This window comes from Scyliorhinus torazame, chromosome 9 (assembly GCF_047496885.1).
Source record: "Scyliorhinus torazame isolate Kashiwa2021f chromosome 9, sScyTor2.1, whole genome shotgun sequence".
NCBI lineage: Eukaryota > Metazoa > Chordata > Chondrichthyes > Carcharhiniformes > Scyliorhinidae > Scyliorhinus > Scyliorhinus torazame.
The window spans coordinates 133,501,958-133,758,898 of record NC_092715.1 but is presented as its reverse complement, the minus strand read 5'-3'; the positions used below and the strand labels follow the sequence as shown (position 1 = coordinate 133,758,898).

At 47.6% G+C, this 256,941-nt stretch overlaps 1 protein-coding gene across 6 annotated transcripts; it reads right to left on the bottom strand.

Moving 5' to 3' along the window:
• Positions 1-24,943: 24,943 nt before the first annotated feature.
• sncaip (synuclein, alpha interacting protein) lies at positions 24,944-255,153 on the bottom strand. 6 transcript variants are annotated; one of them, XM_072516529.1, is made up of 13 exons: positions 255,028-255,153; positions 212,504-212,550; positions 172,820-172,905; positions 154,333-154,433; positions 128,796-128,868; positions 112,766-113,631; positions 82,048-82,227; positions 62,676-62,789; positions 52,284-52,409; positions 51,671-51,840; positions 46,222-46,311; positions 34,990-36,089; positions 24,944-25,101 (listed from the first exon to the last, which is right to left on the bottom strand). In XM_072516529.1, exons 4-12 carry the CDS (start codon positions 154,384-154,386, stop codon positions 35,000-35,002), a joined length of 2,763 nt encoding a protein of 920 aa, XP_072372630.1. In that variant the 5' UTR covers positions 154,387-154,433; positions 172,820-172,905; positions 212,504-212,550; positions 255,028-255,153; the 3' UTR covers positions 24,944-25,101; positions 34,990-34,999. The 6 variants fall into 6 exon arrangements, with proteins under 6 accessions (XP_072372630.1, XP_072372633.1, XP_072372631.1 ...); XM_072516532.1 differs by lacking the exon at positions 24,944-25,101 and adding an exon at positions 165,259-165,427 and having other exon boundaries at positions 27,949-36,089; positions 212,500-212,550; XM_072516530.1 differs by lacking the exon at positions 24,944-25,101 and adding an exon at positions 165,259-165,427 and having other exon boundaries at positions 27,949-36,089.
• Positions 255,154-256,941: the final 1,788 nt, after the last annotated feature.

Here is a 256,941-nt window from a genome sequence, read left to right as displayed (position 1 = left end):
CCACATAGAGTACTGACAGAATATAATTCAACGGACTGCTAGGCATCGAAGCCAATGGTGAAAGGTCTGAAGACATCACACAAGCTTCGAGTCACTGGTAATGTAGATGCAAATTGGAAAGCTTTTAAACAGCTTTCACATTCTACATAGCAACTCTAGGACATCAGGCACAGCCTGATGAACAGAGAATAGCATTGCTGCTCACTGTAGCAGGTCCACAAGCAAAATAAGTCTTTAATAAATTCACAGTGAGACAGGGAGGAAGGTAAAAGAGGTGGGGAAGTTGCAATACTGGCTAGGGAACATATTACAGCTGTACATAGGGAGGACACCATGGAAAAATCTAGTAACGAGGCACTGTGGGTAGAGATCAGAAACAGGAAGGGGCAGTCACTATGATGGGGGTGTACTACAGGCCTCCCAACAGCCCACGAGAATTTGAGGAACAGATATATAAGTAGATTCTGGATAGATGTAGAAATAATAGGGTTGTTGTTGTGGGAGACTTTAATTTTCCTCATATTGACTGGAAATCCCTTAGGGCTAGGGGTTTGGATGATGAGGAATTTGTTAGGTGTGTCCAAGAAGGTTTTTTGGAACAATATGTGGATAGTCTGACTAGAGACCTAGTACTAGGAAACAAGCCTGGCCAGGTCATCAACTTTGTAGTGGGAGAACATGTGGCGAACAGTGACCGCAAATTCGTAAGCTTCAGAATACTCATGGAAAAGGGCGAGTGTTGTCCTAGGGTTACGATTGTCAGGTGGATGTACCTTTAAGAAATGGGTGTTTATCAAATAGCTTCAGTGATGTCAGAGTGTGGGTGGAAGTGGGCTGCCTGTCTGCTTGTACTTTTGTTTTTGAGCTGGCAGCTGCAGTGTGTTGTTTGGTTTCGTTTTCAGAGGTGAAGAGCTGCATTCACAGCAAGAAGATGTTATGATCTCTCTCTGCAATCTAAAGATCACTTGATGATTTCAAAGTAATACCTGTTTCTGTAGAGAATTTAAAACTGCTGTCTTTATTTTAAAAGGGTTTAATTTGTGGATGTTGTTTGGACAGTTATCAAGGGTTATCTATAGAGTACTGTATCTTTTGGGGGGTGGTCAGGATTGGTGGTTGATAAACTGTTTACTGTGTGTTTATAAAATGTTAACTCGATTCATAGAATAAACATTGTTTTGTTTTAAACATACTTTAGCTTGCTGTTGCACCTCACCTATAAAGTGGGCCCTTGTGCTCCCCATAACCAAAATCTATTTAAAGATGTGGGTCAGGTGAACTCCATGATATACTTTGGTGTTCTCTAAACCCTGGCCCATAATACATTGGAGGCTCGTGGGATAAAAGTCTATCTTTCGTGATTGGGTTGGCTTAGTGAACTTAAAGACAGTGAGGGGTAAGCATATTTGTGTTTGCCTTTCAGGTGTGGAATTCCAGTTTAAGTAGGGAGTGTGTTGTGGACAATGGTTCTTTCCGAGGCTTGGAATATTTTGGGAGTGGAGAAGGTCACATGCAGTACCTTATGAACAGAGACTAAAAAAAAGGCTTTTAGATTTGGCAAAAGCGTTGCAGTTAGCGTTACCTGAGAGCACACGAAAAGAAGAGGTACTAACGGCGCTAGCTGAGCATTTCAAATTGCCTGAGAAACAGTCTGACTCAGTAGAAATGGCAAAAATTCAGTTACAAATCAAGAAACTTGAACGTGAAAAAGAATTAAATCAGCTTGAATACGAAATGAGAGAAAAAGAGACAGAAAGGGAGATACAGATCAGGGGAAAAGAAAAAGAGAGAGAAGAAAGAGACAAAGAAAGAATAGCCCTAGCAGAACAAAAAGAAAAAGAGAGAGAGGAAAGGGAAAAAGAGAGAGAGTTGGAACTTCAGAAAATGGCGATGAAACATGACAGTCAGTTAAAATTGGCGGATTTAAAGGGAAACGTACAGTTGGAGGATATTGATGAGGACAAAGCGAAAGAGCATCATCGTCGAAGGCTTGGTGGGGATCTATTTAACTTGCCAAAGTTTGATGAGAAGGTAGAAGCCTTTTTCATTCCATTTGAGAAGGTGGCTAAACAAATGAAATGGCCACAGGACATGTGGGTATTACTGATTCAATCAAAGCTGGTAGGTAGGGCTAGTGAAGTGTTTGCATCACTATCAGAGGAGGTATCTGGGACGTATGAGGAGGTGAAAAAATCCATCTTAGGTGCATATGAACTGGTGCCTGAAGCCTACACACAGAGGTTTAGAAATTTAAGGAAAGAACCTGGTCAAATATACATGGAGTTTGAAAGGATCAAATAGAGTAACTTTGATAGGTGGATAAAGGCTTTGAAAATAGACCAAATGTATGAGAAATTATACTTTTGAAGGAGTTTAAAAATTCAATTCCTGATGTAATGAGAACTCATGTGGAAGAGCAGAGGGTTAAAACTGCACGGTTAGCAGCAGAAATGGCAGGTGATTATGAATTAGTTCATAAATCAAAGCTTGGTTTACAACATCAGTTTCAGCCTGTGAGGGATAGAAACTGGTGAAAAGAGAAATACTCAAGTGGTAGAGGTAAAGGAGATCTGATGGGAGATAATAAGGCGAGTGTACCTCGGATTAAAAAATAAATCCAGGAGGATGGAAGAGAAATGAAAAGATTCAAATGTTTTCACTGTAATAAACTAGGCCATGTAAAGTCACAATGTTGGTGGTTGAAGAAAAGCACTGGGAAGGCTGATGTGGTAAAACAGGATATGCCAGTGGGGTTTGTTAAAATGGTAAAGGAAAGCCCAAGTGAAGCGAAGGAGGTGCAAATGATTGCACAGCCTGATCAAGAGGTGATTGATAAGAAGGTGCCAGATCTATTTAAGAAATTTGCTTGTGTGGGTAAAGTTTACTTATGTGTATCAGGAGGAGCAGGTAAAGAAGTCACAATATTACGAGATACGGGAGCGAGTCAATCTTTAATGGTAAGAGATGAGGAGTTATGTAGTTTGGGAAGAATATTGCCAGGAAAGGTGGTAATATGTGGAATTCAGGGTGAGAAGTGTAGTGTTCCATTATATAAGGTAAGGTTGGAAAGTGGTGAAGTAGTAGTAGGAGTAATAGATAAACTATCTTGTCCAGGAATACAGTTTATCTTGCATAATGACATAGCTGGATCGCAGGTGGGAGTGATGCCTACTGTGGTTGATAAGCCAGTGGAAAATCAGGCAACTGAAGTGTTGAAGGACGAATATCCTGGGATTTTTCCGGATTGTGTAGTAAGAAGGTCGCAAAGTCATAGGTTAAGACAAGAGGAGAAATCAAAGAGTGAAGATAAAGTTGAAGTGCAATTATCAGAAACAATTTTTGATCAGATGGTTGAAAAAGAACAAGAACATGTCACACGTCAAGTGATAGGAAAACCTAAAGCAGTGATAAAACCAGCGCCCTTAATACCCATTCCAGCATTTGAGAAACCTTTTACAAGGGTCTTAGTTGATTGCTTAGGACCGCTTCCTAAAACGAAAAGTGGGAATCAATAACTTTTGACTATAATAGATGTGTCTACTAGGTTTCCAGAGGCTATTCCAGTACATAATATTACAGCTAAAAGGATTGTGGAGGAGTTACTTAAATTCTTCACTAGATATGGACTACCCACAGAAATACAATCAGATCAAGGATCAAATTTTACCTCAAGGTTATTCAAAAAAGTTATGGATAGCTTTGGAATAAAACAATTTAAATCAACTGTGTACCATCCAGAATCGCAGGGAGCGTTAGAAAGGTGGCATCAGACCTTAAAGACAATGTTGAGGGTTTATTGTCATGATTATCCAGAGGATTGGGATAAAGGAATTCCATTCGTATTGTTTGCAATTAGGGATGCACCTAATGAGTCAACCAAATTCAGTCCTGTTGAACTAATTTTTGGTCATGAGATAAGAGGACCACTTAAATTGATTAAGGAAAAATTGGTGAGTGATCAGTCAGAACTTACATTATTGGATTACGTGTCAAATTTCAGGGAACAATTAAATAGGGCTGGGAAATTAACGAGACAACATTTAAAAGTTGACGAAGTGTGATGAAACGGGTAGCGGACAAGAAAGCAAAAGTTCGTAGTTTTGCCAGTAGTGATATAAGAACATAAGAACATAAGAACTAGGAGCAGGAGTAGGCCATCTGGCCCCTCGAGCCTGCTCCACCAGTCAATGAGATCATGGCTGATCTTTTGTGGACTCAGCTCCACTTTCCGGCCCGAACACCATATCCCTTAATCCCTTTATTCTTCAAAAAACTATCTATCTTTATCTTAAAAACATTTTATGAAGGAGCCTCTACTGCTTCACTGGGCAAGGAATTACATAAATTGACAACCCTTTGGGTGAATAAGTTTCTCCTAAACTCAGTCCTAAATCTACTTCCCCTTATTTTGAGGCTATGCCCCCTAGTCCTGCTTTCACCCGCAAGTGGAAACAACCTATCCTGTCTATTCCCTTCATAATCTTATATGTTTCTATAAGATCCCCCCTCATCCTTCTAAATTCCAACGAGTACAGTCCCAGTCTACTCAACCTCTCCTCGTAATCCAACCCCTTCAGCTCTGGGATTAACCGAGTGAATCTCCTCTGCACACCCTCCAGTGCCAGTACGTCCTTTCTCAAGTAAGGAGACCAAAACTGAACACAATACTCCAGGTGTGGCCTCACTAACACCTTATACAATTGCAGCAGAATCTCCCTAGTCTTAAACTCCATCCCTCTAGCAATGAAGGACAAATTTTCATTTGCCTTCTTAATCACCAGTTGCACCTGTAAACCAACTTTTTGCGACTCATGCACTAGCACACCCAGGTCTCTCTGCACAGCAGCATGTTTTAATATTTTATCATTTAAATAATAATCCCTTTTGCTGTTATTCCTACCAAAATGGATAACCTCACATTTGTCAACATTGTATTCCATCTGCCAGACCCTAGCCCATTCACTTAGCCTATCCAAATCCCTCTGCAGACTTCCAGTATCCTCTGCACTTTTTGCTTTACCACTTATCTTAGTGTCGTCTGCAAACTTGGACACATTGCCCTTGGTCCCCAACTCCAAATCATCTATGTAAATTGTGAACAGTTGTGGGCCCAACACTGATCCCTGAGGGACACCACTAGCTACTGATTGCCAACCAGAGAAACACCCATTAATCCCCACTCTTTGCTTCCTATTAATTAACCAATCCTCTATCCATGCTACTACTTTCCCCTTAATGCCATGCATCTTTATCTTATGCAGCAACCTTTTGTGTGGCACCTTGTCAAAGGCTTTCTGGAAATCCAGATATACCACATCCATTGGCTCCCCATTATCTACCGCACTGTTAATGTCCTCAAAAAATTCCACTAAATTAGTTAGGCATGACCTGCCCTTTATGAACCCATGCTGCGTCTGCCCAATGGGACAATTTCCATCCAGATGCCTCGCTATTTCTTCCTTGATGATAGATTCCAGCATCTTCCCTCCTACCGAAGTTAAGCTCACTGGCCTATAATTACCCGCTGTCTGCCTACCTCCTTTTTTAAACAGTGGTGTCACGTTTGCTAATTTCCAATCCGCCGGGACCACCACAGCGTCTAGTGAATTTTGGCAAATTATCACTAGTGCATTTGCAATTTCCCTAGCCATCTCTTTTAGCACTCTGGGATGCATTCCATCAGGTCCAGGAGACTTGTCTACCTTTAGCCCCATTAGCTTGCCCATCACTACCTCCTTGTGATAACAATCCTCTCAAGGTCCTCACCTGTCATAGCCTTATTTCCATCAGTCACTGGCATGTTATTTGTGTCTTCCACTGTGAAGACCGACCCAAAAAACCTGTTCAGTTCCTCAGCCATTTCCTCATCTCCCATTATTAAATCTCCCCTTTCATCCTCTAAAGGACCAATATTTACCTTAGCCACTCTTTTTTGTTTTATGTATTTGTAGAAACTTTTACTATCTGTTTTTATATTCTGAGCAAGTTTACTCTCACAATCTATCTTACTCTTCTTTATAGCTTTTTTAGTAGCTTTCTGTTGCCCCCTAAAGATTTCCCAGTCCTCTAGTCTCCCACTGACCTTTGCTACTTTGTATGTTTTTTCCTTCAATTTGATACTCTCCCTTATTTCCTTCGATATCCACGGTCGATTTTCCCTCTTTTTACCGTCCTTCCTTTTTGTTGGTATAAACCTTTGCTGAGCACTGTGAAAAATCACTTGGAAGGTTCTCCACTGTTCCTCAACTGTTTCACCATAAAGTCTTTGCTCCCAGTCTACCTTAGCTAGTTTTAGTATTGTTGCCAGTGGTAGGTGAACCTTTAAAAGCAAGGTTCTGTGGACCTTAACAGATTTAAAGGAAATTAAATGAGGTGAATTATGTGGTAATACGCCAGATAGAAGGAAAACTCACCGAGTGTGTCATGTGAATATGCTTAAAAGGTACTTTGAAAGGGAAGGAGAGCAAAAGGAAGAGGTTTTAATGATTTTAACTCAAAGTGAAGAACCAAATCCAGATGACTTTGAATTTGACATCCCTCAAATTTAATTCGAAAACAAGGATGTTCTTAAAAATTGGGATAAATTGTTGAGTTAACTTCCAGAGGAAAAACGAACTGACCTGAAAGAGTTATTGATATCACATGGGCAAGTTTGTGGAGATAAGTTGGGAAGCACAAAAATGGCTATACATAATGTAGATGTGGGAAATGCTGTTCCAATCAAACAACATCCATGTAGACTTAACTCTTTAAAATTGGCACAGGTTAACAAGGAGATTGAAAGTATGCTTAAAAATGGCATAATTGAAGTGGGTTGCAGCCAATGGAGCTCATCCATAGTGATGGTACCAAAAACAGACGGTACACAATGGTTGTGTGTGGACTATAGAAAGGTTAATGCAGTTACAAGAACAGACTCTTATCCTATCCCACATTTGGAGGATTGCACTGAGAAGGTGGGAAAATCAGTTTTTATTTCCAAACTGGATTTACTTAAAGGTTACTGGCAGGTACCTTTATCCGAAAGGGCGAAGGAGATTTCAACTTTTGTGATTCCAGATGGTATATACCAATTCAAGGTTATGCCATTTGGCATGAAAAATGCCATAGCCACATTTCAACGGTTAACTAACAACATTGTTTCAAGATTACCCAATTGTGCGGTATACATCGACGATCTGGTAATTTTCAGCCAGACATGGAAAGAACATTTAAAACATCCGATAGAGTTATTCGATCGACTTCAGGAGGTGGGTTTGGTGTTAAACCTAGCCAAAAGTGAATTTGGTAAAGTCCAAGTCACTTTCCTTGGCCATACAATCGGATAGGGTCGAATGGTCCCACGGGATGTGAAAACAAAAGTTATTGGGGGTTTCCAATACCCTCGACACAAAGGGAAACAATGCGATTTCTTGGCATGAGTGGATTTTACCGGAAATTTATGCCGAATTTTAGCAGTGTGGTTGCTCCACTGACAGACTTGCTAAAGAAGTGTAGCAAATTTAAGTGGACAGTGGTGTGTCAATAGGCATTTGACTGCCTGAAGGCTGTGTTAACCACTGCTCCTGTTTTAGCCATCCCAAATTATACAAAACTATTCAAAGTGGCTGTTGATGCGAGTGATGTGGACGTAGGTGCGGTGCTTCTACAAGACAACGGTGAAGGACCAGAGTGGCCTATTGGTTATTTTTCAAAGAAATTAAATAAGCACCAGAAGAAGTATTCAGTGATTGAGAAAGAGACGTTGAGCTTGGTGCTGGCTTTGCAACATTTTCACATTAATGTGACCAGCAATCCGTCTGACACAATTATATATACTGATAATCCATTGATGTTTTTGGAGTGATTCCGGAATAACAGTGCAAGACTGGTTTGATGGAGTTTATTGTTACAGCCATTGCATTTAAAAATAATACATGTGGCAGGATGAGAAAACGTGATCGCCGACGCTTTGTCACGAATGTGATGAAAAGAAGCAGGTTCGGTGGAGGAAGAAGAACTAAAATGGACTATGTTATTACAAATGTTTGCAAGTTTTGTTAAAAGAAAAAGGTATATTCACTGTCAATATTTCTTAAAGTGAAAAGGTGAAAAATGAAACAATCTTGAAGTTGATGGTTTAGTTTTTTTTCTTGGGGGGAGGCGTCATGTGGATGTACCTTTAAGAAATGGGTGTTTATGAAATAGCTGCAGTGATGTCAGAGTGTGGGCGGAGCTGGGCTGTCTGCTTTTACTTTCGTTTTTGAGCTGGCAACTGCAGTGTGTTGTTTGGTTTCGTTTTCAGAGGAAGAGCTGCATTCACAGCAAGAAGATGTTATGATCTCTCTTTGCAATCTAAAGATCACTTCATGATTTCAAAGTAATATCTGTTTCTGTAGAGAATTTAAACCTGCTGTCTTTATTTTAAAAGGGTTTAACTTGTGGATGTTTGGAAAGTTGTCAAGGGTGATCTATAGACTACTGTATCTTTTGGGGGTGGTCAGGATTGGTAGTTGATAAACTGTTTACTGTGTGTTTATAACATGTTAACTGGATTCATAGAATAAACATTGTTTTGTTTTAAACATACTTAAGCTCTCGCTTGCACCACACTTGTAAAGTGGGCCCTTGTGCTCCCCATAACCAAAATCTATTTAAAGTTGTGGGTCAGGGGAACTCCATGATATACTTTGGTGTTCTCTAAACCCTGGCCCATAATAAGATGCTAAATTGGGGGAAGGCAATTGGGGGAATTAGGCAGGATTTGGAGGCTGTTGTTTGGGAGAGGCTGTTTGAGGGTAAATCCACACTTGGCATGTGGGAGTATTTTAAGGAGAAGGTGATGGGACTGCAAGACAGGCTTTGCCGGTAAAAAGGAAAGAGAGCAAAGGCATGATTCGGGAACCATGGATGACCAGGGAAATTGAGAATCTTGTCAAAGAAAAAAGATGCATATGTGAGGTACAGGCAACTAAAAACTGATAAAGCAGTTGAGGAATACAAGGAAAGTAGAAAAGTGCTCTAGCAGGGAGTTAGGAGGGCAAAAAGGAATCATGAAATGTCCTTGGCAGACAGGATTAAGGAGAATCCCAGGGCATTTTATACGTATATTAGGAACAAGAGGGTAGCTAGTGAAAGAGTTGGCCCACTCAAGGATAAAGAAGGGAAATTATGTATAGAACCAGAGGAAGTAGCTGAGGTCCTTGATGAGTATTTTGCATCATGAGTCACAAAGGAGAGGGACATGTTGATTGGTGGTGTCTCAGAGGGATGTGTAAACACTTTAGAACAGGTCGTTAGTACGAGGGAAGAAGTGTTAGGAATGTTAAAAAGCATTAAGGTAGACAAATCCCCAGGGCCAGATGGCATCTATCCCAGATTGCTGAGGGAGGAAAGAGATGAAATCGCTGGGCCTCTGACAGAAATCTTTTGTGTCCTCATTGGGCACAGCTGAGATCCCAGAGGATTGGAGGATAGACAATGTTGTACCGATATTTAAGAAGGATTGCAAGGATAATCTGGGTCATTATAGGCCAGTGAGCTTGATGTCAGTGACAGTGAAATTGTTGGAAAATATTCTCAGAGATAAGGGGCGGGATTCTCCCAAATCCCCCGATGGCTCGACTGCGGCATTAAAAAATGGCGTGAACCATTCTGGCATTGGGCCAACTGGAGGTTGCGGAATCCTCCGCACGTCTGGGTGCTAGGCTGGCACCGGAGGGCTGGCGTATTCTTGCGCATGCGCAGGGAGGGGTCTTCTCTGCGCAGGCCATGGCGGAGCCCTACAGAGGCCGGCGCGGAAGGAAGGAGTGCCCCCACGGCACAGGCCTGCCTGCAGATCGGTGGACCCCGATCGCAGGCGAGGCCCCTGGGGCCGGATCCCCCCATGCACCCCCCCCCCCCCCGAGGACCACACCAGCCAGCTTACCAGCAAGTTCCCGCCGTGTGGGACCATGTCCATTTCATGCCGGCGGGTCTAGCCAGAAACCGATGGCCTCTCGGCCCAACGGGGACCGGAGACTTGCCGGGGGGGTTCCGCTACCAACGGCCCCCGAGCGGCATGGCGTGATCCGCGCCCCTGCCTGAAAACCGGCCCCGGAGAATACGGCAGCCGAAGTCGGAGCAGCGGGGCGGGATTCACGCCGCCCCCCGGAGATTCTCTGACCTGGGGGGGGGGGGGGGGTGGTCAGAGAATCCCGCTTAAGATCTATACAATTTGGAAGTGAATGGTCTTATTAACGACAGACCGCATGGTTTTGTACGAGGTAGGTCATGTCTCACTAATTTGATTGAATTTTTTGAGGAGGTGCCAAAAATGATTGATGGGGGAAGGGCTGTGGATGTTGTCTGCATGGACTTTAGTAAAGCATTTGATAAGGTCCCTCTTGGCAGGCTGGTGCAAAAGATTAGATCACATGGGGTCAGGGGTGAACTAGCTGAACGGATCCAGAACTGGCTTGGCCATAGAGGACAGAGGGTAGCTGTTGAAGGGCATTTTTCCGAATGGAGGTCTGTAACTAGTGATGTTCCACAGGGATCAGTTCTGGGACCGCCGCTCTTTGTAATATATATAAATGACATGGAGGAAACGTAGCGGGTCTGATTAGCAAGTTTGTGGATGATACTAAGATTGCAGGAGTTACGGATAGTGATGAAAATTGTCAGAGAATACAACAGGATATGGATAGGCTGCAAAATTGGGCAGAGAAATGGCAGATGTAATTTAACCCGGACAAATGCGAGCTGATGTATTTTGGTAGATAATATTCAGGTGGTAGCTATCAAATAAATGGCAGAACCATCAGGAGCATAGAGACACAGAGAGATCTGTGTGTGCAGTGTTGCTAACTTTTGATTGGCTCTTAAATGTTGCTCAATCTGTCTTTACTTAATTTGCTCTGTTTCTATAACCTTTGCACTAGAGTCGGCAGGTATCTTTATGATACCACCACGAGGTTCAAGTTCAAGTGCTGATCAATAACTCAATACACCAGCTAGTACGTTTCAAATCAAAACACATTTATTATACACAGTCAATCACTACTCATGCATAAAATTCTACTTACTAGACTATTTCTAACACTAAAAGGCCTACACTTAGCTTTGGAACTGGCCCACCAGGTCAGGGGAACAAATGGCCTTTCGTTTGATTCTGAGTCTGCAGGATTCAAAGCTGATATGGACTGGTAGCTAGGAGCGCCTATCTCGTAGCGTGCATTGGCTGGAGACTTATTTGGTTGGTGCAGCTACTAGGCAGGCCACTGTCGAGGGTTGTTTCGAGCTGCTGAGAGACCCTGCCAAGAAGGACGAATTGAACTTGGGGACTCTATTTTATAGTCCCCAGGGGCTCCCCGCCCTTTTGGGCGGACCCCGTACCTGGTTCCAAGTGATTGGACTAAGTTCTGATCACTTGGATCGATTTCTCCAAAACTGGAGCTGTTCCCTGATCATTGGGCGGTCCCTGAGTGTCCGTTGGCCTTCCTTTGTCTTGGCTCCTGCTGGCACCGAGGAGTCTGGCTTGGCCTTGTTTACCTTAACTGTTTCCAATTGTTCCCGGGATCGCTCATCAATGTGTAGATGGTTGTTAGTTTCAGTGCTGTCTGGGTTCCTGCAAGTTCTGATATACAGGAAACTTTGCACCTGCTTGTTTTTCCTGCGTTTGACTGAATTTCCCTGCATTCTTCGTGGATCTCCATTTTGAAGTGGGGAAGTGGTCCTCCCAGGTGGCTACAGCAGGTCACAGATCCTTAAAAGTGGCACCACAGGTGGAAATGGTGGTAAAGAAAGCATATGGCATGCTTGCCTTCCTAGGTCGGGGTATCAAGTATAAAAGCTCAAAAATCATGTTACAATTATATAGAACGTTGGTTAGGCCACATTTGGAATACTGTATCCAATTCTGGTCACCGCACTACCAGAAGGACGTGGAGGCTTTGGAGAGAATGCAGAGAAGGTTTACCAGGATGTTGCCTGGTATAGAAGATATCAGCTATGAGGAGATATTCAATAAACTGGGATTGTTCTTCCTGGAGAGACGAGGCTGAGGGGTGACCTGAAAGAAGTTTATAAAATCAGTGGAATGGGTGTAACTGTGTCTGTTTCAATGCAAGGAGTGTCAGGAATAAGGGAGATGAAGAGCATGGATCAGTACTTGGAACTATGATGTTGTGGCCATTACGGAGACATGGATTTCACAGGGGCAAAAATGGTTGTTAGGTGTTCCGGAGTTTAAATGTTTTCTGAAGAATAGGGAGGGAGGTAAAAGAGGAGGGGAGTGGCACTGTTAATTAGGGAGTGCACCACAGCTGCAGAAAATGAGGTAGTTGAGGAGGGTTTATCTACTGAGTCAGTATGGTGGAAGTCAGAAACAAGAAAGGAGCAGTCACTTTATTAGGAGTTTTCTACAGACCCCCCAATAGCAACAAAGATATGGAGGAACAGATTGGCAGCAGTTCTTGGAAAGGTGCAGAAGTAACAGAGTTGTTGTCATGGGTGACTTCAACTTCCCTAATATTGACTGGAACCTCCTTAGTGCAAATGGTTTGGATGGAGCAGATTTTGTCAGGTGTGTATAGGAAGGATTCCTGACTCAATATGTAGATAGGCCGACTAGGGGGGAGGCCATATTGGACTTGGTGCTCGGCAACGAACCAGGCCGGGTGTCGGATGTCTCAGTGGGAGAGCATTTCAGTGACAGTGATCACAACTCCTTGACCTTTACCATAGTCATGGAGAGGGATAGGAACAGACAGTATTGGAAGGTATTTAATTGGGGGAGGGGAAATTATACTGGTATTAGACAGGAGCTGAGGAGCATAAAGTGGGAACAATTGTTCTTGGGGAAATGCACATCAGTAATGTGGGGGTAATTTAAGGAGCACTTGCTGCGACTGCTGGATAGTTTTGTCCCACTGAGTCGAGGAAGGAATGGTGAGGTGAAGGAGCCTTGGATGACAAGAAAAGTGGAGCTTCTAGTCAAGAGGAAGAAGGAAGATGAGGTCGTGAAAAATTTGATCAACACTGTACACCCAAAAAGAACGAAATGTTTGAACGGCACTTTTTCGCACGGGTACACAACAGGCAGGTGAATTGTTTGACAACTTCTTAAGAGACTTGAGGTTAAAGGCACAGACATGTAACCTTGCAATGTTACAAGCTTCCACAATCCGCGATCAAATTGTGTTCGGGAAGCAATGACGAAGTTCTTGAAAGATTGTTGAGGGAGAATGAACTCCAGCTCGACGATGGCATTATGATTTGCCATGCCATCAAGCTAGCTGTGCAGCAGATTAGCACTCTAAACCTAAAAAATTTTGGCACGAAGATCGGAGATGCAGTTGACACCATTAATGCTGTGACGCACCTGAAGTCAAAACGTGGTCCCAGCAGCAGTGGCCATTTTAAACGAATAACCGATACCACCATTTTGTGCAAGCGCTGTGGCAACAAGCAGTTATAAAGGCAATGTCCAGCATTCGGACAATTATGTTCTAAATGCAAAGGCAATAATTACTTTGCAAAACAATCTTTTTTTAATAAAAAAATCAGAAACGCAAAAATCAACCAACGTGGCTGAAGAGATCAATCTCAAAGACATTTTTTTATAGATGTGATTTCTAGCAAAAATAAGCATTACTAAACAGTCTACGAAAAAAATTTGGCGCAATAGCAATGCAAATACAAGTGCTCAAAGAGATAACTGGACAGTTCCTCTGATGATTAATAAAACATGAATCAATGTTAAACTCAACACGGGAGCGAAAGCCAATCTGATAAGTTTATCGGATATGCAAAGAATGAAAATTAAACTGCATGTTTTAAATAAAATGGTACCTTTGAAGGATTGTAACAGCAAAAGAATTCACACTTTAGGAGTATGCGAACTAGAGGTCCGTGTAAAGAATAAAATGCAGAAAGTGAAGTTTTCCATTGTAGAGGCTGAGCCTGAATCACTACTGGGAGTGGAAGCCTGTGAAGCACTCAGATTTGTAAAAAGAGTATACTGTGCTGTAACCATGCAAAGTACATCAGTTAATTCAATTCTTAAAGCATTTCTCGAACTATTTCAAGGATTCGGAGTCTTGCCATTCACATACCGGATCCAACTGAAAGAGAATGCGCAATCACGCACCAAGGCAAGTACCAGCTCCATTAAAGGAACAACTGAAAAATGAACTGGAGAGGTTGACAAATCTGGGGATGATAAAACTAATTGAAGAACCACCGGATTGGGTGAACTCCATGGTTTGAGGAAATAAACAAAACAATGACCTGAGAATCTGCATGGATCCCAAAAATCTCAATTTAAATATAAAGCGAGAGCATTATCCAATTCTGAGAAGCGATTACATAGAATCTACAGTGCAGAAGGGGCCCATTTGGCCCACCAAGTCTGCATTGGTCCTTGGAAAGAGCACCCTACCTAAGCCCACACCTCCACCCTATCCCCACACCTCCACCCTATCCCCGTAACCCCACCTAACTTTTTTTGTACACTAGGGGCAATTAAGCATAGCAATCCACCTAACTTGCACATCTTTGGACTGTAGGAGGAAACCGGAGCACCCGGGGGAAACCCACACAGACACGGGGAGGACGTGCAGACTCCGCACAGTGACCCAAGCCGGGAATCGAACCTGGGACCCTGGTGCAATGAAGCAACTGTGCTAACCACTGTGCTATCGTGCTGCCCCTACGGGCAGCACGTGTGAGATGTCAGGAGCAACATGCTTTAGCAAACTAGATGCATTGCAGGGTTTTTGGCAACTCAAGTTGGATGAGGAGAGCACATAGCTGTGCACCTTTAACACTCCATTTGGGCAATACTGTTTTCTCAGAATGCCATTTGGTATTGTTTCAGCATCTGAAATTTTCTATAGGGCAATGGAACACGTCATAGAAGGAATTCCAGGCATCAAGAGTGTATGTAGACGATATCATCGTTTGGGGTTCAACAAAAGATCACGACAAAAGTTTTATCAAAGTGCTGAGAAGCGTTAAAAAGTATGGTCTCAGGTTAAATAAAATCAAATGCCAGTTTGGTGTTGAAGAGATTACATTCTTGGGAGACAAACTGTCTGCTCGAGGTGTACAACCAGATCAGCAGAAGATAAATATGATTTAAACATGCCACGTCCAACAGACAAAAAAGGAGTCCTCAGGATGCTAGCTATGATAAATTTTGTAGGAAAATGTATTCCTAATTTATCAGCAAAATGACAGGCTGGCGGGAAATTATCAAAAAGGTTTGAAAGACATGAGCAAGAGTGGTGAATGCTACAGGAAGCATTGACAACAGCTCCATTGCTGACATTTTTTGACCCTACAAAGAAGACAAAGATATCGACAGATGTGTTGAAAGATGGGTTGGGAGCAGTGTTAATGCAGCAAGACTTAGACAAATTCCACGATTACGTTTACGGCCTACCAACATTCTTAGTTGAAACAGATCACTTGTAGCGACAATGAAGAAAAATCTAAATGAGATGACACCAAGAATACACGTATGATGATGAAGTTACAGAGGTATGACTTCAATCTCCTCTAGACTCCAGGAAAACATATCGTAGTAGCTGGTGCACTCTCTCGAGCTACGGATATGAAGGAAGAACAATACATGGATGAGGATGTGCAAGTATACACAAATTTGTGACCTAAACACTTCCAGTGGCCGATGCAAAATCAAAATTGATCAGAGAAGAAACCTACAAGGATGAAATACTACAGAAGATCATAAAATATCTGTGAGGGATGGCCAAAAGGATCCTGTTCCAAATATTACAATATTGAATCAGAGCTAATGCAGCCAATGTTTTTTGCTCGGACAAAACAGGATTGTCATACCACAATCTCTAAGATCCATGATTCTACAGAAGATTCATGAGGGGCACTTAGGCATAGAAAAATGCAAATGAAGAGCTAGAGAAATGGTATATTGGCCAGGCATCCATCAAGACATTCAGATCATGATAGAAAAGTGTGCAACTTGTCAGAAATTTCAGTACCAAAAATTAAAAGAACCAATGCAAATGGGCAAAATAATGATTCCATGGCAGAAAGTGGGAATGGATCTGTTCTATCTGGCAGGAAAAGAATACCTGTTAATGATCAACTATTTCTCTAACTTTCCAGAAGTAGTACAACTAGCCAACTCATCAGCAAGGTGTCTCATAAAACATACCAAGGACATTTTGGCTCGTCGTGGAATTCCTCAAATTGTCATGAGCAACAATGGCCCATATTGTAGCAGTCATGAATGAACAGAGTTCACACAGAGCTATGATTTTTGACATATTACTTTGAGTCCTCTTTATCTGCAATCCAAGGGAAGCTCACATTTCAAAAAAGGAGGCAGCAGAGATATGCTAAATCAACAAGATGTCTGCAAACGCTAGCAAAGAATTTTACAGTTAGGGTAGAAGTTCCTTATGGATGTGGATGGTTGAAGTGTGCAAAGGTAATACAACCATCAGGTCCACTGTCATACATCATTGTCACCGATGAAGGGCAAGTTCTATGAAGAAACAGGAGAGTCTTGCTGAAGGTTCAGCAACCCGTTGTTTCAGAACCACTAGATAATGTTGAAAGCAATCTTCGGACAACTGAACAAACACTACCTCAGCACACAGAAACAGAACAAGCTGAAGATGTACAAAGTACAGAAACACAGCAAGAACCATCTTCAACAACATTTGAGAATCAATCAATGTTTAGAAAATCGACAAACACAGAGGAAAGCCAGATTGAATTTGTGGTGGACTGTAAACATGTAAATAGTGGAAGCATTATGCATATCATATGTATTGTGTAGTAAATTTAAATAATGTATATAAATATTATTCATTTCCAAAGCAAAGGGGATGTAACAATATGCATAAGCAACCATGCAAATAGTAATAGATAAGACCTGCAACCAGCAGTTGGAAGTAAAGAACAACGTGTGACACCCGGGGAGTCTGGAGATAGTTATCATAATGAATAGTTGTATTTGTAGTAGCTCTTGGATAATTTATAATCGTTAGTAGATTTTGATAGTTTTTTTATTGTGATCTTACCCACGTTTTTGAATAACAATAAACATTTAACTGGTCACGAACTAGACGTTCTCTAGTGTACTAATTCCGAAGGCCAAGTACCAGAACATAACAATCCCTTTAAGGAACAGGCTTGGTGATTGCCAGGTAGTCCGATGAAAGAGCAGTGACCGACAGTGAGGATCCACTCTCTTCATCCAGATAACATGTCTCAAGTGAGTTGCTCATGTCAGACAAAATTATCCTTCCCTCTCACTGACCACATGTCCATTGCCTTGCAGGTTCACCATCTGATGAGGCCAGGAGATCTGGATCATACCCCCTCCCTGCCACCCAGGAGATCACCTCGGAGGCAAGCTCCGAGGAGAACACAGAATATGCGAACATGATTTTGGCGTCGTCGAACGGAGAATCCAGCCCCCCTGTATTTAAAAAAATTCAACAAAAACAAGATAGACAGTTTGAAAAAGCATTTAAACTTTTGCACATTATGGGCTGGATTCTCTGTTTTTGGGACTATGGCCCGACGCTGTCGTAAAAACTGTGGCTTTTCACGGCCGCGCCGTGCTCCATGGCAGACTCAGATCACGGAGCTGGACCTTAAACATAGTGCCGCAGATCAGCCGCGCGCCCGACCCTGACCACCCGCCCAAAAATACCCCGGGCCCATATGAAGCCCCCCCCTGCCCTCCAATCGGCCTGCCCCCGACCATGGCGGCCGCGGAGTCCGCAGCTGCCACGTTAGTATCCCGACCGGCAGGACCATGAGTGGTCCACGCCGTCGGGACTTCGGCCGGTCAGGGGATGAGAATGGAGGGGCGGGCCTCCAGCAATGGCCGCAGGTAGGGGATATGCGGCGCGCCATACTCTCCGAGGGAAATGGATTCTCCGCCCTGGTGCCGGCCACGATTTTGGTGTCGGGGTGTGGAAAATCCAGCCCAATGAGTTTGGTTGGAGGTTTCTTATTGGCATCCAAAACTGAGATGACAAAATTGTTCATCTCATTAGGGGTGTCGAATTTGAATAATCAGAAACAGAATTTGAAACTATTTATTTCATCTTCAGAACTGGTGATTTTGGCTAGCTACAAAGTGGCACGGATTCTGGCTTGAAGAAATGTTTTCTGATGGAGAAGTGGTGAAATAAATTATCTATACAACTGCGGAAACCTTGTTTAAAAGTTATGAACTTGTGATAAAAAAGAATGCAAAAGGTTAGAAACCTGCAAACTCGACAGTTCCTCAGTGAATCCAAGATTTGGCGCCATTTCTTGAGCTCAACTGCCTGCTCAGTTGAAGAAATGTAAAGTATTTTCAGTGACATTGGACGAGCCTTGCAACATCGCAGATCATTATCTGGATTTGGTTTTAAGACTTGAAGAGTCACAGATTCATGGGCTGAAAGACCACATATGACACTGACATTCTTTATACTTTCAAAGGTGTCATGGAAAAGTTTGAATTGGATTTGAAGAAGTTAGCTTCAGTCACAACTGATGATGCATCTGCAAGAACTAGACAAAAATCTAGATTACTCAATCTGCTAAACAGCATTTAGCTGTAAATAGTTTTGGTGATGATGATTTGGCCTCATTTCAATGCATTTGTACCAATAAAACCTCTTATGTTCAAATAGTGAGAATGAGAAAGACATGCTGAAAGATTTGATGCACACTTGACAAAATCGTCACATTTATTCACGGCAGCACTCTGAACCATTGGCAGCTTTTGGAAGGAATGGAGGTGGATTGCACCAACATATCTACTTTATGACTGTACAGAGGCTTGAGTTGTGGAACGTCTTGAAATAATTTTCTGCCTGGCTCACTCCAAACTAAGACGTACTTTCTGAGAAAAGAATGTTGGCACTCTGTGATTGAGGATGAAGTGTGGAAATCTGATTGAATTGTGTTCCACCAACATCACAACCCACTTGAATGAACTGCACCCGAAACTTCAGGAAAAGGAAAATAATTTAGGATTTGATACAGTATGAGAGTTTCAGCCAAAACTGAAATTTTTGAAGGACAAATGAAGAGTCAGGATTTTGAACACTTTCCAAATCTGCAGCGATATGAGGAAGACACTGATTTTCACTGGCAGCACTGTGAAGTGATTGGGAAATCTGATCAGCAAATTTGCTCTTCTCTGATTTTGGAAGTTTCAGGCTCATCTTTCAGTTCATGCAAGATCCATTTCACTCTGGCCTCTATAATTCACAACTATTTCAAGGGCTCATTAGTACTTTCCTTGGATAATCTAGGTCTCAAAACTGGTCTGTTTTTGTTACAGATCAACCACCAGCCGAAAAATGAATTTGTTTTGATGCTGTGGTCACCTTTGGGAGGAAAATGAAATCACGGTTCTCCACTAAGGCGCACAAAGTTGTTTTTGATGTTTTGCTCCACATGGCTCTGTGACTTTCATGCAGTTAAAGTATTGGTTGCAGATACTTGATGTTAATCTGGAGGTAGGGTTGAAATGCTCAGCCTGCAAAACGTTCTGACCAATTTCAGGATTTGGTGAAAGAACAAAATTATAAAGTGTCGCAATCAACATTTCCATGCAAATTTGGAGAAGAGTAGGTGCCTCATCCCCTTGAGCCCGCTCCGCCATTCAAGATCATGGTGATCTAATTTTAACCTCAACTTCATATTCCTGCCCAATAATCTTTCACCCCCTTGCTTATTAAGAATTTATCTAATTCTGCCTTAAAAACTCTGGGCAGGATTCTCCATTTCTGAGACTAAGGGCGCGAAACTAAGTGCTGTAGCGAGCGGGAATTGCCGTGAGTTTCCCGCGCTCGGCCGACATCACTATTCAACAGTAATTGCTCCACTTAACGAGGCCTCACAGGCTTCACTCCCCGAATGCCAGCTCACCAGCTGATTAGCTGGATCCGCGCTCGCCAGCCCCCCGCTAACAAGGTCGAGTAGCACTTAAGCCGCACTTGCTCAGCCAACCCCAGCCAGTTCGCAACAATAGCGCTGAGGAGACCAGCCCCAAAATTCGGGGATGCTGACCTGGGGAGGCTCCTGGACGTGGTGGAGGCCAGGTGGGATATTCTGTTCCCAAGAGGGTCCTGGAGGGTGACCAACAAGGCAGCCAGTGCTGCCTGGGACAAGGTGGCGGCAGCAATCAGCTCGGGCAGTGTGACCAGGACTGGCTTCCAGTGTTGGAAGGTCAACGACCTACATCGGGCAGCACAAGTGAGTAGACACCAAAGTCCCACCCCACAAACCCCCAAGGGAGCATTCCCCCAGGCGAACCCAATCCTCCCTCCATCCCGCTGCCTCTTCAGCACTCCCTCCACCCATCCCTTCAACCCTCCCTCCATCCCAACCCTCCCTTCACACCCACCCACACAACTGTGAACCACGCGTATGGCTAATGATGCCCTCTCTGACTCTCCCATAATCATAGATTCTATGATAATCTATTCTATGATAATCGGTGGGAGCGCTCAGGTTGGTGGTGGGGTGCGGACCTAAGAATCCTCATTTCCTTCAAGGAGTGGGCCCTGGAGATGACTGGTGTGGCTGAAGACAGGGTGGTCACCAACGCAGATGCTGGTGGACGCCGCAGAGATGAGGGACCACCAGGCTCCACTCGGAGGACCTGTCAAACATGAGTAGTGATTGCCTTACTGACTGACCCATCCCTCCCACTGACCACATATCCATTCTCCTGCATGTCCAGTAGCCGACGTCACCAGCCTATCCAGGGCGGCCTCTCTCCTTTTAAAAAAAAATTTAGAGTACCCAATTCATTTTTTCCAATTAAAGGGCAATTTAGCGTGGCCAATTGACCTACCCTGCACATCTTTGGGTTGTAGGGGCGAAACCCAAGCAAACACGGGGAGAATGTGCAAACTCCACACGGACAGTGCCCAGAGCCGGGATCAAACCTGGGACCTCGGCGCCGTGAGGCAGCAATGCTAACCACTGTGCTACCATGCTGCTCTCCTGACTCTGAGAACATCTTGGAGGAGAGCTCCGAGGATGCAGCTGTTATGGTCATGGCACAGCTGTCATCCCACCCTCCACCAGCGTAGGTGGGACATGTTAGTGGTCAGGCTTCTGGAGCACAATCTGGTGAGCACCACACTGCTGCTGATGTACATCTGGTGGAGACAAAAACCCCCAGGCGAGACAGCAGTTGGAGGTCTGCTGAATCCCTGCACGAGCTGAGTCCCAGCCTGATGCTGAGCCTCTGGAACAGTTACCCGGGGCTGATGGGAACGATAGGGACCAACCTGGACGTTCAGAGGGAGATGTCAGCATCACTCTAGCACATCTATACCTGATTGGAAGAGTCCCAGAGGCCCATTGGAGACGAAAACAGTGTTTACTGTCCGTGCGTTCTGGACCGCATTGATGCCATTTTTGAGATGACGGAGAATAGCGATTTGGTGCCAAATCAGCGCCCACCACGATTTTAGCGTCAGAACCTATTCTCCACGTTTCGCCATTTCAGCGTCAGCCAATGGAGAATCCCACCCTCTGTCTCAACCACCTTTTGAGGAAAAGGATTCCAAAGTCTCACAACACTCAAAATAAAAGTCCTTGGGCTGGATTCTCCATCCCACCACGCCATATTTCAGGTTTACCCCGCCGGCGGGATGCTCCCGGTCAATGGGGTTTCCCATTGTGAGGCATCCCCATGCCTTCGGGAAACCCTCGGGCTGCTGGCAAAATGGATAATCCCACCGGCAGAGAATCCAGACCCAGATCTCTGTCTTAAATGTGCGACCGTTAAATATTGGCCCTAGTTCTAGGTTCTCCCACAAGAAGAAATATCATTTTCACATCCACTCTGTCAAGTCTTCTCAGGATCTTGGTTTCGATCAAGTCACATCTTACTCATCTAAACCCCAGTGGATATAAGCCTAGCTTGTCAAACCTTTGCTCATAAAACAACGTGCCCTTTCTGTGTATTAATCTAGTAAATCTTATTCTGAACTGCTTCCAATGTGTTTACATTGTGGTACTGAAAACAGGCTGACAAGACACATAGGCCAGGAACAGAAATTGCCATATAAGGTCCAAGCTGAATTGATACTTGCTGTCTGCAAGAGTCCTTAAGACAACACATAAACTCATTATTGTTATATGGCTTTGAGACTACCCACTCGCGTTTACACAAAAGAACAAGACCATACTATGAATATGTAACAAATTTCCAGACACAGGTGATCAACTTTGCAGCAGAACGGAGGACAGACAAAAGAAGCCAGCAGACTCCTAACAGGCTGATGAGGATATTTTAGAGGACATTGGAATTTGAGGGAATGGATCTGGATAAACAGAGGAATATCCTGTTTTTTCTCCATTAATGAGTTGGGGTCTGGATGGGACAATGGAACTCAGGCCAGTGTGGGCATATACCTATGACTCAATGCTATCAGACCACTACGAAGGAAGGAACATCTGAACAGATCTTCAGCGATAACCTGGGAGTTCCCTGGGCACAACCATTGCAAGAAGAAAGGACCCTGAGTTTCAAACCCCAGAGAATATATCCACATCATAACCTGGCCAGTTCCTTCACCACGTGCGGCTAATACCTGGAGCTCAGCTGTGAGTTGTGTCATATTTTGTGAGTGAGAGAATTGAGAATAAAATTGCATTAAACCGTGAACCTGTTTGTCATTTGTTCATCTCGCCAATAAGGGCACCTTGGTACAACTATTGCATAATAAACAGATTCCCGTACCAGCCTCCCCGAACAGGCGCTGGAATGTGGCAACTAGGGGCTTTTCACAGTAACTTTGTTTGAAGCCTACTTGTGTCAATAAGCGATTTTCATTTCATTTCATATCAAAGTGTCTGACATTTTACAGTCACAACATCTTTCCTTAAATAAGGGGACCAGCACTGTACACAGTGCTCCAGACATGGTCTCATTAAAGCCCTGAAACATAAGCAAAATTGAAGCAAAACCTCCTTAACTCCTCTATTCAATTCCCCTTGCAATAAACAATAACATTCAATTAGCTTTGCTGAAACTGCATACTAACATTTTGTGATTCAACCACTAGGATACCAGATCCATCTGCATCTCAGAGCTCTACATCTCTCACCATTTAGGTAATATGCTTATTTATGCAGCCAAATAGACACCATCACATTTTCCCACATTATACCCCATTTGTCTGACTGTTTCCACTCATCTAACCTTTGTTAAAATTCATTTACGGGACGCGCGTCGCTGGTTAGGCCAGCATTTATTGTCCATCCCTAGTTGCCCTTCAGAAGATGGTGGTGAGTTGCCTTCTTTGAACCACTGCAGTCCCTGAGGTGTAGGTACGCTCTCTGTGCTGTTAGTTCCAGGATTTTGACCCAGCAACATTGAAGGAACGGCGATATATTTCCAAGTCAGGGTGGTGAGTGACTTGGAGGTGAACCTCTAGATGGCGGAGTTCCCAGGCAGCTGCTCTTGTCCTTCTAGATGGTAGTAGTCATGGGTTTGGAACGTGCTGTCTCAGGAACCTTGGCAAGTTACTGCAGTACATCTTGTATGTGGTACACATGGCTGCTACTTTTTGTCGATGGTGGAAGATTTGAATGTTTGTGGAAGGGGGAGCAATCAAGTGGAATGCATTATCCTGGATGGTATCGTGCTGCATGAATGATGTTGGAGCTGCACTCACCCAGGCAAGTGGAGAGTATTTCATTACACTCCTGACTTGTGACTTGTAGATGGTGGACAGGCTTTGGGGGGGGGGGGGTCAGGAGGTGAGTTATTCGCCGTAGGATTCATAGCCTTTGATCTGCCCTGGTAGCCACAGTATTAATGTTGTTAGTCCAGTTCAGTTTCTGATCACTGGTAACCCATAGGATGTTGATTGTGGGGGATTCAGCGATGGTAATGCCATTGAACGTCACTTATCTATATCCTTTTGTAGCCTATGCCCCCTTCAGAACTCACTTTCCTACCAATCTTTGTGTCATCAGCAAATTTAGCAATAATACCGTTAGCCCCTTCATCCAAATCATTTATGCAAATTGTAGAGTTGAGGCCCCAGCGCTGATCCCTGTGGCACACCACTCATCACATTAAATTTGCAGTAATAAATACATTGTTACACTATGTATATTTTGTCAGTACATACATTTTACCGCTGATGCTTTTTTCTGGATAAACAATAGAATCATATTTTACTGCGAATTATCCTCAGCTCCTAAAGTTTGTGTGTTTTTCTGCATATCAATATTCATTGCTGACAGTTTAAAACATAAAAACTTATTTTCAAAAGATTGTGCTTTTGCTGAATAATATTGCATATTTTTGTACTTTGTGCAAAAATGGTGACCTAAATACCACAAATTTGGCGTGTATTGAAAAGCAATGATGGTCTTGAAGAGGAATATGGTGTAGCTTTCCTCTACCCGCAGTTATGTATGCTGGATTCTAATAGTTTTATCTTGGGCTTTGCTTTTTGGCAAATACTAATGAGATTCCAGAAAATGACATAACTCTCTGATGGGAAAATTAAAATAAAATTCGGTGTAACTTGTCTATTATGCTATTTAGACTATTCTGCACCATATGTTCAAAAATATGTTATCAAATTAAAACTTTTAATAATCCATCTTTTTGTGTAATACAAACTGCACCTACTGTTCTAAACACAGTATGTTGTCAAAGGCTTGATCAGTATCTACTACGTATGTTTCTGTGTCAAAGCTATCCACACTTGGCTGCACTTATTAAGGAACGCACAGCAATATAAGTTGATCTTATTCAGGTCACCAGATTTATTAATCAACTCTTGCATTTAGGAATGCAGCACTAGCCTACAGGCTTCAGTCTGATCTTTTCACAGGCTGTCATTTGAAGATATAGTTACTGTTGTTCTAGCTTTTGATTAAAAGTCATCTAATAAATGATTTGTTTCATTCTATGTTTGGATCACATGAGGTTGAATTACAGGCATCAGAATGCAGACGCTGGTCCACTGAATGGAATTTGCGTTGTAGCTACCATAATTTACAGGAAAAAAATCTTGTAATTCTGTCGCCTCCATGTTTTTATCAAAGATATTCTTCACCATACAATTCTTCAGCTGGCCACTAAAGTGACTGTGCCTACAACAACAAAATGATTAAAACACAATTAGATATCTACATTTTTAAATTTCACGAACAAAAATTAGTTTTCAAAACATCCTTGTAAGATATATTATCACACCATTCCTAACAATAAAAAAATTACTGTATTTATACTGGACCATTAAATGAGTTTGGTTGCTTTACTGCATTTTCATTGATTTTTCTTTTCTTTGTCCCACTTTACTATCCACACCTTCTTTGAGCAAATTCTTGAACAATATTGATCCAGCATAAAAGTAGTGAAGGCAAGTTGCCCATTTTGAGGAAGGCTGAACCAATGTGCCGAAGGAAAAAACATCTGGCTATTGGATTACTTTGTCTCTCACTATTTCTGAAAAATAAACAGATCTATTCAAAAGGCTCTTGATTTATTCAAATTAAACTTTCACTAATATTAATTTTTTTTTTAGGATTTAAAAATAAGTGGTCTCTCATTTAAGGCAGAGATGAGAAGAAATCTTTCCTTAAGGTTGTGAATCTTTGGAACTCTCTTTCGCAGAGAGCGGTGGAGGCAGGGTCAATTAATATTTTTAAGGCAGAGATAGATTGACTCCCTTATTAATCAACAATCTAAGGTTGTGTGTGGAAGTTGAAATATGGAGTTGAGCCCACAATCAAATCAGTAAGGATCTTATTGAATGGCAGAGTAGACTCGAGGGGCCAAATGGCCTACTCCTGCTCCTACTTTGTATGTTTATAAAAGAGAAACCTGTAAATGAAGATGGACCATAATAATCATGCACTGTAGCCTTTAAAAAAGCTTTCAGGTTAATCCTTTTTTCCCCCCAGCAAAATTCCACCCTGTTGAAGACAGCATATTCAAACAATCATTTCATTAATTTAAAAAATCATTTTGCAGATTATTTTGTTCATTATAGACAATTAATAAGTACTTTGATCAATATTGACGAAAGATGTGTTTCAAATTCATAGGAAAGACGTGTCACAGAAGGATAGCAAAGATATGTTTGAGTATTGTGCAATCTATGTGGAAAATTAGAAAACTTCATCATTTCACTGTCATGATTCATTACAAATATCCAAATCAGTGTAAATCTTTTGAGCCCGTTCTTAACTTGTTAGTGGAAAAAAAAGTATTATTATTTTGACTTTAATCATTTTATATTTTTACTTTTGTTTAAAATTGCTGGAGGAAAAAACACCCAACTGAAAATCATGGGCGTCATTCTCCGCCGGTGGGAGTCTCCGTTTTGCCGGCGCCCGGGGGTTTCCCGACGGCGTGGGGCTGCCCCACAATGGGAAACCCCATTGACCGGCCGGTGTTACGGAGACTCCCGCCGGCCGGTCGGCGCAGAAATGTGGCGGGGCGGGTAGGAGAATTTCGCCCCATGTTCTGAATGCAAGGGGGAGAATTTTATCATAAGGTGGAAGTGATCATTAACTCTTAACTTCTGATTAAATACTTAAATTGTAGCATGGAAAATGCAGAAGATTTAGAAACTATAATTTGTATATTAGAAAGTAATTAAACTAAGTCTGATTAAAGTTAGGAATGGGCATTATTTAGTTTAATTTAAGATTTAACGATGACTAAACATGAGCTAATTCCATACTTGTTGGGTTTATGACGCAAAAGATGAAGTTAATGCAAAATGTCCGACACAATTCATAGCAATAGCCAATGATACGTGAATCAAATTAGTTATTTTTGGTAGCATTTAAACATACCGTACCCTAGTTCCCTTGATCAGTAAACATGCCAAAGGAATACTGTTGCTGTGAAAGTCGTAGAAAGGTGAATATTCATTCAGATATACATACAAATACAGATGGATAAAAAAAACCACAGCTACCAAAAGACAAATACATGCAAAATTAAGAATATGCTGTGCTCATGCAACATAGTTAGAATTTTTTTAAATTGCTAATTTCATGTCATTCCTTCCTTCCTTAATCCAGAAAGTGGACTAACAAATGGCTTCCTTCTTATACACCAAGTAGCAACAAGAACACCATGGCACTAATTTTCAGCTGCACAAATAAGACGTTATGGTCACTTGCCCATCAACTGTTGCCGAGACAGCGACTTTACAAAGGTCTGTACTTGGAACAATTAAAACTATAGTACCCCATAAGGATTTATGATTAAGTTCCAAAATAATAAAATATAACCATAACCAAAAGTTCTGTTCCTTTCCCTGTTGTATTCAAAGTTTGCCTTTCTTTAATTTTAAGAAGCTAGAGTTAATTCATCCAATCATGATTCACATTGATCCTTAACGCTACAAGTGGCAATTTATGAGGCATGACTATTCTTTAAACTCAATCATAGCAACAATTTTGTTGAGAAGCATCTTGGGAAGTAGGAGTAAATGCTGTTGATGTTTTTAATTAGTAATTGGCTTAAACAAAGTTAAGGGATTGGTTAAGATGTGCTGAGGATCAAATAATAGCAGATCCTTTAGCACCAGAATCCCAGCTGGTATGCACAATGATATAAACATATTTTCTAGCATGACTTATGAAAGATTTGGTTAATAGTGCTGTCTGTTTATGTAAAGATAAAACATTACAAATTTGTCACAGATTCTTTTTCGAAAATAGGCAAAATCTGAAAGAGGAATCTGCAAAAAAACATTTTAATGGATTATTACCATTAACACATTTGTGTTTCTGCAGCTTTACATAATGGTTCATTCTTTCCTATTAACCATATAGTGTATAAAACTTTTCACCATAAACACAGTAAAAACTAACGGAAATACCCTCATTGATAATTGTTCACTTTGTTCCTATTAAGCAAACACTGTCAAATACAAGTAATTAATACAGAAGCAAATACTCCCTTAAGAGTAAAATCGATTATTTTAACAGTACCTTTGTTTATTTATAGAGTACATTTGTTTAAACAAAGTGCATGGAGTATTTTATTCCTGGAGCTATTACTAGTCCAAATATATAATGATGACCATTAACTTCATGAACGTTAATGATCTTGTGTTTTAGTTTTATATCTTGTGACTTGATCCCATGGGAGTGTTGAATACAAGATTATGGAATACAGCTTCCTGGATTATTTTTTCTATCAGTTTGCACTCAATCAACAATACCATAAGGCTGAGAGAGCAAGTATCTTTGCATTTTAACTGCCCATCCCTAGATGATCTTAGTCACATACAAAAAAAGAAAAATTGAAAAAAAGATCATTTTTAAAAGAAACATACATTTGATTTTTAAATGTTACAATGACACAGCCCCTCTCAAAAAAAATGGCATTTTCCAGTGTTAACTTCTGCAGAATTTGCTTTAACAGGAGTCTTTTACCCAATATTTACGATTGCATTATCATTTTATTTGTATAAACAATAGTGCCATGGGATTCTAAAGAAAAACATGACCAAACAAGTGCAAATCAAAGTTTTAACAGGAATTAAATTCAAATTCCAATCAAATAATAAGCAAAATAAAACTTCAAACATGACTAATATTGCCCAAATCACGTGGAAGACATTTCAGTAAAAAAAGCGTTCTGATGAAATGGTTAATATTTGATTGCTGTTCTTAATCCAATCTAATCCAAAGAAAACAAACTTTCCGGTCATTTCAAATATGCTTCAAAAACATTTTCATGACAGAAGTAAAATTATAAACTTTAATAGTAGTGAAAACTTTATGATGTTTTTCGATCTCCCTTCAGTGACAAATGTCATCAAACAACTATCATTAAAATTCATTAATTAGATTTTCATAAATCTACAAATAAAAAGGAAAATAAAATTTTGTGTACAACAACTTGAATTTATATGGCACTTTCAGCATAAAGAATGTCCCAAAGCATTTCACAAGGAAACATTTCATGTTGAACCTTGGAGATATTTGACCAAGAGCGTGGTCAAAGAAGTCGAGGTTAGTAAAATAACAGGGGTGAGGGTAAAAGGCAGAAGGGTTCAGGGAAGAGATCCCACAGAGAATAACCCGGGCAACTGAAGGCTTGGTATCTTTGGTGGAATGAAAGGAATGGGAAATGCACAAAATGCCAGTTACAAAGGAGTGTCCTCAGGAGGGGAGGAGTAACATAGGGCAGGACGAGACTAAAAAGTTAGAATGGAGTGAGGCAATAGAGAGTTTTTTAAAAAAAATTAAACGAGAATGTTTTTGGAGACAGGGAACCAAAGTTGGTCAGAAAGGACAGGGATGAAAAGCAAATGGGTGTTTGTATAGGACAGGATGCATACAACTGGGTTTAAACAAATTGGACTTAATGGAGGATGGAGCCCATCAATTCAAGTCTGGAGGATGCAAAGGCATGTACGAGGGTTTCAATATTGAGGTGGAAAAAATTTGTTTTTTATGAAATGTAAATGAGGTTGGATTTTACATCTCCCACTGGACATGTTTTCAGCAGGGAACTAAACAGACTGGCCTGCAGCTCCTGTGGGCTGGACTTCCTCCCACTGAAAAGGGGAATCACATGCTCAACCAACGTTGCACTCCCCCAGTGTGTTATGGCTGCAGAATGGGCTTGTCCTGGTAGTGTCGGTTTTCAGCCGACTTTGCTTCCACAGTGAGGCGAGCAGTTTACTGCCCTGTAAAATACAATCTATAGAGTCTCAAATAGCGTGCATGATTGAACAGGATGCTCAAGTTACAAACAATTCAGTTCAGCTTGAAGCACTGGTTAGGAAGTGGGGTAGAATCAGTGGTAAGAAAATGTCGATTGTGGTGGGACCAAAGATGGTGACTACGATCATCCCAATGTTGAGATACCAGAGGGTTTGACCAACGGAACAGAAAGAGGCAACATTGAGACATTTGAAAGTTCATGGGATATGGTGGAGAGGTAAAGCAGAATGTCATCAGCATACATATGGAAGGTGCCCTACTGCTTCTGGATGAGGTCATCAAGCATGTCATTGATATTGGGGGTGGGGCCATGAAAGGATGCTGGGGTACTCTGGGTGATGGTGTGAGAAAGATGGGAATAAACCCACTGTAGGGGAATAAATGGCTATGTTTGGATAAACAGGGAAGGAACCATAATAAAGCTGGGATGGCGGCTGGGGCACTGTGGAGCATCAGTGAGACGGAGAGTGTCGTGGATAGCACCTATAGAGGTGGTCACACTGCAGGCTCAGACTGCGCAGGCAGGCAGGGAATGGGTGACCATGAGGCAGAGCAAGAGAGCTAGGCAGGCAGTGCAGGAATCTCCTGTGGCCTTTCCCTTGCAAAACAGATATGCCGCTTTGGACACTGTTGAGGGGAATGACCTCTCAGGGAAAAGCAGCAACAGCCAAATTTGGTGGGCCACGGGTGGTTCTGCTGCAGAGGAGAGGGATAAAAAGTATGGAAGTGCAATAGTTAGAGAGGATTCAACTGTAACGGGAATAGATAGGCGTTACTGTGGCCGCAATCGAGACTCCAGGATGGTATGTTGCCTCCCTGGTGCTAGGATCAAGAATGTCTCGGGACGGTTATAGGATATTCTGGAGGGGGAGGGTGAACAGCCAGTGGCCGTGGTGCACATTGGTACAAACAACATAGGTTTAAAAAAATGAGATGAGGTCCTAAAAGCAGAATATAGAGAGGAAGAAAGTTGAGGTCAAATCTCAAAGGTAGTGATCTCGGGATTGCTACCAGTGCCACGTGCTAGTCTGAGTAGAAATAGCAGCTATAGCAAATGAATACGTGGTTGAAGAGATGGTGTGAGGGGAAAGGTTTCAGATACCTGGGGCATTGGGACCGATTCTGGGGCAGGTGGGACTAGTACAAGCTGGGCGGGTTACACCTGGGCAGGACCGGGACTGATATCCTCGGTGGAGTATTTACTAGAGTGGCTGGAGAGGATTTAAACTCTAAAGGCAGGGGGGTGGTAACCTATGCAAGGAATCAGAGGAGGGGGAAATCAAGGACAAAAACAAAAGATATAAAGGGGAATAAGAAAAGTGATAGGCAGAGAAACCAAGGACCAGATTCAAACAGGGCCTCAGTGAAAATTATTGGGAGGAACAAGTAATGTTAAGAAGACAAGTCTAAAGTGCCTTAACCCACGGGGCATTCGCAATATAATGGACAAACTAATCACACAGATAGATGTATATGGGTATGATATAATAGGAATTACAGAGAGATGGCTGCAGTGTGACCACAGATGGAAACATCCAGGGGTATTCAGCATTTAGGAAGGACAGACACAAAGGAAAAGGCAGTGGAGTTGCATTACTGGTTGAAGACATTAACACAATAGTGAGGAATGATTTTAGCTCTGACATTGTGGAATCTTTATGGAATTTGAGAGATACCAAGGGGCAAAAAGTATTAGTGGGCATTGTATACAGGCCCCAAACTGTAGTGATATTGGGAGTGGCATTAAACAGGAAATTAGAGACGCATGTGATAAAGGAACATCTGTATTTATGCGTGATTTCAATCTTCATTTAGCTAGGGCAAATCAAATTAGTCACAATACAGTAGGGGAGGAATTCCTGGAGTGTATACGGGATGATTTTCTGAACCAATACATTGAGGAACCAAATAGAGAACATGCCATCCTAGACTAGGTATTGTGTAATGATAACGGAATCATTGGCAATCTACTTGTGCGAGATCCTTTGGGGACGAGCGACCATAGTATGACAGGATTTTTCATCAAGATGGAGAATGATGTCGTTGATTCTGAGACTAGGGTCCTGAATCTTAATAAAGGAAACTACGATGATCTGAGGCGCAAGTTGGCTATGATCGATTGTGAAATGTTACTTAAAGGGATGACTGTGGGTTGGCAATGGCAAACATTCAAGGAGCATATGAGGGAAATGAAACAATTGTTTATTCCTGACTGGCACACAAGTAAAATGGGAAAGGCGGCCAATTCATGGCTTACAAGGGAAATTAGAGACAGTATTCGATCCAAGGAAGAAGCAAACAAATCGGGCAAGAAAAACAACACATCTGAGAATTGGGAACAATTTAAAATCAGCAAAGGCGGACCAAAGGATTGATTAAGAAGTGGAGAATAGAGTACAAGAGTAAGCTGGAAGGGAACATAAAAACTGACTGTAAAGGTTTCTATCGGTACGTGGTGAGAAAAAGATTTGTGAAGATGACATATGTCCCTTGCAGTCAGAAACAGGGGAATTTTATAATGCGGACAAAGAAATGGCTGTGCAACTAAATTCATACTTTCGTTGTCTTCACAAATGAGGACACATATAAGATATCAGAAATGTTGGGGAATGCAGGATTTAGTGAGAGGGAGGAACTGAAAGAGATCAGTATTACTGGAGAAATGATGATGGGGAAATTGATGAGATTGAAGGCTGATAAATCCCCAGGGCCTGTTTATCTGCATCTCAGATTACTTAAGGAGTACTTCTTCAGAAATAGTGGATGCATTGGTGGTCATCTGCCAAGATTCTATAGACTCTGGAACGGTTCCTACAGATTGGAGGGTAGCTAATGTAACTCCACTATTTACAATGGAAGGTCGGGAGAAAGCAGGGAATTATAGACCAGTAAGCCTGACGCCGGTAGTGGGGAAAATTTTACAATCCATTATCAAAGATTTTATAGCAGAGCACTTGGAAAACAGTGGCAGGATCAGACAGGGTCAGCATGGATCTCTGAAGGGGAAATCATGCTTCTGCTGCAAATCTACTGGAATTCTTTGAGGATGTAACAAGTGAGCTGATGAGGGGGAGCCAGTGGACGTGGTATACTTGGACTTTCAGAAGGCTTTCAACAAAGTCCCACATAAGAGATTAGCACATAAAATTAAAGCACATGGGATTAGGGGAAGTGTATTGAGATGGATAGAAAACTGGTTGGCAGACAGGAAACAAAGGGTCAATTAACGGGCCGTTTTCCAAATGGCAGGCAGTGGCTAGTAGGTACTGCAGGGATCGGTGCTGGGATGCCAGCTATTCACAATATATATTAATGATTTAGATGAGGGAACAAAATGTAAAACCTCCAAATTTCCAGATGACTAAAAGTTGGGTGGGAGGGTGAGCTGTCAGGAGGATGCAGAGATCTTTCAGTGTGATTTGGACAAGTTGAGTGAGTGGGCAAATGATTGGTAGATGTATTGCAATTTGGATAAATGCAAGTCTATTCACTTGATAGCAAACTGGGAAGGCAGATATATAAGCTAAATGCCATAAATTAAGAGAGGGGAATGTGCAGAGAGACCTTGGTGTCCTCGTACACCAGTCCCTGAAGGTAAGCATGCAGGTGCAGCAGGAGGTAAAGAAGGCAAATGGTATGTTGGCCTTCATAGCGAAAGGATTTGAGTACAGGAGCAGGGATGGCTTGCTGCATTTATACAGGGCCTTGGTGAGACCACACCTGGAATACTGTGTGCAGTTTTGTCCTTCTTAACTGGGGAAGAATCTTCTTACGATAGTCCTCAATACCGGGCCCCCGCGCCTAGCTCCCTACTATACTCCCTATACACAACTCCATCCACATGTTTGCTGATGACACGACCGTAGTGGGTCGGATCCTGAACAACGACGAGTCAGAATACAGGAGAGAAAGTAATACCATAGATTAAGATCATGGTGAGAAAAGCTACAAGGTGTGATCAAAAGATTTGCCAAAGACATAGATTTAAGGAGAATTTATGCACAGATTCAAATTGAAAGTGGACAAGAGGGTGGTGAATTCAGATGAGAGGAGATTAAGGACGTGGAGGTGAGATTGCAGGCACTGGGTTGTGTTGCAATACAACTAAGCCCAATGAATGATTAGAAAAAATAACGATAATTTTGTGCGCTTTAATTTGAGGATGTCACTGCCAGGGAAATGGCAAAGGTTTCCACTTTTTCCACTTATTGACAAGATTCCTTACTCTCCAGTCAGATTCAAAATAAACCTTCTTGTACATTACCTGAATACACCTTAAGTCCTACCTCAGAGAAACTTTACTGAATACACCTTAACCCCTGCCTCAGAGATGCTGTTCTTTTTGGGTACAATTTAATATGAAGAATAGGCAGTTCTGTACCAATGATCTTTTGCCAAAGGAAGCATATTTTAGTAAAGATCCTTGTATCTGCCAGATAATAAATCTGTTCATAATCATGGGATTCAGGTGGGATTGGCAGGGGAATTCAAATCTTGTCCCAGAAATACGAAGAAAAATGTTTCCAAGCGACTCCTCTAAACTAGCCACTCTACACAGGTTTTGAGCTCAATCAATGATTCAGCTAGTTAAGGCATTGGCTAGCTCACTCATATGGACCAGGTTGACATAAGCCAGGGTGCAATTGTACTCAATAATTTTCATCGGAAACAGCATGCTCGGCTGATGAGGTGACACAATGATATTCAGCTCCTGCTCTCAACTGCTATATCACAACTGGATATCGGTGAGGACAGAATCACAGGCAGCTGCAATGTACCTTTCTGGTTTGCAGACAGATATTCCCTATCTTACACATAAAGAATGCTTACTTGGCCAAGGTATTAATGCCATAAAAATTGGGGGGAAATGGGCACAAAGGTGAATTAAAAGCAATATAAATTCTCTAATTTATCTCATTTTAGTAGTACAACTGATTTAATACAGAACATTAATCTTATAACCATTCATCTCTCACTCCCCTACTCTACACAATTTATATTATAAAATACCTGAATATTTATAATGCAGAAACAATCACAGCCTATTTGCAAGTGTTTTAAAAACTATTATCTATCTCTTTTTAGTTTACATTAGGACCTTTTTCAAAAAAAGAACATGTAGAAAGAACAATCTAAATATTTTAAAATTTATTCAGCTAAGTTTCTTCTATACAAATATACATATAATTAAATTTGGTACTACTCTGTATTTTAAAATGTTAGATTAGATTTTTAGTATGCATCAAAAAATGGATTGTTTAGCAGATTTACCACACTCACTATCTTGGTATTATTGTTTAGCAGATTTTACCACGTTCATTGTCTTGGTATTAACTTTTGCGGGTGGTACAAAATTTGCTTTTGAACCTCCAGGTTTCTTTGTTGTGGAATTCAGTTGTAAGTTGGGGGTGGATGTCATGGTTAAATGGATAGCTTGTGAGTTATTGTTGTTCAGGTTACTGTTTATAGATTCCACTGGTGATCGAAACTGTCCAACATATCTGTTCAATGGTTCACCCATTTCTAAACTAGATGGAGACTTTGGTAACGTTCCTTCACTTTCTGTGCCCTTTCTGTTATCTAATTCACAAACTGTTTGTTCAATTCCCAGAGCAGGCTCCTCAAAAGTCACTCTCAGTTTTAAATTCTGTGAAGTTCTACTTTTTGATGATGGAGACTTAAGAGCACTTTTAGGACTGTTTGTAGTTTTCTGTGTGGTAGTATTGTCAGCACAAGGCAGAAAAGGTTCCTCAATAAATTGGGTCCTGACTGGACTTCTTATTTGATGCTGACAGTCAGGAACTTTATCAATGCTTTCAGCAGTAGGAGAATGGCTCTGTTCCTCTGATGTAGCAGAGGCTTTAAAGGAAAAAGGAAACATTCTCCCCACTGCTGAGGCATGCTTTTTAATCATGAAGTGTACTTTTGCAGTGTATTCCTCTTTTTCAACAATGGGCTCTGGTCGTGGCTTTTCAGCTCTTTTAATGGGAGTGTTCTTCTGATCTTCACTGATATAGGAGTCAGTATCTGACTCACTAGAGGATCTCTGAGAATGTCTCAGTCTAGTCAGTTTCAGATCCCTTTTGTTTCTCAGGACTTTCCTTGCAGACCCTGTTACAACACTTGCCTCCTGCCCATCTTGAAATTCCAAGGAAAGTTTTTCTTGTGTGCATACATTTCCAGAAATCTCTTCTCCCAAGAGTTGGCGGAGAATTTTGTCTGCTTCTTCACCTTTTTGTTTCAGCAACCCTTTTTTGGTAGTTTTTGGTTTGGTTTCAGTGTTGCAAGTAGTTCCATTCCCATTTGCACTTATGCTAGTCATCTTTTGTTCACAGGATGCCTGAATTTTCTTCTTACTGTTTTCAGATGGTATAGAGGGACTGGTTGCAGTAGAAAATAAAAGAAAACATAATACATAAGAATGAATTAAAGATGGTTTCTTAGCAAAGTACCATATATTTCCCAAAACATTTTAAAACTACCTAGTTGAGCTAATATTTAACATATTTCATTTTGAAAATACCAAGGGCGCGATTCTCCAAAAAATTTCAAAGTTAATTTGTGGCAGGTTTTTCAGGGAGTTTTCCATCGGCTCTGCCGGCGAGTTCCCCACCGCTATTCAATGACACTTAGTCACTTTTGTGGGCCCTGGGGAGTTTAGTCCACACTTTAGCACTGGGGAGCTGAACTCAGAGTTCGGGCCGCCATTTTGAAAGGGTGCCCCGATCTCTATGTGAGATTGTGGGTCTCCCACCCCCCCCAAACATAGGCAATGTCACCCCCCCCCACACACATGGGGTCCCTCCTCTTCAGACCCCATACAGCACCCCCTCCCTTCTAGGACCGCACCCATCACCCCACCAACCTCCCAGAGTCCCCTACTTAACTTCCCTGCACACCACCACCCTCCACCCTCATTTCATAGGCATAGCCCCTCTCGGCCCCTGATCCTTAGCAGTACTACCCTGGCACTCGGGCACCCTTGCACTGCCATCCTGGTGCTCTTGCTGGATTGGCAGTGCCACCTGGGACCTTGGCAGTGCCAGGGTGGCAGTGTCAAGGTGCCAGCTGGGCACTGTCACGGTGCCCGCGTTCCAGACGGAGAGCCAGGGAGCCATCCTGCACTTACCCTGACCGCGCAGAGGTCTCCGATGGCGCGGGAGAATCCCCGGGTGCCGTTCCGCCTGGTCCACGTTTGCATGCGAGGCATGGAGGCTGTCGAGAGGTCCACTGGAGGGCTCTCCAGAGATTCTCTGGCCACGTTGCGCTCTCGCTTGAGCACAATGAGGCCAGGGAATTGTGCCCCAAAGTTTTTTTAAAATTGCAGCAATAATAGAAACAGTTGATTAGCCTGCCAAGGCAAGTTTCTCTCAGACAACCACAAGATTAAGTGTTTTTCAACATCTTTTTCACTTTTTTCAGTGATTTTTGAAGCGTTCCTGGGTAACCGAAGAGATGAGTGGATGAGAAGTACTTCAGTGTGACTTCCAGTTTCCATGTGATTATGGGTGTTAATCACCGGCCACGTTGCACCTGAAAGTCAGCGCGCCGGAGTGCAAAGTGGTCGGTAGGTGCCGGGGGACGCTGCTCCCGGGATCTACCTAACTTCCAACACCTCACTAGATGTTGCGATGTGAATCCCATCCATTGTGGGCGAGATCATTTTTTGGAAAGTCTGCATATTAAAGGAAGACAGCTAGTCTCACTCTAATATGCAGTTCCCTGAGGTATCCAAAGCATTGGTATCTATCTCCCTCGCCTCGGAGACCTCGGGTGAGTACCGTTCAGTACTGGTCCCCACAAACGGGGACCAGGCATAACGGCCCTCGTAGGGGTCTCCCAAGGGATCGTAGGCTCCCAGGTGTTTGCCCTCTGGACAGGGTGGTACCCTGGCACTGCTGGTGTCACCTGGGCACCCTGGCACTGCCAGCCTGGCACCCTGCAACTGTCATCCCGATCTCGCCCTGCACTGAGGAGTTCTGGCGAGTAGGGCTCCTCAGTGCAGGCAACGGGACTAAGTGTAAGCCTTACATTCCCCACATCTAACCGAAGTCGGGTTAGATAGCGCTGTGTTTCTCAGTGCCTTCACACGACTAAACACACTCGCTTTGGGACCCTGTTCCCATTTGGTTAGATAGGACCCAAAATCATAGAAGCACAAAAGTCCATTATAGAAAATCCACTGCTCCAGATTATCCCAGCCTCCCACCTCAACGGTAACAAATGGTGTCGAGTGATCCACAAGAGTACTTTATTTTACATGGTTTATTTTTTGAATTTATTCGGTGAATAAATGAGTCCCCAACTCCCTTGATTATAAAGAATAATAGGCTGACCATTCAAAACTGCATCAAGTTATTTGTACAGATGTAGCAAAAAAAAGCACAATAGTTGGAAGGTGACAAGAAAGTCATGGTCTCATTAATCTGGCTGAGCAAATAACTTTAGAACATCGCACTCTGTCCCTTCAAGTAAAGGCTATTGTTTTAAGCTATCATTGGATTTATGTTTCCTAAGTGTTAATGATTTGGTACATACCTTGCATGCCAAGTACCAGTTAAAAATTAAAATTCCGATTGGAAAAACTTTAATAAAACATTTATTTGAAAAAAAATTAAAATTCCTTCCAAAAATACAACCCATTTAAAAAAGATGGTTTTAGCCTAGGCTACTGACATGCACTGAGAATAGTAACTTCTACGTGGTTAGAAGTTACTGGATTATAAAAAAAAATATGAAGCTAATGGTAAAGCATGCATACAGCCGGATATCAATGTGGCTGAGTCCAAAGTTGGCTCTGTTTATTTGGAAAGTAGTTTATTCAGTTTTTTTGCCAGGGTGTAACTTAGATGCATTACGGCTGGGGTGTACACCAGACCATTAATTTGTCCTGCTGTAAATGAATGTGTCATAGCACAACCCTTATTGATGAAGGAGTCACGATAATAGTTAGCGGATCCAAATAGAAATACTAGAGGTTAATAAGAAGTGTCTTTTGAAAAACTTTACCGGGTTTTAACTTGCTGATTACCTGAGAATATCCAGGATAAATATCCAGAAGAGTTTTCTCTCAGAAATTATTTTAACAGTCTCTTCTTTGGATTTTTTGGAAATCATGCACCACAAAATTGATTTTAAAATATAAGAACATTCACCTACCATGTCCTCTTATTGATAGCTATCCAGCGGAATACTCCATTGGCGGCACCTCTGGCCCGCCGGCAGCGCACCCACACCCGCTGGTTTCCCGAGGGTGTGAGGTGGACACAATGGGAAACCCCATTGGCCGGCTGCGGAAACGGAAAATCCTGCTGCCGGCGGGGGGGGGGGGGGGTGCCGCGCCGGAATACGCGGCTGGTGGACCTGAGAATCCCGCTCAGCATTTTCACTTCACCCCAAGCGCAGATGAAGGCTACAGCATTGCATTGTGCAGCATCAGACAGATTGGAATAACTAAAATAATCTTTTTTCAGCCAAGTGCCAGAGGCTGATTTTTTGCCCTTACTGCTGCCCCAAGGACATCAGCAAATTCAACACAAAAGGAAATCTAATTTAACATTTTCCCAGTCTATGTGGCAGAGCCACAGTAATCAGTTGAGCAAGAGTGCCTCTGCATGGAATTGAAATACATTATTTGAAAGTATAAAAGTAAATAATTCCCTAAATATGTGCATGCAATTGAAAATCTTACTTATGCAAAGAATTTCCGAAACTTAACGTAATGTGTTTGCTGAATTAACGTGTCAACCTTGACTGAGCGGTAGCATTCTCACGATGTTGAGAAGATTGTGGGCTCAAGCCTCAATTTAGAGTACATAAGCCAGGTTGGCTCTTCAGGACAATACTGAGTGCTGCACAGGTGCAGTCTTTCATGATGAGACATTTAATTGGGGTCCCTCTTGTTACAACCCTTGTGGAGGTCACTGCATTAGGACTATCAGATTCCCGTGACCTCCATTGAATACGAGCTTCCCCGGTAACGAAGAGGCGGGGCTTCCCCTTAGCAGGGGATTAGATCACTAGGATATAAACCCTGGCCAGGTTCAGGTTGAGGAGTGAGACTCTTCGGGAGTGGAGATCTTGTATATCGTAAATAAACTTAACCTTTGTTTTCTACCTGCTGAGTCAATGCGTGCTACATTAGTGGATTCTACACTGGCGGTGACAATAATGATGAGCTGCTGTTGTCACCAAGCGCCGGAGCCACTTCGTCTAGGCCGAAAGAGGCTTCCCATCTATTCGCCGAAATGCCCCATATCGGTAAGCTCAAACCATTTTAAGTAGGAGCCGATGGCTGGGGACAATATGTCGTGGACGACAAAGAAGAGGCCTATCGCAGGCTACATTGTGTGTCTTTGTCTCAGGTCACCCCATTCAGCTTTCGTTACAGGTGAATGGGCATTCTATCCACACGGAATTGGACATGGGTGCAGCAGTATCCGAGGTCAGCCGCCATACCTTTGACTGTATTCGCTCTGGTCTCTAGATGCTGACCCTCTGGGACGCCAATGCTCGCCTTGCTACCTACACTGATGAACCGGTGCAATCGTGGGCACCTCCATGGTTCCGGTGGAATATGGGGAGCAGATGCCACACCTGCCATTGGTGGTCGGAAATAGCATTAGCCCGAGATTGTTGGGACGTGACTGACTGCGCCATCTCAGATTGAACTGACAAAGAGTTTACCGAATGTACCCACATGGCCCTGAAGGAGTCCCGGCCTGGTTCCCGACCATGTTTCAAGAGGGGTTGGGCACCATCAGAGGAGCTGTGGCCAGCATCAGGTTGACCCAATGGCCCAACCGAGATATTTCTGCAACCGGTCTGTCCCGATGCATTACGGTTGAAAGTGGACGTGAAGTGGGACTGTCTCGAAGGTCTGAAGGTAATACGTCCTGTCCAATTCTCCAACTGGGGGGCATCAGTCGTGCTGGTGATGAAGTCCGATGGCTCCATCTGCCTTTGTGGGGATTACAAGATGACGGTCAACCATGTCTCTCGTCTGGATCGCTATCCCTCCATCGTATTGAGGACCTGTATGCCAAGTTCAGTGGTGGCCTCACGATTTCCAAATTAGACATAAGCCATGCGTACCTCCAACTGCCTTTGGCCCTAGACCCCAGGCAGTTCATGACTACCAACGCACACATATGTGAGTATGCCCGGCTGCCTTTCGGAGTTTCTTCCGCTTGTGCTATCTTCCAGCATGTGATGGAAAACATCCTGCGCGGACTCCCGAGAGTGGCGTTATACCGTGACGATGTTCTGATCACGGGATCGCCTGACTGGGAGCATTTGGACAACCAGGCCGAGGTTCTCGCCATTTCGAAGAGATGGGAGTCTGCCTCCTCAGGGAAAAAAACATTTTCAACGCAACCCAGGTCACCCATCTGGGCTATCATGTGCATCTCCATGGGTTGCATCCCAAGGAGGAAAAACTACAGACCATCCACAAGACCTCGTATCAATTGGACCAACTGAATTACACTCGTTTTTGAGCGTAGTAAATTACTATGGCAAGTTTATTCCAAACCTTGCTACAGACTACTGTCTGCTACAGAAAGGTCAACGTTGGGAATGGTCCCCGACCCACGAGACAGCTTTCGTATTGGTGAAGAAGCTGATTCACTTTGACCCAACTAAGCCACTGTTGTTGACATGTGATGCTTGCCCCTACGGGTTCAGGGCCGTCCTTGCCCACTGGATGGACAAACGCACCATAGCCTTTGCATCTCGGACATTGACGGATGGGGAAAGAAACTACACGCAAGTCGAGAAGGAAGGCTTGGCCGTGGTGTTTGGGTAAAAGAATTCCATCAGTATGTCTACGGGCATCCTTTTACTGTCTAGACCGATCACAAGGCCCTGTTGGGATTGTTTAAGGAAGACAGAGCGATTCACCCCCATCACCTCTGCCAGAGTCCAGCGGTGGGCGCTACTGTTAGGAGCTACGAGTACATATTGGAACACTGCTCCCACACACCGATGCGTTGAGACACCTCCCTCTCCACACCAGGCCGCCTACATTGGCGTCGGCAGATTAAGTGATAGTCACCCTCCATTTTATGGATTCCTTACCGGTCACAGCTTCCCGCATTCGAGGCTCATCACAGACGGATCCACAGTTGTCCTGGGTGTGGAACATACTCCATTATGGGGCCCAACACGCGCCTTGCCAGGAGACACTAACAGGTGTACACTAACAAGATGCAAGATACCCAAATTAAGCATTGAAGACAGCGTCATCCTGTGGGGATCATCGTGTAGTGGTTCCCAAGCGTAAGTGCACACCTCCACAATGGACACACAGTCAAAGATGAAGATGCTTACCCATAGCTACGTATGTTGGCCGGGCACTGAAGCAGATATAGAGGTGGTGCAGCGTTGTACTCAGTGTCAGGAGCACCAGAAGTTGCCACCAGCGCTGCCGCTTCACCCATGGCCGTCCATGATCCCGCCTCTACATAGGCTTTACGGGACCATTCCAGGGAGCAATGTTCTTCATCAACATAGACACCCGCTCAAAATGGATGGAGGTCCATAAAATGCATGGTACGACACTATCGATAGGCTGCGGCAATCTTTTAGCACACACGGGATACCAGAGGTGCTGGCCTCGAACAATGGGACAGCCTTCATGAGTACGGCGTTTGGGGCGTTCATGACCGCAAACAGCATACGATACATACATACCGCCCCGTACCATCCGGCGTCGAATGGGTTAGCGGAGCACGCAGTCCAGACGTTCAAATGCGGAATGCAAAAGCAGCCTTGGGGTCCTGGGAGACTCGTCTGCCGTGATTCTTTATTTGCTACCGGACAATGCCGCATGCCACGAGGGGGGCCGCTCCGGCCTAATTGCTCATGCGCTGTTGCCTTTGTACATGTTTGAGTTTGGTTCTCCTGGACATTGGCGGGAAACTTTGTCGGAGCTAGGACTCAGGCCAGCATACACCTTCGCTATAGAAGACTTGGTGTACGTCTGCAACTTTGGGATCCCAGGTGTCATGTCAGCCCAGACAGGACCAGCCTCTTTATCAGGTGAATGCGCAGGGGTGCGAATCGAATCAGCACATGGATCACCTCCGTGGGCGCATCCCTGAAATGCCAGATCTGGTTCTCGAGGCTCCGGATCGAAACTGCCCCCCAGCCCCGGCCATACATGATGTGGAGAAACCAGTTTCAGACATCGAGGACGGCGAGATGCCGAATGAGATCCCGCTGAACTCCGATTCCGTGACTGACATGGATGTATTGCCATCACGTATTGTGTCAGCGCCCACAGGACAAATTAACAAACTGCAAAAAACTTGGAATGGTGATGGATAAAAGGGCCATACCAAAAGACTGAGAATAAAAAGACATGGCTATCCCAATCACTTAATTAGCAAGGGCTACATCTCGGGTGGAATTTTCTTCTAATTTTGTAGAGTATGACAGCAAGCGGGAAAAACAGCATGGACACCGCCATTCCCAATGACGGTGACCTCCGCTGTATTTTTAGGGACTTGGGCCAGGATTTTTCAGCTGTTCATGCCGGCGAGATCTTCCTGTCCCACTGATGGCAAACCCCCCCCCACTGTGGGGTTCTCGACAGCGAAGGGTGCATTCAATGGGAAACCCTGTTGACAATGGCGGAACCAGAAGATCCCACCAGCAGGGGGGGGGGGGGTTGCCTCCTACCACTGCGAAACATGTGGCAGGCTGCGCAATAAATCCTGCCCTTAGTATAAACAAATCAAAGGGGTGGGTCCCGCAACATCACACGGGCTCAATCCAGCAATGTAGGTTCTAGAAGGGCACCTCGACAAAAAAGAAAATAGAACCCTGCCCTCCAAACACCCCGCTGGCACTGCCCTTTGTTACTGTCCAGGCAATGTCAGAGGCAGTGCCAGGGGGAAGTACCTGGGCATCACCCTCTTTCCCTCTGAGCAATGCACTCATTGCAACTCTTCTGGCGGAGCCTGCGTGCCAGTTGCATGCCTTGGGAGACCTGTCATGATTCACATCAGGCGCAAAGCCCCGATAATGAAATTTAAATGTATTCAACTGTGAATCCGTCATTCAACGTCGGAATTTCCGTGACATCACTGGCTGAGGGGAGAATCGCAACAGTAAATTCTGCTGGCAAGAACAACATTTTGGGACACCAGTGGGATTTCCACTTCAGCAACCCTGAAAATGGGAGCAGAAAATCCCACCCATTATTGGACTAATAAAAGGAAGTTCAGACAGTGTTATCTCCTCTTGTTAATGACATCTGTTGGAAAGTGTCTGCATGTGGACATCGGGCAATGATATGGTCAGGCTGAATATCATACCAACACTGAAGGATTAATAGGGTAATGACAGGATTCCAATGTTCTTTAGTGCTCCAGGCACCTAATTGTACATGCCATTGTGTTTGGACACAAAAAAAACCCTGTACCCTGAGATTGGTAAACACAAAGGATTCATAGATTCATAGAACATACAGTGCAGAAGGAGACCATTCGGCCCATCGAGTCTGCACTGACCCACTTAAGCCCTCACTTCCATCATATGCCCGTAACCCAATAACCCCTCCTAAATCTTTTGGTCACTAAGGGCAATTTATCATGACCAATCCACCTAACCTGCACGCCTTTGGACTGTGGGATGAAACCGGAGCACCCGGAGGAAATCCATGCAGACACGGGGAGAACGTGCAGACTCCGCACAGACAGTGACCCAGTGGGGAATCGAACCTGGGACCCTGGTGCTGTGAAGCTACAGTGCTATCCACTTGTGCTACCGTGCTGCTCAAATGCTTGTGAACAGAAAAGTTGTTAAGACCCTGAAAAGAAATCAGGGAGTTCTCCCCATAATGATATGGGAGCAGACACCAAAATATGCATTTTTAAAATCTTTTGTCTGCCGCTTCAGCTCCTGGGCTTCTTCCTTACTTGATGTGGAGATGTCGGCATTGGACTGGGGTGAGCACAGGACGAATTCTTACAACACCAGGTTAAAGTCCAACAGGTTTGTTTTGAATCACTAGCTTTCGGAGCACAGCTCCTCCCTCATGTGAATGAAGAGGTGGATTCCAGAAACATATATATAGACAAAGTCAAAGATGCAAGACGATACTTTGCATGCGAGTCTTTGCGGGTGATTAAGTCTTTACAGGTCCAGATGGAGCAATTGGAGAGAGGGATAATCACAGGTTAAAGAGGTATGAATTGTCTCAAGCCAAGACAGTTGGTAGGATTTTGCAAGCCCAGGCCAGATGGTGGGGGTGAATGTAATGCGACATCTATCCAAGGTCTCGGTTGAGGCCTTACTCATGTGTGCGGAACTTGGCTATAGGTTTCTGCTCGACGATTCTGCATTATCGCGCTCCTGAAGGCCGCCTTGGAGAACGCTTACCTGAAGATCGGAGACTGAATGCCCTTGACTGCTGAAGTGTTCCCCGACTGGAAGGGAACATTCCTGCCTGGCGATTGTCGCGCAATGTCCGATCGATCTCCAGGCTTGCGAAATCCTACCAACTGTCCTGGCTTGAGACAATTCACACCTCTTTAACCTGTGATTATCCCTCTCTCCAGTTGCTCTGTCTGGACCTGTAAAGCTTAATTACCCGCAAAGACTCGCATTCAAAGTATCGACTTGCATCTTTGACTTTGTCTATAAATATATGTTTCTGGACTTCTTACTGTGCTCTTCCTTACTTGGCAGCAGACTTATGCCTATCGGTAATTCCCTTCTCTTCATTCTTACCCATCTCTTAGTAACCTGTCTTTTCAGCCTTTGCAACCGCTGCACAGTTGCAACCCCTTATTGGCTCTCCAAAAATTTTCAGAATGTTTGTAACTTTGTGACATTCCTCTTCAAAAGCTTGTGTATTAATAAATTTCATTTGCACACAATGGGCCGGATTTTACCTCTCCCTCCCGTTCTGAGAGTGTTTATAGCCAAGGGTCCAGAAACACAAAGATAGTTTTCTCACTCACCCCCGAGCTGTTTGCCATAATATGGGGGGAGGGCAGTCACTGAAATTGGCAGCCTGCCCACCATATGTAAATAAATAATTATTCTATATTATAAATATATTATAAATAATTATACTGCCCATGCCATAGCACAGTTGGTGTGGGCAAGCAGATGGGAGTAGGCAGCCTGTTCTTGAAGGGCAGAAAAAGGAGGGATTCAATCTTCAGGGGCATGCTCTTTGCGTAATTAGGCACTGTCCGCATGCAATTACTGCGAGATGGACGTTTTCTTCATCAGTTGGTTTCCACCTTTTAGTTGTGGTGGGGGTGGGGGGGTTGAGGTCATCAGTACACCCTCCAGTAAAATCCAGCACAATGTCAAATTCCACCCCTTTGCTCTCGACATCAGTCCAAATTCATGCCTGAAATTATGTTGAGGTTATCTAGGAAACAGCACACTTCCATTTGAGTTTATGAAAATCCTGTCAATAACCATGCAGAGCTATATTATATCAAGAGAAGAAAATAAAACAGCAATCCAATATAATCATATTTTTGGTACCTTGGCGATTGAGGTTCTGATTGTTCTGTCATCTGGTCTTGTAGGAAATGCTGAAGTTGGTTTTGCAAGCTAACCTGTTCTGCTGATTGCCTGTGCAGAGATACAGAAATATAAACACGCAGTATTTTGTCTTTGTGTTATACTTCATTATTTGAATAAATTATTATATTTACAGCAGAATAAAGTACAAATAATGAATGAATTCCTGCATTGTAAACAGTACAGGTATGCATGAAAAGTTTATATTTCCGATTGGATATCTGCCCCACTACCTGCAGTATTTTGTTAAACATTTATGTGAAAATTCAGTCCACATCTGTTAAGGGCTGCAAACATGTCCACATCTGGTGAAGTGATACTTCAGGACTTCTGTTTATGTATGGCCTAAGTTTCCCACCACATATGATGAGCCTGAAATGAAGAGCAGGACACTCGGGTGGAACAAATATTACTCATTTACCAAGCGTTTTAATTAAGTGCAGCAACCATAAGTGTAGTGACTACCTCCGACAGAAACTACACAGATCTTCTCCATAAATGAATGAGAACTCCTGAAGGACATGTAAGCTTTAAAATAACTTGACAATGGGCTAAATTCTCCGTTTGGGAGATTATTATTCCGCCAGAGCTGAATTGCACCTGATCTGCTTTCCTGCTGGGAGCACAAATCAGAAAGTGATTCCCAATCCTTCACCATGCAAATTTATCCATGGTGAGAAGTGCGAGGGATTCCGGAGGACGATTTGAGCAGGCAGCCCGATAACAAAATCTCGTGGCTGGCCATCCCCCCACCCCCCCCACCGACATCGTAATGCAACTCCCACCCACAGAACTTCTGGGGCCCCCTCCTTCACCCCCAGTAATGGAGTGACCTGACTCCCCCCGCACCCACCCCACAGCGATCCCCTAAATACATTTTTTAAAATAAATACATTTAGAGTACCAATTTCCCCCCCCCCCCCAATTAAAGGACAATTTAGCACGGCCAATCCACCTACCCTGCATATCTTTCTGTGTATTGAGAGTGAGACCCACGCAGACACGGGGAGAATGTGCAAACTCCACACAGAGACCCGGGGCTAGGATCGAACCTGAGTCCTTGGTGCCGTGAGACAGCAGTGCTAACCACAGCTCCACCATGCCACCCAGAGATCACCTAAATTAAGTGCTTTCCAATCACCTCCCTTCACAGTTAAATTATTTTGAAGTGGTCAGCTTGAAACTGACAGCACTTAACTCTGCTTGAAGTTCTCCAGGAGCTGTTGATCAAAGTTTGATGTTCATAAACATTGGTTAGACCACTTCAGAGTTACTCAACCATGAAGGGATATGAATGGAAGTGTTGATAGCTGGGGGTGTGTGAAAGCTGTCAATCACATCCGAGTAAGATCAATATCAAATGAGAAAGGAATGAATGGCTTGCATATCAAAGATCTGAGAGGATTTAAACCCAGCTAACCGGTTTTCTCTTTCTAGAAATTGACAGGTGCAGCTTCCTCTGCTTGAACCAGCAGGTGAATTGCCCTGGGTCTGTTAAAGCAGTGATTTTTTTTCACTGCCTCTGTCAGGACTGCTCTCTAGCTTCCAGACAGGGGTCTCTCTTCTGGGGGTTCTGTGGGGGGTCTCTTTATTTAACAGATCTCTGTGGCGGGTCTCTTTATTTAGGAGGTCACGGGGGGTGGCGGTGGTGACTACCTCCTACAGAAACTACACAGATCTTCTCCACAGATGAATGAGAACCCTTGGAGGACATGTCAGCTTCAAAATAACTTGACAATGTAGGGGGGGGGGTGGTTCTGGTGGGGTTGGGGTGGTCAGGTCTAGTATTGTGGGGAGACCACTCTCCCGGTTGCCCTTGGATGGACTTTGGGGGCAACTCCCTGAAAGAGTTACCCCATTGGCACACCTTGAGGTCCACCGCGTCAAGGCTACACTTGTCAATATCAGTAGTGATTCTCGCCCACGTGATTCCCAGCCCAGAAAAATGAAGAATCGTGCAGTCTCAGAGAATTTGATGCCCAGCTCCCAAAATGGATGCAAATGGATCTTAATAACCCATTTGCATCCCCCACTAGCAACGGGTGCGAAACTCGATCCTGATGACTGCGGGTGGGGTGCCAGAGCATAGAAAACGTATCCCGTTTTCTTCACGATGCTGGATTCTCCGCCTCATCGGTAAAGCTGCTACTGGCGGAGGAGTAAGGCAGAGAATTCAGTACAATTTTAGTGGTAATATTCAGGACCAGTATACGATTGATTATTGTGCTTTCAAGTGTTAATGCATTAAAATTTGGTTACATTGCATAATAGCTTGACCAAGATGATGGGCAGAATTCAAACAAAGATTTTCTAAGGGTGCGATTCTCAGACCTCATTATGCCCTCGCTCAAACGAAACGAGGATGGTGAATAGCGGGAGAGATCAAAGAGCGACAACCGTGCCAGGCGCCAAACAGTATGCGATGCAACCGGCCCACTCCCATAGGCGAAATCAGGATCTCGCCCTGGCATGCGAGAAACCAATTATCACCACTTAAGCCCCATTCCCATATAATTAACGAGAGCTACCCCATATCCAATGGCCTCCTGTTATTCAGTGGCCTCCTCAGCAAGTGGGCATGCTGGCGCCGATTAGCACTCCTTTTCAAAAACGTGAACCTGGCAGAAGAGCTTCTCTGGGGAGCGAAGGAGCTGAGTAGCCATCTTTGCTCACAGGCAACGAGCCCGGGGGTGCTGGTATTGCCACCCCGGTGCTTGGTGGGGACCCTCGCAGGGGTGGGCCGCCATGGGAGGGTGGGAGGATGCGCTGGGAGGTGCAACCAGGGGGCAAACGCTCGCGGCACTACCATACCAATCCCTGAATCATCTACCCATTCCATGAGCAACCCTTGTCCCTGCCCGTCTGCTCCACTGATCACCCATACCCCCCAACGACTGCTGAGACTTCTGGCTGCGCGGCTGAATGCAATTGCCAACAGGGAATTCGCAATCGTGGTTAAGTGAGCACTTCACAGATGCCAAGTGGATTTCCCTGGGTGGGCGGGCCATGAAACATGTGGGAGTCATTGCCTAGCATCCCAATCACACCCTGATGCCTGGATACTGTGCTTGAGGGAACACCACAAACTCAGCAGTCAACATCGAACACTCAGGGGATGCGACACAGCTCCGGGGACATGTCCACGGCCGGAGCGCCAAATGGGAGGGAGGGCGGGGGGATGCTTGGAAAGATGGGCAAAGGGTCCAGAGGTCAGCCCGCATTGCAGAAGGAAGTGACAGAGGCATCATAATGGTTGTGTAAAAAGGTGTTCAATGTGTTGTACAGTACTCCACTCCCAATGGTGCCGCTTCCCCCATCGCCCCAAACCCCACCCCCTCGCTTCACCTCCCTCCCCTCCCCTGGTGCCCGCAGTGACCCTCAACGTGCTTGGCCCTCCTACCTCTACCACTACGTCTGATGCATATCTGAGGTGGAGGCAGCCAGCTGCTTACCTCATCCCGTGGCCTTCGATGCCCCTGGCGGGTGTCCTGTTGGGGTCCTGGGGCCGGAGGGCCCCAGCTCACTTGTCAGCGGCACATGCACAGCTGTGTCGCCCTGTCCCATGTGCTGACCTCGAGGCACAGCCTCATCAAAGGGGTGGAACTCGGGGGAGTTGGTGCCCACCATCATCACTCCATGGGTCGGGTCCGGGTTGACACTCAGCGTCCCCTCCTCCCGGTCGGTGCCCATAGTGCCCTGGGGTTCACCTTGGGATGGAGGGGCAGCTGGTTCAAGCCTTGGATGCCCCTCCATCATCTGGCTCTGCCAACCCTGGCAGTTCCCCATTATCCGCACGATTATTGCCCTCAGTGATGCTCCTCAGTTACTGGGCCATGCTCTGCAGCATTTCCGTAATGCCGACCTGCGACAGGAACAGGTTCTGCAGCGCGTCGGCCATGCCCATCGGAGAACGAGACATGTCCCGCAGAGCCTCATCAAGGTATGGCCGGTACTGGGTCACATACCCAGTGAGTCGGACAATTTACCGAGACCCTCAGCCATGGATGCCACCGTCTGCGTGATGCTTTGGACACCTTCACTCATGGTGCTGATGTTGTGCACCAGGCCCTCCATTGCGATCGCCACTCTAGTTATGCTGGCCTCGGTGCCACTCATTGCCGGCACCATGTCCTGTGCCCCTAGCCTCTGGGTCTCCTCCATCGGCTATGGATCTGCTGGAGCAACATTGATATCTGCCTCTGAATGTCCCGGCCACTCCCTATCGTCTCAATCAGCTCCAATACCTCTGTACCACAGGCTCAGCATCAGGCTGGGATCCAGCTGGGTCCTGGGACCAGCAGCCCTCTGACGTCTGTCTCGCCTGATGCACATCATCAGCGGTGTGGTGCTCACCAGATTGTGCCACTGAAGACTGTCCACTAACATGTCCCACCGAGGTGCGTTTAATCAACATTCACTTTAATGTGCAAATCTGTGTCCCAACCTCAATGGACGAGATCTAAGTCACGCCGCGGGGCCTTACGAGGCTGATAGATCGTGCCCTTAGTAATTATTTTGGGCCTTGGGGACTTTCTTCCTGGTCTAGCCCATACTTCAAAATTCTTTCAACAGTGGGAGCTGAACATGCCATCTCCTAGAGATCGGGCTGCCATTCTGAAAGGGTGCCCTGATCTTTAAGTGAGCTTGAGGGTCCGCCACACCCGCCACCAACGGAAAATTTCAACACCCCTCCCCAAAGTGTGGACCTCCCGGTATGGGGTCGCCGCGGGCCCCCTCTTTTCAGGCCTTCCCAACCCCCCCTTTCGAGCCTCCCCCTTTCAGGACCCCCACCCTTCACCGACCCCAACTTTTACGAGGCGGTGCGTCCGTCATGAGGCATAGCGCGGCCGCTGCCGTGCGCATATGCGGCCACAGACCCTGCAATGCTCCGGGCCATTTCGGCAGCTAGAGCTGGGAACTCCACCCGGTGCAGGGAATCGGTGGCCTTTTTGCGCCAGTTTTCCTGACATAATACACCACCGTTTTCAGGCTGGCGTGGGGACTTAGTCTCACAAACGGAGAATCTAGCCCCATGTGTGTGGGGGGGTGACATTGCCCAATGGGTGTGGGGTGTGGGGGACCCACAAGCTCACTTAGAGATCGGGCACCCTTTCAAAATGGCGGCCCAATCTCAGAGTTCAGCTCCCCAGTGCTAAAACAAAATTCAAAGTGTGGCCTAAACCGGTGAGAAACTCCCCAGGTCCCAAAACTCTTAAGTGTCATTGAATAGCGGTAGTGAACCCACCGGAAACACCCTGAAAAAACCACCACAAATGAACTCAGAAATTTTTGGGGAGAATTGGGCCTCTTAACTCTATTCTTCGCCACAAGTTAGTAACCTGGCTTGCTGAGTATTTCCAGCATTTTCTTTTACTTCTATATGTATCCTTTTTGCAGTACTGTGACTTACTCCTTTAGTTGTTTTGTTAGCTTCACCACCTGTGATGCTAGAGACATGCAGGTCTCCACAACCACCAGGTAACGTGAACAGGTGGTGTGTCCATGCCGCTCTGCACTCTGGGAAGGCTTCTCTCCATCTTGATTCTGTATTGTCACATTTGCTCCATATTCAACTAAAGTCTGAAGGAAGTAAACAAAAATACAAATCAAAAGCAGAACAAAGAATCCAGGTGGGCTGGGGCGTTTGGGGAGTCGAGTCAGGGGAGGGTTAAGGGATTGGGGCACCATTTTTAAATGGCGCCCCGATCTCTTCCTGCACTGAGGAGCTCTGCTCTTCGGAGCTCTTCAGTGCAACATATGCAATCATGTGCGGCCTTGGCAGGGTGTTCCCTGCCAGGGGACGAAAAAAACACAGAGTGCCGTTAGATAGCAGGGTCATTCCGGGGCTTTGTTTTTTTTTTAAAGTTAAGAGTCTCCAACTAGGCCCTAAGTGTGGGTAAATGCTGCTGTAGATTCACCCAAAAAGCTGGCAAGAAATACCCCGCCAAACTAGCCCAAAATGACACTTGGCAAGTTTTTGGTTAAATTGCACCCCATGTTTACCATAAATCGATGAACTATACCTGAAGGCAACTCAGATGACCATGCTGGGTAGCAACATGAGCTGCAGTGTTTCCGTACTGATCAACCTCATCCAAAGATATTCCTTGTTCCTGCATATATTGTAGAAGCCACAGAAGAACCTTTTCCTAGGGAAAAAAAATTGTAGCAATTTTGGAATACAAGATACAAGTGCCAATAATCACAATACCACAACAACCCTGGGGAATGCTAAATATTTCAGCACTGAAAATGGCTCAATTTCCATACAAGCATTAAACACGAATCAATACATGTTATACGTTTTAGTTACCGTTGTATGAAGAGTCAAAAGTCCTGTTCCTTTTCACCGAACACCATTTATTTCACTTCCACAGCCTCTGCACAAAACTCTAACAACACACCACCTGACACAAGGGCCACCTGAAGCCCCTTATCAGTGTCAATCATTGGATACTTAACATAAATGAGACAACAAATTGCAATGTCTCTTAATGCATTACTTAACTCTTAACACATTACTTAACAATACATACCAAATGTTTAATCCTTAAAATGAAATTCATTCACAGCATTAATACACCGAGTTGATTTAAAATATATGTTAAATTATATTGCAAAGCCGCTAGAATAGTACAAAAATGCAATATCAGGCAGTTTTGGTTGCCAATAATTAAAGACGTCATTAATCATACTTGAAATTTTCACACCATAACATTTTAAACAATACTACTTGTGTCTGATGAAAGGAAGGCGATAATAAGTTGTATTAAATGCAATTAGGCCTACCTTTGGCTCATAAGGTATGTAAACAATCCCATTGTTGCAAATCAAAAGAGAACTAACAATTAAGTAACAATGTTCATTTTCATAAATTGTGAAAATGTAAGGTCGTGAGAAATGGGGAGTCGATAGACTTGGCTGCGGGAACACGGTGATGGATCCTTTTGAAATACAGTTCAGTAAAGGATAACACACAAGAGGTGGCACTTTGGGCAAACAGAAGTTTGCATAGAATGGATCTCAGAAGGCTAAAAATTAGAGCTTTGATGTTAAATATAAAGGCAATAAAATTGTGGATCGCAGTACTGGGCCTGAATATATAATAAAGCAGCAGACGGTAAGAGAATGGAAATAGGCTATCTTGATTATATTCATTTATTCGAGTGACATTTATAACTTGCCAAAAAGGAGTCACAAAACTCTGTTACAACCAAAAACCAGCGCAGGCATGCATGGGCGGCATGGTAGCACAGTGGTTAGCACTGTTGCTTCACAGCGCCAGCATCCCAGGTTCGAATCCCAGCTTGTGTCACTATCTGTGCGGAGTCTGCACGTTCTCCCTGTGCCTGCGTGGGTTTCCTCCGGGTGCTCTGGTTTCCTCCAAGTCCCGAAAGGCGTGCTTGTTCGGTGAATTGGACGTTCTGAATTCTCCCTCAGTGTACCCCAACAGGCGCCAGTGTGTGGCAACTAGGGGCTTTTCACAGTAACTTAATTGCAGTGTTAATGTAAGCTTACTTGTGACAATAAAGATTATTATTAGGCATCACGATGTACAATTTACCCACGCCATTCCATCTGATAATACAATTTACCCACGCCCATTCCAACTGATAAGCATGCACTCCTAGTGCTACCTGGTCATTTAAGTGATTGCAGCTTACAATCAGCGCTAATCACACTGTTGAATGGTTGCATGCTGATGCGACCATCAATTCACACGAGACGGAGAGTTGAAGTGAACAGTGGTTTTAATCAGCTAGAACTGTGCCTGCCTGCGACTGCTCTGCAATGAGAGCCGCCTGCAGGCAGCAGATCTATATAACTCACCCGAGGGGGCGGAGCGTGGGGCGGAGCCCACAAGGGCACCAACATGATACAATGTAATATAATGTAATATAATGGTCCATAGGTGGAGCCCACAAGGGCATCAGCACAGTACAGTGTAATACAGTGGTGAATGGTTGCCATAATACATTCACCACACATGCCAGCAGTAGGCACAAAGCTGTAAGAGGCTGGCACCAGTTAAAGCCAGTCGACACCATTCAAAGGAGTGATGCATTTTGGCTGGAGCAGGTCTGAAAAATAATCTTTCTCCACAAGCCTCCCCCCAACGACACATTCTCCCGCTTCAAACAGCTTTTCCTGCCCTGTGTCACCTCTGCTTATTCTCATCATGATGTAGTCTAAAGGGGAATAAAAACTTGTACACTCAATCTCGGAGCAAGTGACTTGTAAAGAAAACTTCAGCTCGTGCCACACCATCTTCAGTAAATTTAAATGACTCTGGCAATCATCAAATATTTCGACAATCACAGTTAGAGCCAGTAGAGATCAACATATCATTCTGAAACAGAATTCACCAAGTGTTGGATTGTTCACCCACGAATAAGGAACGGGGGCGAAATTCTCCGGAAACGGCGCGATGTCCGCCGACTGGCGCCCAAAACGACGCAAATCAGACGGGCATCGCGCCGCCCCAAAGGTGCGGAATGCTCCGCATCTTTGGAGGCCGAGCCCCAACATTGAGGGGCTAGGTCGGTGCCGGACGAATTTCCGCCCCGCCAGCTGGCGGAAAAGGCCTTTGGTGCCCCGCCAGCTGGCGCGGAAATGACATCTCCGGGCGGCGCATGCGCTGGAGCGTCAGCGGCCGCTGACAGCTTCCCACGCATGCGCAGTGGAGGGGTCTCTTCTGCCTCCGCCATGGTGGAGACCGTGGCGGAGGCGGAAGGGAAAGAGTGCCCCCACGGCACAGGCCCGCCCGCGGATCGGTGGGCCCCAATCGCGGGCCAGGCCACCGTGGGGGCACCCCCCGGGGCCAGATCGCCCCGCGCCCCCCCAGGACCCCGAACCCCGCCCGCGCCGCCTTGTCCCGCCGGTAAGGTAGGTGGTTTAATTTACGCCGGCGGGACAGACATTTTAGCGGCGGGACTTCGGCCCATCCGGGCCGGAGAATCGAGCGGGGGGGCCCTCCAACCGGCGCGGCGCGATTCCCGCCCCCGCTGAATATCCGGTGCCGGAGACTTCGGCAACCGGCGGGGGCGGGATTCACGCCAGACCCCGGCGATTCTCCGACCCGGCGGGGGGTCGGAGAATCTCGCCCCGGGATCTAAGTTTAGACCGTTGTCAGACAGGTTAGCTCCACCCTACTGATTAAAATTAAAAATGTTGTTACAATAGTAATCCTGCTCAGTACAAGAGGAACTGCAGATTCAGGTATTTGGGATGGAATTCTCCATTTAGGATACTATGGGCTGGATTCTCCGATTCTGCAACTATGTCCGCAGAATCTGTCTGGTCTTATGACCAAAACATCGGCAGCGCCCCTGCATCGATCCTCCGCCTGGTGGGGGGCTAGCAGCCATGCCACCTAAAGGCTTTACCTGCGGTTCCAGCCACAGAATGGCTGGGTCGCTACCCAATGCCTCCACCTCAGACGGCACCTGTGCAGTGTTGGCCTGAGTGGCACGCATCGTAAGCACCACCTCCTGCTCCTGCACGCGGTTGGATTCCTCCAACTGCACCTGCAGGTACTGGATGCTCGCCGACAACCCCTCATGTAGTCCCTGGCTCTGCGACTGCTCTCCAGTATAGATGGAGTACTGCAGTGCACCACCAGAGCGGTCGAGGCATCGGAACCGCATCTTGAGGAGTCTGATGCACTGCTCAATGACAGCCCAGGTGGCCACATGGGCCTTGTTGTATCGGGTCTTCACATGGGTCACCTGCCTCCGTACTGGCGTCATTAACCAGGTCCTCTGCGAGTACCACTCATCTCCCAAGAGCCAGCCGCCCATCCTGGGGTGATCCTCGATGAAGCCAGGGATGTCTGACTGCCCCAGAATGTAGCAGTCATGCACACTCCCTGGGAAGCGTGCACACATGTGCATGATCTTCATGTGGTGGTAGCACATGAGCTGGCTATTCAGGGAGTGGAACCCCTTCCTGTTGATGCAGGGCACTCTCTGATGGCCTGGTGAGAGCAAGGCAACATGAGTATTATATATTAGCCTCTGGAACTGGGGCAACTCATCGATGGCGAAAAACCCAGCTGCCTGGGCATCCTGTTGGGCTTGGTCCAGGTCAAAGCTAATATCGTCAGCTCCCCGAGCAAACAGGGCATCCATGACCTCACGGATGCACTTGTGGGCTGTAGCCTGTGAGATGCCACACAAGTCCCGGCTCAAGCCCTGGAATGATCCTGAGGCGTAGAAGTTCAGGGCTGCGGTGACCTTGATGGAGTGGGTTGCCTCCTCTTCTTGTTGCCGCACCATTCTCTTGTTGAGCCGTAGCCTCCTGCGGCACCTGTTCCAAAGACCAGAGACACCGATACTCCTTGCGCCATCACCGGCCTCCCCCTCTGGCTCCCTCCCTGGCCTGATGGACGGCGGGGTCCTCGGTGTGGGGCGGGGTTCTGCACATAGACCGCCGCCTCAAGTATCTTTCGATGCTGCCGTTGTCGCCTCCTACAGCACCTGGCCTTTCAGCAGCACCACAAGTGCAGCTTCCATGAGGTTCAAGATATCTGAACATTAAATATTTAATATATTCAAGAGGCGGCTAGATATAGCACTTGGGCGAATGGGATCAAAGACTATGGGGAGAAAGCAGGATTCGGCTGTGGAGTTGGGTGATCAGCCATGATCGCGATAAATGGCAGAGCAGGCTCAAAGGGCCAAAAGGCCTCCTCCTGCTTCTATCTTCTATGTATCGTCCATACCGTGTAATATCTGTAAGGAATTGGAGAGCATGAGAGGCTGTCAATCAGAGGTGTCTTCCACCCTGGGACCCTCCAGTATCCCCATTTCCACCCCCGCCCCACTTAACTCGCCCTGCCCACACACGCATCGGAGACCCTGCTCACTGGACATCAAGCCCTGTCCCCAGGCACCCGCATGTAACATTACCTGGACAGCCACTGGTCCCCTCCCCGGTGCACACACCCACGTTCTGGTCGCAGCCTCTGGGTGTTCGGATGTTGGTCGCTGTGCATGTGTTGCTTCCGCAGTGTTCAGGCACAGTGTCCAGACATCATGGTCTGATTGGGATGTTAGCCAATAATTCCCACATGCTACATGGCATGCCTAACCACTGGAATCCACTTGGCATGTGTGAAGTGCTAATTTAATTATGATTGGCAAATGCCAATTAGCAATAGCTTTAAGATGCGTGGCCAGAGGCCTCCGCGGTCAGTAGGAGTTATGGTGGTTTGTGGGGCAGGTGGGCTGGGGTTGCCCCCAGAACAGGACTACATGATCCATAGGTTGCCATAGCGGATGCGTGGACACTAAAACACCCATCTTCCCCCTTTCCCCCCTCCAAGCCCATGGGTGCCCACTCCCCCTGCTCTGCAGTCCCCCCACCCCTCCCATTACTGGAGGCCATCCCCGACCGAGGCTGGCCCCTCGGGGGCTCCCCCATCCCCCATCGAGCACCGGGGCAGCAATCCCAGTGCCCCTGGGTTCATTGTCTCGATGGCTTCTCCCTCCTCAGGTCCATGCAGCAACCCTTCCATAGGAATTAGGAGCAGAGGCAGGCAATTCAGCCCTTTGAGGTTGCTCTGCCATTCAATCAGATCCTGGCTGATCTCTTCCTGGTCTCAAATTCACCTCCCACCTGTTTCCCATATCCCTTTAAACCGTTTTCTTAATCATAAATATATCTATCTCCTTCCTGAAACCATTTTAATAATAATAATCTTTATTCGTGTCACAAGTAGGCTTACATTAACACAACAATGAAGTTAGTGTGAAAATCCCCTTGTCGCCACACTGCGGGCGGCACCTGTTTGGGTACGCTGAGGGAGAATTCAGAATGTCCAATTCACCTAACATATTCAATGACTCCAATTCCATCGCTGTATGGGGCAGCGAGTTCCACAAATTCACCACCCTCTGCGAGAAATAGTTCCTCCTCATTTTGCCAGCATCAAGTCTTTAAAAGGGAGTACTAATTGGTGCTGGGGAGGCCGTTAAATCACGGGAGGCTGTTAGATAGGGGGTTGCTCCCATTAACTGAATGGAGTTTGGGTTTAAGTGGTGATTATTGGTTTCTCGCCACGCAAAGATGGGATCCTGATTTCACCACCGGCCAGTTAGATTGCAAGCAAATCTGCGCCCATCGCGGTTCTTACCTTTGGCCTCGCCCATCATTTAAGCGATACATGCTCTTTATTACCAAACAAATGTAAAGGTTTGGATGTAACTGCTGACAATTCACTTCAAACATCCTTGTGATGCAAAGCTGTTATCAACAAAACTAATCAATTACTCATCTATACATTGTGAACATTTCATTATTTATTTTAACGTTTTATAATATATTTAATTTGAAAATTACCATGGAAGAATATTGAAACGGGTTCAGAAGGGATGAATCTTGGTCTCCAATCTAAGGCATGAACTGTACTAATAGAACTCAAAATTCTTGCATTGGAGTAAAAAAGGGACACATATAATTTTTTTAAATACTCAAGGCATGGTCAACGTGGATATATCGCAGATTATTTCACTTGAACTGCATTGCAATTATTTCTATGGCTTTGTAATCCATGAGGATCCAAGATAAATTCTGACCAAAAAAATAATTAGCACCAGACTGGTCTACTTTTGAAAGAACGTGGTTAAGATATTAGTTGCCCATTAAAGGATATATATTTGCTAACAATGTATACTATCAAATTCCATCACATATCCCCATATTTATGATGGTATTCTGAGCTGTATTCCTTTAATAGAAGCATGGCACTAAATTTGGTGTTACAATACTGAAGGTACACAGGGTGCATTTAATAATAATAATAATAATCTTTGTTGTCACAAGTAGGCTTACATTAACACTGCAATGAAGTTACTGTGAAAAGCCCTTAGTCGCCACATTCTGGCGCCTGTTTGGGTACAGAGGAAGAACTGAGAATGTCCAAATTACCTAACAGCACGTCTTTCGGGACTTGTGGGAGGAAACCGGAGCATCCAGAGGAAACCCACAGACACAGGGAGAACGTGCAGACTCCACACAGATAGTGACCCAAGCCGGGATTTGAAACTGGGACCCTGGAGTTGTGAAGCAACAGTGCTACCCACTATGCTACCGTGCTGCCCCGATTACTACTAGCCAAATGGCCATAAATTAGGAGCGGGGAATGTGCGACTGGGTATCCTCGTACACCAGTCACTGAAGGTAAGCATGCAGGAATAGCAGGTGGTAGGCAAATGGTATGCTGCCTTCATTGCGAGCGAATTAAAATACAGGAGCTGGGATATCTTGCTGCAATTATACAGGGCCTTGGCGAGGCCATACCTGGATTATTGTGCGCAGTTTTTGTCTCCTTATAAGAGGGAGGATGTTCTTGCTCTAGAGGTTTACCAGACTGATTCCTGGGATGGTGGGACTGACGAATGAGAGTGAATCAGTTGGGATTGTATTCGCTGGAGTTCAGAAGAATGAGCGGTTTCTCACAGAAACCCATAATATTCTAACAGGACTTGACAGGGTAGATGCAGGAAAGAATTTCCTGATGGTGGGAGTTTTCTGAACCAAAGGTCGCAATCTGAGGATACAGGATATCATTTAGGACAGAGATGGGGAGAGATTTCTTCAACCAGAGAGTGGTGAGCCTGTGAAATTTGTTACCACAGGAAATAGTTGAGGCCATACATTGTACGTTTGCAAGACGCAAATAGATATATCACTGAGGGCGATGGGGATCAAAGAATATGGAGGGGAAAGCGGAATAAGCTATTGAGTTGGATGATTGAGTTTGCTGACGATACGACTAAGTGGGCCAGATCTTGAATAATGACGAGTCAGAATACAGGAGGGAGATTGAGAACCTAGTGGAGTGGTGCAGCGACAACAATCTCTCCCTCAATGCCAGAAAAACTAAAGAGCTGGTCATTGACTTCAGGAAGCAAAGTACAGTACAAACCCCTGTCAGCATCATCGGGGCCGAGGTGGAGACGGTTAGCAATTTCAAATTCCTAGGGGTACACATCTCCAAAAATATGTCCTGGTCCACCCACGTTGGCACTACCACCAAGAAAGCACAACGGCACCTATACTTCCTCAGGAAACGAAGGAAATTCGGCAGGTCCACATTAACTCTTACCAACTTTTACAGATGCACCATAGAAAGCATCCTATCTGGCTGCATCACAGCCTGGTATGGCAACTGCTCGGCCCAAGACCGCAAGAAACTACAGAGAGTCGTGAACACAGCTCAGTCAATCACAGGAACCTGCCTCCCCCATCCATTGACTCCATCTTTACCTCCCGCTGTCTGGGGAAAGTGGGCAGCAAAATCAAAGACCTCTCCCACCCGGCTTACTCACTCTTCCAACTTCTTCCATCGGGCAGGATTTACAAAACTTTGAGAACACGCACAAACAGACTCAAAACAGCTTCTACTCCGCTGTTACCAGACTCCTAAACGACCCTCTTATGGACTGACCTCATTAACACTACACCCTGTATGCTTCACCCGATGCCGGTGTTATGTAGTTACATTGTGTACCTTGTGTTGCTCTATTATGTATTTTTTTAAATTTCCTTTTCTTTTCATGTACTTAATGATCTGTTGAGCTGCTCGCAGAAAAATACTTTTCACTGTACCTTGGTACATGTGACAATAAACAAAATCCAATCCAATCCGATAAGCCATGATCACAATAAATGGTGGAGCAGGCTCGAAGAGGCAAATGGCCTCTTCCTGCTCCTATTTTCTATGTAATCCCTTCCCACACTGAGAGCAGGTGAACAGTCTTGCCCAGTGTGAACTTGCTGGTGTGTCTGCAGGGTAGATAAGTAACCAAATCCCTTCCCACACTGAGAGCAGGTGAACGGCCTCTCCCCAGTGTGAATTCGCTGATGTTTCCGCAGGGCGGAGGAATTAGTGAATCCCTTCGCACACTGAGAGCAGGTGAACAGTCTTGCCCAGTGTGAACTTGCTGGTGTGTCTGCAGGGTGGATAAGTAACCAAATCCCTTCCCACACTGAGAGCAGGTGAACGGCCTCTCCCCAGTGTGAATTCACTGATGTTTCCGCATGGTGGACGAATTAGTGAATCCCTTCGCACACTGAGAGCAGGTGAACGGCCTCCCCGCAGTGTGAACTTGCTGATGTTTCCACAGGTTGGATAAAGTACAGGATCTCTGCCCACACTGAGAGCAGATGAATGGCTTCTCCCCAGTGTGAACTCGCGGATGTCGCTGCAGTGTGAATAAATCATGGAATCCCTTCCCACACTGAGAGTAGGTGAATGGCTTCTCCCCAGTGTGAACTCGCTGGTGTCTCTGCAGGGTGAATAAATCACGGAATCCTTTCCCACACTGAGGGCAGGTGAATAGCCTCTCCTCACTGTGAACTCGCTGGTGTCTCTGCAGGGTGAATAAATCATGGAATCCCTTCCCACACTGAGAGCAGGTGAATGGCTTCTCCCCAGTGTGAACTCGCTGGTGTCTCTGCAGGGTGAATAAATCACGGAATCCCTTCCCACACTGAAAGCAGGTGAATGGCTTCTCACCAGTGCGAACTTGCTGGTGTTTCCGCAGGCTGTATAAACAAAGTGAACCCCTTCCCATACTGAGAGCAGGTGAATGACCTCTCCCCAGTGTGAACTCGCTGGTGTGCCTGCAGGCTAGATAACTGAGTGAATCATTGCCCACACTGAGAGCAGGTGAATGGCTTCTCCCCAGTGTGAACTCGCTGATGTCTCTGCAGGTTTGATGAATCAATAAATCCCTTCCCATATTGAGAATAGGTGAATGGCTTCTCTCCAGTGTGAATGCGTTGATGAATCTCCAGCTTAGATGGTACTCCGTATCCCTTCTCACAGTCCCCACATTTCCATGGTTTCACCATGTTTTGGGTCTCCTCGTGTCTATATAATTCCAAATAATATTAGAATTATTTAGCTAATCCTGCTGACTCGAGCAAGCCACTTTATTTGGGAAGGCGCACACAGGATCGCTAAAATTGGAAATAGATTTTCTCCCAATCAGAAATAAGCCGCAAAGCTCCTTCATCTTTGTTCAGGGTATGAGGTAAACAGAAGTTTCAATTTTAGCTTGGAGTTTTACCTGTGGCTATTCACCTCTCTGTGGAGGTTAAGTACAGGAGTTTCACAACTGTAAGAAATTTTGATGGTCTCTGCAAAGGGTTAGGCTCAAAAGGCCAAATTACTTGTTTCACCATTTTTAATATTACAAATCTTCTGCAGCCAGTTTTAATTTGCTTCCTTATGACATAAACACATTAATACTTTTTGTATAGCACGGCAAACACGTAGGAGTAAACATAAAAGTACCCATTAATATTAGATATATATGTCTATCCAAGATGAAATAGTAAGATGAATGGCATTAAACCATAAACATGAACAATGACCTTTTATTTCCTGTATAGGTTTAGCTCACCTGTCCATAGCATGCAGCATAATGTATAAGGGCAGGGTAACCATCTGAAGGGCTCAGCTCAGCAATGGCTTCAGTCTCGCTCATCAACCAACGCAGGCACTCAAGCTGCCCTTCCTGTGGTCATACAATCAAATATTGATTAATTTTCATCACCTTAATCATTCTGCGGTTATAAAAACAAAATTACTTTATTTTTAAAGATACGTGGCAGCTCCACTTACTGCTCCAATAGCAAATGTCTTTTTGTGTCCTTTCGTAACTGATTTTAGATGTACGATTATAGATGCTTAAGGTTTAGATTTATGGCCTTCGGGGCTCCATATTAGACCATTGGCAAATTATATTAAGGAATAGAAGGACATATCCTGGTTCTCTTCACTCCACACTATTGGAATAGAGAATTTTTGGACAAATTTTAAAACAAAAAACTAATTGATGAGCTTACAGTCTCTCTGTGGAACCTTGAAAAGAAACATGTTAGATATTCTTAATAGAGTTATTCAAGTTCCTTAATGGGACACAGAAAGTAAACCAAAAACTAATACTTTGAAATACTTAAGGGTCACAAGATAAGACCGAATACCTTCAGAGCATGTTTGTGGCAGCTGCGAAGTAACATGGGGGGGATTCTCCATTTCTGAGACTAAGGGCGGGATTCTCCGTCGCCCAACGCCGATATCGTAATCGGCGATCGGGCTGAGAATCCATTCCAACGCCCAAATCAGGGCTGGAGGTGGTTTGATGCCGGTCAGCCATGCTCCGCCCCCTCGGAAGTTGCATAATCGTGTTGCAAGCCTGCACGCCGTTGGCGCATCATCGGCAACCCCTCCATAATACTCCACCCCCGAATGGCCGAGTTTACGACCGCGCAGTTAACGTGTGGTCTGAGCAGTCGTGAACCCGGCGTGGCGGCTGCTGACTGTGTCCAGCGCCGCATACTTATGCCGAGTTAGAGACCATCCTGGACATGGTGGAGGAGAGGCGGGATGACCATATACCCTATACTCCGGCCTGGGAAGGAGGCTGCCAGGCGCCCATCCCTGATGCAAGGGTACCGTTGGATGGCACTGCCCTTGCTGGGGGCAGCCATGGGTGTTGCCCTGGGTGGTCCACCGGTGGGTGCCGGTCGGTTGAGGGGGTGTTTGAGGTGGGGCTGGCGGTGTGGCGGGGGGGGGGGGGGGGGGGGGGTGCTTAAATGTCACTCAGCGGGGTGCAACTGTGCAGTGTGACAGATCCGTGACGCTTCCAGCATTCCGGTCGACAAAATCTGCAGCAAGTGTCACCAATGGCAGCTCCTCACAGACTGTGTGGTTCGGTTGGAACAGCAGTTGGATGCACTTAGGAGCATGGAGGTGGTGAAAAGCGTCATAGATAGGAGTTATAGAGACCTGGTCACACCCAAGGTGAAGGCAGACAGATGGGTGACCGCTAGAAAGGGCAGGCAGTCAGTGCAGGAATCCTCTGTGGCTGTGCCCCTCTCTAACAGATATACCATTTAGGATACTGTTGAGGGGGATAGGCTATCAGGGGAAAACAACAGCAACCAGAACAGTGGCACCACAACTGGCACTGCTGCTCAGCAGGGGAGGGCAAAGTGCAGGCGAGCGATAGTTATAGGGGACTCTATAGTAAAGGGCACAGATAGGATCTTCTGAGGACGTTAAAGAGACTCCAGGATGGTATGTTGCCACCCTGGTGCCAGGGTCAAGAATGTCTGGACGAACACAGGACATCCTGAAGGGGGAGGGTGAACAGCCAGAGGTCGTAGTACACATAGGTACTAACGACATAGGCAGGAAGAGTGATGAGGTCCTGCAGGAGTTCTGGGAGTTAGGCAGTAAGCTAAAAAGCAGGACCTCTAGGGTTGTAATCTCAGCATTACTCCCTGCGCCACGTGCCAGTGAGGCTAGAAATAGGAGGGTAGTGCAGCTAAACACATGGCTAAATTGGTGGTGTAGGAGGGAGGGTTTCAGATATTTAGACCATTGGGATCTCTTCCGGGGCAGGTGGGACCTGTACAAGTAGGACGGGTTGCATCTAAACTGGAGGGGGACTGATATCCTGGCTGGGAGGTTTGCTAGATTCACTCGATGGATTTAAACTATTATGGCGGAGGGTGGGAACCAGAATGTGAGCTCAGAAGGTGTAATAACTGAAGGGGAAATAGAGAACCAAAATACAAGAACAATATCACCTTCAGGCCGAGCAAAAAAGGTGACAAGTGTGAAAAGGAAGGTGGTCAATGCAGGATTGAGGGTGTTGTACCTAAGTGCGCGCAGTATACGGAACAAGGTAAATGAGCTTGTTGCGCACATTGAAATTGGCCGGTACGATGTTGTGGGCATCACAGAGATGTGGCTGCAAGGGGATAAGGGCTTGGATCTAAATATACAAGGATATGTGTGCTATCGAAAGGACAGGCAGATGGGCAAAGGGGGCGGGGTTGCATTGTTAGTAAGGAATGAAGTTAAATCAATAGCAAGGAGCGATATAGGATAAGAAGGCATAGAATCTATGTGGGCAGAGTTGAGGAATTGCAAAGGTAAAAAGACCCTGATGGGAGTTAAGTACAGGCCCCCTAGCAGTAGTCAGGATGTAGGGCAGAAAATAAATCAGGAGATAGAAAAGGCATGTAAAAAAGGCAATATTAAAATAATCATGGGGGACTTCAATATGCAGGTGGACTGGGAAAATCAGGTTGGTTGTGGATCCCAAGAAAAGGAATTTGTGGAATCTTTAAGAGATGGTCTATTTAGAGTAGCTCGTGACAGAGTCTACTGGGGAACAGGCAATTCTGGATTTGGTGATGTGTAATAAGGCAGACTTGATTAGGGAACTTAAGGTGAAGGAACCCTTAGGGAGCAGAGACCACAATATGATAGAATGTACCCTACAGTTTGAGAGGGAGAAGCTGCAATCAGATGTAACAGTATTACAATTATATAAGGGCAACTACAAAGATATGTGGGAGGAGCTGGCCAGAGTTGATTGGAAATGGAGCCTAGCAGGGAAGACAGTGGAACAGCAATGGCAGGCGTTTTGAGGGGTTATTCGGAAGGCACAACAGAAATTCATCCCAAGGAAGAGGAAACATGCAAAGGCATCCATGGCTGACGAGGGAAGTCAAGGACAGCATAAAAGCTAAAGAAACAGTGAGGATTAGTGGAAAGCCAGAGGATTGGGAAGCCTTTAAAGCGAGCAGAGGACAACTAAAAAAGCAATAAGGGGGGAGAAGATGAAGTATGAGTGAAAGCTAGCTAGTAATACAAAGGAAGATAGGAAAACTTTTTTTTCAATATATAAAAGGTAAGAGAGAAGCAAAAATAGACATTGGACCACTGGAAAATGTGGCTGGAGAAGTAATAATAGGAAACAAGAAATGGCAGACGAACTGAAGTTACTTTGCATCAGTCTTCACTGTGGAAGACACCAGTGGGATGCCAGAGCTCCAGGAGAACCAGGGGGCAGAAGTGAATGCAGTGACCATTACTAAGGAGAAGGTTCTGGGGAAACTGAAACGTTTGAAGGAGGATAAATCACCTGGACCGGATGGACTACACCCCAGGGTTCTAAAAGAGAGAGCCCAGGAGATTGTGGAGGCATTGGTGGTGATCTTTCAGGAATCACTGGAGGCAGGAAGGGTCCCAGAGGACTGGAAAGTGGCTAATGTAGCACCACTGTTTAAGAAGGGAGGGAGGTAGAAGATGGTTATTATAGGCCGGTTAGCCTGATTTCTGTACATTGGTAAGATTTTAGAGTCCATTATTAAAGATGAGATTGTGGAGTACTTGGAAGTGCATAATAAAATAGGACTGAGTCAGCACGGCTTCATCAAGGGGAGGTCATGTCTGACAAATCTGTTGAGGAAGTAACAAGGAAGTTAGACAAAGGAGAAACAGTGGACGTGATTTATGGCATGATTTATTAAGATTTCAGGAAGGCCTTTGACAAGGTGCCGCACAGGAGACTGTTAAATAAGTTAAGAGCCCATGGTGTTAAGGGTAATATCCTGGCATGGATAGAGGATTAGCTGACTGGCAGAAGGCAGAGAGTGGGGATAAAGGGGTCTTTTTCAGGATGGCAGCCGGGGACGAGTGGTGTACCTCAGGGGTTGGTGCTGGGACTACAACTTTTCACAATATACATGAATGATCTGGAGGAAGGAACTGAAGGTACTGTTGCTAAGTTTGCAGATGATACAAAGATCTGTCGAGGGGCAGGTAGTATTGAGGAAGCAGGCGGGCTGCAGAAGGACTTGGACAGGCTGGGAGAGTGGGCAAAGAAGTGGTAGATGGAATACAATGTGGAAAAGTGTGAGGCTATGCACTTTGGAAGGAGAAATGGAGGCATAGACTGTTTTCTAAATGGGAAGATGCGTAGGAAACCAGAAGCACAAAGAGACTTGGGAGTCCTTGTTCATGATTCTCTTAAGGTTAACGTGCAGGTTCAGTCGGCAGCTGGGAAAGCAAATGCAATATTAGCATTCATGTCAAGAGGGCTAAGATACAAGACCAGGGATGTACTTCTAAGGCTATATAAGACTCTGGTCAGACCCCATTTGGAGTATTGTGAGCAGTTCTGGGCCCCTTATCTAAGGAAGGATGTGCTGACCTTGGAAAGGGTCCAGAGGAGGTTCACAACAATGATCCCTGGAATAAAGAGCTTGTCGTCTGAGGAATGGTTGAGGACTCTGGGTCTGTACTTGTTGGGAGTTTAGAAGGATGAGCGGGGATCGTATTGAAACTTACAGGATACTGCGTGGCCTGGATAGAGTGGACGTGGATTCTCTATGCCAGATGTACTACCCTCCTTCTCTGACCCTGTTGATGAAAGGATCCTCTCCATCAGAGACGTCGGTGTTGCCACGGGGAATGTCGTAAAGGCCCCTCGTACAAAATTCATTATCAAGAGATACCTGAATGAGTTCGGCTCCAAAAGCCCAAACTTCGCTGGCAATTTCTCCAAGCTGGCAAGCTATCCCTCCACAAACAAATCTCCGAATCTCTCAAGCCCGTTCTATCCCCCACCCCAAGCATGGCGTCCAGTCTTGACAGCTTCCTCGATATGGGATTCAAGCTGAAAGTGCTGCCTAAATTGTATCCATATCCTTAAAGTGCACACGATCACCAAGTTCGAGGAGTGAAGTTCTGGAGAAAACGGAAATGATGCCATCACAAGTATACCAAGACTAGATCCTCTACATGACCTCGCCTCTATCTGTCCCCATAGGGAACCAGGGTCACTGCATCACCTTCTCAGCATTGGCCGCCCAATAATAAAAAAGCTAATTCGGCAATGCTATGCCCCCCCAACTGTGTGTTGCTTTGAAGAACTGCCCTGTGGAACCTTGGATCTTGCCTGCCCGTATAAAAGATGAGTTCACTTTACAAACAAAGGGAGGAAAACAGGAAGCCATTGAAAAAGAAACAAAAACCTTGGGAGAATATTAATTTTAATAGACTGGACTCTACCCGTCAAGGGCAGGGGATGGCTATCCCACTTTTGCAAATCGGCCTTAACCTTACTCACCAGACTTGCATTGTTCAATTTATGGAGTTGGGTCCAATCATGGGCCACCCGGCACCTAGACACCTGAAACTAGAGCTGGCCAGGCGAAAAGGCAGCACCCCCAATTTGGCCCCCTTCCCCATGGGATTAACTGGAACGTACTCGCTCTTTTGCAGATTCAACTTGTATCTAGAAAAAGAATCAAAGCTCCTCAGTATCTGCATTATTTCATCCATAGTGGGGACCGGGTCCGTAACATAAAGCAGCAAATCATCAGCATATAGGGGCACCCTATGTTCCAGCCCTCCCCTCTTTATTCCCTTCCACTACCCTGAAGCCCTCAAAACAATAACTAAGGGTTCAATTGTCAATGCGAATGGAAGGGGGGGGGACGGGGGGGGGGACATTGGACACCCCTGTCTTGTCCCCCTTTTCAAATGGAAGTACCCAAGCTCAATGCCTTGGTACGAATACTAGCCGAGGGGGCCCTATACAATAACCGTATCCACAAAATCAATTTTGGCCCTAAACCGAACCTCTGCAGAACTTCAAAGAGGTAACTTCACTCCACCCGATGAAATTCCTTCTCAGGATCTCAAGACACAATGACCTCTGGCTTAGGCCCAACAGACGGGGCAAGAACAACTTGCCTCCAACCAACAGCCTCCAGATTTTGGTTGACAATTTCCAGCACTTAACAAAGCCTGTCTGACCCTCCGCAATCAGCTCAGGGAGACCGGGCTCCAGTCTTACCGCCAACACCTTTGCCAGTATCCTGGCATCCACATTTAACAGCAAAACAGGTCGGTATGACACACACTCCATGGGATCCTTATCCTTCTTCAACAGGAGGGAAATAGAAGCCTGCGAAAGTGTAGCAGGCAGGGATCCCCCAGACAAAGAATCATTCAACATATGTACCAGCAATGGGACCATCTGACCTGCCAACTTCTTATAGAATTCCACAGGAAACCCATCAGGCCCATGAGCTTTACCTGTTTGCATCTGCTCAATACCTGTCAAGATCTCAGTTTACAAGATGAAGGCTGGCTTTCTCGCCAAACTCATAAAAGACCCTCCCTCGAACGCTAACACAGCTATCTCACAGCAGAAAAAAGAAAAAGAAACACCTCTACCCACCCTGGTTACAAAAAATAAAAAAACATTCAACACCCCTGCTTTTGTAAGGGCAACAAAGAGGCCACACAGAGTAGGTCAAAACAAAAACTTACGTTACTTTACAATTACTATTATACTGCTTCAATGGTTCTCTCCTGGGTCTTCCCTAGTCTGTGCCTTGCTGGCCGACTCTGTTTATACAAAGCTATGTATCGTTAAAGGTTCCATGCCCCCTTATCGGGGGAGTTCGTATTCTGCAAGATTCACGGAGTAGTTAATCATCCCAACCCCGTAAGACCCGTGCGGGTTATAACACCTGCAAATATCAAAATCCCACCGGGAACCATGGGCTGGATTCTCTGCACCCCGATGCCGAAATCATGGGCGGGATTCTCCGACCCCCCGCCGGGTCGGAGAATCGCCGGGGGCTGGCGTGAATCCCGCCCCCGCCGGTTGCCAAATTCTCCGGCACCGGATATTCGGCGGGGGTGGGAATCGCGCCGCGCCGATTGGCAGGCCCCCCCCCCCCAGCGATTCTCCGGCCCGCGAAGGGCCGAAGTCCCGTTGCTGGAATGCCTGTCCCGCCGGCGAGAATCAAATCACCTCTCTTGCCGGCGGGACAAGGTAGCGCGGGCGGGCTCCGGGGTCCTGGGGGGGGCGCGGGGCAATCTGGCCCAGGGGGGCGCCCCCACGGTGGCCTGGCCCGCGATCGGGGCCCACCGATCCACGGGCGGCCCTGTGCCGTGGGGGCACTCTTTTGCTTCCGCCTTCGCCATGGTCTCCACTATGGCGGAGGTGGAAGAGACCCCCTCCACTGCGCATGCGCGGGGATGCCGTGAGCGGCCGCTGACGCTCCCGCGCATGAGCCGCACGGCAAAGTCAGTTTCGCGCCAGCTGGCGGGGCAACAAAGGCCTTTCCTGCCAGCTGGCGGGGCGGAAATCAGTCCGGCGCGGGCCTAGCCCCTCAAGGTTAGGGCTCAGCCCCTCAAGATGCGGAGATTCCCGCACCTTTGGGGCGGCGCGATGCCGGACTGATTCACGCCGTTTTTGGCGCCGGTTGGCGGACATCGCGCCGATTGCGGAGAATCCCGCCCCATGTTCAGCGAGGTAGTGGAGAATCCCAGATGACACCAAAATCGGGGGCAGTGTCGCTTTTGTGATGCTCTGCCCCCTGGATTGCGGCATACTCTAGGAGTATTCCGTGCCACGTATCCACGGCCTCAGGCCATTGCCTGAGGCCCGTTCCGCGATGCTCCGTCCCCGACCAGCTGAGTTTCCGACGGCGTGAGACACGTGTGGTCTCACCCGTTGTGAACTTAGCATGGCAGCTGTGGACTCAGTCCGGTGGCGCCACAGTTGGGGAGGGCTGTTCCACGGGCAGGGGGGCTTCATTCCGGGCTGGGGGCACTGCGGGCGGGCGGTCGAAGAGGATACTATTTTTGCGGTCCGGGTCCACCGGCTGAGTCCGCCATGAAGCACGGCGCGGCTTCATGGCATAAATGCTCAAGGCCATATCAGCAGCTAGAGCTGGGAGCTCTATGCTGCCTCTCTGCTAGCCCCCAGCAAAACGGCGAATCGGTGGCCATTTTGCGCCAGTTTTCCTGCCGTAAAACACCACCGTTTTCATGCCGGCATGGGGACTTTGAGAATCCAGCCCCATATATTTCCAAATATACTACATTAAACAATAACCCTCAGAACAGTAAATCCCCCATCCCCACCATACAACTTATGCAAAACATTCCCATCCCATCCCAAGAATAAAGAAATAACAACAAATATATACAAAGTACAAAATACCCCTTCCACTCAACAACCCTAAAAGTCCCCAGAGTCCATTTAACTTGAACACAGTCCATGCTTTATAAGTGTTGAAGTAATAGTCCTTCGACTCGAAGATAACCGCAGCCTGGCTGGGTACGCCACTCCAAACCATATTCCACTCTTTAACAATGCTGCTTTAGCCTTATGGTCCATCTCCTTGCAAATTCCGCTGCGGCGTCTTGATAGATTCTAATGAGGCTCCCTTCCCACTTAGAATCACAGTTCGCCTTGGCTCACTTCAGTGCCCGATCCTTCTCCTGGAAGCTTATGGAATCTTACCATTACTGCTCGCGGTGACTCATTCACCCGAGGCTTCTGCCAGAGTATTTGATGGCCTCTGACCAACTCTGGAGGAGACGCCAATCTATCCTCCCTCAGTATCTTACCAAACATCTGCGAGAAGTACAGAGTATGATTCGGGCACTCCACACATTTCCGGCACCCCCACGACTCTGAGGTTTTGTCTCCTTGGCTAATTCTTCAGGTCATCCAACTTCACCCACAGCCTCTTATTCTTCTCTGCCCCCAACGAGATCTCAGTTTGGTCACTTGACAGAGCCATTTCCACCCCTATCAACACCTCGCCATTCTCTTTCACAGCTTCCAAAGTTCTGTCCAACTTTTCTTGGACAAGACCCAGCGTGTCCTCAATTGATTTATGCAGGGTTTCAAATATCACTCTCCATTGCCTATCAAAATGCTTGTTAGATTCCGTAGCCAGTACCCCAATTAACATGGCTGCTGTGATTGGGGTGACCACAACCGCCGGAGCCGCCACCGTCATGTTCCCTGCTGAGGTAGCACGCAAAACCTCAGAGTCAGTAGACGAATTTCTGCCCGCAGACATATTGGGCGGGATTCTCCGACACCCCGCCGGGGCGGAGAATCACTGGGGGGGCAGCATGAATCACGCCCCCGCCGGCCGCCGAATTCTCCGGCACTGGGGAACGGCGGGCCCCCCCCGCCCGGTGATTCTCCGGCCCGCGATGGGCCGAAGTCCCGCTGCTGTAATGCCGGTCCCACCGGCATGAATTAAACCACCTCCCTTATCGGCGGGCCCAGGCGGCGCGGGCGGGCTCCGGGAACCTGGGGGGGCGCGGAGCGATCTGGCCCCGGGGGGTGCCCCCACGATGGCCTGGCCCGCGATCGGAGCCCACCGATCCACGGGCGGGCCTGTGCCGTGGGGGGCACTCTTTTACTACGTGTCGGCCGTGTAGGTCTCCGCGATGGCCGCCGCGTAGGGGACCCCCCTGCGCATGCACGGGTATGACATCAGCAGCCGCTGACGTCCTGCACATGCGCGGACTTCCGCCGGCCGACGGAGTCCCTTGGGCCCGGATGGCGTGCCGCCAAAGGCCTTCCACGCCAGCTGGCGGGACAGCAACCACTCCGGCGCGGGCCTAGCCCCTAAAGGCGAGGGCTTGGCCCCGAAGGTGCGGAGAAATCCGCACCTTTGGGGCGGCCCGACGCCGGAGTGGTTCACGCCACTCCATCCCGCGGACCCCCCGCCCCGCCGGGTAGCAGAGAATCCCGCCCCTTAGTTCCAGCCTTTTTTGACATCCTTCAACAAAAGGCTCCTTCTACTGTCATATTGGTAGAATATGTCCACCAAAAAACCCCAGAACAGGGCAAAAAGAACCAAAAAAGAAGTATCCTGGTAGGAGTTACCGAGTGCACGACCTCCTCCTACATATCGGCAGCACAAGTCACATGCTGCCACAGAATTTAAAAGGTTTAAAGGCGACAGATGGGAAGACCAGCCAAACAACCCCATCCCTTGATAGACCCTGGACCTTAGGTCCTCCAGCCCACACAAGCACCCACCCCTCCGAGCCCAACTTCCTATGAAGGACCCCCTCCTGCAGCACCCTGGAGGTATGTGTGGGGCGGGTATTCACCCCCTTACAACCCTTCAGAGTGCAAGGTGTCAGGCTGGCACTGCTAAGGGGGAAAGACTGAGGGGGAGCCTTGCCAGCGACCTTGGGGGGTGGGGGGAGATGCCACTGATGTCCTTGCCAGCAATCAGGAGATGGGCTGCAATAATTGAATCCTGGGATCAGGGCGACCTTTAAAAACGGTGCCTGATCTCTGAGTAACGGGGCTTAACCTCTCTGACAGGTCCCACTCCTTTTAGGGCCAGCAAAAACCTTGATCCTCTTTAAAAGATTTACTACGTGCCATGGAATGGGACGAAGATCCCATCAGTGTCACTCCTCGCACCAGCAGGAATCACTCTGTTTTTTTTACTGGTGGGAACAACGGAAGAATCGTGCTCAATCTTTAGAAACTTGGATGGAATTCTCCCATCTGGGACTCCAAGTCCCATGGTGGGAATGGGAATACAGAATGCTTCCTGCTATGGAGGCCAACGGGAAGACTCGCCATGCCCTCCAGTCTAGACCTAAACAATTTCACATCTGGGGGTTTAGCGCCATATTCCATGGTGGGGCGTGCTTGATTGCATGCATCATATCTGGGTTTCATATTTAAAAAGCACCCAACATCAGTGACCCATGTTGAAGAAAGAAGATCAATATCCTGAAGAATGGAGATGGACCTGTTGAAGATGGATCTCTTGAGGTTGTAAGATGGACCTCGTTGATGACACTGAAGCTGGAAGATTCACGACTGGATGTTCCCCCTTACCCGCTGCTATAGCGTTCCAGGATCTCTGGTGGCCTCCATCCTGATGTCTGGAGGCAACCCCAGGCATTCTTCAGGTAAGTCCTAACTTTTACATGCCACATTGGGCGAAATTCTCCCGAAACGGCGCGATGTCCGCCGACTGGTGCCCAAAACGGCGCCAATCAGACGGGCATCGCGCCGCCCCAAAGGTGCGGAATGCTCCGCACCTTTGGGGGCCGAGCCCCAACATTGAGGGGCTAGGACGGCGGCGGAGGAATTTCCGCCCCGCCAGCTGGCGGAAACGGCCTTTGTTGCCGCGCCAGCTGGCGCGAAAATGACATCTCGGGGCGGCGCATGCGCGGGGGCGTCAGCGGCCGCTGACAGTTTCCCACGCATGCGCAGTGGAGGGAGTCTCTTCCGCCTCCGCCATGGTGGAGACCGTGGCGGAGGCAGAAAGGAAAGAGTGCCCCCACGACACAGGCCCGCCCGCGGATCGGTGGGCCCCGATCGCGGGCCAGGCCACCGTGGGGGCACCCCCCGGGGACAGATCGCCCCGCGCCCCCCCCAGGACCCCGGAGCCCGCCCACGCCACCTTGTCCCGCCGGTAAGGTAGGTGATTTAATTTACGCCGGTGGGACAGGCAATTTATCGGTGGGACTTCGGCCCATCCGGGCCGGAGAATCGAGTGGGGGGGGCCCGCCATCCGGCACGGCCCGATTCCCGCCCCCGCCGAATCTCTGGTGCCGGAGACCTCGGCAACCGGCGGGATTCACGCCAGCCCCCGGCGATTCTCCGACCCGGCGGGGGGGTCGGAGAATGTCGCCCATAGTTCCAGACGTGTTCTGGACTGGTTTGTCTTCCTGCTGGCTTTGTGGAGAATCGGGCATTGTGGTAAGATTTTGGTTGGGCCTTCATCTACATTCTATTAGTGGGCTGCAAAACGATTTCATACTGGCCACCAGTGGGTTTCCCGATCCACCACCAGAAGATCCGGCGTGAATTCATGCTGGCTTAAAAAAACAATTTGGGGACTCCTGCTGAATTCTCCCCTCCTTCCCGCCCACCATTGGGAGAGTGGGAGAAATCCGCTCTTGTTTTATTTCTATGCATGGCCCAAACAAATCAGTTGAACTGCCTTTTCTAGATGATAAATTTTGTGTAATGACAACAGTGAGGTGCTCCACCATACACGCAAGGTGATCCATGAAAAGTTCAAGTACTTGTATGCTAACTACAAATGGACGTGTATTATCAAAACTGCATTGAATCAAGGGATCAGGGTAGTGTAACAGCGTACGGAAGATCAACACAAAGCAGTCACTGAGTAATGAAGTGGCAAACTTACAATTCTCTATAACATTCAGCTCCTAATCTCAGCAATGTCAATAGAAGGAATAAAATGAGAGAATAGAAACGTTGAAACAGGGAAAAATCAGAGGGAAATGTTGAACCAAATGATAAAAGTGTGGTAAATGATTTACCAAAATCGGAGGATGAAAATTAAACTACAGGGGCGGGATTCTCTGAACCCCGCCGGGTCGGAGAATCGCCGGGGGCTGTCGTGATGACCGTTCACGTCGACGTAAATCAAACCTCCTTTTCATCGGCGTGACCCTGTGCTCCAGGTTCACGCCGACCAGCGGGGAGGTGAGTGACGGCCTGGGGGGTTGGCTCTGGGCAGGCGATGGCGTGGCCGCAGTCTGAATGTGTGGGGAGAGGTGTGTCTCGGGTTGTGTGTGTGTGTGTGCGGCGGGGGAGGTGGTTAGAGTGGGCTGGGCTCCGGGAGAGTGCCGTGAGGAGGGTCCGTGCCGTGGAGGAGGATGGGGGGGTCCGTGCCGGGGAGGAGGTTGGGGGGTCCGTGCCGGGGAGGAGGTTGGGGTCCGTGCCGGGGAGGAAGTTGGGGTCCGTGCCGGGGAGGGGAATGGGGGGTCCGTGCCGGGGAGGAGGTTGGGGTCCGTGCCGGGGAGGAGGTTAGGGTCCGTGCCGGGGTGGAGGTTGGGGCCCGTGCCGGGGAGGAGGATAGGGGGGTCCGTGCCGGGGAGGAGGTTGGGTGGGTCCGTGCCGGGGAGGGGGTTGGGGGGGGGTCTGTGCCGGGGAGGGGAATGGGGGGTCCGTGCCGGGGAGGAGGTTGGGGTCCGTGCCGGGGAGGAGGTTGGGGGGGTCCGTGCCGGGGAGGGGGATAGGGGGAGGGGTCCGTGCCGGGGAGGGGGATCCGTGCCGGGGAGCAGGTTGGGGGGTCCGTGCCGGGGAGGGGGATGGGGGGTCCGTGCCGGGGAGGGGAATGGGGGGTCTGTGCCGGGGAGGAGGTTGGGGTCCGTGCCAGGGAGGAGGTTGGGGTCCGTGCTGGGGAGGAGGTTGGGGGGGTCCGTGCCGTGGAGGGGGATGGGTCCGTGCCGGGGAGGGGGGGTCCGTGCCTGGGAGGAGGTTGGGGGGGTCCGTTCCGGGGAGGGGGATGGGTCCGTGCCGGGGAGGGGGGTCCGTGCCGGGGAGGAGGTTGGGGGAGTCCGTGCCGGGGAGGGGGATGGGGTCCGTGCCGGGGAGGGGGGGTGCGAGGGCAAGTGAGTTGGTCCACCTGGCCAGGTGCCAGCCTCCAACAGTTGGACCCATGCGGTCCATGCCACCTGGCTGGGGGGAAGGAGGGGATATGGGCAATGATGACATGTCGTCGTTCCCCCCCCCACCCCCTCTACCAGGCCGTCGTGTTTTCCGATCATCCAGCGATGTTGGCCGCCGTGGCGGCAGCCGCTAATGTCCATGTTGCCCTGGATGAGGAGGAGGAGGAGGAGCGTGCCGCAGAGGGGCAGACGGCAGCCGCCCAGGCTGGAGGGACACCTGACCGACAGGACGAGGAGGGGGAGGAGGACGTCGCGACCCCACGGCAACGGAGGCACCCGAGGGCGCCCCGTGTGTACCGGCCCCGGCAGTCATACCATGACCTCACGGACCGGGAATGCAGGAGGAGACTCCGGATGAGGCGGGAAACCGTGGCACAAATCTGCCACCTGCTGGCACACCTGTCACCGCGTGGCACTGGCGAGGGACACCCTCTCCCCGTGTCCGTCAAGGTTACGGTGGCCCTGAACTTTTATGCAACAGGGTCATTCCAGGCACCGAGTGGGGACCTGTCCGGCATATCGCAGACATCGGTGCATCCGGGCAGTGACAGATGCCCTATATGCCATGGCGCACCGCTACATCCGCTTCCCTGTGGACCGGGCCAGCCAAGATGCCCGGGCCGTGGGCTTCTCTGCCGTGGCCGGGTTCCCCATGGTCCAGGCCGCGATTGATGGGATGCACGTCGCCGTGCGGCCACCTGCAGATAACAGGGCCGTGTTTACCAATAGGAAGGGGACCTATTCGATGAACGTACAGGTGGTCTGCGACCACCGCATGATGGTCCTGCAAGACTGCGCCCGTTACCCAGGCAGTGTACACGACTCATACGTGTTGTCGCGGTCATCCATCCCCAGCATGTACGAGGGACGCCATCCCCGGCTGAGGGGCTGGTTGCTGGGCGACAGGGGCTACCCATTGCGATCGTGGCTGATGACGCCTATACGGAGGCCACGCAATGAGGCCGAGAACCACTACAATGATGCCCATGTAGCGACAAGGGGAGTGATAGAGAGGTGCTTTGGCGTGCTGAAGATGCGTTTCAGGTGCCTGGACCTCTCTGGGGGCGCCCTCCAGTATCGGTCAGATAGGGTCGGCCACATCATTGTAGTGTGCTGCGTCCTGCACAACATAGCCCGACAGAGGGGCGATGTGCCGCAGGCAGAGGAGGGCGGAGTGGAGGAGCAGCAGGGAGAGGCGCAGTCCTCCCCAGATGAGGGGGATGGGGGTAATGGACAGGGCAGACGGGGTAGACACAGGCGGGTGGCTGTCCACCGTTACCGGCTGGCCCAGCGGGCACGGGACAGACTGATAGCCGCCCACTTCACTGACTAGATGGGCATGGGAATCGGGCAGTATGGCCACAGACCGCACACCATGGCAACAGCCGACCACCCACACCCCCCACCCATCCACCCACCCAGCACCCTCACCACCCCCCCCCCAACCCCACCCACCCCACCCGCATGCACACCACCCCCCCCCCCCCCATTGCCGGTCCACCTGCGGCACAACGGCCGGGCTCACACAGTTGGGGCTGGACGCGTGTCTATTGCAGGCCATGGAGGATGATGACAACCCGCCCTGCGGTGAGCTCCTGGCTCCACATCGTTGGACTATGTCTGACCCATGGCCACAGTACCACCATCCACCCGGACCATCCCTGCATGCGGCTGTGACACTGCAGCGCACGGTCCCGTCCTCTGCCCGGGGGGATGTTGATGGCGGCCCAGGGGGAAGAGGGCAGACTCACCTGGGGCTGAGGTAAGACCACCTATCACACACACACTTGCGCTCAACGTACATGACACCCCCGCAAGCTTTGGACAGAGCACAAAGGCAGCTTCGGTAGGTGTAACATTGACTTTAATAACCAAACGAGTTCATGCACGTGCCCTAGCCCCTAAAACTCATCTGTGCCCTGCACCCGTGCCAACTTACTCAGTGTCTAATTGTTTGGCCTTACGGGCCCTTTGACTACGTCTACGTGGTTCCCCAGACGGAACAGCAGAACTGGAGGTGGACTCCTGTGATTCCTGCCCTCTGATACTGGATCCCTTTGGCGGCCGTTTCCTGGGGCGTCCTGGCCTAGATAGGCCAGGCTGCGGCCCGGGCGACTGGGATGGCGAGCTGCCAGCCTGTTCTGCCCGTTGCCCACCCGATGCACCTGGGACGGAAGGGGGGGGGGGGGGGGGGGTCCGAGGTGTCGCGGTGTTCCGGGACCTCCCCTACAGGGGGAGCCGGGACGGACCACACCACCTCCTCCTCCCTCGGGGTGCCCGATGGCCCCCGGGCCTCTACATGGGTGGGGGATGCGAACGGACTGGCCATCCGACGCCCCCCGACATCTGGTGCTGCTAGTCCTGGAGGCCCATGCTGGTATCAATGGGGGTCTGCAGGTTTGCAGCCATGGAGCCCAGGGGGTTGGCAAACACTGTCTGTGACAGTGCGACGCCGGCTCGCACATGGCCACTGGCGCCGATGCCCTCAGCGATGGCCTGCAGAGACTGGGCCATGGCCTGCAGAGACTGGGCCATGGCCTGCTGAGACTGGGCTATGGTGTTGAGCGCCTCTGCCATCTGGCGCTGGCACTGGCTCATGGCCTCCTGTGAGAGGGCAGCTATGTCCTGGGCCACAGACGCCGCCTGCACGGAAAGCCCCAGGCCTCGCAAACCGTTCCCCATGTCTGACACCGTCGCACCCATTGCCTCCACCGCGGACGCCACCCATGCGGTGTCGGCCTGGGTGGCACGCATGACCGGCACCACTCCAGCTCCTGGACACGAGTGGACTCCTCCACCTGCGACTGCAGCCGCCGCAAGCCGGCCGTCACCCTCTTCGCTCGTCTCCGGGTCGGTGGTTGCATTGGATCTATGTGTGGGTGTGGAAACTCCAGGAACCCAGGATCCATCTGGGCGGCAGATGTTCGCTTGGGCTGGGCTGCCCTCCGACCGCCTGGCCCCTCTGCTGCTCCTACCTCCACCTGCTGTATTGTGCGCACCAGTGAGTGTACCAGACGCCTCATCACTAAAGTGCCCAACCGAGGTGAGTGTTTCTGCGATGGTGGAGGGTGTTGGTGACAGCAGTGGCATTGTGTCGTGCTCTTTGTCCCACTCTGAGTCCATGGCACTTTGGGGTGGGGGTTCGTCTCCACCCATCCACTCTGAGTCACTGTCCGGTATTTCGTCTTCCTGGGTAGTGCTGTCCCGGGTAGGGGTGTCCTGGGCAGTGCTGTCCCGGGTAGTGGTGTCCCGGGTAGTGGTGTCCCGGGTAGTGGTGTCCTGGGTAGTGGTGTCCTGGGTAGTGGTGTCCTGGGTAGTGGTGTCCTGGGTAGTGGTGTCCTGGCTCGGATGTGACGGGGGCCTGTGGCTGCCCCCCTCGTCGCTGGGTGGTCGCTCCCGCACGTGACGGGGGTGTCGTCTCCCTGTTGCTCCAGGTCTCTCCGTCTCCCGTGGTGTGCGAGGGGCATCCTGCGGGCGTCGCATGCTGGAGGGTCCGGGTCTCTCTGTCTCCCTTGGCCTCCGAGGGGCATCCTGCGGGCGCCGCATGCTGGAGGGTCCGGGTCTCTCTGTCTCCCGTGGCCTCCGAGGGGCATCCTGCAGGCGGTCTGCATCTGCGGGGATGGGTGCCTGGACGTTTGGTCCTGCAATACACAATGAAGCATGCATGGTTAGACACGCAGGCAGTGATCAGGTGATATGGGGGAGGGGGATATAGGGGAGGGGGATATGGGGACGGGCTGTCGGTGGCTCACTTGCTAGTACGCCCCCGACCTCTGCATCAGCAACCTCCCGGTCGTCAGGTCCGCCAGACAGTTCCAGGGCCCTTTCCTCGTGTTCGGTCAGTGGCCTCTCATCAGCGGGACCTCCTCCAGTCCTCACATGCTCCCTATTGTTGTGTGTGCGCTTCTCCTGTGGGGGGGGGGGGGGGGGGGGCTGGTGGCAGGGGTAAAAGGCAACACTGTTAGGCAGGTATATGAATGCACGCCATCGGTTGCGCCTGCATTGCAGAGGTTAAGGTTAGGGCTGGATTCACTTGGGGATATGGGGGAGGGGGGGATATGGGGGAGGGGCGGATATGGGGGAGGGGGGATATGGGGGAGGGGGGATATGGGGGAGGAGGATATGGGGAGGGGGGATATGGGGGGGGATATGGGGGAGGGGAGATATGGGGGAGGGGGGATATGTGGAGGGGGGATATGGGGAGGGGGGATATGTGGAGGGGGGATATGGGGGAGGGGGGATATGGGGGAGGGGGGATATGGGGGAGGCTCACCCTGCCTGCTCTGACGAGGTCGTTCACCTTCTTGTGGCACTGGGTGCCTGTCCGTGGTGTCAGGGCCACAGCGGTGACGGCCTCTGCCACTTCCCTCCACAGACGCCGGCTGTGGCGTGGGGCAACTCTGCGGCCGTGGCCGAGATACAGGGCGTCCCTCCTCTGCTCCACTGCGTCCAGGAGCGCCTCCACATCCCGTGACTCGAACCTCGGGGCTGTGCGGCGGCCAGCCATCCAGTCGGGTGTTCCGGTCGGGTGTTCCGGTCGGGTGGGGGGGGAGCAGCGCGGCCTTATGCGCCGTCACGCCGTGCGGCGCGTATGACGCTGCACGGCGTCAACCACGTGCGCAAGCGCGGATCCCGTTACGTCGCTGCTAGCCCATTTCGGGCCGGAGACTTTCGACCCATTTTTCCGACGTGACGCAAGTCGGATTTGCGCCGTTTTTTGTGCCGATCGGCGGACTTTGCGCCGATAACGGAGAATTTTGCCCGTGAATCCCGCCCCCATCGGTTGCCGAATTCTCCGGCACCGGATATACGGCGGGGGCGGGAATCGCGCCGCGCTGGCTGGCGGGCCCACCCCCGGCGATTCTCCGGCCCGCGATGGGCCGAAGTCCCGCTACTGGAATGCCTGTCCCGCCGGCGAGAATCAAACCACCCCTCTTACCGGCGGGACAAGGCGGCGTGGGCAGGCTCCGGGGTCCTGGGGGGGTCGCGGGGCGATCTGGCCCCGGGGCCCACCGATCTGCGGGCGGCCCTGTGCCGTGGGGGCACTCTTTTCCTTCCGCCTTCGCCATGGTATCCACCATGGCGGAGGCGGAAGAGACCCCCTCCACTGCGCATCCGCGGGGATGCTGTGAGCGGCCGCTGACGCTCCCGCGCATGCGCCGCCTGGCAATGTCATTTCCACGCCAGCTGGCGGGGCACCAAAGGCCTTTCCCGCCAGCTGGCGGGGCGGAAATCAGTCCGGCGCGGGCCTAGCCCCTCAAGGTGAGGGCTCGGCCCCTCAAGGTGCGGAGACTTCCGCACCTTTGGGGCGGCGCGATGCCAGACTGATTTGCGACGTTTTTGGCGCCGGTCGGCGGACATCGCACCGATTGCGGAGAATCCCGCCCCTGATGTTTGAAAAATAGCGGATTGGGGAGAAGTAGAAGAAACAATACTTCACATAAGGATCAGGGTCTAACACTGTTTATTCATAAATCCAGCATACACACCTACAACAGCATGCTCTTTTGGTGCTGACAGGGATAGAATGTACCCTCCAGCCCATTGGGAAGAAAACCAAACTTATTTTAAAATATGAAAGCAAGGAAGAAAAATATTTTGTAGTACAGCTTTGCTCCATTTCCCAAATTTCAGTTTCACTGTTCACACAACACTCATTGGTTAATTCTCATGCAACCTACCTTTACAGCTAATGAAGATGGGGTAAGTTTCTCATCATTACGCTCCGTCAAGCATTCTTCTGCCATTAAGGTAGTCAGATGCTGTAAACACTCAAGGTGTCCTTGTGACGCTGCAATGTGCAGTAGATTATTTCCTTTTTCATCGTGAATCTTCTCCAGATTGTCAACGGTTAAATGTGGCTAATTGTTACATAGGGAAACAGAAAGAATAACCAAATGAAAACCTGATGATTTTAGAATATTTTCTGCTCATAACATTTCAGTTGAGCTTCATATTTTTGTGCTACCCATCATTCATTTCACCAGAGTTTTAGTTCAGAAATTCATGTAAATTGGTTTGACTTCACCAGAAATTATTTAGCAACTTCTTAAAGGGAGTTATTTTAGATTGACCTGGAGAATAGTAAACTTTAAATTATTTGAAATATGTACCAAACAGCATAAGTAAATGATGACAGATTTTACTCACAATAGACAATAATCTTGCTGGATAGAATCAGAGAGTCATACAGCACAGGAGGAGGTAATTCTGCCCATCAAATTCATATGCTGGGTGTCTGTAGAGCATTCAAGTCAGTCCCATTTCCGAATTCTATTCTCGTTGCCCTGAAGTTATTGATCGTCTCTGCTTCCACCACCCTCATAGGCAGCAAATTCCAGGTCATTACCACTTGCTGTTTAAAAAAAGTTTTTTCCTGCATAGATTGTTCAACATCTTGGGCGGGATTCTCCCCTACCCGGCGGGGTGGGGGGTCCCGGCGTGATGGAGTGGCGGGAACCACTCCGGCGTCGGGCCACCCCAATGGTGCGGATTTCTCCGCACCTTTAGGGGCCAAGTCCTCACCTTGAGGGGCTAGCCCCGCGCCGGAGTGGTTGGCAGGCCGCCGGCCGGCAGGAAAGGCCTTTGGCGCCACGCCAGCCGGGCCTAAAAGGACTGCGCCGGGCGGCAGAAATCCACGCATGCGCGGGAGCATCAGCGGCTGCTGACCTCATCCCCGCGCATGCGGAGGGGGTATCTCTTCCGCGTCGGCCATGGTGAAGACTGGCCGAGGCGGAGGGAAAAGAGTGCCCCACGGCACAGGCCCGCCCGCGGATCTTTGGGCCCCGATCGCGGGCCAGGCCACCGTGGGGGCACCTCCTGGGGCCAGATTGCCCTGGGCCCCCCCCCCCCAGGACCTCGGAGCCCGCCCGCGCCGCCGGGAAGAGAGGTGGTTTGATCCTCGCCGGCGGGACAGGCATTCCAGCAGCGGGACTTCGGCCCATCGCGGGCCGGAGAATCGCCGACCGGCGCACCGTGATTCCCGCCCCCGCCGAATATCCGGTGCCGGAGAATTTGTCAACTGGCAGGGGCGGGATTCACGCCAGCCCCCGGTGATTCTCTGACCCGATGGGGGGGTCGGAGAATCCCACCCCTTATATCTGTGCCCCCATCAGCTATTCAGATTTTCTTTGTCGGCCTTATCCAAACCTGTCATAATATTGTACACTTTTATCAAATCTCTCCTTAGTCTCCTTTCCTCCAACAACAACCGTCTCTTCACCCTAACGTTCGAGCTGAAGTCCCTCATCCATGGGCTATTCTGGAAAATCTTCCTGTCCAGCATTGATAGCAAACTGACTGGCGTGTCAGAATATTCTTACACCCTTTCTTGAACAAGGGTGTCACACTCTTAAATCCTCTGGCACCTCCCATGTCTCGAGGGAAGATTGGAAGATGACAAACCCTTCCGTTAGGGAGTGTCTTTTTGAATATGCCACAGACTTTCCAAATAATAATCTCTTTGCTCTCCTGTCCTGAATCTGTCATGTCGCAAACTATACTGCTTTATATGGCTTTCAAACTGTAGTTCACATTTTCTCCTCTGTATCCATGTTTAACTTTAATCAATGCCTTATCATAAACATTTTCTTATAATTATTCTATATACATGATTCAGACAGAGTCTATACTATACAAAATGTCACCAAACTGGGATTGAAGTATTAAATGATGAAATTGGTTGGCAAAAGATCACAAATACTTAAATTGCAACTCTAAAAAAGTCCTGCCGGCTCATCGTTGAGGTCTGTTTTCAATGTAACTTAGCTTTGATTACGTACAGAGAATTTGTTGATTATGTAGCAAGGTTGAATAAAAAATAAACAGTCTGATAATATGTTGTATTATTTTTAAACACACTTCTGTACTTCTTTGTCAAGCTATACTATGTGAATTGGCACTATCAGAAAATATTCAATGGTTTCAGATAATTGGGAAGATGGCATACAAGGAGAATTCTCTGAGCTTTGATTAAAATATGCATCATGATATAATGTACTTTCTACTGGCTCTGAATTAGCACATCATGGAGAACATTCATCAATTTACCAATTTATTTAAAAATAAAAATCAATTTCTGTACTCATTAGTATCCCATGAATTGAAAGGAAAATTATGCTCACATGACCACTTTTTATCTTTGTAACTTAAAAACTTCAATTAAGTGCATTCAAATATAAAACCTCTCTATCAATGTCAGGACCTTAAGAGATGCGTGTTTCACAATGCTAAGGGCTTTGTAAAAAGGATTTAAAAAAAAAAAAAGCAACAGTTAAAGAATTGAGAAAGGTATATGTCCTATGGTAATTGAGCAGGCTGATAGCAGATGCAGTTCTATATGGCCCAGTATAAAATACTTAGCAGAGGAACAAGGAGCAGCCATTAAGTAAAACAAAATTATATTGAGTATACAGCACAGAAACAGGCTATTCAGCCCAACTAGTCCTTGTTGGTGTTTCAATCGCCTCCCACCCCTTCTCAACTAACGCAACACCATAATCCTCCATAATAGCAGAATAAATAAGAGCAGAAGTAGGCCATACAGTCCCATGCCTGATCATGGGCTTCAACTCAAAATTTCCACCAGCTTCCCATAGCCCTTGTTTCCTTGAGCGACCAAAAATCTTTCTGTCTCAGCCTTAAATGTATTTAATGATGGCACATCCACAACCCTCTGGGATAGGGAATTCCAAAGATTCACACCCTTTGAGTGAATACATTTCTTATCTCAGTCCGAGGGGAGGCAGCAGCATAGTGGCTTGGCACTGGACTAGTAATCCAGAGTAGCAATCCAAACATTTGAATTAAATAAAAAATCTGGAATTAAAAGCCTTGGGCAGCGTGGAACCCCCCGCGACCGACTCCGATGCATCCCCCATCAAGCTAGTGCTGCGAGACTGCCAGGTAACCCCGGGGGGCCCCGCTGCTATTTTTGCGGGCAAGCCAAGCACCCCCGACAGCGCTGCCCGGCCCACTCATCCTTCGGCAAAGGATACGGCAAAAAGGGCCACTTTGTGGCGGTATGCCAGGCCTGGGCGGTCGCTGCGGTCTCCGGAGGCGAATCGGGACCGCCACTACAACCCTCTCCACGGGCCATGTGCGGCCAGCGGGCGCTGCCATCTTCCTCCTTCAGGGCCACATGTGGCCTCTGGGCGCCGCCATCCTGTCTCTCGGACACCACGTGTGATGGATGGGCGCTGCCATCTTGTGCACCTCCAGCCATGTGCGACCAGTGGGCGCCGCCATCTTGGCTGGACTCTCAGGACCCCGACTCGGATGACCACACACCGCTGGAGGAGAACATCCAACTTCTGCCACGACTAGCCTCGGTGACCCTGGACCAGTCTCGGCCCCGAACACTCTCCACTGCAACGATGACCATGCTCATCAATGGGCATGAAACATCCTTTCTGATCGACTCTGGGAGCACAGAGAGCTTCATACACCCCAACACGGTAAGGCACTATTCTCTTCCCGTTCACCCAGTTAACCAAAAAATCTCCCTGACCGCCAGGTCTCATTCAGTGGAGATCAAGGGGTTCTGCATAGCGTACCTCACGGTCCAGGGAAGGGAGTTTAAAAATTACCGGCTCTACGTCCTTCCCCACCTCTGCGCTGCCACACTCCTAGGGTTAGATTTTCAATGCAACCTCCAAAGCTTAACCTTTAAATTCAGCGGCCCTATACCCCCTCTCACTGTCTGCAGCCTCGCGTCCCTCAAGGTAGATCCGTCTTCCCGGTTTGCGAACCTCACCCCGGATTGCAAACCCGTCGCCACCAGGAGCAGACGGTACAGTGCCCAGGACCGGACCATTATTAGGTTGGAGGTCCAGCGATTACTGAGGGAAGGTGTCATTGAGGCTAGCAACAGTCCCTGGAGAGTTCAAGTAGTGGTTGTAAAGACCGGGGAGAAGCATAGGATGGTCATCGATTATAGCCAGACCATCAACAGGTATACGCAGCTTGACGCGTACCCTCTCCTCCGCATATCCGATCTGGTCAACAGGATCGCACAATACAAGGTCTTTTCCACGGTGGATCTAAAGTCCGCCTACCACCAGCTCCCCATCCGCCCTAGCGACCGCAAATACACTGCTTTCGAAGCAGATGGGCGGCTCTACCACTTCCTAAGGGTTCCCTTCGGTGTCACTAATGGAGTCTCGGTCTTCCAACGAGAGATGGACTGAATGGTTGACCGGTACGGTTTGCAGACCACGTTTCCGTACCTCGATAATGTCACCATCTGTGGCCACGACCAGCAGGACCACGACACCAACCTCCAAAAATTCCTCCACCACAAAAATCCTTAATCTCAAATATAACAAGGATAAATGCGTGTTCAGCACCGACCGTCTAGCCATCCTCGGCTACGTAGTGCATGATGGAGTTATAGGCGCAGACCCTGAACGCATGCGCCCCCTCATGGATTTCCCCCTCCCTCACTGCTCCAAGGCCCTGAAACGCTGCCTGGGATATTTCTCTTATTATGCCCAGTGGGTCCCCAACTATGCGGACAAGGACGGCCCGCTAATCCAATCCACGGGTTTTCCCCTGTTGACAGAGGCCCGCCAGGCCTTCAGCCTCATCAAAGCGGACATCGCAAAGGCCACGATGCACGCCATCGACGAGTCCCTCCCCTTCCAAGTCGAGAGCGATGCGTCCGACGACGCGTCCGACGTAGCTCTGGTGGCCACCCTCAACCAAGCGGGCAGACCCGTGGCCTTCTTCTCACGCACCCTCCATGCTTCAGAAATCCGCCATTCCTCAGTTGAAAAGGAGGCCCAGGCCATAGTAGAAGCTGTGCGGCAATGGAGGCATTACCTGGCCGGCAGGAGATTCACTCTCCTCACTGACCAACGGTCGGTGGCCTTCATGTTTGATATTACACAGCGGGGTAAGATAAAGAATGACAAGATCTTACGGTGGAGGATCGAACTCTCCACTTACAACTATGAGATCTTATATCGTCCCGGGAAGCTAAACGAGACTCCTGATGCTCTATCCCAGGGCACATGTGCCAACGCACAAGTGGACCGCCTCTGAGCCCTCCACGGGGACCTCTGCCACCTCTATCACTCGATTCTTCCATTTCATTAAAACCCGCAACCTGCCCTACTCCATCGAGGAGGTCAGGACAGCCACCAGGAACTGCCAAACCTGCGCGGAGTGCAAGCCGCACTTCTACAGGCCAGTGAAAGCGCACCTGATAAAGGCTTCCCGTCCCTTTGAACGCCTCAGTATGGACTTCAAAGGGCCCCTCCCCTCCACCGACCGCAACACGTACTTCCTGAACTTGATTGACGAGTACTCCCGGTTCCCATTCGCCATTCCCTGCCCCGACATGACCGCAGCCACCGTCATAAAAGCCCTCCACAGTATCTTTACGCTGTTCGGTTTCCCCGCCTGCGTACACAGCGATAGGGGATCCTCCTTTATGAGCGATGGACGGCGTCAATTTCTGCTCAGCAAGGGGATTGCCTCACGAACGCCTCCTTGTCTTCCCGAGGAAGTCCTCCTCCGGGACCTCGCTCCCAACCTGGCTGGCAGCTCCTGGACCCATCCTGCTCCGCAAACATGTGCAGGCGCACAAGTCGGACCCATTGGTCAAGAGGGTCCATCTCCTTCACGCTAACCCTCAGTACGCCTACGTGGCGTACCCTGCCAGACTTTTTTTAACAGGGGGGTGAATGTGGTAGTTGGTATTAGAGGTATTATGGTACCCTGTAATGCTGTAAGACCATTGGTGTAGGAGGTACCGTTTTCATTGGTTAAGCCTGCCTGCTGGTTCCGCCCAGTAAGGCGGAGTATAAGAGCCCGTATCTCCCCAGCAGCTGCCTTCTGTCCCTGCACTGCTGGGGGAAACATCTAGTGTAATAAAGCCTTCAATTGTCTCCAATCTCACTTCTGGGGTTACTGATCGAGCATCAAAACTATTTGTTCTTTTTAGAGGGATAAAACTGTAAAACTGACCAATGTACAAACGATAATGAGCGGGATTCTCCGTTGACTGACAATGAAAGCGCAAAACGTGATTGGGTGTAGAATAGGTTCCGACGGCAAAATCTCGGCGGGTTCCGATGTGACGTCAAATCGCAATTCTCCGTCACCTCAACAGCGGCGTCAATGCACTCCGGAATGCACATACAGTAAACACCGTTTACATGTCATTGGCGGGTACGACCCAGTACTCTTCAGGGCTTCCACGATTCTCTGCCTCCGATAGACCGAGTTCCCAATGGTGCTGCTCACTTCTGCTATTAGAAATCGTGAAACCGGAGTCATGACTGATGAGGGAGAGAGAGAGGAGGGAGGACATGGAGAGGCGCAACTGTGGGCTATACTTGTTGGGGTGGGAGGGTCCTGCCAGGGCTTGGGGTGGGGGGCGTGCCGAGAGAACAGGCTGAGTGGCCGGGGTGACATCCCCCATTGGACTGCGGCAGTATCCAATCACGGACTGCCATTGCCACGGCTTGCAAGGCAGCCATCTTGCTGCACACCCCACTGACCACCCATTTTGGCCCCTGGTTCTGCAGTGACGCTAGACATATGGGTGCCCCCACTAGCCCCCCCCACCCGCCGCAATGCTCCGCCTACCACCCCCCCCACCTGTCGGTGGCCCACCCAGGGCAATGCACACTGTAGCCCTTACGAGGTGATGGGCGGGGGCCCTGAGTGTAGCGCTGGCAAGGGCAGTGTCTGCTGATGGTACACCTGGCATCAGGGACAGGCGCCAGGGCCAGAGGCCACCACAGTGCCGGGCACTGACAGGCCAGGGTATGAAGAGGGGGGGGGGGTGGGGCAATATGTGGGGGCAGAGCCTGCAGTGTCATCCGGAGCAACCATGTGGTCCGGTTGATCTGGTTGAGTACGGGCGTACGCACCATGCTAACATGTTGGCCTTTCACCCCCTGCAGAATGCCCTCTTTGTTTTCTTGGTGACGATCTTTTACTAATAACTTCCAGTCCTGTTCTTCCCCACAAATGGAAGCATTCTCTCTGGTCTGTATTCTAACCTGGAGCTTAATTTTTAACTTTTAAATTCATTTCTGTCTGGTACCCATCCATTAACAGTCTGAATGACAAGTCGGAGACCTTTTTTGTGGAAGGTATGTTTTACAAGTCCTAAGCTGAAGAGATTAGGTAGTCCATCTGATGGACCCCCCGGTAGGAGCTTCTAATGTGGCTGGGGGAACATGGTAACACAGTGATTAGCATTGACGCATCACAGCACCAGGGACCCGGGTTCGATTCCCGGCTTGGGTCACTGTCTGTGCATAGTCTGCACGTTCTCCCTATGACTGCGTGCTTTTCCTCCGGGTGCTCCATTTTCCTCCCACAAGTCCCGAAAGACGTGCTTGTTAGGTGAATTGGACATTCTGAATTCTCCTTCAGTGTACCCGAACAGGTGGCTCAACTCGAACCGTGGTGTGGCGACTGGGGGATTTTCACATTAACTTCATTGCAATGTTAATATAAGCCTACTTGTGACACTTATAAAGATTATAATTATAGTAAAGATCAGAGGCCAGCTGTCGGGAGGCAGGGTAGTGGGGAATGGGAGATGGTGAGGAAGGAGCTGCGCTCCGAATGCTAGTGATTCGAAACATGGTGTTGTAAGACTTCTTACTGTGCCCACCCCTGCTGACACCTCCACATCATGGCTACTTGGACTTCAGCAAAGGTTTTTGATAAGGTCCCAAATGGAAGACTGATAGCGGAGGTAAGAGCCCATGGGATCCATGGAAATTTGGCAAGTTGGATCCAAAATTGGCTGAGTGGCAGAAAATAGAGGGTGATGGTCGAGGGGTGTTTTTCTGACTGGAAACCCTTGTCCAAGGGGTCCCACAGGGATCAGTGTTGGAGCCCTTGCTGTTTGTGGTTTATATACATGATATAGATATGAATGTAGGAGGGTTGATCAGTAAGTTTGCAGATGGTACGAAAATTGGTGGGGTGGTAAATAGTGAGGAGGATAGCCTACGATTACCGACTCTCTCTGCCCCTTACCTGCAACAATAAGCTCCTGCTCTTTCAGTGCTGCAGGGCTTGTTATTGGTCCAACTTCAAGAGCTCACCCATTTTCCTTAATTTGATGGCGAGCGCATGGTCTGCCAAATAATTGGCCAATCCTACAAACTTCGCAGTCGGGTAGCTGTCCCTTGAACAGTGTGGTCAGGAATATGTGATCCCACCATCCGGGGTCAAGGATCCCAAAGTGAAAATCCTGCCCATGGTGCGTCTTGAGTTTTGTTTTGTTCATGTTTTTTAAGCAGAATATGTGTTTCCTAGTCTCTGTTGAACACTGTTTTAAGAGCTTCCCATTTCTAATCTATGTCATTGTTTGCCAATATTGCTGTCTCGGGGCTGGTTTAGCACAGGGCTAAAGAGCTGGCTTTTAAAGCAGACCAAGGCAGGCCAGCAGCATGGTTCAATTCCCATACCAGCCTCCCCGAACAGGCGCTGGAATGTGGCGACTAGGGGCTTTTCACAGTAACCTCATTTGAAGCCTACTTGTGACAATAAGCGATTTTCATTTCATTTCTATTTTATTTTCCCCAAATTCCATCCTCAGCTCCTCAAAATCACCTTTTCTCCAATCTATCACCCTAGTCTTTGTTATTCTAATTTTTACAATTATTATCTTAAATCATATTGGTCACTATTGCCTAGATATTCATCTACTTTTTAATTACTAGATCCAGTAGCAAATCCTTCTTTGAAGGGATTCTTACACACTGAGTTAGAATGAAGTCCTATACAAATTGTAGGAGCACCATTGCCTTATTCCAGCTCTGCTGAATAATGAATTCTAGGGTGATGGAAATTCCCATACTGTTATCCTGTGGGTTTTTAAAAAACTTATTGTAGTAATTTGGTTGCACATTTCTTCCTCTCCCACTATTAGTTGTTCTATAAACTACTCCTATTAGTTGTATTGTTTTTAAAATCTTTTCTTCACATGCAATCTATTTTAGTTTTACGAATACCTGTGTCATTTCTTTCTTCTGTCATTGTTCTTTCATATTTTCTAAAGATCCCTATCCTGCAACATTTGGCTCCCATGTCTGCATTTTCTGTGGCCATATCTCAGTAATCCTTACCATATCTGCTGTCTCACAATGTATTATTGCCTCGGATTTTCCTGTTCTATTGTGCATTGCTGTACAGATAGTTTAACTGATTCTTAATGGTCGTTCCTGCTACTTTATTTTTAATCTATTTAAATTCCTGTTCTATTTATTTCCTGGAATGTTTGTTGAGCCCTCTGTTGATGAAAAAGAGATCTTAGATACACTGCAGATAAACGTTTGCAACCTTTAGGCTAATGGTTGCCTGGAGTGAATAAAGGCAATGCTAATGAGAAATGTAAGTAGAATGATGTAAAACAAATTACGAGGTAACATTGTTTCCATACTAATTATCAGTCAGGCCCCTATCTAGAGTAGATGGTGCTGATCTGGTTACCTAACTAAAAGCTTTCAAAAGGGCATAGAGACATGAAACCAGATTCATTGTGGCAACAGAATCAAATTATAAGAAAGGTTAAAGAAGTTGGGCTTGCTTTCTTTGTAAAGATTTTTGAATTATTTGATTGATGTAGTCAAGATTATGAAAAGGATTAGCAAAGCGAATCTCAGCAAATTGTTAAAAATTGTAAAGGGTTCAAATATTTGCGGCACAAGTAAAGTTCTAAATGAGAAAGCAAGTCAGGTTGCCAATGCTGAGTCCTCATTTTAGAACCAAGATGTATCATGGGAAAAATGCAAGGTACTTCCTGGCTCTACCTGGCATCTTTTTTAAGTGAAATGCCATGCCCCTAAGGCATGCAAGAGATCATAAACTGTTTCAATCGAATCTTATCTTTCTGCCTATTTAAAAAGTGGACCTTGCTGAGCCAAATGAAGACTACAACTGATTCACAAGCTGGCCAGAGTTTCTGGAAATTTCTAACAGGAGTCGAAGGGCAAAATCTCAACCCTCATTGTGAGGACACATTACAATCAAAGAAATCAGAGGCCAGCAGACAACTTATTTCTACAGCCTGTTGTATGACAAAGGAAAAGACATTTTACCTGCAGAGGCATTAAAAGCCACCATCTAGCTCCCAAGGTAAACAATGAATTTTGACCAGAGCCTTCAAAACTGCTTATTAGCCTGCAACTGACTCAGTAATGGGCCACATGGACTCTGACTTTCTGCACTCTGGCAATCATGTGAACCGATAAGCATATCTGCAGCACATTGTTTTTAAAGTTACTCTGTTGCAAAACTCCTCTTCTCATTGTGTGCTTGTGGGAGCAATTTTCCGGCCATGTTCTGCCTGGTGCAATTCCTCTCTGACAGGATAATACCGGGAGACCCCTGAAACGGGATTTGTGTTGAGCGGTAAACCGGGGGGGGGGGGGGTGACTGAACATTTAGTTGTGGGAGGAGGTTTCCCCTCTGTGGTCAAGGGTTTGGGCTGTTTCCCTTGTCTGCAGGGAGTCATAATGTTGGGGGAAGGGGTCGGGTGGTGTTATTTAATTTTGAGATCAGGGTGCCCTTTAAAAATGGTGTCTTGATCTCTGAGGAGGCAGACCTGCTGGCCTGTTTAGGCCCTACCCACCTCAAAACATGTTCCCTTAAAATGAGTGCGGTAAGATAGTGATCAGATTTGCACAGGAACAGCTGGCACGATTCACACCAATTTTCTCACCTGAAATTACATTTTCATTTTTAGGGAAAATTCTGCTATGTGTGTAAGAAGTTGCAATCATTCCCCAGGTTTGAATGTTTGAATTAACTTTACTTCTGAATTAAACCCAGAGACAGTTTGAGAGAAAATAAAGGAGTTCAGTTTTGCCTCCTTCTCCAGTCCGTACTCGAGGTTTCCTATGTAAGGTCGAAAAACTCTTCAACCAATTTTACTTTATAAATGAATAGCAAAAACATTCTCTGACACAAAGTGATCAGTACACATCCAGGAGCATGGGACAGAGATGGGTTACAGATGGTGGTGTGTGGGAAAACTTGTTTGTCAATCATAGATGTATCAGAATGTATTTGTTTTCTCTTGTCTTGTGACTAATGAAACAAAATGAGTTGACTTTCTATCTGATTCTCAGAGCAGTACTACATACTTCAGACCAGTAAATACTCATGTTCTGGATGTTTCAGAACATTATTGCAGGAAATAAAAGTAAATACAAACTCAATTTTTAGTGTTTAGTGAACTAAATTCTATTAATACAATGGTATATTCAAATTTTAAGCAAGATTCCTCAGGATGTTGTGTTATTTCATCTAAACAACTGAGCCTGTCATTGCATTTTCGTTTTGCAACCAAATTAATCTAACATAAATATGATACATGTGACAATGGACCGTACATATCTGCACCCAGAGAGACACCTTTTCAAAGAAGTGGCCCAGTTCATTGTGGAAATTTGAGCATGTGGAAATACAATGGGTTAAATAGTCTGTGCCCAAAGGAGTCAAGGAAGAAGGTGGGAGGACTTGAAAATTAGGTTGATGTCGGACCATTACCCAACGCTTTCTTGCTTCCACCGGAAGTAGTTTCTGGATGGGAAGGTCCATGGTTAATTCCACAACCCATTTCCACTCGGGACCCTTAATGGTGCAGGGGTGGGGGAGGGCGGTGGCTGCCGACAGCTTGCTGCTGACCCCCATGGCCTCCTGTCCCTGTGACCTCTGCCCTGTGAAACCCAGCCCCAACAGCACTTACCTTTTATCTGAGTCGCTCCGTAATCCTGGCACTTCAAAGGGTGCTGTTCAAACAGCTGACATGGTCTCGTCTGTGGCGCTGCTGAGTGCAAGTGCTGCTGGCCTCTGATTAGCCCACAGTTCTAGGCAGCAGAACATCATATCCTGGAGTGGAGCCGGCAGTCTGGAGGAAGGCCTGCCGCTAGGCAGAGAATACAATGGACCTTCCTCCTATGAGTCAGCATGGGTGTCCAGCCAGTTTTTCAGGCAGTGAGTGAGACACCTGCCGAAAACGGAAGAGTCTGCTCAATTAGTCCAAATGTCCTCAACTCCATCCATTCAAACATGCCACCTGGCATAATAATGGTAGCTCGCAAGATTGCGTGGCCTTACAGGAGCTTCCTGCAGGAGCTTCTTTGAATGCATTGTTACTTTGTTAGTGCGAACCACATAAAAGATGGGAAAACTTCTCTGACTGAAGGCTCTGAAACATGCTGTGCCTATGAATGTAAAGGAGGTGAAACCCGAACTTTCATACCTACAGATGCAAGTTCAGTGCTTTCTTTTGACTCCGGGCATTTGCACTGATTTACATGCATAATCGTTTTTAAATGTTTTTATTCAAGCCTTTTCCATTTTATACATAACACCAAAACACATCCTTCCCAAACACCCCAATCACACACCCCGCCCTCACTGATAAATACCAACCCTCCTAAACCCCTCCCACCCACTTTTAGCAATTAACGGTGACCAGCTCTTTTGAAATACAGAATAAACAGCTGTCATCTTCAGTTGAACACCTCAATTGCTCACCTCACGGTGTACTTAACTTTCTCGAGGTACAGGAACTACATCAAATCTCCCAGCCACCCTGAGGCACTGGGTGTAAAAGCTGACCTCCAACCCATCAGCCCGCGCTTCTGAGCAACCTCCAACCCATCAGCCCGCGCTTCTGAGCAATAGTGAGGCGATACATGCATAATCAAACGAGGCTTCCAGGAATTAAAAAATAAATAAACGTTTTATTGAGGTATTTTCTTTGGCATTTTAACAGCAACAAAATCAACAATATAAATAACAAGAGAAATATATACATAGTGATAATTCCGCCACCCTCTCCCGCAAGTCTTGCCATCACTTACCCCCCTAACCTAGCCCCCCCCCCCCCTTTCAGCTGACGATTAGTTCTCTGCGAGGAAGTTGACGAATGGTTGCCACCTCCAGGCGAACCCTAACAATGACCCTCTCATGGCTGTCATGATACCAACAGACAAATTAGCACACATAACACGACAGCCAATCACAGACAAGAACAGAGACAGTATAAGACAAGGAACACGACACCTGGTGGCCAGTCCATCTAGAGACCAGGACAAGGACAGGACCTGATTAACAACACACTCAGGTAGTCACCACGTGCAGAGTATCAAGACAAATCTGTAAATAGCAAGTTGGAATAAAACAGCGTTGTACCAATTGCAACCGTGTTGGTTCATCTGTACCTCAGAGCACCCAACACCACATGGTACCAAGTGAGTGGATCGATACCTGCCGGCAAATCTGCCATCCTGAGCCATGGACATCAACAACAAACCGCAGCAGTTGCAAGTGCACCCAACACCACAATGGCAAACTTAATTTTTTCCATGCAGAGGAAGCCTGCCATGTCTGAAAGCCAGGTCTCCGATTTCGGGGGCTTTGAGTCCCTCCACGCCAGCAATATACACCTCCGGGCCACCAGGGAAGCAAAGGCCAGAACATCTGCCTCTTTCTTCTCCTGGATTCCCGGATCCTGCGACACCCCGAAAGTCGCCACCTCTGGACTCGATGCCACCCTTGCATTTAATACTGTGGACATGGTGTCGGCAAACCCCTGCCAAAATTCCCTCAGTTTTGGACATGCCCAGAACATGTGGACATGGTTCGCTGGCCCCCCGCACACTTCGCACACCTGTCCTCTACCTGAAAGAATCTGCTCATCTGGGCCACTGTCATGTGAGCCCGGTGAACGACCTTAAACTGGATCAGGCTGAGCCTGGCACATGTTGAGGTAGCATTGACCCTTCCTAGCGCGTCCGCCCAAAGACCCTCTTCCATTTCTCCCCCCAGCTCCTCCACCCACTTTTGCTTCAGCTCCTCGGTCTGCAACTCCTCTGAACACATAAGCTCTTTATATGTCGGAGACGCTCCCCTCCCCTATCCATCCTCTAGAGACCACCCTGTCCTGAATCCCCCTTAACGGCAGGAGTGGGAAGGTTGGTACCTGCCACCGCAAAAAGTCCCTTACCGGTAAATATCGGAGTTCATTACCTCCAGCCAATGTAAACTTCTCCCCCAGCGCCCTCATACTCGGGAAACGACCTTCCAAAAACAAGTCCCCCATCCTCTCTATCCCCACTCTCCGACAAATATGGAACCCCCCATCCATCCTCCCTGGGGCAAACCTATGATTATCGCAGATTGGGGACCACACCGATGCCCCCTCTACCCCCACATGTCTCCTCCACTGCCCCCAGACTCTCAGGGCTGCCACCACCACAGGACTGGTGGAGTAACGCGCCGGCGGGAACGGCAGGGGCGCCGTCACCGGTGCCCCTAAACCTGTGCCCTTACACGAAGCCGCCTCCATGCGCACCCACGCCGGCTCCCCCCCCCCACCAGCCACCGCCTCACCATGGCTATGTTAGCCGCCCAGTAATTACTGAAATTCGGCAGCGCCAGTCCACCATCTCCCTGATTCCGCTCAAGCATTGCCCTCTTCACCCGCGGGGGCTTACCCCCCCACACAAAGCCCACAATAATCTTATTGATCTGCTTATAAAAAGGGATGCGGGATGAAGATGGAGAGGCACTGGAAAACGAAGAGAAACCTCGGGAGGACCATCATTTTTACCAACTTGCACCCAACTCGCCAGAGACAGCGAGAGTGCGTCCCATCTCCGGAAATCCTCCTTCATCTGGTCCACCAACCGGGCCAGGTTCAATTTATGTAGCCTGTCCCAATCCCTCGGCACCTGAATACCCAAGTACCTAAAACAGTCCCCTACCACTCTGAACGGTAGTTCCCCATGTCACCTCTCCTGACCTCTCGCCTGAACCACAAACAACTCGCTCTTCCCCATATTGAGCTTGTAACCCGAAAATCGGCCGAATTCCCCTAGGATTCCAATAATTTCCCCCATCCCCTCCACTGGGTCTGAGACATACAGCAGCAAGTTGTACGCATACAACGAGACTCTATGCTCCACCAACCCCCCTCAACCCCCCGAACCAACCCCCTTCCATCCCCTTGAGGCTCTCAGAGCAATTGCCAGCGGCTCTATCGCCAGCGCAAATAGCAGTGGGGAGAAGGGACATCCCTGTCTCTTCCCCCGGTGTAGTCTGAAATATTCCGACGTCGTCCTATTTGTCCGTACACTAGCTACCGGCGCCCGGTACAGTAGCCTAACCCAGTGAACAAAGCCCCTCCCAAACCCAATCCGCTCCAGCACCTCCCATAAGTAAGCCTACTCAACCCGGTTGAACGCTTTTCCCGCGTCCATCGCAACCGCCACTTCAGCTTCCCTGCCTTCCAGGGGCATCATAATCACATTGAGCAACCTTCTTACATTGGCCCCCAGCTGCCTGCCCTTAACAAACCGTGTCTGGTCTTCTCCTATAACGTCCGGTACACAATCCTCAATCCTAGAGGCCAGAATCTTGGCCAGGAGTTTGGCACCCACGTTTAACAAGGATATCGGCCTATAAGAACCGCACAGCTGCAGTTCCTTGTCCCTTTTAAAAATGAGCAAGATCATGGCCTCTGACATTGTCTGGGGTAAAACTCCTCTCTCCTTGGCCTCGTTAAAGACTTTCAGCAGTACCGGCCCCAATATTCCGGAGAACTTTTTATAGAACTCGACTGTTCGGCCCCGGGGCCTTCCCCGACTGCATGGCCTTCAAGCCCTCCACTATCTCCTCCAGCCCGACCGGGGCCCCCAGCCCTTCTGCCAGCTCCCCATCCACCTTCGGGAAAGTCAGCCCATCCAAGCTTCCAGGAATTTTTAAAAAATTCATTTTGGTGGGATGTGGGCTTCGCTGGCTAGGCCAGCATTTGTTGCCCTTGAGAAGGTGATGGTGAGCTGCCTTCTTGAACTGCTACAGTCCATATGGTGTAGGTACACCCACAGTGCTATTAGGGAGGAAGTTCCAGGATTTTGACCCAGAGACAGTGAAGGAACGGCGATATATTTCCAAGTCAGGAGGGTAAGTGACTTGGAGGGGAACCTCCAGGTGGTGGTCTTCCTATGTATCTACTGCCCTTGTCCTTCTAGATAGTATTAGTTGTGGGTTTGGAAGGCGGTGCCTAAGGAGCCTTGATGAGTACCTGCAGTGCATCTTGTAGATGGTACACACTGCTGCTACTGTGTATCAGGGTGGAGGAAGTGAATGTTTGTGGAAGGGGTGCCAATCAGGCTTTGTCCGGGATGGTGACGAGCTTCTCGAGTGCTGTTGGAGCTGTACTCATCCAGGCAAGCGGAGAGTATTCCATCATACTCCTGACTTGCACCTTGTAGGTGATGGACAGGCTTTGGGGAGTCAGGAGGTGAGTTGAGTTACTCGCTGAACAATTCTTAGCCTCTGACCTGCACTTGTAGCCGCAGTACTTACATAGCTAATCCAGTTCAGCTTCTGGTCAATGGTAACCAATACTGTCAGATGCATCCGCTGCAGGCAGGTTGGCGAGGGAGAGATCAAGCATGTTTTTCCCTCTTGTTGGTTCCCTCACTACCTGTTGCAGACCCAGTCTAGCAGCTATCCCGTTAGAACTCGATAGCTCAGTCAGTGGTGGTGCTACCAAGCCACTCTTGGTGCTGGACATTGAAGTCCTCTATCTCAAATACATTCTTCTCCTTTTCCACCCTCAATACTTCCTTCAGGTGTTGTTCAACATGGAGGAGTACTGATGCATCAGCTAAGGATAGAGAGTCGGTGCATGGCAATCAGCAGGAAGTTTCCTTCTCCATGTTTGACCTGATGCCATGAGACTTTGTGGAGTCTGGAGTCTATGTTGAGGACTGCCAGAGAATATTTTGTCCCTAATGGCTTTATGGTTGACTCATGACTAACTTATCACTGAATATTTATAGAACTTTCTTATTGGAGCAATCAGAAGTATTCATTCAAAACCATGAAAATTACATTCCAATCGTTGTTGAAACGTTAAAAAATATATTACCACATAGTTAACCAATTTTGCTAAGTGCATATTTTGAAATGATTGTTGATTTGACAGGACTCGATAGGCAATTACATGCTCCCCCAGAATCTATTGAAACAATACTATCTAAAACAAAGCAGAGCATTGCATCCAAATTATTACCTTATTTCAGCTGCCGACAGTATATTAATTCAGAACCAATTTATTTGGAAGCAGATTAATACGCTGCTTGATCACATAGCTAGAAATGACCAGATCTTTGGATGAAGATTAACTAACTATGGCACTGTCATATGGACATGAGACTTAGGAGCTGGGGTAGAGCATTTAGCCCTTCGAGCCGTCTCCGCCATTCGATAAGATTATGCTTATTTATTCTAGTGTCAACTCCACTTCCTTGTCTGCTCCCCCATAATCCTTGACTCGCTTGTCTGTCAAAAGTCCACCTAACTCAGCCTTGAATAAATTCAATGATCCAGCCTCCACTGCTTTCTGGTGAGGAGAATTTCACAGAGTAAGAACGCTGGAGTCACTCGGGAGGATTTAAACTAGTATGGCAGGGGGATGAGAATCTGGGCACTAGTGTAGAAGGTGTAATAACTGAAGGGAAAATAGAAAACAAAAATAACAGAACAACATCACCCTGTCTGCTCAAACGCAGTGGTTTGAAGTGTATTTGTTTCAACGCCATAAGTATAGCGGGTAAGGCAGATGAACTTAGAGCACTTATTAGTACTTGGAATTACGATATTGTGGCTATCACAAAAACATGGTTAAAGGAAGGGCAGGATTGGCAGCTGAACGTTGTAGGATATAGATGCTTCAGGAGAAATAGAGGGGGATGTAAAAGGGGTGGGAGAGCAGCATTACTGGTGAAGGAGAATATTATAGACATACTGCGGCAGGACACCATGGAGGGCTCATACAATGAGGCAATCTAGGTAGAGCTCAGAAACAGGATGGGGGCAATCACAATGTTGTTTTTTTACAGGCTCCCCAACTGCCAGTGAGAGACAGAGGAGCAGATAGGTAGAGAGATTTTGGTTGGGTGCAAAAGTAGCAGGGTTGTTATGGTAGGGGATTTTAATTTCCCCCATATTGACTGGGACTCACTTAGTGCTAAGGGTTTGGATGGGGCAGAGTGTGTAGGTTTTTTCAGGAAGCCTTCTTGACGCAATATGTAGACAGTGTAGACAACTAGGAAAGGGGCAGTACTGGATCTGGTATTGGGAAATGAGCCTGGACAGGTGGTTGAGGTTTCAGTAGGGGACCATTTTGGGAGTAGTGACCACACTTCCGTAGGTTTCAGGGTACTTTTGGACAGGAATGAGAGTAACCCTCGTGTTAAGGTGCTAAACTGGGGAAAGGCAAATTACGATAACATTAGACAGGAATTGAAGAATTTGGATTGGGTGCGCCTGTTGGATAGTAAATTAACATTGGACATGCGGGAGCCATTCAAGCGACAGTTGCTTAGGATTCAGGAAAGTCATGTTCCTGAGAGAATGAAGGAGAAGTACAGGAGGTTTAGGGAGCCTTGGATAACGAGGGATATTGTAAACCTTGTCAAAATGTCATGAATGTAGCCCAGTCCATCACGCAAACCAGCCTCCCATCCATTGACTCTATCTATAATTCCCGCTGCCTCAGAAAGACAGCCAGCATAATTAAGGACCCAACGCACCCTCCGGACATACTCTCTTCCACCTTCTTCCGTCAGGAAAAAGATACCAAAGTTTGAGGTCAAATACCAACCGACTCAAGAACAGCTTCTTCCCTACTGCCATCAGACTTTGAATGGACCTACCTCGTATAAAGTTGATCTTTTCTCTACACCTTGCTGTAATTGTAACATTATATTCGGCAGTCTCTCCTTCCTTCCCTATGTACGGTATGAACATAGAACATTACAGCGTAGTACAGGTCCTTCGGCCCTCGATGTTGCGCCGACCTTTGAAACCACTCTAAAGCCCATCTACACTATTCCCTTATCGTCCATATGTTTATCCAATGACCATTTAAATGCCCTTAATGTTGGCGAGTCCACTACTGTTACAGGCAGGGCATTCCACGCCCTTACTACTCTCTGAGTAAAGAAACTACCTCTGACATCTGTCCTATATCTATCACCCCTCAATTTAAAGCTATGTCCCCTCGTGCTCGACATCAACATCTGAGGAAAAAGGCTCTCACTGTCCACCCTATCTAATCCTCTGATCATTTTGTATGCCTCAATTAAGTCAACTCTTAACCTGCTTCTTTCTAAAGAAAATAACCTCAAGTCCCTCAGCCTTCCCTCATAAGATCTTCCCTCCATACCAGGCAACATTCTGGTAAATCTCCTCTGCACCCTTTTCAATGCTTCCACATCCTACCTATAATGCAGCAACCAGAACTGCATGCAATACTCCAAATGTGGCCGCACCAGAGTTTTGTACAGCTGCAACATGACCTTATGGCTCCGAAACTCAATCCCTCTACCAATAAAAGCTAACACACCGTACACCTTCTTAACAACCCTCTCAACCTGGGTGGCAACTTTCAGGGATCTATGTACATGGACACCAAGATCTCTCTGCTCATCCACACTAACAAGAATCTTACCATTTGCTCAGTACTCTGTCTTACTGTTATTCCTTCCAAAATGAATTAACTCACATTTTTCTGCATTAAACTCCATTTGCCACCTCAGCCCAGCTCTACAGCTTATCTATGTCCCGCTGTAACGTGTTACATCCTTCCGCACTGTCCACAACTCCACCGACTTTAGTGTCATTGACAAATTTACTCACCCATCCTTCTACGCCATCCTCCAGGTCATTTATAAAAATGACAAACAGCAGTGGCCCCAAAACAGATCCTTGTGGTACACCACTAGTAACTGGACTCCAGTCTGAACATTTTCCATCAACCACCACCCTTTGTCTTCTTCCAGCTAGCCAATTTCTGATCCAAACTGCTAAATCACCCCGAATCCCATGCCTCTGTATTTTCTGCAATAGCCTACCGTGGGGAACCTTATTAAACGCTTTACTGAAATCCATATACACCACATCAACTGCTTTACCCTCGTCCACCTGTTTGGTCACCTTCTCAAAGAACTCAATAAGGTTTGGGAGTCACGACCTACCCTTCACAAAACCGTGTTGACTATCTCTAATTAAATTATTCCTTTCCAGATACATCCTATCTCTTATCAACCTTTTCAAGATTTGCCCAAAACAGAAGTAAGGCTCACTAGTCTATAGTTACCGGGGTTGTCTCTGATGTACGATCAGTTACTATTAAAACGAGGTAGTAACATAACTGAAGGCTGTAATAGACTAGAACTGTTCCCCAGCAGCTTCGGTACAGAATGAGGGCTGCTGGTACGGCATAGGTTCTTATAACCCCCCCTGTCAGTGCGGAGCTACATAACAAAACAGCCAATGGTAAACTCCTAGGTGTAACCAATGGTCTTCAGCCTCTCGGGTACTGCAATACCTGATAATACCACATTCACCCCCTGTTAAAAAAGAGTCCGGCGGGGGTGGTGGTCAGTGGTTACAATTGCATTTAACATGGAATGATCAGATATGGAGGTACCGTGATACCTCCTTACAGGGTTGTAGAGAGTATTTACAGTCGTGGAAGATTCAGTGTTTATTTACAGTTACAGTTCGGCTATACTAAAGCAATCAGTCGGTCGGGTGGCCTGGTCGTCCTCCTGGATCATCTGAGCCTCAGTGGTGATTCCGGTGGGGGTCCGGGCGTCTGCGACTCCAGGAGCGTGGCTTTGGTCTCCATGGCAGTTTCGTCACCCCTAGACGGCGCTGGTGGGGCAAATGGTTGACAAGAGAGGGGGGCGCCTGTAGGGGGCGTCGGTGGGTGGGAGGGCCTAGGCAGGGGCGGCGGGAGGACTGACCCTCCTGTGAGGTGCTGTGGAGGGGTGGGGGTGGGGGTGGTTCGGGTGCGCGTGCGATTCCGGCGGGCGCCAGGTCCCGTAGGGAGGCCGTATCTTGCCGGCCGTCAGGGAACGCCACATAGGCGTACTGGGGGTTAGCGTGCAGCAGGTGGACCCTCTCGACCAACGGGTCCGACTTGTGCGCCCGCACGTGTTTTCAGAGCAGGATGGGTCCGGGTGTTGATAACCAAGTCGGGAGCGAGGTCCCGGAGGAGGACTTCCTGGGGAAAACAAGGAGACATTCGTGAGGTATCTGGTTGGTAGTTGTACAGAGCAGTGACTGGATAGCGTGGAGGGTCTCCGGGAGGACTTCGTGCCAGCGGGAGACTGGGAGGGCCCTGGACCGTAGGGCCAGTAGGACGGTCTTCCAGACCGTTCTGTTCTCCCTCTCTACCTGCTCATTTCCCCGGGGGTTGTAGCTGGTCATCCTGCTTGAGGCGATACCCCTGTTGAGCAGGAATTGACGCAGTTCGTCGCTGATAAAGGAGGACCCCCTATCACTGTGTATGTACGCGGGGAAACCGAACAGTGTAAAGATACCCTGGAGGGCCTTGATGATGGTGGTTGCGGTCATGTCTGGGCAGGGGATGGCGAATGGGAACCGGGAGTACTCGTCAATCACGTTCAGGAAGTACGTGTTGCGGTAGGTGGAGGGGAGGGGGCCTTTGAAGTCCATGCTGAGGCGTTCAAAGGGACGGGAAGCCTTTATCAGGTGCGCCCTCTCTGGCCGGTAGGAGTGCAGTTTGAACTCCGCGCAGATTTGGCAGACCCTGGTGGCTGTCCTGACCTCCTCGATGGAGTAGGGCACGTTGCGGGTCTTAATGAAGTGGAAAAAGCGAGTGGCCCCCGGGTGGCAGAGGTCCTCGTGGAGGGCTCGGAGGCGGTCCACTTGTGCGGTGGTACATGTGCCGCGGGACAGGGCATTAGGAGGCTCGTTTAGCTTCCCGGGACGATACAAGATCCCGTAGTTGTAGGTGGAGAGTTCTATCCTCCACCACAAGATCTTGTTGTTTTATATCTTGCCCCGCTGTGCATTATCAAACATGAACGCCACCGACCGTTGGTCAGTGAGGAGAGTGAATCTCCTGCCGGCCAGGTAATGCCTCCAATGTCGCACAGCTTCTACTGTGGCTTGTGCCTGTTTTTCGACCGAGGAATGGTGAATTTCGGAAGCATGGAGGGTACGGGAGAAGAAGGCCACGGGTCTGCCCGCTTGGTTGAGGGTGGCGGCCAGAGCTACGTCGGACGCATCGCTCTCGATCTGGAAGGGGAGGGACTCGTCGATGGCACGCATCGTGGCCTTTGCAATGTCTGCTTTGATGCAGCTGAAGGCCTGGTGGGCCTCCATCGACAGGGGGAAGGTCGTGGACTGGATAAGGGGACGGACTTTGTCTGCGTAGTTAGGGACCCACTGGGCGTAATAACTGAAAAACCCGAGGCAGCACTTCAGGGCCTTGGGGCAGTGATGGAGGGGGAACTCCATGATGGGGCGCATGCGTTCAGGGTCGGGGCCTATAACTCCATTTCGCACTACGTAGCAGAGGATGGCTAGGCGGTCGGTGCTAAATACACATTTATCCTTATTATACGTTAAGTTAAGGATCTTAGCGGTCTGGAGAAATTTTCGGAGATTAGTGTCGTCGTCCTGCTGGTCATGGCCGCAGATGGTGACATTATCAAGATACGGAAACGTTGCGCGCAAGCCGTACCGGTCAACGATTCGGACCATTTCGCGTTGGAAGACCGAAACCCTGTTAGTGACACCAAAGGGAACCCTTAAAAAATGATAGAACCACCCATCTGCTTCGAAGGCAGTGTATTTGCGGTCACTAGTATGGAGGGGTAGTTGATGGTAGGCGGACTTGAGATCCACCGTGGAGAAGACCTTATATTGCGCGATCCTGTTTACCAGGTCGGATATGCGGGGGAGAGGGTACGCGTCCAGCTGCGTAAACCTGTTGATGGTCTGATTGTAGTCGATGACCATCCTATGTTTCTCCCCGGTCTTTAACACACTACTTGAGCTTTCCAGGGACTGTTGCTAGCTTTGATGATCCCTTCCCTCAGTAGCCTTTGGACCTCTGACCTGATGAAGGTCCGATCCTGGGCACTGTACCGTCTGCTTCTGGTGGCGACGGGTTTGCAATCCGGGGTGAGGTTCGCAAACAGGGAAGGCGGGTCGACCTTAAGGGTCGCGAGGCTGCAGACAGTAAGGGGGGGTACAGGGCCGCCGAATTTGAAGGTCAAGCTTTGCAAGTTACATTGGAAATCCAATCCCAGGAGTGTAGCCGTGCAGAGGTGCTGCAGGACATAAAGGCGGAAATTGTTGAATTTTCTGCCTTGGACAGTGAGGTTTGCTAGGCAGAACCCCTTTATCTCCACTGAGTGTGAACCAGAGGCCAGGGAGATTCTTTGGTTTACAGAGTGGGTAACAAGTGAACAGCGCCTTACCGTGTCGGGGTGTATAATGCTCTCCGTGCTCCCAGAGTCGATCAGGCAGGACGTCTCGTGGCCGTTGATGAAGACCGTCATCGTTGCTGTTGAGAGTGTCCGAGGTCGATTTTGGTCCAGAGTCACCGAGGCCAGATGAAGTAGTTGCGGGTTTTGATCGGGCAGCGTGTAGTCGGCCGTGCTGGGGTTCTGGGGCCCCATCCAAGATGGCGTCTCCCATGGGTCGCACATGGTGGTCGGGGATGGACAAAATGGCGGCGCCCATCCATCCAGCGTGGTGTCCGAAGAACAAGATGGCCGCGTCAATGGGCCGCACGTGGCCCTAGGATAGGGGGTTGGCGCTGAATGCTGGCCTCCTGGGGCCCGAAGAGAAGATTGCTGCGGCGGTCCGGAGTCGCCGCTGGAGACCGCGGCCACCGTTCGTGCCTGGCAGACCCCCACAAACTGGCCCTTCTTGCCGCACCCTTTGCAGGTGGAGGTGCGGGCCGGGCAGTGCTGGAGGGGGTGCCTCGCCTGCCCGGCGAAGAAACAACGGGGCCCGACGGAGTTAGCGGGCCGTCTTGCAGCGCAGGCCTGCGGGGACACGGGCAAAGCCTGTGGTGCTGCCGCTGCGGGATGCCACGCTGCCCAGAGGGCCGTCGCGCAGTCGGGGACGTAGGATTGCGCGTTTCTGGAGGCAACGTCCATGGACCCTGCCAGGGCCCGTGCCACTCGAAGTCCCAGGGTGTCTTTTTCTAAGAGCCGCTGGCGGGTCTCTGAGGAGCTCATATCTGCTATGAAGGCATCCCTTCCGTGTGCTCGCTCCCCGAAACTTGCGGGCAGCCACAGTTTCTGCCCAGCACCAGTAGCACGCGGTAGAACTCCTCCAACGATTCCCCGGGCTTTGCCGTCTTGTTGCAAGCAGGTGACGTGCGTAGACCTGATTTACAGGGCGGGTATAATGTCCTTTTCACAGTTCGATCGCTGCATCGAAGTCCTCCGCCTCCTCGATGAGGGTGTAGATACCAGGGCTTACCCTGGAGTGCAGGAGATGCAGTTTCTGCTCTCCTGAGGGTGTGCCTCCGGCCGTCTCGAGGTAGCCTTTAAAGCACGCCAGCCAGTACTTGAAAATCGCCGCCGCGTTTGCCGCATGGGGGCTGAGTTGCAGACACTCCGGCTTGATTCAGAGATCCATCCTTTCACTTAAGTCTAGTCTATTAAATTGATGCACGATCAATTACTATTAAAACGAGGTAGTAACATAACTGAAGGCTTTAATAGACTAGAACTGTTCCCCAGCAGCTTTGGTACAGAATGAGGGCTGCTGGGACGGCACCGGTTCTTATACCCCGCCTGTCAGGGTGGAGCTACATACATACCTGATAATACCACAGTCTCTACTCCCCTTCTTGAACAAGGGGACAAAATTTGCTATCCTCCAGTCTTCTGGCACTATTCCTGTAGACAATGATGACATAAAGATCAAAGCCAAAGGCTCAGCAATCTCCTCCCTAGTTTCCCATAGAATCCGAGGATAAATCCCATCCGGCCCAGGGGACTTATCTATTTTCACACTTTCCAGAATTGCTAACACCTCCTCCTTAAGAAGCTCAAGCCCTTCTAGTCCAGTAGCCTGTACCTCAGTATGTATTGTTTGTACAGCATACAAGAACCAATACTTTTCACTGGATACTAATACATGTGACAATAATAAATCAAATCAAATCAAAAAGAAAAGAGAGATTTTTGCACAGTCCAGAAGGGTGGGGACAGTCGAAACCCTTGAGTATAAAGAAAGAAGGTACTGAAGCAGGAAATTAGAAGGGCTAGGAGGGGTCATTAAAAGTCCTTGGCAACAAGGATTAAGGTGAATCCCAAAGTTTTTTATTCATATGTAAAAAGCAAGAGGGTGGCCAGGGAAAGGATTGGACCACTTAGGGACAGTGGGGGGAATCTATGTGTTGAGCCAGACAAAATGGGCGAGGTACTAAATGAGTACTTTGCATCAATGTTCACCAAAGAAAGGGACTTTGTGGAAGATAATTCTTGGGTAGGGTGTGTGGACAGTCTGGATCATGTTAACATCGAAAAGGAGGGTCTTTTAAAAGATATTAAGGTAGATAAGTCTCCTGGGCCAGATAAGATTTACCCCAGAATACTGGGGGAAGCAAGGGAGGAAACTGCTGGGGCCTTGACTAACATCTTTGTATTCTCATTGGCTGCAAGTGAGATCCCAGAGCACTGGAGAATAGCTAATGTGGTACTGCTGTTTAAGGAAGGTAGCAGGGATAATCCTGCAAACTGTAGGCCAGTGCGCCTCACATCGGTAGCAGGTAAATTATTGGAGAGAATTCTCTGGGGCAGGATTTATACCCATTTGGAAACAAATGGACTCGGAAGCGATAGACAGCATGGTTTTGTGAAGGGGAGGTCGTGCCTCACTAACTTGATCGGGTTTTTTAAGGAGGTGACAAAGATGATTGATATGGGGAGGGCGGGCGGTGGATGCTGTTTACATGGACTTCAGTAAAGCCTCTGACAAGGCGCCTCAAGGCACACTGGTACAAAAGGTGAAGTCACGCGGGATCAGAGGTAAACTGGAAAGATCGATACAGAACTGGCTCGGTCACAGAAGGTAAAGGATAGAAGGGTGTTTTTCTGAACGGAAGGTTGTGACTAGTGGTGTTCCACAGAGATCTGTGCTTGGACCTCTGTTGTTTGTAGTGTACATAAACAATTTGGAGGAAAATGTAGCCAGTCTGATTAGCAAGTTTGTGGATGACACCAAGGTTGGTGGAGTGGCAGATAGTGTTGAGGATTGTCAGAAGATCCAGCAGGACATAGATAGATTGGAGACTTGGGCAGAGAAATGGCAAATGGAGTTTAATCCGGACAAATGTGAGGCAATGCATTTTTATAGGTCTAACATAGAGGGGAAATATACCATAAATGGCAAAACTCTTCGGAATATAGAAAGTCAGAGAGATCTGGGCGTGCATGTCCACAGATCTTTGAAGATGGCAACACAAGTGGACAAGGTAGTCAAGAAAGCATACTGAATGCTTGCCTTCATTGGACGGGGCATAGAGTATAAAAACTGGCAAGTTGTATAGAACCTTGGTAAGGCTGCGCTTGGAATATTGCGCACAATTCTGGTTGCCACACTACCAGAAGGATGTGGAGGCTTTGGAGAAGGTGCAGAGGAGGTTTACCAGGATGTTGCCTGGTCTGGAGGGTATTAGCTATGTGGAGAGGCTGAACAGACTCGGACTGTTTTCATTAGAAAGATGGAGGTTGAGGGGTGACCTGATAGAGGTCTACAAGATTATGAGGGGCATGGACAAAGTGGATGGGCAGGCACTCTTTCCCAGGGTGGAGGGGTCAGTCACCAGGGGACATAGGCTTAAGGCCCGTGGGGCAAAGTTTAGAGGAGACGTTCTTTACGGGTTCTTTACGCAGAGGGTGGTGAGTGTCTGGAACGCATTGCCAGGGGAGGTTGTGGAAGCACATACATTAACGGCGTTCAAAAGGCATCTAGATAAACACATGGATAGGATCGGTATAGAGGGATACGGCACAAGGAAGTGCTGAGGGTTTTGCCACAGGTTAGTATCATGACCGGTACAGGCTTGGAGGGCCGAAGGGCCTGTTCCTGTGCTGTATTGTTCTTTGTTACAGAGGAGAAAAAAAATCCTCATCTCTGTTTTATTCTGTCCCATAGTTCCAGTCGCCCGCACAAGAGAAAACATCCTCCCAGCATCCACCCTGCTAAATCCCATCAGGATCTTTTTAATTAGAGCATCTCCCATTCCTCTATATTCCAATTGATATAAGCTCAAACTGGTCAACATTTCTCCATAAGATAAGCACTTCATACCAAGAATCAGTCGCTTGAACCTTCTCTGAACTGCTTCTCATGTAATTATATCCTTTCAAAATAGGAGTTCAAAACTGTGCAGTACTCCAGATGTAGTCTCACCAAGGTTCTGTACAGCTTCAGAAAAATTCCCTACTTTTATATTCCATTGCCCTTGCAATAAACAGCAACATTCAATTTGCGTCCACATCGCTTGCTGTACCTGCATACTAAACGATTTGTGCACAAAGTTCAGTTGCAATGTCACAAATTCTCATGATTACTGAATACTGAAGTATCACAGGGGTCCTGCAGTGTCCTCATCAGGAGTTCAGTTAGATTCACAACTGAAAATTATTCTGGAAATAACTGGGTAAGTGAACCACAATGACATCTAAAGCTCTTACGCTCTTTAATGTCTGGTGTTATCGTCTGAAAATAATACAGTACTCAATGGATATTGAAGTCAGGGATAGGTGTTGTGAACGATCTTGAGAATGTCAATATATCAAAGGAGGAAGTATTAAGTATCCTGAATTGCATTAAGGTAGACAAGTCCCCGGGGCCGGATGGGATCTACCCCACGTTATTACGGGAGGCAAGGGGAGAAATAGCTGGGGCCTTAACAGATATCTTCACATCCTCTTTGACCATGTGCGAGGTTTCAGAGTACTGGAGGATAGCCAAATTTATTCCCTTGGAAGGAAGCAGGGATAATCCGGCAAATCATAGGCCGGTGAGCCTGACATCAGTGGAAGGGAAGCTTTTGGAAAAGATACTGAGGGACAGGATATGTGCACATCTGGTCAAAAATTAACTAGCTAGCGACAGGCAGCATGGTTTTGTACAGAGAAGGTCATGTCTCACCAACTTGATTGAGTTCTTTGAAGAGGTGACAAAAGAAAATTGATGAGAGAAGGGCTGTGGGTGTAGTTTTTATGGATTTTAGTAAGGCATTTGACAAGGTCCCACATGGCAGACTGGTACAAAAACTCAAATCAGACCGTTGCGGTGGAAGGGTGTTTTTCAGAATGGAGCTTTGCAGCTAGTAGTGTTCCGCAGGCATCAGTAATGGGATCTCTGTTGTTTGTACTATATATAAAAGATCTGGAGGAAAATATGGTTGGTCTGATTAATAAATTTGTGGATGACATGGAGATTGACGGAGTTGCTGATAGTGCCAAGGATTATCAAAGGGTACAACAGGATATAGATAGATTGGAGACTTGGGCACAGAAATGGCAGATGGCGTTTAATCCAGACCAATGCGTGGTGATGCATTCTGGAGGATCAAATCTAGGTATGAATTATACTGTAAATGGCAGAACCCTCAGGAACATTAACATACAGAGGGATCTGGGCATGCAGTTCCACAATTCCCTAAAAGTGGCAACACAGGTGGTCAAGGTGATTAAGAAGGCATTTGGCATGCTTGCCTTTATCAGCTGGGGCAGTGAGTACAGGAGTTGGGAAATCATGTTGCAGCTGTCTAAAATCTTGGTTAGGCCTCATTTGGGCTATTGCATGTAGTTCTGGTCACCACATTATCAGAAAGACGTGGAAGCTTTGGAGAGAGTGCAAAAAAGGTTCACCAGGATGTTGCCTGGTTTTGAGGATGTTGGCCAAGAGGAGAGGTTGAATAAACTAGGATTATTTTCTCTGAAAAGACAGAGGCTAAGGGGGGTCCTGATAGATATCTGCAAAATTATGAGAGGCATAGACAGGGTGGATAGTCAGAGGATTTCTTCAAGGGTGGAAGTGTCAATTACAAGGGGGCACAGGTTCAAGGTGAGAAGGGGAAAGTTTAAGGGAGATGTGTGTGGTAACCCACTGTATTGTATTGTATTTTGTACTGTTACATGCCTGGGTTTGTCCCTGCTGGGTCCGAACCACTGTAGTATATAATCTATGTATTGTGGTAAACTGCCACTGTATTATATGTAATGTGGTAAACTACTGCCTGCTGGCTCCACCTCCCTCGGGCTCGGTATAAAGGTGACTGGTCTCCGCCGCTGTCTCAGTTCAGGATCCGAGGCCAGGAGGCTTTCCGTTTAGTTTATTAAAGCCTCAGTTATGTTCACCGCTCGTCGTGTGTTCATTGATGGCATGTCAATGTGCGGGTTAAGGTTTTCATACAGGGGGTGGTGGGTGCCTGGAATGCGCTGTCAGAGGATGTGGTGGAAGCAGACACATTAGCAACATTTAAGAATTATCTGGATGGGTACATGAATGGAGGAAATAGAGGGATACGGACTGAATAAGGGCAGACGGTTTTGTTTGTAGTTGGGGCATCATGATCGGCACAGGCTTGGAGGGCCTAAGGGCCTGTTCCTGTGCTGTACTCTTCTTTGTTCTTTAGAAATGGAATGCTCTCCCTAAAAGACCAATGTTGGTTTACGGACTGAATAAGGGCAGACGGTTTTGTTTGTAGTTGGGGCATCATGATCGGCACAGGCTTGGAGGGCCTAAGGGCCTGTTCCTGTGCTGTACTCTTCTTTGTTCTTTAGAAATGGAATGCTCTCCCTAAAAGACCAATGTTGGTTTACAATTTGAAAACATTTGCATTACAACATATACAAACTCCAGTTACCATTTGTAATTATCGAAAAGCTTCACTGACCAACTAAAATTATGCTTTCGCAACTGAATTTAGCGAATTGGAAAATGTTGCAGTATTTCAACGTCCAGTTGCTGGCAGTTTGTTAGCATTTTTAAAACAAAAAGACTATATAGCTTTTGGCAATATAGCTTTGTTCTACAATCGTACTGAAATTCCCTTGGAATCTCATTAGAATAGTAGACAGCCAAAGCTAAAGCAGGCATACATTTCTATTGAAAAATAGAATAACAATCAACGGGCAGCACGGTGGCACAGTGGTTAGCACAGGAGGTGACTGTGTAGAGTTTGCATTTTCTCCCCGTGACTGCGTGGGTTTACTCCGAGTGCTCCAGTTTCCTCCCACAGTCCAAAGATGTGCAGGATAGGTGGATTGGCCATGATAAATTGCCTTTAGTGATAAAAGGTTGGGTCTGGTTATTGAGTTACGGGGATAGGGTGGAGACGTGGGTTTAAGTGGGGTGCTCTTTCCAAGGGCCAGTGCAGACTCGAAGGCCCGAATGGCCTCTTCCTGCACTGGAAATTCTATAATTCTATGAACAAAAACAAAGTGACCGTAAAGTATTGCGAAAAAGTACCCAACCATTTGTTTTTAATGCTATCCCCATTTTTAAAACATTTCTAAACAATTGCGATAGTTCACTTACCAGCAAAGAAATCTGTCCTTCTTTGACTATATTTAAAATGCTTTTAATGTTCTTTGCTTCCTCACTGATTTCTCCAGGTCTTCTCATACTAATCCCATTTTTATCACTATTTCCTTCTTCTTGTTTTCTTTCCGTTGGAGTTTGCAGAGACAATGTTGGTCGGGAGTTCAGCACAGTACTGCCAACCTTGTGTCCATGTGTATTAACAAACAAACTTGAAGTTCTGCTGGTCAAGTCTTTACCCTCAGCTTCAGCATTATCTGCTGCACTGCAGCCGTCTGGTGATTGGGAGCTCTCTAAGTTGACAGGTCTATGATGGTTTGTGACAACTGCTTTTGCTTTCTTCAACTCCAAGCTATTGACTGGTGATAGAATACAAAACTGTGTCAAGTTGGTTGGTGAGTTCTCATGCTTCACTGCTGAACTGATCCTGCTGCCATCATCTCTCATTTCTATGCCTGACCGATTCTCTGAGGCAACCTTTGTGGAAGGGCTACATCTCGGAGAAGGAAAATGGTTTAATTTAATATAAGGCACATCCAAAATTTCATCCATATCCAAATCATAGTGCTCAAGTTCACCAAGCAAAGTGCTGGTGCCAGTGTCTTTGATTTTAAAGCACTGTCCATTGTCGTGACACAAGGTATTACGGTCAATTGGATTTTCAGCATCATCTTGCTTTTTGTAGTCATCTTTGAGTTCATGCTGTTCAGTACCTTTATCATTTTCAGAGTTTTCCGGTTGGTGCTTTAGGGGTGAAACCCTTTTCACAGGTCTGAATTTGCTGTACACGTCCGTGGTGCTTTTGGCCTTTATTCCACTGCTAATTGATGATGTACCTCCAGAAGGCCAGTTTGAACTAGAAACTTAATATGTGATCAAAATCATTAGTAAACAAAACAGTTCAGAAACTGTTCTTGGAATAATCTATTCTCACAAAAATCAAGCTCCCCCACCGTTTTGTGTACAAGAGCCACTGCCTTTAACAACACTACAAAAGACAACTTAGCCCTTGAGCCTCTGCCAATATAGACCAAAGTTTCAATTTACATATATGAAATAGTTAATATATTACATGTGTGAAATACTTAGGAAACCACAGAAAGTCTGCTTGCTCATCCAAGCAGATGGTGTCATGAGCAATCTCACCAAAAATACTTCAAACTGAATCAAAAGTTATCTTGGTTATGTTTATTACAAGATCATCTCATTTTTTAAACATTTGTGTCCCAACTGGATGAAAAATATGATCTTCAGGGATGATTTCCTACTGAAACTACATAAAAGCACACAAAAGAATCAGGAAATCAAATAAAATATTGGATTAAAAAAATTTTTATCAATGAGTTTTGGTGACACTCTGAGCTGTAAAATAAAATGTCCAACCTAGTCTTTTGAGTGGATTAATGCCTTTTTAAAAAATAGTTCTGCTCTTGCAACCAATTCTGTATGCTGGGGTAATGGTGTGGTGGGGTTAATAAATAAACATTACGCTAGTTCTTAACCTATGTGGAAGTATGTTTACCATAAAATATTTTCCTGGACTTATGCTCAAATTCTAAAAGTTATGTTGATGCAATTAGCATTTGAAAAAAAGAGTTTGTGGCTCAAATATAATTTTTGCATTGACTTTAATGGATATAGCATGAACAAATTAGTGGCAAACAAAATATTTCTATAGATTTCTCCCAGATGAACAAGAGAGCAATAACTATAATTCAAAGTCTTAATTGATCTGGCACATTGATCTACTTAAAAGTACATAAAATACAGTATTGTATCTCAATTATGCAATAAATATAGGAATGAACGAATTGTCTTTTTAAAACTTATTTTTATCAGCAGTTTTCAACTTAAAGCCAAATCTAAATATGGTCGTTAATGTATCAGTAGGCACTTACTTGCCTATTGAAGAAAACTTATTAATCAGGTTATGGACAATAAATTGTCTAAATGCATACTTTAATATACCCTCATAAACAATGCACAATTTATTTTATAATGGAAAAATAACTTACGAGAACTTACTAACAGATTAGTAACTTAGTAACTTTATACAAGGAACCCATTGTGTTTTTTAGATCCACAGTGCACAAGAGCTATGGTTCACAGGGCTGTGCTTTTATGTTGGTTTTATTTACATGTGAAATTCTTTCCAAGTGATATTGAAAAATGGATGCCAGATGTTTCCCAGCTGTTTTCTAATGACAGGAACCATTAAAGACCTTGACGCAGACAAATCCTGTCCAAGGTTTATGAAAACAATCCCTTGCAAAGGCAAGTCTGGACCTTCAAAAGCTGCCAACATTTTGAACTTTGTATTATTCTAGCATTGTTCTTTACCCTACCATACACAAACAGTTCAAATGAAATCTTTGAAACATGAGGATGAACTACTTCTCTGCAAAGGGTGGTGAATTTAAAGAACTCGCTACCCCATAGTGCGGTGAAATCTGGAGGCATTAAATGGTTTCAAGGAGATAGATATATTTCTGATTTTAAAAAACGGGTTAAAGGGATATGGGGAACAGGTCGGGAGGTGATTTTGAGACCAGGAAGAGATCAGCCATGATCTGATTGAATGGCAGAGCAGGCTCGAATGGCTGAATTGCCTGCCTCTGCTCCTAGTTCCTATGTTTCTTCTGTAGTAAAATAGTTAAGAAATGATGGTCAAGCTATGATTTTTTTTTTCATTCACTCAAGCGATGTGGGCCTTGCTGGCTAGGCCAGCATTTATTGCTCTTGAGAAGGTGGCGGTGAATTGCCTTCTTGAACTGCTATAGTCTATTTGATGTAGATACACCCTCAGTGCTGTTCGGGAGGCAGTTCCAGGATTTTAACCCAGTGACAGTGAAGGAACGGCGATATATTTCCAAGTCAGAAAGGAGTGTGGCTTGAAGATGAACTTCCAGGAGGTGGTGTTTCCATGCGTCTGCTGCCATTGCCCTTTTAGACGGCAGTGGTCTTTGGTTTGGAAGGTTCTGTCTAAGGAGCTTTGGTGAGGTCCTGCAGTGCATCTTGTAGATGGTATACACTGTTGCTAATGTGACTAATATTTCCAATATTAATAAGTCTGACACATTTTATTTGTTAAGATTTTATTTTTAAGTACCAAATTCATTTTTATCCAATTAAGGGGCAATTTAGCGTGGCCAATCCACCTATCCTGCACATATTTAGGGCAGCACGGTAGCACGAGTGGATAGAACTGTGGCTTCACAGTGCCAGGGTCCCAGATTCAATTCCCCGCTGGGTCACTGTCTGTGCGGAGTCTGCACGTTCTCCCCGTGTCTGCGTGGGTTTCCTCCGGGTGCTCCGGTTTCCTCCCACAGTCTAAAGATGTGCAGGTTAGGTAGATTGGCCATGATAAATTGCCCTTTGTAACCAAAAAGGTTGGAGGGGTTACTGGGTTACGGGAATAGGGTGGAAGTGAGGGCGGTGCAGACTCGATGGGCCGAATGGCCTCCTTCTGCACTGTATGTTCTATGTTTGGGTTGTGGGGGCAAAACCCACGCAAACATGAGGAGAATGTGCAAACTCCACACGGACAGTGACTCAGAGCCGGGATCGAACCTGGGACCTCGGTGCCGTTGGCAGGAGTGCTAACCACAGCGCCAGCGTGTATTTTAGGGAAAAAGTAGTTAGTCATAGTCATGAAATAGGACCAATATGACAAATTTAACCTGGTAAATTGGATACAGCTCCTTGCTTCCATATTCTACTATTCTTCAACTAAATATATAATCACTAACTTAAACACCAAGGTATTTTCCTTTCCACTTAAAGAAAACTCAACCTCAGTTTCTGCATACCACTTGACACAGAATTTTATGATCCTCTGTGGGTGGGTTTGAAGGTGGGGGCAGGGGCATAAAATACCGTGGGGTGCCTTTCCCATTGCCTACTTGTCCACCCAACCTAGCCATGATTTAAGAGGCAGCGTGCAAGTTCTCGCACAGCTCATCCACAATTGAGGTCCTTAAGTGGCCAATTAATAGCCACTTAAGGGCCAATTCCCACCCAGTTGCAATTTTCTTGGCCAGGAGGTGGAGGGTAGCGATAGGTGGGAAGCTTGACTAGTAAATCTGCTTCGATCTTGGATGGGAACGAGGAGGTGCCCCCTTCATAGGTCCCCCTTTCCAATCCGAAGGGCAATCCCTCAGTGGTGATATCGCCATAAGACAACAAGGAGGACAGTGGAAGCACTACCAGTATACCAGCTGCCAGACCCCTTTAGCTGTAGAGGCTTCCAGCCATAAAGGGCCGTTAAAACCTATGAGCGACCCTATCCTCCGAGATGCCGATACTTAAAACCCAATCCCGAATTGAACTTATCTGGGTCCTCTGCATCCTCTCGACTGCCCTCTCTGTGACTGGCACCTTGGAGAGCTGTCCCCACCACGGCAGTCTGTGCACCCCACTGGCTCCAACCTGGGCCTTCTGAGAACTAACCACCAACCCTCATCCCCACCCCCAATTTAGCACAGACTGTTAAACAGCAGTCTGCTGGAAAGGGCAGACTTTGCAGCAACTTGACACCAATAAATCCTGTCCCAGGTGTTTAAAACACTCTTTCTTATTTCTGGGGATCAGAATATGAAAACAAATGCTAGTTGAAGGAATTTACAAAGAATCAAATTGGTATTTGCAGAACTTCAGAATAGCAATATTGTGTTTCTCGGCACATGGCATTACACAAATTTCAGATTTTGAAGAGGAATAATTCCATGAATTCAAAATTTCTTTTGCCTCTCATTGAGAAAGATAGTGAAGATTTTGCAACTGTCAGATTACTATTCTTAAACCTTCCACATAAAGTAACTTGTTAGATTTGTAATCAAGCACGTGAAAGTTTAACAACGAAAAAGGCTTATTGGAGATCAAACTCCATTTAAAGTTAATTATTTCTTATTTATTTTGATCTTCTACATTTTATATGTAATTTTACATCTAACATTTTGTATCTGTAACTAAAACCAATGAAAAGGCTGGCTTTCAATAATTCTTCTATTTTAATTGATTAACTTTTTTCAGCACACAAATGTATTGTAGAAAAGAACACTGATAATACCACATGAAACTATTTCACATTGGACAAAAGGTCCATTGCATAAATGTCTTTTAAGTACATGAATTAAAATAAGCATTTTTCAGAGCACTTTGTTTTAGCATGAGAAAAGACCACTCGAGTATCTGGGGCGTCATTCTCCGACCCCCCGCTGGGTCGGAGAATGGCCGTTGGCCGCCGTGAATCCCGCCACCGCCCCCGCCGAAGTCTCCGGTACCGGAGATTGGGCGGGGGACGGGAATCGGGCCGCGCCAGTTGGCGGGACCCCCCGCTCAATTATCCGGCCCGGATGGGCCGAAGTCCCGCCCAGAAATTGCCTGTCCCGCCGGCGTAAATCAAAGCTGGTATTTACCGGCGGGACCAGGCGGCGTGGGCGGGCTCCGGGGTCCTGGGGGGGGCGCGGGGCGATCTGACCCCGGGGGGTGCCCCCATGGTGGCCTGGCCCGCGATCGGGGCCCACCAATCCGCGGGCGGGCCTGTGCCGTGGGGGCACTCTTTCCCTTCCGCCTCCGCCACGGCCTCCACCATGGCGGAGGCGGAAGAGACTCTCCCCACTGCGCATGCGCGGGAAACTGTCGGCGGCCGCTGACGCTCCCGCGCATGCGCCGCATTTCCGCGCCAGCTGGCGGGGCAACAAACGCCATTTCCGCCAGCTGGCGGGGCAACAAACGCCATTTCCGCCAGCTGGCGGGGCGGAAATCCCTCCGGCGCCGGCCTAGCCCCTCAATGTTGGGGCTCGGCCCCCAAAGATGCGGAGCATTCCGCACCTTTGGGCCGGCGCGATGCCCGTCTGATTGGCACCGTTTTTGGCGGCAGTCGGCGGACATCGCGCCGTTGGGGGAGAATTTCGCCCCATATCCCTAATAGATCTTCACCTAACTTCTTATTGTTCTTCCAAAATGCCTTGTAATGTGGATAATGTTAATCATTGAGAATGTGCAAGATGCGCTCTATGCTGATGGCCTCTTTGGAGAGTATGGGAAGGATTATGGGCCTGCCGGGAGGTTTGGAGGGTTCTCGGGGTACAAAGAACAAAGAACAAAGAACAAAGAAATGTACAGCACAGGAACAGGCCCTTCGGCCCTCCAAGCCCGTGCCGACCATACTGCCCGACTAAACTACAATCTTCTACACTTCCTGGGTCCGTATCCTTCTATTCCCATCCTATTCATATATTTGTCAAGATGCCCCTTAAATGTCCCTATCGTCCCTGCCTCCACTACCTCCTCCGGTAGTGAGTTCCAGGCACCCACTACCCTCTGCGTAAAAAACTTGCCTCGTACATCTACTCTAAACTTTGCCCCTCTCACCTTAAACCTGTGCCCCCTAGTAATTGACCCCTCTACCCTGGGGAAAAGCCTCTGACTATCCACTCTGTCTATGCCCCTCATAATTTTGTATACCTCTATCAGGTCGCCCCTCAACCTCCTTCGTTCCAGTGAGAACAAACCGAGTTTATTCAATCGCTCCTCATAGCTTATGCCCTCCATACCAGGCAACATTCTGGTAAATCTCTTCTGCACCCTCTCTAAAGCCTCCACATCCTTCTGGTAGTGTGGCGACCAGAATTGAACACTATACTCCAAGTGTGGCCTAACTAAGGTTCTATACAGCTGCAACATGACTTGCCAATTCTTATACTCAATGCCCCGGCCAATGAAGGCAAGCATGCCGTATGCCTTCTTGACTACCTTCTCCACCTGTGTAGCCCCTTTCAGTGATCTGTGGACCTGTACTCCTAGATCTCTTTGACTTTCAATACTCTTGAGGGTTCTACCATTCACTGTATATTCCCTACCTGCATTAGCCCTTCCAAAATGCATTACCTCACATTTGTCCAGGTTAAACTCCATCTGCCATCTCTCCGCCCAAGTCTCCAGACAATCTAAATCCTGCTGTATCCTCAGACAGTCCTCATCGCTATCCGCAATTCCACCAACCTTTGTGTCGTCTGCAAACTTACTAATCAGACCAGTTACATTTTCCTCCAAATCATTTATATATACTACAAAGAGCAAAGGTCCCAGCACTGATCCCTGTGGAACACCACTGGTCACAGCCCTCCAATTAGAAAAGCATCCCTCCATTGCTACCCTCTGCCTTCTATGGCCTAGCCAGTTCTGTATCCACCTTGCCAGTTCACCCCTGATCCCGTGTGACTTCACCTTTTGTACTAGTCTACCATGAGGGACCTTGTCAAAGGCCTTACTGAAGTCCATATAGACAACATCTACTGCCCTACCTGCATCAATCATCTTAGCGACCTCCTCGAAAAACTCTATCAAGTTAGTGAGACACGACCTCCCCTTCACAAAACCGTGCTGCCTCTCACTAATACGTCCATTTGCTTCCAAATGCGAGTAGATCCTGTCTCGAAGAATTCTCTCCAGTAATTTCCCTACCACTGAAGTAAGGCTCACCGGCCTGTAGTTCCCGGGATTATCCCTGCCACCCTTCTTAAACAGAGGAACAACATTGGCTATTCTCCAGTCCTCCGGGACATCCCCTGAAGACAGCGAGGATCCAAAGATTTCTGTCAAGGCCTCAGCAATTTCCTCTCCAGCCTCCTTCAGTATTCTGGGGTAGATCCCATCCGGCCCTGGGGACTTATCTACCTTAATATTTTTTAAGACACCCAACACCTCGTCTTTTTGGATCACAATGTGACCCAGGCTATCTACACCCCCTTCTCCAGACTCAACATCTACCAATTCCTTCTCTTTGGTGAATACTGATGCAAAGTATTCATTTAGTACCTCGCCCATTTCCTCTGGCTCCACACATAGATTCCCTTGCCTATCCTTCAGTGGGCCAACCCTTTCCCTGGCTACCCTCTTGCTTTTTATGTAAGTGTAAAAAGCCTTGGGATTTTCCTTAACCCTATTTGCCAATGACTTTTCATGACCCCTTCTAGCCCTCCTGACTCCTTGCTTAAGTTCCTTCCTACTTTCCTTATATGCCACACAGGCTTTGTCTGTCCCAGCCTTTTAGCCCTGACAAATGCCTCCTTTTTCTTTTTGACGAGGCCTACAATATCACTCGTCATCCAAGGTTCCCGAAAATTGCCGTATTTATCTTTCTTCCTCACAGGAACATGCCTGTCCTGTATTCCTTTCAACTGACACTTGAAAGCCTCCCACATGTCAGATGTTGATTTGCCCTCAAACATCCGCCCCCAATCTATGTTCTTCAGTTCCCGCCTAATATTGTTATAATTAGCCTTCCCCCAATTTAGCACATTCATCCTCGGACCACTCTTATCTAACTGAATGTAGGGAAAAGCGAGGTATTCCTGGTGAATGAGCTGGAACAGAGGGCTAATTTAGGAGGGATGCCATTTACGGTAGCGAGGGATAGGTTTAGGTATTTGGGGATTCGGGTAGATTCAGGTAGCGAGGGAATGGATGAGGCTCCATAAGTGGAACTTAACAAAGCTGGTGGAGGAGATTAGGGAGGATCTTAAAAGGTGGGATACACTGCACTTAACATTGGCGGGGAGGGTCCAAGTGGTGAAAATTAATATTCTGCCGAGGTTCTTGTTCATCTTTCAGGCTCTCCCGATCTTTATACCAAAGGCCTTTTTTCGGAAAGTGGACACGATCATCTCGGACTTTGTATGGGCAGGGAAGGCGCCGAGGGTGGGGACGACCCTGCTACAGAGGCAGAGACAGCTGGGGGGGTTAGCATTTCCGAACTTGCTTCATTATTATTGGGCGGGAAATGTGGAAAAGGTGCGGGAGTGGTGGGAGGGAGAAAGGGTGGAGTGGGTTAGGATGGAGGAGGAATCTTGTAAGTGGTCTAGTTTGAGGGCTATGGTGACATCAGCGTTGCCAATGGCTCCGAGTAGGTATTCTGGGAGCCCGGTTATACTGTCCACGGTGAAGAGATGCAATCAGCGGAGGAGGCATTTTAGGGTGGAAGGGATGTCGATGCTAACACCGACAAATTATGGGTTTGAGCCATGGGGGAATGGATAGTGTATACAGGAGGTGGAGGGAAGTGGGGCTGGTCAAAGTGAGGGATTTGTATTTGGAGGAATGGTTCGCCAGTCTGGAGGAGCTGAGGGAGAGGGTAGAGCTGCCGAGGGTAGAGATACCCGAGTGAGTTCACGTATCTGAGGTTTGGGACTTTGCGCGAAAGGTCTGGAGGGGTTCCCTAGGTTGCTGGGATAGACACTGCTGCTTCTGAATGTGGAACAGGAGGGAAGAATTGGGGATATATACGAGTGGCTGTGAGAGCAGGGAGGTGAGCAGGTGTTGAAGCTCAAGGAGAAATTGGAAGCGAAGTTGGGAGGGGAGATCAATTGGGGAGTGAGGCACTGCGTATGGTAAACGGGACTTCTTCTTGTGCAAGGATGAGCCTGATACAGTTTAAGGTGGTGCAGGGTGCATATGACTCGGGCAAGAGTGAGTGGGTTCTTTCAGGGGGTAGCAGATGAGTGTGAGAGATGTGGGTGGGGGCCAGCGATTCATGCGCACATGGTTTGGGGTTGCGAAAAATTGGGAAGATTCTGGGCGGGAGTGTTCGCGGTCTTAGCCAGGATAGTGGAGGAGGAGGTGGACTCGGACCCTTTGGTGGGGATATTTGGGGTTGCAGAGAAGCTGGAGCTCATGGAGAGGAGGAAGGCCTTCTCCTCTCCGATTGCACGGGGGAGAATTTTGCTGGAGTGGCAATCTGCATCGCCACCGAGGTTAGCGGCTTGGTTGTGTGACCCGTACGACATCCTGCGGTTAGAGACGATAAAGTATGAGTTAAGGGGCTCAGTAGTGGGGTTTGAGAAAAGGTGGGGTATGTTTGTGACCGTATTTAAAAAGCTGTTCATCGCAGGGGGTAGGGGAGGAGGGAGGAGAGGGGGGTGAAAAAGAGGAAAAAATCTGTACAGACTGTATAGTTGATTGTTGGGAATTATGTTTCCCAGGGTATTTATTTGCTGTAACCTGTTTTGATACATGTTTGTAACAAAATACATTTTAAAAGAAAAGAGGATGGGCAAGATGACATCCTACCAGACGTTTCAACACGGATTGTGGAATTTTGAGCCGACGTTAATCGTCAGGAAGAACAGTGACTTCCAATTTTCGAAGCACCTTGCGAGTTGAGTAATGAGAATCCTGCCACAGAAGGCCAGGAACCTCATTTAAATACATTATAATATAATTAGCAAGCCCTCCTACCGGGACTTCCCCATTCACTGAATATTTACTACCCAGGGCGATTTACAACAGTTTTATAAAAGCGATAACCTGGCGACCTCACCTCCGAAGGAGATATGGTAGGTGAGCGCTCAGGTCACCATTACCCTGCAGGGTGCCAGTCACAGAGGGGGAAGCGGAGAGGATGCAGGGACCCAGACAAAGCTCAACTCGGGGCCGAGAGAAGAGTTCAGAATCAGCATCCCAGGAGGTGGGGTCACCCGCAGCCTCAATAGCCCTTCATGGCTGGAAGCCTCTAGGTTTAAAGGGGGTCTGGAAGCTGATATGCTGGCAGTACTTCCAGTGTCCTCCTTGCTGGGTTTATGGCGATATCACATGTGAGTGATTGCCCTTCCAGAGTGGCAGCTGCAAAGCGGGGGGGGGTGACTGTGAGATTCAATCGCGAGGTTCTATGAGATGCCAGGCTGCATGAGCAGAATGGGGGACTCTGATAAGCGATGTTTTCCACCCTCATGAGACCTGAAGATCCTCAAGCAGGCAAGAGGAATACTGGAGTGAAAATGTGCCCCCACAGCCAGGCAGCACTGTGATGCCAGAGGGCATGAGATGTCTGGAAGTTCAAGGCTGCTGGTTATGGAGGCCAGGCTGTCCAGGATTAGTGTATGGGTGGCTTGCTGTTCAAATTGGGTGGTTTGTTTAATGCACAGCACTTAAGAGCTGGGGGAATGAGGATGCCCTTTAAGGCTGAAGCTGACATGCTAATTTCAGTCTTCAATGCCTTGCCTGCGACAAGGGGAAGCCAGGTAGCTAATCAGTTCCCTGACCGGTCCTTGATGAGTCAATTGTAACAATTTAGTCAGCACTGCAATGCTCGAGTGTGCCCAATTTTTACCTTCTGTGGCCGAGTGATATGGGTTGCTAATCTAATAATCCACAAACTTAGGACAATGTGCTGGGTTCCCTGGCTCAAATCCCACCAAGGTGGATGGTTTCAATAAAAATCATCCTGTGGAAGGCATGGATGAGCTGAAAAATGTCATCAAAATAGCTGGAAGCCTCGCCCCCAAGCATTGAACACCAAGGTTCATACTCACATCGACATAACAGAGAAGTGGCACAAATGTGGTCATAACGCCTTTGCTCATCAGTCACCCCATTCAAGGGATGACATGGGAAAGCGTCATGTTTCCCCCATGAGGAAGCTAGTCCACTTCTCTCACTCCTCACCCATGGGTGGGGGTACACGAACCACTGAGGCTCCCAAGGGTCAAAGCGCTTCATTCAGGTGGAGTTTACAGGGGTAACTGGGAAAGTGGCTATTGTGTGACAGTTGAGGGAGTGAGGCTCATTGGAAACGCATTCTCTTGTCCCTCTAGATAGTAGTGGCCGTGAAGGTAATAAATTGAGAGATTCAGCAATGCCATTGAATGCCATGGGGAGATGGCTGAATTCTTTCCTGTTAGAGATGGTCATTGCCTGGTACTTGGATGCCGTGAATGTAACTTGCAATTTATCGGTCCAAGCCAAAATGATGCTGTATCTCGCTGAATATGGGCACCAATGGCTTCAGTATCCGAAGAGTCGTGAAGGGAACCGAACATTGTGCAATGATCAGCGAACACCCCACTTCTGACCTTATAATGGAAGGAAGATCATTAATGAAGTAGCTGGACATGGTTTAATCTAACTCGGGGGAACTCCTGCAGGTATGTCCTAGACCTGAGATGATTCATCTCCAACAACCACAATCAATTTAAGTTGTCTCTTTGAAAAGGAAAACAACTGTAGAACTATGGGGAAGGAGCTAAGCTGACTAGACATCTCCTCCACGGAGATGATAGAGGAATGACGGCCCAAATGATCTTCCTACTCTGAGATATGATTTTATGATTCTATGAATCAAATCAACTATTAGCACTGGATATAACAAAGCATTTTGGCAGCACAATCAACATGTTTGCATTTGCTAAGATGATTGTGGACTAAGCATCCCTCCAGTCAACATTGCTAATGGAAGCATTTCCAACCAGTCAATGTAATCATCAAAATTTCATGAGAAAACAGAAACTCGCTCCTTTAGCATTCAAGTGCCTGATTTTCAAGCAACAGCAGCATTCAGGGAGAAACAATTGGGAAGATAGAGGGAAGAGTGAAAAACGGCAGGTGCCAGGAGCAGTGACTTGGATTGGTAAAGGATAGCGCCTCTTATTTACAATGAAAAGAGAAGAGACAGATGTTAGGCACTGGGAGAAAACAGCACCCAAAGGGAGTACCAGCTTGAACTGAGCGGCAGAGAAGAGAACAGGCGCACTTGTTTGACAGGGACCATGTAGCAGTTGAACAGAGGGGACTGGGTGGAGGTGAGCAGGGTTCAAAATACATTGGGGCAGCAGGCAAATCTGCTCTAGAAAGCCCCCCCAAAAACCCAAACAAGTTCAATCATCGGGCGACGAATGAGAACTAAGTCAACCATTCCACCAATTTTGTACACGTCAGAGACAATGGGCGGGATTCTCCCCCCCCCGGGCCGGGTCAGAGAATCCCTGGGGGGGGGGGGGGGGGGGAGGCGGAATCCCGCCCCGCCGCCCCGGCTGCCGTATTCTCCGGCGCCGTTTTCGGGCGGAGGTGGGATTCCCGCCACGCCGGTTGGCAGCGCCCCCCCCCCCCCCCCCCCCGGCGATTCTCCGAGCCCTGATGGGCCGTCCATTTTTGGTCAGCCCCGCCGGCGTGAATCACTCAACTCATGCACCGGCAGATGAGTATGCGTGGGCAGTCCTTGCGGGGCATGGGGAGATCTGACCCCGAAGGGGGGGGGGGGTGTGGCCCCATGGTGGCCTGGCCCCAAGGCAGCTTGTTCCATAGGGGCACTTCTTTCTTCCGCGCGGGGCCCCTGTAGGGCACCGCCATATTGCCCGGAGTCCGGCATGGAGAAGAGAACCCCCCGCGCATGCGCAAAGATTTTCCGGCCAGTCTGCGCATGCGCAGAATCACGCCGGCCATTCCGCGCATGCACGAAATCACACCAGCCATTCCGCGCATGCGCGAACTCGCACCGGCCCTTCGCCGCTGGCTGGAGCGGTGCCAACCCCTCCGGTGTCCACCTAGCCCTCGAAAATGTGGAGAATTCCTCACTTTCGGGGGCTGTTGACGCCGGAGTGGTTGGCGCCGGTTTTCCCGCCGGCTTGGGGACTTAGTTCCCAGAAGGGAGAATCCCGGCCAGAATCTGCGAGGAAATGGCAGAGGGAATAGGGTGAAGAGTGCTAGTGTGAAATGGGAGATTTGAAGAACGATAATGTGCTTCAGTGAAAGGGTGGTGAACTGGCAGGGAACATTCTCTCAGTGAACTGGGTCCAAGGAATTAGTGACTGCATGTCTTGGGTTATCAGAGTGGTTGTGTGGGGAGAGTGCGCTGATCATGGGAAAGTGACTTTTGAGGCAATGGTAACTTTTTGTATGCTTGTTAAAAATACAAATGTCACTTCCCTTTCTTTTTTTAAATCAAAATGATTAAAAGTCTATTGATCTGTAAGTGCTCTTGGTGCAGAAAGGGTACACAAGCTGTGATGAGTGTAGGAATTTGCACTAAGGGTTAAAATCCTGAGTTAATATTTGACTGCTGCAATCATGTTTTAAAATGAAATCCTAGTTCGAAAGACAACAAAGGTTTTGGGAGCCAGGGATGCAATACAGCCATCATAAAAGGCTTGGGCTAATGCAGTTTTGTTTGGATTAAGGGGGATTCCCTGAGCAGTTAATTAAATTTCAGCTTTGTAAAATGATGTTGTTACTGATGGAACTAAGGTATCAGGCATTTTGCAGGAAAACGGTTCAGTTATGAGTGAGATGAAGCTGTGAACAGAAGTCAAGCAGTTTGCTCTCTGCAACTCAGTTAAAAGATATGTCTGCAGACAAAAGAGCAGTGCGGTTGGAAAGGTGAACAAACCAGCTGAAATAGTTTCTGAAGAAATACAGCCAGAGTTTCTGCAGAGCTTTTCTTTAAAGCAGTGGCACAAGATCGCTCTTTCTCAAAGAACATCTCAGTACAGGAGGCGTTCCTACATGCTAATGGTACTTAAAGTATACTGACAGTATACTGACAGCTGAGATGGCATTTCCTGTTGCTTGAATGGGAATAAAGATAAGAGTTAAGGGTATTGTAATCACTGTATTGAGTGGCATTGTTTTAGGGGCAATTGTGAGCTATTCTCTGGCCTGATGTTAAAGATACTTTAATCCTGTACTAGTAATAAAGTTGGTTTTAAAATACTGGGGACTGGATTCTACGTTTCAGCAGCTAAGTGCCAGCTGACACGGAGAATTCCCGAGCATCTTACAACGCCAAAATCGGTGCCGAACCCTCACCGATTCCGGGGCCGGTGAGGGGCTAGCAGCGGCGCTGAGTGAAACTCCCGGCTCCCACACCAATAACCGCCGAAGAATGGCCGGATTCATGGCCGCGCATGTGCACTTCGACGACCTGCAGCAGCCACACCGCACAGCATGGTGCCAGTCGTGCGTGCACCCGACCTGCCAAATACGGCCCCTCAGGCCACCCCTTGGCCATTCCCCGCCTTGGCGAAAGCCCCCCCTGCCTGCGGCACGGCTCCAGGATGACTGTGGCAGCGGTGGACACACTCCGCGGCCGTCACGCCGGGATCCCGATCATTCAGACCACACGTTGACCGCGCGGACGGGAACTCGGGCCATCGAGGGCGGAGCATCGGGGGAGGGCCTTTCGATATCGCGCCAGCGCCATTCCAACGGTGTGCGGCGTGCAACGCAACGACGCCATTTTGGAAGGGGCGGAGACTTGAAAACCGGCATCAAACTGGCGCCACCCAAGATATGGGCATTGTTGGAGTTCACACATTCTACCAGTATTGGCATGGGTTTCGCCCCCACAACCCAAAGATGTGCAGGGTAGGTGGATTGACCATGCTAAATTGCCCCTTAATTGGAAAAAATGAACTAGGTACTCTAAATTTATTTTTAAAAAGATATGGGCGTTGTAAGGGATTCTACGCCCGATCGCCGATTACGATATCGGAGTCGGGCAATGGAGAATCCCACCCCATATCCCTATTGCTTTGTGAAATCACTGCTGGAGAAAGGTATTCTTTCCCCACAGTCTTATAAAATTAAAATTAAATATTGGGGTTCCTGTCTAGTATCCTAGCCACTGTTGGGATCTGGTATGGGATCGTAATAAAGCATTAAATACATCAAGCAGGCATAAGCAAGCACACTTCCTGCCAAAACTTCACTGTCCATCATACATCAAACCCACAAACTTAAAGGGATCGTTAGAGACTGCCACCGAAAAGTAACTTTATTTTTCAAAATTGAATGTGGAAGCAGGCAGCGTGCTCTTTCAGGTTCCATAGCAGTCATGAAGACCATTGCTAAACCCTTACAAATAACACCTCTTTAGAGGCTAACGAAGAATTAACCCAAAATTTCAATACCATTCCAATGCAGGAGGCACCCTTAGCTCATTGGATTGAATTAAATGAGGCCCCAGATTGCGTATGCCTCAGGTCTAAACTGTCACCGAGATGGGGTTGTTCCGTGTGCCACATTTGTACCAGCAGGCTAGCACTGTTTTCAATCCCTTTGTCTCTTATTTTTTTCACAATCACTCAGTAAGACAGATTGTCTTGTCAGAATTGTGAACACAAATATTTATTTACTTTTGGGGCAATACTCGGGATTAACATATTTTCCTAATTAGTTTTTAATTCCAATCAACGACATACACACAATACAAACTAACAAAGTCAAAGATACATAAAACAATTATATGAAATACCTAATCGGCCTTCATTTTGCACATCCGATCTCTTGTATAGTTCAGGAAGGGCTTTTGCTGAAGAGCTTCCAAACTAGAAAGACATAAGATGGGGAGAAAAATTAGAGGGACATATATTATATGCACCACCTTTCTTCCCCTAGCTGCAAGAGTAAGTAAGAAGTCCTGTACATTCTAAGCGGAGTGTGACGCCGGATATCCAGAATATAGAATTTTGCTTTTCCACATTCCATTTAAAGATTGAAAGGCAGAAATCATAGTTCATCACCACTAAAAATAAAAATATGAAACAAAACCGTTCAATTTTTTATATAATTTACCAAAAATGAGATACTATAGGAGCAGCATTGTCAAATTCACTGAACATGCTGAGCCAGCATCACCTTCCAAGTGGATTAATATCTAAAACGCTTGAGAATTATCCATCACACTTCAAAGTTTGTGTTTGTCAAACGTCCAAACTATCTACAAAACTCACCTGAGTTGGCTGAAGTTAACTATGGGCGAGATTTACCACGCAACCGGGAAGCGACCCTTCTGGTCTTGCGAAATATTCTGATCTTGACAACCAGCCGTTGTCACCTGGATTCCTCTTGAAAGCGTCCCTCGCCATCAGGAAACCTGCGGCAGGGGTACGCCATTGTCAGGATCAAAAATCCTGCTGGCATGAATGGCCCGAACGTTCCGGCCAATATCTCCAAAATCTACGTTCAGCATGCCCAAAACGCCCATGTTTGAATCCCTCCCAATCATGTTTTCACCCCTGCACATCACTAGAACAGCCGTTAAGATTACAAATCACTCTGGTGCCACCTTATGCTTCACCTTGGCTGGGGGTCTGATGGAAATTTTGGACCTTGAATAGAATAGGTATACCATGAGGCGGTCGGTGGAAGGGGTGTACTCGAAATGGCAGCCCTTAATCTTCTTTTTCAGGGAACTGATTAGTCAGTTGTTTTTTTGGATGGAGTGGGGATGGGGGTTTGTTCTTTTGTTGAGGTTTTGCTTTATCGGTGGGGAAGGGGATGGGTGGGAAGCAATACTGAGAGGATTGGGTCGGGGTAGTTTTGGGACAAAACTGTGGCAGGATTTGTTGCAGTGCAGTTGTTTTTGTTCAAATGAAAATTTTGCATGAATAAAAATATTTTCAAAAAGGATTACAAATCACATCCTATATGACTGTGATATCCTCCCTCATCCTTATCAACCTTCTTCATTCTTTGATACAGATGACCAGCCACACCATTCTATAAACCTGATGGGCACCACTCAGCATCAAAGGTAAAGAGGCAGGTTTCCATGAAATACGAGAGGCATTAATGGGAATGAACATGCATCACTGCTGTTATTCTGCAACACTGTAGCCATTTAGCCAACTGAGTTCAGCAACCACCAAAAGACTGTAAAACATACCTTAGTACTGAGGTTCACTGTAGATTTTTGTGTGCAAGCACTGGAGTCAGACTTGAACCCAGAACCTTATGCTCAGAGGCAAGAATGTAACTAAGTGAGCCAAAAGCTGAGAATTGGTTGAAGCATATACTTCAGTAATATGAAGCTGGAAGATGTAAAACCAAGGCACTACAGCAGCACCACTGATAGGAAGGTTTAATTACAACATAACAAGATCACAGTTTCCATTACAAATAAAAATTAAGAATACAAGTGAAGTAGGGCAGCACTGCGGCGCAGTGGGTTAGCCCTGCTGCCTCACGCGCCGAGGTCCCAGGTTCAATTCCGGCTCTGGGTCACTGTCCGTGTGGAGTTTGCATATTCTCCCCGTGTTTGCGTGGGTTTCGCCCCCACGACCCCAAAAATGTGCAGGGTAGGTGGATTGGCCTTGCTAAATTGCCCCTTAATTGTAAAAAAAGAATTGGGTACTCTAAATTTATTTTTAAAAATGAATAGAATTGAAGAAATTAAAGTTTGTGGATTAGAGATGCATGTGGACTCATTGCTAAATTATTGTATGGATGTTTCCAAGGTCGGTCTACCTAGAATGGAGTCTTATTTATTTCTTGAATCGTCTCTCCACATGTATTACAAACCTATATCCATTCAAGTTTCAAAACAGAGTATCTGTTGATATTTTAGCGAGTATAATGATACAAGGAACCAGTTTACCAACTATCTGTTCAGTCTTATAAGTGTCATGTGAGGGTCCCTTTAAGAAGTGTGTTTTATCAAATGGCTGCAGTAATGTCATTGGGCGCAATTCATCCATTGGGAGACTAAATCCCGACGGCGGAGGCCGCTCCCAGCCCCCTATTCTCCCGCCCCCGGGGGGCTAGTAGCAGCGTCGCATCATTTACGCACGCCGGGCCTTGGCACCGCGTAAAAGCGGCGCCGCGTAAATGACGTGGCCGGCGCCACGTAAATTACGTCAACCACGCGTGCGCAGGTTGGCCGGCGCTAACCCGTGCATGCGCGGTTTCCGTTCTCCCCGAGGCCGCCCTGCAAGAAGATGTTGGATGGATCTTGCGGGGCGGCGGAGGAAAGGAGGTCCTCCTTCAGAGAGGCCGGCCCGCCGATCGGTGGGCACCAAACGTGGGCCAGACCCCTGTTGAGGCCGCCCCCGGTGCAGGAATCCCCCCCCCCCCCCAACAGACCGCCGCCCCCCTAGCGTTCCCGCGCTGTTCCCGCCGGCAGCGACCAGGCGTGGACGGCGCCGGCGGGAAGCTGTCATGTTGGGCAGGCCGCTTGACCCATCCGGGCCGGAGAATCGCCGCTCGTCAGTTGCAAATGGCGAGCGGCGATTCTCCCAGCGGCCAGCCGTGATTCTCGCCGCGCCGATTTGAGGGGGGTGGGAGAATCGCGTGCGGGTGCCGGGGCGGTGTGGCGGGACTCGCACGGCGCCCCAGCGATTCTCTCGCCCGGCGTGGGGGGGGGGGGGGGGGGAGAATTCTGCCCATTGTGTGGATGGAGCTGGGCTATGATTCTGTCTTTTACTTTCGTTATGAGCTGGAAACTGCTTTGTGGCTCTGAGTTTTTTGATTTCGTTTTCAGTTGGGAGATGTGTTCAAACAAAGAGGCCAGGATTCTCCGATCCGGCGGCGGGCTGGAGAATCCCACGGGAGAATCCCACTGGAGAATCGTGCCCCGCCGCCCCCAGTCCGGCTTCCCTATTCTCTGGAGCCGCTTTTCAGGCATTGGCGGGATCGCCGCCACGCTTGTCGGGGGCTGTTGACAGCGGCCCCCCCCCCCGGCAATTCTCCGGGTGACGATGGGCCGAGTTGCCGACGGGTTTGGCGTGGATTAATCACCTCCCATATGGCGGGACCTGGAAGATGAGTGTGCAGTGGACATCCTGGAGGGGCCCGGCCCGAGATCGGGGCCTACTCCGTGGGGGCCTACTTTACTCGGTGCCAGGCCCCTGTAGGACTCTGCCATATTGCCCGGAGGCTGGCGCGGAGAAGGGAATCCACGCGCATGCGCGGAAATACACTGGCCATTCCGCACATGCGTGGAAATACGCCGGCCATTCCGCGCATGCGCAGACTCGCGCGGGCCGTTCCACACCGGCTGGAGCAGCGGGGACGACTCCTGTGGCAACCTCGCCCGCTAGAAACGTGAGAATGTCTCACTTTCAGAGGCCGTTGATGCCGGAGTCATTGTCGCCAGTTTTCACGCTGGCGTGGGACACAGCCCCATTTTTAGAGAATCCCGCCCAGAAGGTGTATCTTTGGTCTCTCTCTCTGCATGCTAAAGAATGTCTCCAGACCACTTGATTACTTCAAAGTAATACCTGTTTTCTGTAAGGAATTCAAACCTACTGTTTTGTAGGACAAGGGGTTTGGCTTATAGATGGCGTTAGGAACATTATTAAGGTTACCTATAGAGTACTGTATCTTTGGGGAGTATTTGTGTTGGTAGTTGATAAGATGGTTACTGTGTGTTTATAAAACGTTAACTGAATTCATGGAATAAACATTGTTTTGTTTAAAAATACTTAAGTTCTCTGTTGCTTAACACCTGGAAAGTAGACCTTTGTCTTCCTCATAACCAAAATCTTTTAAAAGGTGTAGGTCAGGTAAACTCCATGATATACTTAGGAGTTTTCTAAACCCTGGCCCATAATATAAGGTAGGTGAAAACTAAAATGAAATAGCACTTTGTTTCAACTTACGCATTCTTAGCTTTTCAGTATCAATTATTTTAATTTTATTTCTATTCATGTGATGACCAACGTGAGCAGCACGGTAGCACATGTGATTAACACTGTGGCTTCACAGCGCCAGGGTCCCAGATTAGATTCCCTGCTGGGTCACTGTCTGTGCGGAGTCTGCACATTCTCCCTGTGTCTGCGTGGGTTTCCTCCGGGTGCTCCGGTTTCCTCACACAGCCCAAAGACGTGCAGGTTAGGTGGATTGGCCATGATAAATTGCCCTTAGTGACCAAAAAATGTTAGGAGGGGTTATTGGGTTAAGGGGATAGGGTGGCAGTTAGGACTTAAGTGGTCGGTGTAGACGCGATGGGCCGAATGGCCTCCTTCTGTACTGTATGTTCTATGTTCTATGAATGTAGCAATATTGCATTTCATATTTGTGGCAGTAATGTTATTAAAAACCCTGGTTTAAAATACATACAGGCAGTATGTCTGCTAAAGCTGTAATGAAAGAGTCATAAAAGGTGTGGTAATTACTGCTTCCAACCACTTAGTTGGTTACAGAAAAAGGGAATTGTGTTTTGATTGCTGGAGGTTCTCTGGAATGTAGATAATTTGTGAGGGAGTGGTGTTTCGTCCTATCTAAGTGGGTCATGGAACTGAGTGGGATACAGATGATGTAATTTGTGGGAGAAGCCAGGTCTGTCTGTAGTTTTGCAGTCTGCTAGAATCTTTTAATATGGACAGGTGTTTGCCATAGTATTTGACTCTGATAAGACAGAAGTTTACTGGATCTGCTCGAAAGGATCTCTCTATAAATATCAACACAGAAGATCATAAGTAAACCTGCTCTGTTAACTTTATTTACAAGTGGCATTTGAACTGTACTGGGTTGCTCATTGGAATTAGTGGCAGGTGTAGATAATAAGTTCAAGTTTTTACTTTTATTTAAGAACTCTTTAACCGTTAATTGTAAAGTTATTTTGTTGATGTTAATGTGGTTCATTCTGTGTTTAAATTAAAGTTTGTTTGAATGTAAAAGATACGTATAGGTCAGAGTCATCATTCCTGGGGTAAAGTATCCTTTCCTCACACTTTCACAAATAGAAAAATTGTTTGGAGTGACAAACTTTGGGGTTTGGTCCAGTATCCTAACATTCATTCAACTGTGTTTTTTAATTACTATAACCTATATTCGCTCCTTTAAAATATTTTAAATGCAAAACATTCACTCTGCCTGGTTTTCTTCTTGGTGTAACTGGACGTTTGAAAGAGAGGAGGAAGCACCTTTGGAAACACTAGCCACTAAATGACTGAAAATTGAAGGCTGGTCCATTATCAAAGGCACAGAAATTGACCTGGGGCTGAATTTTCCACTTCACAATGCCGGTAGTCAGAAATGCGATCGGGCAAAGAATAGTGTGCAATGAAAAAATTGCGGTTTGTGCCCAGTGCCGATTCCATTGCCACACTCCAGTCCCTCGCTGGCGTCATTATTGAAGTTTGCGCTCCACGCTTGTGGGCCCATGCAAAACTGTCAATTGCATGAATTTAAAGAGAATTAGCGGGTTGGACACTTCATGCTCAACTTGGTGTCATCTGCAAATTTGGAGATATTACAATTTCTTCCCTCATCTAAATCATTAATATATATTGTGAATAGCTGGGGTCCCAGCACCGATCCCTGCGGTACCCCACGGGTCACTGCCTGCCAATTTGAAAAAGACCCATTAATTCCTACTCTTTGTTTCCTGTCTGCCAACCAGTTTTCTATCAATCTCAATAAACCACATCAAACTTCATGCACTTTAATTTTACACGCTAATCTCTTTTGGGCGTAATCTCGTATGAACAAAAAATGATGTGGAGATGCCGGCGTTGGACTGGGGTGAGCACAGTAAGAAGTTTTACAACACCAGGTTAAAGTCCAACAGGTTTATCTGGAATCACTAGCTTTTGGAGCACTGCTCCTCCAGGGAGCTACGCTCCGAAAGCTAGTGATTCCAAATAAACCTGTTGGACTTTAACCTGGTGTTGTAAGACTTCGTACTGAACGTAAAAATGTTCTTCCTTACATTCCCCTGCATCTTTTGCCCAGATCCTTAGATCTTAATAATAATAATCTTTATTATTGTCACAAGTAGGCTTACATTAACACTGCAATGAAGTTACTGTGAAAATCCCCTCATCGCCACACTCCGCCGCCTGTTCGGGAACACTGAGGATTCCGAATGTCAAATTCACCTAACAGCACTTCTTTCGGGACTTGTGGGAGGAAACCGGAGCACCCGGAGAAAATCCACGCAGACACGAGGAGAACGTGCAGACTCCGCACAAACAGTGTCCCAAGCCGGGAATCAAACCTGGAACCCTGGCGCTGTGAAGCAACAGTGCTAGCTACTGTGCTACCGTGCCGCCCCTACTGTGTCCCCTAGCCCTTGTTCCCACCAATAAATGGGAACAGCTCCTTACCTAAACCTGTCATAATCTTGTACCCCTGTATCAAATCTCAACCTCATTTGCCATAGGGAGAACGACCCCAGCTTCGGCAGCCTACATTTAACCATTCTGGTGAATCTCCTCTGCACCCTCTCAAGCACCTCCGGCGGTGGAGCAGCTGCGCAGGGCGATGGGGGTGAAGTATGAGTATGAAGAGAAGGTAAGTCGTATGTTGGCACATCAGTTACGGAGGCAAGCCGCCAGGGAAATTTTGAGGGCACGGACAGGGACAGGGGAGGTGGTGTCGGAGCCGGGGAAGATAAATGAGGCGTTTTAGATTATTCCAAGGAACTGTACAGGGCGGATCCGGCAGGTGAAGAGGGGGATATGGGGCAGTTCTTAGATGGGTTGGAGTTCCCGCAGCTGGACGAAGAGAAGAAGCAGGCACTAGAGGAGCTTTAGGGCTGAGGGAGATAATGGAAAGCGTAAGGGGGATGAAGTTGGGAAAGGCCCTGGGGCTGTACGATTACCTGGCGGAATTTTGCTAGGTGTTTGCGGTGGAATTGGCACGGCATCCGCTGGTGGGGAGGGGTGTTCAGCGATGTGGTGGAGAAAAGGGAGCTGCCGGAGTCGATGACACAGGCGATGATTACACTTATCCCAAAGAAGGGGAAGGACCCGGTAGAATGTGGGTCATATAGGCCCATATCACTGTTAAACACAGGCGTAAAAGTGCTGGCCAAGCTGGTGAGGGGAGGATGGAAGGATGTGTCCCGGGGTTGGCTGCAAAAGACCAACCAGGCTTCGTAAAGGGAATGCAATTCCCCAGTAATATAAGGCGATTGTTGAATGTGATTATTATCCCATCGAGAGGACAGGTACCGGAGGTGGTGGTGTCCATGGACGCAGAGAAGACATTCGATCGAGTGTGTAGTGGTACCTGGTCGAGGTCCTGGGAAGTTTTGGGTTCGGGCAGAAGTTTATGGCATGCGTGCACCTGTTGTACGTGGCCCCGGTGGTAAGTATATAGACCAATGAGATGAATTCATGAAGTTTCGGGTTGCACAGCGACATGTGGCATGTTTGCCCGCTGTCGTCACTACTGTTCATGCTGCCATTAGAGTGCTTGGCAATGGCCCTTAGGAGGTCAGTAGAATGGCAGGGGATTAGGAGGGGGAGTAGGGAGCACCGGTTGTCGCTATACGCAGATGACCTGCTATGTGTGTCAGACCTGCTCGAGCGTATGGGGAAGATTATGGGCCTACTAGAGATGTTTAGAGCTTTCTCACGTTATAAGTGTGGGGAAAAGTGAGGTGTTCCTGGTGAACAAGTTGGTTCAGAGATCCAGTTTAGGGGGGCGACTATTCAAGGTAGCCAGGGATAGGTCCAGGTATTTGGAGATCCAGGTGATGGGAGAGTGGGCAACGCTGCATAAGTTGAACCTAACAAAGCTGGTGGAGGAGATAAGGGAGGATTTTAAGAGGTGGGATACACTACGTCACTTTCTGGCAGGGAGGGTTCAAGTGGTGAAAACGAATGTCCTGCTAAGGTTCTTATTCATATTCCAGACTCTTCCGATTTTTGTACCAAAGGCCTTTTTTCGGAAGTTGCATAGTTATTTCAGAGTTCGTATGGGCGGGGAAGGTGGCAAGGGCAAAGAGGACCCTGTTGCAGAGGCAGAGGGAGAAAGGGGGGGTTGGCATTACCGAACTTGCTGTATTATTACTGGGCAATGAACGTGGAGAAGGTGAGAGGGAGAGGGGGCAGAATGGATTAGGATGGAGGAAGAGTCCTGTAGGAGGTTCAGCCTGAGGGCTGTGGTGAGGGCAGTGCTCCGGCTGACATCAAGGAGAGCCCAGTTGTGCAGTCCACGATCAAGGTGTGGAACCAGCTGAGGAGGGATTTTAGGAAAGCGGGGATGTCAGTGTTAACACCGCTATGTGTGAACCACGGTTTTGAGCCATGGGGGGGGTGGGGGGGGGGGGGGGGGGTCGGACAGTATGTATAGGAAGTGAAGAGAGGTGGGGCTGGTGAGCGGGAGGGATTTGCATCTGGAAGAGAGGTTCACAAGCATAGAGCAGCTGAGGCAGAGGGGAGAGCTCCCGAGAGGAAGCAAATTTAGATATTTACAAGTAAGGCACTTTGCATGGAAGGTGTGGAAACAGTTCCACAAGCTGCCGAAGAATGCCCTATTGGAACGGTTGCTGCCTCCGGACGTGGAAGGGGAGGGCTGCATTGGGGACATATATGGATGGGTGGGAGAGCAGGAGGGTGTGCAAGTGGTGAAGATGAAAGAGAAGTGGGAGGAGGAGCTGGGAGGAGAGATAGACTGGGGAGTGTGAGTGAGGCATTACGCAGGGTAAACTCGACTTTCTCGTGTGCGAGGATGAGCCTGGTACAGTTTAAGGAGGTGCATAGTGTGCATATGACTCGGGCAAGGATGAATGTGTTCTTCCAGGGAGTGGCAGACGAGTGTGAGAAGTGTGAGCAAGGACCAGCGAACCACACATATATGTGTTGAGGCTGTGAGAACCTGGAGAGATACAGGGTGGGAGTGTTCGGGACGCCAACAAAGACTGTGGGGGAGGAGGTCGGGCCAGACCCTGTGGTGGCGACCTTCGGGATATCGGAGAAGCCGGAGCTGATGGAGGGGAGGAAGGCAGGTGTAGTCGTCTTTGGCTCTCTGATTGCCCAGCCGAGGATTTTATTGGAATGGCGGTTGGCAACGCCACCAGGGGTGGTGGCCTGGCTAGGGGGTCTATATGGCTTCCTCTGGAAAATCAAGTCTGAACTGAGGGGCTCAGCGGATGGCTTCGAGACAAGGTGGGGACTGTTTGTGGTCATATTGAGGAGCTTTTTGTCACAAGGGGGCGGGGGAGGGAGTGGGGAAAAGCCTGTACAGACTGTAAAATTGAGAATTGGGAAGCATGTTCTCCGGATTATTTATGTTTTATAACTGTTTGAATAACTTTGGAATAAAATACATTTTTTTAAAAAAGGCAGAGTTAAACAATGACCGAGCCTTTGTTCCTTTCCGGGGAAGGGAATGTCAGATATTAACAACCGTCAGAGAAATTTTTTTTCCCCAATCTCCATCTTATTCTTAAACTTGTCCCCTTGTTCTATACTGCTCCACAAGTGGAAAGATCCTCCCAGCATCCACCAATCATGTCCCCTCAGCATCTTTTATGTTTCCAAAGGATCACATCTCACTCTTCTAAACTCCAATGAGTGGAGGCCCAACCTGTTCAACCTTTCTTCATGAGATAAGCCCATATCCCAGGAATGAGTCGAGTGAACCGTCTCTGAACTTCTATTGCAATTTCTATTTTTTTCCATATAAGGAGACCAAAACTGTGCGCTGTATTCCAGATGTGGTCTCACCAAGGCCCGACAAAGCTTCAGTAAAATTTCCCCACTTTTATATTCCATTCCACTTGCAAAACGGCAACTTTCCTTTTGTCGTCCTAATCACTTACTGTACCTGCATGTACACCTCATGTACCAGGACACCCAGATCCTTCTGAACCACTGACTTTTGCAATCTCTCTCCATTTATATGGTTTACTGCTTTTCTATTCTTCCTGCCAAAGTGGACAAGTTCTTATTTTCCCACATAATATCCATCTGCCAATTTATTTCTCTACCTCCTCTTGATAACTTCTTTTTCTACCCATCTTGGAGTCAGCAGCAAATTTATCTACCATACATTTGGTCCCTTCAGCCAAGTCATTGATGTAGATTATAAATAGTTGAGCCCTTAACACAGATCTCTGTGGTATTCCACTAGTTACAGGTTGCCAACCCCAAAATTCCCCATTTACCCCTGCTCTCTGTTTCCTGTTAACTAACCAATCCTTTATCCAAGCTAATATGTTACCTCCGACACCATGTAACCTTATCTTCGGGAGTCCCAGAGAACCATAAGCTGTTCTCTCTCACGTTTTGAGAGATAACGCTGACTGGTGGTGATTTAACCGGAGGGTCACTATTCCTCAGGTGAGGGGCAATGTTAAGGCTTAGCCCTCATAAATAACATCAGCCGGTACAGGAATTGAACCCGCACTGTCGGCATAGCACCGCATTACAAACCAGCCATCCAGCCAACTTAGCTAACCAACCCACTAGCTTGTGTAGCACCAGGGTCCTTCCTGTTTGTCCCTGTTTATTCCCTTATTTTCCCTTTCTTTTATTTTTGCTGTTACATTTTTGATCCATGGGCGATTTATGGATATTTGTCTTAAGACACCTTGGGCGAAATTCTCCCCCAACGGCGCGATGTCCGCCGACTGGCGCCAAAAACGGCACCAATCAAACGGGCATCGCGCCGGCCCAAAGGTGCGGAATGCTCCGCATCTTTGGGGGCCGAGCCCCAACATTGAGGGGCTAGGCCGACGCCGGAGGGATTTCCGCCCCGCCAGGTGGCGGAAATGGCGTTTGTTGCCCCGCCAGCTGGCGGAAATGGCGTTTGGTGCCCCGCCAGCTGGCGCGGAAATGCGGCGCATGCGCGGGAGCGTCAGCGGCCGCCGACAGTTTCCCGCGCATGCGCAGTGGGGAGAGTCTCTTCCACCTCCGCCATGGTGGAGGCCGTGGCGGAGGCGGAAGGGAAAGAGTGCCCCCACGGCACAGGCCCGCCCGCGGATCGGTGGGCCCCGATCGCGGGCCCGCCCACGCCGCCTGGTCCCGCCGGTAAATACCAGCTTTGATTTACGCCGACGGGACAGGCAATTTCTGGGCGGGACTTCGGCCCATTCGGGCCGGAGAATTGAGCGGGGGGTCCCGCCAACCGGCGCGGCCCGATTCCCGCCCCCGCCAATCTCCGGTACCGGAGACTTCGGCGGGGGCGGGATTCACGGCGGCCAACGGCCATTCTCCGACCCGGCGGGGGGTCGGAGAATGACGCCCCCTGTCTTTTTAATTAAAGTTGAAGGAAGCCGTGGCCTGTGCTTTTAATGCAAGCAGAGGATTTCAATAGCAGGAGAGATCAGTGATGATTCAGTTTAGCTGCTGGCCAATGAATTGGCCCAAAAAGTGGTGCTTGCCCGGTAACAGGTGGTGGGTGGATCTGTTCCCACTGAAATGATTCAGACCTAAAGAGCTTTCAGTTTCACTTTGGCAGCTAAGAGAGAACATTTCTCTTTTTTTCTCCAGAAATAACCAGTGAATTCTCACCAAATTGCCACTGTGGGAACCAATTCTCTCTGCAGAAAAGACTGATACAAGCAGAATCTAGAATTTGACAACTATCTTTGTAGAAAAGGCTGATGCAAGCAGAGACCAGAATCTGAGACCTCTCTCTGCAGAACAGGCTGATGTGAACCCAGGGGCCTCTCCTGGTTTCTCCACCAAAGTGGAATGTTGGCGGGTTACAATATCCGGCATAAGTCGAATAAAGCTTTGGCGCTGCACAAGATCTTGGGTTGGTTAGCTTAGTTGGCTGGATGGCTGGTTTGTGATACGGTGCTATGCCAACAGTGTGGGTTCAATTCCTGTACCGGCTGATGTTATTCATGAGGGCTTTACAAAAGTTGAGGATCCACGTGGCGCAGTAACTGAGAGCAAGGCGGAGTCGGGAGTGTCATCATCGCCTATCTCACTGTCTGTTGTAAGGTGCGACAATCCGTGACCACAGCGACCGGATTGTGTTGTTGTAGGCAGAGGTGGCGATGCTGGGAAAGGCCTGCAAGGTGTTGAAGTCGAAGATGGATGATCAGGAGAATGGGTTCAGTCGACAGAACTTAAGAATCATGGGACTGCCAGAGGAGATGGATGGAACGAGTGCTGGTTGAGGAGGGGATCTTAAAACTACCCCGGAAATGGATCGGGCCCACCGGTCGCTGCAACAGAGGTGGAGAGCTGGGGAGCCACTGCGGGCAGTGATCGTCCAGATGCATAATTTTCAAGAAAAGGAGAGGATTCTGAGGTAGGCAAGGTCAACACGAGACTGTACTTGGGAGGGTCAGCGGATTCAGGACTATCAGGATATTGGGGCTGACCTGGTCAAGCGGCGGGTGAGTTTTAACAGAGCCAAGGCGGCGCCCTTTCGGAACAAGGTGCGGGCAGTGGTTAGCACTGGGACTGCGGTGCTGAGGACCCGGCTTCGAATCCCGGACCTGGGTCACTGTCCGTGTGGAGTTTGCACATTCTCCCCATGTCTGCGTGGGTTTCACCCCCACAACCCAAAGATATGCTCTTTAGGTGGATTGGCCATGCTAAATTGCCCCTTAATTGGAAAAAAAAAATAATTGGATACTCTTAAATTTTAAAAAAAGATTTCGGGTGTTCGCACACTTGTAAAGCTTAAAGGCAGATGTGGTTTTCCTGCAGGAACACATGTGCGGGTGAAGGACCAGAAAGTGATGGGTGAGGCAGATGTTCCACTCGGGGTTCAATTCCAAATGGGAGGGATCACGATTTTGTTTAGCAAAAGGGTGGTATTTGTGGTGGCCAGCAAGGTGGGGGACCCAGGAGGGTGGTATATGGTGGTGAGCGGGGTCTTGGTGGGGCGTTGGTTGTTTCAGTGAATGTCTTTGCGCCCCACTGGGACAACGCGGAATTTGTTAAGAAGATTTTGGCGGTCATGCCAGACCTGGATTTGCATCAATTGATAAGGATGACTTCAACTGTGTTAGACTACAGGATGGATTTGTCAAGCCCCAAGTCATTGGCCATGTCTGGGGTGGCAAAGGAGTTGGGGGAATTCATGGAGCAGAGGGGGGATGGATCGGTGGAGGTTTAGGCATCTGGGAGAGAGGCAGGTTTCCTTCTTCTCCCATGTGCACCGGGTATACACCCAAATAGATTTTTGTGGTGGGGAAATCAATACTTCCCGGGATTGTGGGGCGGAATATGCAGCTATTCTGATTTCAGATCATGCACCACACTACGTAGATGTGAGGTTCGATACGGGCCGAGTCCAGAGACCCTCGTGGAGGTTCAATTTGGCGCTCTTGGCGCACAAGAAGTTCTGCAAGATCGATGATTGAGACTATGTGGAGTTCAACCAAACCGGGAAGGTCTCACCCTCCACGTTTTGGGAGGTATTGAAGGCAGTGGTCCAGGGGAGTTTATATCCTAAAAGGTCAGGGTTGAGAAGGTGGAGAGACAGAGGCTGGTGGAGGACATTGGGGAAGTAGACCAGCTGTACCCAGTGGGCCCGACTAGAGATGTGTTAGCAGAGAGGAATAAGCGACAAGGGGAGTTTGATCTAATGATGACAGAAGGTAGTGGGCTAGCTTCATCACTCAAGGGAGTGTTTTGAATATGGGGAGAAGGTCAGCCAAAGGGTGGATAATGAGATGGGGCACTCTTTAGATGGGTTGGTATTCCTGGAGGTGAAGAGGGGGGAAGGGACAGCAATTAGAGATGCCATTGGGACTACAGGAGATAATGGAGTCCATTGGGTTGATGCAGTTGGCGAAGGCACTGGGGCCGGAAGTATTTCTGGTAGAATTTTAAAAACAATTTTGGCAGAGTTGGTGCCGCATCTCCTGGTGATGTCTCATGATTCTTTGGCGTAAGGGGAGCTGACAGCCACGCTGGCTAAGACATCGATCTCTTTGATCCTAAAGAAGGATAAGGACCCAGTGGAGTGTGGGTCTTACAGGCCTATCTCGCCGGTAAACATCGATGTGAAGTTGGTGGTTCAGGTGCTGGTGAGTCGGCTGGAGATGGTCTCGGAGGATCAGACAGGTTTTGTGAAGGAGCGGCAGTTGTCAGGCAACATTAGGCAACTGTTGAAAGTGGTGTCTAGGGGAAAGGGGCCGAAAGTTATGATTCCAATAGACACGGAGAAGGCTTCTGACTGGGTAGAAAGAAGTATTTGTTTGAGATCCTAGGTCGGATTTGGGTTCATTTTGTGGGTGCCACTCCTGTATGCTGCCCCCATGGCAAGTGTGAGGGTGAACATGATGAGCTTGGCTTATTTTCGGCTACATAGGGGCACGAGACAGGGATGCCCCCTGTCCCTGCTGCTGTTTATGCTGGCTATTGAGCGGCTATTGCACCTTTGGCATGCGCTCCAGGGGTGAAGAGAGTGGAAGAACATTGAAAGTGGAGGTAGGGAGCATAGAGTGTTATTGTACGCGGGTGAACTACAGTTATATGTCCAATCCCGCTGGCGTGCATGGAGAGAATAATAGACATTTTAGGGAAGTTTGGCCCCTTTACTGGATTTCAATTGAATGCGGCAAAGAATGAGGTATTTCCGGTGAACGGCCAGAGGAGGAGTGCTAATTTGGAAGCCCTGCTATTCAAGCTGGCCAAAACAAGGTTTCGGTATTTGGAAATTCAGATGGTCCACAACTGAGCCCAGATGCACAAGTGGAACTTGGCCAGGATGGCAGAGGGAGTAAAAGGGGATCTCAAAAGGTGGGATGCCCTATCGCTGTCCTTAGCAGGGAGGGTGCAAGACCAAAAAGATGAACATTCTCCCGAGATTTTTATTTGGTTTTCAGTCCCTTCCAATATTCCTTCCAAAGCGTTCTTTTGGGAGGATAGATAAGTTAATCTTGGTCTTTGTATGGGCAGGCAAGACACCCAGCTAAAGGAGGGCTTCATTGTAGAGGGAACGGCGGGTGGAGGGGGGAATATAAATCAGGCCATCTGACAAGAACATTACATGGCACCAGGGCTGGATGGTATTAAATATTGAGAAAAAAAACAAGGTCCACAGATATTTGAAGATTTTGCAGACTGCACGAATGAACTACATGAAGTTGTTGAAGCCACCAATGAGTCTCAGATTTCATGGTAATGTGGACAGCAACTGGCGTGTGTTTAAATTACAATTTAATCTGTTTCTTGCTGCAGTAAATTTAGGAGATCAATCAGATTTGCTGAAGGTAGCAATGCTCCGAACAGCGGCAGGGCCCAAAGCAATTGCTGTGTTTAATCTGTTTAAATTTGCAAACGGTGAAGATAGTAAAAATTATAACAACACTAGGTTAAAGTCCAACAGGTTTATTTAGAATCACCAGCTTTTGGAGCTCCTTTATCACCTTTAACCTGGTGTTGTAAGACTTCTTACTGTGCCCATCCCAGTCCGATGTCAGCATCTCCATATCATGAAGTAATCCAAAGATTTGATGAACATTGCACCCCCAGAAAGAATGAAATTTATGAAGGCTATGTGCTTAGATTACATTTACAGAAGAGTCCATAGATCATTTCATCACTGATTTAAAGTTAAAAGCGGAGACCTGTAATTTTGCTGCGGTGGAATCTTCCATGATTCGGGACCACATTGTGTTTGGTGTGAATTAAAATAAGCTGAGGGAATGATTGCTGAGGGAATTGGAGCGTCTTTGGAACAAACAGTTAAGATTTTTCAGGCTCCCGAGCTAGCAGCACAGCATTCTAAATTGTTTCTCAGTAATGATGGCATCTTTTTGGAGGACAGCATTCCGGTTACCGCCCTTTTCCCCAAAAGATGGGAAACGTCGGAAAAAAGGCAGGAAAATTCTTGCAGCTCCTCGCACATCAACAAACAGGTTAAAGATCAGAACAAAGTATTTCTGTGTAAAGGATGTGGCCAAAGACACAAATTAAGGCAGTGTCAGCGTTTGGCAAGTTTTGTTCCAGATGCAAAGGAAAAATATCACTTTGCTCAAAATTGTTACTCTTAAGCTCAACCACAGATCAGTCAGCACAGTGGAAGACACAGTCTTCCGTGATGAAACATCATTGTTTGTTGGAGTAATAACAGAGAAGAATAATTTTTTGGAGACATCAAAAAATTCTCCAGCACTTAAAAAAATGCAAACTGATGCTCCATGCAGTTGATGAGGACAAATGGCTGCTACCACTTTAAGTGAACTGTACAGTGGTCAAATTGAAGTTAGACACTGGTGCGAAAGCCAATTTAATCAGTATGACTGATTTTTAAAATCTAATAATTCAGCCGAGTAGAATATCTCTGAGCGATTATAATGGTTCAAGCATTAAATGTTATAGTACTTGTGACCCGAGTGTGGTGTTGAAGAACACAGTTTATTCCGTCCCATTCTCTATTGTATCTGAGGGCTTGGATCCATTATTAGGTGATCAGTCCTGTGAAGAATTAGATCTAGTGCAGTTGGTATATAGCATCCACATAGGATTGGATCATCACTCCAATGATTCTGAGAACATTATCAGCAAATTCAGCGATGCGTTCACTGATTTTAGTGCACTACCATTCGCCAACGAGATACAATTTAAAGTAGATGCATTACCTAAAGCACCAATATAAACTATTAGTCGTAAAATTGCTGAAGATGTAAATCTGCATGTCAATCCCACTTCTACCCTACCATCCGTATCAGATACAAAACCACAAGTTATCAAGAAGATGGAAGAACCTACCAATGGAGTAATATCCACGGTATGTGTGAAACAAAAAAATGGTGATGCTCGTATGGGCATGGATCCCAAAGGTCTTAACGAAAAAAGTGTACATATTGTAAAACAATCAATACAGAAAGCAATGAACAGCCAATCTGATCCACATCTCACGAAATCATGTTACAAAGCGTTACCATTGTCACATGGTAGATCGCCAGCAGAGTTACTCATGAATAGAAGGTTGCGTACCATACTTCCACACTTGGAAAAGGAGGAAAATGCAGTGGTAGTGCAGGAAATGCAAAACATTAACACAAAACAAAAGCTGTTCTATTATAGTGTATCTCGAACTTTACCACCTCTGAGGAGTGATTTCATTATGAGAAGAGAAGATTCAGGCAAGTGGTCGAGAAAAGCCACTGTACTTGAAGAAGTAGCACCTCGTTCCTACAATGTACAGAGGAAGGGTTGGTTTTAAGAAGGAATTGTCACGCATAGGTTGGTTTTAAGAATAAATCGTTGTGCACTCTTGAAAACCAGAGAAGACTTTCACAACAACATGATGGATGACAAATCTATGTCAGAATCAACATCAGCTGCAGAGTCAGATAGTTCAGCAGTTCCTGAGCATGAGAATGTCATGGAGAACGTTGAATCTACAAGTTCTGAACAGCAAGGTTAAACTTTGAGAAGATCAACCAGAGTCAGAAGAAAACCTGATCGATTCAATTGGAGATTTGGACAATTTGTACATACTATGCTTGAGTGATAGCATGGTAGTGTTGTAATTCACCTGACCACTAGGAGTCTTATTAGTATATAAGTGAATGTTAGAGTCAGATGACCTCAGGCTGACTAGGGAGCTGGGAGAGAGGTTGCTTGTGCATGTTCATACTGTCATTCATCTGTTGTTTTGTATATATTTGACCCACAGTTAACGTTAGTAAATTGTTTATAGCTTTAGCTACAATTGTTCTTGTAATATAAATCAGGCCATTACAATCGGAATGGGTGCAGATGGAGGAGGCTTCCTGGCTGGGGGCGTGCTTAGGGGCCTTGGCGATGGCCCCCCTCCTGTTCTCCCCGATTAGGTACACCATCAGCCTGGTTGTGGTGTTGGCCCTCAAGGTTTGGAACCAGCTGAAGCGGTACTTTGGAGTGGGCGTCATAGAATTTACAGTGCAGAAGGAGGCCATTCGGCCCATCGAGTCTGCACCGGCTCTTGGAAAGAGCACCCGACCCAAGCCCACACCTCCACCCTACCTCCATAACCCAGTAACCCCACCTAACACTAAGGGCAATTTTGGACACTAAGGGCAATTTAGCATGGCCAATCCACCTAACTTGCACATTTTTGGACTGTGGGAGGAAACCGGAGGAAACCCACGCACACACAGGGAGAACATGCAGACTCCGCACAGACAGTGACCCAAGCCAGGAATCGAACCTGGGACCCTGGAGCTGTGAAGCAATTGTGCTAACCACTATGCTACCATGCTGCGTCGGTCTGTACTGGCCCCAATATGCGGGAATCATAGGTTCGTACCAGCAGGGATAGACGTGATGTACAGGAGTTGGCATCGGGAAGGGGTAGAGCGGGTCAGGGATCTGTTCATGGAAGTACCAACTGCCGAGGGGTAGTGAATTCAGGTGCATACAGGTGCAGGACTTGGTGCGCAAGGAGCTACCCTTGTTTCCTCATCTGCTATGGTATACACTACTGGTAGATTGTTAACTCAGGATGAGCTGGGGGAAGGGGGCGATTGACGATATTTATGGGTAATTGTTGGAAACAGAGAATGCGCCAGTGGAGGAGACAAGATGGAAATGGGCAAAGGAGCTCTGGATAGAACTGGGGGGCGGGAGGGTGCCTCGTATAAAATTATGCACTGAGTGAATTCAACATCATCCTGTGCTAGGATGAGCCTGATTCAGTTTAAGGTGGTGCACAGGGCCCATATGACTTGGGCTCATATATGGGTGGGTTCTTCCCTGAGGTAGAGGTGTGAAATGCGAAAGGTATGCAAAGGGGGCTGTAAATATTGTCCATAATGTTTTGGTCTTGCTCGAAGCTAGGAGGATTCTGGACTTGATCTTCGAGACACTGTCAGAGTTTGTGGGGGTGAGGATGGCTCTGTGTCCATTGGTAGTAATGTTCGGCGGTTTGGAGCTGCCGGAGCTACTGGAGGGGAAGGGGGGCGGTGGTGTCGTCTTCCCCACACTGATCGCCCAGTGGCGAAGTCTATTGGGATCCAGGTCGGCGGTGCCACTGAAAGTGTCGGCGTGGATGGGGATATGACGGAGTTCTTACAGTTGGAAAAAATCAAGTTCACTCTTAGTGGGTTAGAGGAGGGATTTTATGTAAGATGGAGGCTGTTTTTGTCTGTATTCATGGATTTGTTTGTCTCCAGTGGGTGGGGGCGGTGGGGTTAGGGGGCATGGTGTTAGTTAAGGGGAGAAATAGGGGAAAATTACAAACTGCTTCCAATTTAGTCGTATATTTTGATGACTGTGATTTGTTGATTGTGTTTGGAATAATTTTTATTTTAAATGACCTCCCTTTCACAAAGCCATGTTGAATCTACCTGATCACTTTATGATTTTCCAAGTATCCTGCTAAAACCTCCTTAAGAGTCCTCAAGAGTGGACACCAAAACTTTCCCTGTGACAGATATTAGACTAGCTTGCCTGTACTTTCCTGTTTTCTGCCTCCCTTCTTTCTTGAATAAAGGTGTTACATGAATTGTTTTCCAACCTACATGGGTCATTCCAGAATATCAGGAATTTTGAAAGATTATGGGCGGGATTCTCCGCCCCCACCCCCCGCGATGGGCCGAGTGGCCGCCCGTTTTCGGCTGGTCCCGCCGGCGTAAATTAGAGTAGGTTAGGTACTTACCGGCGGGACCTGGCGGCGCGGGCGGCCTCCGGGGTCCTCGGGGGGATCTGGCCCTGGGCGGTGCCCCCACGGTGGCCTGGCCCGCGATTTGGGCCCACCGATTCACGGGTGGGCCTGTGCCCTGGGGGCACTCTATTCCTCCGTGTCGGCTGCTGTGGTCCTCCGTGATGGCCGACGCGGAGAAGATCCCCCCCTGCGCATGCGCTGGGATGACGCCAGCATAGGCTGGCGCTCCTGCGCATGCACCAACTCACGCCGGCCGGCGGAGGCCTTTCGCCGCCGGTTGGCGTAGCGCCAAGCCCCTTCCCCGCCGGCCACCGCGGCCAAACCACTCCGGGGCCGGCCTAGCCCCTGAAGGTGCGTAGGATTCCGCATCTTTGGGGCGGCCCGACGCCGGAGTGGTTCACGCCACTCCTCGACGCCGGGACCACCCACCCCGCTGGGTAGGGGAGAATCCCGCCCTATAACTACTGCATCTACTATCTCTGCAGCCACTTCTTTTAATATGAGAAAAATAAACTGAGTCCTTACCAGTTTTCACAATATAAAGCAGTAGTGGGAGTAATGGGATTTGCAAAGTTCATGCAAAAGACGAATTAACAATAGAATAGTAGCTTACAAAATATTGGAGTGGCTGAATATTCAAAGAACAGGATCAGATTGAATATATCCAAGAATACTTAAGGAAACTTGGGTGTGAATTGTTGCTTTATTCTCAAGCAGTATTAGAAACAGGGGACGTCATTCTCCGACCCCCCGCCGGGTCGGAGAATGGCCGTTGGCCGCCGTGAATCCCGCCCCCGCCAAAGTCTCCGGTACCGGAGATTGGGCGGGGGCGGGAATCGGGCCGCGCCGGTTGGCGGGACCCCCCGTTCAATTCTCCGGCCCGGATGGACCGAAGTCCCGCCCAGAAATTGCCTGTCCCGCCGGCGTAAATCAAAGCTGGTATTTACCGGCGGGACCAGGCGGCGTGGGCGGGCTCCGGGGTCCTGGGGGGGGGGGCGCGGGGCGATCTGACCCCGGGGGATGCCCCCACGGTGGCCTGGCCCACGATCGGGGCCCACCGATCCGCGGGCGGGCCTGTGCCGTGGGGGCACTCTTTCCCTTCCGCCTCCGCTACGGCCTCCATCATGGCGGAGGCGGAAGAGACTCTCCCCACTGCGCATGCGCCGGGAAACTGTCAGCGGCCGCTGACGCTCCCGCGCATGCGCCGCATTTCCGCGCCAGCTGGCGGGGCAACGAACGCCATTTCCGCCAGCTGGCGGGGCGGAAATCCCTCCGGCGTCGGCCCTCAATGTTGGGGCTAGGCCGCCAAAGATGCGGAGCCCGTCTGATTTTTGGCGCCAGTCGGCGGACATCGCGCCGTTGGGGGAGAATTTCGCCCAAGGTTGGTGGCTGACTGGCAGAAATCAGGGGCGAAATTCTCCCCCAACGGCGCGATGTCCGCCGACTGGCGCCCAAATCGGCGCCAATCAGACGGGCATCGCGCCGTCCCAAAGGTGCGGAATGCTCCGCATCTTTGGCGGCCTAGCCTCTCAATGTCGGGGCTAGGCCGGCGCCGGAGGGATTTCCGCCCCGCCAGCTGGCGGAAATGGCGTTTGTTGCCCCGCCAGCTGGCGCGGAAATGCGGCGCATGCGCGGGAGCGTCAGCGGCCGCTGACAGTTTCCCGGCGCATGCGCGGGAGCGTCAGCGGCCGCTGAAAGTTTCCCGCGCATGCGCAGTGGGGAGAGTCTCTCCCGCCTCCGCCATGGTGGAGGCCGTGGCGGAGGCGGAAGGGAAAGAGTGCCCCCATAGCACAGGCCCGCCCGCGGATCGGTGGGCCCCGATCGCGGGCCAGGCCACCGTGGGGGCACCCCCCGGGGTCAGATCGCCCCGCGCCCCCCCCAGGACCACGGAGCCCGCCCACGCCGCCTGGTTCCGCCGGTAAATACCAGGTTTAATTTACGCCGGCGGGACAGGCAATTTCTGGGCGAGACTTCGGCCCATTCGGGCCGGAGAATTGAGCGGGGGGTCCCGCCAACCGGCGCGGCCCGATTCCCGCCCCCGCCCAATCTCTGGTACCGGAGACTTCGGCGGGGGCGGGCGCGGGATTCTCGGCGGCCAACGGCCATTCTCCGACCCAGCGGGGGGTCGGAGAATGACGCCCCAGTTGTGTTCCAATAATTTTTGAAAAAATCATAAGCACTAAGCTCAACAGCCACAGTAGGTTATATCGAATGCTATCATGAAGGAAGCATTTTGAGCATATTTTAGGCAAGTCAAGCATTTAAATTAACGTCAAGACATAATTTATGAAAGACAAATCATTCTTAATAATGCAAAATAAAGGATGCACTTCTAAAGAGGGTGCACAAGCAGAGGAACCGGGAGGCAAATGTGCACAAATCATTAAATGGGCCAGAGCAGGTTGAGAAAGCAATTAATGAAGCATATAAGATACTGGATTTTAGGGCGCCACAGTAGCACAGTGGGTAGCACTGTTGCTTCACAACTCCAGCGTCCCAGGTTCGATTCCCGGCTTGGGTCACTGTGCGAAGTCTGCACGTTCTCCCCGTGTTTGTGTGGGTTTCCTCCGGGTGCTCCGGTTTCCTCCCACAAGTCTCGAAGACGTGCTTTTAGGTGAATTGGATATTCAAAATTCTCCCTCTGCGTACCCGAACGGGCGCCGGAATGTGGCGACTAGGGGCTTTTCACAATAACTTCATTGCAGTGTTAATGTAAGCCTACTTGTGACAATAAAGATTATTATTATTTATAAAGAGGGGCACAAAGACCAAAAACAAGACACATGATAAACAGGTATAAAACACTGGTTTGGCCTCAACTGAGTATCATATCTTCTCCTGGGCATTAAGCTTCAGAAAGGATGTGAAAGCTTAAGAGATTGGGGAAAAGGATGACGAGAATGGCTCCAGGGTTGAAGAACATCAGCTCCATTGATAGATCAGAGAAACATAGAAAATAATAGGAAGCCGCCATTCGGCCCTTCAAGCCCGCTCCTCCATTCATTATGATCATGGCTGATCATCCAACTCAATAGCCGAATACCGCTTTCCCCATACCCTATAGAAGTTGGGGCTTTTCTTAGAGAAGGGACGATTCAGCAGAGATTTGATAGCGGTGCCTGGACAGAGTAAATAAGGAACAATTATTCCCACTGGCAGAAGTCCAGAATCAGAAGACATCAAGACATCTCATGGGTGAGAATTACACTGGTTCCAATTGCGATCTTCCCGCAAGGAATAATTTTTTTGTAGGGAGGCAATGTTTTGCACCAGCATTGAGTGAGTCAGAGCCTAAACATGCCAGCGGGTCTGGCTCCTCAGAGGTTAGCAAAACAAGCAACGGCAAAACAAGGAAAAACGTCTTATGCAGCGGATGGTTAGGATCTGGAATGCGCTTCCTTGAAAGGGCGGTGGAGGCAGATTCAATCGTGGTTTCCAGAAGGGAATTGGATAATTGTCTGAAGAGAAAAAGAAGACATGATGGGCCAAACAGCCTCCTTTCTTTCGTGCTGTAAACATTCTGTAATTCAATTGTTTACTAGAAATCTCTAGGTACAAGGGTCTTGTACTCATTTCCACTCATTCTTCATTCCACCTTTATTTGAAACATAATAAATGTCAACATTATTTATCCGTCGCACAAAAAGAATACACAGGTCCATCTATGATATCAAATCAAACAACCTGTGGACAAGGCAGACGTGTAAAACTTGTAACTCTTGTCACTGACGGATTACATGCTTGATTGAGTCTGCTCAGTGTATCAATGCAACTTCACATACGGACTCAGTTTAGGGAAGTTTAACAGCTCCCTCCTGGACTCTGCTCATAGCTCTCTTGCTGTCGCTGAAGATTGCTGCTAAACTATGGAATTGAGACCCTGATGTTTACTTTCACTTATGAAGAGAGCAGGAGTCATGATTCCCAGACGGGAAACCTAGTAGATTTCCAGACATCCTGTTGAAATTAACTGCAGGATATCTTTTAAATTTTCTGAACAGGTTTGCACCTGACCAGAATAATAACCGGGTTTGGGAGGGAGAGAGCTAAGGGGTGGGGGTGTGCTGAGATGGAGGACCACAGACTACAGTGGAGAAGGAAAAAGTCAAAAGACTGTGCTGGGAGTGAAACCAGTGATCCTGGGTGTGTAAACACATTGGTTTTACCTGAACACATGCAGCCACACTTATCCAGGTTATCAGAATGTTCTGAGCACAGTAATGCAAGAACAGCTGCAAAAGGATGATGCAATTTTAAAAAATGAGCAATGCACTAATAAAAGGAATTATTTCACGACTGTGATATAGTTCCCTAAGAAAACTGATCTTGTATTTACTGTAATTGAGCAGGTATTCACATAATTATTCAAATACATATAATCCAAATTCTGCCATCCTTACTTGTTCTGGTCTACATGCGACTCCAGGTCCACAGCAATGTGGTTGACTCTTAAATGCCCTCTGGAATGGCCTAGCAAGCCACTCAGTTCAAGGGCAATTAGGGATGGGCAATAAATGCTGGCCCAGCCAGAAACACCCACATCCCATGAATGAATAATTAAAAAAAACATACTAGCCAATCAACCAGCACCATTTCTCCTGTAGTTGTAATAATTTGAAATTTGGTATTCGTGCATTTATCTTGATTCCTACAAGACAAAATACTTTGGAACACGTCTATCTTTCCAGCAAAATACTTACGTCTAGGCCTCGTACCCGAAGCGTAAACTATCTTCATGTAAGTTAAGATAAGGAATTCTTTAGTTGAGGATAAAGGCAGTAATTTGGCCCACATTAGCACAATCAAGCACTTAAAAAGAAAAATCTGAAATTACTGATCAGAAAGCCCAAGGCAAAATTGTCCTTTGACTACATGGCTAATGAACATTTTGTGAATCTAAAATAACCTCATGAGAGATAATTATCGCACAATTGCTCTTCCATCTGTTGTGGAAAGAAGAGAACATGAATTGACTATTCAATAACAAATTACACAAATATTTCATGAAAGTTTGACCAACATCTTATGCATCTGGATACCAATGTCAAAATCACGCATTGTGGATAGCACAATTGCTTCACAGCTCCAGGGTCCCAGGTTCGATTTCCAGCTTGGGTCACTGTCTGTGTGGAGTCTGCACATCCTCCCCGTGTGTGCGTGGGTTTCCTCCGGGTGCTCCGGTTTCCTCCCACAGTCCAAAGATGTGCAGGTTAGGTGGATTGGCCATGATAAATTGCCCTTAATGTTGGGTGGGGTTACTGGGTTATGGGGATAGGGTGGAGGTGCTGACCTTGGGTAGGGTGCTCTTTCCAAGAGCCGGTGCAGACTCAATGGGCCGAATGGCCTCCTTCTGCACTGTAAATTCTATGATCCTATGATCCATTAAACTGTGAAGCATTTTTAAACTACCTGGTTCCCGTTAAGTTTCAAAGGCTCCAATATAAATAATCAAACAAGACCACTTTAAAAGCTGAAGCTGTCATTAATGCATCATGCAGATCTTCAAATATATTGACTTGAAAACTTATTTTGTTCGTTTAGCAGTCTTACTTAATCCAGCATTCGAAGGTGTGAATAATAAATTAATCCTGAAGATTTTAAATGAATTTGAGGAAAAGGTAGCTGTCTGCAAATAATGGCATACCATTGTTTCCACCAAAATTTAAAAATAAAACCTATAACAAGCCCGCCATAATGTTCAAGTACTTCTGACAATGCAGTATTTTATTCAAATAGGATAAACACTTTTAAAAATAAAATTTACTCACAGTATCATCACTAAAATCTATTGCATCCAAATCCAAATACTCAGGAGTATCCATTGTTTGTCAAAGCACATTTTGGGCAATTGCTTACCAGGTACGATATGCTGGAAATATAAAAATCATGCTGTAAGAACACAATTACAGATGACTAATCTAATTACTTTTTCCAAGATTTCATGCAACCCAAAAATATAATTATACTTGAATGAATTAAGTTATGAGTGACAAACTGCAGACAATCCTAAACTTTCTTCCAAGTTACTTGAAGGGATAATCATTGGCCAGGACAAAAAGAACTTCCTGCTCTCCAAATTAAGTGTAGCTGGACGCTTCATGTCCAACTGGATAGACAGATGGGAGCTGGATTTCATGACTCCTCCAAAAGACATGCACATCTGTTGTGTATAAGAGCTGTGCTTATTGTTACTTAAAAGATGGCTGTAAAATTTTAGTAAAAGATGACAAATCTAACATTCCTCCTCAAGAAAATAAATGCTCACTTAAAATTATTGATTATATAAACGTAGGGTGGAGCTCTCCCAAAAAAATGGTTAAGTGTTATTTTGGGCACAGAAATGGGTGAGTATTCCACTGGTTCCAATCGTGATCTTCCCGCAAGGAATAATTTTTTTGGAGGGAGGTAATATTTTGCACCAGCATTGAGTGAGTCGGAGCCTAAACATGCCAGCGGGTATGGCTCCTCAGAGATTAGCACTGATCAACACTACAGACAACCCACCACTTCTCGCCAGCAAAGACTGCACCCCCCCGCCCCCCCCCCCAATCACCGTATCAGGTCACTCATACCACCCTCATTGCCAGTACCCGCAGTACCCCACCCCCCCTGGTGAGCGACACCCCACTATGGGGTCGCCAAATGCCATGCCACTTCATGCCCGCTCCCTTGGCAAAACCCCTGGCACTTCTAGGGCACTGCTCCGCCACGTCCCTGACCATCCGAGGTCTACAATGGCCTCCGATCCCCCGGCGTGGTTATCACGTCTGGTCTCAGTTTGTGGAGATTAGTAATGATTCGTGCCAGCTTCACTTTGCGTCTGTGGGTGGGAGAATTGCAGGAGCCTGGATAATTTGTCTTAAAGCATATTTAAATTAGATTTTTAAACTGCCAATCTGGTTCATGCTCAGTTAGAGAGTGAACCAGATTATATCTGCGGGGAGGGCCTGGGACAATCACGCACTGTTGGGGGCGTCTGGTGCAAATTTTGTTTCAGGACATCCTTCAATTTTCCTGACATAGCATGATTTGCCCTAGGCACAAGACAGCTGGAGAATCGCACCCATAATCTGAATAGTTAATGACCAACTGAGTCAATGGTATATTAAGTTATAAAATATTCCGCAATGCCACACTGACATAGTTACTTTGCCATTTTAAATGCAAAAATATTCGAAGGCCATTCAGACCTTCAAATCTGCTCCACCATTGAATAGGATCAGGCTGATCTTCCACAACTCCACCATCCCACACTATCTCCATGTCCTTTGACTGCCCAAGTATCCAAGTATATATTGAATTATCTTTAATACATTCAATGACTGAGCATCCACTGCCCACATAGCATTTACAGTGCAGAAGGAGGCCATTCGGCCCATCGAGTAAACACCGGCCCTTGGAAGGAGCACCCTACTTAAGCCCACACCTCTACCCTATCCCCGTAATCCAGCAACCCCACCTAACCTTTTATGACACAGAGGGCAATTTAGCGTGGTCAATCCACCTAACCTGCACATCTTTGGACTGTGGGAGGAAACCGGAGCATCCGGAGGAAACCCACGCATAGACAGTGAGCCAAGCCAGGAATCGAACCTGGGACTCTTGAGCTGTGAGGTAACAGTGTCAACCACTGTGATACCGTGCTGCCCTTTGGTCAGAATTCCCAAAATTCACAACCCCATGAGTGAAGAAATTTCTCGGGCAAAATTGTCCATTTGGGAGATTATGGACTGGATTCTCCATTCTGGAGACTAAGTGCCCACGCCTGTATGTAAACGGTGGTTTTACGCCAGGAAAACTGGCGCAAAATGGCCACCGATTCCCTGCTCCAGGGAGGGCTAGCAGCCAGGCAGCGTAGAGTTCCCAGCTCTAGCTGTCGATACAGCCCGGAGAATTGCCGGGTCCGTGGCTGCACACGCGCACGGCGGTGGACTGCAGCAGCCACGCCAAGCTCCATGGCGGACGCAGCCCGCAAAAATAGTCCCTCCCTTTGGCCGGCTCGAGCACACCGGACCGCCCCACCACAGTGTCCCCAGCCCCTAATAATTCCCCCCTTGCCCACGGATCGGCCCTCCCCCGACTGTGGCGGCGCTGGACTGAGTCCGCAGCCGCCACGCTGAGTTCCCGACATGTGAGACCATGTGAGACCCACGCTGTCGAAAACTCGGCCAGTCGGGGTCGGAGCATCGCGGGGTGGGCTTCAGCCAATGTTCGGAGGCCGTGGATATGGCTCGACGCGTACTTCTAGAGTACGTCGCTTTTCAGGGACGGGGCATCGCAAAAGCAGCACCGCCCCCTGATTTTGCCGTCTTCGGGGATTCTCCACCCCGTCGCCAAACGCAATTTCGGATTCGGGGATTGGAGAATCCAGCCTTATGTTTTCCCTCCTGAGCTGAATTGCACCTGATTTGTGTTCTGGCTGGGAGCGCAAATCAGGAAGTGATTCACAATCCTTCGCCATTTGAAATTATGCATGGTGAGGACTGCGAGGGATTCCCGAGGGAATGCTGCTATCGGGCCGCCATTTTCAGCGTGTGGCTCGATAACAAAGCCCCGCAGCTGGCCACCCCTCCCGCATTGCAACATTAAACACTACAAACAACGTTAAGATCTTTTCAATCATCTCCCTTCACGCTTGAGTAATTCTGAAGTGATCAGCTGAAAATTGACAGCATTTAACTCTGTTTGAAGTGGTTAATGTTTATAAACATTGCGGTTGGAGCACTTCCAAGAGTTACTCAACCGGGAAGGAAAATGAATGGAGCAAAGATGTCAGCTGTGTGTGTGTGGAAGCTGTCAATCACAGCCTAGCAAGGGAAATGAATGAATGGCTTGCAGCTCAAGGATCTGAGGGGGCTTAAACACAGTTGTCTGATTTTATCTTTCCAGGAATTGGCACGTGGTGCTTCTGATGTTTGAACCAGGAGTTGTATTGCCCAGATGAGTATTACCATAGTACTTTTTTTCACTGCCTCTGTCTGGACTGCTCTCTAGCTTCTAGAAAGGGGTCTCTTTTTGGGGGGGCTTCCAGACAGGGGTCTCTTTTCTGGGGGATCTGTGAGCAAGGGAAGTGGGGGAGGGTGTCTTTACTGAGGGGGGTCTCTGGGAGGGTCTCATTAATAATCAATTAAATAATAATAATAATAATAATCTTGATTCGTGTCGCAAGTAGGCTTACATTAACATTGCAATGAAGTTACTGCGAAAAGCCCTTAGTCACCACACTCAGGTGCCTGATTGGGTATACTGAGAGAGAATTCAGAATGTCTAATTCCCCTAACAAGCACATCTTTCAGGACTTGCGGCAGGAAACATTATTTAGAAGGTCTCTGGGGAGAGGACCTATTTATTGAGGGGGAGGGGTCTCTTTATTTAGTGGTCTCGAGGGGCAGTGGGGTACAGGTCTTGCATTGTGGGTGGGGTGGCCCTCGGACGGACACCGCGAGGTCTACCGCACCTGTTCCATACCTGTAGTAATTCCTGACCCAGAGGACCGGAGATCACACAGGCCAGGAGAGTATGGTACCCAGCCCGATAAGTGGATGAAAATGGGTCATTAAGACCCATTTGCATCCTCACGCTGGCCTCGATCCCACCACCAGCAGAAAACCGGACCATCAAAACAAATCAGTGCCAATTCCCTTTTCTCCCTGAAGCTGGATTCTCCACCTCACCGGTAACTTCTTTACCGGCGGCGCGAGGCAGAGAATTCAGCCACTCATCTCAGTTAGAATAAGGTTGAGCCCTTATTCTAAGAATATGAGCCTGAGTTCTAGACTTCCCAGCCACGTGAAACATCATACCAGCATCTAAACCAACAAGCTCTTTAAGAATTTTGGGTTGCAATTTGGTCACCTCTTAATTTTTGAAACATGTTGGACTATAGACCTAGACTACTCAATAATTCCTAATAGGACATCCCCTCACTGCAGGAATCAATCTCGTGAACCTTGTTGCACTCCCTTTAAGGCAAATATATTCTTCCTTACTGAAGGATACAATAGCCAAAATTTTGCACTTGTGTTTACCGGGGGCTGAAATGGTGGCGTGGGCACAAAATCCTGAGAGGAGCCATAACTGAGAATCTCATTTACGAGATGTCGCAGCACGGTCGCCGTCTCCTTCCCCCCCCCCCCCCCCCCCCTCCTCCTGCCATTTAAATATACTTAAATGTTATTAATGGGCTTCCCCGCTCTATCATCCCCACATTGGGATTTCCCCCCTCACCAATGCGATGTCCTGTTAGCGACGTTTACAACAGGTTTTTAAAAACGTGAACTAGGCAAAGGGAACGCGCTGGGGGTGCACAGATAAGTATGGCCCCAGGATGAATTACATGCCCTGGGAGTACCTGGGCACTACCCCCTGGCACAAGGGTAGTGCCAAGGGAGGTCCCCTTGTGGAGGGGGCTTTTTCATGAGCATGTAAGGGGGTTTCAGAGATCACCTCATCAGCATGACGACATGGCAAACAACTTCAGAATTTTTTTCTTCACACTGCTGGACAATATGGCAAGAAAAGCAGGCTGTGCAGCCAGCCATTGCACACTGCCATTCTCACCTGGACCAGCACTTAAAAGAAAAAACAGGCAGGAAATTCTTCCCAGTAATAAAATTTTATTTTTATACTCCAATCCCTCTGTTATATGTTTACCATACCATTGCTTTTCTTTTTTTTTATAAAATATTTTTATTGAAAATTTTTGGTCAACCAACACAGTACATTGTGCATCCTTTACACAATATTATAACAACACAAATAACAATGACCTATTTTATAAACAGAAAATGAATAAATAATAAATAACAAAAATGAAAACTGACCCTAATTGGCAACTGCCTTATCACAAGTAACACTCTCCAAAAATATAATTTAACAGTCCAATATATAATTATCTGTAGCAACGACCTATACATATTATACAGTATATATTAACAACCCTGGGAGTCCTTCTGGTTCCTCCTCCCCCCCACCCCCCCCCCACCCCCTCACCCTCCCACCCCCCCCTCTCCCCACCCCCCCCCCCCCCCCACCCCCCCCACCCCCCTCCCCCTCCCACTATTTCTCTACTCTGCTCCCCTGGATGCACCACAAACAACTCACTTTTCCCCATGTTCAATTTATACCCTGGAAAATCCCCAAACTCCCCAAGTATCCGCATTATTTCTGGCATCCCCTCCGCCGGGTCTGCCACATATAGTAACAAATCGTCCGCATACAAAGATACCCGGTGTTCTTCTCCTCCCCTAAGTACTCCCCTCCACTTCTTGGAACCCCTCAACGCTATCGCCAGGGGCTCAATCGCCAGTGCAAACAATAATGGGGACAGAGGGCATCCCTGCCTTGTCCCTCTATGGAGCCGAAAATATGCAGATCCCCGTCCATTCGTGACCACGCTCGCCATCGGGGCCCTATACAACAGCTGCACCCATCTAACATACCCCTCTCCAAAACCAAATCTCCTCAACACCTCCCACAAATAATCCCACTCCACTCTATCAAATGCTTTCTCGGCATCCATCGCCACTACTATCTCCGTTTCCCCCTCTGGTGGGGGCATCATCATTACCCCTAACAGCCTCCGTATATTCGTGTTCAGCTGTCTCCCCTTCACAAACCCAGTTTGGTCCTCGTGGACCACCCCCGGGACACATTCCTCTATTCTCATTGCCATTACCTTGGCCAGGATCTTGGCATCTACATTTAGGAGGGAAATAGGTATATAGGACCCGCATTGTAGCAGGTCCTTTTCCTTCTTTAAGAGAAGTGATATCGTTGCTTCAGACATAGTCGGGGGCAGTTGTCCCCTTTCCTTTGCCTCATTAATGGTCCTCGTCAATACCGGGGCGAGCAAGTCCACATATTTTCTATAGAATTCGACTGGGAATCCATCCGGTCCCGTGGCCTTTCCCGCCTGCATGCTCCTAATTCCTTTCACCACTTCTTCTACCTCGATCTGTGCTCCCAGTCCCACCCTTTCCTGCTCTTCCACCTTGGGAAATTCCAGCCGATCCAAAAAGCCCATCATTCTCTCCCTCCCATCCGGGGGTTGAGCTTCATATAATTTTTTATAAAATGTCTTGAACACTCCATTCACTCTCTCCGCTCCCCGCTCCATCTCTCCTTCCTCATCCCTCACTCCCCCTATTTCCAGATGTACTATTTCCTATGTACAGATTAACTTACTTACCGAGTACAGATTAACTTACTTACCTTGCAGGTCAGCTGTTGAGTTCGGGAGTGAGAGCTGGGACCTTAGAATCAGCGCGGGAATTTGAAAAAGCGCGGGAGCTGCGAGGCAGAGGGGACCGTTTAAAAGGTCGCTGCCTGGGGTGAGGTAAGTACTGATTAACAACTTACTTACTTTGCAGGCCAAGTCGATTTCAGCAGGAGCAGAGCAGGCTAGTCCATTTCAGCGGGGGCAGTGCGGAAGTGATTTCTGGGGGGTAAGTTTCTCCTTTAAATTTTTAAAAATTCTAGTGTTTAAGGTGGGAACAGGAACAGGACACCGCGAGAAGTGCAGACGTGAAGAGATTTCAGAGCTGAGGTTCCGGATGGTTGAAAGCACAACCGAAAATTTGTACTCAAGGATGAGGAACATTGGGGTCCAGCATCCAATATAGGTCATTGAGCACAGGGGCGATGAGAGTTCAGAGACAGGGACAGCAGGGTTTCGGATGGGCTGACATCCACAGAGGGTGCAAGGAGGGAGGGAGGTGGGGCAGGAGAACATTGGAACAACAATGTAAAAGCAGCTGTCCAGCAGATTTCCCTGGGGCCCATGAACTTTCAAAAGGGTTACATTAGGTTTTGTTCACTTAAGGTACCGTCTCGCCTCCACCAGTAAGGGCAACCAAAATGGCACCGTGTAAAAGTGGTTTGTGGTTTGACATCAGGAGAAAATACCCTGGGGATAGCCTCTGATGAGCTCCTCGGCCCTGACTGAACTTTCATCTTTTCATATACCTTCCTGGTTCTGTGACATTCTGTGAATGGCACTGACACAAAACAGATGTAATTCGATGAATGCTCTTGCCCTGCACCCAGAACCCTATCCTGACTGGTAATTAAAAGGAAGAAAGAATTTGAGTTTATGGTTAGTGTCAGTTAAGGTTAGTATTGGATCTATTGTCGCAGACAAATTCCTTTTCTTTTTGCATCCTTTGATTTTTATTTGAAAAATAATTAGCTGTTCCAACACTCCACCCCACCCCCAGATCCCTTACAATCCATTTCCCTCAGTGTAAATGTGATGAGGGTTTATTGTTAGTGTCAGGCTGTTAACCGGTTCCAGAATCAGGGACTGCTGCCCTACGTCTGTGCCTGTGGTCAGTGAGTGAGAAAGAAAGATTCAGGTTTATATAGCACCTTTCACAACCTCCCGGAGACCTTGACCACCTGTGGACCTGCAAAGTGGCAAAGGAAAGCTGACCACATCAGCTGATCGTGTAAGGACTGGGGTCGGGGTAAACCCAGATTTAAAGTTTTAAGGCAAGCGATGCAGGGGCGGGCGGGTGGGGGGGGGAGGGGGGCGGTGGAATGTATTAAGATCGCAGACCCAGACCCCAACAGTGGCTAGGATACAGGAATAGTGCCAGAGGACTGGAGGATAGCAAATGTGGTCCCTTTGTTCAAAAAGGGGAGCAGAGACAACCCCGGCAACTGTAGACCGGTGAGCCTCACGTCTGTAGTGGGTAAAGTCTTGGAGGGGATTATAAGAGACAAGATTTATAATCATCTAGATAGGAATAATATGATCAGGGATAGTCAGCATGGCTTTGTGAAGGGTAGGTCATGCCTCACAAACCTTATCGAGTTCTTTGAGAAGGTGACTGAACAGGTAGACGAGGGTAGAGCAGTTGATGTGGTGTATATGGATTTCAGCAAAGCGTTTGATAAGGTTACCCACGGTAGGCTATTGCAGAAAATACGGAGGCTGGGGATTGAGGGTGATTTAGAGATGTGGATCAGAAATTGGCTAGCTGAAAGAAGACAGAGGGTGGTGGTTGATGGGAAATGTTCAGAATGGAGTTCAGTCACAAGTGGAGTACCACAAGGATCTGTTCTGGGGCCGTTGCTGTTTGTCATTTTTATCAATGACCTAGAGGAAGGCGCAGAAGGGTGGGTGAGTAAATTTGCAGACGATACTAAAGTCGGTGGTGTTGTCGATAGTGTGGAAGGAAGTAGCAGGTTACAGAGGGATATAGATAAGCTGCAGTGCTGGGCTGAGAGGTGGCAAATGGAGTTTAATGTAGAGAAGTGTGAGGTGATTCACTTTGGAAGGAATAACAGGAATGTGGAATATTTGGCTAATGGAAAAGTTCTTGAAAGTGTGGATGAGCAGAGGGATCTAGGTGTCCATGTACATAGATCCCTGAAAGTTGCCACCCAGGTTGATAGGGTGGTGAAGAAGGCCAATGGAGTGTTGGCCTTTATTGGTAGAGGGATTGAGTTCCGGAGTCAGGAGGTCATGTTGCAGCTGGACAGAACTCTGGTACGGCCGCACTTGGAGTATTGCGTACAGTTCTGGTCACCGCATTATAGGAAGGACGTGGAGGCTTTGGAACGGGTGCAGAGGAGATTTACCAGGATGTTGCCTGGTATGGAGGGAAAATCTTATGAGGAAAGGCTGATGGACTTGAGGTTGTTTTCGTTAGAGAGAAGAAGGTTAAGAGGAGACTTAATAGAGGCAAACAAAATGATCAGAGGGTTAGATAGGGTGGACAGTGAGAGCCTTCTCCCGCGGATGGAAATGGCTAGCACGAGGGGACATAGCCTTAAACTGAGGGGTAATAGATATAGGACAGAGGTCAGAGGTAGGTTCTTTACGCAAAGAGTGGTGAGGCCGTGGAATGCCCTACCTGCTACAGTAGTGAACTCGCCAACATTGAGGGCATTTAAAAGTTTATTGGATAAACATATGGATGATAATGGTATAGTGTAGGTTAGATGGCTTTTGTTTCGGTGCAACATCGTGGGCCGAAGGGCCTGTACTGCGCTGTATTGTTCTATGTTCTATGTTCCCTCGCTGCTCCCCTTTTCCTCAATTGGTGTGCCAGCAACCTGCTCGCCTTCTCCCCATATTCGTACTGTACACCCTGTGCCTTCCTCCATTGTGCCTCTGCAGTGCCCGTAGTCAGCAAGTCAAATTCTACATGTAGCCTTTGCCTTTCCCTGTACAGTCCCTCCTCCGGTGCTTCCGCATATTGTCTGTCCACCCTCAAAGGTTCTTGCAGCAACCGCTCCCGTTCCTTACTCTCCTGCTTCCCTTTATGTGCCCTTACTGATATCAGCTCCCCTCTAACCACCGCCTTCAGCGCCTCCCAGACCACTCCCACATGGACCTCCCCATTATCATTGAGTTCCAAGTACTTTTCAATGCACCCCCTCACCCTTAGACACACACCCTCATCTGCCATTAGTCCCATGTCCATTCTCCAGGGTGGGCGCCCTCCTGTTTCCTCCCCTATCTCCAAGTCTACCCAGTGTGGAGCGTGATCCGAAATGGTTATAGCCGTATACTCCGTTCCCCTCACCTTCGGGATCAACGCCCTTCCCAGCACAAAAAAGTCTATTCGCGAGGAGACTTTATGGACATAGGAGAAAAACGAGAACTCCTTACTCCTAGGTCTGCTAAATCTCCACGGGTCTACACCTCCCATCTGCTCCATAAAATCTTTAAGTACCTTGGCTGCTGCCGGCCTCCTTCCAGTCCTGGACTTCGACCTATCCAGCCCTGGTTCCAACACCGTATTAACATCTCCCCCCATTATCAGCTTTCCCATCTCTAGGTCCGGAATGCGTCCTAGCATCCGCCTCATAACATTGGCATGATCCCAGTTCGGGGCATATACGTTTACCAAAACCACCGTCTCCCCCTGTAGTTTGCCACTCACCATCACGTCTCTGCCCCCGTTATCCGCCACTGTAGTCTTTGCCTCGAACATTACCCGCTTCCCCACTAATATAGCCACCCCCCTGTTTTTCGCATCTAGCCCCGAATGGAACACCTGCCCCACCCATCCTTTGCGTAGCCTAACCTGGTCTATCAGTTTCAGGTGCGTTTCCTGTAACATAACCACATCTGCCTTAAGTTTCTTAAGGTGTGCGAGTACCCGTGCCCTCTTCATCGGCCCGTTCAGCCCTCTCACGTTCCACGTGATCAGCCGGGTTGGAGGGCTTCCTATCCCCCCACCCTTGTCGATTAGCCATCCCCTTTTTCCAGCTCCTCACCCGGTTCCCACGCAGCTGTATCTCCCCCAGGCGGTGCCCCCCCGCCCATCCCCTCCCATACCAGCTCCCCCTCTCCCCAGCAGCAGCAACCCAGTAATTCCCCCCTCCCACCCCCCCCCGCTAGATCCCCCGCTAGCGTAATTACTCCCCCCATGTTGCTCCCAGAAGTCAGCAAATTCTGGCCGACCTCGGCTTCTTCCCGTGACCTCGGCTCGCACCGTGCGACGCCCCCTCCTTCCTGCTTCTCTATTCCCGCCATGATTATCATAGCGCGGGAACCAAGCCCGCGCTTCTCCCTTGGCCCCGCCCCCAATGGCCAACGCCCCAGCTCCTCCACCTCCCCTCCTCCTCCCATCACCACCTGTGGAAGAGAGAAAAGTTACCACATCGCAGGATTAGTACATAAAACTCCTCTTTCCCCCCTTTTTAACCCCCCTCTTCGCCCCCCACATTCGCCCTACCTGCATCAATCATCTTTGTGACCTCTTTGAAAATCTCTATCAAGTTAGTGAGGCACGACCTCCCCTTCATAAAACCGTGCTGCCTCTCGCCAATACGACCCCTTGCTTCCAAATGGGAGTAAATCGTGTCTCGAAGACGGTAGAAAGGGGAAAAATCGACCGTGGATATCTAAGGAGGTGAGGGAGAGTAACAAATTGAAGGAAAAAACATACAAAGTGGCAAAAATTAGTGGGAGACTAGAGGACTGGGAAGTCTTTAGGGGACAACAGAAAGCTACTAAAAAAACCATAAAGAAGAGTAAAGTAGACTCTGAAAGTAAACTGGCTCAGAACATAAAAGCAGATAGTAAAAGCTTCTACAAATATATAAGACAAAAAAGAGTGGCTAAGGTAAATATTGGTCCTTTGGAAGATGAGAAGGGAGATTTAATAATAGGAGACGGGGAAATGACTGAGGAGCTGAACAGGTTTTTTGGGTCAGTCTTCACAGTGGAGGACACAAATAACATGCCAGTGACTGATGGAAATAAGGATATGATGGGTGAGGACCTTGAGATGATTGTAATCACTAAGGAGGCAGTATTGGGCAAGCTAATGGGGCTAGAGGTAGACAAGTCTCCTGGCCCTGATGGGATGCATCCCAGAGTGTTAAAAGAGATGGCTAGGGAAATTGTAAACGCACTAGTGATAATTTATCAAAATTCACTAGACTCTGGGGTGGTCCCAGAGGATTGGAAAGTAGCAAACGTGACACCACTGTTTAAAAAAGGAGGTCGGCAGAAAGTGGGTAATTATAGGCCGGTAAGCTGAACTTCGGTTGTAGGGAAAATGCTGGAATCTATCATTAAGGAGGAAATAGCGGGGCACCTGGAGGGAAATTGGCCCATTGGGCAGACGCAGCATGGGTTCACAAAGGATAGGTCGTGTCTGACTAATTTGGTAGAATTTTTTGAGGACGTTACCAGTGCAGTAGATAATGGGGAGCCAATGGATGTGGTATATCTGGATTTCCAGAAAAGCTTTTGACAAGGTGCCACACAAAAGGTTGCTGCATAAACTAAAGATGCATGGCATTGAGGGTAAAGTGGTAGCATGGGTAGAGGATTGGTTAACTAACAGAAAGCAGAGAGTGGGGATAAATGGGTGTTTCTCTGGTTGGCAACCTGTAACTAGTGGGTTCCCTCAAGGATCAGTGTTGGGCCCGCAGTTGTTCACAATTTACATAGACGATTTGGAGTTGGGGACCAAGTGCAATGTGTCAAAGTTTGCAGACAACACTAAGATGAGTGGTAAAGCAAAAAGTGCAGAGGATACAGGAAGTCTGCAGAAGGATTTGGATAGGTTAGGTGAATGGGCTAGGGTCTGGCAGATGGAATTCAATGTTGCCAAGTGTGAGGCTATCCATTTTGGGAGGAATAACAGCAGAATGGATTATTATTTAAACGGTAAGATGTTAAAACATGCTGCTGTGCAGAGGGACCTGGGTGTGCTGGTGCACGAGTCGCAAAAAGTTGGTGTGCAGGTGCAACAGGTGATTAAGAAGGCTAATCGAGTTTTGTCTTTCATTGCTAGAGGGATGGAGTTCAAGACTAGTGAGGTTATGTTGCAATTGTATAGGCTGTTGGTGAGGCCGCATCTGGAGTATTGAGTTCAGTTTTGGTCTCCTTTCCTGAGAAAGGACATATTGGCACTGGAGGGAGTACAGAGGAGATTCACTAGGTTGATCCCAGAGTTGAGGGGATTAGATTATGATGAGAGGTTGAGTAGACTGGGACGTACTCATTGGAGTTTAGAAGGATGCGGGGGGATCTTATTGAGACATATAAAATTATGAAGGGAATAGATAGGATAGATGCGGGCAGGTTTTTTCCACTGGTCGGGGAAAGCAGAACTAGGGGGCATAGCCTCAAAATAAGGGGAGGTAGATTTAGGACGGAGTGTAGGAGGAACTTCTTCACCCAAAGGGTTGTGCATCTCTGGAATTCCTTGCCCAGTGAAGCAGTTGAGGCTCCTTCTTTAAACGTTTTTAAGAAAAAGATAGATGCCTTTCTAAAGAATAAAGGGATTCGGGGATATGGTGTACGGGCCGGAGAGCGGAGCTGAGTCCACAAAGATCAGCCATGATCTCATTAAATGGCGGAGCAGGCTCGAGGGGCCAGATGCCTACTCCTGTTGCTAGTTCTTATGTTCTTATGAAGAATTCTCTCCAGTAATTTTCCTACCACTGACGTAAGGCTCACCGGCGTGTAGTTCCCTAGATTATCCTTGCTACCCTTCTTAAACAAAGGAACAACATTAGTTATTTTCCAGTCCTCCGGGACATCACCTGAAGACAGTGAGGATCCAAAGATTTCTGTCAAGGCCTCAGCAATTTCCTCTTGCCTCCTTCAGTATTCTGGGGTAGATCCCATCAGGCCCTGCGGACTTATCCACCTCAATATTTTTCAAGACGCCCAACACCTCGTCTTTTTGGATCTCAATGTGACCCAGGCTATCTACACAGCCTTCGCCAGACTCAACATCCACCAATTCTTTCTCTTTGGTGAATACTGATACAAAGTATTCATTTAGTACCTCGCCCATTTCCTCTGGCTCCACACATAGATTCCCTCCCCTGTCCTTCAGTCGGCCAACCCTTTCCCTGGCTACCCTCTTGCTTTTTATGTATGTGTAAAAAGCCGTGGGACTTTCCTTAACCCTATTTGCCAATGACTTTTCGTGACATCTTTTAGCTCTCCTGACTCCTTGCTTAAGTTCCTTCCTACTTTCCTTATATTCCACACAGGCTTCGTCTGTTTTCAACCTTCTAGCCATGACAAATGCCTCCTGTTTCTTTTTGACGAAGCCTACAATATCCCTCGTTATCCAAGGATCGCAAAATTTGCCATATTTATCCTTGTTCCTCACAGGAACATGCCGGACCTGAATTCCTTTCAACTGACATTTGAAAGCCTCCCACTTGTCAGATGTTGATTTATCCTCAAACATCAGCCCCCAATCTAGGTTCTTCAGTTCCCGCCTGATATTGTTATAATTAGCCTTCCCCCAATTTATCAAATTCTCTCAAGGACCACTCTTATCCTTGTCCACCAGCACTTTAAAACTTACTGAATTGTGGTCATTGTTACCGAAATGCTCCCCTGCTGAAACTTCTACCACCTGGCCGGGCTCATTCCCCAATACCAGGTCCAGTGCCGCCCCTTCCCTGGTTGGACTATCTACATATTGTTTTAAAAGGTCCTCCTGGATGCTCCTTACAAACTCTGCCCCTAGCACTAAGTGAGTTTCATTCAATATTGGGGAAGTTGAAGTCTCCCATCACAACAACCCTGCTGCTTTTACTCCTTTCTAAAATTTGTCTACCTATCTGCTCCTCTATCTCTCGCTGGCTTTTGGGTGGCCTGTAGTAAACCCCCAACATTGTGACTGCACCCTTCTTATTCCTGATTTCTACCCATATAGCCTTGCTGCCCTCTGAGGTGTCCTCCTGCAGTACAGCTGTGATATTCTCCCGAACCAGTAGCGAAACTCCTCCGCCCCTTTTACCTCCCCCTCTATCCCGCCTGAAACATCTAAATCCTGGAATGTTTAGCTGCCAATCCTGTCCTTCCCTCAACCAGGTCTCTGTAATGGCAACAACATCATAGTTCCAAGTACTAATCCAAGCTCTAAGTTCATCTGCCTTACCTATTATACTTCTTGCATTAAAACATATGCACTTCAGGCCACCAGTCCCGCTGTTTTCAGCAACATCTCCCTGTCTGCTCTTCCTTAACCCCATAGTGGCCCTATTTCCTAGTTCTCCCTCAATGTTTTCACCTTCTGACCTATTGCTCCGGTGCCCACCCCCCGCCATACTACTTTAAACCCTCCCGTGTGACACTAGCAAACCTCGCGGCCAGAATATTTATGCCCCTCCAGTTTAGATGCAACCCGTCCTTCTTATACCGGTCACACCTGCCCCGGAAGAGCTCCCTGTGTTCCAGATAACACAGGGAGAAAAAGGGGACATGAAATTGCTTTGGCAAATAATGCAAAGGAGAACCCAAAGAGCTTCTACAGATACATAAAGGGAAAAAGAGTAACTAGGGACAGAGTAGGGCCTCTTAAGGATCAACAAGGACATCTATGTGCAGAGCCACAAGAGTTGGGTGAGATCCTGAATTAATATTTCTCATCGGTATTCACGGTGGAGAAAGGCATGGATGTTAGGAAACTAAGGGAAATAAATAGTGATGTCTTGAGAAGTGTGCATATTACAGAGGAGGAGGTGCTGGAAGTCTTAAAGCGCATCAAGGTAGATAAATCCCCAGGACCTGATGAAATGTATCCCAGGATGTTGAGGGGGGCTAGGGAGGAAATTGCGGGTCCCCTAACCGAGATATTTGAATCATCGGCAGCCACAGGTGAGGTGCCTGAAGATTGGAGAGTGGCGAATGTTGTGCCCTTGTTTAAGGGCAGCAGGGAAAAGCCTGGGAACTACAGACCGGTGAGCCTAACGTCTGTAGTAGGTAAGTTGCTAGAAGGTATTCTGAGAGACAGGATCTACAAGCATTTAGAGAGGCAAGGACTGATTCGGGGTAGTCAGCATGGCTTTGTGCGTGGAAAATCATGTCTCACAAATTTGATTTGAGTTTTTTGGGGGGGTGACCAAGAAGGTAGATGAGGGCAGTGCAGTAGACATTGTCTACATGGTCTTTAGCAAAGCCTTTGACAAGGTACCGCATGGTAGGTTGTTGCAGAAGGTTAAAGCTCACGGGATCCGGGGTGAGGTTGCCAATTGGATTCAAAATTGGCTGGACGACAGAAGACAGAGGGTGGTTGTAGAGGGTTGTTTTTCAAACTGGAGGCCTGTGACCAGTGGTGTGCCTCAAGGATCGGTGCTGGGTCCACTGTTATTTGTGATTTATATTAATGATTTGGATGAGAATTTAGGAGGCATGGTTAGTAAGTTTGCAGATGACACCAAGACTGGTGGCACAGTGGATAGTGAAGAAGGTTATCTAGAATTGCAACGGGATCTTGATCAATTAGGCCAGTGGGCCGACGAATGGCAGATGGAGTTTAATTTAGATAAATGTGAGGTGATGCATTTTGGCAGATCGAATCAGGCCAGGACCTACTCAGTTAATGGTATGGCGTTGGGGAGAGTTATAGAACAAAGAGATCTAGGAGTACAGGTTCATAGCTCCTTGAAGGTGGAGTCGCAGGTGGACAGGGTGGTGAAGGCGGCATTCGGCATGCTTGGTTTCATTGGTCAGAACATTGAATACAGGAGTTGGGACGTCTTGTTGAAGTTGTACAAGACATTGGTATGGCCACACTTGGAATACTGTGTGCAGTTCTGGTCACCCTATTATAGAAAGGATATTATTAAACTAGAAAGAGTGCAGAAAAGATTTACTAGGATGTTGCCGGGACTTGATGGTTTGAGTTATAAGGAGAGGCTGGATAGACTGGGACTTTTTTCCCTGGAGCGTAGGAGGCTTAGGGGTGATCTTATAGAGGTCTATAAAATAATGAGGGGCATAGATAAGGTAGATAGTCAACATCTTTTCCCAAAGGTAGGGGAGTCTAAAACTAGAGGGCATAGGTTTAAGGTGAGAGGGGAGAGATTCAGAAGGGCCCAGAGTAGCAATTTCTTCACTCAGAGGGTAGTGAGTGTCTGGAATGTGCTGCCAGAGGTAGTAGTAGAGGCGGGTACAATTGTGTCTTTTAAAAAGCATTTAGATAGTTACATGGGTAAGATGGGTATAGAGGGTTATGGGCCAAGTGCGGGCAACTGGGACTAGCTTAACGGTAAAAACTGGGCGGCATGGACTGGTTGGGCCGAAGCGCCTGTTTCCATGCTGTAAACTTCTATGATCTATGATCTATAACTGAAACCCACCCTCCTACACCAGCTGTTTAGCCATGTGTTTAGCTGCTCTATCTTCCTACTTCTAGCCTCACTGGCACGTGACACAGGGTGTAATCCCGAGATTACAAGCCTTGAGGTCCAGTCTTTTAACTTCCTGCCTAGCTCCCGGAACTCCTGCTGCAGGACCTCATCCCATTCCTGCCTATGTTGTTAGTACCAATATGTACCACGACCTTTGCCTGTTTGCCCTACCCCTTCAGGATGCCCGCTACCCGTTCTGAGACATGCTGGACCCTGGCACCAGGGAGGCAACATACCATCCTGGAGTCTTGTTCACGTCCACAGAAGCACCTATCTGTGCCCCTGACTATAGAGTCGCCTATGACTATTGCTTTTCTGCGCTTTGACCCTCACTGCTGAACATCAGACCAGCCGTGGTACCACTGCTCTGACTGCTGCTGTTTTCCCCTGATAGGCTATTCCCCCCGACAGTATCCAAAGGGGTATACCTGTTCAAGAGTGGGACAACCACAGGGGATTCCTGCACTGACTGTCTGCCCCTTCTGGTGGTCACCCATTTCTCTGCCTGCACCTTAGGTGTGACCACATTTATATAACTGCTATCTATGACGCTTTCCGCCACCTGCATGCTCCTAAGTGCATTCAACTGCTGCTCCAACCGAACCATGCGGTCTGTGAGGAGCTCCAGTTGGGTGCACTTTCTGCAGATGAAGCCATCCGGGACGCTGGAAGCCTCCCGGACCTGCCACATCTCACAGTCAGAGCACTGCACCCCTCTAATTGACATTGCATTAATTAATTAGTAAATTAAATTTTAAAACTTTTTTTTAAAGTTACTGTTAATTATATATTTCCTAGCCCTAGATTTCTACTATAAATGTAAAAGCTAAATACAGTACTCTCCGATCTCTGGCTTAGATATCCCTCTAAATTATGATTAAGTAATTAATTAATTATGTTTAATTAGTTTAACAATGTTTAATTTTTAAATTTAGTGCAGATTCCCTATCAGCCAATCGGGTCACAGCTTTCCTGTGACGTCACTTTTCAGTCCCCCCCGTCCCCCGTCCCCCGCAGTTGGAACACTCAGAATAGCAGAATATCTATCACTTACCTGTTCCCAAGCTGCTCCCCGGCTCGCTCTCTCTCGAAAATGAAGGCCGCTGGAACATGGGGGTAAGACTTTATATCACCTACCTTCCCAGGGTGCTCCCTTGTTTTTTTTCTCTGCTTCCCGGAATGCACTCTGGATCTCTCCCTGCTGATTACCAGTTACAAAGCCAAACGAAGGAAACAGAACAAAAAGGGAAACCGCTCCTCCTCCCACTCCGCGCCGGATTACCACACTGCCCAAATTATCAAATTCCAATTCCCACTCTAGCTGTGTCTCACTCACTCAGGCTGTGTCTCCTTCACCTGCACAAAGCTCACTGAGTGTGCTTTCTGTCTGCCTTTTATACAGAACCCAGCTAAACAAGATGAGCCACACTATTTAAGCTTCAAACAGAAGAATACAATGTACACCCTTGTGCCACTAAACAGTCCTCAGGTGACTGACAGATGACTGCCTCTCAGCAATTAGGGTGGGGGCAGCTTCAGCCAATCAGACACTGAGCTAGACACTGACCTTTTAACTGAAAAATTGAAAAACAGTTTTGAAGATTTGAATTCACCACTTACCTCTTTAATTACCACACTGCCCAAATTACCAAGTTCCAATTCCCACTCTGGCTGTGTCTCACTCACTCAGGCTGCATCTCTTTCACCTGCGCAAAGCAGATATGCACAAATAGAAAAAGAATGCTTAGGACTTGTAACTGACATATCTAAGTTTCATGATTATGTATATGGTCCACCTAAATTCACAGTTGAAACTGACCATTGACCTCTCATAAATATCATTGATAAAAATCTCAATGATATGACCCCAAGATTACAGAAACGATATATGAAGTTAAGGAGATATGATTTCACTCTAATCTATACTCCTGGTAAAGATTTAGTAATTGCAGATACACTTTTGAGATCTGCTCACTTACAGTTATACAGCGAGACACTTCCTGCACCAGATCAGAAGCTGAAGCAGATACATGAAGAAACACAGAAGGATGTAACCTTGCGTAGAGTGATCAATCAATCATCTACAGCATGGGTGGCCAAAAGGACACTGTCCTCAATATAAAAGTATACAAGCTGAACTAACAATATTAGATGGCATACTTTTGAGAATTGATAAAATTGTCATTACAGAAAGTCTCAGGTCACGAATGCCAAGCAAACTTCATGAAGGACATCTCGGCATCGAGAAGTGCAAACAAAATGCCAGGCAAGCTGTGTATGGCCGGGTACAAACAAGGACATTACAGAAATAATTATGTTATGTTCAACATGTCAGAAACATTCACCACCTCAATGCAAAGAAACGTTACAACAACATGACATTACTAGTCATCATGGGTGAAAGTAGGTGTAGACTTATTTCATTCATTTGGAAAAGACTACATTCTTGCAATTGATTATTATTCCAATTTTCCGTAAGTAATGAGGCTACCTGTGATCAAAGCATGTAAAGAATTTTTTTGCGAGACATGGCATTCCGCAAACTGTTATGTTAGATAATGGTCCGTGCTTTGCGAGCTGGGAGTGGACAGAATTTTCGAAGACATACAGCTTCAATCATGATACTTTGAATCCTCATCTTCCACAATCAAATAGAAAAGTGGAAAAAAATTTATATATTGTGAAACAATTGTTGAGTAAAGTAAGAGATTCTCAATCGGATTTCTATTTGGCTTTATTATCCGTTGAATTCAGGATTATCTCCAGCACAAATGTTATACAATCGTGAAATTAGACAACATTGCCTACAATTCATGTTAATGATCGAGATCAACTAGGTTTTTTGAAGAAAATAAATCAGAAGTGTGAGAAACAACAATTTTACTATGGCAGACATGCAAAACCGCTAAAACCTCTAGTAGCAGAAGATGTTGTCAGAATCAGATGTCCTGATGGAGGATGGTTTGACATGGGTGTAGTTCTTAGACAAATCTCAACAAGATCCAATCTGATCAGCACGTCAGCCAGGTGGATTGATCAGAAGAAAGCATGATCTTTTAAAAGTTCAAGTTCCTCAACCAATCTTTCCAGATCTGAATGTACAAATACAACGATCTGTTGAACCAGAACAACAGGACATCAAGGTTTCTACCTCTCCAATCAAACTGAGAAGATCTACAAGACGCAGAAGAAAACCAATTTGTATGAATTTATGAACTTTTGACTGATTACTTCTTATTTACTGTACAATGCATAACAGAATACTGCATTTCTCATGAACAATTTTCTTTATAATCCGGAATAAGGTGGGTGAATGTGCGGCATGGGTTGGTACCTGGGACTTCGATGTTGCGGCCATTTCGGAGACATGGATAGAGCAGGGACAGGAATGGTTGTTGCAGGTGCCGAGGTTTAGATATTTCAGTAAGCTCAGGGAAGGTGGTAAAAGAGGGGGAGGGGTAGCATTGTTAGTCAAGGATAGTATTACGGTGGCAGAAAGGATGTTTGATGGGGACTTGTCTACTGAGGTAGTATGGGATGAGGTTAGAAACAGGAAATGAGAGGTCACCCTGTTAGGGGTTTTCTATAGGCCTCCGAAAAGTTCCAGAGATGTAGAGGAAAGGATTGCAAAGATGATTCTGGATAGGAGCGAAAGCAACAGGGTAGTTGTTATGGGGGACTTTAACTTTTCAAATATTGACTGGAAACGCGATAGTTCGAATACTTTAGATGGGTCCATTTTTGTCCAATGTGTGCAGGAGGGTTTCCTGACACAGTATGTAGATAGGCCAACGAGAGGCGAGGCCATATTAGATTTGGTACTGGGTAATGAACCAGGACAGGTGTTAAATTTGGAGGTAGGTGAGCACTTTGGTGATAGTGACCACAATTCGAATAAGTTTACTTTAGTGATGGAAAGGGATAGGTATATACCGCAGGGCAAGAGTTATATCTGGTGGAAAGGCAATTCTGATGCGATGAGGCAAGACTTAGGATGCATCGGATGGAGAGGAAAACTGCAGGGGATGGGCACAATGGAAATATGGAGCTTGTTCAAGGAAGAGCTACTGCGTGTCCTTGATAATTATGTACCTGTCAGGCAGGGAGGAAGTGGTCGAGCAAGGGAAACGTGGTTTAATAAAGCAGTCGAAACACTTGCCAAGAGGAAGAAGGAGGCTTACGTAAAGATGAGACATGAAGGTTCAGTTAGGGCGCTAAAGAGTTACAAGTTAGCTAGGAAGGATCTAAAGAGAGAGCTTAGAAGAGCCAGGAGAGGACACGAGAAGTCTTTGGCAGGTAGGATCAAGGATAGCCCTAAAGCTTTCTATAGATATGTCAGGAATAAACGAGTGACTAGGGTAAGAGTAGGGCCAGTTAAGGACAGTAGTGGGAAGGTGTGCTTGGAGTCCAAGGAGATAGGAGAGGTGCTAAATAAATAATTTTCGTCAGTATTCACACAGGAAAAAGACAATGTTGTTGAGGAGAATACTGAGATTCAGGCTACTCTAGAAGGGCTTGAGGTTCTTAAGGAGGAGGTGTTAGCAATTCTGGAAAGTGTGAAAATAGGTAAGTCCCCTGGGCCGGATGGGATTTATCCTAGGATTCTATGGGAAGCTAGGGAGGAGATTACGGAGTCTTTGGCTTTGATCTTTAAGTCATCTTTGTCTACAGGAATAGTGCCAGAAGGATAGCAAATGTTGTCCCCTTGTTCAAGAAGGGGAGTAGAGACAACCCAGGTAACTAAAGACCAGTGAGCCTTACTTCTGTTGTGGACAAACTCTTGGAAAGGTTTATAAGAGATAGGATGTATAATCATCTGGAAAGGAATAATTTGATTAGAGATAGTCAACACAGTATTGTGAAGGGTAGGTCGTGCCTCACAAACCTTATTGAGTTCTTTGAGAAGGTGGCCAAACAGGTGGATGAGGGTAAAGCAGTTGATGTGGCGTATATGGATTTCAATAAAGCGTTTGATAAGGTTCCCCACGGTCGGCTACTACAGAAAATACGGAGGCATGGGATTTAGGGTGATTTAGCAGTTTGGATCAGAACTTGGCTAGCTGGAAGAAGACAAAGGGTGGTGGTTGATGGGAAATGTTCAGACTGGAGTTCAGTTACTAGTGGTGTAACAAAGGACCTGTTCTGGGGCTACTGCTGTTTGTCATTTTTATAAATGACCTGGAGGAGGGCGTAGAAGGATGGGTGAGTAAATTTGCAGATGACACTAAAGTCGGTGGAGTTGTGGACAGTGCGGAAGGATGTTACAAGTTACAGAGGGACATAGATAAGCTGCAGCGCTGGACTGAGAGGTGGCAAATGGAGTTTAATGTAGAAAAGTGTGAGGTGATTCATTTTGGAAGGAATAACAGGAAGACAGAGTACTGGGCTAATGGTAAGATCCTTGGCAGTGTGGATGAGCAGAGAGATCTCGGTGTCCATGTACATAGATCCCTGAAAGTTGCCACTCAGGTTGAGAGGGTTGTTAAGAAGGAGTACGGGGTGTTAGCTTTTATTGGTAGAGGGATTGAGTTTCGGAGCCATGAGGTCATGTTGCAGCTGTACAAAACTCTGGTGCGGCCGCATTTGGAGTATTACGTGCAATTCTGGTTGCCGCATTATAGGAAGGATGTGGAAGCATTAGAAAGGGTGCAGAGGAGATTTACCAGAATGTTGCCTGGTATGGAGGGAAGATCTTATGAGGAAAGGCTGAGGGACTTGAGGCTGTTTTCGTTAGAGAAAAGAAGCTTAAGAGGTGACTTAATTGAGGCATACAAGATGATCAGAGGATTGGATAGGGTGGACAGTGAGAGCCTTTTTCCTCGGATGGTGATGTCTAGCACGAGGGGACATAGCTTTAAATTGAGGGGTAATAGATATAGGACAGAGGTCAGAGGTAGGTTCTTTACTCAGAGAACAGTAAGGGCGTGGAATGCCCTGCCTGCAACAGTAGTGGACTCGCCAATACGAAGGGCATTCAAATGGTCATTGGATAGACATATGGACGATAAGGGAATAGTGTAGATGGGCTTTCGAGTGGTTTCACAGGTCGGCGCAACATCGAGGGCCGAAGGGCCTGTACTGCGCTGTAATGTTCTATGTTCTAATAGAAAAGTAAACATAATGTAAATAGAAAATAGAATAGGACTGAGTTTAGGAGGAACTTCTTCACCCAAAGGGTTGTGAATCTATGGGATTCCTTGCCCAGTTAAGCATTTGAGGCTCCTTCATTAAATGTTTTTAAGATAAAGATAGATTGTTTTTTGAAGAATAAAAGGATTAAGGGTTTGGTGTTCGGGCCGGAAAGTGAAGCTGAGTCCACAAAAGATCAGCCATGATCTCAATGAATGGCAAAGCAGGCTCGAGGGGCCAGATGGCCTACTCCTGCTCCTAGTTCTTATGTTCTTATGTAACACAAAAAAAGGGTAATGTAGTGATCTCTGTATGTGTAAATACATGTTCAGTTAATGTAAAGTTAGTACAGACAGATGATCACAAGATGGCAACAGTAACAGGAGCTTTATAAGGACTTTCCCGCTCTTTTCTTTAGTTAGTGTGTGTGGTGAACAGCTTGAGTGAAAACATGATCAGATCAGAGTGTAGTGTATTATCATAATTGTTAGTTTAAAGGGCAGCACGGTGGCACAGTAGGTTAGCCCTGTTGCCTCACAGCACCGAGGTCCCAGGTTCGATCCCGGGTCACTGTCCGTGTGGAGTTTGCATGTTCTCCCCGTGTCTGCGTGGGTTTTGCCCCACAACCCAAAGATGTGCAGGCTAGGTGGATTGGCCATGCTAAATTGTTCCTTAATTGGAAAAAATGAATTGGGCACTCTAAATTTATTAAAACAAAATAATTGTTAGTTTAATCTTAACGTACTTATTTATTTTACTAGTCTAGTATTAAAGTGAAAGAACTCACAAGATTATTATATATTACTCAATAATTTGTCATCATCCGGTAGACTTTGACTATTTCTCATCAGAATTCAATGCAACTCGGCAAGACAAAAGAGTAATACTTATGTTACAATAAGGTAATATAACAAACTGGACTAGCTATATTAATATTGTGGCTACAAGAGCAGGTCAAAGGCTAGGAATCCTATGGTGAGTAACTCACCGCCTGACCTCCAAGGCACAAGTCAAGAGTGTAATGGAAAACATACCTGGATGAGTGAAGCTCCAACAACGCTCAGGAAGCTCAACACCATCCAGGACAAAGCAGCCCACTTGATTGCTGACCCTTACACAAACATTCAATCCCTTCACCACCAACGAACAGTGGCAGCAGTATGTACCATCTACAAGATGCACTGCAGGAACTCACCAAGGTACCTTAGGCAGCACCTTCCAAACCCACGACCACTACCAACTAGAAGGACACGAGCAGCAGATATCTGGGAACCCCACCACCTGGAGGCTTCCCTCCAAATCACTCACCACTTCGACTTAGAAATATATCGCCGTTCCTTCATTGTCACTGGGGCAAAGTCCTGGAACTCCCTCCCTCACAGCATTATGGGTGTACCTACACCTCTGCAGCAGTTCAAGAAGGCAACTCACCGCCACCTTCTGAAAGGCATCTAGGGATTGGCAACAAATGCTGGCCTAACCAGCGACTCCACATCCCGTAAATGAATTTTTAAAAATAGGAAGAGGATGGTATGAACAGTGCTGAACTCATTTTGGATGAGGGAAAGAGACAGGAAGCTCTATCATTATAACTGGTGTAAGGATAAGATGGCTTTAATAGGAATCTGTACCCTGTAGTTCGAAAGTTAACTCTCGCCCTTAACCAGGAGCATGCTTTTACTCAGAGAATATTTATCCTCTCAGTGGGAAATCCTGTTATTCAAAGTGCAAGGACAAAATCTTTCCTTTTAGAGAATCTAGGTCAGCTGCACTTAAAATCTATGTCATGTGAAGACCAAGAGCAGGATTTTCCACTCACATCAGGCACGACGCTGCCATCAGACTCAAATAGGGGTCGGAAGCCTGCACTTTGTGGGGGAACGGTCACTCATTTGGGATTTTCTCCAAATTTCTCTCAATTAAGCACTTCAGGCAAGTTCCTGAAGTTCAAGGGCAAACAGGATTCCTGCCAGCCCTAAAGCTGCAGCAGGATGCCTTTGTAGGTGACTACGGGGGAAGGCCTCAACTGCTTTCTGCGGAATAGGATTTCACCGACTTCCTCATCACCTCGGCTTAAAAAGGAGATCTCTGGGGCGAAATTCTCCCACAGCGGCGCGATGTCCGCCGAATGGCGCCAAAAACGGCGCCAATCAGACGGGCATCGCGCCGGCCCAAAGGTGCGGAATGCTCCGCATCTTTGGGGGCCGAGCCCCAACATTGAGGGGCTAGGCCGACGCCGGAGGGATTTCCGCCCCGCCAGATGGCGGAAACGGCTTTTGTTGCCCCGCCAGCTGGCGGAAATGGCGTTTGTTGCCCCGCCAGCTGGCGCAGAAATGCGGCGCATGCGCGGGAGCGTCAGCGGCCGCCGACAGTTTCCCGCGCATGCGCAGTGGGGAGAGTCTCTTCCGCCTCCGCCATGGTGGAGGCCGTGGCGGAGGCGGAAGGGAAAGAGTGCCCCCACGGCACAGGCCCGCCCACGGATCAGTGGGCCCCGATCGCGGGCCAGGCCACCGTGGGGGCACCCCGCGGGGTCAGATCGCCCCGCCCCCCCCCCAGGACCCCGGAGCCCGCCCACGCCGCCTGGTCCCGCCGGTAAATACCAGGTTTAATTTATGCCGGCGGGACAGGCAATTTCTGGGCGGGACTTCGGCCCATCCGGGCCGGAGAATTGAGCGGGGGGTCCCGCCAACCGGCGCGGCCCGATTCCCGCCCCCGCCCAATCTCCGGTACCGGTGGGGGGTTGGAGAATGACGACCCTTATTTTTAGCAGTGGTAACGTCACTCGACTAGTAGAGACCCCGGCTTATGCTCTGGGGACACAGCTTTAAATCCCACCATGGCAGTTGATGGAATTTAAATTCAATTAATAAATCTGGAATTAAAAGCAAGTCTCAGAAACGTTGACTGTGAAATCATTGATTGTCATAAAAACTCGTCAGGTCCTCCAATGTCCTTTATGGAAGGAAATCTGCCATGAGCAACAAATACTGGGCTTGCCAGTGGCACCCACATGCCATGAAATTATTTTTCTTTAAAAAAGCATTGCAGCCAGCCATTCAAAATTCCACACCCTCCTGCCCCTATGACCAGCCCATCGGGGCCAAAATATTCAGCATCAGGAAAGTGTCTTTAAAGTGAAGCCTAATGAAAAAAAAAGGTCTACAAGTTAAGGAAACTGAGGGAGGAGTGAAGTTCTAACAAAAAATGCCAGGTTTGCTCTGAAACAGCAGTGGAAAGCCACAAAGCAACAGCTAGAAAGACGAGCTGAAATGGGATCAGGATCAGAGGACAGGGATACCAGCTATGCATCTTGAGAAGGCGGGATGAACGTAGGAAAAATCACCAAAGGGATGCAGCTTTTGAAACAAATCTCTGACAAGAAACCGTCAGTGTTCAGTTCATCATCAGCTACCATTACAAGGAAATGTAACAGACAAGTATAACAATTAGCTATTGACATTGTAACATTGGAAATTCCACAGGAAGCATTTTAATAGCTGTTGGCGATGGAATTGGTGACTCACAAGAATTTTTTTTAAAGAAAATGTTCTGTATATTTAAATACTTAAAAATGATCTATCTGAATTTCACATGTGGCTTTAAACACGGTATCCCAGTGGTTAGCATTGTTGCTTCACAGCGCCAGGGACCATGGTTCGATTCCTGGCTTGGGTCACTGTCTGTGCGGAGTCTGCTTGTTCTCACCATGTCTGCGTGGGCTTCCTCCGGGTGCTCCGGTTTCCTCCCTGAAGTCCGGAAAGACGTGCTTATTAGGTGAATTGGACATTCTGAATTGTCCGTCAGCGTACCCGAACAGGGGATTTTTACAGTAACTACATTGCAGTGTTAATGTAAGCCTACTTGTGACACTAATAAAGATTATTATTATAACAGAACTAAATTATAGTAGAAAGTAGATTTTTGCAGCACAAAACTTTTACCGATTACAGATTAAAATTTGCATTGATAAAATGCCAAAGTGCTTTACAGCCAATTAAGCACTTTTATTTGAAGTGTCGGCACTGTTATAATATGGGAAACGCAGCAAACAATTTATGCACAGCAAGCTCCCATAAACATCAATGTGATAATGACTACAATCTGTTTAATGATGTTGACTGGGGGATAAACACCCAGATAACTCACTTGTTCTTCTTTGAACTAGTGCCATGGGATCCTTTATGCCTACCTGAGGGTGCAGACAGTTCCTCGGTTTATCATCTCATCTAAAAGGCAGCACCTTTCAGTACTGGAATTTTGGCCTTGATTTCTGTGCTGAAGGCCTGGAGTGGAACTTGAACGCACAACCTCGGATTCACAGGTGAGAGTGCTAGAAACTGAGCCAAAGCTGACATCTAATAGTATCCTGATCATAATTGTGATAACCTTTTATGTTCAAACGACATTCATGGGATTAACTTCATAAAATATATAGGACGCGAACCAATGGCCACGCTGTGCTGGAAAAGCAGCTCGCCGCAACGCAATGAAAGCCCTCACACATTACCTCATGTGGGGGGCCTTGACCCCCTCACCTACTCTTCCCCTACCAACATGGGGACTCTTTTCTGTAGACACCTAGCAGTTCCAGCCAGCAGAGGTTTGAACAATGTTTTCCAGAGCAATGCACAAATACTAATTCCAATGGGACAGGGCTTTTCACACTGTTGATGGAAGTTATGGCCCATTTGTACATGTCTTATCTTAGCAAACCATTTGCCCAAAATTTTGCTGTGGATATGATGATGGAACTGTCAAAATTCACTTGTTACTCCATTGACACTTCGGGAGTTTGCACATGCATAGTAGTCCAGAAAAATGTACACTCCTCCAAAGGATGTACAGTAGTGGTTCCCAGACATTGCAAACTCTCTTGCAATTGTGAATTAATAACTTACACTCTAACACTGATAAAAACCTGGAAAAAAGTTGCAACTTGTTGAATGAGGTACAGCTGGGGTTTTTAACTACTTATTAATTTTATAATTAGTACTAAGCAGACTTAGTGGCGCTGAATAGCTAACTTTTTAAACTTATGGAATGTCACATTTATCCACAATGATAAAAAGTCCACATTTTAAAAAAATTCTTAAAAGTCTGTTTTTCTTTTTTAGCCGCTATCTTAATACCATTATTTCACAAGTTAAATTTTAATTTAAAAGTGAACTTCTTTTAAGTGCTGCATTGGAATACTTTAGTCTGAATGGGTACCGAATACAAAAGTGAAATATTGTCTGAATATCTGAAATAAAACCAGAAAGTGCTGGAATAACTCAGTTTGTCTGGCAGCATCTTTGGAGAGTGACATGTGAGAGTACCTTTTAGAAATGGGTGTTTATGAAATGTACCTTTAAGAAATGGGTGTTTATAATTGGGTGTGTATAGAAATATCCACAGTGGGTGTACCTTTAAGAAATGGGTGTTTATTACTGCAGTGATGTCGAGAGTGGGTGGAGCTGGGCTGTCTGTCAGCTTTTTACTTTCGTTTTAGGCTGTTTGCTGCAGGCTGAGTTTTTAGTTTCGTTTTCAGAGCTGGATAGCTGCAGTCACAGCCAGAAGGTGTATGAGTCTCTCTCTGTTATCTAAAAACTGTAAATCGATCATTTGGTGATTTAAAACTAATAACTGCTCTCAGTAGTGACTTTAACCTGATGTGCTTCTGTTAAAAGTTGTTTTTTAAGTCTCATGGATGTTAAAAGGACAGCTTAAGGATTACGTAGTGTTGTATTCTTTGGGGGTTGTATTTGAATTAATGGCTGCTAAGATGTTCACTGTATGTTTCAAAAAGGTTAACTTGAGTTCATAGAATGAACATTGTTTTGCTTTAAAAAATACTTTCTCATTCTGCTGTACCACACCTGTAGAGTGGGCTGTGTGCTCCCCATACCACAATCTATTAAAAGTTGTGGGTCAGGTGAACTCCATGATACACTTTGGGGTTCTCTCAACCCGAGCCCATAACAAATTGGGGGCTGGTCCGGGATAAAAGTCTATCTATTGGATTGGCTAAGTGAACTTAAAGACAGTGAGGGGTGAGCATATTGTGGTTGCTTTTCAGGTGTGGTATTCTAGTTTAAGTAGGGAGTGAGTTGTGGACAATGGCTCTTTCAGAGGCTCTGAAGTTTTTGGGGGTGGAGAAGGTCACACGCAGTACCTTACGGACGGAGATTAAAAGAAGACTGTTAGATTTGGCAAAAACATTGCAGTTAACATTACCTGACAAAATGCGAAAAGATGAGATAATTATGGCAGTGGCAAAGCATTTAAGGTTGCTTGAGATACAGTTCGACTCATTGGAAATGGCAAAAATTCAGTTACAAATTAAACAAATGGAACATGAGGAAGAATTAAAGCAGCTTGAATATGAAAGAGAGAGAGAGAGAGGAAAAAGAAAGAGAAAGGGTGATACAAATCAGGGAAAAAGATAAAGAGAGTGTGAACATCACAAAATGGCCATGAAACATGTCAGTCAGTTAAAATTGGCAGGCGTAAAGGGAAATGTACAGTTTCATGACAATGATGAGGATAGTGAGGAAGAGCGTCATAGTCGAAGGCTTGGTGGGGATCTTTTTTTTTTCATAGAATTTACAGAGCAGAAGGAGGCCACCTGGCCCATCGAGTCTGCACCGGCTCCTGGAAAGAGTACCCTACCCAAGGTCAACACCTCCACCCTATCCCCACAACCCAGTAACCCCACCCAACACTAAGGGCAATTTTGGACACTAAGGGCAATTTATCACAGCCAATCCACCTAACCTGCACATCTTTGGACTGTGGGAGGAAACCGGAGCACCCGGAGGAAACCCACGCACACACGGGGAGGATGTGCAGACTCCGCACAGACAGTGACCCAAGCCGGAATCGAACCTGGGACCCTGGAGCTGTGAAGCAATTGTGCTATTCACAATGCTACCGTGCTGCCCATCTATTTAAATATGTCCAAGCATTGCCAAGGTTTGATGAGAAGGAGGTAGACGCCTTTTTCATTTCATTTGAGAAGGTAGCTAAACAAATGAAATGGCCACAGGACATGTGGGTATTTCTGATTCAAGCAAAGCTGGTGGGTAGGGCTAGTGAAATGTTTGCATCACTACCGGAGGAAGTATCTGGGACGTATGAGTAGGTGAAAAAATCCATCTTTGGTGCATATGAACTAGTGGCTGAAGCCTACAGACAAAGGTTTAGAAATTTAAGGAAAGACATTGGTCAAACATACATGGAGTTTGAAAGGATCAGAGTAATTTTGATAGGTGGATAAGGGCTTTGAAAATAGACCAAACCTATGAAGCTCTCAGAGAAATTATACTTTTGGAGGAGTTTAAAAGTTCAATTCCTGATGTAGTGAGAACTCATGTGGAAGAGCAGAGGGTAAAAACTGCGAGATTAGCAGCAGAAATGGCAGATGATTATGAATTAGTTCATAAATCAAAGTTTGGTTTCCAACATCAGTTTTAGCCGATGAGGGATAGAAACTGGGGATATGAGAAATACTCAAGTGGTAACGGTAAAGGTGATCTGATGGAAGATAATGAGAGTGTACCTCAGACTGAAAAAGAAAACCAGGACGGTGGAAAAGAAATGAAAAGTTTCAAATGTTTTCACTGTAATAAACTAGGCCATGTAAAGTCACAGTGTTGGTGGTTGAAGAAAAGCACAGGGAAGGCTGATGTGCTAAAACAGGATAAGACAGTGGGGTTTGTTAAAGTGGTAAAGGAAAGCCCAAGTGAAGCGAAGGAGCTGCAAAAGATTGTACAGCCTGATCAAGAGGTGATTGATAAGAAGGTGCCAGATCTCTTTAAAGTATTTGCTTATGTGGGTAAAGTTTACTCATGTGTATCAGGTGGAGCAGGTAAAGAAATCACAATTTTAAGAGATACGGGAGCTAGTCAATCTATAATGGTAAGAGATGAGGAGTTATTTAGTTTGGGAAGAATGTCGCCAGAAAAGGTAGTAATATGTGGAATTCAGGGTGAGAGGATTAATGTTCCATTATATAAGGTAAGGTTGGAAAGTCCAGTGAAGAGTTGTGAAGTGGTAGTAGGAGTAACAGAGAAATTATCTTGTCCAGGAATACAGTTTACCTTGGGTAATGATATAGCTGGATCGCAGGTGGGAGTGATGCCTACTGTGGTTGATAAGCCAGTGAAAAATCAGACAACTGAAGTGTTGAAGGACGAATATCCTGGGATTTTTCCAGATTGTGTAGTAACAAGGTTGCAAAGTCATAGGTTAAGACAAGAGGAGAAATCAAAGAGTGAAGATGAAGTGGAAGTTCAATTATCAGAAACGATTTTTGATCAGGTGGTTGAAAAAGAACAAGAACAGGTGGAGGATGAGGCAGATATTTTTAGCTCAGGAAAATTGGCAAAGTTACAACAGAAAGATGTAGAAATAAAATGGATGTACCAGAAAGCATACACGGAAGAGGAATCTGCGTATATACCAGTGTTATCACCATAAAAGTGATGTCTTGATGAGAAAATGGAGACCTTTACATATGCAGGCGGATGAAAAGTGGGCAGAAGTTCATCAAGTAGTATTACCGGTAGGGTTTCGAAAGGAGGTGTTGCGAGTTGCACATGAGGTACCAGTGGGAGGTCATTTGGGAATAAGAAAAACTCAAGCTAAAATCAAAAACATGTTTATTGGCCTGGACTACATAAAGATGTAGTTAAATTTTGTCAATCATGTCACACGTCAAGTGATAGGGAAACCTCAAACAGTGAAAAAACCAGCACACTTAATACCCATTCCAGCATTTGAGGAACCTTTTACAAGGGTCCTAATTGATTGCGTAGGACCGCTTCCTAAAACGAAAAGTGGGAATCAATATCTTTTGACTATAATGGATGTGTCTACTAGGTTTCCAGAGGCCATTCCAGTACGTAATATTACAGCTAGAAAGATTGTGGGGGAGTTACTTAAAATCTTTACTAGATATGGACTACCCACAGAAATACAATCGGATCAAGGATCAAATTTTACCTCAAGGTTATTCAAAGACGTTTATGGATAGCTGAGGAATAAAACAATTGAAATCAACTGTGTACCATCCAGAATCGCAGGTAGCGTTAGAAAGATGGCATCAGACATTAAAGACAATGTTAAGGGCTTATTGTAAAGATTATCCAGAGGATTGGGATAAAGAAATTCCATTCGTACTGTTTGCAATTAGGGATGCCCCTAATGAGTCAACCAACTTCAGTCCTTTTGAACTAATTTTTGGTCATGAGGTAAGAGGACCACTTAAATTGATTAAGGAAAAATTGGTGAGTGAGAAATCGGAAATTACATTATTGGATTACGTGTCACATTTTAGGGAACGATTAAATAGGGCAGGTGAATTGGCTAGACAACATTTGAACATTGCACAAAATGTGATGAAACGGGTCGCGGACATGAAATCCAAAGTTTGTAGTTTTGCCAGTGGGGATAAAGTTTGAGTGTTGTTCCCAGTGGTAGGTGAGCCTTTAAAAGCTAGGTTTTGTGGACCTTATCAGATTGAAAGGAACTTATGTGAGGTGAATTATGTGGTAAAACACCAGATTGAAGGAAGACTCACCGAGTATGTCATGTGAATATGCTTAAAAGGTACTTTGAAAGGGAAGGAGAGAAAAAGGAGGAGGTTTTAATGATTCTAACTCAAATCCAGATGACTGTGAATTTGACATACCTCAAATTAAATTGGAAAATGAGGATGTTCTTAAAAATTGGGATAAATTGTTGAGTTACCTTCCAGAGGAAAAACAAACTGACCTGAAAGAGTTATTGATATCACATGGGCAAGTTTTTGGTGATAAATTGGGAAGTACTAAAATGGCTATACATGATGTAGATGTGGGAAATGCTGTTCCAATCAAACAACATCCATATAGACTTAACCCTTTAAAATTGGCACAGGTTAACAAAGAGATTGAAAATATGCTTAAAAATGGCATAATTGAAGTGGGTTGCAGCCAATGGAGCTCACCCATAGTGATGGTACCAAAACCGGATGGTACCCCACAGTTGTGTGTGGACTATAGAAAGGTTAATGCAGTTACAAGAACGGACTCTTATCCTATCCCACGTTTGGAGGATTGCATTGAGAAAGTGCGACAATCAGCTTTTATTTCCAAATTGGATTCACTTAAAGGTTACTGGCAGGTACCTTTATCCGAAAGGGCGAAGGAGGTTTCAGCTTTGGTGACTCCAGATGGTATATACCAATTCAAAGTTATTTGGCATGAAAAACGCCCCAGCCACATTTCAACGGTTGACTAACAAAGTCGTTTCAGGATTACCCAATTGTGCGGTATACATCGACGATCTGGTAATTTTCAACCAGACATGGACAGAACATTTAAAACATCTGATGGAGTTATTCAATTGACTTCAGGAGGCGGGTTTGGTCATAAACCTAGCCAAAAGTGAATTTGGAAACGCCCAAGTCACTTTCCTTGAGGAGTTTCCGATACCCTTGAGACAAAGGGAAATAATGCAATTTCTTGGCAAGAGTGGATTTGATCAAACATTTGTGCAAAGGTTTTGCAGCATGATTGTGCCACTGATGGACTTGCTGAAGAAACGTCGATAATTTCAGTGGACAGCGGAGTTTCAACAGGCATTTGACTGCCTGAAAGCTATGATAACCAATGCTCCTGTGTTGGAGAATTACAAGGGACTCTGTGATCAGCTTGAATTAAAGTATCTGACTTTAAAGAGAAATGCCGAGGCGTAGAGAAATGGATGGATCATGCAGAGACCTTCTTGTTCAAAGAGACTGTCAATCAAGGGGATTCCAGTTGGAGGAAGAGGAAAAAAAAAAGGACTATATTGTTGTACCTGTTTGCGTGTGTTGTTTTTTTTTTTAAACGAAAAAGTATATTTACTGTGTGCATTTCTTAAAGGATAGTAAAAGGTGAAAAATGAAACCATCTTGAAGTTGAGGAGGTTTTTTTTTCTTGGGTGGAGGTGTCATGTGAGAGTACCTTTAAGAAATGGGTGTTTAAGAAATGTACCTTTAAGAAATGGGTGTTTATAAATGGGTGTGTAGATAAATATCTGTAGTGGGTGTACCTTTAAGAAATGGGTGTTAATTACTGCAGTGATGTCAGAGAGTGGGTGGAGCTGGGCTGTCTGTCAGCTTTTTACTTTTGTTTTAGGCTGTTTCCTGCAGGGTGAGTTTTTAGTTTTGTTTTCAGAGCTGGATACCTGCAGTCACAGCCAGAAGGTATATGAGTCTCTCTCTGTAATCTAAAAACTGTAAATCGATCCTTTGGTGATTTAAAACTAATAGGCCAGCACGGTAGCATTGTGGGTAGCACAATTGCTTCACAGCTCCAGGGTCCCAGGTTTGATTCTGGCTTGGGTCACTGTCTGTGTGGAGTCTGCACATCCTCCCCGTGTGTGCGTGGGTTTCCTCCAGGTGCTCCGGTTTCCTCCCACAGTCCAAAGATGTGCAGGTTAGGTGGATTGGCCATGATAAATTGCCTTTAGTGTCCAAAATTGCCCTTAGTGTTGGGCGGGGTTACTGGGTTATGGGGATAGGGTGGAGGTGTTGACCTTTGGTAGGGTGCTCTTTCCAAGAGCCGGTGCAGACTCGATGGGCCGAATGGCCTCCTTCTGCACTGTAAATTCTATGATATCTATGAACTGCTCTCAGTAGTGACTTTAACCTGATGTGCTTCTGTTAAAAGTTGTTTTTTTAAGTCTTATGGCTGTTACAAGGACAGCTTAAGGATTACGTAGTGTTGTATTCTTTGGGGGTTGTACTTGAATTAATGGTTGCTAAGATGTTCACTGTATGTTTTAAAAAGGTTAACTTGAGTTCATAGAATAAACATTGTTTTGATTTTAAAAATACTTCTCCATTTCTGCTGTACCACACCTGTAGAGTGGGCCGTGTGCTCCCCACACCACAATCTATTAAAAGTAGTGGTCAGGTGAACTCCATGATACACTTTGGGGTTCTCTAAACCCTGGCCCATAACAAGAGAGAAACAGAGTTTATGTTTCAAGTCTAATCTGATTCTTCTTTGGAACTGGTACCGGTACCTGCTTGCTGACATAACACTACGGCACACCAAGACACCTCCTTGCTTCAGCACCAGACTTAAAACTGCTGTGGTGAAAGGGGAAATTCCCATGACAGAGATAACTAGATCTTTTTGAGCAGATTTCTTCCAACTCAGAGGTGAATGGTATGTTCCTTGTATTGTTCTCCAGATAGCCAAAGTCGTAATGTTTACAAAGAACATAAAGGTATATGTTTAAATCAAAGCTAGTTTATTTTACACTACTGGTTGCACGTTATGAATTTCCACTACTTGAAATGGTTTGCACACTCTACTGAGTAACAGCTAACAAAATAATAGTATTGAATCTATGTTACAGTAATTAATTATCTCTCTTTAATATAACCTACTCTAACTCAACCTCGCACTATCCTTCTTCCTCACTGTCCTTCTTCATCAACATCTCCCAGAATGCTCAGAGACGCAGCCTTTTATAAGACTATAAGACCTTTTATCAGTGGTGCCATCTAGTGGTTATATACATGAACATCATCTTGTTAATCCTTTACTCTCCTTAGATTATATATATCATTACAGCAAGTTGTCTTGCTTCACTGTTGACTGTAAATCCAGCTTATGTTTCATTTATATTTTTGGCATCTGCAGAGAACTCGGTTCACAGTAAATTTATACTGCGCTCTGTAAGAGAATTATCTTTGCAGAAGGTTGTTTTAGTGGAGTTTTCAATGTCAAAAATGGGGTTTAATTCAACCAACAAGACAAGCAACCTGAAATAGCATGTTTATATTAGCTTGCTTTGAAATAGCCTATTCTAATGTTCAAGGAGCATAGTGCTACTTTCAATCTTCTAAAAGTTAAGTTTATGTGGGAAATGAATTTACAATTTTAGGAGTGTTAACAAGGATACATACAGGAAATCTAAGATAAGGAATATCTAACCAAGCTAAGATATAATTTAAGAAGTAAAGCATCTGTAACTCTCACATTAATTTGGAATGTCAATCTAGTGAACAGCTATTTTAAAGAAAATTGATGATAGCATATAAAGAATAATGTCAACGGTATATTTTTTATCCATTTCCCTATGAGCTATTCTGGTGAATGTCTCCTTGAGCTACTGCTGTCCTTGTAGTGATACTGCCAGGGATTCGTGCTGGGACCACTGTTGTTTGTGATATACATAAATGATCTGGAGGAAGGTATAGGTGGTCTGATTAGCAAGTTTGCAGATGACACTAAGATTGGTGGAGTGGCAGATAGTGAAGGGAACTGTCAGAGAATACAGCAGAATATAGATAGATTGGAGAGTTGGGCGGATAAATGGCAGTTGGAGTTCAATCCGGGCAAATGCGAGGTGATGCATTTTGGAAGATCCAATTCAAGAGCGAACTATACGGTAAATGAAAAAGCCCTGGGGAAAATTGATGTGCGGAGAGATCTGGGTGTTCAGGTCCATTTTACCCTGTAGGTGGCTGCGCAGGTCGATAGAGTGGTTAAGAAGGCGTACGGCATGCTTTCCTTCATCGGAAGGGGTATTGAGTTGTCAGGTCATATTGCAGTTGTATAAGACTTTGGTTCGGCCACATTTGGAATACTGCATACAGTTCTGGTCGCCATCTTACGAAAAGGATGTGGATGCTTTGGAGAGGGTGTAGAGGAGGTTCACCAGGATGTTGCCTGGTATGGAGGGCGCTAGCTATGAAGAGAGGTTGAGTACATTAGGATTCTTTTCATTAGAAAAATGGAGGTTGAGGGGGGACCTCATTGAGGTCTACAAAATCATGAGAGGTATAGACAGGGTGGATAGCAAGAAGCTTTTTCCCCAGAGTGGGGGACTCAATTACTAGGGGTCACGAGTTCAAGGTGAGAGGGGAAAAGTTTAAGGGAGATATACGTGGAAAGTTCTTTACGCAGAGGGTGGTGGGTGCCTGGAACGCATTGCCAGCGGAGGTGGTAGGGGCGGGCACGATAGAGTCATTTAAGATGTATCTAAACAGATACATACATGAATGGGCAGGGAGCAGAGGGATACAGATCCTTAGAAAATAGGCGACAGTTTTAGATAGAGGATCTGGATCGGCGCAAGCTTGGAGGACCGAAGGACCTGTTCCCGTGCTGTAATTAGTCTTTGTTCTTTGTTCTGCCTCAATGATACTTGGGTATGAAATTTCAGGATTTTGACTAGTTATCTTGAACGATTGGCAGTATATCCAAATCAAGATAGTGGAAGGAAACTTGGTGAAATCATACAAACCATGTCAGTCTCAAGTTTCATCTCTGGGCACCACGGTGGCCTAGTGGTTAGCACAGCTGCCTCACGGCGCTGACGACCCAGGTTCGTTCCCGGCCCGGCTCTGGGTCACTGTCCGTGTGGAGTTTGCACATTCTCCCCCTGTCTGCGTGGGTTTCACCCCCACAACCCAAAGATGTGCAGGATAGGCGGATTGGCCACGCTAAATTGCCCCTTAATTGGAAAAAATTATTGGGTACTCTAAATCTTTTTTTTTAAAGTTTCATCTCTGAACAGTGGCACAGTGCTTAGCACTGCTGCCTCACATTTTCAGGAACATAGGTTCAATTCCAGCCGAGGGTCACTGTGTGTGGAGTTTGTAACTTCTCCCTGTGTCTGCATGGGTTTCCTCCGGGTGCTCTGGTTTCCTCCACAGTCCAAAAATGTGCAGCTTAGGTGGATTGGCGATGCTAAAATTGAACCTTAGTCTCCAAAAAAGATGTGTAGGTTAGGTTAGGGGGTTATTGGGAGAGGGCGGAGATTGAGCTTGGATGGAGTACTCTTTCAGAGTGTAGGTGCAGACTCGATGGGTCGAATGGCTTCCTTCTGCACTATAGAGATTCCATGATTCTATGATGATAATTCTCTGGTTTCTGCCAAGTTCGTTGACATTTGCAGGAATTGGCAGGATTACGATTCAATAGTCACTACTGAAAGTCCATGCATGTGGAAATTAGTAGAGAACAGATTCACGCTTGGTTGCAGTGCCCCATCCACAGCAAAAGCTTACTGAAATGGTACACGCTCACACATAACTAATATCAATGTGACCAGCGAAAGATTAGTCCTTATATCAGCAAAGTACAAAATTGAAATGGTAAGGGAAAGGATAAAAGAGATAGGTTAAAATTATTAGAAATGAGAAACCAAAAATGCAAGCTTATCCAACAAAAATGTCGCTATTCAAAGGAAGAATGCACTTGTTCGATTTGTTTTAGCAATTTGCTGTTTCATGCTGAAAGTAGGTAAGTGATGGACCTGAAGAAATCAATTAGGAGAGCAAAGAGGGGATGTGAGAAATCTCTGGCTGATAAAAGTAGGGAAACACCCGATATATTCTATATGTATATCAATGGGAACAGGACAACCAGGGAAAGGGTATGGCTCTTTAAGGACCAAGGGGGAAATCTGTAAGTGGAGCCAGAGGTCATTGGTAGGGTGTTGAACAAATATTTCACACCTGTCTTCACCCAAGAGAATGAAGAATTAGTTGTGGAACTCGGGAGGGAGATTGTGAGGTTCTTGAGCAAATTGTCATAGGGAGTCATGGTAGTATTGTGGATAGCACAATTGCTCACAGCTCCAGGGTCCCAGGTTCGATTCCGGCTTGGGTCACTGTCTGTGCAGAGTCTGCACCTCCTCCCTGTGTGTGCGTGGGTTTCCTCCGGGTGCTCCGGTTTCCTCCCACAGTCCAAAGATGTGCAGGTTAGGTGGATCGGCCATGATAAATTGCCCTTAGTGTCCAAAATTGCCCTTAGTGTTGGGTGGGGTTACTGGATTATGGGGATAGGGTGGAGGTGTTGACCTTGGGTAGGGTGCTCTTTCCAAGAGCCGGTGCAGACTCGATGGGCTGAATGGCCTCCTTCTGCACTGTAAATTGTATGAGTGACAAGGTATTGGAGGTATTGGCAGGCTTAAATGTAGAAAAATCTCCAGGTCCGGACGAACTGTGTCCCAGACTGCTGTGGGAGATGAGGGAGTAGATTGCTGGGGCTCTGACCCAAATTTTTAATTCCTCTCTAGCCATGGGGGAGGTGCCAGAGCACTGGAGAACAGCTAATGTGGTCCCACTATTTAAGAAAGGTTGTTGAGACAAGCCAGGGAACTACAGAGCAGTGAGTTTCACATCAGTGGTTGGGCAACTACTGGAGAAGATTCTGAAGGAAAGAATCTATCTCCACTTGGTGAGGCAAGATTTGGTCAGGGATAGTCAGCATGGCTTTGTCAGAGGGAGGTCATGCCTAACAAATTTGATTGAATTTTTTGAGCATGCAACCAAGTGCATAGATGAGGGTGGTGCAGTTGATGTAGTTTACATGCAATTTAAGCAAAGCCTTTGACAAGGTCCCAGATGGGAAACTTAGTAAGAAGGCGAATGCACATGGGATACAGGGTAATTTGATAAGGTGGATTCACAATTTATCTGAGCGGTAGGAGCCAGAGGGTGATGATAGATGGCTGCTTTAGTGTTTGGAAGCCAGTGACCAGTGGCGTATCACAGGGATCCGTGCTGGGCCCCCTATTGTATGCAATTTATATAAATGACATAGATGACTATGTGAGGGGTAGGATCAGTAAGTTTGCGGATGACACAAAGATTGGCCTGGTGGTGAAAACGGAGGTTGAATGTCTTGGGTTACAAGAAGATATCGAAGGGATGGTCAAATGGGCGGATAAGTTGGGGTGATGCACTTTGGAAGGAGTAATTTAACAAGGAAGAATACTATGAAAGGTCTGATACTTGTAAGTTACGAGGAACAAGGGACCTTGGCATGTTTGTCCATAGATCTCTGAAGGCAGAGGGCAGGTTAATAGGGTGGTGAAAAAAGCATATGTGACACTCACTTTTATCAATCGGGGCATAGATTACAAAAGCAGGGAGGTCATGATAGAGCTGTTTAGAACTTTGGTGAGGCCACAGCTGGAGTAATGTGTGCAATTCTGGTCGCTACATTATAGGAAGGAAGTAATTGCACTGGAGGGGTGCAGTGAAGATTCACCAGAATGTTGCCCGGGATGGAACATCTAAGTTATAAAGAGGTTGGATAGGCTTTGGTTGTTTTCTCTGGAGCAGGGAAGACTGAGGGGTGACCTGATTGAGCTTTAAAAGATTATGAGGGGCATGGACAGGGTGGATAGGGAGCAGTTGTTCCCCTTAGCTGAAGGGTCAGTTACAAGGGGACACAAGTTCAAAGTGAGGGGTGAGAGGTTCAGAGGGGATTTGAGGAAAAACGTTTTTACCCAGAGAGTGGTGACAGTCTGGAATGCACTGCCTAGGAGGGTGGTAGAGGCAGAATGCCTCACATCCTTTAAAAAGTACCTGGATGAATATTTGGCACGCCTTAACATTCAAGGCTATGGGCCAAGTGCTGACAAGTGGGATTAGGTGGGCAGGTCAGGGCCTTTCATGCATCGGTGCAGACTGGATGAGCCGAAGGGCCTCTTCTGCACTGTAGTATTCTGCGATTCTGTGAAGTGTGGCTAAGTTATTTCTCCATTATTATTTAAATGTAGCTCCATCCATTTTACTTGTTATCGATAAAAGTGTAAGAGATTTAAGGAAGAATATACTTGCATGGGAAGATGAGACGATTGCCCTGTGATAAGGGGCTGAGTACATTGGGCACAAACTTGCCAGAGTTCAGAAGATGAGAGATGATCTAATTGAAACAAGATTCTGAAGGGGCTTGACAGGGTAGACAGAGATTGTTGCCTCGGCCAGGAGAATATAGAACACTGGGATAAGTGGTCAAGATAAGGAGAAATTACTTCACTCAAAACTGTTGTGAAATTGCAGTCCTTGAGGTGTAGGAACACCCACAATGCTGTTAGGGAGAGTTCCAGGATGTTGAGCCAGCAACACGGAAGGAATGGCGATATATTTCCAAATTAGGGTGGTGAGTGATTTGGAGGGAAACCTCCAGTGGGCGGGGTTCCCAGGTTATCTGCTGCTCTTGACCTTCTAGATGGTAATGGTCGTGGGGTTGGAAGGTGTTGCCTAAGGAACATTGGTTAGTTATGGTGGTGGAGGGCTTGAATGTTGATGGAAAGGGGAGCAATCAAATGGGCTACTTTGTCCTGGATAGTGTCGAGTTTCTTGAATGTTGTTGGAGCTGCACTCATCCAGGCAAGTGGAGAGTATTCCATTACACTCCTGACTTGTGCCTTGTAGATGGTGGACAGACTCTGGGGGGGTCAGGAGGTTAGTTACCTGCTGTAGGATTCCTAGTCTTTGACCTGCCATGGTAGCCACAGTATTAATGTGGCTAGTCCAGTTGAGTTTCTGAGCAATGGTAACCCCCCCAGCATGTTGATTGTGGGGGATTCAGCAAATGTAAAGCCATTGAATGTCAAGGGGTGGTGGTTAGATCCTCTCTTGTAGGAAATGGTCATTGCCCGTCACTTGAATGGCACAAATGTAACTTGCCACTTGTCAAGTGTGGATATTGTCCAGGTCTTGCTGCATTTGGACATGGACTACTTCATGACCTGAGGAATCACGAATGGTGTTGAACATTGTGCAGTCATCCGCAAACGATCCCACTTCTGACCTTATGATGGAAGGGGGGTTATTGATAAAGCAGCTGAAGATGGTTTGGCCTAGGACACTACCTTGAGGAACTCCTGCAGTAATGTCCTGGAGTTAAGATGATTGACCTCCAACCATCACAACCATCTTCCTTTGTGCCAGGTATAACTCCAATCAGTGGAGAGTTCCCCCCAATTCCCATTAACTCCAGTTTAGCTAGGGCTCCTTGATACCATACTCGGTCAAATGCTGCCTTGATTCAAGGTCACTCTCACCTCACCTCTAGCATCCAGATCTTTTGTCCATGTTTTAAGCAAGGCTGTAATGAGGTCAGGAGCTGAGTGACCTTGGCGGAACCCAAACTGATGCTGGGGACCTCTGGAGGAGACCGAGATGGATCATCCCTTCGGCACTTCTGGATGAAGATTGTTGCGAATACCTCAGCCTTGTCTTTTGCACATATGTGCTGGGATCCTCTATCATTGAGGATGGGGATATTTGTGGAGTCTTCTCCAGTGAGTTGTTTAATTCCCCACCACCATTCACAGCAAGATGTGGCAGGACTACAGAGCTTAGATCTGATGCATTCATTGCGGAATCGCTTAGCTCTGTCTATTACTTGAAAATTAAGTAGGAAATTACAGTCAAGAAAAATTAACAGTGTGACGCGAAGCTACAACAGTGACCATACTTCAAAAGTAATTTGCATCTCTTTTTTTTCTTTGCAACATTTCATTTAAACTCTTACCCTACAGCTCCAGCCATTTGCCCAGTGAGGACATTTGTCTCAACCTTATTCATGTGAAGCCCAACAGTCCTTTACAAGCAAACTCTGGTCTCATTTAATCCAGGAATCTGAACTGTTTCTTACCATACCATCTTCCATTTCAACAGTAACTACACCTGAAAGTTCTTTCATTGGTTGCAAATTGGAGTGGGCACTGAGAGATCATGAAAGGTGCTGTATAAATGCAAGTTATTTGTTGCAATTTGTTGCCAACTGCCCCAACAACCTCGGACACACCCATATCTATTGTCACAGCTTCTAAAGTCAGATCGGTCTTCTTGAAAGTGAACCTCGGAAGCAACGGGTCCTAAAGGAGTCTCTCATCGTGTACTTAGGTCCTGCACGGACCACGTGACGGGTGTGAATATCTTCAACCTTTTCCTACTCTGTTACGAGGCTCCCACCTGCTTCAAGAAGACCACCATCATATCAGTGCCAAAGAAGAAACATGCAACGTGCCTCACCGACTACCATCCGGTGGTCTTGACATCTATCATTATGGAGTGCTTCAAGAGATTGGTCATGAGACATATCGGTCGGGAATCGGCGGGACAGCCAACTCCGGCACGAAGGAGTGGCGTGAAGCACTCCGGCGTCGGGCCGTCCCGAAGGTGCAGAATCCTCCACACCTTCAGAGGCTAGGCAGGCGCCGGAGTGGTTTGAGCCGTGCCGGCCAGCGCAGAAGGGGCTTGGCGCAATGCCACCGGTGCCGAAGGGCCTCCGCTGGCCAGCGCGAGTTGGCGCATGCGCGGGAGCGCCAGCATATGCTGGCGTCATCCCAGCGCATGCGCAGGGAGTTCATCTCCGCGTTGGCCATCGCGGAGGTCCACAGCAGCCGACGCAGAGGAATAGTGTGCCCCCACGGCACAGGCCCGCCCGCAGATCGGTGGGCCCCGACCGCAGGCCAGGCCACCGTGGGGTCACCCCCCCCCCCCCCTCCCGGGGTCAGATCCCCCCCCCCCCGAGGACCCTGGAGGCCGCCCGCAGAGCCAGTTCGCGCCGGTAAGTACCTACTCTTATATACGCCAACGGGACCGGCCGAAAACGGGCGGCCACTCGGCCCATCGCGGTCCAGAGAATCGCCGGGGGGGGGGGGCCACTGCCAGCAGCCGCCGACCGGCGCGGCGCGAATCCCACCCCCCGCCAAATCCCCAGCGCCGGAGAATTCAGCAGCCGGCAGGGATTCACGCCGCCCCCCCCGGCGATTCTCCGACCCGGTGGGGGGTCGGAGAATCCCGCCCACCAACTCCATACTCCCAAAGTGCCTTGATCACTGTAATTCACATACTACCACACCCAGTCTACAGCAGATGCTATCTCCCTGGCCCTATACTCATCTCTGGAGCATCGCGACACAAGGACTCCTATGTCAGATTCCTATTCATTTACTACCGCTAGGCCTTCAACACCATAACCCCAGCCAAGCTCATATCAAAGAGCTCCAAAACGTAGGACTTGGCTCATCCCTCTGCAACTGGATCCTCAACTTCCTGGCCCATAGACCGCAATCAGTAAGAATAAACAACACCTCCTTCACGATAGTCCTTAACCCCGAGGTCCCCCAAGGCTACGTACGTAGCCCCTACTATACTCCCTGTACACATACATGACTGTGTGGCAAAATTTGGCACCAACTCCATCTACAAGTTTGCTGATGACATGACCTTAATGGGTCGGATCTCAAACAACGATGAGTCAGAATACAGGAGGGAGACAGAAAACCTAGTGGCGTAGTGTAACAACAACAATCTCTTCCTCAACGTCAGCAAAACTAAGGAGCTGGTCATTAACTTCAGGAAGTGAAGTATCATACACACCCCTGTCTGCATCAATGGTGCCGAGGTGGAGATGGTTGACAGCTTCAAATTCCTAGGTGTGCACATCACCAACAATCTGTCCTGGTTCATCCACGTCGACGCTACGACCAAGAAAGCACAACAGCACCCATGCTTCCTCAGGAAACTAAGGAAATTTGGCGCGTCCACATTGACTCTTACCAACTTTTAGATGCACCATAGAAAACATCCTAACTGACTGCATTACAGCCTGGTATGGCAGCTGCTCGGCCCAAGACCGTAAGAAACCACAGAGAGTCCTGAACACAACTCAGTCCATCACGCAGACCCGCCTCCCATCCATTGACTCAGTCTAAACCTCCTGCTAGCCTTGGGAAAGCGGGCAGCATAATGAAAGACCCCTCCCACCCGGGTTATTCTCTCTTCCAACTTCTTCCATCGGGCAGTAGATATAAAACTCTGAGAACACGCACTAACAAAATCAAAATCAACTTCTTCCCCGCTGTTACCAGACTCCTGACTGACCCTCTTATGGACTGAACTGATCTCTCCATGCATCTTATCTAGTATTGCACTCCGTATGCTTCACCCGATCTCTGTGTGTATGTATTTATATTGTGGATCTATTGTATGGCCTATGTTTTTTCATGTATGGAATGATCTGTCTGGACTGTACACAGGACAATACTTTTCATTATACCTCGGTACACGTGACAATAAACCCAAATCCAAATCTAATGCAGAACTTAACACAATAACATCGGAGTTCTGCAATTATATTCCTAACTCGCTCACTCACTGGGGTTTGGTTGAGACTCACTCAATTGTGTATTTATGGGGTCATTATAAGTATTTGTTACTCTCCACATATGACTGAAGTTTCAGATTTTGCCAACTGTAGCAAAATCTATTTACTCTGCGACATTGTTTTTGTGTTGCTCTGACTGCTCCTGACGATTTCTGCATTACTCAAAATATCTCTCAATTGTCATCTTTTCCATCAATAATATCTCCCAGCTCTGACCTCTTGAACTTAACAATGCACTGTACAACTTCACATTTTGTGGCCTCTGAACATCTATGCTTATTTTGCAATTTAGCAACATTGAAGAGATAAATCAGCTGTGCAAGACTTGTGGTTCAACAACAAGCTCCCCCAGCCAGTCCTGATCAAAATCTCTGAGAATGCTTCATATGACAGATTACCTTTGGAGTGCAATGATTGTTAAGATTGGAAAACAACATCACATTGAGTAACTGGTAAATTTATATCAAAATCAATTGTATTGTCATATTCATTTATATACTGATGTAGATCTTTAAACTTAGTGTCAAATCTAAATGTCAGCTGGAGTCATCACTAACCTGGGGCGAGATTCTCCGACCCCCCCGCCGGGTCGAAGAATCGCCGGGGGCTGGTGTGAATCCCGCCCCCGCTGGTTGCCGAATTCTCCACCACCGGATATTCGGCGGGGGCGGGAATCGCGCCACGCTGGTTGGCGCCCCCCGCCCCCCCCCCCCCCCCCGCGCGCGATTCATGCCGGCGCCGGACGAATTTCCGCCCCGCCAGCTGGCGGAAAAGGCCTTTGGTGCCCCGCCAGCTGGCGCGGAAATGACATCTCCGGGTGGCGCATGCGTGGGATCGTCAGCGGCCGCTGATGGCATTCCCGCGCATGCGCAGTGGAGGGAGTCTCTTCCGCCTCCGCCATGGTGGAGACCGTGGCGAAGGCGGAAGGGAAAGAGTGCCCCCACGGCACAGGCCCGCCCGCGGATCGGTGGGCCCCGATCGCGGGCCAGGCCACCGTGGGTGCATCCCCCGGGGCCAGATCGCCCCGCGCCCCCCCCCCCCAGGACCCCGGAGTCCGCCCGCGCCGCCTGCTCCCGCCGGTAAGATAGGTGGTTTAATCCACGCCGGCGGGAGAGGGTTGACAGCGGCGGGACTTCGGCCCATCGCGGGCCAGAGAATCGCCGGGGGATTCCCGCCGACCGGCGCAGCGCGATTCCCGCCCCCGCCGAATCTCCGGTGGCAGAGAATTCGCGACACGGCGGGATTCACGCCGGCCCCCGGCGATTCTCCGACCCGGTGGGGGGTCGGAGAATCGCGCCCACTGTTTTTCCTTTCCTTTCCGGATCCATGCCCTGCACATCTGGGATCCATCACTTGATAGTTTGTAATTCACCCAACACATTTTATAATATTATAATGTTCTTTAAAGATTTGAAGTTCAGGGATTAGCATCTAAAGCGCTAAATTACGTCACATTACATCCACAAAAGTAGAAGTGGGAAGTAAAATAATGAAATTGCAGCAATGGATACTAACAAATTAAGAAAACTTTGCATGCTCTCTGTGACTAAACCTGTTGTTAAAAACACTTCCCAATTTGTCATTGTAATTGGAATAACGCTGAGGTCAACATATTGCTGCCTAATCTTCACAGGAATAAAAGGTTCATATATAGATCCAAAGGGCCAGAGAAAAATATTCAATTTTTGAAGATGGCAAGCCATGTATTTCGCCTCCCGAATGCCCTGCCAGAATGGCAGTAGAATGGGCACCATCAGATGGAAGAAGATGACAGTGTTGGCATAAGAAGACCTGGCGAAGTACATTGAAGGAGGACATTCAAGAGTGGGCCACACCTGGTCTGGAGCTAAAGGGATTGTAATGGTCACGGGCCAATGGCAGAGCCTTGATGCCCACTCTCCTATATGGGACCGGTGGGACAAAGTCTAAATAAGTCAGTCAAAAATTTCTCTCAAGTCACTCCAAATGTGCAATTTGCTGCAATGTCTTGTTATAAGCAGCCCATTTTGGGAATGTTGTTTCATGCCAATTGATGAGTTCTACACTAAAAGACTGATTATCTCCATATGCATCATTTGAAAGTTCTGTATCTGCATTCTGCAAACAGCTTGGTGAACCCAATGTCAACACAATTAGACTGTAGCCTGAACGATTAAAAATTTACCCACCCAGCCTTTGATTTTAGCAACAATGGAGCACCCTTCACTCTTTGCAGTAAAGAATTCCAAACATTTACAAATTTGAGTGAAGAAATTTCTCATCTCAGTCCTAAAAGAAAAATAGTTCCTTATTCTGAGACTGTGACCCCACGTTCTAGATTCCCCAGCCAGGGGAAACAATCATTCCAGTGTCTACCCTGTTGAGTCACTTCAGGATCTTGTATATTCCAATGAAATTACCTCTCACTCTTCTAAATTCCAGAGAGTATAGGGCCAATTTACTAAGCTTCTCATTGAACAACAAACTTCTTATCCCAGGAACCAATATAGTGAACCTTTGCTGTACTGCCTCCAAGGCAAGTATATATTTCTCAGGGGGGTGGGAACCGGAGCAGCAGGTCAGCAAGTGTAGAGACTGGGGAATAGCTTGAGACTAAGACAAATATAGCTAAGAGGGAGAATAGGCAGGGGGAGGTTGCTGAACTCAGTGGATCTGGAGTGCGTTTGCTTCAACGCACAACGCAAGACGGATGAACTTAAAGCCATGTGGGGAATTATGATATTGTTGCTATTATGGAGACATGGTTGAAGGAGGGACAGGACTGGCAGCTTAACATTCTGGGATAACGAATTTTTAGACGAGACAGAGTGGGTAGCAGAAAGACTGGGGGAGTTGCATTACTGGTTAGGGAACATATCACAGCTGTGATGAGGGCTAACATTTTGGAGGGATCCTGCAATGAGGCATTATGGGTAGAGCTCACAAATAGGAAGGGTGCAATCACAATGATGGGGTTGTACAATAGGCCTCCCAACAGCCAGCGGGATACAGAGGAACAGATATGTAGTCAGGTTCTGCAAAGATGTGAAAAAGCAGGGTTGTTGTAGTGGGTGATATTAATTTCCCCTTGACTGGGACTCCCTTAATGCCAGAGGTTCGAATGGAGAGCAATTTGTTAGGTGTGTCCAGGTTTTTTTTTTAAAACATATGTTGATAGTCCAACTGGACCTGGTATGGGGGAATGAACCCGGCCAGGTGACCAAAGTTTCAGTTGGGGAACTTATTGGGAAAAGTGATCATAATTCCATAATTTTTTGAATAATAATGGATAAGGACAAGAATGTCCTCGAGTGAGGGTGCTAAATTGGGGCAAAGCCAACTACAACAAAATTTGGCAAAAGCTGGAGAATGTGGTTTGGGAGTGGCTGTTTGAGGGTAAATCTACATTTAATATATGGGAGTCTTTTAAAGACCAGTTGATTAGAGTGCAGGACAGGCATATCCCTGCAAAAATGAAGGGCAGAAATGGCAGGATTAGGGAACCATGGATGATAGGGGAAATTGTGAGACTATTCAAAAAGAAAAAGAAAGTATACATAAGGTCTCGGCAATCAAAAACAGACAAGGTTTTTTGAAGAACAGAGGGAAAGTAGGAACAAACTCAATAGGGGCGAAATTCTCCGGTATCGGCACGATGTCCGCCGACTGGCACCCAAAACGGCGCAAATCAGTCGGGCATCGCGCCGCCCCAAAGGTGCGGAATGCTCCGCATCTTGGGGGGCTGAGTCCCAACCATAAGGGGCGAGGCCCGCGGCGGACTAATTTCCGCCCCGCCAGCTGGCGGAAAAGGCCTTTGGTGCCCCGCCAGCTGGTGCAGAAATGACATCTCCGGGCGGCGCATGCGCGGGAGCGTTAGCGGCCGCTGACGGCATTCCCGCGCATGCGCAGTGGAGGGAGTCTCTTCCGCCTCCGCCATGGTGGAGACCGTGGCGAAGGCGGAAGGAAAAGAGTGCCCCCACGGCACAGGCCCGCCGCGGATTGGTGGGCCCCGATCGTGGGCCAGGCCACCGTGGGGGCACCCCCCGGGGCCAGATCGCCCCGCCCCCCCCCCCCCAGGACCCCGGAGCCCGCCCGCGCCGCCTTGCCCCGCCGGTAAGATAGGTGGTTTAATCTACGCCGGCGGGACAGGCATTTTAGCAGCGGGACTTTGGCCCATCCGGTCCGGAGAATCGCCGGGGGGGGGGGGGGGGGGCGCCAGCGCGATTCCTGCCCCCGCCGAATCTACGGTGCCGGAGAATTCTGCAACCGGCGGGGGCTGGATTCACGCCAGCCCCCGCGATTCTCCGACCCGGCGGGGGGTCAGAGAATCTCGCCCAGGAAGTTAGGAGGTCTAAAAAGGGCTATGAAATGTCATTGGAAAGCAGGGTCAAGGAAAATCCCAAGTCTTTTTATACAAATATAAGGAGCAAGAGGTTTAAAGGTAAATGCAAGAGATGACATGAGAAGAAAAAAATTACACAGCAAATTGTTATGATCTGAATGCACTGCCTGAAAGGGTGATGGAAACTGAATCAATGACATCTTTCTATGATGTTAAATATTTGAAAAAGCGGGGAAACACGACCAGTTGGATATTCGTTCCAAGGAGCCAGCACAAACAAAATGGGTAGAATGGTCTTTTTACTACATCGTTACATAATTCTAAGGAGAGAGATTTGCATTATACGGACCTAAAATAGTTTCATTTTTATCCAGAATCTGCCATTATGTCACGCCCACGCAGGTATACCCACAGATATATGAAAATGTTATTTTCTTTAAGCCAACATGGGGTATAGACAATCTGCTTTGTAACAATATAGAGTCAAGAGGGTCAGGTGACCTCACTCCTCATCTGCAAATAGCCATGAAACTGCCCAAGGCTGGAACAGCCTCCTTGTCTGTCCATGAATTATATCTTTGTTCACAAGACTGTTGTTTAGCACTGTATCAAATGCCTTTTGGAACTCCACATAGACCATACAAACAACATTGCACTTATTAACCTTTTCTGTTACCTCCTCCAAAGGCCCAAGAAAGTCAGTGAAACACTATGGGCGCAATTCTCCAAAATGGAGACGAAGGCGCGAAATGGGCGAGGGGACAACCGATTCTGGCCCCCAGAGGGGGCCAGCACGGCGCTGGAGCGGTTCCCGCCGCTCCAGCCTCCCTTCCCGGCGACAAATGGGTGCCACGCCAACCTGCGCATGCGCAGTTGGGCCGCGCCAACCCGCGCATGCGCGGGGGACTTCTTCAATGCTCCGGTCCTGACGCATCATGGCGCGGGGGTTCTGGGGCCGGAAGTGGAAGAAAGTAGGTCCGGGGGGGGGGGGGGGGGGGGGGGGGGGGCTGGCCCGCCGATCGGTGGGCTCCGATCGCGGGCCAGACTCCATCAGAGGCACACCCCGGTGAAGGGGCGCTGTTCCCCGCCCCACAGGCCGCCCCCCGACCTTTCGCGCAGAGTTCCTGCCGGCAACAACCAGGGGTGAACGGCAGCGGCGGGACTCTGCCGTTTCTGCACGGCTGCTCGGCCCATCCGGGCCAGAGAATCGGCGGCAGCAGCCCGCGACCTATTTTCTCTGAAGACATCCATGCTGGATTTCCTTAATTAACCTGTCCCCGTGACTATTAATTTTGTCCTAAATTATTGTTTCTAGATGTTTCCCTACCACCAAAGTTAAACTGACTGGCCTGTAGTTGCTCGGCTAATCTTTACATTATTTTTTTGAATAAGGACATAACCTTTGAAATTCTCCAGTCTTCTGGCACCACTCCTGAGTCTAAGGAAGGCTGAAAAATTATGACAAGTGCCTTCTCAATTTTCACTCTCACTTTCTTTAGTTTCTATCCTAGGATGCATCCCATCCGATCATAGTGCCTCATCAACTTTAAGTGCAGATAATCTATACAGTACCTCCTTATGAATATTAAACCCTTTTAGTGTCTGAATTACTTCATGTTTCACCAGGGCCTGAGTAGCATCTTCTTCCTTGGAAGAGACAGATGCAAATTATTCATTTAATACCTGAGTTATGCCCTCTGCCTCCACGTGTAAATTCCCTTTTCATCCCTAATTGCCCCTGTTCCTTTTACCACCCTTTTACCATTCATATGCCTATAGAAAACCTTGGAATTCCCTTTTATGTTAGCTACCAGTGTCTTTTCATACTCCCTCTTTTATTCTCTTATTTGCTTTTTCACCTCCCTTCTGAACTTTCTATATTCAGCCTGATTTTCGACTGTATTACTATCTGACATCTGTCATAAGCAAACTTTTTTCTTCTTTGAATTAATTTCTATTTCATTTGTCATCCAGGGAGCTCTAGACTTGCTTGCCCTCCCTTTCCTTTCCGGGAGGACATATTTTAGTTCTGCCCAGACCCTCTCTCTTTGAAGGTAACCCTTTTGAGCCACTGTCCTCTCACTATAAAATATAGCTATTTCTTAAGGCCATTGTCCTCACTACTGTACTGGACGGTCTGCACCAAATGTTAATCAGTCCCTGATGACGTTCCTGATTCTACTCCAACAATTTATTTGAAAGATTTTCTTTTTCCAGACCAATTTGTCATCTTACATAGCCCTACAAGATCACCACTAAGATGCATAATTTTCAGTATGAAAAGCCAGTTCTCCTCATTGTTTAGCATAGCTTAACAAAAGGGATCAGCACAAAAAGGAATCAGCCTCATGACTGCACTGTTTGTAGATCTTGAATATCTCCCTTGCATCTCAGTTAATTGCTGCTTTGTATTGGTTGTATACTGAATTTACTTAACGTCTCTTACTACATCATCTGAGTGAGACTGATGGATCTGTGATGCATTCTCCCCCTCTTTTTAAACACACGTATCACATTGTCCATTGACTGCTCTACGGAGCACCTTCATTCTATTCATAAGTGCAAACCCAAGCGTCATCACTTCCCATTTCAACTCTGCATTCCCCTGACCTCTTGGGTATTTTTGTCTTCTACACTGTTCCAATGAAAATGAAGGCAAGCTTGAGGAATAACACTTAATTTTTCAGCTGGGCACTGAGTGACCCTCTGGTTTGAATAATGACTTTAGTAGCCAGATGTTAACTTTAACACAACATTCTCTTCATCAGGAAATGTTGTCAATGTGGGATGAGCGTTCTGATATTTCTGGTAATGCCAGGGAGAAAGGAGCATGTTGGTGGCTATTTAGCAGACAAAGGTGGAAAAGAATTAATATGCAAACTGCTGACTTCAGTAGTCTGAAAATGAGTAGAATCAGCAGAGTGGAGGTTCCATTCTCTGTTACATCATCATTTTAATGAAAGGCAGATCTCACCTGGCAACTTAACATTCTCTGAACCAGGAACATGATACTGCTTGGCACTAGTTCATTGAAACACAACTGCAGCATTATTTGGCAAACTTGAAAAAGAGTAATGGGAGCTCGAGAAAATGGAAAACAAAATATTTACATCTTTACCATGTGTCAAACAATAGAAGTATTGTAAGATTACCCATTAGTCACTACCATATAGTTTAAATATACAATAAGGTATCTATAACTACCTGTATATGGACATTTTGTAGACCAGATAGGAATGAAAAGTGGCAGACTATAATGAGGATTTTGATTCTGAGGGTTGGATCAACCTGGGGTCAACCAGAACTGTTAGGTGCTATTTAAAGTGTATTACTATATATTGCCGCATCAGCCAAAGTTTTATGCTTTAATCTCCAGAGTTGGACTTGAACCTGTAACCTTCTGACTCAGAGGTGAGAATGCTACCACCAAGCCACATTTGCTAAACTTCTGGGGCAAAATTCTCCGGTATCGGCGCGATGTCCGCCAACTGGCGCCCAAAATGGCGCAATTCATTCGGGCATCGTGCCGCTGCAAAGGTGCGGAATGTTCCGCATCTTTGGGGGCCGAGCCCCAACCTTGAGGGGCTAGGCCGGCGCCGGACGAATTTCCACCACGCCAGCTGGCGGAAAAGGCCTTTGGTGCCCCGCCAGCTGGCGCGGAAATGACATCTCTGGGCGGCGCATGCGTGGGAGCGTCAGCGGCCGCTCACGGCATTCCCGCGCATGCGCAGTGGAGGGAGTCCCTTCCGCCTCCGCCATGGTGGAGACCGTGGCGAAAGCGGAAGGGAAAGAGTGCCCCCACGGCACAGGCCCGCCCGCGGATCGGTGGGCCCCGATCGCGGGCCAGGCCACCGTAGGGGCACCCCCCGGGGCCAGGTTGCCCCGCGCTCCCCCCAGGACCCCGGAGCCCGCCCGCGCCGCCTTGTCCCGCCGGTAAGGTAGGTGGTTTAATTTACGCCGGCGGGACAGGCATTTTAGCGGCGGGACTTCGGCCCATTCGGGCCGGAGAATCGCAGTGGGGGGGGCCGCCAACCGGCGCGATTCCCGCCCCCGACGAATATCCGGTGGTGGAGAATTCGGCAACCGGCGGGGGCGGGATTCACGCCAGCCCCCGGCGATTCTCCGACCCGGCGGGGCGTCGGAGAATCTCACCCCACATATTATTTAGAACTTTGTGCAGCAATGGTTCTATAAACTGTACATACCAAAGAAGCACATAATAACTGACTGCTGATAACTGATCATTTTTTTTTAACAAATCTGAATATCAAATTACATAGATGTTTGATCTATTTATTTTCATAAAAATCAGTATATTTGGGATAAGAGGTATAGAGGTCAACAGTATAAAGCATCCCTTTACTATTTATATCTGTGCACATGTTTTTGCTTATCTTGCAAAAGTATCTATTTGCAATGAATAAAATGAATCAGAGAAGAATCAGGCCATTGATGCCATTTACAATGAATCAAATACAGCAAGATCTGCACGTATTTCATTTTATTTACTGATTAATCTTTCACTTGACTAGCCGGGAGTCCACTGCGTGCAAATTAGGGGCATTCTTCTGTGATAAAATTGAATGTACCAATCAATAGGGTGTTGTGAACCAAGCACCTCAGAGCTGCTGGCCCATTACCAAGTCCATTATTATGCTATTAAAACAGTTGTAGATTTAATCACTCGTTGCAATTTTACCACACATTTCCAACAATGATGTTTTAAAACAAATACATTACCTGAGACTATAATGGAGTAGTTTATACTGGCAGGTAGTTCCTTCATGTGGCAATACAGCTGAGGATGATATGCACATCTAAATTTAACTATTGTGAACTTGCCATGAAATATTCACCAGCATATTATTTCTTCTCGAGAAAGAAAAATCATGGAGGATTCAGTGTTGATGCAGGTGTAGCATGTGTGAATTTCAAAATTGGTTGATCTTGCGTTCTTCTGTGATGAAACTGAATGTACCAATCAACATCTTTAATCATAGTCACAGCCTTTAGTTTCACCTCCAGTACTCCTATTATTCAAATAAAAGTCTGGAGGGCATTTTGCACTCAAAAATAAAGGGCATGATCTACCTGAATGGGGACACAGTTCCATAATGAGGGATTAGCCGGATGTTTCCCGATGTTCAGAGTGGCGAGAAACACCCCACTATCTAACACCCATCAGGGGCCTCAGCGGGAAACTTCCAGAAGAGGCCGCACTTAGGCCTGTTTTCTGCACTGAGGAGCTCCACTCGTCGGGACTCCTCAGTGCAGCGAGAGAACACATATACAATAAGGACTATACAATGAGACTAGCTGTCTTGATCTAATATGCAGATTACCAGAAAGTGATCTCACCCACAATGGCTGGGATTCACATCGCAAGATCGCGTTAGATCCCACGAGGCGTAACAAGCTGGGTAGATCCCGGAAGTGGGGTCTCCCGGCATCTACTGGTCGCGTTGCGCCGCACTACTTTTCAGGCGCAACGCAACCGGTAGATCCCACCCAAAAAGTAGTACACAAAAATAAAAAGTGTTTAAAGAGTTAACTTTTCAAGTTACTGACCTTTCAGCAGACAAAGAACGGGCATTGACCTGAAACTTCAATTTTGTTTTGCTCCTCAGATGTTCCCTGACCTGCTGAGTATTTCCAGCATTTTCTTTTTTTTTCTGTATGAAGATACTTTACTGCAGTAATAGCAAAGAGATGGGGACAGACCTGATATATTTCAGGTCAAGCAGACTGAATGTCAAACCCCAAACTTAATTTAGTATACTCTGCATCCCATACTCGAACACGAAGAGACTTACTTTACCCAGCCTACATTAAACTGACATGAAAGATACCCAATGCAACCAAATGAGAAGAAGGAAGGAAGTGCTGTCACTTAAATATTGATAGAAAAACTAGGGCAGAATTTTTAAAAATATCAAGCTAATATTAGGCAATATTTCAGACAATTGCAGACATAAAGCTAACAAATTTACAGGCATCATTTAATTGGCCAATTACAGTGCGAAAATTGTACTATTGCAAAACTGAAACCCCCTTAGTTCAAAACAAACCATGTAATATAATATAAACACCATAATATATTTCGTACTCCTTATATGTAACTCAAAACATTTTACATTAAGGAGGGAAACAATGAACAGTTAAGCAAGGAGAAAAACAAAATATAAATGACAGGAACTAAAACTATGTTGAAAAGACAGGTTTTGAAAGTAATTGGGGATACTACATAATGGACAGGCAACGGTATAATGACAGGTAACGGTATACAAAGCAGAACAGAGAGATTAAGACACAGTGCATTACATTTGCACCTGCCTAAAGACTTTCCATTGGACTTATGCTGGGAGTTCATGGGTTTTTGTACTGGGAGTTCATGTCAGGCAACTGTCAAAAAGTGGTGTATCCTGGAGAGTACCAGGGACAAACAAACAAAGAACAAAGAAAAGTACAGCCCAGGAACAGGCCCTTCGGCCCTCCAAGCCCGTGCCGACCATGCTGCCCGACTAAACTACAATCTTCTACACTTCCTAGGTCCGTATCCCTCTATTCCCAATGGGTGAACACTGCAAGCACTTGGGTATGCCCCAACCAAACTGACTGAAGAATTAATTACAAGCTGCAACCAGTCCAAACCAAGATGTTCAGAATAGCACATTCAGTGGGCACGATTTAACGGGGAAAAAACAAATCCCCGTTTTGAACGCGTTCAGCGGGGCCGAGAACGACCCTGCTATCAAATAGGACTTGCACTAAGCTCACTTCTTACCTCACACCATTTTTAAATGCTGCCCCGAACTCTTGGCCCTCCACCATGCCCTCCGGACCTCCCCCCCTCCCTACGCCCAAACTTACCTGTTAGTGGCTCCTCGAGCTCTCCCCTCCCCCTTCACTCCACCTCATAAGGACAGGATGCCTGGGCCCCATTTCCGGCATGAGCAACCAGCACCTTGGCACTGCAAGCCTGGCACTGTCAGGGTACCACCCTGCCCAGAGCTCGACCACCCGGGGGCCTCTGATGGCCTGGGAGACTCCCCCGGTGCCCACGATTGCATGGACCAGTGCTAAACGTTGCCATGGCGTGGCCTCGGTTGCTATATTTATTTGGTTATAAATATGGCGGTTAATAAGGTCGCCTTTCTTAATCCTAATTATGAGTCTACTTTCAGAGTCGCCAGGTATCTCTCGATACCGCCACAAGGTTCAACCCGAATACCGATCAAAGAGCTAATACACAGTTAGTTAGTTCAAAGTCAATGGTATTTATTTACACACAGTAAAATCTACTCATGCACGATAATACTACAAGCTAAACTATCTCTAACGCTAACACCTATACTTAACTTTGGATGCCCACTTAGTCAGAGGAACAATGGCCTTTGTTCAGATCTGAGGCTGTTGGGTTCGAAGAGGTAACAGGAGTACAGCTAAGGTCGTCCGTCTGGTAGCGTGCGTTGACCTTGAACTTACTTGCTTCTGGTGATGCTGGTGGATGGATCTCTCCGCTTGAGAGCCGAATCCAAGAGAGTGAACCTTTGGCAGGGGTTCCTTCTTATACTTGGAAGGGCTTCACGCGCTTTTAGGCGGGCCTTAAACTTGGTCCCAATTAATTGGGCAGCTTCTTGATCATTGTCATCGATCTAAACCAATAAAGGGGCGGATGCCTTGATGGCTGGGCAAGTCCTAGGTGGCCGTTGGCCTTGCTTTGTTTGTGTCTTTTGGTTGGGGTAGTGGCGCCGGAATGTGTGAGACAGTATCGGCTACCTGAACATTAGTCCTTTGTTCCTCGGAGATGGGCCATCAATATGTAAATCGACCCAGAGTTTTGATTCCGTCTGCTGACTGCCTCCCAAATACACATTCAGGCTCTGTGCCTGCTTGTTATCTAGTATTGTCCACATTTCCCTACATTCTCTGTGAGCGTCCATTTTGTGTTCTGGAAGTGGCCATCCCAGATGGCTACACCTCCCAGGCACGGAGTTTCGTCCCCGGGCCTTTGGAGAATCCAGTGGCAATATATTTAAATGAGCCGAACTGTTTACTTAAATATGTAAATCTGGATCACATAGTGAGAGGTAGATCCAGATCGCAAGGTCTAGCGAGATCTTGCGAGGTGTTCGGAGTGTCGCAAATCTTGCGGAGGCCTCTCGTGAAACTTAACGGCCTCGTCATGTCACTGAGTCGGGCGCAACGAGGCCGGTCAATCGTGGCCAATGTCAACTCAGATAGAGAGAGCAAAATAAAGAGGGGAAAGAAAAATGGGATTAAGAGAGAGACAAAGTGAAAATATTTAAATCTTAAATGTAGAATGAGATGCCATACCTGTTAAAATTAATTTTTAGCATTTGCAAAGTTGCTTGGCAATACTTAATACTTACCATGACATTAAAGATCCTGAGAGGTATTGGCAAAGTGGATGTGGAGTGGATCTTTCCTCTTTTTGGATAATCTAGAACTAAGGGTCACTTTTTAAAAAATGCTCATTTAAGAGTTGAGCAGAATCTTTTTTCTCACAGGGTCATGAGTCTCTGGAACTCTCTTCCTCAAAACACCGTGGAAGCAGAGTCTTTGAATATTTTTAAGCCAGAGCTAGATAAATTCTTGATTAACAAAGGGGTGAAAGGTTATCAGGGTAGGCAGGAATGTAGGGTTGAAATTACAAACAGATCAGCCATAATCTTACTGAATGGTTGAGCAAGCTCGAGGCGCCGAGTGGTCTACTCCTGCTCCTAATTCATATGTTCATAAAAAGGGTACTTATACTGGAATGGGCAATCCCTAATGTTTTTTCCTGGTGAATTTTGTATATATACATCAGGTAAGTGATGCAACATTAGCAGATATTGTGCATATAAAATCATACAAGTCAATCTGGAGTGAGGACTCACTTACGGAAGCTGCGGTCTTCGATACAAAGTATGAGAAATACTGGCAATAGCCTAAAAAACAAAGGGAGAGAAAATTTTGTAAATTGGCTGCATTCATCATTACTCATTTATTGTTAATGTGAATTACTTGTGAAAACATATGACCATTTACAGGAAATCTGTTTTGTACTATTTTGATTTCAGTAGACCTTGAATAGGTTGTTTCGAGAACAATACTTTAACAACAGACATGGGAAATAACATACCAACTTACTTTCAGTTTGTTTTCATAATTTTGCTGCAGTTTATTAACAAAAATAAGGTATTTTAAAGTTTCAAAATGAAACATTTCTTAAATTTAACAATGTTTATTTAGCAAAAGAGTCTCTGGAACAAAGTAAGCAGAAGCAGGAAGGGAAACTAAAGTGATCCAATGTTCTCAAGTTCAACCCAAAGTTTTATAAAGTGGTACCAGGAAGCTCTTTTAGCTGATTTTACAAGCTGACAATCAGTGACACTCACTAGCGTCAATGGGTATAAGGAGCAGCAGTTTAATTTCTCAAGTAGAAGCATGGATGGCAGTGGCCTCACAAACCTAAGTGAGCTATGTCCATTTTTGAAACATGCAGGAGATCTTACCTCTCTCTAACTTAGCATTGATGATTACCTCCACCATCATAACAGATTCTATTTCCAACAAGAATCATTAAATTTCAATATGAAAGACTAGAATGCATAAATGGCCAACTTAATTACTTTTCACTTGCAGTTAGAATTATACGCAAATATCAGCAATATTTCAAACCTTTGTTTGAAAGTCACAAATAGAACTTTTACAGCAGACTTTCATTAAAAAAAATGTGGTTTTCAAATATTTACTCCAAAAATATATAATGAGTTACTCCAAGTAGTGTTAATGTGTCTGGTTTCTCTTCTGTAGTGTTCCACTTTCTGTAACTGTATTTTGCTCAACCTTTATATTTCTGCCAAGAGACTTATTTATCATACTTAACTATATTAAAACAACTGCATAGCGTGCAACATTTTCCACAAAGTATATTTGTTGCAGATGCATGCAGTACCTTCAAGTATGGTACAGTTAGGAATGTACTGTAAGCATTTCCTGTGTAAATTGTGCATTTGCCAACATTGTGATATAGCCTTAAGAACATGGCATTTTATGAGGTAGAAAATAACAGCCTGACATCTGCCATCAGCAAAAATAAATCACAGGCTTTTGGATATCCTCATTTAGCCCTATATATTTGATAACAAATTTTAAAATCCAGTTTAAAATTAAGCAAAGAGCAGAAGGAAGGTAACTATTAAATTGAAAATAAGCAGCACAAAATACTGGTTATACTTTCCATACCAGTATTTTGAAGAAACAAAATAACCTCTGCAATTCATTATTCCACCCAAGCAAAGCAATGTGTAATCATACAGAAAGGCATCTAACAAATACTGAGTGGCATCAAGGCTTGCAGATTTAAAATACTACTCAAAATGTTAGGCAGGAATTTACAAAGGCAATGGCTGCAATTCTATGGCCACGCTGAGCCGAAAAGCAGCGTGCCACGGCACAGCGTGGCCGATTGAAGCCAGGAAATCCTGCTCCCGGGAACTATCCGGCTTGCAACGCCTCGCGAAATCTAACGCGATCTCGCGAGGCATTATGATTTAAATCCAGCCCATTGTGGGCAGGAACACTTTTTAGCAAATCTGCACATTAAAGCGTGATAGCTAGTCTCACTTCAATGTGCAGATTCCAGAGGCAGGGGATCTATCTCCTTCATCTCAGAGACCTCGGGCGAGCATCATTCAGTACTGGTCTCCACAAATGGGGACCAGACGGAACGTGACTCGTGGGGGTCTCCCAGGGGATCGGAGGCCCTCCATGTGCACGCCCTTTGGGCAGGGTGGCACCCTGGCACTGCTGGTGCCACTTGGGCACCCTGGCAGTGCCACTTGGGTGTCGGCCTGCCGCTGTCAAGGTGCCACTGCCAGCTGGCAGGGGCACTGTCAGGGTGTCAGGCTGGTACTGCCAAGGTGGCATTTTCTGTGCGATAGTGATCCGGCCAGGGTGCCCTGTCCCAGGGGGGTGGTCACTTGGGGCTCCAGAGACCAAGTCTGGAGATTGGAACTCCTCAGTACACAAAACAGGGCTATGTGCGGCCTTGGCCGCCGTTCCCTGCTGAGGCCCCATATCTAACGCGAGTATAGCGTTGTGCTGCGAGCACCGGGAAACACAAAGCTAAACATACTCACTTCGTTAAATCCTGCCCAATATTTTAAATGTTCCATTTCATTCAAGACAAAGGGTTCAGTATGAAAGTGTAAAGTTAGATCAGGATCCAGTAAAGAACCTGGATAATGTGAATTATATTGCGAGTCTAAACATGTGGTTGCTGCCATGCTAATGAATTGGGTGCTCTACATCTGTTTCCCATATATCAAGGTTATATCCAGGGAATTAAAAAGCCAAAAGGATAAAGGTAATGATGGTGAGGAACATTAAGGAATGGGTACGGTTATGGGCGCGATTCTCCGAAATGGAGACCAAGGGCGAGATTCTCCGACCCCCCGCCGGGTCGGAGAATCGCCGGGGGGTGGCATGAATCCCGCCCCCGCCGGTTGCTGAATTCTCCGGCACCGGATATTCGGCGGGGGCGGGAATCGCGTCGCGCCGGTTGCGGGCCCCCCCCCCCCCGATTCTCCGGCCCGTCCGCCGCTAAAATGCCTGTCCCGTCGGCGTAGATTAAACCACCTACCTTACCGGCGGGACAAGGCGGCGCGGGCGGGCTCCGGGGTCCTGGGGGGGGGGGGCGGGGCTATCTGGCCCAGGGGGGTGCCCCCACGGTGGCCTGGCCCGCGATCGGGGCCCACCGATCCGCAGGCGGGCCGGTGCCGTGGGGGCACTCTTTCCCTTCCACCTTCGCCACGGTCTCCACCATGGCGGAGGTGGAAGAGACTCTCTCCACTGCGCATGCGCGGGAATGCCGTCAGCGGCCGCTAACGCTCCCGCGCATGCGCCGCCCGGAGATGTCATTTCCGCGCCAGCTGGCGGGGCACCAAAGGCCTTGTCCGCCAGCTGGCGGGGCGGAAATTCGTCCAGTGCGGGCCTAGCCCTTTAAGGTTGGGGCTCGGCCCCCAAAGACGCGGAGCAATCCGCACCTTTGTGGCGGCGCGATGCCCGACTGATTTGCGCCATTTTGGGCGCCAGTCGGCGGACATCGCGCCGATACCGGAGAATTTCGCCCCAAGTCCCGACACCGGAGTGAAAACCGATGTGTTTCACTCCGGCGTCGGAGTCCGCTCCCAGCCCCCTATTCTCCCACCCCTGGGGGGCTAGGAACGGCGTCGCATATTTTCCGCGTGCTGGGCCTTGGCGCCGCATGTGCGGTTGCCATCCTCCCCGAGGCCGCCCCGCAAGAAGATGGCGGATTGATCTTGCGGGGCGGCGGAGGAAAGCAGCAAGAATAATGGTTGAATTAAAAACAAAGTCTGCTGGAAATGCTTAGCAGTTCCGGCTGCATCTGTGGTGAGAAACAGTGTTAAGGACCGGACTTCTCCGGCAATTGGGACTCTCTGTTCCCGCCTGTAGCACACCCCTGTTCACAGGTTTCCTGACAGCATGGGGTGGCTTCAATGGGAAATCCGATTGACAAGCGGTGGGAGTAGGGAATCCCACCACCAGCAAACGGTGCACCGCCAAGAAACACGGGCTGAATTCTCCGAGACATTGCGCCGGAATTGCGAACCTCGGTCGGCCGGAGAAATCAGCTCAGATGCCGAAACCATGTTTGATGCTGGTTTCGCGCCAATTGCGGATTCTCCAGACCCCCCAACAGGGGTGGCCTGGCAGGGTCAGGGGAGTGGAAGGGAAGTTGGGGGGGGGGGGGGGGGGGGACACAGGCCGAGCAGTCGGGGAGCCCCCGCCATGACAGGACGGTGCCCACGCAACGATCGCCATTATGGCGGCAATCAACCCAACCCAGCCCCTGGGTGAAGGCAGGGTTAACGGCTGTATGGGTGGGTGCCGCCCCCCTTCCCGGCCACCCCACTCACCCGGCGACACCCACCGGGGGGAACACCGACGGCAGCCCCCAGTGAGGGCAATGCCATGAAACGGTGGCCCTAGCAGCAGGGTTGGGCGCCAGGAGCGGGAGCACCAGTGAGAGACATGCGTGGCTGGGGCGCGCAGTGCCAACCGGGGCGACCATGTAGCCCATGGCACCTGGTTGTGCAGGGGTCCATGCGCCAGCGACGTTGGACGTCGTGGCGGGGGGGCGGTGCCTTTTATGCCGCCCTGTGGCAGCGTCAGCGGAGGCGGCTCAGCGAGGAGACGGAGGCTGCAGCGGAGGAGCAGGCCGCAGAGGGGCAGGTGGCAGCCGCTCAGGCTGGAGGGCCACCTGCCTGACAGGCCGAGGAGGAGGATCAAGACGAGGAGGGGAGGAGGAGGAGTTGGTGGTGGTGCCAATGAGGCGACGATTGAGACCCCGCATGTACCGGTGCATGTCCTTTGAGGAACTCCCGGACCGCGCATGCAGGAGGAGACTGCGAATGAGCCGGGGAAACCGCCGGACACATCTGCCACATGATGGCACACCTGGCACCGCGTGTGAGTGGGCGAGAACACCGCCCCCCCCTCCCCCCCCCGGTGGCCGTCAAGGTGACGGTCGCCGTCAAGGTGACGGTCGCCCTGAACTGCTATGCAACGGGGTCGTTACAGTCGCCGAGTGGGGGCCTGTCTGGGATTTCACAGCCATCGATGCACAGGTGCACCCGTACCGTTATTGACGCGCTGTATGCCCTTGCGGACCGGTACATACAGTTCCCTGTGGACCGTGCCCACCAGGATGCCCGGGCAGCAGGGTTCGCTGCCATCGCCAGGATGCCAGGGTCCAGGGGGTATTCGATGGTGTGCATGTCGCCCTGCGGCTACCTGCGGATAACAGGCCGCGGTTCACCAACCAAAAGGAGTACAACTCCATGAACATACAGGTGGTCTGTGACCACCAGATGAGGATCCTGCATGTCTGCGCCCGATACCCGGGCAGTGTGCAGGACCCGTTCGTGTTGGCCCAATCTGTGATCCCCGGAATGTTCAAGACACGCCCCTCCACCCCCCCGGCTGCGGGGCTGGTTGCTGGGCAACAGGGGATACCCGTTGCGGTCGTGGCTGATGACGCCTATACGGAGGTCACAGAGCGATGTGGAGAACTGCTGCAATGATTCCAATTGTTCGACCAGGGGTGTGGTGGAGAGGTGCTTCGGGGTGCTGAAAATGCGCTTCAGGTGCTTGGTCCGCGGGGACAATGGGCAGGTCATCATGCACGGGAGGATGCACAACGCCATCGGCAGGGCCAGCGAGCATGGGACACATTAGTGGACACATGTTTCACCAACTAGAGGGGGGTTGCTCGGCAGGGGCACGGACACCAGGGGCGCAATTCTCCGTAATCGGCCCAATGTCCGCCGACCGGCGCCAGAAACGGCACGAATCAGTCCGGCATTGCGCCGCCCCAAAGGTGCGGAATCCTCCGCATCTTGAGGGGCCGAGCCCTAACCTTGAGGGGCTAGGCCCGCGCCGGACTGATTTCCGCCCCGCCAGCTGGCGGGAAGGGCCTTTGGTGCCCCGCCAGCTGGCGTGGAAATGACATTGCCGGGCGGCGCATGCGCGGGAGCGTCAGCTGCCACTCACGGCATCCCCGCGCATGCGCAGTGGAGGGAGTCTCTTCCGCCTCTGCCATGGTGGAGACCGTGGCGAAGGCGGAAGGAAACGAGTGCCCCCACGGCACAGGCCCGCCCGCGGATCGGTGGGCCCCGATCGCGGGCCAGGCCACCGTGGAGGCACCCCCGGGGCCAGATCGCCCCGCGTCCCCCTCAGGACCCCGAAACCCGCCCGCACCGCCTTGTCCCGCCGGTAAGAGGTGGTTTAATCCACGCCGGCGGGACAGGCATTCTAGCAGCGGGACTTCGGCCCATCCGGGCCGGAGAATCGCCAGGGGGGGCCCCGCCAACCGGCGCGGCGCGATTCCCGCCCCCGCCAAATATCCGGTGCCGGAGAATTCGGCAACCAGCGGGGGCGGGATTCACGCCAGCCCCCGGCGATTCTCCGACCCGGCGGGGGGTCGGAGGATCTCACCCCAGAATACCACACCCCGTCACCACCAGACACCCTCACTTCCCACACCACCAGACACCCTCGCCCCCCACACCACCGACCACCCTCACCTCCCACACCACCGAACAACCCGCATGCACCCCCCACCCTCCATTATATATACCTGCGAACAACGAGCTGGGGGCACTGGGTTGGCAGTGACAGCGGGTCTGGTTCATGGGATGGAGGATGATGATAGCCTGCTCTGCGATGAGCTCCGCGCTCCATATCGTTAAACTATGTCTGACTCATCCCCAGAGTAGCACCTTCCACCTGGGTGATCCCTGCATGCGGGCTGCCCAATCCATCACATGGCCCTGTCGAAAAGCTGGGTGCGAGGTGATGGAGACGGTTGGGGGGCGCGGGGGGGGGGGGGGCTGCTGCATGGCCCACCTGATGGGCCTCAATCCCTCCTTCCCCAACCCTCGCCATCAGTGCCCCCCCCCCCCCCCCCAAACACCTGGTGCTGCCAGCCCTGGGTGCTCTCTCTGGTATCGACCAGAGTCTGTATGTATGCAGCCATGGAGCACAGGGAGTGGGCCATCCATGTCTGGGACTGGGCCACCTCCCTCTGGGACTGCGGCATCTCCCTCTGGGTCTGTGCAACGCCGGCCAGCACGTGGGAAATGGTGCTGATGCTCTCAGCCATGGCCTGCTGTGACTGGGCCACACTGAGGAGCGCCGCAGGAATCTGCAGCTGGCTCTGGCACATGGCTGCCTGTGAGTGGGGAGCCCTGTCCTGGGCCACGGCCCCCGCCTGCACAGAATTCCCCAGGCAAAACCTGACCCATGCCCGACACTGTCGCTCCCGTTGCCTCCAGTGCAGATGCCACCCGTGCGGTTTCGGCCTGGGCGGCACGCATGACCGGCACCACTCCCTGCTCCTGCAGGCGGTTGGACTCCTCCAACTGCGTCTGCAGGTGCTGGAAGCTGGCCGTCATCCCATTGTCTAGTCCCTGGGTCTTTGACGGCACCTGAACTATGGGTGGGAATGGATCTTTCAGAAGCCCGGGACCTGGCTGGGCAGCAGCTGGTTGCTGGGGCCGGGCTGCCGTCGGACCGTCCGCCCCCTAGGCTGTTCCTACCTCCACCTGCTGTACCGGTACGGCTGTGTGGTGCGCACAAGTGAGTGTCCCAGAAGCCTCGCCACTAAATTGCCCAACCGAGGTGAGTGTCTCTGGAATGGTGGATGGTGGAGGGGATAGCTGTGCCGGAAAGTCAATGTCATCATCGGACCCGAAGTCAGGGGTCTCCTGGGTCGTGGTGTCCTGTGTGTTCGTCCCCTCAGTCGTGGTGTGTTGTGTGTCTGTCCCCTATGTTTCTGTTCCCGGGTCGCGGTGTGCTGTGTGTCTGTCCCCTATGTTTTTGTCCCCTGCGTCGTGGTGTGTGTGTGTTTGTCCCCTATTTTTCTGTCATCTGGGTCACGGTGTGCTGTGTGCCTGTCCCCTATGTTTCTGTCCCCTGCATCGTGGTGCCCTGTGTGTTCGTCCCCTGGGTTGTGGTGTCCTGTGTTCGTCCCCTGGGTTGTGATGTCCTGTGTGTCTGTCCCCTGTGTTTCTGGTCCCTGGGTCGTGGTGTCCTGGGTAGTCCAGGGTGTTCCAGCTGCTCTCTCCATCGGTGCTTGGGTTCGTGGGGCGCACCGGACCTGGCACTGGCTGGGGCGGGGGGCCCCGGATGGGCCGGGCCCATCGCCGGCTGGTCCTGTAAGACACAAGACAGCATGTATGGTTAGACTGGCAGACGGCGATGAGGCGTGAGGTGGTGAGGGATATTGGTGTAGGGGTGTGGGGTGGAGGGGTAGAGGGGTGTGCACGCATATGTTGTCAGGGGCCGCAACCAGGCAGAGAGTCTCACTTGGTGACGAGCCTCCGACCTCCGCGTCGTCGACCTCCCTCTCCTCCGGCCCGCCGACGATGTTGAGTGCCCTCTGCGCGGGCATGGTGAGGGGATGCAGGTCTTACGGTCCCCCTTCGGTCTTCTCCCGCTCCGAGCGATTATAAGCGGTGTTGGCTTGCAGGGGGCAGACACAAACAGCAAGTGTTAGACGGTAGCACGTATGCGGCCCAGTGGTTGGGTCTCCTTTGGCAATGGTGCACAAGACACCCGGCCATTGCAGCTGGCATGGGTGGGTGCAGCCATGTGGGTCAGGGTGGGGGTGGGACTGTCTCCCTTGGGCGGGGTCACATGTGTGTGGGGGTAGTGAGGTTGGTGCCAGGGGCACAGCGCTGGGTACTCACCCTGGCTGACGCGAGGAGGTTGTGCAGCTTCTTTCTGCAGTCCAGGCCACTACCCCGACGGCGTTGATGGACTCAGCCGCCTTCGCCCAGCCACGGCGAACAATGGCGCCTACTGCCCTACGGCCCAGGGTACAACACCAGCCTCCTCTCCTCCACTGTGTCCAGGAGGGTTTCTAGTTCCCAGTCCCTAAATCGCGGCGCTGCACTCCGCGCCGCCATCTTGCCTGCGACGCTGGGTCTGGGGGGATATTTAACGCCAGCCGCAACGTAGCGTCAATGACGGAACCGGCGAATCGGAGGCCGGTCTGTCAGGCGTCGCATGATGCGCCCGTGCTAGCCCCTTGTGGGCCTTTGAATAGATCCACCTGGGGCCTGACCATCTTCAGCTGCTTCATCAATGGCCTCCTTTCCATTATAAGGTCAGAAGTGGGGATGTTTGCGGATGACTGCATAATGTTCAGCACAGAACTGGATAGTCACATTAATATTGTGGCTACCAGGGCAAGTCGAAGGCTAGGAATCCTACGGCAAGTAACTCACTTCCTGACCCCCCCCCCCCCCCCCCGAACAAGTCAGGAGTGTAATGGAAGAATCTCCACTTGCCTGGATGAGTGCAGCTCCAACAAGACTCAAGAAGCTTGACACCATATAGGACAAAGAAGCCCGCTTGATTGCTCCTCCTTTTACAAACATTCAAACCCTCCACCCATTGACGAACAGTGGCAGTCGTGTGTACCATCTACAATATGCACTGCAGGAACTCGCCAAGGTTCCTAAGACAGCACCTTCCAGACGCACGACCACTGCCATCTAGAAGGACAAGAGCAGCAGATACCTGGGAACCCCACCACTTGGAAGCTCCCCTCTAAGTCACTCACCACCCTGACTGGGAAATGTATCGCCGTTCCTTCATTGTCGTTGGGGCAAAATACTGGAACTCCCTCCCTAATAGCACAGTGGGTGTATCTACACCTCAAGGACTGCAGCGGTTCAAGAAGGCTCCAAGTCACTCACCACCACCTTCTGAAGGGTTGGGCAATAAATGCTGACGAAACAGCATCCCATAAATGAATTTTTTTAAACTAGACCCTCTACCAAAGTCTTGAGAGCCTAAAAAGTATTAAGCAGATGTAAAGCAAATCAGGAATTTATATCTGCACTTAAACTGTAACTTTAGCTTCACTACAAACTGGTTTGTTAAATCAACTGTAAAGTACCAGTCTAATGTGGTGTTGTAGAATGGTATGGGGATGTCCCTTGGATCCACTTAGCAATTTCTTTGGAACCATCCAGAATTCTATAAAATTTTTATAGTGCATCAACTCATAGTCTATGCACATGGATTTTACTTCAAATTAGACCGTGAGCTACAATTTGACATAGAAGGTCATTTAATACCATCTGTCATTAATTAGGCTTGCCTACACACTTCTGGGTTTTTACAAGTTGATAAGCACCAAGGGAACTGAGTAACTGGAGCCTCAGCCACCAACTGTGTCCCCCTTTAAATCAAATTGCAGATTGTGAATTGATAGTCAAATATTGAGGAGTGCAATTTAGAGTGTGTGAATTCAATGTCAAATCAAGCACAAAAAGAGAAAGGGAAAGAAAGATTAACTTAAGAGGGAGGGAAAACAACAAGTTTTTTAAATTAAGATTTGAAACAATTGAAATCTGGCGGAATGTGATTCCACACATGTAATTGTTAATTTTCCAGAGTTGAGAAGTTGAACAACAGTAGTTACCATGTTGCCAAAGTGGTACCTACTACCCAGACTGAAATTGACTTAACTTCCCACGGTAAGTGTAGTTTGTATATATTGAGTATATACAACTACACACGTTCAACTGTGAGGGAGACAGTGAGATGCTGTTTTCACAAAGCTAATGGTGGAGAATTACAACTCCAGCAAATTCAGCATTTTTAAATTCAACCGCACATCCTTCACCTGACGTTGTTTTGCTATTTCCACATAAATCACAGTGAGTGATTAACCTCACCATTATAATGACAGCAAATTATGGCCCAAAATAAAGTTGGTACTGTTTGACAAAGACCAATGCAGCCGTCATAATATTAATAACATTAAAAGCAAATTGGAGAGAATATAAGGAAATATGTTAGAATGCTTTACATTTCCAAGATGTGGCACCCCAGCCTTTATTATAAAAACTTGTACTGCACTGAAGTCATTTGCAAAACTAAATTAGGGGCAGCAACTAAAGTTACTATAAAAAGTGCAATAATTGTTTGGAATAACTAACTCCACAAAATTCCTTTATCTTGGACCATAAGTAACCACCATCTCTATTTCCTATGAAAATAAAGTTATTAGTAACCAAAGAATGTTTTTAATCATCCAACAAATCAATACAGTACAAGTAACCAATGAGGAGCAGTATATGCAGCACAGTATGTCGGTCCTAATGCTCGCGGCTGGAATCAACAGTAGCTGCAAAAACTACAATTTCTATGGTGGAAGGATGTATTCTATTGCTTTGTTACGTACATTTTCTACCTCCATATAAATCGGACTCAAACAGGAGGAAGGGGGGAAAATATGTCTTGCTGTCATTATTCTTTACAGCTGGGATAAGTAAACATGCATTGTCTGATTTATGAAGTGTGTAAACCATTGCCATATTTTCTCAGGGCGTAGGTGTATAGTCCCTTAACACTCATATGGAACAGAACTGAAACATTGTGCAAAAGACCCTCAAGATTAATTTCAAGAGACAAAGAATCACCAATTGACATTATAAACTTATATATTAAATTCTTTCACTATATTTGACCCTCTTTTTGTAACTCAACATTAGCACAAAATAATCTCTGCAGATCAACAGTAAAGTTATGTTAAAGGGCAATAAAGTATTTGGACCACTGCTTATATATTTGACCATACAGACCATCTGTTTTTCATTGAAAATGACAAGTAATATTGCCATCATCTGCAGTGACCACAAGACCAAGTACACATTCTGTAAACATCAGAAGCAAATCTTGGAGATGCTAGAGGTAATGTCTCAGCTGTGAGATATGGTTATGTCCTCTTTATTATGCGTATAACTGTACTGTTTGCTTGACAAACTCCACAAAAACTAAAGGCAGTGTTTGGGTTTTGAAATGCAATCATTATTACATGTCCTGCCTGGCTTGCCATGGTCACATGACCTCTACCATGAGCGAATGTCTGGAGCAGGCATGTTACATTAAGCTGAATATGACACAACATGAGAAAGACTATCAATTCTGAACCCATAACATAGTGTCAGGCGTGAAATGGAGATCGAGTTTTGAAAAACAGGGAAGAGAAACCACAGCCACTGAAAGAGAATCCAACCTGCTAAAAGCTACGGAAAACAAAAACAGGCAAGGAAAAGCTAACACAAGCTGAAGGCTGCAAGTAAAATAGCTCGACAAAAATGGCTGCAAATGTTCCTGTCCCGGCTCCTGTCAAAATGAAAGGAGATGTGTGACTGAACTGGCAGTTTTCCACTTGCAATGGCTAAACAACGAGATTACAACAGATTTCACTAACAAGTCAAAGCCAATATGATTAGCAACACTTTTAACATTGCTGATGAGAGACTGTTACAATTCCACCCTAAATCTATCAGAACAGAAAAAAAAACTGCAGAAATTTTGAAAGCCTTAAAGCCACAGGTTTAAATCCCAAGTGATCGTAGCCTATGAATAGTGTGTTCAACATTAGGGTAAAGGTGACAAAAAAGTCCATTGACCAATATGTGGCTGTAGTAACACAGCTCACAGAATCATGTCAATTCAGGCAACTAAAAGTATCTCATTAAAGATACTTTGAATGTCATCTTGCATCATTGAATTTGTCTCTATATGTGTTTGTGGAACCCACCTCTTCATTCATCTGATGAAGGAGCTGTGCTTCAAAAGCTAGTGATTCGAAACAAACCTGTTGGACTTTAACCTGGTGTTGTAAGACTTCGTCTGTGCCCACCCAGTTCAACGCCAGCATCTCCACATTATCATTAAAGATAGAATAGTCTTAAGGCATGAGAGATGTAACAGTGAGAGCAAGTCTACTGAGAGAGGAGAAACTTACTCTGGATGTGTGCAGAAACACAGAGATTGTAAAATATCAGCTAGAGTATATATATATGTGCAACCGACCAGGAGACACATTGTGCCAAGAGATATTCTCGGTCATAAGCGCAAAACGATTGCAAAGAGCAGGATGCAAATACTGCAGAGGACATCATACAAAGGGAGAGAAGGATCACCTAGTGATGGCAATGCAATGTTTTAACTGGAAGAAGAGGAATCATTTCACACACACACACATAAACCTATACAGATGGCCACTCGAGAGATACAAGATGAAGAGTCTGATAAAGCACCACACACCATACTACAGGTTGGTTCTGTCACATCTATAAATGATAAAATAGTTTCTGATTGTTAGAATGGTGACCACAGAAGAAAAGCGTCAAGTGAACAAGTGTCAGATGGACACTGGTCTATCTTGTAACATGATGACCTTCACAGACCTATATGAAGTGTCTCAAAATGGTGATCCAAAAATGAAGTCCTTGAAAATAAGGTTGAGGCTATTTAATGGCACAATATTCACAGCGAGAGGACAAAATTAGTCTGAGAGCGCACTGCAATGGCAAGAATGAAGATCTGGTGTTCGTAATAGATACTCATCTCAGCTGGAGCAAGTGTAAAAACTGAAAGGGTAGTAGAGGTGGGAACCATCACAACATTTAAACACCATAGCATAGAAGACCACAACCCAAGTGCTGGGAAACAGGCTTCGAATAGATAGGTGTTTGATAACCAGCACAGACACGATGGGCCGTAGGCCTCTTTCTGTGCTGTATGACTCAGTGTGGACTGGTAACCCTAAATGTGCCAACAGAGATTTCCTACATGTCACAGCACAAAAAAAACATTGACTATTGAACAGATCCTAGAGGAGTACAGAAATATGTTTACAGGGTTGGATGCCTACCTGGAGAACATCATATCAAAGTAGGTGAGAATGTATGACCAATTCAGCATCTGCAGAGAATAGTTCTAGCTACCCCTGTCAAACAAGTTAAAGAGCTGGTGGGTGTAATCAAAAAAGTGACAGTTGTACAGATTGGACTAGCAGCAAAACAACCTGGAAAGCTGAGAATATGCCTAGACCCAAAAGGCTCTAAATAAAATTCTGAAGAACTCTCATTACCCCATGCCAACCATCGATAGAAGTTTGCAACAACTTGGCATAGCAAAGATTTTTACTACCCTAGACGCGAAGATGGTTGCTGGCAAGTGAAGCTCGGTGAAAGCAGTAGCTTTCTGGATGCCATTTGGGAGATGGTTGCACATGCCATTTGGCATTTCCATGGTTCTAGAACAATATCAGACAAGGCAGCATGGAATAGTCAGTAATCTTCCCATAGTGGGTCATCCTCTGTTTATGGATGTAGAGACACAATGGAAAAATCCATAGCTAATCAGAATTTAATACGACTGCTGGAGAGAACTCGCCAGATGATCCTGAACAAGAAAAAATTCAATTGAAGGTGCCAGGAGACGACCTCCGGTGGCGGCTATGAGGGAGTAGAACATAGAACATTACAGTGCAGTACAGGCCCTTCGGCCCTCGATGTTGCGCCGGCCTGTGAAACCACTCTAAAGCCCATCTACACTATTCCCTTATCGTCCATATGTCTATCCAATGACCATTTGAATGCCCTTAGTGTTGGCGAGTCCACTACTGTCGCAGGCAGGGCATTCTACGCCCTTGCAACTCTCTGAGTAAGGAACCTACCTCTGACATCTGTCCTATATCTATCTCCCCTCAATTTAAAGCTATGTCCCCTCGTGCTAGACATCACCATCCGAGGAAAAAGGCTCTCACTGTCCACCCTAGCCAATCCTCTGATCATCTTGTATGCCTCAATTAAGTCACCTCTTAACTTTCTTCTCTCTAACGAAAACAGCCTCAAGTCCGTCAGCCTTTCCTCACAAGATCTTCCCTCCATACCAGGCAACATTCTGGTAAATCTCCTCTGCACCCTTTCCAATGCTTCCACATCCTTCCTATAATGCGGCGACCAGAATTGCACGCAATACTCCAAATGCGGCCGCACCAGAGTTTTGTACAACTGCAACATGACCTCATGGCTCCAAAACTCAATTCCTCTGCCAATAAAAGCTAACACACAGTACGCCTTCTTAACAACCCTCTCAACCTGGGTGGCAACTTTCAGGGATCTATGTACTTGGACACCGAGATCTCTCTGCTCATCCACACTGCCAAGAATCTTACCATTAGCCCAGTCTGTCTTCCTATTATTCTTCCAAAATGAATCACCTCACACTTTTCTGCATTAAACTCCATTTGCCACCTCTCAGCCCAGCGCTGCAGCTTATCTATGTCCCTCTGTAACTTGTAACATCCTTCCGCACTGTCCACAACTTCACCGACTTTAGTGTCATCTGCAAATTTACTCACCCATCCTTCTACGCCCTCCTCCAGGTCATTTATAAAAATGACAAACAGCAGTGGCCCCAAAACACATCCTTGTGGTACACCACTAGTAACTGGACTCCAGTCTGAACATTTCCCATCAACCACCACCCTTTGTCTTCTTCCAGCTAGCCAATTTCTGATCCAAACTGCTAAATCACCCCGAATCCCATGCCTCCGTATTTTCTGTGGTAGCCGACCATGGGGAACCTTATCAAACGCTTTACTGAAATCCATATACACCACATCAACTGCTTTACCCTCATCCACCTGTTTGGTCACCTTCTCAAAGAACTCAATAAGTAGGTCGCACATTTGGTGGCTCCCGCTTCGGTCGGACTTTTGGACCTTTTCCCCTGACGTTTTTGCGCTTTTGAGCGCGGAACCGGAAAGCAATAGCACTCAGGCACAGGACCCATACAGAATTGTATGGACTTAAGAAGCCGGAGGAACCGTAAACAGCAGAAGAAGTGGTTGAGTAAGGGCAGTGGAGGCTGTGAGAGGGACCAGCATGGCTGGTGTGCAGAGCAAGGCGTCGACAGCCCAGCCCACAATGGAGCAGCTGCTGCAGACTATGCAGGAGGGCTTTTTGGCTCTGAAGCGTGACAACTTGGAGCCGCTACAGAAGTCGATTGACCGGATGGAAAAAAGGCTGGATGATCAGGCTGAGAAGCTCCAGCTGTTGGAGAAGTCAGTGGAGGAGCAGGCTGACTTTCAAACGGTGGCGAATGAGGAGATTTGGAGGCGGAGGGACCAGCAAAAAGTGCTTCTGGAAAGGCTGGAAGACCTGGACAACAGATCTCGCCGGCAGAATGTGAGAATCGTGGGCCTCCCGGAGGGGGCAGAGGGGCTAGATGCTGCCGCATATGTGGAGGGTTTGTTTCAGAAGTTGCTGGGGAACGAGGTGCTCCCACGCCCGCACCGGTGGTGGACAGGGCACACAGAGTGCAGGTGAGGCAGCCGTGGCAAGGGTGTCCCCGACGAGCGATGGTGGTACGCTTTCACAGGTACTTGGACAAGGAACAGGTGCTGTAATGGGCAAAGAGCACACAAAGCTGTATTTGGGATAACACCACCCTCAGTGTGTACCAGGATTTGAGCGCTGAGGTGGCCAGGAGGGGTGGCTACAGGCAGGTGAAGGAGACACTGTATAAAAACAAGGTGAAATTAGGGCTGCTTTTTCCGGCGCGACTGTGGGTCACGTATAAGGGTCAGCACCACTATTTCGAGGAACCCGAAGAGGCGATGGACTTCGATAAGAAGCAAGGGCTGGCCCTGAGCTGAGGACTTTTGGACTCATGTTAGAGCTTTTAAGTATATGAGGTGTCTCTCCTGTTATGAAAAGTGCCTGCATGTTTGGGTCAGTTTTTGTCGTTTCTTTTTTCAACCTTGTTGGGGGGTTGGAGGGTGGTAGGGATGCATCTTCTTTTTTTTTGCGTGCTTTTTGCGTGGTTTATCTGAATGTTTCCTGTTTGGGCTCTTTGATTAGTTGGAGTTTGGCTGGGGGGACATTAATAAAGAAAACAGTTAAAAGGGGTGGGTTAAAATGGATGCTTCAGGGGAACTTTGTGCAATTTTCTTTCTGTGTCTGTATAGGAAGGACTGAAGAGGGTCTGTTATTTCTTATCTCTTTTTTTCTTGTTTAACTTGAATGGTGCTATTGTGGGGGTTGTTTATGACTTGTATAGAGTGTTTGCTTAGGTAGAACTGATCTGGGAAGTGGTGTGGAGGGGTCGGGGGAGGGGTGACTGGGAACAATGGGTGGGAGACGTGATGATGCCGAGGCCTGGAGCCCCAGGCTAGCTGAGTGCAGCTAGTCAACGGGAGCAGAGGTGGGTGGGGGGGGGGGGGGGGGGGGGTGTCCATATAGTTAGATTAGAGCAGGGGTTGGGTGATAGGATGGTGTTGCTAGGGGGGGGGGGGGCAGGGGGGTGGGGGAGTTCTGCTGACGGAGATGGAAACTGGGCACGGTAACAGTGAGGAGGTCATGGGTGGAGTCGGTCAGGAGGCGGGCCAGGTGAAGCGCGACACATGGCTAGGGGGCTGGCCAAGGAAAGGGGATGGCTGATCGGCAAAGGGGCGGGGCGAAGTGCCCCCCAACCAGCTGATCACCTAGAATGTTAGAGGGTTAAAAGGGCATGTTTGCGCATCTGTGGGTTCTGAAGGCAGACATAGTCTTGTTGCAGGAGACGCACCTGAAAGTGGCAGACCAGGTTAGGTTAAGGAAGGGCTGGGTCAGTCAGGTTTCCAATCGGGGCTTGATTCTAAGACGAGGGGGGTTGCGATCCTGATTAATAAAAGGGTGCAATTTGAGGCGGAGGGCACAGTCGTGGATGGGGTGGTAGGTTCGGTATGGTGAGGAGTAAGCTCGAAGGGGTGAGAGTAGACCTGGTCAGTGTGTATGCCCCTAATTGGGACAAAGTGGATTTTATTAGGAGGATGCTAGGGAGGATTCCTGACTTGGACTCGCATAAGTTGATCATGGGCGGGGACTTTAATACAGTCCTGGACCCGAGCCTGGACCGGTCATGCTCAAGAACGAGAAGGTTGCCAGCGATGGCAAAGGAACTGAGAGGGTTCATGGAGGAAATGGGGAGAGCAGATCCGTGGAGATTTAGCCGGCCGATGGCGAGGGAGTTCTCGTACTACTCCCACATCCACAAGGTGTATTCCTGAATTGACTACTTTGTTGTGAGTAGGGACCTGCTGGCCAGAATGGTGGGGGCAGAATATTCGGCAATTGCCATATCGGACCATGCTCCGCACTGGGTAGACCTGCAGTTTTGTAAGGACAGCTTTCAGCGCCCACCATGGAGGCTGGAAGTTGGATTACTCGCAGACGAGGCGGTGTGCGAGAGGCTGAGGAAATGCATGCAGAATTACCTGCAGGCGAACGATACTGGAGAAGTCTCGGCAGCGGTGCTCTGGGAGGCGCTGGAGGCAGTGGTGAGAGGGGAGCTGATTTCAATCCGGGCGTACAGGGACAGGACAGATAGGGCAGAGACGGACCGACTGATTAAGGAAATCCTACGGACGGATAGGAGTTACGCAGAATCCCCGAGGCCAGAGTTACTCAGGAAATGACAGAGGCTGCACGCCGAATTTGGGGTGCTGACTGCAGGCAAGGCTGTAGAGCAGCTTAGAAAGGTAAAAGGCGCAATTTATGATCATGGGGAGAAGGCCAGTAGAATACTTGCGCAGCAACTAAGGAAGAGGGAAGCGGCTAGGGAAATAGGGAGGATAGTGGATGGGGAAAGTAATCTAGTGGGTGATCCAGCAGGGCTGAACAAGGTCTTTAGGGACTTTTATAGGAAGCTGTACACTTCGGAAACACCCGGGGGACCGGGGGGGGTGAGGCTATTCCTGGATGGACTGACCTTCCCAAGAGTGGGGAGGGGGTTGGTGGACGGACTGGGGGCCCTGGTCAGGATCGAAGAGGTATTGGGGGGCCTGAAGTTCATGCAGTCGGGTAAATCCCTAGGGCCGGACGGGTACCCGGTGGAGTTTTACAAAATATTTGCCGGGATAGTGGGACCAGTGCTGGTCAGGGTCTTTAACGAGGCAAGAGACAGAGGGAGTTTACCCCCGACGATGGCGCAGGCCACCATCTCGCTTATTCTGAAACGGGATAAGGACCTGGAGGCTTGTGGGTCATACAGGCCGATCTCTTCGATCAATGTAGACTGGCCAAGATTTTGGCGACTAGAATTGAGGACTGTGTACTGGATGTAATTGTGGAGGACCAAACCGGGTTTGTAAAGGGGAGGCAGCTGGTGGCCAACCTAAGAAGGCTGCTCAACGTGATTATGATGCCCCCGGAGAGTAGGGAGGTAGAGATAGTGGTAGCCATGGATGCTGAAAAGGCTTTTGACCGGGTCGAGTGGGATTATCTGTGGGAGGTACTATTACTGTTCGGGTTCGGGGCAGGGTTCATTGACTGGGTTAGGCTATTGTATCAGGCCCTGGAGGCGAGTGTAAGGACGAACAGGACGACATCGTACTTTAGACTGCCCCGTGGGACAAGACAGGGCTGCCCTCTCTCCCCACTGCTGTTTGCGCTGGCCACAGAGCAACTGGCAATTGCACTGAGAGCTTCTAGGGACTGGAAAGGGCTGGTCCAGGGGGGGGGGAGTGGAACATAGAGTCTCGCTATACGCAGATGATCTGCTGTTATATGTATCGGACCCCATAGAGGGGGATGGACGGTATTATGGCAACCCTGAGGGAATATGGCAGGTTCTCCGGATACAAACTGAACATGGCTAAGAGCGAGTTGTTTGTAATTCAGGCGAGGGGGCAGGAGAGTAGGTTGAAGGGGTTGCCGTTCAGGCTCGTGGGGGAGAGTTTCCGATATTTGGGGATTCAGGTGGCACGGGACTGGGGCAAGTTGCATAAGCTCAACCTGTCCCGACTGGTGGAACGAGTGAGGGAGGAGGTCCGGAGGTGGGATGCGCGTCCGCTGTCATTGGCGGGGAGGGTGCAGACTGTTAAGATGTCGATTCTTCCGCGGTTCTTGTTTGTTTTTCAGTGTCTCTCCATCTTTATCCCGCGGTCTTTCTTTTAGAGGCTGAATAAAATTATTCTGGAATTTGTATGAGCAGGCAAGTCCCCTCGGGTGAAGAGGGCGATGCTTGAAAGGAACAGAGGAGAAGGGGGGCTGGCATTGCCGAATTTCAGCAACTATTACTGGACGGCCAGCATAGCGATGATAAGGAAATGGATGGTGGGTGCGGGGTTGGTTTGGGAGCGGATGGAGGCTGCTTCGTGCAGGGGCACTAGCTTAGCAGCCCTGGTCACGGCGCCTCTGCCGCTTTCGCCGGCACGGTACTCCACCAGCCCGATAGTGGTGGCGGCTCTTCGGATCTGGGCCAGTGGAGGAGGCATGTAGGGGAGGTAAGAGCATCGGTGTGGACCCCAATCTGCGGCAACCACTGATTTGCCCCGGGGAACATGGACTGGGGGTATCGACTGTGGAGGAAGGCGGGGATTGTGAGGATGGGGGATCTGTTCCTGGAAGGGAGCTTTCCGAGCATGAGGGCGCTGGAGAAGAAGTTTGGGCTGGCGAGAGGGAACGACTTTAGATACTTACAGGTGCAGGATTTTGTACGCAGACTGGTGCCATCCTTGCCACGTCTCCCGCCAAAGGGGAGGCAGGACAGGGTAGTTTCTAGGGGAGAGGGTAGAGTTTCAGACGTCTACAAGGAACTAATGGGAGCTGAGGATACGCAGACTGAGGACCTGAAGCTTAAGTTGGAGGAGGAGCTCGGGGGGGGGGGGGGGGGGGGGGGGAAGAGAGAGAGATGGAGGACGGTATATGGGCGGAAGCCCTGAGCAGAGTAAACACGACCGCAACATGCGCCAGGCTCAGCCTGATCCAGTTTAAGGTCGTGCACCGGGCCCACATGACGGTGGCCCGGGTGAGCAGATTCTTTGGGCTGGAGGACAAGTGTGCTAGATGCGCCGGAGGGCCGGCTAACCATGTACACATGTTCTGGTTGTGCCCTAAACTCAGGGGGTATTGGCAGGGATTCACAGATGGCATGTCCCGAGTATTGAAAACTGGGGTGGTAATGAGTCCTGAGGTGGCAATCTTTGGGGTTTTGGAGGACCCGGGAGTCCAGGAAGAGTGCGAGGCCGACGTTCTGGCCTTTGCTTCCCTGGTAGCCCGGCGATGAATACTGTCAGCATGGAGGGACTCAAAGCCCCCAGGGGCTGAGGTATGGCTATCAGACATGGCGAGCTTTCTTGGCCAAGAGAGAGTCAAGTTCGCCTTGAGCGGTTCGCTACTAGGGTTCACCCGAATGTGGCAGCCATTCATTGACTTCTTCGCAGAGGAGTAAGCGTCAGCAGGGGGGGGGTTAGGGTAGTGTAGATTAGATAAGGGGGATATTGAGGCAGGTCCATGCGTGAACAGAGCCGTGGTTTGCACTATGTTTAATTTGTGTTTTGACTTTTTTTGTACTGTACAATGTCTATTTTTCTATATGCCTAAAATACCTCAATAAAATTGTTTGTTAAAAAAAAAAGATGCCAGAAGACAAGTACATAGGTCATATTCTGACAGCAAAAGATCTTCCCCCAGATCCTGACAAGATGTGAGCTGTAGTAACAACCAACAGATCTGAAAGCAGTGCAACAATTTGTTGGGATTTGTGAACTATTCGGCAAAATGTTGCCTAATTTATTTTTGGAGAGTGTGAACCATTACACAGGCTCACTGCCAAGAATTTGCAGTGGTATTAGTGCACTGAACAAGCATCATTCACTAGAATCAGATGGTAATGCGAGTACTGAAATACTATGATGTCAAAGATGAAGTCACTTTACAGTGTGATGCCAGTGATTCAGGTCTCCCGATGCAACAATCCTAATACATTTGTACCCCGGGCATTAATGCAAGCTGAACAATGCTACGTTCAGATCAAGAGTGTGCTATTGTTTTTGCTTGTGAGTATTTCCATCAATACCTTCTTGGGAGAGAGGGCATCAGTGGATCTGACCACAAGCCATTTCAAAACATTCTTCTCGAACTGCTATTGTCTGCTCCAGCTAAGGCGTCTGCAGAAAATGTTACTTCATTTACAGAGATACCTTCTGGTGTGACATAACAACAAGGGAAACAGATGTATATCGCTGACATGCTGTTGAGAGCAGCATTCCCCATGAAGAAAGTTGAGCATGCTACAACAGAATGTGAAATCTTCCAGATTCAACATGAGGCGGCAGATCGACATGCTCTGGAAGTCATCAAGATGCGGAAACACTGAAACTGACAAACCGCACCTTGTTCAAATCAAGCAAACTACCCAACAAGATACAACTCTCCCAGTGCTGCAAGAAGTAGTGATGAACGGATGGACTGAGAGCAAAGGACACATCTAGGGTGACAAAAGCATATGGGCATACGGAGATGAATTGACAGCCCAAGATGGCATCTTGTACAAAGAAAACAGTCATCACCCCAAAGGAGATAAGAGGACAGATGCTGAAGCCCATCCATGAAAACTACCAAGCAATTGAATTGAGTATAAGGAAGGCAAGAGAAGTGCTCTACTGGCCAAACATGAGCAATGAAATGAAAGACACATTGGTCAGTACAGTATTTGTGATGAGTACCAAGCTAAACAAACAAGAAAGCAATTGATGATGCAGGATATCCCCAACAAGATGTGGATGAAGCTGGGAGTACCTCTCTGCTTATAGCAGGAACTGATTATCTTGTCACTGGCGACTACTATTCAAACTACGGGCAAAATAATAAAATGCTTGGATGCACACTTCAGTCATTGTGGCATTTCAGGCATTGTGATGAGTGACAGTGGCCTTTAGTTCATGAGTGAAGAATACAGCCACTTAACAAAGGATTTGGAAATTTAACACAATACATTGGCCGGAATTCACAATTGAGGAAATCTAACAAAATCTGTGGTGGGTTTTGCTGGGATTTTCGGACTGCTCTGCCGGCGGGTTCCCCACCATTATGTAATGACACTTAGTCACTTATTTGGGCCCAGAGGAGTTTCTGATCGGTTCAACCTACACTTTTAAAAAAATTCATCACTAGGGAGTTGAACTCAAGAGATCGGGCCTCCATTTTGAAAGGGTGCCCCAATCTCTAAGTGAGCTTTAGGAACACCACACCTCCCACCCATGGCAATGTCATCCCCCACACACATGGGTATTACTCCCACCACCAAGTGAGGACACCTCTTCCAGGTTTGTGTGGACCAGTACTAAACAGCACCTGGATGGGGAATCAATATGGAGACCATTAGATGCTGGGAGGCCGGTAGATCCCTGGTGAGTATGCTTTAATGGGTTTAAGGCCTACTTACGTGAGGCAGCTTGGTCCAGCCCATTGTGGGTGGGTTCGTGATCCCAACGCCTCAGAGGACTTGGGTAGATCCAGCAAATCATAGTGGCTGCCAGGAAGCCCGTGGGATGATTCACCCGGCATCTACCAGCCGCGGCACGCTCCCATTCAAGTGTGACACGTCCAGTATATCTCACCCTATGTTTCCCTGTCGGAGCTGAATTACACCTGATTTGCACACCCAGCAATCCTTAGCCATGCACGGCGAGGATTGCGAGGGAGTCCTGCACTCGGGGCCCCCATTTTGAGTGGACAGCCCAATAGCGAGGTCCCGCAGCTGGTACCCCCTCCCCTCACTATGGGGGTGACCCAAACCGCACCCCTCATCCCCCAAAATAGACTCACCCCAGAGACACCCTAAATAAAGAGACCCCACCATAGAGATCCCTAAAATAAGGAAACGCCCACACAGAGACTCCCTAAATAAGGCGGCTCCCCCTCCCCCTCCCCACAGGACCCCCAGAAGACATCTCTGTCAGGAAGCCCCTCAAAAGAGAGAGCCCTGTCAGGAAGCGCCTCAGAAAAGAGATCCCTGTCAGGAAGCGAGAGAGCAGTCCAGACAGAGGCAGTGAAAAAGAATTTAGGCAGAGGAAGCAACAACTGTGAATTCCTGGAAAGAACCAGTCAGCTGGGTTTAAACCTCCTCAGATGTTGGATCTGCAAGCCATTCATTCATTTATCTTTGATACTGATTTTACTAGCCTGCAATTGACAGATTCCACATGCCCCAGCTGTCAGCATTGTTCCATTCATCTCCCTTCATTGTTGAGTAATGCTGAAGTTGTGGAATGAAAATGTTTCTAAAAATCAAGTTTTGATTTACAGCTCCTGGAACACTTCAAACAGAATTAAGTGCTTTCCAATTACCTCCCTTCATGGTTGAATGATTTTGAAGTGGTCAGCTAGAAACTGACAGCACTTCTGAAGGGACTTCCTAACATGGGCCTCTCTTCTGGGGGGCTTCCTGACAGGGCTCTCTCTTTTTGAGGAGGGGGGGGTTCATTGGGAGGTCTCCTTATTTAGGGGTCTCTGTGGAGGGGTCTCATTATTTGGGGAGTCTCAGGGCTTTTTTCCTTATCTAGAGGGTCTCTGGGGGGTTTCCTTATTTGGGGGTCTCTATAGGTGGTCTCTGGCAAGAGGCGGTGGGAGAGTCTAGTGGGTAGATCTTGCATTGTTTGGGGGGGGGGGGGGGTGGCCCTCGGATGATCCACCGCCTCAGAGCCACGTTTGTTAGGACCAGTAATGATTCTCACCTATGTGATAATCACACGGTCCCAGAGAATATGATGCACGACCCGCTTACAGGATGCAAATGGATCTTAATTACCCATTTAATGAATCGGGGTACGAACCTCGATCCCACACCAGCTGGGCAGACTGGAGCATCGGAAACGTGAGATTCTCCGCCTCATTGGTAACTCCACACCCGGCAGGGCGAGGCAGAGAATCCAGTTCATTATCTCTGCACTATCCCCAGTCGAACAAAAATACTGAGCCAGCTGTGAAAATCACCAATGGAATCATCACAAAAGCGTACAAATTTAGCACAGTTGTATATACAAGCCAATCCTCGAGTGGAGGAACACACCAAGGGAAGGCATGGAAAATAGTCCAGTCCAAAGACTAATGTCACATTGCTATTGGAAGAGTAGTTTGGGTGCAAAAAAACCTATTGAAGCCAGAAGCAGTAACAGGCAAGAGTTAAAACAAAAAATCAGAAAGCTAATTTCATTTTGAAAAGACTGCCAAACCATTACCAGAGTTGAGCATTGGAGAGCCATTCAGTGTACACTCCTTCAACACTCATAGCAGGAGTGACCCCAGGTCATGACTTGGGCCATCCATAGCGGCAATTGTCACCTAGATCGTACATGGTGGATGTGAATAACCAAATATACTGGTGCAACCAGTATAACCAAAAACAACAATCACAAACAACAAGAGAAGCAGTTCCTTCACTGTAAGTGACCGATCAGGAATTTGAGATCTCATCGGGCAGCACGGTAGCACACGCGGCAGCACACGTGGCTAGCACTGTGGCTTCACAGCGCCAGGGTCTCAGGTTCGATTCCATGCAGAGTTACTGTCTGTGCAGAGTCTGCACGTTCTCCCCATGTCTGCGTGGGTTACCTCCGGATGTTCCAGTTTCCTCCCACAGTCCAAAGACGTACAGGGTAGGTGGATTGGCCATGTTAAATTGCCCTTAGTGTCCAAAAAGGTTAGGAGGGGTTATTGGGTTATGGGGATAGGGTGGAAGTGAGGGCTTAAATGGGTTGGTGCAGACTCGATGGGCCAAATGGCCTCCTTCTGCATTGTATGTTCTATGTTCTATCTGCAGTACAGAACGACCCTCACTCCCAGAGGTCCACCAATCCCTAAAGTGGAAAAGGAACAACAACAGGTGCCACAGAACGACAGTCCCCAGAGATGGTACATCACCCAGACGAACAACCTATGACAATGTATATACATGATTTAATGACTACATATGCAGTCCATTTGCAGAGACTAATGAGAATAACAAATAATGTATTAACACATGAAAACAGTTGTTGTAGTGGGTAACTTGGGTAACTCACAGTTACACATGATAGTGCATGCAGATTTGTCTATTGTTCGCTATGGAAAGGGGGATGTTTGGGTTTTGAAATGCAATCAAGTCACGTGACCTCTACCATGGGGAATTTATTTAAATGAAGACATTACAGCGGAAAGACTGTCGTCTTTGAGCTCGTAACAGACAGCTTTGCAAAATCATCCAAGCAGGAGCTCTGCCATACTGCTCCCTGTCTAGTCACCGAGGCACTGAATCATGAAGAATTTAGCATTCAAATCACACACATATTCAAGATTCATAAAAGTCTGCCCTCAAAATACTGTCCCCATTCACATTCTGGTAACTGAATAGTCTCTGGGTCAACTTCATGGGTTTTGCGAACAAAAGAACAAATGTGGTCCTACTATGATTTCAAAATAGGGGAATTGTAATGTCAAAGTAGGCCATCAGGGTTTATCACGGTGATAGATTGACACCCATTTTTGGAGGGATTTTGTGGCTTCAACAATCAACTCATTCATCAACATCTACTGTGGTTAAGTAGTCTAATAAATTGAATTTATCAACACAGAAGGCAGCAATTTGGACTACTGGGCTGATTTTTCCAGATCTCATGGAGACAAAAGTGGTAAGAATGTATCCAATAGCCTGCCAGATGTGTTCCTGTCTCTTAGTGATCTTGCCAGAGGTGGGATGAGCACAACACAGGCTACCTGCACAGCAATAGTGGGTAGTTAATGAGGCTCATTATTGGATCTATTAGGGGAAAAATGTAACCAACAATAACTTCTATGCCAGCTGAGCCTCCCCACAGAGTCCAGAGGCTCATTGTTTAACTTGAGATAGTCTCCCGGAACCTGGCCGAGAAGCCACCAATGCCTCCTCCACCATCACCTCAGCACAAACCTTTAGGAATTATTACAGGCACAGTCAAGGCTGTAGGCAATCCTATGGAGGGATTTCCCAATGTTGCAGAGTGTCTCCATATTGATTGAGGATAAATGCGATGAGAGCAGGTTGGAGTCTATTACAATTAAAATGTTGGGGCCATATTGAGTTAAGGGGTTAGTAGCTAGAAAGGCAAATTCCTAAAACAACAGGTAAGCTTGCTTAGCTGGAAATGTGATGGCCACACTTCTTGTAAAGAAATACAACCCAGTAAAAGGTTTGCTTTGGGAGTTGGAGCTAATTAGCCTAATCATACTCGGTGAACTCTGAACGGCTACTTGCTCTTAAAGATGGATGGAGCTTAAGAAAGTTCTCTAGTTTCAATGTATCAAAGTTCTGCAGCAGGGGAAAAAGCTATACGGAAGGTTTGCAGCTGTTGGCAGGTTCCAGACAGATAGGGCTCAAAGAAACCTTGGGAGCCACTGATGCAGCTGTTGGTTGCAGTTTGGACCTCATGTGGTTTGCACCTCACAGAGAAGCCACAGGAACTCTTTGCAGCAGTGAGAGTTCCAAGACGTCCTGAGGAGTTGCAAAGGCGGCAGAAGGTGACTGGTTCTGCAACCAGAACACTGTGATTCAGAGAAATCTGGGGCAGTGCCAGAGCCATATTCGTGAAGCTAGCAGTCTGCAAAATAATTGGAAATAAGCTAGTAATTAAAAGCTGGATTACAGTTTGTGAATCGCATGGAACGCAGTCTGAAGAGGAGAGTCTGAACCATACAGCAGTCATAGAGGCAGTCTAAGTCGGAGCAGCTTCTGAGGGAATTCAGAAGCTAGATCTTAAAAGGGAAGAGTTGAAATTCCACATGAGGAAGACAGAATTTTAACATGATATTGTGACTCACAGCGGTCACTGACATCTGGGTGGGTTGCTGAAAAATCCATGGGATTTTTCTTGGTTGCACCTGCCATTAATGTGCAGTGTGGTGTGTTCACCACAATTTGCCTGTTAATTCATATTTACCTTGTGATAAATCTGATATTGCAGATAATATCTATTGTAGATTATTTTAAATTTGCTGACTTTGGTAATTGATACAGAGTGTCATTTTGAGTGCAGATTATTCTTATATGCCTTCTCTTGTGCAATTATTTTGCTGACATCTGTTGAGGGGTCTGAGCATGTGCAAGCTTTGGGCGAGCTTTAGCAGTCCCCAAGACAAGTGTTTTGCAAGCAGGACCTGTTTTACTGGAGCTCCTGTTTTCATAGTTATTACTGTTATTGTTAAACTTTGTTATTTATTTATGTAAAGAAGTTCCTTCTTTTAAACAACGCATTAAGGTCTCAAGATACCACATCTTTGACAATGAGCAGAAAATGGCAAGAAAAGAAAACAACGTTTTTGATGTTTAGCGTGGCAAGACGGTTGCATTCAGTGACAGCGAGTTTTGTGAATTTATTCGACAGAATTTCAAATTAGCAGCAGTTGGAGAGTTTAAAGAGCGAAGTGAAGACAGGACATAATATGTGGAGAGACTACAACACTTATTTTTAGCAAATGGAATAGAAGATGCGATGAGGCAGCGATCGATTCCCCTGAATGTGTGTGGGGTGAGGACTTGATGAGGAATCTGGCCATGCCACAGAATCAGGGAATATTTCATTTGAAGACTTAGTCGCTCTGGTCCAGAATCGCCAGAACCTGAAGCTCTCAATGATTGTTAAAAGATTCAAATTTCAATAGACATATTTGAAAAGCAGGTCAATCAGTTGCTGACTTTGTGCCAGAATTACGCCAGCTTTCAGAACAGTTTCAGAGCACTATTAGAAGATTTGGATTTGTTTATTGTCATGTGTACCGGAGGTACAATGAAAAGTATTTTTTTGCGTGCAATTGAAACAGATCATTTAGTACATGAAAAGAAAATACATAATAGGGCAACACAAGGTACACAAATGTAAATACCTTGACACCGGCATCGGGTGAAGCCATGCAGGAGTGTAGTATTAATCAGGTCAGTTCCATAAGAGGGTCGTTTAGGAGTCTGATAACAGCGGGGAAGAAGCTGTTTTTGAGTCTGTTCGTGCGTGTTCTCAGACTTTTGTATCTCCTGCCCGATGGAAGAAGTTGGAAGAGTGAGTAAGCCGGGTGGGATGGGTCTTTGATTTTGCTGCCCTAATGGATGGGAGGCAGGTTTGTGTAATGGACTGGGCTGTGTTCGCAACTCTCTGAAGTTTCTTGCGGTGTTCTGCCGAGCAGCTGCCATACCAAGCTGTGAGGTAGCCAGATAGGATGCTTTCTATGGTGCATCTGTAAAAGTTGGTAAGAGTAAATGTGGACATGCCGAATTTCCTTCGTTTCCTGAGGAAGTATAGGTGCTGTTGTGCGTTCTTGGTCATAGAGTCGACGTGGGTGGACCAGGACAGATTTTTGGTGATGTACACACCTAGGAATTTGAAACTGTCTATCACCTCCGTTGATGCAGACAGGGGTGTGTACAGTACTTTGCTTCCTGAAGTCAATAACCAGCTCTTTAGTTTTGCTGGTGTTGAGGGAGAAATTGTTGTCATCACACCACTCCACTTGGTTCTCTATCTCCCTCCTGTATTCTGACTCGTCGTTGTTCGAGATCCGACCCACTATGGTCATGTCGTCAGCAAACCTGTAGATGGAGTTGGAACCAAATTTTCCATGCAGTCATGTGTGCATAGGGAGTATAATAGGGGACTAAGTATGCAGCCTTACAGGGCCCCGGTATTGAGGACTATTGTGGAGGAGGTGTTGTTGTTTATTCTTACTGATTGTGGTCTATTGGTCAGAAAGTCGAGGATCCAGTTGAAGAGTGAGGAGCCAAGTCCTAGATTTTGGGGCTTGATAGGAGCTTGGCTGGGATTATGGTGTTGAAGGCGGAGCTGTAGTCAATAAATAGGAGTCTGATGTAGAAGTCCTTGTGGTTGAGATGCTCCAGGAATGAGTGTAGGGCCAGGGAAATACCGTCTACTGTGGACCGGTCATGGTGGTATGCAAATTGCAGTGGATCCAGGCATCCTGAGAGTATGGAGTTGATGTGCTTCATGACTTACTTCTCGAAGCACTTCATTACGATTAATGTCAAGGCCACCACATGGTAGTCATTGAGGCACGTTGACCGGTTCTTCTTTGGCATCGGTATGATGGTGGTCTTCTTGAAGCAGGTGGGGACCGCGGAGCGTAGTAGTTGCAGGTTGATGGTGTCCACGAACACATCAGCCAGCTGGTCCATGCAGGCTCTGAGTGCACGACCAGGGACCCTGTTCGGACCGTTGCCTTCCGAGGGTTCTTTCAGGAAGGCCGATCTGACTTTGGAAGCTGTGACGATGGGTATGGGTGTGTCTGGGGAAGTCGACAGCGGATTGATGGTTTCCTGCTCGAACCGAGCATAGAATGCATTGAGTTCATCCGGGAATTCCTTCTGCTCGGCTTCGCTTTGTAGCTCGTTATATTGTTTAGGCCTTGCCACAACCAACAAGAGTCTGTAATGCTAGTCTGTGACTCTGGCGCGTCTGATATTGTCTCTTGGCATATGCTGGTCTGTGTAGGGGTTCAAAAAGGAAGGTGAAGGCTGAGTAAAAATATGTAAATTCAAGGAAACCTCAAGCAGCTTGCACCACATGGAAAGCTCAGAGCAGGTAGAGGAGCATACTTTCAACATTTTTGATGTGAATGAGGCATGAGCTGACCCTATTTTTACTGCAATGGTGGTCGATGGCATGAAAATCAAGATGGAGGTGGACCAAGGGCTTCTGCATCCGTAATTAATGAAGAGACCTACAAGTTGACATCGGACTCTAACTTAACACCAGGCCGTACTCCGGCAGAAATCAAACTTAGGATATCAGAGAGGCCATTCCATTACTTGGGGCATTGGAAATCCAGCCAAGAAGCAAGGGCATGCCTCCTTGTGGTCAAAGGGAAGTGGCCAAGCTTTCTAGGGTGTGACTGGCTCAGCAGAATTCCACTGACGTGGGATGAGATCAAGCACACGAGGGTGACCAAGGATATTGTTCAGAAGTATCCGGTATTGTTCAAGAATGAACTGAGGGTACATTGCATCAGTGTTTTTTAAACATTTTTTCCTGGGAACCACTTTTGCCAACTGGCCGCGCTTCGGGACCCACTTGATGGCCAGCACCGATACAACGACCCTCAGGGCCTCCTTCTGACTGTAAAACTCTAATACTCTATCAAAATAGAAAGATATTCAAAGTTCTAAGAAGAGCCACGAAGTAGAAACAATATTTGTATTTTGCTAGCAACTACACAAGTACAAAGTAATTTGCAGGCCATAAAGTAGTCACTGTTGTAATGTCAATTTATGCATAGCAAATCTGTTTTTCTGTGTGATATTGATTGAGGGATAAATGTTGGTTAGGACATCAGGGAAAACTCCCTGCTCTTATTCAATGTAGACCCATGGAATCTTTTATATCCACATGAGATGCAGAGTCTCCATTTAACATGGTATCTGGAAAACAGTATTTCTAACAGGGCAACACCCCTGCAGTACTACACTGGGGTGTTAGCTGAGATGTGGAGGTGAACCCACAATCGTTGAGAGACAAGACTCACTAAGCCACGACTAACAGAGAAAAGGTGACAGAAATTTAGGCTTAATAGCCCTTAAAAGATAATCCATCTGGCTTGCTATTGGGATGTCTGTCAACCCTGCTTCTCACATGCATTCTCTCTCCACCCCCCCCCATCACAAAATCCATTTTCGCAGAAGTCTTTCGGTTTACCACCCTGCTGATACGACCCAATAGTTTGGATATTTATGTTAATTTTAGGGCACCGCAACCCTTTTTATTTCTGCACGCTGCCGACCTGTAGGTCACGACCCCCACTTTGAAGAATCCTGCATTATGTGGTGTGAAGTTGTACGTAGAACCTCAGGTTACTCCTCACATTTTCAAGTCCAGGACAGAGCCCTATGCTATGAGAAGGAAAGTGGAAGACGGATTGGAATGGCTGCAAAGGCTTCGAATCATTGAACCTATCCAGTTTTCTCATTTGGCAGCTCCAATCACCCCTGTACTTAAGAATGATAGTATGGAGCAGCCGCTGGATTTGCTTCATCCAGATCTCAAAGCAAAAGTGAGCAGGAGAAAAGAGAGGAACAAGACTACCACGCCAAAGAGAAGTAGTTCAAACCAGATGATCAGGTTTGCATGGTGGTAACTAGAGGTGGTTACCATGCATAACTTGTCGCGAGACTGCAACACAGAAGAGTTGTTCGCAGATGCTCAGACCATATTAGTTTACATTGTGACTCAGGAATCAGCAACTGTTACAGATTACATGTCAGAAGATAAGGCTGCTGTGGGCATTCACCAGGAAGGGATTCCTGTGTTTCCAGATTTGCCAGGTTGCCTCTGCTGGGGGAGTAGAAGAGGAACATTCAGGTACCAATTTTCAATCTACCTTGTTGTCATGATATGCAGACATGCACATAATGAAATACAGACAGGCAGCTAATGAACACAGAGAACAGGACATAACCAATCAGCAGGCCGAACACTAGGGGGTGGTTTCCCACTATAAAAGGCACGAGGCACTCACACTCCCCCTCTTTCCACTGGAGACATCTACAGAGTGAGTCAGGTGTATATATAATCACATAACACCTACAGCTCGTGGCTAAGAGCTAGTCTGGTTCAGTCAGAGTAATCACACTTAGGTTAGCAGAGAGTCAAACTCACAGAGAACTGAGCTAACTGTGTGACAGGTTCAATAAATCAAATTGAATTAACTTCAAGGTCTGGGGTATATTTCAGTTATAGCTGCATCCAGTTGCAGCCGTGTTATCTCAGTGTGCCTAACACGACATGGTATCAGAAGACTGCTATCCCAAGGTGGTTTACCTCAATCTGTTCCGTGACGACCAGCAAATGTATCCCAGCACCATGGAGAAGATCTAGGCTCCTCAACAGCTGCGGACCTCCGGCAATCTCAGTGCCAACTGGCGGACTTTCAAGCAAACGTTTCTGCTGTACATCGAAGCCTCAGACCTCAAGGGTGCGTCTGATACAAGAAAGATCGCGCTTCTCCTCTCAACTGCGGGGGATCAAGCCATCCAACTCTTCAACTTGTTTAACTTCACCAAAGGCCAGGACAAGACAAAGTTTCAAACCATCCTGGACAAGTTTGATAGTCATTGTGAAGTGGACACCAATGAAATCATCGAGCGCTATATATTCAAACAACGCCTACAAGGTAAAGATGAATCTTTCAACTCCTTCTTAACTAATCTCCATCTACTAGCGCTGTCCTGTAACTTTGGTGATATTGCTGACTCCATGATCAGAGACCAAATCGTTTTTGGAGTTCACTCTGATCCTCTGAGAGCAGCTTTTAAAAATCAAGCATACGACCCCGTCAGTAACGACTGAAACATGTACAGTGCATGAGCACACCAAAAATCGGTATTCCCAATACAAATCGGCTGAAAATGAGAAACTTGCCTCCCACGAGGCAGAGTGTGCAGGCCATTGCCCGGATGCAGCGCCTCAGCATTGATGAAAGCGACCATTTTGCGCGCTCTTCCCGGAGCACCACGCATGCACGATGCAAATGGGATAACGAAGCGGCCGATCACCACAATGTGCAGGTGCGAACTTCTGCCGACCGCACTGCGCATGTGGGACGCCGCACGGAGCATGACGACGCCATGACGTGCCGGAACTGCGGCACCGCCCACTTAAAGAAACACTGCCCTGCAAGAGGAAGGCGATGTATAAATTGCGGAAAGCCTGGACACTATGCAGCCTTGTGCAGGTTTGCACCACCAGTCAAGGGCCAGCGCTCCCAATTCCAACGCAGGCGCGTTCGGAGTGTCCAACAAGGTTTACAGGATTCTGATCCTGGCAGTACAATGGATCCAGAGGACGATTGCCTGGAGTCCCCCTACCAAGTGGGCATCATTCCCACACGTGAACATGCCTCACCGACATAATCACGGAGCCTGCCCATCCTCACTGTGGATTCTGCGGACGAATGCCATGCGGTGATGCAAGTAAATCAATGCTCTATCCAGTTTAGGCTGGACACAGGTGCTTCTGCCAATCTCCTTTCACAGGCAGATTTCAACCGCATCAAGGAGCCACCCAAGCTCCTTCCAGCAGCCTGCCAGCTCCTGGACTATGATGGCAATGCCATCACAGCACTGGGATCCTGCCATCTACTCGTCTCCAACAGGAGCATTCGCGCAAGGCTAAGGTTTGAAATCGTCAAGCCAGACAGGGCCTCCCTGCTCGGCGCACATGCATGCAAGCAGCTAAACCTTGTGCAGCGGGTCTACACAATGACCTCCCCCAACGTGGATCTTCAAGCTGGCATTGACGACATCCTCGCTCAGTATCCGAATGTGTTTGACGGGATGGGCATTCTGCCATATCGGTACAAGATCCTGCTACGCCTGATGCCACGCCTGTGGTCCACGCACCACGCCGGGTCCCGGCTCCACTGAAGGAGCACCTGAAGGCACAGTTGAAGGATCTTCAGGACCAGGGCATCATCTCCAAAGTTACAGAACCAACTGACTGGGTCAGCTCGATGGTAAAAAAGCCTTCCGGGGAGCTGCGCATCTGCATTGATCCCAAGGATCTCAACCAGAATATAATGCGGGAACACTACCCCATCCCGAAGCGGGAGGAACTCACAAGTGAGATGGCACACGCCCGGTTTTTCACAAAGTTAGATGCGTCACATGGATTCTGGCAAATCCAGCTGGATGAGTCCAGCAGAAGGCTCTGCTCCTTAACACACCGTTTGGCAGGTACTGCTGTAATCGTATGCCGTTCTGCATTGTCTCGGCCTCGGAGATCTTCCATAGAATCATGGAGCAGATGATGGGAGGGCATTGAAGGGGTTTGTGTGTATGTGGACAACGTTATCATATGGTCCACAACCCCCGAAGAGCACATCTCTCGTATCAGCAGGTATTCCGCCGCGTCCATGCCAATGGCCTCAAGCTGAACAGGGCCAAGTGTTGCTTTGGCATGAGAAACTTAAGTTCTTAGGTGACCAGATATCTCAGCACCTGGACACAGACAAGGTCAAGGCCATCGAAGCCATGAAGACCCCTGAAGACAAGGAGGCGGTGCTGCGCTTCCTAGGCAAGGTAAACTTTTTGAACAAGTTTATCCCAAACCTGGCCTCACACACCACGGCCCTCAGACACCTGGTGAAAATGTCTACTGCCTGTGAGTGGCAGGCAGCTCATCAAGCAGAGTGGTTGGAGCTGAAAGCCAAGCTCACCACTGCCCTTGTATTGTCATTTTTTGACTCTGACAGGGAAACAGAAATCTCGACAGATGCAAGACAGGACGGCATTGGCGCAGTGTTGCTCCGGCGCAATGACACCTCATCCTGGGCACCGGTTGCCTACGCATCACGGACGATGACCCCCACCGAGCAGCGGTACGCCCAAATTGAAAAGGAATGCCTGGGCCTTCTCACTGGTATTCTCAAGTTCCACGATTATGTCTACGGCCTGCCGATGTTCACCGTCGAGTAGGACCACAGGCCTCTGGTCCACATTATCCACAAGGACCTGAACGACATGACGCCCCGGCTGCAGCGCATCCTCCTCAGACTCAGAAGGTACGACTTTGAACTCGTGTACACGCCTGGCAAGGAGCTCATTATTGCGGATGCCTTGTCCCGCTCCATAACCTTGCCTGCTGACCCGCCGGCATTCATCCAACAGATTGAATCACAGGTGTAGCTGTGGGCCAGCAACATCCCGGCGTCGGATGAAAAGGTGATCCGCATTCGCGATGAGACAACCAAAGACCCTCTTCTGCAGCGTGTCATGCGCCACCTCGCCGATGGCTGGCAAAAAGGGCAGTGCTCTCAATTCTTCAATGTGAAGGACAACCTGACAGTGGTTGATGGTATCTCCTCCTCAAGCTGGACCGCATTGTCATTCCACTCAGTCTCCAGAGCTTGGTGCTCCGGCAAATCCACGAGGGACATCTGGGTGTCGAGAAGTGCAGGCGCAGAGCCAGGCAAGCTGTCTACTGGCCTGGGATTAGTCAGGACATCTCGAATATGGTCCTCAACTGTCCGACCTGTTAGCGCTTCCAGCCAGCACAGAGCAAGGAGACGCTTCAGCAGCACAAAATCGTGACCTCCCCGTGGTCCAAGGTGGGCATCGACCTCTTTCATGCCAATGATCGTGATTATGTTCATTGGTTATTTTTCCAACTACCCAGAAGTCGTGAAGCTCTCGGACCTCACACCTAAGACCGTCATCAAGGCCTGTAAGGAGACGTTCTTCAGGCATGGTATTCCACTCACTCTCATGAGTGACAACGGTCCTTGCTTCAAGATTTGCCCAGTTATATCAGTTTCATCACGTCACTTCCAGCCCACATTACCCGCAGTCCAACGGGAAGGTTGAGAAAGGAGTGCACATAGTGAAGCAGCTCATCTGCAAGGCCGCGGATTCTGCTTCTGATGTCAACCTTGCGCTGCTTGCGTACAGGGCAACCCCTCTGTCTACCGGCATGTCACCGGCTCAACTCCTGATGAACAGGGACCTGCGGGCGACTCTTCCACCCATATACTTGCCTGATCTGGATCACCTCCCGGTGCTGCAGAAGGTGCAGAAACTCAGGGACCGGCAAAAGCAGGGCTATGACGCTCATGCCACCGATTTGCCTGTGCTATCCCCGGCGGATGCTGTTCGGATCAAGCTACCTGATGGAGGCTGGTCAGCTCCAGCTGTTGTTGTTCGACAGGCTGCTCCTCGATCGTATGTTGTGCGTGAGGCTAATGGATCTGTTGTGCGGCGAAACAGACGGACACTGCGCACAATTGCCCGCCCGCAACCACATTCTTTGTTGTTTCCAGCTGTTATTGTGCCACCTCCTGACACCTCGAACCACGAGGCCACCAGTCAGGCTTCCATCCCGCCTATCAAGATGCCGTCGCCCCACTACTACCTCTCCGGCAGTCGACCAGGATCAGACGCACACCCCAGAGACTGGACTTATGAACATTTGTTTTGTTTGCTATGTTCTGTTTTCGCACATTAGACACCTGTTTTCACATGTACATTTGTTCCCATCTGCCATTGTATGTAAATAAGTTAGTTTTTCAGCCTACACATGTAAATACTTTCACATATGCTACAGAAAAACATTTAAAAAGGGGAGAAGTCATGATATGCAGACAGTCACATAATGAGATACATTCAGGCAGCTAATGAACACAGAGAATAGGACATAACCAATCAGCAGGCACAACACTGGGGGGTGGTTTCCCACTATAAAAGGCACAAGGCACTCACACTCCGCCTCTTTCCACTGGGGACATCTACAGAGTGAGTCAGGTGTATATATCACATAACACCTACAGCACGTGGCTAAGAGCTAGTCTGGTTCAGTCAGACAGAGTAATCACACTTAGGTTAGCAGAGAACTGAGCTAACTGTGTGACAGGTTCAATAAATCAAATTGAACTAACTTCAAGGTCTGGAGTATATTTTAGTTGTAGCTGCATCCAATTGCAGCCCGTGTTATCTCAGTGTGCTTAACACAACACTCGTCACCTACGATTTCAGATCAACCTTTACCAGAAACACCTGTATTGCTTAGGTTGCAACGCAACCACAAAGCTCCTCAGACTTTTGTATATAGTTACAACATTACTTTTGTTGCATTTTTATGCTGATGGGAGATCAAAATTTAATTAGGGGAGAAGTGTTACAGTGTCATTTTGAGTACAGAGTGTTCTTATAAGCCTTCTGCTATGTAATTGCTTTACTGGCATCTACTGAGGGTTCTGAGCATGCGGGCTTTAGCAGTCTGCAAGAGTATTTTCTGCAAGTAAGATCTGTTTTACTAGAGCTCCTGTTTTCATAGTTACTACTGTTATTGATAAACTTCATTATTTATTTACAGAAATAAGTTCCATCTTTTAAACAACACATTTAACTACCTTCTTTGTGGTCTCACATTACCACAGTAATGTTTATTATGTTTCTTTAAAAACAGTGGATTCTAGTCATTTTATTCTTAGTAAGGACCTGGGATTTCAAAGTTGGTCTACTTTAAACTAAAGCGTTACTGGTTCCTAACCAGATTGTAACAGACCAGATATTCCAACACTGAAAGAGAGCTTTTAACAGCTGTGCATGAATGTAAGAAATTCCATACATATCTCTATGGGAGAAGGTTCATAGAGGAGAGTGATCATCTGCCATTGCAGAAGATCTGTGTGGAGTTCCAGCAAGACTGCATAGGTTACTCTTCTGACTTTGAGTTACGATTGGCACTCTGAAATACAAGCCAGGAAGAGAAAATGGTGCTCGCAGTAGCCCTACCTCGGTTGTCATCACAGGAGAAACACAAGACGAAAGATCTAGATATAAAAATCCAAAACCTAGTGAACGGAACACCAACAAAACTGAGTGACATTAGAAAAATGAAAAGTTACTGATGCTTTTTTAGCAAGTGAACCTGGGATGGTCTGAGAAGGTACAGCAAACTCAGCCAGCAATACGGCAGTACTGGTCTCACTAAAAGAAGATGGTGTTCTGCTAGCCAGATTCAGAATAATCATATCCAAAATGATGCAGGAAGGACTTCTCTGCAAAATATATGAAGTCTACATGGTACGCTTTGTAGCCATTTAAAATGGCTAACTCCCGATTTAAAATGGCGAACGGCAAAAGCTGATGGGAAAGTCATCCAACAGGACAAAAACGAGCAGCTGCAGGTTGACTGTATTTACCTCTGGAAAGGCCAGACAAGATCGATACCAGCAACCATCAGCATAACAAAACACCAGCCATCTGCATACTAATGAGCAATCCCCGGGAACAATGAGCAACATTTAGATACATAAAGCAAAACCAGACTCTTTGGCGTCAGCAGAAGCCTACACAAAGGGAGGTGAACGACCACCTCAAGACCGCCCATCGATCAGGGAACCGCTCCAGCATTGGAGAAAATCGAACCAAGTGATTGGGACAAAGTCCAATCACTTGGAACCAGGTACAGGGTCCGCCCCGAAAAGCAGGAAGCCCCTGGGGACTATAAAAATCAAGCCCAAGTTCAAATCGTTCTTCTTGACCGGGTCACTCAGCAACGCGAACCAACCCTTGACACTGACCGGTTCAGTCGCCGCCGATATCCAGTAATTCTTACTTCAACGCTCGGTCCGAGATAGGCGCTCCTAGCTATCAATCTGTACCAACTTCGAATCCCGCAGAACCTGAACGAAAGGCCATTTGTTTCCCTGACCTGGTGGGCCAGTTCCAAGTTAAGTATCTACGTAGCTTAGACGTACAATTTATGCATGAGTAGTGATTACTGTGTATAATAAATGTGCTTTGATTTAAATCTTACTAATCGGTGTATTGGATTATTGATCATTACTCGGATTTGAACCCCATGGCGGTATCATAAAGATACCTGGCGACTCGAGAGCAGAGGTGATAAAACAGAGCAATTAAACTAAGGCAAAAGTTAGCAACAGCTTAGAGCCAGGTCAGCTGTGTACGGGATAGACATGTATGGTGTCCAAATGCATTGTATGCCAGAGATACATAAATACACAACCGAAAGGGGAAATGATAACTACTGAAACACGAGCCAGACCATAGCACACTGTGGGAGCCGATTTATTCACACACAATCAAGAACGGTATTTCGCATTGTTGAGGCGACTACACAAAGTTCCCTTTTATCTGAAAGGCAACAGATTTCAGAGCTACAGCAATCATCTCGACAGTGAGAGTTCTGTTTGCTGAGCAAGGGATTCCTAAAAGAATAATGAGAAAATCAAACCCGATTCACCTCTAGCGAATTTAAGAAATTTGCTGTTTGGGCCAAACATCATAATCTCATCACCATATTACTCAAGCGGACACAGGTTTAGACAGGTCAAGAAAGTCAAGAGAACCCTCACAAAATGCTGAAAGACAAAAGAAAACCAAAACTCTTGCCTTAACGACACTCCAATCTGCACATCTCAAGGTCGAGATGAAATCGCCTGCAGAGCTATCAAATGAATAAAGTGTAAAACAACTGGCACGCAAGATAGTCTCTCCAAGTGACCAGGAAGAAGTAAAACAACAACTCACTGATGCACAGGTACAAAGAGGTCAACACTTAAACAAGCATCTCAAATTCCTGCCTGAGTTGTTGAAAAGACAAAGTGTTCATATAAAGAATCCAATCATGAAAACCGAGAATCCAGCAATAATTGTAGGCGTAGTTGAGACTCCAAAGACATATCACTGAGACTAAAACCAGACACAAATCAGAAGAAACAGAATCCATATTCGATCTTCACTGGAGCTGGAAAAGTAGTATTGACAGAAATGTCATCTTTTGGGTGGCACAATAAACTGAAGTCCCGTCTGACTGAAATGTAGAAGATCCCTTTGCACTCATTGGCTTTAAAGCAGCATGGAACATTTTGAGATTGTGAAAGGTACTTGTTAAATGCAAGACATTAGTTCATTCTATTTCAAGAAGATGCCTTGTCCAGCATTTCTATCCAACCACAAAAACAGATTACCTAGTCATATACATCTGCTGTTTGTAGAACCTTGCTATGTGCAAATTTAATTTAACTTAGAAAACAATGACCATACTTTACATGGAATTACATATAAATTGTAACAGCATCAGCCCATTTGGCCTAACCAGTCCATGTTGGCATTCATCCTACACACAAGTCGTAGTCTACCCATATCACTTACTTTCAATCATATACTTAACCTATTCTTAAATGCTGATTATGGTTGTTGCTTCAATCACTAAGCACATTTCAAAACCCAGGTTCGATTCCGGCTTGGGTCACTGTCTGTGCGGAGTCTGCACATCCTCCCATATGTGCGTGGGTTTCCTCCAGGTGCTCCGGTTTCCTCCCACAGTCCAAAGATGTGCAGGTTAGGTGGATTGGCCATGATAAATAGCCCTTAGTGTCCAAAATTGGCCTTAGTGTTGGGTGGGGTTACTGGGTTATGGAAATAGGGTGGAGGTGTTGACCTTGGGTAGGGTGCTCTTTCCAAGAACCGGTGCAGACTCGATGGGCCGAATGGCCTCCTTCTGCACTGTAAATTCTATGATAAAAGATTATCTGTCTGTATGTTTAGTGTGTGTCGCATCATTCTACACCTCTCAAAGCACTGGAAACATTCTATGTACTCTATCCCATCCAATCATAATTGTAAACTCTAATCAATCAATCCTTAATCTTTCTGTTCTAATGAAAACTTTCCAACTTTTAAATAGAAACAGAACATTGGATATAGTCAGCAGGTCAAGCAGCATCTATGCAGGGATAAAGTTAACATTTTTAGGTCAGTGGTCTTTCAGCACGAACACATGGTGATCAATCCAAAACCTTAACAATATTCCTCTCTCCAAAGATGCTGCCTAAGTATTGTAAGCATTTAGTTTCTTAGATTTCTAGCATTCACAGTATTGTGCTTTTCCCATTTCCTTTTTGTATTTGTATATCCTGATTCCAGAATCCTAATAAAGTACCATGTGCTCTATATTATCAACATCTTTTTGCCATCCGTGGTACCCAATACTGCATACAGTACCTCAACTGTGGTGTATTAAAGTTGCACACAGGCTCACCACTACATATTTATTTTTTTACAAATAGTTTGCCATTAAACTAAGTATTCCATCAGGGCTTATTCAACTATGGTCCTTTTTCAATATCTTGTGTGCAAATCCCCAAATCTCTTTGCTCTTCCACACCCTTAGCTTTCCCTCAAAGTATAGCCATTTTAATTTTATACTACCTCAAGTTCTGAGATTACTCCACATCTTAGCCAATGCTATCATATACCCATATCCTTTGGTCCTTAGCATTACCAAGTCTTATTCTTTGTATTGTCTGCAGAAGTGAACTCCTTTGGCTTCCTTACCCAAATCATTAATTAATTGCCTGCCTAGTTTGGGGGTACGCTGAGGACATTAACAAGTAGGAAGTACTTGCACTGTTCCTCGGTCAGACTGAGCACCTGGGTGTCATTAGCATCGACGATTACCAATATCAGAAGTGTTGGTGCATTTGCTTCCTACAGAGCACTGATTCCAGATGCCAGGTAAAGCCAAAGGACAAAGTGGACAGAGAAAGGGGAAGGATTCCAATCCTTATACAATGGACTCAGCCCATGGTTTACCAGCTCTGATCAATGCCGCTACACCCTCTGTTGGCATGGCACCAGGGATGGGAGGCACAGCACCGGGGGTTGGGGGAGGCACATCACCGGGGATGGGGAGGGAGAGGTACATAATTGGAGGTGGGTGGGATGCACAGCGCTGGAGGGGAGGCACAGCGCTGGAGTGGGGGGGAGGCACAGCACCGGTGGTTGGGGGGGGGGGGAAGGCACAGCATTGGGTTATGGGGGGTGGGGAAGAGTCGCAGCACCAAGGGGTGGAGGGGGCAAAAGCACAGCACCAGGGGGTTGGGCAGCGCAGGAGGGGGGCGAGGGAAGGCACAGTGCGTGGGGGTGGGGCAAGGCACAGCACCAGGGTGTGGTGGCGTGCAGTACCAGGCTTGGGGGGGGCACAGTAAAGAGGGGTGCAGCACGAGGATGGGGAGCACAGCGACTGGGGGAGGGGGGGCAACACCAGAGCTGGAGTGTGCAGCACTGGGGGTGGGTGGCATAGTGTGAGAGGTGGGGGTGCAGTGCCAGAGGTGGAGGACGCAGCACGGGGGTGGGTGGCATAGTGCCAGGGGTGGGGGCACAGCACCAGGGGGCTGGTGCAGCACCAGGGCTGGGGGGCACAGTGGCAGTGAGGGGGGCACATCACCGGAGAGGTAGTATCGGGGATCACAGCGTCGGGGGGCAGGATACTATCCAAACCAGTTCGTTCCCCCCTTCAAACCTGTCGCCGGCTGCATCCTCCTCCTCCCCCCTCCCCCAGCAGCCTCTCGCCGTTTCAATGCAGGACAATGCCTTCGTGGCCCCGATGTTATTGGGAGGTGCCTGTGCACCCACCCGCGCGCACTTCACCTACCCCACAACAACAACCTCATCCCCGAGCCGCGGCTGACTGACAGGCACCCCAGCCAACCATTAGTCCACTTTGTCAATCGCTAGCCAATCGGAACACGGTGAAGCACAGGAGCAGGGTGACAGCTCCCGCCCAATCCTTTGTTTGAAGTTGAGAAAGGAATTATCTCCCGGCTCGTAACGGTCAACAATTCCAACAATAACGGGAAAGAACCAGAACCCGGATTCAAATTTCCAAAGGGTTCTTCTCTCTCACCTCGTTAACGACATGCGCTTTGAATCCTTACCGTTTCAGGTGAGCCACGGACTGGAGGAGCTGCCCGTTACCATCAGCGAGATCGCTCTCCCTCGCTCGGCTCCCGATTCCTCTCGCCGCCCGGCCCTGTCCTGTACTGTGCTGCCCGAGCCCCGCCTCAGCGCCAGCCCCCTAGCCCGGCCCGGCCACACCCCCGCCCCCAGCGCCAGCCTCAGCAGGGTTCCTGCAGCAAAGTGGACAGTTTGCAGCTGTCTAACTTCTTTAATCGACAAACTGGTGATTTTATGACCAGCGCCAGGTTTCAGGTTTCGAAAGAACTCGGTTTTGGGGATCCGATTTTTCAGGCTCCGCCCGTCACAGGAGGGAGGAAACTTGCCCAGTTTGAGAATGGAGCCAGTTAATGCTGCTCGCTCGTTCGTGGTGAGGGCCAGTTCGGGATTTTGTTTGCAGGCTGGACCAGAGACTGATTAGATGCTTGGGGGCGGCAACCTTGGGTGGATGGACCTAGTCATGGCCACTGAGCCCATGAAAGGGAGCATGGCTTCGAGGAGCACTCAGCCATTCACAGATAGATGCCATTGGATGCGTAGAGGTTGTGCGGAGTGTGGTCTTTGCCATGCTTGGACAGTGCATTTGGGGCTTGGGAGGGAGGGTTCCAGACATCATTTGCAAGAGCAGCTGAACCAACGGAAGTCAAACTTATGATTCTCAGCTATTGCGCCCAGTGGTGATGAAGATCACTATCCACAGCAGCACAGGCTGAGCCCTGGACATGAGGTGGGCAGAGGGACGAGGAGAAGGAAGGCAACAGAGTCCATACCCTCAGTATACGGTATACTACCGAAGACAGAATTACCTGCACATGTTGGAGAGGGTCACTGAGAATTATACCTTCTCTCGTCAAGCACAGAGGGAGGCAATTTGACCCATCATGCTTGTACCAGCTCTTTCGTCATGCAATTCAATTAGTCGCATTCCACTATTCTATCCACTTGGCCTTGTAATATTTTCCTCCTCAAGTATTCATGCAATTCGCTATTGAATGTTTTTATTGAAACTGCAACCTTTTCAGATAGTTTATTCGAAATCACGGCAAATCGCCGTGTTTAAAAAAAAGTTTTGCCATGTTGTCGCTGGTTCTTTTGTCAATCACCTTAAATCTATGTCCTCTGGTTACTTATCCTTCTGCCACTGGAAAAAGTTTTTCTTATTTACACTCAAGGTGGAATTTTCCATTCTCTGCACAGATTGCTGTTTGAGATGAGAAAACCGGCGTCCAGCTCACAGGCTGCACAGTCTGCTTTTCTCTCTAGATAATCCAACACCATGCAGAAAACATCTAGAGGTGTGGCCCCATGCCATCACACTGGCTGGGTAGGACTGGAAAAAGGCAGTAGCTGGGAACCCCCAGATCGGGGCACACTTTTTAAAGGGAATTTCATGGACTTCTAGTTGTGTGAGAGGAGATTGCATTCTGTTTGCAATTAGAGGCATGACCAAATATTTCAAATTGGTTTTAGTAAATGGAGTTCTAGTATTTTTACTTGTGCTTATTAAAATTTCAAGTTTCCATCGGTTTTTCCAAAATAATGATATCAAACTGAATTTAATTTGTTTATTTACCGACCACATTATGAAAATCCAAAATATTTAGCCAAATGTCTAAAAATAATGATGACAAAGGTAGGCCTGATCGAATGGCCTCTTCGTGCCTGAGCAGCTTCTTGCGAGATTTGCAATGTGCGGGATGGAGATCTCACGAGAAATCGCGATCTGGATCTCGCCCTCACTGGGTGGGATCCAGATTTGTCTATTTAAATGAGCAGTTAGGCTCACTTAAATATGTCAGCGCCAGATTCTCCCAAGGCCCGGGATCAAATGCCCATGCCTGGGAGACCTCGCCATGGTGCCATTCAGCACTGGTCCACATTTCGTAACACCTGGG

What these genes read in the sequence shown, in the direction of transcription:
- sncaip (XM_072516529.1), bottom strand. Translation starts at nt 154,386, where the DNA reads ATGGATACTCCTGAGTATTTGGATTTGGATGCAATAGATTTTAGTGAT. An exon ending in AAGGACAGATTTCTTTGCTG is followed by an intron (nt 82,228 to 112,765) that starts GTAAGTGAACTA and finishes TGTAACAATTAG; the next exon opens with CCACATTTAACCGTTGACAA. An exon ending in GTCATCTGAGTTGCCTTCAG is followed by an intron (nt 51,841 to 52,283) that starts GTATAGTTCATC and finishes TACTTCCTTCAG; the next exon opens with ACTTTAGTTGAATATGGAGC.